At 43.9% G+C, this 288,358-nt stretch overlaps 7 protein-coding genes and 1 pseudogene across 16 annotated transcripts in view; 5 read left to right on the top strand and 3 right to left on the bottom strand.

Moving 5' to 3' along the window:
* The window catches only part of LOC307047197 (oxysterol-binding protein-related protein 10-like), a 139,871-nt gene extending 120,023 nt beyond the window's left edge, over positions 1 to 19,848 (top strand). For 4 of the 5 annotated variants that reach the window (XM_079693982.1, XM_079693980.1, XM_079693981.1 and 1 more), the window contains 5 exons: positions 4,911 to 5,433; positions 13,464 to 13,650; positions 16,109 to 16,291; positions 16,624 to 16,777; positions 17,775 to 19,848. In XM_079693982.1, the coding sequence (XP_079550108.1) occupies positions 4,911 to 5,433; positions 13,464 to 13,650; positions 16,109 to 16,291; positions 16,624 to 16,777; positions 17,775 to 17,819 (1,092 nt within the window). In that variant the 3' untranslated portion in view covers positions 17,820 to 19,848. The remainder of the gene's footprint in view (positions 1 to 4,910; positions 5,434 to 13,463; positions 13,651 to 16,108; positions 16,292 to 16,623; positions 16,778 to 17,774) is intronic. The other variant, XR_013810367.1, reaches the window with a different exon arrangement.
* Positions 19,849 to 39,838: 19,990 nt separating this feature from the next.
* Positions 39,839 to 49,521, top strand: LOC307046371 (general transcription factor II-I repeat domain-containing protein 2A-like; annotated as a pseudogene). Its single transcript has 4 exons — positions 39,839 to 39,934; positions 40,618 to 40,753; positions 40,856 to 40,988; positions 47,782 to 49,521. The product of its transcript is annotated as a general transcription factor II-I repeat domain-containing protein 2A-like (transcript).
* Positions 49,522 to 80,921: 31,400 nt separating this feature from the next.
* On the top strand, positions 80,922 to 96,261 carry slc6a20 (solute carrier family 6 member 20). The gene is made up of 11 exons (XM_079641486.1): positions 80,922 to 81,151; positions 84,485 to 84,625; positions 85,738 to 85,829; positions 85,959 to 86,186; positions 86,914 to 87,024; positions 90,559 to 90,800; positions 91,374 to 91,536; positions 92,288 to 92,489; positions 93,118 to 93,277; positions 93,380 to 93,545; positions 94,707 to 96,261. Exons 1-11 carry the CDS (start codon positions 81,028 to 81,030, stop codon positions 94,872 to 94,874), a joined length of 1,797 nt encoding a protein of 598 aa, XP_079497612.1. The 5' UTR covers positions 80,922 to 81,027; the 3' UTR covers positions 94,875 to 96,261.
* A 5,096-nt stretch (positions 96,262 to 101,357) lies between these two features.
* LOC307047505 (uncharacterized protein) lies at positions 101,358 to 103,388 on the top strand. Of its 2 annotated transcripts, none has more exons than XM_079694517.1 (2): positions 101,358 to 101,915; positions 102,104 to 103,388. In XM_079694517.1, the coding sequence occupies exons 1-2, from the start codon at positions 101,855 to 101,857 to the stop codon at positions 103,237 to 103,239; spliced, it is 1,197 nt and encodes a 398-aa protein (XP_079550643.1). In that variant the 5' UTR covers positions 101,358 to 101,854; the 3' UTR covers positions 103,240 to 103,388. The 2 variants fall into 2 exon arrangements, with proteins under 2 accessions (XP_079550643.1, XP_079550642.1); XM_079694516.1 differs by having other exon boundaries at positions 102,100 to 103,388.
* Positions 103,389 to 113,332: 9,944 nt separating this feature from the next.
* sacm1lb (SAC1 like phosphatidylinositide phosphatase b) lies at positions 113,333 to 126,813 on the bottom strand. Its single transcript, XM_079694358.1, has 20 exons — positions 126,701 to 126,813; positions 125,771 to 125,868; positions 124,608 to 124,682; positions 124,384 to 124,511; positions 122,851 to 123,000; positions 121,918 to 121,977; positions 121,305 to 121,338; positions 120,934 to 121,035; positions 120,205 to 120,290; positions 119,307 to 119,393; positions 119,147 to 119,215; positions 118,410 to 118,489; positions 118,223 to 118,321; positions 118,006 to 118,144; positions 117,116 to 117,185; positions 116,953 to 117,025; positions 116,551 to 116,644; positions 116,053 to 116,145; positions 115,918 to 115,975; positions 113,333 to 115,666 (listed from the first exon to the last, which is right to left on the bottom strand). Exons 1-20 carry the CDS (start codon positions 126,727 to 126,729, stop codon positions 115,530 to 115,532), a joined length of 1,761 nt encoding a protein of 586 aa, XP_079550484.1. The 5' UTR covers positions 126,730 to 126,813; the 3' UTR covers positions 113,333 to 115,529.
* A 2,614-nt stretch (positions 126,814 to 129,427) lies between these two features.
* LOC307046680 (voltage-gated potassium channel regulatory subunit KCNG4-like) lies at positions 129,428 to 141,504 on the top strand (the record flags this gene model as incomplete). Of its 2 annotated transcripts, none has more annotated exons than XM_079693182.1 (2): positions 129,428 to 130,156; positions 140,159 to 141,504. In XM_079693182.1, 2 exons carry the CDS (start codon positions 129,428 to 129,430, stop codon positions 140,957 to 140,959), a joined length of 1,530 nt encoding a protein of 509 aa, XP_079549308.1. In that variant the 3' UTR covers positions 140,960 to 141,504. The 2 variants fall into 2 exon arrangements, 1 of the variants encoding a protein (XP_079549308.1); XR_013810169.1 differs by lacking the exon at positions 129,428 to 130,156 and adding an exon at positions 138,761 to 138,875 and having other exon boundaries at positions 140,159 to 140,287.
* A 1,913-nt stretch (positions 141,505 to 143,417) lies between these two features.
* On the bottom strand, positions 143,418 to 194,625 carry LOC307046048 (TGF-beta receptor type-2-like). 2 transcript variants are annotated; one of them, XM_079692185.1, is made up of 10 exons: positions 194,373 to 194,625; positions 182,929 to 183,073; positions 182,621 to 182,811; positions 159,028 to 159,320; positions 158,691 to 158,939; positions 157,830 to 157,943; positions 157,449 to 157,586; positions 156,753 to 156,894; positions 145,991 to 146,118; positions 143,418 to 144,661 (listed from the first exon to the last, which is right to left on the bottom strand). In XM_079692185.1, the coding sequence occupies exons 1-10, from the start codon at positions 194,437 to 194,439 to the stop codon at positions 144,401 to 144,403; spliced, it is 1,728 nt and encodes a 575-aa protein (XP_079548311.1). In that variant the 5' UTR covers positions 194,440 to 194,625; the 3' UTR covers positions 143,418 to 144,400. The 2 variants fall into 2 exon arrangements, with proteins under 2 accessions (XP_079548311.1, XP_079548312.1); XM_079692186.1 differs by lacking the exon at positions 194,373 to 194,625 and adding an exon at positions 184,498 to 184,568.
* Positions 194,626 to 202,297: 7,672 nt separating this feature from the next.
* LOC307013811 (SCAN domain-containing protein 3-like) lies at positions 202,298 to 207,423 on the bottom strand. 2 transcript variants are annotated; one of them, XM_079641355.1, is made up of 2 exons: positions 203,524 to 207,423; positions 202,298 to 203,312 (listed from the first exon to the last, which is right to left on the bottom strand). In XM_079641355.1, the coding sequence occupies exon 1, from the start codon at positions 207,126 to 207,128 to the stop codon at positions 205,941 to 205,943; it is 1,188 nt and encodes a 395-aa protein (XP_079497481.1). In that variant the 5' UTR covers positions 207,129 to 207,423; the 3' UTR covers positions 202,298 to 203,312; positions 203,524 to 205,940. The 2 variants fall into 2 exon arrangements, with proteins under 2 accessions (XP_079497481.1, XP_079497482.1); XM_079641356.1 differs by having other exon boundaries at positions 202,323 to 202,430; positions 204,238 to 207,423.
* Between the last annotated feature and the right edge of the window lie 80,935 nt (positions 207,424 to 288,358).

Genomic DNA, 288,358 nt, shown 5'->3' with positions numbered 1-288,358 from the left:
TGGACAGAAGATCTGCCCCGAGGTTCATCCCTCCTGGTACGTGCGTCGCTCTCAGAGAGAGGAGACGTCCGCAGCTCCATAAGATCAGTTTGCGTGCCAGCATGTGTAACTGGAGAGAACGCAAACCCCCTTGGCGGTTTATATACAATATTGTGGTCGTGTTGTCTGTCCTCACGAGGACATGATGTCCTCTGAGAAAAGGCAGAAAGCGTTTTAGGGTGAGGAACACCGCTAAAAGCTCCAGATAATTTATGTGTGACCGTTGGAGGTCTCTGCTCCAGAGACCCCTCACAGGTCGACCTTCGTATATACCCCCCCAGCCCGTCAGACATGCGTCTGTTGTCACCTTCCGCGATAGGACAGCACCCATAGGCACGCCCCGTACTAGCAAAGTCGGGTGCAGCCAGTGGCGCAGTGCCATTACGCATTTCATAGTGACCATCACTCTCCGCGCCATGGCGCGCGGGGTCCAGTCTGAGGGCAGCTACCCAGCGCTGAAACTCCCTCACGTGTAAGCGTCCCAGTCGTACCACCAGGATGGCTTACGCCATGAGCCCCAGTAACCGCAGATATGATCTGAAGAGAACATATTTGCATAGCCGGAAATGAGCGAGGCAAGCTCTGAAGGCTTTCACTCTTTCTGCAGACAGGCGGGCTGTAATGGGCACCGAATTCAGGTGTAGGCCCAGGAAGAGCACAGTCTGGGCTGGGGACAACATGCTCTTTTCTGTGTTTATGACGAAACCCAGATCGAGCAGGTGTTTTACGAGGACATTCGTCTGCGTAATAGCCTCTTGCTCCGACTGTGCGAGAAGCAGCCAGTCGTCCAGCTAACTTGCCAAGCGAATACCGTGTTGTTTTAACGGGGCTATCGCGGCTTCCGTACACCGTACAAACACTCGCGGGCTGAGAGACAGACCGTTTTGCTTTTCATTTTTATTGACTGCGCCCTTGGCTTCAAGCCTGGAAATGACAGTGGAAAATGATTTTTTAGGAAACAATAATGATGACATGTGTTTGTGTGACTTAAACAGGCAGCGGAACTTGCTGTCTTTGATGTTAAGTCCATTTCCCTTATGGCGCGAACTTGAGGATGACGTTCTGGCATCACTCTAGACGGCGGGAAGATGGGGGCATGATGGCACCCCGAACACACATGAGCATCTAACACTGGAACGTGTTCTGGAGCTGGGGAACAGGGAACTTCCAGCTCTCTCATCGAGGAGAGGAGAGGAGGCTGTCAGGCCACCCGCTTCTTCTTCCTCGCCTGGTTGCTGAAAACTTGGGTCGGCTGTGCCTGAGCGGCAGCTGCCGGAACCGGAGATCTTCTTGGCCAGCTCATCCTCGCCTCGTGCCTGGGCTGGGGACCCGGGACGTGCTGTGGTCTCTGCTGCTTCGGTATCTTGAACCTGGCAGGACGTGAGACAGCTTGAGTGAAGGCCTGCCGCGGGACCGTTGAAGGTGGCGGCTGGACCCTTCGGGGGAGACAGAGCTGGAGAGCCTCGTCTTCCTTCTTTTTTGATTCGCATCTCAGCTGCATCGAAGCTAGAGCGGAGCCAAATATGCCCTCAGGAACAATAGGCATGTCCAGAACATCCTCTTTTTCCCGGTCTGGAAGGTTCATCAGGTTGAGCCACCTGGCTCTCTCCTGTACCACCATAATTCCCAGTGCTTTGCCTGTGGCTTGGACTGCACAGCGCTGCACACAGAGGCAAATGTCCGTGATCGCTGCAATCTCGTCCCACACGGCAGGCTCAGGTTTGCTCGACAAGTCTTCGCAGAGCTCCGGCTGGTAGGCGGTCGGCAGCGAGGAGACGTTGAGTGCCCTGGCAGACAAAGCTGCGGCTTTATAGGCCCGTTCGGTCATCGCTGACTGAAAACGGTCTGCCTTTGCCGGTAGCGTGGGGTTCCTGCTCGGTGTCGAAGCCAGCCTCGGTTGGAGGTGGGCTGCCACCAGCGGTTCCATGGGCGGCATGCGGAGCAGGCCGAGCCTCTCCATACCGTCACAGTCCAGGGAGGAGGCACCCTGGATTTGGGCCTTGTTGCTGAAAGGGTGGTCTCTCCACGAGACCGAAACCTCGTCCAGCATCTCCGGAAAGACTGGAAGGAGCTGCATCCCATAGTGAGACATCGAACGGAGTGTTATGAATGAGAACTTAGATTTGTTGTTCCTAGCGAACACATAGGAAGTCAGCCTATCACATGTTCCTAATGTACAGTATGAACTAGTGTCTCCTTATTTGGGCCGGGATGGTAAATAACACTCCCTCCTCTTTGCTTCCTCCACCCTCCTGGTTGTGGTTATGGATAGCAGTCAGACTCCTCTCATGTGATAGAGGCTTTACTCAAGGCCCAGTGCTCTGGACCACGGGGTGATGAGCTGACAATGTGCAACAGAAAGGGATTCTGTCCTCAAATACCTGGGAGAGGCTGGGACTACACCATAACTCATGTAGGGGGGATCCTTGTGATCCAACTCTTTGTTAGAACAACATCATTTATCCGCTTATGTAGACATTGGAAACCGTCTGCATATCTTTCCAATTATTCTCCAACCATTCGCTCTTGCCATGTCCATATTGACTGGTGCTGTGCCATGGGATCGACATTTGGGCTGCCCTCTGGCACGGCTCTGACAAAACACCCAATCTGAGCCTGAGCTGTCATCATTTGGACCGTCAGGTTGTGTGACAGGCCTGGCTTTATGTAATGAGGAATCCAATAGAGAGTCAATTATATTCAACCCCTTTACATGACATGAAACCATAGCTCAGTTTAGTTTAGTTTGTTAGTTAGTTAGTTAGTTACTGGCCTGGACGAAGCCTTTATGAACAACGTCATTAAATAAATACCATCCACTCCTAAATACCATCTTTACTTGCAAAGTATGTGGTGTCTCTGCTAACATTAAGTGTGGCGGCTCAATCCCCAGTTACATTTGAGTCGCCGAGAGGCTAAACTTGGCTTTAAACTGTGACGCGTTTTCGAAAAGAAAGTCCAAGTTGAAGCAATATACTTTTAAGGATATTTAATAAACAAAATCAAAACATAGTAACTATGGACAAAACGGTCAACAGAAAAAATGACAGCACAAGCTCACCCTCTGTCATGTGCACTCGACATCAAACAGGTGACTTATAAACCAAACCACACCCATGTGACAATTACCGGAAGTGCTCAACAAGCAAATAAAGGTGACGTAAATAATAATAATAATACAAATAATGAACTTGAGCTAAGTAGTGTTATGGCACCTACAATACTGGCCCCTAATTATAATTTCACAAAATTATAATTACTATAATAAATGACAATACACACAAAATATACGTCCAGATCTCTTTCTTGGATTATTTGTTCAGAGTTCATATGTTGCAGTCTTTTTGGAAAAGTGATCATCTTTTCTCACTAATCAGTATCAATAAAAGTGCTTAGTGTGGTTTGTGTGTGTACAGGGGGTAGTAGACAAAAAATAAAATAGGCAAAAATAGTCCGGAATTACCGGAAGTGCTCAACAAGCAAGAAAGGTGACGTAAATAATAATAATACAAATAATGAACTTGAGCTAAGTAGTGTTATGGCACCTACAATAAGCATTAAGCTAACCAGTCAGATAAGACTGGGCTTTTTGTTTCAGACTGAGGCAGTATGAAAACAATAAAGACCCTTTTGAACATTAAAACCTGTAGATGTGTCACAGTAGAGGCAAAAAAGATTTTTTGCAAATGAACAAAAATGAAAGCTGTTCTGTTCTGACGAATATATTGTCCTGTCTAAAGGACTTACACTTCAAGCTTTTTCACATGAAACATACAGTGTCTGCAATTCTTGTCATAGTGAAGCTGATTGGACATTTCCAAACCTGCTTTGAGGACTTTAGCCTGGAAAAAACAGGCTACTCATTGAAAACCTATTTCCTGTCAGAAAGGTCTGATTGAGCTCTAAGAAAATGCTCCCTGCGACCCTGTCACTTTCTGTAAAAAGGTCCATGCTGATGTTGCAACATATCTCTGTGAATCAGCATTTTCAACAATAAACACTGCAGTCAAAAACTCACAGCAGACTGAAAAATGCACATGAGAGCTCTGAGGGCTTGGGGACCCCAAGAAGGTAAATATAGCTCTGGAGTCATGGCAACATCAATATCATCATTCAATGCACACTAACTCCCTCAGGCCAGCAACATGTTTTCAATAATATTTCACATTCCTGTCTGCAAAATGTATTGTATAGTTGATTCTTTCCAATTCAAACCACCCCTTAACATGCAATGAAAAAAGCTGAAGTACAAAGTATTCAGGGTTTGCATTTGTTAGTTAACTGCAAGTTAGACAAAACTATTGTTTGGACAGGTGGCAAGACATTTTACCCAGACCCAAACACGCAGAACTGTTGAACAGTAATGCATATATGTTGTTTGTTTTTTGTTAAGTCTGGCAAACATTGCTAGTAATCGAAATAAAATTTAAAAGAATCTGAAATATTGCACTGCCTTGTAGTACTTTCAAAAAGAAGAAGTGTTCCTGAGATGACATTGGCCCCAAGCCAACTTGAGTTTGAGACCACTGGTATATATTTAAAAAATGGATTGATGGATGTTTTTAAGGTCAGACTAATCACATTATGGACCAGGTTTCTTTGACTTCTACTGGACACCCACTTTGTTCAATTGTGTTTCTTCTTCATATTAAACATAGGCTGTAGGTAGCTCCTATGTATTATGTCTTAATAATAAGTTATACCTCCAACGTTATGCCTACAACTAAATATCTTATCAAGGTGGCATTGTGTTTCATCATGGTTTAGCTAATGCACATTGGTCTAAGAATCCAGCACAAAGTGTGCACATAGTTCTGTGTGCACAGCGACATTCCTACTTTCAGTTGTCATCTCTTTCCATCCCTCTTCAGGTGGTGCTCCCTACCTTCATCCTGGAGAAGCGTTCTCTGCTAGAAATGTACGCCAACTTCATGGCTCACCCTGACATGTTCCTGTCCATCACCTGCGGCTGCACAGCAGAGGAGCGCATGATCCGCTTCGTGGAGTACTACCTGACCGCCTTCCATGAGGGCCGCAAGGGGGCCGTGGCCAAGAAGCCCTACAACCCCATCCTGGGCGAGAACTTCCACTGCTCCTGGTATGTGCCTCGGGTCCGCGTGCGACCCCTCAGAACTACCAACTGTCCCGGTCCCAACTCAGCACCCACAGACTCTACGAGCATTCCCGGGTCCCCACAGAGGGGGGTGGGTGGCAGCAGCAGGAAACACTCAGACTGCTATCATGTTAGTTTTGTGGCAGAGCAGCTTTCCCACCACCCTCCTGTGTCAGGCTTCTACTGCGAGTGCAAGGAGAAGAAGATGTGTGTCAACACGCATGTCTGGACCAAGAGCAAGTTCATGGGCATGTCTGTCGGGGTGTCTATGGTTGGGGAAGGTAAGAGAGCTAGAGCTTGATTGAAAATGGAATGTCTGCTTGATTTTCATATTATTGCAATGAGTTGCACACGAACACAATGACCGCGCCAAAATTTGAAAGGTTGTTTATTCATTTGTTTGGTTTTGTCATGCACTGTGCAGTGCACATAGCACTAAAGTGTTAGTTGAGGCTAACTATGGAGTCTTATCACATTATGCAAGGTTAGCTAATTGTGTTTTGGTGAAATATACTGTAGGCCTTCAGCTTTTGATGTCAGATGACATTGTTTGAGGTTTTCATCTCATAAGAATGTTTCACAGAAACCCTCAGCAACTTATTTAATGTTGGGTGAAATAAATGAATGTGAATGCCAAATACCAGTAGACAAATAAAGAGATGCAGTGATGAGATATTTCTGTAGGCAAACCTGGAAGTCAGCATCGCAAAGGCTCCCTCGAAAAACATTGTTTTCTTCCATTGGACTTACTTTAGAATATTGAAAAGAAGCGCTGTGGCTACCACGTGTTTATGATACCTACATGTTTTGATCAGCAGGATAATCTCCTCGTACAAAGTTAAAGCAGAAATTCAATTGCAAGAAGTAACTTAATTTATACGATTCTTCACTAAAGGTTGCTAACATAGTGAAGTGCAACCAACATTTTTATGACACATAGAAGCGCTGCACATTTAACCGGGGGGGTATTTACTGACTAATCTTACATTGTAGAAAATAAAGTTAAAATATGTTAAGCTCGTGTTAACCACAGATCTTATTTCAGATATTTTCCAATAATGTCACGATGAGGGAACCGTAAGTCGTAAAATGCTAACTCATTCCAGGTTTTCGGACTGCACAATTTTTTTTAATCATCGTCAAATAAGGTAATGTTGTTTTAGAAACATGTCAGAGCGATCGGATGGTGTCAGATGGACAAATGGCTGGCCATAATCAGACATCCACAGCTGTTTGTAGACTCAGAGCCTCCTCCTTCAGCTCAGTGAATCCCTACAGCAGCACTAACATTCCATCTGCAGCCTCTAATTGGACAAATGTTGTTCCAAAACAGACTGCCATATGTATGTGTTTATTCCATATGTAGTTATCTTGATCAGATCTTACACAACCGAGAGTAGGCTGATTGAAACAACGACAGAACAGTAGAACGGGATGAGAGTATTGAAGGGGGACATACTACGAATGAATTGGACACCCAAAGTTCAGGGTGCCAAATATCTCTTATGTTATCAATTCAATTGGAAGCACTGTTTTGTTAGCATTAACATTAGCGTGATTGTTTTTGTACTATTTGACTTTAACTTTAACTATATTATTTATTTGTTGTTCCTTTCTTCGCTTTTCTTTTCTCTTCACTATTATCTTTAAAGCGTCTTTGAGCAGGTAAGGGTTAGGCATGTGTTGGTTATGGTTAAGGTTAGGATAAGTCTCCAGGAAATGCATGTAAGTCAATGTAATGTCCCCTGTGTGTGTGTGTGTGTGTGTGTGTGTGTGTGTGTGTGTGTGTGTGTGTGTGTGTGTGTGTGTGTGTGTGTGTGTGTGTGTGTGTGTGTGTGTGTGTGTGTGTGTGTGTGTGTGTGTGTGTGTGTGTGTGTGTGTGTGTGTGTGTGTGTGTGTGTGTGTGTGTGTGTGTGTGTGTGTGTGTGTGTGTGTGTGTGTGTGATCTGACATGTAGTTTCCAGCAGTAATAATTCACTTTTGTTTTATTGTTTAGCTTCAATTTGCAGAAATCACTGTTGAATTACTTCTCCTAACCATAATGTTTTAATTTGCAAACGTTTGATCATTTGGAATTCAGAGATACATGTTCCATGTTTATGCAGGGCAAAGTTGCCTTGGAGTCAAGTTGGCTTGACTCTTATGGAAGTTTACATTACTCTATTAGCTTAGAATTAAGGAACAATGTTACATTACAATTTGGGGCGACTTTGACAAAGGAGGTAGATTTGGTGGTTCAGTCCCCAGCCCCTGCAATTAGCATATCTGTGTATCCTCAGTTAAAAATGGCTCGTTATGCCAGAGTTCTGTGTGGGTGCGTGAATGTTAGTCTCCCTGAGCTGGTGGTGGGCATTTAACAATGTTAAGGTTATGTTTCTGCTATTATTTAGGACAGGTGATAGTGCCTCAATGCAGCTTTTAGTGCACATATCTAAATTAGTTTAACTACATTATGACGTGCGATGTTGGAAGTCTGCAAGTGTGGATCATAACAAGTTTTTACCATGTTAACATGTAGTCGTGTAACTGAACTGTGAAATGCAGTGTTATATCAAATGGCCTGCTTTTAAATTATTAAGTCAGTAGTGGACCGGTTGACATGTCATTTGTCTTTGGACGCTATCATTTACTTTTAGTTAAAGTTGTTCAAGTTTGACCTGGCTCCTGTGAGCACCTTGGGCCTTCACTCAAGGAAGGTTATGTAACACAAGTCAGATTTAAGATATACGTGCAGACTAAGTGGCCCAGGAACTTGAGACATTGACTTAATGGCCATTTGGGGTTCTATACTACAAGATCAGAGATAAACTCTCAGTAAGGAATAAATGCATTACCCGAGGGTTAGTGCAAACATCTCCCTCTGGCATGCACAGACACCTTAGCCTCTCATGTAAACTCCTTAAATGCTACTGAGCTGGGCATGTGGTATGTGGTACAGCCCAGATAGCAGCACTACATGAAGCATTCCAATGATTACACTAAGGAAACGTTATCATGCCCCTAAGGCATGCACTTGATTCACCCCCTGAGCAACAGTGAGGGCCAAACTCTGTCTTACTGTTGATGGAAGGAGTTGGCCCTCAACAAGGCCTCTGTTAAATACAGGCCCCAGAGGCACAAGGATAATATTTTGCAATGAAATGTACCGTGGCACGAAAAAGTAACCCAGTTTCTAATGTACACTTATTCATGATATTACAGCCTCCTGCATTAATCTGCCAGCTCCCTGCAGCAGTGAACAGCACGATTGACTGAATGCAGCATGTGGGTCATTGTTTCACACGCACACGCACGCACACACACACACACACACGCACGCACAAGCGCGCACACACACACACACACACACACACACACACACACACGCACACACACATGCCTGCACATAATAGAGTGAACCCATGTGGGAAACAAATCTATGAAACACACACATGGTGAATTCTTTAACACAGCCCTAACTATAAGTAAAAGAACGAGCAGGAATTGAAAGAGAAATGCCTAAAATATATATAAACTTAACACAGAAGGTAAGGCAATTTCTGTTTGGTAGATGATTTCTGTGTTGTAACAATTGCCAATACATTTTATTCCGTTGGAAAACCTGTTTTCTTACCTTTCAAATGGTGCCACATTTGTGACGAACATGCATTTGTGGGATGAGCAGCAGAGCTGAGTATGTGGGGTGTGCCCCTGGAAAATGTGACAAATCTCCTCTGCCAATGCCAAACAGCTTTTTTGTTGCTGCTGACTCTAGTTTGGTGGATTGGATGATTGAAGTCTGATAAATAAAGACATATTGGCAACAATTGATTTATTAACAATTGATTCATTTAACAAGCAGCCTCAGTAGCGTGTGGAAGAGCCAAACACAGCCACAACAGCCTCTCCTCCTCATGCTGTCACCAGCCTGCTCACACCCTGCTGTGGGATGGCTTCCCATTATTCAACCAGTATTTGTCCCAGGTCAGCCAAACGTGGTTGTGTTGGTCCCTTTGACACGGACAGCAGGGCCAAGTTGATCCCAAAATGGGGTTCCATGGGGTTGAGGTCAGGACTGCAGGTCATCCCATCTTCTCCTCTCCTACTCTATCGGTGCAGCAATCAGCAAAGCCTTCTCTGCGTCTTCTCCACACTGTGAGCCTACCATCCATGTGCCGTAGGCAGAATCTGGACTCATGTTGAGGTTCCAGTGCTCTGAACATAATGTTCCTCCACATGTTGAGGTTCCAGTGCTCTGAACATAATGTTCCTCCACATGTTGAGGTTCCAGTGCTCTGAACATAATGTTCCTCCACATGTTGAGGCTCCAGTGCTCTGAACATAATGTTCCTCCACATGTTGAGGTTCCAGTGCTCTGAACATAATGTTCCTCCACATGTTGAGGTTCCAGTGCTCTGAACATAATGTTCCTCCACATGTTGAGGCTCCAGTGCTCTGAACATAATGTTCCTCCACATGTTGAGGCTCCAGTGCTCTGAACATAATGTTCCTCCACATGTTGAGGCTCCAGTGCTCTGAACATAATGTTCCTCCACATGTTGAGGCTCCAGTGCTCTGAACATAATGTTCCTCCACATGTTGAGGCTCCAGTGCTCTGAACATAATGTTCCTCCACATGTTGAGGTTCCAGTGCTCTGAACATAATGTTCCTCCACATGTTGAGGCTCCAGTGCTCTGAACATAATGTTCCTCCACATGTTGAGGTTCCAGTGCTCTGAACATAATGTTCCTCCACATGTTGAGGTTCCAGTGCTCTGAACATAATGTTCCTCCACATGTTGAGGTTCCAGTGCTCTGAACATAATGTTCCTCCACATGTTGAGGTTCCAGTGCTCTGAACATAATGGTCCTCCACATGTTGAGGTTCCAGTGCTCTGAACATAATGTTCCTCCACATGTTGAGGTTCCAGTGCTCTGAACATAATGTTCCTCCACATGTTGAGGCTCCAGTGCTCTGAACATAATGTTCCTCCACATGTTGAGGTTCCAGTGCTCTGAACATAATGTTCCTCCACATGTTGAGGCTCCAGTGCTCTGAACATAATGGTCCTCCACATGTTGAGGTTCCAGTGCTCTGAACATAATGTTCCTCACATGTTCCAGTGCTCTGAACATAATGTTCCTCCACATGTTGAGGCTCCAGTGCTCTGAACATAATGTTCCTCCACATGTTGAGGCCTCCAATGCTCTGAACATATGTTGCCTCACAGTGCTCTGAACATAAGTGTTCCTCCACATGTTGAGCCCACATGCTTGAGGCTCAGTGTGCTCTGAACATAATGTTCCTCCACATGTTGAGGTTCCAGTGCTCTGAACATAATGTTCCTCCACATGTTGAGGTTCCAGTGCTCTGAACATAATGTTCCTCCACATGTTGAGGTTCCAGTGCTCTGAACATAATGTTCCTCCACATGTTGAGGCTCCAGTGCTCTGAACATAATGTTCCTCCACATGTTGAGGCTCCAGTGCTCTGAACATAATGTTCCTCCACATGTTGAGGTTCCAGTGCTCTGAACATAATGTTCCTCCACATGTTGAGGCTCCTGGCAACCGTACGAGACCCGAGATTGGCTGCTGTTTGGCATTGGCAGAGGAGATTTGTCACATCTAAAGGAAATATAAATACCCAAAAAAGAAATGCAATTAGAATAGGAACATTTTTTAAGGAATACATGAGAAAATGTGGACAGTAAATCTGGATTAAAAAGTGGTAGTAATAATAATAATGATAGATTTATCCTGTAAGCGCTTTTACAGGTGCTCAAAGTCGCTTTACAGAGATAGTGAAAAGAAAAGAACAACAAATAAATATAGTTGAAGTCAAATAAAAAATCAAGCAATACAACAACAATCACACATTAAAAGCCAGATCGAAGAGGTCAGTTTTGGTAAGTTTTTTTAAGGTGGTGAGGTCAGTGCAGTCTCTGATGGTTTGTGGGAGTGAGTTCCAGAGGGAGGGGGCAGACACGAAGAAGACTCTGTTCCCCAGGTTCGGTGCTTGATGCGGGTGGGGAGAGATAGGAAGTAATGTGCAAAATTGTCAGTTGAACCATTATAGATAATAATGCCATTGTTCAGTGTGAGGTTTTTGCAAGTATTTTAGATGAGGAGCAGTGTGTGTACAGTATGTTTGTGTGTGTTAGTGTGTCTTTGGAAAACAGATGTGTTGTGTACGACCTGGGTCCAGGTCAGCAGACTGGGCACAGGACAGCTGTCTGTTATATAAGCAGCGGGGGGCTGGACGTGTGCCCAGGAGGCAGACTGACAGAATACTTCAGACCTTTTTACAATACATGGCTCAGACTACAGACAGGAGAATAAATCCAATGTACAATGGGGCTAACCACCGTCAGTAGGAGTTCCTCTGGGCTCCATGAATGTCTGAAGGAAATGTCACGGCTATCCATTCAGAGGCTGCTGAGATGCTATAGTTGTGTTTATGTGTGTGGAGATTGAAAAATGTTCAGTGTGTTCTCTAATGCAGGCACCACAGGGATCAAATTAATAAACTGACATATGCTATGCTAACAAATGCCAATAATATAGCACAAACCCCCACTTCTGCTAGAAAAAAGAGCGTCAAACCTGGAAGAAGAACTAAAACCACGTATTTATAGTACGTAAGATGTGCATCTGGAATTTCACTCACTAAAAAAACAACACAGCTGACATACTGTATATTTGCATTCAGAATCCCAACAGTGCTGCCAATGAAAACATCAAACCGCTAGTTATTTGTGCCAGTACCAATACATTGACCCAATTTGAGCAGAGCAATATGGATGTGGAGTATGGCCAACGCGGTCATGTCGTGAGCAGCCTCAATAGTCAAGTTGCTTTCTTGTACTAATTTAAACAAACTAACCAAGAAGGCTTTATTTCTGCATTTAGTCTGAAAATGTCACTTTGTCCAAATAAGGGAAGACTACAAGTAAAAAATAAGCAGAAGCCACCAGATAGGGCTGCTCAATTAATCGTATTTTAATCGCGATTATGATTATGGCTTGCAACGATTACGAAAACAACGTAATTGAAATAAAACGATAATTTTTTTATTATTATTATTGCTTTTTCTTTGTTTTAATTTTTATTTGCTTTTTCAGTTGAATTTTTCAGTTGAAATATACTGTTCACATTTTTTTTCTCTAATAAATGGATGTTTTCAAAGTCAATGAATTATCGCATTTAATAATCGCAATTACAATTATTGACCCAAATAATCGAGATTATGAATTTTGCCATAATTGAGCAGCCCTACCACCAGAACAAGGAGCAAACAATGCACCTGAGGATTCACCTGAAAGTGTTGTGGTGCTCACTGAAATCCTCAAGAAATTAGAGAATTTTGATTTGACAAAAGCGCTTATCACCAGTCTGCACATTCAGAAGCAGTTGGAAGATAAATGTGAAGATCTTGAAAGACATGCTTGACAGAATAATAAAAAAATATTGTCAATGCCTGTAAAATGAGGGCAAAAACACGTCTGATTTTGTGAAAAAACAGTTTGGAGAAAAACTGCATGTCTATGAGGATATCACCACTGAGTGAGCACTGGGCAGCCGGTTTTATTGGACAAAGGAGCGGCCCAGGTCAATAATTGCTGCTAATAGATTATTGTGTTGACCCTGATTGTTTTATTTGTTATGTTACTGTAAAAGTTTGCTAAGCTTCTGGCAGCTGTGAATACAGACAGACCATGTATTTTTGAGACAGGAGCAGATAGTAAACCTGCTCCTTGATATCATGGGCTTTAAACTGCGTGTTTTATGAACCATGAGTGGAACAAATGAATGAATGGATGACAGGATGGATATAGTATGAACAACATACACATTGGAGCTACATGGACCTCTGAACGTTTTTTTTTTTTGGATAAACAAGCTTTAATATGATGGTTTTGATAGAAAAAGAAAATATATGCTATGCCATGTCCTACTATATCCTCTTCTGTCTGTCGCTCAGGGTTGACCATGAGACTCATACACACACACACACACACACACACACACACACACATACACACACACACACACACACACACACACACACACACACACGCGCGCGTTTATTCTGACGCTCCGCTATGATGCAACTCTCTCACATTCACACACATTACGTTTATTTTCTTCACATTGACAATAATAACACTGCTTTCTCCAGGGAGGGACAAAGTCCTGGATGGGCGGCGGGTCTGTGCAGGATTAATAAATCCAGATCTTTGAGTTCTAACGGAGCAGTCCTTAGTGGTGCCTCATTTCAGTGAAGATCCTTCTGTCTGCTGAGCTGTGAAATGTGTCCTGTTTCTCCCAGGTGTGCTGTATTTGCTGGAGCATGATGAGCAGTACGTGTTCACTCTGCCCTGTGCCTACGCCCGCTCCATCCTGACTGTGCCATGGGTGGAACTTGGGGGAAAAGTCAACATCAACTGTGCCAAAAGTGGATACTCTGCCAGTGTCACTTTCCACACAAAGCCCTTCTACGGAGGAAAAGTACACAGGTAGGCAAAGAAAGCTAATATCCCATCCCATTGGCTCTAATTTTGCAACAGGACAGAGAAATGCAGATTTGTGCCGAAAAACCCCCCACAAATGTAACACTTTCTCCTCCCACCTCAGCAAAAATACAACAGTTTGAAGCCAATACATCTACAAGTGTAGGCTCAAAATATAGAATAGCAGCAAATTGACAATGTTTGAAAATGGAAGACGCACTCAGATCCTTTTTATGGTCCGAAAATACTCCATAACAAGTAAAAATCCTGAATTCAAAATGTTACTTAAAGGGGACCTATCATGCAAAATGCACTTTTTTATGTACATTAATATGTGTCCCCGGTGTGTCAGGGAACTCACAAAGTGTCAGAAAACAAAACCCACTCTTTTCCTCCGTACCCAAATCTCTAAAAACGGGGGTACAACGGAGCTGATCCAGATTTGCGTCCGACATGACGTAAATCAAATCATATCTATCAGCATCAGAAACAATGCCTGATGTGTTTTGTACGGAGCCCCCTAGGGGACATAGAGAAGAATGAAAAAAAAAAACTTAATTTAGCTAAATGTATTTCCGGGTCAGTTCGGCAACAATGGAGCGGTTCATCGATTTTTACTTTGAGCTTGGCCTAAAATATAAAGATATAACATCAGTGCTTGGCACGGGTTTCACACAAGTGTCCTCAAGAGAACACTCAGAGCGAGGGGAGATGCACGTTGCAAAGCATACTCTGAGCTGAGTTATTGACAGATTCGAATTTCGCGGATCAATAACTCATGAACATGACGTTGTAAAAATGCAAACAACATGACTTTACAATCATAGCAAGGTAGACAACGAACTACAGGGTCATTTTTATCAGAACAGTTCGATACGTGCCGCCATCCGAGCTAAACATCAATAATTGGTCACAATCTGCAGCTTCTGAGAGAGAAGAGTGCTTAGGGACCATCTACAAACTGCAACGCCGAAAACATTATACTCATAGAAAAATTCAATAACTTCATTTTTTTAAGATGTAGTGCTATCAAAATCTCTTAACACATCAGTGGTTATGTTGTTGTTACAGTATAAAACTTATTTTGAAGAAATATGCTTTAAAATATTGTGCAGGCTTTTTTATTTCAAACTATTTTAAATTACTTTGATATTTTACAATGTACTGCAACCAAACCCCCTTTCACACATGAATAGTACATTGCTGCTCATACTACATCAGGGTTCTCCAAACTGCGGCCCGGGGGCCATTTTGAATCGGCCCTCAGCTAATTTAAAAGTGTAATGAAATATGGCCCACAAATTAAACTTGTGCATGTCTTATATTGTACTTCTTAAACATATATGTTAATAAGCCCACATTTTCTAACAAATCTAAGTTGCTAAGAAAAAAGCTCAATGATGTTATATCTTTATATTTTAGGCCAAGCTCAAAGTAAAAATCGATGAACCGCTCCATTGTTGTGGTTTCTGTGTTGCCGAACTGACCCGGAAATACATTGAGCTAAATGAAAAGTCTTGCGAGATCTGGACGAAATATGGTCTTTGTTTACATTAGCAAGCATCGCTAACACTCAGAGCTAACCTGTACTGGAGAGACTATGTGTAAAAAAGCAGGAAATAAATAAAGGAACTCACCTTGTGGTAAACATGCAAGAGAAAAAGCATTTGAGCTCCTTACTGTTTCAGAAATAATGCTTGATGTGGTTTGGAGCATGATGGTGTTTAATCACGGCAGAATTTAATTGTATCTGCCAGAAGAATTCTGAGCAGGCATTAGCTCCCAAGCTAAGGACCCAACATCAGCATTTCTTTAACAGGCCTGAAACAGAGGGATATGAGGGATGTCTAAAATGCATGATCTGTTTGGTATTTTGAGCAAAACACATCATAGACATGTTTTTATATATTTGTACATCTAATCTGAGACCCATAATATATGCCTAAAAATAGCATAATAGGAGGCCTTTAAGTAGAAATAGATAAGTATTTTTAGCCTAATTCATTTTTCCAGCATTAAGATTCACTTACTGATGCCCCAGCGGCAATTTTAGTTTAAGTGAAGTTTCTATTTTAATCCTTTGATTAGCAGTTACAGTAACAAAACATGCTCTGGTGCGCCGATCCCACCAACACCTGTGAGTGTGAATCCATACGCCTACTGCCTGAATCTGCTTTATGGTTTTCAGTTTCTTTGTTCATTTGTTCTGTTTTTAATTCAGTCGGTGAACCTATATGTTCATAAAATAGTGCGTGTGAGCTTAACTGTGTTAAACTAAAATGGAGCATTTTCATTTGTCAGCTCAAATTTTATTTCTGTAGTATGTGCTCATGTGTTTCATTGTTGGTATATAGGCTACTGCCTGAATATGCTTCATGAAAGGCAGGTAACTAGTAATTGTAACGAAATGAATTTTTAAATGAACCCTTCTCACACTGTGAATGCTCCTGTTGATTTCCCACAGAGTGACAGCAGAGGTGAAGCACAACCAAACTGGAAACATAGTGTGTAAGGCACAGGGGGAGTGGAACGGGGTGCTGGAGTTCACCTACAACAACGGGGAGAACAAGGTGATAGACACCTCCAAGCATCCAATCATCAAGAAGAAGATCCAGCCTATAGAGAAGCAGGGCCAGTATGAGTCCCGGTGAGTTTCTTTTTATTACAGCATCGTCATCATTATAGTGGAGCGGCTAAACAGCCTAAATTAAAATGAGAAATAAAAAACATGTTATCAGTGTGCTCTTATTATTTTTGCCCTCTATTTTAGGACTTCCCTTTAACTGACTTTGCTTTTTCAAAACGTTTAAAACTTGTTTTTGTTTTTTTTATATATTGCTGTTAATCGATTCTTTATTGACCCTAGACAAATATTTGGGAAATACTGTTTACATTAATGTTATACTTTTGCAAGCTAAATTCTCCCTGTTTCCAAGGCATAATCATGAAGATTTTCTTGTTCTGTTTCTTTTTCACTAGGCGTCTTTGGCAGCACGTAACAGCGTCGCTGAAGGGAGGACATTTGGACGCAGCCACAGACCATAAACGCTGCCTGGAGGACAGGCAGCGCCGCGAGGCCAAACAGAGAGCTGCGTCCCACAGCCCCTGGAAACCCAAATACTTCATTAAAGAGGTGAGGGGGGGCAGATATCCATATGTCAATTGAAGGCACCAGTTTTAGGGTCTTTGTCATCACAAGTTGTCAGGTTTATGTTCTGAATTACCTGTTTAGGAACTCTGCCCAATCAGAGTGGTGCAGTGATGCTTATTTATTTGTTTGTGGAACAATACGTGAAAATCTTTTAAGCTTGTGCTAACTAAAACACTTATTTCAGGATTCTAACCACAAACACGTACAAAAAAACATTGTTTTCTAAAAGATGGAACCAGAAGTGGTGACATGCCAAGTAATTTCCAGGTTTAAGACTCATTCCTGTACCACTTTATTAAGTACAGCCATCTTTATTGATTTAAAGGCTAAGAAAGAAGTCAATCTCCCAATGTGCGCATTGTAATTCCTGTTTCTCTGTTTGTGATGGAGGACAACTTCTAAAGCACTTAGACATACTCACAAGGAATGCAGGCCTGTGTGGGGCTCTCAGAGGAGGATGATCATGTATCAGAGAAGATTTCAAGTCTTTGCTCCCACCTGCTTGATCACAGGGATTAAAGGCATACACTTGATGTAATGTTTCGACACCATGTGCATCTTCATCAGTCACCCGCCCTGTAACTATGAACAGCCACAGGTGGTCAGTCATATTGATACTTACACTCAGAATACTTTTTTTATTTTGTTTCTGATATTCAGAGACTGTTATATCGTGTTTGTATTGTTATTTTTGTTTCTTTATAGCTTTTTCTTATCTCTTCAGATAATATAGATCAAATATTTGTTTCGTTTTTTGGGGGATTTTGTGTTTATTTTTAGCATTATTAATACATATAAAAATAACAACAATAATATTTTACAATAATATTAAATATATAATTATTAATAATAAATGAAATATATAATAATAATATGAATGACACAATCAATAATAAGAATTATAATAATACAACACAAAATTATAACAATAAATGTATATTGTAATATTATCAACATTATTGTATGTGTGTGTGTGTAGGGTGAAGGCTGGGTGTATCACAACCCCCTGTGGAAGGCGCAGTGACGCGGAGCAGCTCTCCAATCCCAGGCGACAGATCAGGCGACGGAGGCCGATCGCTGGCCGACACAGACATGAGGAGAGTCAAACAAATAGACAGACGGACAAACGGAGAGCAAGACACACGGACGGATAAAAGAGAAAACAGAACAAGTGCTACCAAAGACAACCCGAGGAAACCGGCCACATCTCCAGTTCTGAGCGTTCAGGAGTGTGCTGGTTCAGCAGTGAGCCTCTCTTGAGATTACAGGTTTCAGACAAAATGGGATTTTTTCACTTCTGAACAAACCCCTGTAAACAGCTACTGCCCATCTCACTTTTTAGTTGTTTAGGAAATGTATTAACTGTTTTGCACAATTCACTGTACAATACAATGTGTGTGTTTTCATGTACAGGTGTATGCTTGTAAGAATGGATGGGTGAACTATTTAGCTACAACCCTATTTTATAGAATCCAGAGGGGGCAGGGCTAGTTTAGTTTGAAGCTGCAGAGCACTGATCCTCTCTGTGATGGAACTTATTTAAACTTAATATGACAAACTACTTTATTCAATATAAATAGTGTTTTATCCGAAGTCATATTCCTTAGGGGAAGGTGTCCTCAAACTGTTGTACATACATTTCTTATATAACTTTCTCTGGCATAACATCTTATAAATCCCTCCAGCCAACCACTATGTTACTGTAGAAAGTGGCTGGAAAAGAAGTGAAGCCTGCTGAATCCAGATCTCAATGGAACATTTACTATGCTGCAGTTTGATCTTAGGAAAAGATGTTGCTTTAAATGGGTCAGTTCCCCCATATAAACTCTTAAAACAAACATGCTATCTCACATCCCTCCGGTGATATCTCTCTATTAAGGTGGTTTTTTATTTTTAAGATACCTGCCCTCCATCCAAATACAACAGAATTGATGCTTAGAGAACAGAAACATTACATTTGACATGACACTCCCATTTACTGTTAATTTGATTTGGGATAGCTGATTAAAACATGGTTAGAATCACAATAAAATAAGCTAGCTGAGCCTGTGCTTATTGAAACAACCTTAGCTTTTGCTGTAACTTTAGCTCTTACAGTGCATTCACAGGATTGGTGATAAACAGCGTTTTGTTTTTCTTGTTAGCTGATCGGTTGCACATCAAGAGATCAGGGGTAAACAAGGTCAAAGTTGAATTCATTTGAACTTTGAGTGTCCGCCTAGTCGGGCTGCAACACTCTCTTTATAGAAACACAACGTCAGCGCAGAGCCATTTTGCTGCTTATCATGTTAATGCAGCTTAAGGTTAGCGTACTTGGCTAACCTGTTGACTCTTCTCCGTAGATAAGTTATTAAAGTAAATCATTTTTGCTCATGTTTAGTTGTATATTTTGACTAAAGCTTCATCTTTGTTTTTCAAGTGTGATGGACTTGAGTTGACCCCCTGCAATTTTCTTGCTCCTTCTTCAATGAGCTGCTCTACCTCTGACAAGGTGGGTCAAACCAAAACTCCATCACCTCAAAGATAAGACATCCATAATGAATAATACATCAGCTTTCTTTAACCTCTTACCTTTCCTTCCTCAGTTCCTCAAACACCTGCATCTGACCAATAGGGCACAAGTAATGACTGAAATGTGTGGGAATACCTGATGAGTTTCTGCTGTTTGTAACTGATAAGCACCACAGTGCACTTTGTACATATGTCTGTTGTGAGGCCATGATGCTCAGTGCACCAGTGTGGGGTGAAATAGTCTAGCTGTCCACTGGATTATACTAGTATGTTTTTTAACAGAGTAGCAGATCAAAAAGGAATATTTAAAGTGTGTGAAGTAGCTGACCTTAAGCATAATAATGAGTATTTTAATCTACGGATCCCCGCCCTGAAACCATTTAGTTTTAATTCATATTTATTGGCAATGTTCTCCAGTGCCGCCGTGTCATCACAAAGCTTCAACAGCCCCCTTGTCCTATCTCATCGTATACAACAAACCTATGCAACACTTCTGCAGACGGTCGTCTCCTATTTGTTTAAAATAAAGATCTTACCAAATGTGTTGCCTCCTGTTTTGTTAGGTGCTTCTTCTTTCTCTTGGATTACCACTTGACAGTTTATCAGAGCGGAAAGCAGTTAGAGTAAATGAATACTACAATGCGAACTGCTCCATGACAAGTAAACATCCTTCATTCAAAAATATACTGAAGTGACTATATAAATGTTATCAGCAAAATAGGCTTGAAGTAAAGAACAGCCCCCTTTAAAAGATATATTAATGCCAAATGTATTTGTAATTGAAAATAAATAAAGAGACATTTAGTGTAGTACAAGTACCTCCAGATTGCAAATAAATGAAGAACTCAAGTAAAGGTATTTGCTTACTTTCACTACTATAAATAGAAGGATAAATGAAAAGAAACGGTGTAAAGATGGCCATGGATTACTGCACTGACAGTACCGTATGTAAAATATGGAGAACACAGTACAGATGAACCCTTCTGCTCCTAACTGCACAATGTTCATTGCTCCAGAGTAAAGAACATGATTCAGAGTATTGCCTTGTGGGAAAACTGCACCTCATTGCATATGTTTGCTGCCATCTGGTGCTCAAAATATAACAACACTATTGGCAGGTAAAAGCGAAGTGATGATCTGAGACAAAGCAGCCACCTCTAAGAAGTTTAAACGAAGTAAAAAACAAAATGATTTGTGAGAAGTGTTAAAATACGATTTCCTTTAACCACCTACTTGGCTGGATAAACTGAATAATATTTTTCAGAAAGGGGGGGGTGGAGTTGTCGATCCTTGTTCTGTTTTCTGTGACTATTTTCCTCACCCTCTCAGACTTTCAGATGCGCGTGCTGCTAAAGAGACGCGCTACCATGGAAAACAAACAATAGTGTAGCTGTATTAAAGTCTGAGTGGAAACAGTCCTGAGTAAATCAGATTTTGTCAGAAATCGGGAGAAATGCGGGAGAAATATGACCCTGGGAGGAAACCGGGAGAGGGCAATGAAATCGGGAGTCTCCCGCGAAAATCGGGAGGGTTGGCAAGTATGGTCCTACCAGAGTGTGTCATATCAACATGCTGAAGAAGTACTGCAAAAGGGATGACAAAAATGAGTCTTCCAAAGCTCACCAGGTGGGGAAAACCGTCTCTCCTTTGGCTTCAGTTTTGAGGGTGAGCTCAAATGAGGATGAGGATGAGTTGGTGATGCGCAGTGCAACACCACAGGGGGCAAGACTAAGCAATACTGAGGTATTGGCTGATTTGCCCAATTACTTGTCTCATCTTCCTGATAACCAAGGAAGTGGTATACAGAAACTGATATTTGACTTTGCATGTCTTTTTAAGGACACTCCCTGACAAACTTCTGTCCTAGCTCATGATGTGGTCTTGACCAACCCTTTGCCCATCAAACAGCTTGCGTACAGGGTTAACCCAGTTAAGAGAGAGGTTATGAAAAGGGAAGGTGAGTATCTACTTAAAAACGGATTTGCAAGGCCTAGTTCCAGTCCCTGGAGTTCCCCTTGCGTACTAGACACTAAGTCAGATGGAAGTCCCAGATTCTGCACTGACTTTCGCAAGGTTAATGCTGTCACTGTACCCGATGCACACCCGTTACCGCTCATTGATGACTGCATCGATGAAATTGGTCCTGCACAATTTGTCAGTAAGCTGGACATGTTAAAGGGATACTGGCAAGTTCCTTTAACACAGCGTGCTTCCGATATCTCAGCCTTTGTGACACCTGACAGTTTCCTTCAGTAAACTGTGATGCCTTTCGGTATGTGTGACGCACCTGCCACTTTTCAGAGCCTTGTAAATCTTGTATTAGGACATGTTCCAAACTGTCGGCCGCATCCCTAACACTTACCCTTGCCAAATGTGAGTTTGGAAAAGGTACCGTTCTCTACCTTGGTCAGCAGGCTGGTTGAGGGCAGGTGTGCCTTGCTGATGCAAAGATCAGGGCAATTGCCTCCCTCCCAGTGCCATCCACCAGGAGGGAACTTCGCCGCTTCCTAGGAATGGCAGGGTACTATCGCCGTTTCTGCAGAAACTTCTCCTCGGTGGCGGCCCCACTCACTACATTGACCAGTCCCTCAAAGCCTTTTGTTTGGTCCGGTGAGTGTCAACAGTCATTTGAGAGCCTAAAATGTATTCTGTGTTGCACTCCTGTTCTTTCTGCACCAGACTTTTCGAAGCCATTCAAGCTCGAGGTCGATGCCAGTGGAGTTGGGGCAGGGGCTGATCTTCTACAAGAAGATGCACAGGCCATCGATCACCCCGTGAGCTACTTCTCCCGAAAGTTCAACAAACATCAGTTGAAGTACTCTACTATTGAAAAATAAGCTTTAGCTCTATTGTTTGCCTTGCAGCACTTTGAGGTGTATCTTGGCTCAAGTGTAAAACCTATTAAGGTATACACTGATCACAATCCCCTGGTTTTTCTTTCAAGGATGTACAACCACAACCAACGCCTTATGCGTTGGTCATTGATTGTCCAGAACTACAACCTTGACATAAGCCATAAAAAGGGGGGCGATAATGTTCTTGCCGATGCACTATCTCGTGCTATGTAAATAGAAAATATTTATTGTCGGGTCCAAACATACTGTTTGGATTTATATGTGTGGGGTGTTACGTGCCAGGCAGGCTGTACTTGTGTGGTTTTCCTTCCCTCCTGTGTTTCTCTCTTCTCCCTGTCTTCTGCACAGCTAATCAGCAGCTGATCGGTATCTGCCTGTGCACCTGAGTCTGATGGCTGATTGGATCCCCTCACCCTCAGCTGGCCTATCAGCAGCCAGGGCCGACCATAAAGGAGGCACCCAGGAAGTCTTCTCTCTCTCTCTCACCCTGGGCCTGTTGCTGATTGAGGAGCCTGCAATTGACTGCCTTGTTAAGAAAGTCATTCTACTTTGTTTGTTCTAACCTTTGATAAATGTGTGTGTGTTGAGAGGTGGGGGAGTTAGGTAAGTCTGGGGTACCCTGTACATTTCTCATCACGTAGGTAACTAATGTTAAGACACGCTAGGTTAGCGGATTGTTGCCACCCCTGTATTCTGTTTGTCCAGTTCTGAGTAGTTTAGTTAGTGAGGGTTTTTGTTTGAGTTTTGGTTTCAAAGGATAGATGTAGAGATAGGCCTGGTTTTGTTATGCTTGTTTCTTTTGTTTGGCACAATCTCCTTTGACTCCTCCTCCTCCTCCCACGAAGAGTGTTTCTGTTCAATTTCTGTTCAGTTAGGGCTCAAGAAATAAACCTTTTGTCAACCTTTACGCTGACTCCCTCATAATTATTGGTTGTTGTGTGTTATTGTCTCCAGGTCCCCTAGACCTTAGTGGGGACGTAACACAAATAGTTTTACAACATAAGGACACTATATAAACAAAATGCATATCAGAGTAAAGTTGCTGGCATTACTGAGTGTTTTTCCAAAGAAGACAAGTGAAAAACTGGTGTGATTTATGTGTAAGTTAAACTGTATGTACACAGTATGTTAACAATGTGTCAATAATACGAGGAAATATATATTGGATGAGAGACAGGTGAATGTTGGGCAATTTTGCGCCAAAATGTTGTTTTGGCAGTGAAATTGATCAAATGTCACAAGTCACAAGACACTAAACAAGTCAAAGAGTCAGAGGTTCTGACTTCACGCTAGAGTTGCCACGTGAATTCTGAAGAACTCTACCCCAGACCCATGTATTTAGCTAGTTCAGAGAGAATAATCAACATTGTGCCTAACAAGATAGAATCATAACAACTCTATCAGCTGACGCCAACAGGCAGGAACAGGGAGGCAAAACACTGAGAGCACAGCAGCCAAGGTTACAGGTGCGTGTGCTCAGGCAGGACAGTTTGAACTGATAAACTGGGTCAAAGTTATGGACCTTGGAAAATATTTCCCCAACATCTGCTATAACCAACAGCCTGTGACCAAACTGCATGAACAGTTTATTATTAATCTATTATATGAGCAGACTTTGTTACTAGACAAGAAAACACAATCAATCAATACACCACCAAGGAGTGGAATGAGATTATTAAATAATCTGATTCCACTTCTTATCAGGTGTTTATAACAACACATTGTGTTAGTTATAAACACCACAATAAATTAAACTAATCGCATAATTCCTCAGTATCTGATCCATCAAACTCAAATATAAACATGAGTTATTTGACTGGAAGCAGTTCAAGCCTAATGGTCGATAACACAAAGGGAAAGAGATAAAGCTCCTGATAAACTCGGCTGCAGCAGGGCTCTGCTTTTACACAGCAGATGTATTTGAGGTGGCACAGTGTAAAGTACGACACAAATTGGCGGCGTCACATTTAGTCATGTAAATTGGCACGCAACCGGGAAACAACAAGTGGTCAAGGTACAGTAGTAGTGAATGTTACGAGAGCTTTATTTCAATCTCAATCTTTATTTATTTATATAGCACATTTAAAACAACCTTCAGTTGACCAAAGTGCGGTACAGGCAATAACTACAATATAAAATAAGTTACACAATGGGAGTACTATAATAAAACAATAATTAAAAACATGATAAAAAACACAATAGCTAGAAACATATAAAAACACATACAAATGTAAAAATGTAATGTTCAACTAGTATTAAACGCCAGTGCAAAGAGGCGAGTTTTTAGCTGAGATTAAAAAAGTTCAATAGACTCAGCAGTCCGGATGTGTACTGGGAGGCTGTAAAAAAAAGCGTAAGCGCATTACGCCCGGGGAGAGGGTCAGATGCCCACTGACCCACAGCCCCCCTCCCTCCTCACCAGACCTGCGTTGCCCCAGCAAGCACAGACGATGAAAAGGAGCCTGACATATCCAAGAGATAAAACTTTATGAAGGGGCCTGGCGTTGACCAAGACGCAGTTGACACAGCCATGGCTCGTGTAGAGTGTGCACGGACCCCCGTAGGGAAGGCTCTCCCCGCCTGTCCGTAGGCATGTGCAATGCACTCGCAGAGTCAGCCTGCCGGGCGTTTCTTGGACAGGGCTTTCCCGATCATCCCGCCCCCTAAGGGCAGCTGTGCGCTCCACATAATATGCCAGCGCACGCACCGGGCAGAGGAGGTGCAGTTTAGCTTCCCTGGCCCCACCATGGGGTGGAAGATGAAAGCCCCCCAACTGAATAGCCCTCGACCTGAACGCACTCCTTTGGCTCTTGGGTACAAAGGAGGGGTTCGGTCTGAGTGTCGCCCCGCTCTGGTCACCCCGGATCATTAAACAACTCGGGTGCACCGATAGAGCGGTTAACTCGGACACTCTTTTGGCTGACGTTAAGGCGAGAAGCAACGCTGTCTTCCAAGACAGTGCTGTCAGGGGGAGAGCTCAAGAGGCTCAAATGGTTCTGTGACCAGAGCCCCGAGCACCAACGGCAGGTTCCACTGCGGGGCGGAGGCGTGCACCACGGGTGCTGTCTCCTCACCCCCCGTAAGAACCGCAACATGAGTGGCTGAGAAAAGGCTGACCTACCGCCAAATCCCTCATCGCAGGAGGAGATGGCTGCTGCATACACTTTCACTGTTGAATGAGCAAGCCCTTTGTCCACCAATAACTGTAAGTACGACAAAATAGATCCCAATTCACAAGATAGGGGTTCTATTTTCCGCTCCTCACACCATCGCTGGAATCCCAGCCACTTTGGCCTGTAACAGGCTGTGGTGGATCCCGCTCTAGCTGCCTGGATAGACTGAATAACACTAAGACAATCCAACCTTTCTTAGCCTGTCCCTCTCAGGAGCCAAGCCTGGAGAGGTTGGCCCAGAGTGGGTAACGCCACGATTGCACCTGCCTCCTGAAACATCGCCCCCCAGAACTGGGGGAGCGCCCAGGGCTGGCTGGGCCCATCTGTGTCATCTCTGAGTACCACAGCGCCCCCGCGCGATCCGGCGCTACCAGGATGATTGACAGATGATCTCCCCTCACTCTCCCCAGGAGAGGGAGAATGAGATGCAGCGGTGGAAAGGCGTAAAGCAGCTTTTTTGGCCATGGCTCGTGTGCCCACGCGTCCGTCCACCCCCAAGGGCGGGTCGTCGCTCAGAGCCATTGAGAACCACAGGGCGCAGTGGCTGTTGCGCCGGCTGGCGAACAGATCCAGCTCTGCTGTCCCGAAACGGGCCCAGATCCGCTTCACCACATCCGAGTGAAGCGCCCACTCGCCTGGCAGGGGTCCACCCCTCGACATGAGGTCGGCACCCCTGTTCTCCAGACCCGGAATGTGGAGGGCTCTCAGAGATAACACCACCTCTGAAGCCCATAACCACAGTTTCTCCACTGTGGTCAACAAAGCGGCGGAGCGGACTCCGCCCTGCCTTTTGATATATGCCACTGTGGTGCTGTTGTTGCTCCTGACCATTTTCTTCGTTTGTTTTATATTTTTGTATCCATCTCTCTTCACTCAGTTGTGTCTCACTGACTTGCTGAAGAGAAAGGGATGACAGTAAGGAGGCGAATGAGGCCAAGCTGTCCTCCCTGTTGGACAATGTGTCCCACCCCCTCCAGGACACCCTGTCCTCACTGTGCAGCACCTTCAGCGACAGGATGCTACACCCCCGCTGTCTCACGGAGAGATACCGCAGTTCCTTCCTTCCTGCACCGGTCAGACTTTACAACCAGCACTGCCCCTAGTAGACCCTCCTACACACACACCACAACACAGAATATAGCACCCCTTGCTGCTAAATACAAACCAACTTTGTGCAATATGTGCAATACATATATATATGCCATTAATAACTGTGTAATTTATACCTGGCCGCTAAATCAATATATATATGCCGTTAATAAGTGTGTAATTTATACCTAGCTGCTAAACCCTTGTTACTGTTACAAGGTATGTATCTTGTGTTTTGTAAATTGTGTAACTTGCTGCTGTTAAATACCGTCAAACTATGTGCAATATGTGCTTATGTGCAATGTATACTTTACATACATATGCCATCTTTAATAACTGTAATATATACCGGGCTGCTAAATCCTAAGAACTGCTACAGGATTTGATTTGTACATTTGATTTGTTTTTGATCTGTATTTTTGAAAATTATGTAACTTTTGTAGTTTTTATCTTTTTTTAGCATATTGTTTATTATATTATAACTTAGTACTTTTTTAGCATATTGTTTATTATATTATAACGTAGTACTTTTTTTGAACGCATGTAAGATATGCAACACTAAGCTCTTTCCTGCTGTAATGCTGCAAATGTTCCCTCTATGGGACTAATAAAGGTATTCTGAGGCCTCCTTTTATGCGGTGAGATGCGCGCGCCCTGGGGCCGGCTACGTCTAGAAAGTCTCAGTGGATGAATGCTTGCATGATAGGATCGAGGGGAGTACCCATAGAGTCCAGTAGAGGGCGGAGCCTGTGAGAGATATAACGTCTCTTCCCAGTAAGAAGGTGTGCAGCAGCATTTTGGACCGGCTGCAGGCGACGGATCAAACACTTATCAACACCAATATACAGGGAGTTACAATAGTCTAAACGAGACGTTATAAAAAGGTGGATGAGCTATTCAAATTCCTAACTAGGAAGTTAGGCTTTTACCTTCCCCAGAAGCTGCAGCTGGAAGAAGCTTGTCTTGACAACTGAGCTTATTTGTTTGTCAAATTTAAAACAGTTGTCAAAGATGACTCCAAGATTTCTGACAGAGGGACGGCTGTAGGAGGCTAAGGGGCCGAGTACACTATTAAAGCCATCCAGGAGTTCAGACTGTCCAAATATTAAAATCTCTGTCTTGTTTTTCTTTAGTCAAGAAGTTAATTTCCATCCATGATTTAATGTTTTTCAGACAGCTAAGCAAGGCAATCCTAGATTCCTTATTTGCTTTTATAGGCAGGTATACCTGCAAATCATCTGCAAAGCAATGGTACGAAATGTTGTGCTTTTAAAAAATGGACCCCAGAGTTAGTAAATACAGACTGAACAAAATGGGGCCTAGGATAGAGCCTTGAGGGACCCCATATCCTAGTGGGGCTGCAGCTGAAGAATACTGGCCAAGATGCACAGAAAAGGTCCTTTCTGACAGATATGATTGAAACCATTTTAGGACGTTACCTTTAATTCCAACACACGGTTCAAGGCGTGATAAAATAATTTGGTGTTCAATGGTGTCATTGCAGCAGACAAGCACAGCATCACGAGCACAGCAGAATTCCCAGAATCAGCAGTTAAAATAAGATCATTGAAAACTCTTAGCAGAGCAGTTTCTGTGCTATGGCGTGATTTAAAACCAGACTGAAACTTCTCTGATATGCAGTTTAAGACAAGGTGTGATTGCAGTTGCGCTAAAACCACTTTCTCTAGGACTTTAGACAGGAAGGGAAGCTTAGAAATAGGTCTAAAGTTGGAGAGAACAGAATGATCAAGGTTCTGTTTTTTTATAAAAGGCTGCACTACAGCGTGTTTAAAAAAGGCTGGAACGCAGCCAGAGGTGAGAGAGATATTTATCAAAGTTAAAATATATGACCCATTAGTGAAAACGTATTTCTTTAGTCTGGGAGGAATACGGTCTAAGGGGTATTGTGAAGGTTTCAATTTTTTAACCACATCAGATAACTCGGACAGTGAAACCAGGTCAAACTGCTCGAAGACAGCTGAGCACACAGGAGATACTGCTGGGTCTTAAGGTGAGAGGAGGAGGTGAAGATCTGATGGCCAATACTTTATCATTAAAAAATGAAAAGAACCTTTCACATAGAGTAGGTGATGGCACAACACAGAGAGAGTTACAGGGATTTAAAAGACAACTAGAAAACTGCATTTCCTGCAGAAAATGCGTGCGAATGCTGGAAACTGTGAACATTTGTCGCTGAATTTAGCTGAAAATGCAGAAAAAGCTGAACATTTTATTAGCTGAATGGTAGCTGCTTTTAGCTACAAAAACCAAGTAAGTGTGTTGCTGAACTTAGCAGAGAAATGCAGAAAAGTTAAATGATTTGAATAAAATTGTTACAGCTCAAATGCATTGCAATGACTTCCATGTTAAAAAAGACTATAAAAAGCTGAGTATTTTTTAATATAACATATTTAGAAAAAGTTGAAAGTTTCCCATCACGTGCTGAAAAGGCTGAATAGTTTGATATTTGAATTGTTCCTGCAGCTAAAAGTAGGCTGAAGGAGTTAAATACCGATATTAAATGTAAGTAGTAGTGAATGAATGTTTACAAATACCAGTGTGTGTAAACCCAGAGATCAAAGGTTACCATGGTGACGACTTATGACGATTTATCAACTGCAGCACTGAGTCCCATTAAGAATGCATTGAGGATTATATCTGACAATTTTGCCACCTGTTCAAAAACTATGGCTCCTACTAAAAAATGACCAGACCGTGAGCATCAGGGCACCCCAATGAACTGATATATGTTTGTTTTTTTGGTTTTGTGTGTAAAATGTGGAGATGGTAGCAGTTTGTCTAAAGTGTACTTCTCTCTGTTCTGAAGAAAGTTCCGCAAAAAATTAACATGGGAATCAATTGGGTGCTAGGTGGACTTTTTGTCTCTTCATGCCCTCAAAAGGCATTTTATTTAATTGTCCAACCTAGGAGAGGTTTTCCTACGTTTGTCATGAAAAAATATGTCTGAGGAGTGTAGGGTTTGGGAATTATGGCAAGTTTAAAACATTTTTTGGGGAGAATTTCAAGCACTCCTGCATTCTGTTTTAAGATCAGAGCACTCTAAACTTAACGAGCTGCTCCCATCCACTCTAATGTTAAAATCTGAAAAAGGCCTCTCTACCAAACTCCAAACTAAGATAAATATCTCAAAAAGTGTAAAATATATCAAAAATCTGGATAGGAATTGAATAGCTGCAGGTCTAAAGATGATTTTAAAGTTGGAATGAACTCTCAAGCTGAAAGTATGTGGAAGGAGAAGCATTTGACGTAAGGTGTAGGAAAAGAGGATTTGAAGAGTCTTCCATGTTAAAAAAAGAGTTTAAAAAGCTGAATATTTCATTTTGAATTAAGCCGTCCCTTGTATACACTGTCTTTTTACGTTAGTGAGCCGGATCATTTGGCCCGGCTCTCTTAAAACGCCGGCTGTTTCGGCTCAGAAACGGCTCTTCATGTTACCACAGTTTAACCACGGAGCCTCAGTTTCACCGCTGCGAGGCTCTGGTACTCACAGCTCATGCGCGTGTCGCTCATCATTGGACCGCTCATCGCGTCCAAATCGTGCACGTTCCGTGTTGTCCTGTAGCAGGCACCGCCGATGTCGGGGAAACGATCCTCAACACTCCGAAAAGAATCCCACCAGACTCCTTTACCCCTCCAACAGAAGGAAGTCCTTGTCATTTTTCCTTTTCGTAATTTCAAGCATCATAGTAAATAACGCAGGCAAATGGTCCGAAATACCAGTGTCACAAATGTCCCTGATACAAACATCTAAACCATGAGAAAACGCAAGGTCCAGTGTGTGTCCCTTCTCATGTGTCGGGCCATTAACCGACTGTCTAAGATTAAAAGAGTCAATGAGATTCATAAAATCTTTGACGAGCGGTCAGGAATCACAGCACACATGATTATTAAAATCACCAATGATTAAAAATCAATCAAAGTTCAAGATAACCCCCGCTACAAAGTCTGAGAATTCCTGAATAAAATCCTTATTGAACTTCGGAGGGCGATAGATCAAAGCACAGAGCACTGGAAGTGTTAAAGGTCCCATGTAATGCTTTTCCGGTTATTACCCGTCCCCTTGTGTGTTATGAAGGTTTTTATTCATGTAAACCAGGGGTGGGGAACCTTTTTCCTCTCAAGGGCCATTTCAATTTTTTCAACATCCTCAGAGGGCCGTACAAATGATTGACCTCTGCTTAAAAATACTAAAATCACAGCCCATTCATTTCGCCTTTCTTTCATGCTGTGCAAAGAAAAAGCAACCTCTTAATCCAGATATCTTACCATGTCTCGCACATGCATTCACGTGCACGGTTGTGGCATTACCACCAAAACAGAAAGATATGGACACAAGATGTGTGCAAATGTATTTAGTTTCCTATCCATGTGAACATGATTTAAGTGTGTGGGCCCAACCTCCTCTAGGGGGGTCCCATGCTCCCCCGGAAAGATTTTTTTTGTATATGTTGAAGTTAAAAGCATCAATCTGGTGCACTTTGAGAGCAACATTATGAGATCTATGGATACATCAACATCCATATGAAACAGAACTGTAAGCAGATTTTTCTTTATGGATATTTTACACATCACTCCCCTTTTAAACTGTATTCTTGTTTATTAATAACAACTTTATTTTACTGTCATATAGTATTTTATACCTGTTTACTTTATTCTCTTGTTTTTTATAACTATAATGATCATATAAAGATGTGCCTTTACCTCACTGGTTGTAGAAAAAGCTTCTCATATTCGTTAGCATAGCTAGCTAACCAGAAGTTATTGACTGTATGATCAGTATGACAGATGGACAGATCGCAACTGGGCTTACAACTAAAGGCACAGCCATGCAAAAAGTGCAGCATGTGTATGGCTCCTTATGGATACTGCAATTTGTGAAGTGCCGGAGCCGTGTTCTGGTGCTCTCTGTCAGAACTGCACCCCTGTCAGACGACACATATACCACGTGATAACACGTTAGGCTCGTGTTGTGTTCAAGGACCTTGGCCAGGAAAAACAGGCACTCGCTTGTTTAATTATTTTGCGGTCTAGATTTCTTTAATTTTTTTCTTTTTTGCGTGTTTATAAATTACCTCGAGGGCCGTACCAAATGGTCTCGCGGGCCGTATATGGCCCGGAGGCCGGAGGTTCCCCACCCCTGATGTAAACGGTCTGCAGAGTCAAAACCCTTTAAGTACACCCTGTAGCGAGTAAAACTCTCCAAAGACTCCCCAAAACGCCTCGTTGGAGATACGTCACTGTCCATTGATTCTTCCAGGTACCGCATGATGTCATGCGTTACCCGGAACCAAATGGACCAATCCGTGAAGCCGTTACGTTACGTCCGCGGAGCCGTTACGTTAAGCCCCCGCTGATTGGTCCAAATGGACCAATCCACGGACTTCCTCACACACACACTCAGTGCAGGCAGCTCTCCTGATCTCTCCTCCCTGGCTGCAGGCTGATAACAGACAGTTGGGATCGCGGCAATATTCTCTCTGCAGACCCATTCTCACAGCGTTTATCAACCTTTTTCTTTCTCAATATCAAGCCACACTTATTGTTTTTACTTCGGCTGTGACTTTGTGTGTGCTCAGGGTGAGTTTGGGTGTGTTTCGCTGTCGCTGAACAAGGAAACCACACCTCCACGGAGCTCAGCGCGATTCACCCCCGACCAATCAGAGCACACTGTGCTCACAGGGAGGGTGGGGGCTGGAGCTATTGGAGCTACAAAAAGCCGTTAAAGGCAGAGAGTGAAATTCAGTGAATACACGTAGTTTACAGAGGTGCTGTATGAGAAACCAAAGTGATTTTGGAAAATTGCACAATATAAATCTATTCTAGTAGACCTCAACAATGGAATTATGATCAGTGGAAATGGCCATGACATGGGACCTTTAAGTGTAGTTCGAAAAGTTGCAGCTCAAAGCTGGAGAAGCTGTTCGACGGACTATGACCGCAGTTAAAGTTGGATTTACAGACCGACGCCAGCCCTCCACCTCTACTGGTGGTCCACGGGGTGCTGATGAATTAACAGTCAGGAGGAAGAAGTTCAGAAAAAGCTGTTAACTCACCAGTACGAATCCACGTCTCCGTCAGAAACATAAAGTCCAAATCCCGGGATTTAAAAAAGTTATTAACAGGAAAGTCTTGTTAGCTAGCGATCTAGCATTGATGAGTGCCAGGCGGAGAGTAAGCTCCTCTCTTCCCGGTTTTTGAGTACGATCCAGCGGGCGAAGGTGTCTGTGATCCACGCCACCCCTGCGTATCCGCCTGGGGAAATTAGCCTGCTCCGGTAGGCTCACTGAGCGGCCTTCCGGAAAAATGCGGAGGAGCCATCTCTGCCTAGTCATCGGGGCAGCGTAGCATCCACTGCAATTGAGGCCAGGGGCCTTTCCACATAGAGTTAGCAAGTAAGCCCTGATCCTTACGGCTTCTTCGCCCCGCTTACCCCTTCATCTTGGGCGCTTCGTCTGGGGGATGGCATATACCTGACGGCGCAGGTATGCCGGTATGCTTGAAAGAAGTGGAGGAGGTGTCATGTCCAAGAAACTTATTGTGAAAGTTTATTCTTTATGTTAGAGTTGTCATGTCCCTTTGTCTTGTGCTTTATGTCCATACCCTTAATTATTTCTTCCTCTCATTTCAGGCCTCCACGCTCCCCGCCCCTTTTCTGTCTCCTGCGTCCTTGATTATTTTCCCCGCCCTGATTGTTTCCAACTGTGTCCCCTTTACCTGTGTATATATGGTGTTAGCTCCCTCCTGTTAATTGTCAGTTCGTTGTCTCTCGAAGACCACGTATCGGCTTACCTCACGGACCTTTTCACGGACCTTTCACGGACCTATGCTATAGATCGCATTATAGTTTTCCTCGAAAGAGTGGTTTTGTTTTCCTTGTTTTATTACTGTGCAAATTCCAGTAAAGTCTTTATTTTGAAACGCTATCTGAGTCTGAGTTTTGAGTCGTGCAATTGAGTTCATGCCTCAGTGTTCTCCCCTTGACAGTACGAACTGACCATCAAAATGAACTCAGCCGACTCAGATCAGATTAAGAACGCTATCCGTTCTCAGGGCCAACGTCTTGGGCAACAAGAGGAGCGTATGGCCACCATGCAGCAGGGAGTGCAGGATCTAACCAGCAGCCAGGGGGAACTACAAACATCGTTGACGACCCAAGTTAATCTACTGGCAGCAGAGGTTCAGCGTGTGCTCACTCACCTGCAGGCTGTTTCTCCTCCTACGACTCCTCCGGTTCCAGCGGTGACCGGATTCGATCCCAACCGGGTTACTGAGCCGCACAGTGCTTCCATGCGTCTGGCTCCACCCGAAAGGTACTCCGGGGACTCAGAAGGCTGCCGGCCGTTCATCGTGCAGTGTGAGTTACACTATCACCACCAACCGGCTGCTTTTCCCACGGACATTTCCAAAGTGGCTTTTATGATCTCTCATCTCTCCGGCCGAGCAGCAGCGTGGGCCACGGCAGAATGGTCCCGAGGCTCGCCTATCTGCGGGTCTCTGGAGAACTTCATAGACACTATGAGGAAGACCTTCGATCAAACCACGCCGGGCAGGGAAGCAGCTCGGGCTCTGATCAAGCTGCGACAACATCAGCGGAGTGTGGCTGACTACGCCATCGAGTTCCGGACTAAGGCAGCCGACAGCGGCTGGAACTCCGCTGCATTGTTTGACGCTTTCGTCAGCGGTCTCTCGGATTCTTTACAAGACCAGCTGGCGCCTCTCGATCTGCCCGCTGATTTGGACTCTGTCATATCCATGGCTTTACGTATAGACAATCGTTTGACGGAGAGGAGAAGGAATAAATCCAAGGATGCGGTTGATCCACCTCTCCAGAGGAGACGCTCGCCGCTGGATATTACTTCTTCTTGGAGGCCCCGTCACCCCTCACCACCTGCGTTCCGGACAACAGCGCCCCCTGGCTCCGTGGAGGAGCCAATGCAGTTGGGCCGCGCCAAGCTGTCGCTGGCAGAACGTCAGCGTCGATTCAAGGAAGGTCTGTGTTTCTACTGCGGGCAGCGCGGACACCCACAAGCGGCTTGTCCGGTAAAAGAGGAGGCTCACCAATGAAGAGGAGTACGTTGGTGAGCCGGATCTCTTCCTCTGACTTTCCTCCTCGCACCCTGACCCGGATCCAGGTAAAAATCAGAGACAATGTAGTTACTCATGGTGTTCTCATTGACTCAGGGGCGGACGAAAGTCTTATGGATTGGGGTTTAGTTAAAAAATGGGACATAAAAACTAAACCTCTACCCCAGCCTCTTGAAGCGAGTGCTCTCGATGGGCGGCTGTTGTTTAAAGTGACTCACCAAACGGAGCCTTTAGAAGTAAGATGTAATGATAACCACCATGAGACAATGTCTTTTCACTTATTTAACTCAGCCCAACATCCACTCATTTTGGGGTTTCCCTGGTTGAAACTTCATAACCCTCACATAGATTGGCAATCTGGGAGGGTGGAGGGGTGGGGAAAGAATTGCATTGATCTCTGTTTTAAGCAGGTAGCAGAGATTGACAGGGGATGTAACACTGGGAGTGTTAGGCAGGATACAGTCCCAAAAATATATCTTCCGGATGTACTTTCAGTTCCTTCCTGCTACCACGACCTTAGTGAAGTTTTTAGTAAGTCCAAAGCTCTGGCTCTTCCTCCTCACCGCTCCTATGACTGTGCTATTGACTTAATTGCCGGGTCTCCCATTCCTAAGGGTCGACTTTATGCAATTTCAGGACCTGAGAAAGAGGCCATGAAGGACTATATTGATGCCTCCCTCAAGACAGGGCTTATTCGTCATTCCTCATCCCCAGCAGGGGCAGGTTTTTTTTTCGTGGGCAAAAAGGATGGGTCTCTTAGGCCCTGTATCGACTACTCACCTCTCAATGACATTACGGTTAAAAAACCGGTACCCCCTCCCTCTCATCTCGTCCGCTTTCGAGCAGCTTCAGGAAGCCAAGGTTTTCACCAAATTAGACCTGCGGAACGCCTATCATTTGGTCAGGATCAGGGAGGGCGATGAATGGAAGACGGGTTTTAACACCCCTTCAGGACATTATGAATACCTGGTCATGCCGTTTGGATTGTCAAACGCTCCTGCAGTCTTCCAGGCTATGATCAACGACGTGTTGAGGGAGTTTCTGAACCGTTTCGTTTTTGTTTATCTGGACGACATTCTGATCTACTCCCCTGACCTTCACACCCACAAACAACATGTCCGCCTGGTTCTACAGAAACTGCTCCAAAATAAGTTGTTTGTCAAAGCTGAAAAGTGTGAATTTCATGTGGAAACAGTCACTTTTTTGGGCTTCATCATTTCCCCAGGTCAGGTTATGATGGACCCAGAGAAGGTTAGCGCAGTAGCCTGTTGGCCTACCCCTGACTCTCGCAAAAAAGTGCAGCAGTTTTTAGGCTTTGCTAATTTTTACAGACGTTTTGTGCGGAGCTTCAGCGCTATTGCAGCCCCTCTTCATGTCCTCACGTCCCCTCAGGTGCCTTTTGTGTGGTCTCCTCAGGCTGAGGAGGCTTTTTCTCGGCTGAAAAAGATGTTCACCACTGCCCCCATACTTACCATGCCGGATCCCACTCGCCAGTTCGTGGTGGAAGTGGATGCCTCCAACGAGGGGGTGGGAGCGGTCCTCTCCCAGCAACAACAGAAGGACAACAAACTTCACCCCTGCGCCTTCCTGTCCAGGAAGCTCTCCCCGGCAGAGAGAAATTATGACGTGGAAACCGTGAGTTGCTGGCCGTGAAGTTAGCGTTGGAAGAGTGGAGGCATTGGTTGGAGGGAGCCGAGCATCCTTTTGTGGTCTGGACCGATCACAAGAACCTGGAGTACATCAGAAAGGCCAAAAGACTGAACTCCCGCCAGGCTAGGTGGACCTTGTTTTTCAACCGTTTTGACTTTGTTCTTTCCTACAGGCCGGGGTCTCAGAATGTCAAGCCTGACGCTCTGTCCCGTCTGTTTGACCCTGTGCCTGCAGCCAAAGAGCCGGAACCCATCATCCCATTGAACCGGGTGGTAGGAGCGCTGACTTGGCCAGTAGAGAAGGAGGTAATACGTGCCAATGCTGGAGCTCCTGCACCAAGGGGTTGCCCGCCTAACCGGATTTTTGTTCAGGAGGCCGAGCGACCACAGGTGATCCACTGGGCTCACACTTCGCTGCTCACCTGTCACCCCGGAGTCAAGAGAACTATGTTCATTGTTAAACAACGTTTCTGGTGGACATCCATGGAGAAGGAGGTGAAGGAGTATGTGGAGGCGTGCCCTATCTGCGCTCGAAACAAGACCTCTTCCAGGTCGCGAATAGGGTTATTACAACCACTCCCTATTCCCAACAGGCCCTGGTCAGAGATCTCCATGGACTTCGTCACTGGCCTGCCCCTCTCTAGAGGTAAAACCACAGTTCTCACGGTAGTGGACAGATTTTCCAAAATGACACATTTCATTGCTCTGCCAAAGATGCCCTCAGCTAAGGAAACGGCGGAGGTCATGATGCAGAATGTGTTTCGGCTTCATGGTTTCCCTAAGGATATTGTCTCCGACCGGGGCCCCCAGTTTGTGTCACGCTTCTGGAAGGAGTTCTGCAGCCTCATCGGTGCCACGGTCAGTCTCTCGTCTGGATATCATCCGGAGTCTAACGGCCAGACAGAGCGCCTAAATCAAGAACTGGAGACCTGCCTGCGCTGCCTGGTGTCCCAGAATCCATCCTCCTGGGTTGAGTATGCACACAACATCCTCCCTACTTCTGCCACGGGCCTGTCCCCGTTTCACTGTGTTTATGGCTACCAGCCGCCACTGTTCCCAGCCACGGAGAGGGAGGTCACGGTCCCGTCTGCCCACGCTCTGGTCAGGCGTTGTCGGCGCGTGTGGGCTGCGGCTAGGAAGATACTCTGCAGGAATTCACAACTGGTTAAAAGAGCAGCAGACCGAAAACGCCGACCAGCCCCTGTATACCAGCCAGGCCAAAAAGTCTGGCTCTCTACACGAGACCTTCCCCTCCACGTACTCTCCCGAAAACTGGCTCCCCGGTCTGTGGGTCCTTTTCCCATCACCAAGGTCATAAACCCAGTCTCAGTGAGACTACGGCTTCCCAGGGCCATGAAGGTACATCCCACCTTCCATGTAGGGAAATTAAAACCATTGAAGGAGAGCGCTATGGTTCCCACCGTCAAACCCCCCCCGCCCCCCCGGATGATCGATGGAGGTCCGGTTTACACGGTCAAGTCACTATTGGCTAGTCGGAAAAGGGGTAGAGGGCGACAGTTACTGGTTGACTGGAAGGGTTATGGTCCTGAGGAGCGGCAATGGATTCCTTCCCGCTTCATCGTGGACAAAAGCCTCATTGAGGATTTTGACCGCCTCAACTCAGAGGAGCCTGGGCCGTCAGGAGCCGTCCCTAGAAGGGGGGGTACTGTCATGTCCAAGAAACTTATTGTGAAAGTTTATTCTTTATGTTAGAGTTGTCATGTCCCTTTGTCTTGTGCTTTATGTCCATACCCTTAATTATTTCTTCCTCTCATTTCAGGCCTCCACGCTCCCCGCCCCTTTTCTGTCTCCTTCGTCCTTGATTATTTTCCCCGCCCTGATTGTTTCCAACTGTGTCCCCTTTACCTGTGTATATATGGTGTTAGCTCCCTCCTGTTAATTGTCAGTTCGTTGTCTCTCGAAGACCACGTATCGGCTTACCTCACGGACCTTTTCACGGACCTTTCACGGACCTATGCTATAGATCGCATTATAGTTTTCCTCGAAAGAGTGGTTTTGTTTTCCTTGTTTTATTACTGTGCAAATTCCAGTAAAGTCTTTATTTTGAAACGCTATCTGAGTCTGAGTTTTGAGTCGTGCAATTGAGTTCATGCCTCAGTGTTCTCCCCTTGACAGGAGGAGGATTCGAGGTTGGCTCTCCTAAGCATTGCTCTAATACCCCCTCCTTCGCTTTGATTTCCATAAGCGACTGGCGGTCGTAAACTAGTATAGCAGATACATTTTGACAAAAAACACAAAACAATTAAATTACTAGAACTAATAAAAGGCTGAACAGGCCTGGGAGAAGTCTTGCCGTGCACACTGCTGGCGTCATCATCCTTACTTTATTTGGAAGTTGGAGTGCTATATTGTTTTACATAGTAGGAAAATAAAATCAGTGGCGTATCGTCATAGTTGGTGGAAACAATGTTGGAGTTTGTGGGAGAGGAACTCTCTGGAGGGAACACAGGAATTTTAGCCTTTGCAGACCATTGACATGCACATAAACCTATATAACACACTACAGAGAAGAGAAAACCCAAAGAAGCATAATTGGGAATCTTTAAGTCTTCCACACATTTTTATTGAGCTTTGTATAGTAATCTTTTTTCTACACTCTTCTACTATGTTATGAGTACTTTCGTATTTCATTGTATTGTCCCTTAAATTCTTGTTAATTGTGTTATTTTTGCTTTAATTGTATCAATATAATTATTATCTTGTATTGCAAATTTTCACAGAAGACCTTATACAAATAAATAAAGTTCAAGTTTATGTTACAGAATGCATGTTTATTTGCCTGTGTGTGTGAGTGTTGCTCAGAGCTGATGGCCCAACACATAAGCGCACCATGTATTGTGAGTGTGAATAGCTCTGTGTTACCTCATTCACACCAACGGTGTTTCAGGGCCGGTTCGGAGCTGGAGCTTGAAAAGCACCGGGTTTTCCTTTTCACACCGCAGTGGAGCAGCCTCTTAGCTCCGGAATCCGGTTTGTTTCAAGCACCAAAAAATTGTCCGGCCAGAGCAAAAGCACCACATACGTCACGCTTACGTAGAGGCGGGGCAGGGGCAGGTGCGGGATCAACTCCTGAACAACAACAAAAAGCCGGCGTTTTATCCAGTTTGTGCACAAAGATGAAGAAACTTAAGAAGCAGCAGTGGTCCACTGAAGAGACCAGCTACTTACTGGGAATCTGGTCTTCTGAAGAGGTACAGAGGAAGCTGGAGCACAATCAGACATTGTTGTTGTTGTCGGTGTCAGCTGTGAGGGGTTTCCGCGCGCTTTGGCTTTATGAAGCAGGCACGCAAATGGTTACGTCATGATGCAAACGATGACGCAATGACGCAGCACCAGTCGGACTCTGGGCAGTGTGAAAAGAGCCGGAGCTAAACCGAAGAACCGGTTCTGAACCTGAAAAGCTCTAGCACGGAGCTTAAACCCGAGTTGCGTTGGTGTGAATGAGGTATCTGGCAGTGCAGGGATTAGCATGAGAATGGTGTGTGAGTGCTGGAAGGCCGGTGTTTGAATCTGTCCCTGCAGCTCATGCCCTCTCCCCTCCGCCCTTCACACTCCACTGGCTCCGCTCAAACTCTCCACCCTTCCTCACCTCGACCCTCCTTGTTCTCATATATTCCCCTGGCAGCAGCTGGTGACAAGATGCAGAATGACCACACCTTCCTGTACTTTGCATAAGGCAGCAACCTGCTGAAGGAGCGGCTGCAGCTAAAGAAACCCTCTGTGGCCAGGCTGAAGGTACAGTTTGATCACCGGAGCATCCATGGTCCCTCCCCATAAAGGCCCTGACACACCAGGCCGAAATCGGCCGTTTTCGTTAGTCGGACGACGAAGCGTGCCCTGTCGCCCAAGCTCAATTTGGTGTGTCCCGCACCGTCGGCCGTGACACGCCTTATTTGGCCTTTCATGGCCGACGCACGGCCGATTCAACATGTGTCGGCCACAGGCAGTCGGACAAAGAAATCACTCTGATTGGCTGTTCAGCTCGCGAATCAGTGCATGAGAAGCGAAACGGTTGCTTGAGAATGTCTTCCACAAGCAACACTCCAATGGCTGATAGCTACAGTACCGCACGAAACATGTTATTGATAGACGAGAGTGAAAATGGAACGCACACGCTATTTGTTGTTTGTTTATATCACATAGTCTGTTCTTCTTCTCTGTCTTCCGGTTGTTGCCTGTTTTTAATGACGAATACACACTACCGCCGCCTGCTGGTAAGGAGAGTTATTGCCACTCACGCATGCGCAGTTCGTACGTACTCGGCTGAAGTCTTTGCGGTGTATTCCAGTGCGACACATGGCCAAGACACAGAACAACACGCCGACGCAACAGTCGGCGTCGGCATTGGCGAGTTCTTTGGTGACTGCTTGGTGTGTCAGGGCCTTAAGAGTTGTACACACAACTTGTCTCTGCTTCAGAACTATAAGCTGATGTTTGGGAACTATAAAGGCCTTGCCAGTGACCGGTGGCACGGAGGTGTGGCCACACACCAGGGGACGAGGTGTGGGGTGTGGTGTGGAGGATGAGCCTGTCTGATCTGGAGTCTCTAGACAGGTGAAGTTTTAATTTCGTCAATGGCCTCTCCAGGATTTCTTGAATGTTTTCCTCGGAAACTGACATATACTGTACTTTGTGTGTGTTTCTATGTGGTCTCAGTCAAGAGAATGTGACGTTAGGTGCCTACAGTCCTGTGGAGCTATCAGTGAAGACAAAACAGCGGGAGATTAACTGTCTTACTTACATAATGAACAGCTGTGTGTATGTCCCCCCGTCACCACAGTACCTGCAGGTAAGACTGCTTTCACTGTTTATCAGCTCAAAGCAATTCACTGTAATGCTGCAGCAATAATTCTTTACAGGCAGTTGCAAGTGTCAAACAAGTTCTTCAACCTTAAAATGTGTTAGCAACAATTCCCCCCCAAAAAACAACTTAAACTGTTTCTCAAATTGTGGGCTTGTGTTCTCATTTTTCCTGTTATATCTTACAAAGGCTCCCCCCTCTACCGGACTCTATGGGTACTACCTCTCAACCATACTATGCAAGCATTCACCTACTGAGATATCTATAAACGTAGCCGGCCCCTCGGGGAGGGCCTACCTGAATGCGCGTGCAAGCTCACCGTATAAAAGGCGGCCTCGCCTCCTGACTGTCATCCTTTTCTCTTCAGCGAGCAGGATAAAACAACTGAGACGTAAACGAGAAAAAAGAAAGAGAAAGAAAATTGATTCATGGACTCACCACTCCTTGAGCCCCGGCCTTGTCCTACATGCCTTGGCTTAATCGCAGGTGCCGATCCCCACCGCCTCTGTTTTGAGTATCTGGGGCCTGACCCCGTCTCTGGCCTGCAATGCCTGTCGTATGCTCCCACGGCTCAGCCTTCGTTTCGCCCCCGTTGCTTTGTCTGATGTTTCGATTAATTTTAAACAGACAGTTCAACAAAACGATACCCAAAAAATGTAATTTAATCTTTTAAATATTGAATTGTTCTCTGTTAGTAAGATCCCATTTTCAATATGTGGTGGTCTTACCTTGACTTGAAGATGAAGTTCATTTTGCCTATCCTTCTGGACAAAAATCTCTATTACTTTTTTGTAAAAGTCCTCCTTATCTTCTTGTAGTTTCAAAAGTCTATCATAAATCTAATAGATAGATTTATGATTCGAAAATTATAAAAGTAGGCTAGACATGTGGATATTATCCGCCTGAACAAAAAGTGCATTTATCTAACAGGTACGTTTCCCACAGATCTTATTTTGAGCTATTTTCTAAAATCCTATGGAGAAATCTCATTGCTTTTTTGTGGAGGGAACCCATGCACAGCTTACTTCCGGGTTTTAGGGCGCGTCTCTTGTCTCCTCTTCACACACCACACTTTTCGCGGCACACATACTTACAGCCAACCAGCTCTGAATTATGTGAGATGACGTATGGTGGGGATGGCAACTCAGTGCCCTTCAATCAATCAATCAATGTTTATTTATATAGCCCAATATCACAAATGTTATATTTGTCTCAGTGGTCTTCACAGTGTGTACAGAATATCAGTATGAAAATATGACACCCTCTGTCCTTAGACCCTCACAACGTACAAGGAAAAACTTGAGAAAACCCCACAGTTTAAAGGGGAAAATGGGAGAAACCTCAGGGAGAGCAACAGAGGAGGGATCCCTCTCCCAGGACGGACAGACGTGCAATAGATGCCGTGTGTAAATCGAAAAGATAATACATTTACAACCTAGGTAGTCCAAATGTTTGGAAATGCATGTGTCTATAATAAGAAGATGAATCCACGAGGATGTCAGCAATCTTGTGGGAGCCATCAGGGAAGTAGTATGGTGAGAGTCTGGCAGGACCGCAGAGACAGGTTCAGCCACGACTCGAAGTCCAGGACTCAGATCCAGTGCTCACGATAGAGGATCCAGGACACACGACCACAGCAACAGGATTAGGCTCGACTCAGGATCCCGGCGTATATATGGACACAAAAAAAAGGATTTGGGGGAAACTGGGTTAATCGGAACATGAGAGTACACAGGTACAAACAGCCAGAAAGACGGAGTAAGGTGCCCCCCCCCCAACAGTCCAAGCCTATAGCAGCTAACTAACGTGTCTACATACATGCACTCCCTTAGGATAGGTTGAGGGAAAAGGGTAGCAAGTAAGAAGTAGGAAACAGAGGTGGAGAGGCACACACAGGTAAAAAGGTCCCACACCTGAATTTGTCAGAGGTAGGAGTGGGTCAGTGACTACGTTCCACACTCCCCGGCCGGGCTAGGCATTCTCTGCAACCTGTTACCCTCTAATAAACCTCGAGAGGTCATAGAGGGGAAAGGTTTGGGTAAAGTTTTAAAAATAAGATCTACCTTTTTAGGATTTAAGTGAAAGAGTAAGAACTAAAATGTATAGGTGAAGAGGCACAACGTATCTACGTCAATGCACTCTTATTAGATTATTTTATTTTATCACTATAAGCTTTATCAAAAAGGAAGGTCTTAAGCGCACTCTTAAAAACGGATAGGCTGTCTGCTGCCCGAACACAAACTGGAAGCTGATTCCACAAATGTGGAGCTTGATAAGAAAAGGTTCTGGCTCCCATTGTACTTTTAGAGACTCTAGGAACAACCAACAACCCTGCATTCTTGGAATGCAATGCCCTAGTAGGACAGTAGGGTGTAATGAGTTCTTTAAGGTAAGATGGCGCCTGCCCATTAAGGGCTTTGTAGGCGAGAAGAAGAATTTTACATTCTATCCTGTGTTCTATAGGGAGCCAGTGTAAGGTAGCCAGAACAGGAGTAATGTGTTCCCTTTTCCTAACTCTGGTTAGTACACGAGCCGCAGCATTTTGAATCAGCTGAAGCGACTTGACTGAGTTCTCGGTACACCCTGATAATAAAGAGTTACAATAATCCAGCCTAGAAGTAACAAATGCATGGACTAGTTTCTCTGCATCATTTTGAGGCAAGATATGCCTAATTTTGGCAATGTTGAGTAGATGGAAGAAGGCGGTCCTTGAGATTGATTTTATGTGGGCGTTAAAGGATAAATCCTGATCAAATATAACACCAAGATTCCTTACAGTCTCACTGGAGGCCAAATTAATGCCATCCATATTTAGTATATCTTTAGATAGTTTGTTTCGTAGATTCTTTGGGCCGAGTACAATAACTTCAGTTTTGGTCGTGTTTAACATCAAAAAGTTTAAGGTCATCCACGTTTTTAAGTCCTTGAGGCAGTCTTGAATTTTATTTAGGTGATTGGTTTCATCAGGCTTGATGGATAAATATAGTTGAGTATCATCTGCATAACAGTGGAAATTTACAGAATGATTCCTTATAATATTGCCTAGCGGAAGCATATATAGTTAAACAAAATAGGTCCAAGCACTGAGCCCTGTGGCACTCCATAGCTTTCTTTGGTTTGCATGGAAGATTCATCGTTGGCACGTACAAACTGAGAGCGTTCAGATAGATAGGAACTAAACCAGCCTAAAGCAGTTCCCTGTATGCCAACTAAGTGCTCTAGTCTTTGCAATAGGATATCATGGTCGATAGTATCAAATGCAGCACTGAGATCGAGCAAAACAAGAATAGAGACAAGTCCCTTGTCAGAAGCTATTATAGTAATTTGTGACTTTAACCAGAGCTGTCTCTGTGCTATGATGTGTTCTAAAGCCAGACTGAAAATCTTCAAATAAATCATTGTTTTTTAAGTAATCACACAAATGTTTTGCGAATGCTTTCTCAAGAATTGTTGAGAGGAATGGGAGATTAGAAATAGGTATATAATTGGCTAAAACCTCTGGATCGAGGTTGTACTTTTTAAGAAGAGGTTTTATTACTGCAACTTTAAATGATTGTGGAACATAGCCTGATAATAAAGACATATTCATAATATTTAATAAAGAAGTGCTAATTAATGGAAAAACTTATTTTAACAGCTTAGTTGGAATCTGGTCTAAGATACACGTTGATGGTTTAGAAGAAAGAATCATTGTATTTAATTGTTCAAGGTTTATGGCTGAAAAGCATTCTAGTTTACTATCTAATGTAATATTAGAACTTAGGTTTCCGGGAGCTGTTGATAACACTATACTGGTCAAAGGCAAGAGGTCATTAATTTTGTTTCTAAGAGTAACAATTTTATCGTTAAAAAAGCACATAAAATCATTGCTACTGAGTGCTATGGGAATAGAAGGCTCAATCGAGCTGTGGCTCTCTGTCAGCCTCGCTACAGTGCTGAAAATAAATCTTGCATTATTCTTATTCTCATCTATTAATGAAGAGTAGTAGCCTGCTCTCGCTTTACGCAGTGCTTTCTTATATTCATTGAGAGTAATATGCCAAATTAAAAAAGATTCTTCAAGTTTAGTGGAACGCCATAGCCTTTCAAGTTGTCTCGACTTTTGCTTTATTTTGCGGGTTTCGGCATTATGCCATGGAGCTAGTCTATGTTGTTTTATTTTCTTCTTTTTCAAAGGAGCAACAGAGTCTAATTTTTTTCGCAGCGCATCTGTAGCACTATCAACAACATGATCAATTTGGGGTGGTGTACATTTTGTATACGTTTCCTCCCCTACATGCAGACATGCTATCGAGTTAAGTATTGATGGAATCTCTTCCTTAAATTTGGCTATAGCACTAGCAGATCTGCTGCAGGAGCTTTTGACTAATGCTTTGTAGTCTAGTAACAGTACTTCAAAAGTTACCAAAAAATGGTCGGATAAAGCAGGATTATGCGGTTCGACTAATAGTTGCTCAATTTCAATACCATAAGTCAGAACAAGGTCGAGAGTGTGATTATAGCAGTGGGTTGGTTTATTTACACTCTGACGAAAACTAACAGAATCTAATATAGAGTTAAATGCAACAGTAAGGCTATTTCATTGTTATCTAACAACTCTTTTTATTGGGTTGTTTTATTTGGGGTTAAGTACATTGTCAGAATAAGTGAGAAATGGATTTACCTTCTGTTAGACAGCTACAGTATATGCCATACATTTTTGTATACATTCACAGTAAATATTTATTCAGTATGATAGCTGTCCAACAGAAGTTAAATCCATTTCTCACTTATTCTGACAATGTACTTAACCCCAAATAAAAGAACCCAATAAAAACAGTTGTTAAATAATAGTGAAGTCGTTGTAATAACAATAACTCATCTCTCAAGTTTTCTTTTTGTGCTTTGCTAAAAGCCACTGTGTCAAGTGTCCTACTTGGGTTGCCGTCCGGAGTTGTCCAATATGGCAGACCACCTCCGACATGCGCACAGCAGATTGTGCATCCATGGGTAAAGGTAAAACTCATGTAGTGCTGAACACGTTTGGCCACCACGAATATTTTCATCTGAGTCTGGCGCACTTCCTGGGGGCTTGGTAGTGACAGGAAGGATAGAGTGGCGAAGTCATCTACTTCCGGTCTATGGGACCTTATTTCGGAAAAATAATGTATTGAAGTTAATGGTGAGAGAAAACGTATCTTTCGATCCCGTTTGAATTGTGCCATGAATTACACATATGATGTTTGTCAATCTTAAAAAATTATTTCCATGTCAAAAAAGTCACAGTTTGTCTTAAAACTGTTGAAATATAAGACTATGAAAAATACTCAACTAGAAAGACTACAAATCCCAGAGTCGCGTAAGTGATGTCACCACTGTTTTCCTCCACTAAGAGATAGCTAAGATCAGCGCCATATAGATAGAATCTATCTATATGGCGCTGGCTAAGATAAGATAACTTCAACAAGATGCCTGTGTGCTTAGTACCAGGTTGTTATCATACCAGCAATGGGTCTTGCTCGTTCTTTCACTTCCCGTCTGATGAAAGGACCAGGAGTGGCTGGATCAAGTTAGCTACCTAGCTAGTAGCTAGCACGTTAGTTAGCATTACAGCCTTGTCATTTGTATTAGCCTTAATATGAAGTAACATTAAGTATGTTAAACAGTGAGAGTAGTAGTCATATTTCGTGAACCCTTTGAATACTGTCACCGGTGTGATCATTCTATAATACACAATTTAAGCCCGGGGGAGAAATGCTAACGCTAGCATCGGCGATCGCCGGTCTTTTCTACTTCATGTTATCTGCACAAATGGTTGACATTAAATATTAAAAAGACCAGGCAGTTCAGAGAGAATCAAAGGACATGAAATTCTTCTGAACGTGTTTCATTGTGGTGATAGTGAGGGTAGTCAATCGTTTTGTTGACAAGACAGTAGGGTTATGGCTCGAAAGGATCCGTCTAGTGTAAATATGACGTCACGTTCTCGTTGTAACTCTCGTTGGAGCGGCTCGGAAAAAACATCGACAGCAGTGACATGATGCAACATACACATTCATGCAGCAGGATAATAGTAAAACACTGAAAGGGAACATTTTATTGCACCAGGAGCTATCTTGGGACTTTTACTGTGACAACGTTGACTTGCCTGTGAATAAAAAATAAACCGCAGTATTGGTGATCTACAGTGTTGTCATTCTTCTTTGAACAGCAAGACCACTAACACCCTATTTCAACAATCACACTCCCTGTCATTGACATAATTAATAGATAGTTTAGCTTCTCACGATCATTTGCTGTGGCCCACTGATGTTAACGATCGTAACTGAAAGGCTGCCTGCCAAACGTAAACATTCAGCCACGTGACTTGCAAACTCTCGCGAGAGTTTTACACTAGACCAGGGGTGCTCAATACGTCGATCGCGATCTACCAGTCGATCCCAAAGGTATTATTGGTAGATCGCGTGACATTAAAAAAATTGACGTCAACCTATCATCCATCCCGTCTTTTGATTGATATACAGGGCAGCCAGTCAGATGACATCTGAATTTTGTCTGACACTTAGGTCACTGCGCATGAGCAAACAACTGCGCTAAGTGCTAACTAACTAGCAAGCTTGTCAGCGAGTTACGGCCAGTTTTCAGCCTTTGGTTTTTTCTCTCAAACCTATGAAAGGGTATAAAAATGAGTGAGGTAGCTGGACCAAGTAAGAAGAAAAAAACGTATAACTTTCATACGGAATGGGAGGAGGACTTTTTTTTCACGATGACATTTTCCAAGTGCGTTTGCCTCATCTGCCAGTCTACCATAGCAATACCAAAGAAGGGGAATGTGGAGCGGCATTTTCGGACTGTTCATGGAAAATACGACACCGACTTCCCGCCGAAAAGCGAGCTGAGAAAGAGAAAAGTGAAGGAACTGAAATCCCAGTTGTTCGGACAGCAGTCATTTTTCACGCAACAAACTTCAAAAGCGAAAGCCGCCACCGAAGCATCGTTCCGGGTGAGTCACATCATCGTCAATAACAAGAAGTCCTTCCAAGACGGAGAGATGGTAAAAGAGGCATTCGTTGAAGCAGCTGACTCATTGTTCCGAGACTTTAAAAATAAGGCAGAAATATTATCTTCGATCAAAGCTCTCCAGCTGTCAAGAAGCACAGTTACACGGCGCTGTGAAGCCATGGCTGAGGATTTAACCCAGCAACTTTGGAAGGACATTGGAGATTGCGAGTGTTTCTCACTGCAGTTGGACGAATCAACGGACGTGAGTGACACAGCCCAGATGTGCATTTTCATTCGTATGGTGTTTAGTGATATCACTACAAAAGAAGAGCTATTAACAGTACTGCCCATGAAAGAACAGACGCGAGGAGAGGACATATTTCAGTCGTTTAAAAACTTCGCGAAAACTCAGCTCCCAGTGTACAAATTGATGTCTATCACCACGGATGGAGCACCCGCAATGGTTGGCCGCTTGAATGGATTTATTGCAAAGTGCAGGCAGGACGATGCTTTCCCGGACTTCCTAAATTACCATTGCATAATCCACCAACAAGCGTTATGCGCTAAAATGCTCAACATGAAAGAGATCATGGATGTTGCAACGAAGATCGCCTGTTCTATTCGCGCCAGATCTCTTCAAAGAAGGCTATTCCGTGCACATCTGGAGAATGCTGACTGCGACCACTCTGAGTTGTTGCTACACACTGACGTGAGATGGCTTAGTCGAGGGAAATTCCTACAAAGATTTCGAGAGCTCTGTCCGGAGATTAAGGAGTTTTTCCGTGTAGCTGGACATGCAGAATACACGCAACTAAATGACGGTCAGTGGCTGTTAGACTTGGCATTTTTAACCGATCTGACCAACATGTTGAATGACCTTAATCTACAGCTGCAAGGAAAAGACAAAACAGTGATCAATATGATCAGCTTGGTTAATGCTTTCAAACGAAAGATGCAACATCTCTCCTCAAAGCTGCAGCGCCATGATTTGGCAAACTTCCAGAACCTGGCGTCAGAGCTGGAGATGCAAAGGAAGGCCTGTGTGCAACTTGACACTGCACGCTACACAGAGCAGATTGACAAATGTCTGTCAGAGTTTGACAAACGCTTTCAAGACTTTTCTTTGCTCGAGCCAGTCGCTACATTCATGTGCTATCCTTTTCGGGAAGATGCTGAGGTTGATTCACTCGCATCAAAAATTGCAACACTGTTTCACCTGAACTCTTCTGTAGTGGAAGATGAGATTTTGACACTACAAGCTGACATTGAGCTGAAGTCCAGAGCTCATGGACAGTTCTGGAACTTACTCACAGAGGTAAAGTACCCCAACATGAGGAAATGTGCTACCTCCTTGACAGCATTATTCGGCTCCACTTATTTATGTGAGTCAGCCTTTTCCCACATGAAGATCATCAAGTCCAAGTACCGTTCCACCATGACTGATGAACATTTGGAAGTGTGCTTGAGGCTGGCTGTCAGCAGTTACCGTCCGGACTATGCATCCCTGGCTGATTCAATTCAGTGCAAGTCATCAGAGTAAACTCGGGTAATGACAAAAAATGTACATAGTTAATTGTGTTGTGTTGTGCAATATTGGCTCATGCGATATAAAGAATCCTCAATATATTTATAAATAAATATATGTTTTGCATTTTTTGTAGTAGGTAGATCATTTTGACTTGATCATTTTATAAGTAGCTCTCATGCTGAAAAAGTGTGAGCACCCCTGCACTAGACGGATCCTTTCTAGCCATAACCAGACAGTAGTGACGGCCATCTTGGTGACGTGTGTTGTTGTGGGAGACCAGAGATGTAGTTCATTGAGCGTTTCACACAAACAAATGTGTTACTTCACAGTTTTACGACACATCTTTTTTTTTTTTTACTTGCAAAATGATCTTTTAAATTGACAAACATCATATGTGTAATTTGTGGAACAATTCAAACGGGGTCGAAAGATAATCTTTCTCTCTCCATTGACTTCAATTCATAATTTTTTTCGAAATAAGGTCCCATGGAGGTCCACCGGAAGGGGAGGGACTTCGCCACTCTATACACGAGAGCAGACTACGCGGAAGTGTTTTCACTACTCGCGTATAAAAGCCCCACCCCCACCGTCACAGCTGGTCCATTTCAACCATGATTTCAACACAGGAAAACGGAGAACTGGAAGAATGAGTGGAAAAGCGTCACATCAATGCAAGTGCTTACAGCTCCGTAGGAATTATTATATGCAATTAATTTCTTAAGGTTATACTAACAATTTAAGTCATGTTTAATGATCTTGAACGTCACTAAAACATAGCTATTAAGAAATCTATTTCATAAATGGCTAGATCTTGATAAATAACAATTATTTGTATTGTTTGTGTTAAGATCAGGAGTTAAATTATTTAAAATTCACAGTTCTAAATGTGGGTTTGTGGTGAATGTGGGGATCTACAGGACACACATTTTCAGAGTAAAGGCTTTCACATTACTATAATTATATTTTAATTTAAATTTAGGCTACATTTTACACCGAAACGGAACACAAAAGCAGGACCAACCATCATATATTGAATTCCTTGACTAACAAGAGAAAGGTTCATTCATTTAAGTAAATATTTAACAACAAATGGGCCGGTTCTAAGGGGTTATTCAGTTAAGCCCGATGAGAGGGGATACAGCTGTGCACGTCATCATTAACAGACGTCGTTTAAAAGTGACGTTTTAGTGAACTAGGACATCCCAATTAATACCTGAGGACTCCTCTGTCCTCGCGTCACCTCCTCATGTCTCTCGCTCGCATCTTACGGAGGCGGAGCTAAGACGCAAGGAAGGGACGCGAGTGAGGGAAAGGAGGAGTCGAGGAAGCGTATTGGGATGAGGCTATTAAATAGGACAATACTCTGAGCACGCGCAGTGTAGTCTTTACAGTCACCGTTCACTTAGACAGGGAGAGGGAGGGGCATGATCGGGTTTTGTCCCACATGGCTCAAAACAGCTCAATAGGCACACACTGTAGACACTAATTAGAAGAAAAGAAACTAAAACAGCAATGTACAGACGAATCAGATGATTAAACATGATCTTAAAATATATATTTTTTTTGTTTGCATATTTTTGCAATCATTATTTTTAATACTTTCTGCTGACACTAGGTGGGGCTGTGCCTGTACCTGCCCCTAATGACCAGTTGCCACTGCCAGGAGGAGATAGGTTTCCTTTCGTCAGAGATTCAGGCCCTGGTGCAAAAACAGGCGGTGTCTGTTGTGCACTCTCAGGAGAGAGAAAAGGGGCTTTATTCCATGTACTTCCTAGTTCCCAAGAAGACAGCATAATTCAGACCCATTCTAGATCTCCGCAGCCTGAATCAGCACATTGCCTCCACAATTCCATATGTTAACTATAAAACAGTTATTGGACCTAGTGCAGCCGGGCGATTGGTTCACAACCATCGACCTGAAGGACGCTTACTTTCATGTCGAAATTGCTCCAGAGCACAGAATGTATTTGCGTTTTTCCTTCCAAGGGATAGCCTACAAGTACAACAGACTGCCGTTCGGCTACTCCCTATCCCCACGCACGTTCAGCAAATATGTGGCCACAGCGCTTCAACCGCTTCGCGACCATGGTATGAGGGTTTTATTTTATCTGAACAACGTCATAGTCATGGCCAGGTCCAGGGAATGGGCAATGTTTCAAACAGCCCAGTTGATCCTAACCAAGTTGGGTTTTGCGGTCAATTGGAGGAAGAGCAAAACGTGATCCGTCTCTTAAATGGTTGTCAACCACATACCTTATTTCCAGCTATTTTCCAAAATCCTTTGGAGAAATCCCATTGACTCTGAGACGAGGGAACCGGTAATGTTAAAATGCTAACTCACTTCCGGCTTTTAGGACTCGTCACTGCATCACCAGTGGGCAGGGTTGGTATGGTTACTTTAAAATGATATTCTGTTGCAATTACTAATTACCTGTTAAAAAAGTTATCAGGATATATCAGATTATAAAAGTATTGTAATTTAATTACTGTCCTTTAAAGGTCCCATGTCATGTTTTCCGTCCCCTTGTGTGTTATGTAGCTTTTTATGCATGTAAACGGTCTGCAGAGTCAAAAACCCTCAAAGTAAACCCTGGAGCGACCTGTCTATCCTGACCCAGAACGCCTCGTTGGAGATTTTTATTTTTCCATTTTTCTCTTCCTGGTCTAAGTGACGTAACGACGACCAAATGGACCAATCCATGAAGCTCCTCACACCAGAGGTGGGGACTCGAGTCACATGACTTGACTCGAGTCAGACTCGAGTCGCATATTTTTTGACTTGAGACTTGCTTGACTAACATTGATAAAAGACTTGACTTGACTTTGACTTGGTATTCATGACTTGAGACTTGACTTAAGCTTGAGACAGATGACTTGAAAGGACTTGACTGTTTAAAATTAAATATTTGCGTTTGTTTTTGTAGTGGGATATTACGTTTAGTTTTTTCGAAAAACGTGATTATAACGCCATGCGCGCAAACCTGGCAGCCCACTAGACGGCAGGAGTGTTAGTTAACATGGCAGCGGCTAGCTTTACTCCAAAAATAGTGAAGTTTGGATTCAAGGATTATTTTATCGATGACAATAATAAGAAGAGAACAGCGGTATGCAGGGTCTGCAGCATAAAGATCAGTGACAGGACCACCACAACATCCAACTTCATTCGTCACTACAAAAAAAAAACACAGAGAAGGGTAGGCTACGTGACTGTGTTGTGTTAGCTAGAAAGTTAACGTTAAGTTTAAGCTACGTTAGACTTGGTTTCAAATCGATTAAGCAAAGAGAAGACAAAACGGGGTAAATGAACACTAGAACCACCAAGGGATTCATTTTGACTAACCCTGATACTGACGGGCTGTCAGGAGAGAGAGAGAGAGGAAAAGAGCAATGACTTGACTTGACTTGCTTGACTCTCACCACAGTGACTTGGGACTTGCTTGATACTTGTAGGTCAAGACTTGAGACTTGCTCATGACTTGCACATGTAGGACTTACTCCCACCTCTGCCTCACACACACACACACACACACACACACACACACACACACACACACACACACACACACACACACACACACACACACACACACACACACACACACACACACACACTCACTCATCCTTATATTTTCTCAGCCGCGCTACTCCGCGGAGTTTCGCCGGCACACACACTCACTCAGCCTTATCTTTTCTCAGGCTGTGAGTGTGTGGCGAACTGTGTGGCGAACAGCCTGGCTGTGAGTGTATGTGTGTGCTCAGGCTGAGTTCCGCGATGTCTCGCTTTCTCACAGATCCCACGCAGCAACCAGAAAACGACACCAGTAATACAGCTCACACTGTCCGGTCCCCGATCGTCAAAGGGCGGAGCAGCGAGCTCCGCAACGTCCCGCCCACACGGCACCCAGGGTGTTTCTCAATGTCGAGGAAGGCTCCTCCAGAGCAACAAAGCCACCTCCAGAGCCACCAGAGCTACTACTGTTCCAATGTCCAGGATCCTTGGAATTCTACCGAGGCCGGCGTCCTTCGTTGCGGGAAATTTCGAGGGTGCACATGTATATCCTCTGCGTTCTTAAAATCCCCACAATGCTTTGCGCACTGACCAAATTCCAAAATCTTTGGCGGAAAATTTAAGGTGGGGCCTCTCATATGACGCACACCTCTTAGCCTGTTCCGACCATTCTTCGTTTTCCAAGGCTAGGAAGGATTCTTGCCTCGCTTCTGAAGGACCTGACTCGGAAGACATGTCCTACCAAGGAAGCGTCCTCGACATGGAGATACACCCCCAGACCCCACGCAGCATTCTTTAATTCATTCATGTTAAAGGAAAGTATGAATTGTACAGTAATATTTGTGGTGCCACCTGTCACATCACCAACTGTAACTTTATTGAAAACATTATAAAAAAAGGTTTTGTCAACAGAGACTCAACTTCTTTATTTTCTTTCACTTAAATAACAAAATGATGAAAACAAAATCCTGTTTGTAAGGGAATACAGGTTTTTCGTATCCTGATTACATAATTCATGTGATGCTTATTGCTCCTGTGGCTCTGACTGCTGAATGTCCCTTGTTTCCGGATGGAAGGTTTGCTGGACGTCTCTCCAACCTCTTGCAGCTCAAGAAATGCACTCTGTTGGTGCATGTAGAGGAAGAGAGGGGCTACAGCCTCTGGTTCAGTGTAGATAAGACAAATCTGATTATTTGATATTTTGGTATTTTGATATTTTGGTGTTTGACCGGCCCCAGCTCCCTCCTCGAGAGCTGGGCCTTGTAAAATTGAGGGTGGAAATCCTGTCCTCCTCATCCCCCCTCTGCCAGGCAGGCTGCTCTGAAGCATTCCCCCTGCAGAAATGCTCCATTCACTTCTCACAGTTTGTTTTCCGAATCTCTTAACCACCAAAGCAGATGTGTGACCGAATCACAAATAAACATAGCATCTGCAACCGAGGGACGTATCTAGGACACAACGTTGTCCTGTCTGTGGGGAACAAGGCAAAACAGATTCTTCTGTGCAGCTGCAGCTGGCGGTCACATGGCCTCCAGCGGTGCAGAGCAGGAGGCTCTACACCGGCCTACAGGTTATTAAATGCTGATTTACTGTAATAATGCACTATTTGCCATTTGCTATTTACTTTTTAACAAATAAGCCAAGAGGCAGCATTATAACATTCGTATTTGTATAATGACTACTCAATTTATCCTGGATTCCTTTGGAGCAAAGACATAAGCGCTATACTGTGTGTCAAGATTCGTTTAACTACATGAACAGAGGGGGACGTTTGTCAGGAAGTTCAGCATCAGATGTGGACGAAGGTTATGAAAACAGAGTAATAAAGCTTGTCCCCACTGCCGCCTTTTCTGATGTAATCTTAACAAACAAACAAACTATAGTAACCCCCTTTGAGTGTTGCCTTGAGTTGTCATGTTTACTATTAGCCCTGATCTGCCACCATTAAATATACTTTCTAATTCTCAAAGTACACACAAAGCACACAGGCTGTTGTGTATACCATGCATATATGATTTTCAAAAGGTATAGCAAACATTATGGTTTGAGTTTAAATGTAAACTTTGCTAAGGTAAGGTTACCTTTGAAGTCATCTGGATGTATAGTTAGTTATGACTGTGACAATCACGATCCTGTTAAAAAATGACTCTTGGTTGGTGAACAAACTGCAACCCGTTCTACAGTATAAAGAACATTTAAAGGTCACCTAATATGCTATATTTGAACAATATATAGGGCCATATCTATAAAAAACATGTCTCTGAAGTGTTTTGCTCAAAATACTAGAAACATCAGCCATTCTAGCCATGCCTCATACCGCTCTATTTCAGCCCTGTTACAAAAGTGCTGATTCTGGGTCTGGCCCTTTAAGAGGGAATTTCTCTCCAACACACTAGTTACTCTCGGAACAGTGACATCACTATGTTACACCCGCGCTTCTATTGGCTAGCGATCCAACACATTATAGCCGACATACTACGGGGCATGACGTTTCCGACACATCTCTAAGTGGTTGACTAATCACAACAGAGCCGGCCAGCTAACCAATCAGAGCAGACTGGGCTCTGGTTTCAGACAGAGGGGGGAAAGAGGTGCTGCAGCACAGGCAGTATGAGAAAAATAAAGAGCTTTTTGAACATTAATGCATGGAGCAAAAATAAACATGAAGCACACTACTGTATATCCTCTTTTAAAGTGATTGTAACATTGTTATCCTGTCACTATTTTAAAAAAATGGTACCAGTGATAGGATGACTTATTTTTCTGTATCCTTATTACGCAATTCCATTGTACATATTTGTTACTCCTAAGGCCTGATAATAATGTAGTTTGGCCCCTTGCCCTTCTTTACTGTAAGCAACCATGTTAAGATGTTAGTGTTCAATCTCTGCCTAAGGTTCTGGGAACCTGCTCCACCCAGTAATTATCTAACAGTGTCAAGACATTTTGTTCGAACTCGAATCAAACAGCAGGAGCCGACTGTTGCATGAAGAGTCTGTCAGGAGAGATTTCTGGAACCCAGACTAATGGAATTCTTTTAGAGCTTGTTCCTTTTGTGCTTATTCAATGGATGAGAGACGGGGCTTGAACTATAAAGTTGAGTTGAAGTATGAAAAGTGTTAAAGCAATTACACATAGAGGTTTTTCTCATCACTTCATGAAACAAACAAACCAGGGATCCTGTCATGTCACACAGCCTATACAGTCCTCAATGTTAAGCCTTTTAGACCCCGACATGCACTGAAAACATGGTGTCTGCTGTGGGGTGGACTCAACAACAGTTAAGTGGGACACAGCAGGAAACCACACTTGGACCATTACACAAGTGACCAGCATGCAAGTGATTTACAGTTTGCTTTGTGGGAGTCTCTTTATTAGAGAGACTATTCAATGAAAACAGTTCAGAGTGGGGTGTTTGGATTATCCACAGCAACATGGACATTGTGAACTTTTCCAGTTGCTTTAGGCACTATTTACATCATTTTTTTGACGATGGAGGCAGATAAAAATGCACAGCAATAGATAGATGGAAATGAAGAGAAAGTGAGAAAATGTGTATTTTTCCAATTAAAACCTTTACTATTTAATTTCGTCAAAATCACAAACAAATCTCATGATAACTAACCATACAAACGGGTTGCTACCAATACCGTTATTCGTGTTGTTCTCCAGTTACACTCCAGCATAACATTAACATGGCTAACTGATATCTGATCTAATTGGCTCTATCGGTCCATGTCCTGCTCTCTTTAATCAATAATACCCTGATATTGGGTTATTCATCTGCTTATTTTAAACAACAAACACTAAAATAATCAAATCTCGACTTTTTTATATACTGTATATATATCCATGGTTTGAAGAGGTGAAGGCAATTCTGAACTTCAACCCACTTGGATACATCTTTGGACGTATTGGGCTGTGACCCAGTAATTCCCAATCGTTGTAGCTGACCCCCTGAACAAACAAAAAAAAATTGGTTATTTAAATTGCATTTAAATAACCACTTTAGTAGTTTATACTTTTTAGCTGTACTGTTCTTTTTACATTAGTGCTGAAGTTATTTGTTCATTCTCATGCTCAAAGTAGTTGTGTTTGAAGATAAGTGCATTTACTTGAATATAATTATTGTTTTAAGAACTATGATGTCACGACTTGTTGAGGTTTGTTAAATAAAATATTAAAGGTCCATCCATCCATCCATCCATCTTCTCCCGCTTATCCGTGGTCGGGTCGCGGAGGTAGCAGTTCCAGCAGAGAGCCCCAAACTTTCTTTTCCCTGGCCACATCAACCAGCTCTGACTGGGGGATCCCAAGGCGCTCCCAGGCCAGTGAAGAGATATAATCCCTCCACCTGGTCCTAGGTCTACCCCTCGGTCTCCTCCCAGCTGGACGTGCCTGGAACACCTCCCTAGGGAGGCGCCCAGGTGGCATCCTAACTAGGTGCCCTAACCACCTCAACTGGCTCCTTTCGACGCGAAGGAGGAGCGGTTCAACTCCGAGTCCCTCCCGGATGACTGAACTTCTCACCTTATCCCTAAGGGAGACGCCAGCCACCCTGCGGAGAAAACCCATCTCGGCCACTTGTACCCGCGATCTCGTTCTTTCGGTCATGACCCATCCTTCATGACCATGGGTGAGGGTAGGAACAAAAATGGCCCGGTTGACAGAGAGCTTTGCCTTCTGGCTCACCTCCCTTTTCGTCACAACGGTGCGCTAAAGCGACTGCAGTACCGCTCCCGCTGCTCCGATTCTCCGACCCATCTCACGCTCCATTGTTCCCTCACTCGAGAACAAGACCCCGAGATACTTGAACTCCTTCACTTGGGGTAAGGACTCATTCCCTACTTGGAGTGGACAGTCCATCGGTTTCCTGCTGAGAACCATGGCCTCAGATTTGGAGGTGCTGATCCTCATCCCAGCCGCTTCACACTCGGTTGCGAACCGATCCAGTGAGTGCTGAAGGTCGCAGGCCGATGAAGCCATTAGAACCACATCATCTGCAAAAAGCACTGGTGCAATCAGCACTGGATATATCCATCGCTTTAGCACTGGATGACTTATGCCAACCATGTCATGAAGAATCCAAACACTTGCTTACCTAGCTGGAAGCAGCGGAGCTCGGCAACAGGACCACGCCCAAAGGATGGGGAGTGGCGACATTGACCCGGTAGAACTTGGAAAATGTGCCAGACGATGCCCACGACGGGACTGCAGAAACTCTAAAATGGTGGCCACAGAGCAATGCTCCGGATTCTCGGCCTTACCCGAACACCAGTGGGAGAAGAGCTTCCATTTGCACTCGTACTGTGCTCGAGTGGATGGTGCTCTGGCATTCAGGATAGTTTCCCTGACAGTGCCGTGAAAACGCTCAACAGTGGGTTTGGCCCCTCAGAGGCCAGGCCCATAGCTGAAGGCGGTGAGGGTCGGGATGCCAGATCTGACCCCTGAGCTGTGACAGAAGGTCCTTCCTTTCGGGGAGACGCCATGGTGGGCTGCAGCAGAGACTGCGCAGCAGTGGGAACCAAACTCTCCCCGGCCAGCGGGGGGCGACCAGAAGGAGCCTGTGCCCCTGAGTAAGGACCCTGAAGCGTCTGAAGTATCAGAGGCAGTGGCGGGAAGGCATACAGGAGACTGTCTGGCCAGTCGTGTGCCAGAGCGTCTTGCCTCATCGGGCTGGTCACCTCCATCCAGGAGAACCAGAGGGGGCAGTGCCTCGATTCTTCCGAGGCGAAGAGGTCCACCTCGGCCCTGCCAAAAAGGCTCCAAATTGACTCCACCACCTCTGGATGAAGCCTCCACTCCCCCGGTGTAGGTTTGTGCCGAGAGAGGAAATCCGAAACCTGATTTTGGTCTCCTGGTAAAAAGGCTGCCCTCAGACAGGTCAGGCGGGTAGACGCCCAAGACAAGAGGTTCTGTGAAAGCCGGAGCAGCTGAACGGACCTGGTGCCCCCTTGGTGGTTGATATCGGCAACGGCGGACATGTTGTCCGAACGAACAAGCACATGCCTGCCCGCCAGTTGGGATCAAAATGCTTGAGTGTAAGTAGCACAGCCCGAAGCTCTAGCACATTGATATGGTGCGCACCCTCCTGGGCGGACCACTGACCCTGAGCAATTCTGCCCAGCCACACTGAACCCCACCCTGAGAGACATGCATCCACGGTGACAGTCTCCCGGCGGGATGGGATGGCGCCCATACGTGAACCCGTTCACGTATCTAACAGATATTCCCCACTCAGCGAGGCACCCGCTGAGAAGTCAACTCTGGTTATTGGTATCTCTATTATGAGATACGTGAATTTAGAGACCGAAGCCTCCACAGTCACATGCATTCCGGGGGCCAGAACGGGCGACGTTGAGGTGCATCTTAAACTGCTGGCTAAAAATAAACGTAAATACAGTAGGATTGTTATTCACGTCGGTGGTAAAGATGTTCGTTTACGCCAATCAGAATGCACCAAACTTAATGTGGAGTCGGTTTGTAGTTATGCTAAAACAATGTCGGACACCGTAATCTTCTCTGGTCGCCTCCCCAATCCGATCAATGACGACATGTATAGCCGCATGTCATCATTTCAGTGCTGGTTGTCTTGGTGGTGCCCAGCAAACAATGTGGGCTTCGTAAATAATTGGACAGCCTTCTGGGAAAAACCTGGTCTGATTAAGAGAGACGGCATTCATCCTACTTTGGAAGGTGCAAATCTCATTTCGGCAAACATTTCAGGGCTTTGTGGACTTAATCCATGACAAACTGGAGTTGAGACCAGGAGGCGGAGGCACAGTCTTACACGCTTCTCTGCGCCCTCTCCTAGGCAGTCATCGATAGGAATCCCGAGCCCAATAAAATACCCAATATTAACGGTGTATGTGTCTGCCCAAGGACAATTTAAGGTAAAACCTAATAGAGGTGTCATACATACCTACAGGGCAACAAAACAGGAACGTTAAATGTGGACTCTTAAACATAATATCTCTAGCATCTAAAGCAATATTGGTAAATTATTTAATATCAGATTATAATATTGATATATGCTGTCTCACTGAAACTTGGTTGAGACATGAAGAATATGTCAGCATAAATAAGGCCACTCCACCCAGCCATATCAATACTCATATTGCCCGAAGCACAGGCAGAGGAGGTGGAGTTGCAGCCATCTTTGACTCAAATGTGCTTATCAATACTAAACCAAAATAAAATTATACCTCCTTTGAAAGTCTCGTTTTTAGTCTTACACATCCGACCTGGCAAACTTTGCAGCCAATCTTATTTGTTACAGTGTACCGTCCACCAGGTCCTTATTCAGAGTTCTTATCAGAATTCTCTGAGTTTTTATCAACTTTGGTACTTAAAACAGATAAAGTAATTATCGTAGGTGACTTTAAAGACCCAGTGAAGTGCATGTTTTTGCACCTAAATGAAATGGCAGTTTCATTCCTTACATATCATTGTGCCTGTTCATGGCTAAAATAATTTGTAATAATTCATAATTAATGAATTAATGAATTATTAATTTTGCCGTCTGAGCCTAACGGAAGTTGCAGACGATAGTGGCTGTGACGTCACAAGATGTACCCAGTTGCGATTGTAAACATGGCGGAGACTTTGGAAAGTGATACTAGTGTGAGAGAAATGATTGATTTGGACAGCTTTTCGGACAGGATAGATGAGGAAAGTGATCAATTTGGTGCACTTTGAGGGCAACATTAAGAGATTTTGTCATGTCTCGCAAATTATGTTAGTTAGTTTTTGTCTTGGTCTAGTGATTTTCCCCTTTATTTTTGAATAGTAACCTTCCCTCTCGTTTCAGATACTCTGACCTCCCTTCCTTGTGTGTCTCCCACTCCTGTGATTGTCGACCCCGCCCCTGATTGTTTCCACCTGTTCTCCATTACCTGGTGTATTTATTGTCCTCGTCTCCCTTTGTCCTGTGCCAGTTCGTTTCGTTCCTTGTGACTACCACCAGCATTAGCAATCCAGGATTAACCCCAAGCAGAGCTTTGAGCCACGTCTTGTTTAAGTATTTTTGTTGTTCATGCTCCTAGTGTTTTTCCTCTTTAAGAGTGATTTTGTTTTTGTACCACTATCGTTGAGCTTTGGTTTGAATAAAACCTTTTTTTTGTTAAATTCTGTGAGTTGTGCATATCATACCCGTTTAATCAGTCGTAACAGATTTATGGATACAGCTCTCAACACTCATATGAAACATATATTTCAATAATAAAAAAACATTGGAAGGATTTCTTAACCTATTTTATACAACTACTATTACATAGATGGAAATATTTGTTTACATAGATGACCAAACCCACTGAGATAACTTAGGCTACAGTTTACCTCCCTGAGCTGACGTTATCTCTCTCAGTCCCACAGGAGAGCACTCTCCCTCTCCTTATTGTTGAAACAGCTCATCTCCGTTAGCTCCGAGCTAGCACCAGATGCTAACGACAACCCTGTAACTCTCTCAGTCTTTCTTTCTCTCTCTCTCGAATCGACCAGTGGCCTTTATTTATCATGATCAATCAAAGAATCTACAAAACAATGACACCAGCCAGGCTCACCTTCATCTTTTGGGAACAGAAACATCGCCACTTCGGCAGACTTGACATTACTACAGCCAGCGGCAATGCATCGTTTCCCCTGTGTTTTTCATCCCTCTTTCTTCACTGTCGCCTACATTGTCAGGTTTTCTCGATTGGCAATCACTTCCAGTCGACTCCGACACACTTTCCAGGAAAATACTAGCTCAAAAACGTTGAGAAATTCGACTTTGAAAAAGAGAAAAAATGAACGGTGGTGAATATAAACAGTGCGGCGGCGTCCATCTCGTGAAGTCACGCAGTAGATCGCAAGCCACGCCCACGAAGGCGAAGGTCGACTGCAGATTTCCCCGGCAAATTCAAAACTCGTCAAATTCTTTGCTATTCCAACATCTTTTGATATGGGTTCCAATGGACAATTTTGGTCATTACTATACGTATTAGCATAACAGATCATGCACAGGTGCACACTTCACAGGGTCTTTAATACTCATGTTGATGATGATAAAAATAGCCTTACTGTTGCATATAACTCTACATTAGATTCTGTTGGTTTCCGTCAGAGCGTAAATAAACCAACCCACTGCTATAATCACACTCTCGACCTTGTTCTGATTTATGGTATTGAAATTGAGCAACTATTAGTCAAACCGCATAATCCTGCTTTATCCGACCATTTCTTAGTAACTTTTGAAGTACTGTTACTAGACTACAAACCATTAATCAAAAGTTCCTGCAGCAGAAACCTATCTGTTAATAGTTAGGTGACCAGATTTTCAAAATGAAAACCGGGGACATTTGGAGTTTTGCGGTCAATATGTCATTAACATATCCAATTGTCTTCACTGTTAAAGAAAAAAGGGGGACAATTCTGGTTTAATGTAATTCGAACATTTGAGCTGTTGGATACAAACAGAAGGAAGATAGCTCATATATGAGACTTCAAAGATCTTTTATTTTTAAACTGTACATCAGATTGTCCACATTCTCTCTGAGTGACTAGATGGGGTGTCCTGCTATTACCCTGAAGGGAAATAAGTATTTGATACTGGATAGTTTTTGTTTTATTCTTATCTTATCTTATCAGTTTTTTTATTTATTCTTGTATAATAACGGAAGGACGATATCCCATATATGAGATTTCAAAAGTATTTTATTTCGAAATTCTACATCAGATTGTCCTGACTTTCTCTGATTGACTAGATAGGGACTCCTGCTATCACCCTGAAGTGAAATAAGTATTTGATTGACTTCGAATTACTCTTTGATTATGGACGGTTTCCATTAAATAATAATCAAAATATAGATGGACAATAGATCTAATTTGAGATTTTAAACAACATACATTTTAAATTGTGCTTCAGAAAGTAATGTTATTTTAGGAGTGTTGTGAGATGGTGTCAACATCAATTAAAATTAGTCACCCAGTAGAAATGTCAGATATGTCTTCATAACTGTAGACTTACATTTTACATTCACTCAGTTATAATGTGGTAGTTAAACGTAGTTTGTTTTAAATGATTATTGATCACATTATATAGTACATATTTCTTAATTTAAGCTCCAGTATATATGAATATGTTTGGTGTGTTTTTTAGGTATATTTCTTATTGACCGAGTAAACGCTTTTATTTTGAAGGCAGTTTTTACAGGCCTCTACCGTAATCCATAGGATATTCGCGCACCGCAATACAACGTGCTTTTGACTGTGTTTTCCGAAGTGGGGGCTGGCTTGACCACAGTCTGTTTACCCAGTGTTTCCTGACATGAAACGTTTTATTTCACCTTGCTATGTGTTTTTAACATATATTAAAAAACGGGGACATTTCCGGGGACAGTTTCAACCGTGGACAGGCCAATACAAACGGGGACTGTCCCCGGAAAACGGGGACGTCTGGTCACCCTATGCTATAGCCAAATGTAATGAAGAGATTCCACCAATACTTAACTCGATAGAATGTCTATATGTAAGGGAGGAAACGTATACAAAATGTACCCCACCCCAAATTGATCATGTTGTTGATAGTGCTACAGATGCGCTGCGAATAAAATTAGACTCTGTTGCTCCTTTGAAAAAGAAGAAAAAAAAAAAACATAGATTAGCTCCATGGCATAATGCCGAAACCCGCAAAATAAAGCAAAAGTCGAGACAACTTGAAAGGATATGGCGTTCCACTAAACCTCTCAGAATCTTGTTTAATTTGGCATATTACACTCAATGAATATAAGAAAGCACCGCGTAAAGCGAGAGCATCCTACTACTCTTCAAACCTGTTAAGCCCCCGGCGGGGACCCTGGGTTTTGTTTTCAGGACACTGTGTCTCAGGGGATCTTAATATTTAAGAACCTATTAATGTGTTATACCAGATTAACGGAAATAATCTCAGCTAACTGACGATATAAACCATTGTTACCAAAACAAAACACAAGTCTCATAAGAAGCATCTAAATGACCCCTTAGCGACAAATGCTAATGGACATTGGCACAGAACTCAAGATAAAAGTACCCTTATTACTTATCGTAGCTGCACATACAAGATATCCGATTAAAGCTGAGGTTCCACAGATTATTTAAGTATATAGTACATCACTGAGTGATCTGAATTTGCTACAGGGGAAGCAAAGACAGACATCACAACACGTACCTTTATGTAGCTTCTAGGGCAGGGGTGCCCACACTTTTTTGGCTGGTGAGCTACTTTTGAAATGACCAGCTAACCGAGGTCTACCAACCAAAAATAAAATCCCAAATTGCAAGGGTTGCTGAATAACACGTTTTATTTTTACATGGGATAACTACAATAGGGCTGCAACAAACGACTAATTTGATTATCGATTAATCTATAGATTAATGAAACGATTAATCGACTATTCGGACTACTACTGTGTGCCTTGCACAATTTCTCAAACGCTCTTATTTAGCCATCAACTTTTAGATTTAGTTTGAGGTTGTTTTAGGCATGTGGAAACTAACAATAAAGACAATAAAGATGAATACTTGATTCAAAAATACATATTTTATTAAATTAACTTAACAAATTGTGAACAAAATTAACATTGCTTTTTATTTGAATTAAATAAATAATATTTCACATCAAAAGAAACAACAATGTTTTAACAAATCTTATTAAATAATCTTATGACAGACCTGGAAACAGAATAGCTGAAACTTTAACAAAATAAATAACTCAGTTACCTCTAATCATTAACCCATGTTTGTATAATGTAGTTAACTCCGTGTGTTGCTGCTAGCATACATAACACCTGACGTGGAAACGTTACTCGTGGATGGGGCCACAGAGCTACTAGAAAGATAGTCGAACCCGGTGCATTCGTCCGTCTGAATGTGGTGCACTTTTGCTAAATGTTTAGACAAATTGCTCGTGTTACCGCCCTTACATGCTAAACACTTTTGGTGACGAGCATTGTCCACCTCAAGACGGGTAACATGTAACCACACCTTGGAGCGCTTCTCTCCACCATCTCCTCCGTGTGTTGCTGCATGTAGCAGATGCGTGTGTGTAAACTGCCCCGCCCCCTTGCAAACAGACGGGGGAGAGAGAGATCTCTTCTGGATTGGAAAGATAGAAAATACACCGACCATAGACGCATTTGTTTGTCTTTTTGCATGTTAGAAACGAGTTGGCGACACTAAGACTAAGAGATAATGTTTGTGTAGCAATAATACATGACCTTTCTCTTTCTCAACTCGCTACTCGGAGGGAAGTCGCTGTCATATGCCTTGTGAACACTCCGATAATGCCTCTCCACGTTACCTTTCTTTGGCAGAGCGACGCTTGCTTTACAAATAAGGCAAATAACCTTTGAATGCGACATCACAAAAAAGATTCTCCCTCCCATTCTGTGTGGAAGTGGTATGTCTTTAGCTTTTTGCTCGTTCCCGCACTCATTTTGTTGTTTGTCTCTCCCGGCACTTGACTGATTTTGTATCGCTTTGCATTCTGGGTTAACAGACTGGAAAGCAATAGGTCGCTTTTTCTGTCAATCAAGTCAACTCCTGAATTAAGTGGCAGGGAGGCCAAGGGAGGAGGGATCAAAACCTGTTTTGTCTATTTTAACGGAGCTGGATTTTTTTTTTTTTATGAATGACTCGCGATCTACCAGCATTGCCCCCGCGGTCGACCGGTCGACATACTGGGCACCTCTGCTAGGTGATCGTCTCACCGTAGCTGTTAATCTGATCAAAAGACGTGTTCAATGGCATTAAAACGAGAAAAAACGCGGCTGAATCGGTTAATCCATAGGTTGATAAAGTTCCTGGGCAATAATTGGAATAATCTATAATCCATAATTCCATTTTTATGTAAATATCGCAGAGCAAAAGTTAGCTGCTAATGGTAGCCACCAGAGTGGCTGCTGCTTCAGGTCTTGGCTATGCGGCAGTATAATAGACACACATGACCAAATAAGGACTATGTGGGAGTTCCCCTCGATTCCATTGGCTCTGACGGTTAGAAAGAGATGTCACATGTCAAAATCCAGCAGGGGGAGCCAGAGATATGAAAAATCCACCCAAATGGCCCCAGAAGAGGTTTTTTTGTGCTAAATCTGTCTAAAAATGTCAAATATCACTTGTTTTGCATCAATCTTGATACAGGGTACTTATTATATGTTGTACTTTGGATTCCTAAAGCTTTTAGTCTACTAACCCATCATCCAAGGTTAGTTTTCACTATAAGTACAAAATATTTTTTGGACGGACACTATAATTTACAGTTTTTTACCATGTTCAATCTGAATTTTCTTTAAAATAAAAAACATTTATATTGAATCTGACTTTTCTACATCCAACTGACAGGTTTATCATTACTTTGAGAATTTTTTTAATTAATTTAGCCCTTTTAGAAGGGAATATATGGTCATTTGTTCTGGGAATGTCATTTTCGAGCCTGAAACCTGAAAAACAGGCTTGGGGTTTAACAGGTTAATAGATGAGAATAAGAATAATGCAAGATTTCTTTTCAGCACTGTAGCCAGGCTGACAGAGAGCCACAGCTCGATTGAGCCTTCTATTCCCATAGCACTCAGTAGCAATGATTGTATGTGCTTTTTTAACGATAAAATTGTTACTCATAGAAACAAAATGAATGACCTCTTGCCTTTGACCAGTATAGTATTATCAACAGCTCCCGGAAACCTAAGTTCTAATATTACACTAGATAGTAAACTAGAATGCTTTTCAGCCATAAACCTTGAACAATTAAATTCAATGATTCTCTCTTCCAAACCATCAACGTGTATCTTAGACCCAATTCCAACTAAGCTGTTGAAGGAAGTTTTTCCATTAATTAGCACTTCTTTATTAAATATTATGAATATGTCTTTATTATCAGGCTATGTTCCACAATCATTCAGAGTAGCAGTGATAAAACAGCTTCTTAAAAAGCACAACCTCGATCCAGAGGTTTTAGCCAACTATGGACCTATTTCTAATCTTCCGTTCCTCTCAAAAATTCTTGAGAAAGCAGTCGCAAAACAGTTGTGTGATTACTTAAAAAACAATGATTTATTTGAAGATTTTCATTCTGGCTTTAGAACACATCATAGCACAGAGACAGCGCTGGTTAAAGTCACAAATGACATTCTAATAGCCTCAGACAAGGGACTTGTCTCTATTCTTGTCTTGCTTGATCTCAGTGCTGCATTTGATACTATCGACCATGACATCTTATTGTAAAGACTATAGCACTTAGTTGGCTTGCAGGGAACTGCTTTAGGCTGGTTTAGGTCCTATCTATCTGAATGCTCTCAGTTTATACGTGTCAACGATGAATCTTCCATGCAAACCAAAGTTAGCCATGGAGTGCCACAGGGCTCAGTGCTCGGACATATTTTGTTCACATAATATTATGCTTCCGTTAGGCAATATTATAAGGAATCATTCTGTACATTTTCATTGTTATTAAGATGATACTCAACTATATTTATCAATCAAGCCTGATGAAATTAATTATCTAAATAAAATTCAAGACTGCCTCAAGGACTGAAAAACGTAGATGAGCTTAAACTTTTTGATGTTAAACACGACCAAAACTGAAGTTATTGTACTCTGCCCGAAGAATCTACGAAGCAAATTATCTAAAGATATACTAAATATGGATGGCATTAATTTGGCCTCCAGTGAGACTGAAGAAACCTTGGTGTTATATTTCATCAGGATTTATCCTTTAACGCCCACATAAAATCCATTTCAAGGACCGCCTACTTCCATCTACGTAACATTGCAAAAATCAGGCATATCTTGCCTCATAATGATGCAGAGAAACTAGTCCATGCATTTGTTACTTCAAGGCTGGATTATTGTAACTCTTTATTATCAGGATGTACCAAGAAGTCAGTTAAGGTGCTTCAGCTGATTCAAAATGCTGCAGCTCGTGTACTAACCAGAGTTAGGAAAAGGGACCACATTACTCCTGTTCTGGTTGCCTTACACTGGCTCCCGATAGAACACAGGATATCATTTAAAATTCTTCTTCTCGCCTACAAAGCCCTTAATGGGCAGGCGCCATCTTACCTTAAAGTCCATGTAATGTCCAAAATAAATGTTATTCTGTGTTAATAAATCGCTTCATCACTTTCCACTGTTTCATTTGACATATCAACATCAATGATTCTTTCCATAAATACCCCCCAAATAACATGAAATGTGTGCCACTTTCCCGTGTTATTCCGCTCCGGTAGCAAAAAGCTTGCCAGCCATTAACCCAGCTGTGTGACGTCACACGTGGCAAACACCAGCCCCGTCTGGATTGTTTGTTTTGTATCCTTCCGCTATTTTCGCTCAACATATGTGTAACCGGACCTCGCTAAACTTTTTTTATCTAACAATTCATGATGGGGAAGCGATGTGTAATTGTGAGCTGTGAATGTTTCCTGATTGCTATAAACATTGATCATGGGTGCTGGAAGATTGTGCACAAAACTCGGGTCAGAATTAAGTTACTACAGGTGTTATGCCAGCTTGAGCTAAATGTCACCAGAGTACAGTGAACTTGCCTAGTGACTGAAATATATAAAAGTTGAAGTGAAATAAGTAAGGCCAAAAATGAATTACGTCTGAATATCTTTATTATTTTTACCACTTTTAATTATTTGTGGGCTCGCACATATACCAAAATAGACTAATGTACACTGCAATAAAGATAAAATGTTACAAGTGAAAAATTAACAAAAGAACCCTTTTTTATTTATCAAACAGTAAATTAATACAATCTTACAAATTTGCGATTTGGAAAATGTTGTTTTATTTACATGTTTCTTTGGAAAAATAATATTGTAAATGATGTACTTTGTAAATTATTTACATCATGCGAAACCATTTTAACCAGTTCAGCTGCATGACTTATGTCAAATTACAGATTTGGCCATTGAAATCCCTGATAGCGGCCTCCCGGTTCAGGGTAAGTCTTCCGTATCTCGGTTACAGCACATGCAGGCAGCGGGATTCTGATTTTTGGGCCGAGTACACCCCAGCACCAACGTACAAACTGTCGATAAGCTGTATATCGATACTTCCTAATGAAAAAAAAGTATACAGATTATAAATATATTTGGAGAAAAATAAAATGTTATGTAGTACTATTATGTAGCAATGGTTACAAATTGGCTTATAACATGATATTTGTATTTTACTTGTACAAAATAAATATGAGGTTTTACATGACTGCTTGACAGAATCATAGACCTCTTATATATTTCCTCACATGTGTAGTTGTTTCTTTTCCCAAGCATACATTGAACTTGCATACACAGAAAAAATAAAAGCCAAGCTGTTTTTGACTGCTTGAAAGAGTTTAATGGTATCTTTAAAAGTGTACCATATCTGTAGCGACTAAAAGTATTATATGAAAGCAAAGCTGCAATAGGCAGTTGGGTCAATCAATATTTACTTACTGGTGTAGTGGGCCATCAACTGCTCTGTGTTGTTGTTTGTATTGAAGATACGCTATTTTCAGTGTCCAAACACTGAGACAGCCTTCTCTAAAGCCTGGGTGGCTAATAATGCACCTTGGTTTCTCGTCGGTGTCTTCTATCTGGCAGAGTCCTGCACGGGTCTGATTTTCAAGACCCGCTCCCGCCCCGCACCCGTGACGTGCAGTACCGAACCCGCCCCGCTACCCGCACATATTGCCAATTAGTTCTGCAACCCGACCCGACCCGCCGGCACATGATCCGCAACCCGACCCGAACCCGCATATATAGGCCTATAAGCAGTGACAACGTGCAATTATTAACACACGCAGTTGCATATTTGGCTCAAAAAGCCTGGGATGTTGTTTATTTTCTCCATCTAGGATGACACCAAAAGCCTCCCAGACGTTGGATTTCGCTCTTGAGGAAGAGTTATTGAAAATGCTGTATTCTCCCCTATAGAGAGCTTCACCTCAGCCATTCAGAATGTGGTGCGCTCAGCAGCAGATAGATGCACTGCAGAGGTTATGATTATGCTCGGTAACGCGGAGGAGAGGTCTGAGGATTTAAACATTAAACTAAATTATTATTGTTTAAATATATTTATTATGCAACACCCGCAACCGGACCCGCATCATCTTTGTTTTACCCAGAAGCGAACCCGGAAAAAAGCGTTTGAAAAAATACCACCCGCAAATCACCTTTTTTGCGGGTCACCCGTCGGGTACCCGCGGATACCCGACCCGATGCAGGACTCTGCTATCTGGTCAGTAGGTTGCAAACTGTCTATTTGTTCCATCACCTGCCAGATCTCTCTGCAGCATACACATTCATCTGCAGTGGGCATGCTTTCACAGCATTGACATGTACACCTGAATATTGTACATAACATTAAAAAACAAAACAATATCTGCCGGACGTGTGAGGAACAGATGACAAATTAAGATCGACATTTAGTGCAGGTCAAATTAAATAAAACAGAATTTACCATTCAGTATTGCCGACTCGAGTCTCGCCGGCTGCGGAATCCGCTTCTCTTTCACAAGTTTCTGCCTCGTTGTTCGATTGCTGGGCAGGAGGCTCGTACTTATAAGGCAAGATGCCTTGAAGTGAAAGGCTAGCTGGTTGACTCTCTACTTCTGTAACTGTATCCAGATAACCCACCGAATCTGAGCTTGAATGATCGCTGTCGCTGTCGCTGTCTGAAGTTATCGCGTTGCTTGCCATTCGGACTGATTTGATCAAATGGCAATGTTTGCCACGTGTGACGTCACCGCTCGTTCGGGAGTGATCGGGGGCGTACTCGGCAAACTTCGGAACCAACATCGGTTTTTAACGTATATGTCATTTAATTATGACGAAACTTTAAACATTTTTATTTATTTTTATTCTGGTGATATCTAAACTACATGTTAAAAAACACCTGTGTTAGATGCATTACATGGCCTTTAAAGAACTCATTATAGTCTACTGTCCTACTAGGGCATTGCGTTCCAAGAATGCAGGGTTGTTGGTTGTTCCTAGAGTCTCTAAAAGTACAATGGGAGCCAGAGCCTTTTCTTATCAAGCTCCACATTTGTGGAATCAGCTTCCAGTTTTTATTCGGGCGGCAGACACCCTATCCGTTTTTAAGAGTGCGCTTAAGACCTTCCGTTTTGATGAAGCTTATAGTTAGGGCCTGGATCTTGGTCGTGGCTGTGCCTGTTGCTGTCGTCCTGGATCATAAGTCCTGGATGGATATCCTCGTGGATTCATCTTCCTATTATACACACATGCATTTCCAAACATTTGGACTACCTATATTGCAAATGTATTATCTTTTCAATTTACACACGGCATCTATTGCACATCTGTCCGTCCTGGGAGAGGGATCCCTCCTCTGTTGCTCTCCCTGAGGTTTCTCCCATTTTTCCCTTTAAACTGTTTCCCTTTTCTCTGGAAGTTTTTCCTTGTACGATGTGAGGGTCTAAGGACAGAGGGTGTTGTATTGTCATACTGATATTCTGTGCAAACTGTGAAGTCCACTGAGACAAATGTAACATTTGTGATATTGGGCTATATAAATAAACATTGATTGATTAATTGATTGATTGATGGCGCGCAAACCAGCCAGTCGTCTTGATACGGCAGGACCTTCACGCCCTGCACCTGCATGGGTGCGATAGCTGCCGCCACGACCCTGGTGAACACCCTTGGAGAGAGGGAGAAACCAAAGGGAAGCAAAATAGCAAACAGGACAGCACGGGTAATCCCGGTTTATTCCGGCGTCAGCCAAGTGGCTGCGCGCCAGGACACGGTTAGGCTGAGCCACGCTACTGCCAACTAATTTAAACAAGGAAACACAGCTAAAGCTGGAAACTCAAAATGCTAATGATAGCTTGGCACAACGCCACGGTCAGCAGAAGTACAAAATAGCACAGCAAGGGCAACTCCTGGGAGAGGGAGCGGAAACACTGCTGTCACCAAAATAGTTAAAGCCAAATAGTAAACAAGACAGAAATCAGGACAGCTTAGCTGGGAGAGGGAGCGGGAACACTGCCATCCCCGACCAAGCCGACACCAACCTGTCCGTCGAAGTTTTCCGCGTGGCTGGCCACAGCTCCTGGGAGACGGGTAGCCCGTAGCCCCGACTGGAATAGTCACGAAACTGCATGCAGCCGGCTGTATGCGGGGATATCCTTAGATCTAACGTTCCAACGAACGCTTGTAGGTTACACAAATGCAACCGGGGTACTCTCTAGAAGCGAGAAGATGAAAAGGAACCGCCCTGCTAATGGCACCGGCCTATGTAGCCGTCATCACGTGGGCCTCAGGTGACTTTGTTGTTATTAGATACTCGAACTGCGCATGCGTGCGATGGATATATCCAGTGCTAAAGCACCGCCTCTGGCGGTCAGTAGGGACGAAATAGAACTTTATTTAGCCTCCGTATTGTTTATGGTGGGCCACGGAAAAAAAATTGATTCTTAATTGCGCCCTGAGTTGAAAAAGGTTGGTAACTGCTGAATTAGACTATATGATATATTTGCACAAGATATACTTAGATGCTACCTTTACCAGAGTAGGTATTGTCTAAAACAGGGGTCGGCAACCCCTGGCACGCGTGCCAGCATTGGCACGCGGCACCGTAACCAGTGGCACACTAGGAATAAGTGGAATAAGTGTACAAAATATTTAAATTGTATTTTCGGATCCTGAACGAGACCGCCGCCAGAGCGCGTCTCCCCGTTACCTGCAGAAGGAAGCCATGCACGCAACGCAGCCTCGCTCTCTTTAACTCCAAGTGACTTTCTGCCGCTTTCCTCCGTGGTGCAGTGCTGACCGTTTCACCACGCAGGAATGCACTTCACTAATTGCAGTACCCATAAGGAGCTGTACAAATGCCGCAGTTTTTGCGTGGCTGTGTATTTAGTTGAAAGCCCAGTGGCGATCTGCTCATCTCTCATCGAAATAATATGCTACAAAGAGGCGGACTGGCCATCTGTGTGTTGAACTTTCCTGTCGGCTCCCAGACCGTATTCGAGGAGGGCAGAAGCAACAAGCTTCAGGTTCAATAACCCACTTTAGCTTAAATGACTGGAGAGAGGCGAGCTCTTCTTGGGAGGCCGTTGCATTTATTTAGCTGTTCTTCTGTTTCACAAAATACATCACAGACCTCTGTTTTTCTGCTTCCTCGTTTCACTTCCAGAAACATACACACGTTCTCTCACTGTCGCTCTACCATCCACAAACACACATGCACAAGCCACACCCCTCTCTCTCTCTCTCTCTCTCTCTCTCTCTCTCTCTCTCTCTCTCTCTCTTAAAGGGACAGCGATCTCATCTAACTCTGCATGACCCTAATATCATAACATGTGTGCTCTGGAGAATCACAGAACGGACGATCGTCCTTATAATGCATTTTAAACCAATTATTTAAATGTGTTTGTTAAATTCTGCATCATGTAAGTTGCGCTGACAGGTCCACACACTGTACCCGGAGCGTCAAGCTCCTCAACCCCCCCCCCGTTGATAATTCTCGATCGTTGGCACGCTGATAACAATTTTTTTTTTAAATGGCACTTCATATAAAAAGGTTGCCGACTCCTGGTCTAAAAGGAGCTCTAGATAGGCTGTTTACAATTCCAAATCTAGGTTATACAGTAAGGTGTCTCTATGAGGCTTTATAATTTGACCTTTGGTAGACTCAGTGTTGGCAGCGGGGTTACAGTACTGTAGCGATCTGCATTTATTGTTCAAGTGTTCTGTTAACTGTTTGTGTCAGGCTTCTGTGAGGAGAGCAGGTAGGGGCGGGGTTGGGGAGCAGAGGGTTTGGTGTGTGTGTGTCTGTGTGGGCGCGTGGAGGTGAGTGAGAGGTTGGCGCGAGAGGAGAGAGAGTGAGAAAGGACGGATGAGAGCCGTTGGTTGTTAATAAACCTGTTTAACTTGAGAACGCTTCACTCGTCATTCCGACACGTCCGGGTGGACGTTACATTGGTGTAAGAAGTAAAAAAAACAACAAAAAAAAACAGAGTTTTATCCGCTAATCGCCGGTAGCCGCAGCTAGCACTGACTCGGCTAACGTTAGCTCTGCTTCATCGGCCGGTAAATAATGGAAGCACAGATGAACCGGACCGGAGCTCGTCCGAAAGTCAAGGAGGAGATGGATGGCTTATGGCGTGACTCAGAAGACAATTTATGGCGTGAATTAAATGCTGCTGCCGGTTTCGACTCGGCCGGCGGGAAGCGGCACGTCGGCGCAGGGACCTCCCCCGGGAGTGGCGCGGCGCCGGTTGTAAACAATGATGGCGGCGCCCGGCTCCAAGTTAAAACACCGAAATACAACGGTAAAGCCGACTGGGAAGCCTTCCATGCCCAATTTGAACTGTTATCACGGGCTGTGGGCTGGTCTGAGGACAATAAGGCGCTCCAGCTGGCCCTGTGTATTACAGATGAAGCTTTATCCTGTTTGCTACTGCTCAGCCCGGCTGAAAGAACTGACTATGGGGCCTTGGTTGGGGCTCTGAAGCGGCGGTTTGGACAATGCAGCCAGCCTGGGGTGCTGCGTTCGGAGCTGTCAAGCAGACAGAGACAGCCGGGTGAGCCGCTCCGCATATTGGCTAATGACATTGAAACCCTGGCGAGAAGGGCATACAGCCACATGTCCCCTGAGGTGCAGAGCGAGCTGGCTAGGGACCAGTTTATCCGGGCCATAACCCCCAGGGAGCTGCGCGTCCAGACACAACTGGCACATCCCCGCTCTCTGCAGGAAGCACTGGAGCTGGCGTTGGAGAGAGAGGTTGTAGGAGGGGCGGCAGAGAGCACGCACACGGGAGGCGGCCCGGTTGTGAGAACGGTGAGACAGGAGGAGCCAGGACAAGAGAAACCAGCATGGGCGGCTGAGTTGACTGAGCTAATCCGTGCTATGGCACTGCAATCGCCGCAGGGCAGCAACCGTCCTCGTCGGGGTCCTCTGGTGTGTTGGGGGTGCGGCCAGGTCGGCCATATTAGCACAAGGTGCCCCATGAATGCTGATATTCAGGGAAACGCCCCCGGGTCTGTGTAAATGGGACGTCACAGACCCCCGCCGTTGGGTCCCATCCTGCCTGGTCTCCAGTGGACAGAGCCCAGCTGCACGGAGGGGGGAGCGGGGCTCCGCTTCCCCCAGAAGCAAACGACATCGCAGAGTCTGTGAGGGTGGTGGGCTGGACTCACGCGGGGGATTTCTGCCATGTCCCCGTCACCCTGGCAGGGGCCCCATGGACGGCCCTTGTTGACACCGGCTCCACAGCGACACTGATGAGACCGGACGTGGTCCCAGCGGGGACACGGTTGACACCCACTCTGGTGAAACTGCGAACAGTAACCGGTGAGCTAGCCCCTATGCTTGGGAGAGGGGTGGTGGTTATACAGGTGGGGGGGCTGTCAGTGTCTGTTAAGGTGTGGGTTGCGGCAGTACAGGACTCCTGCATATTAGGACTTGACTTTCTGCGGGTTGCACGCTGTGTGCTAGACCTGGGGAGGAACACGCTGGCCTTTCCAGGGGGTCCCACAGTTGAAATGGTGCACCCCACACTTGCCACGACACCACACCCACCTACATCAAGAGTGACTGAAACACTTCCCCCACCCCAAACCCCCCCCCCCTGCAGCCATGCCCCCTGTCATCAATGCTAACCCCAGCCCCAACCCCACACCCCGTACTCCAGTTGATGTACGGCCCCCGGCCCCGGAACAACAACCTGCAGCTCTAAAGGGGGACAGACGGGCGGCAGTGAAGGAGGTGTGGAAACGCAGCTGTGATGACTTAAAACCCGAGCAGCGGGAGGAACTGTGGCAAGTGCTGTGGGAGTTTAAGGACATTTTTGCTCTGACAGAAGAGGAAGTGGGCCGGACACACCTGGTGCAGCACGATATCGACACGGGCGACGCACGGCCCGTCAAGACACGCCCCCGCCGCCTTCCCCTGGCCCATCAGACAGCAGCAGACAGCGCTATTGATGAGATGCTGTCAGCTGGCATTATTGAGCCCTCTGACAGCCCCTGGGCCTCGGGGGTTGTGATGGTCAATAAGAAGAAGAGTTCAAAGATGAGGTTTTGTGTGGACTACAGACCGCTGAACAGTGTGACCAAGAAAGACTCATACCCGCTGCCCCGCATAGATGAGTGTTTGGACTTGGTGTCTGGCTCATCCTGGTTCTCCTCTTTAGACCTGCGCAGCGGGTATTGGCAAGTTCCCCTCAGCCCAGAAGCCAGACAAAAGACAGCTTTTTGCACTGGGAGGGGGCTGTGGCAGTTTCGAGTCCTCTCCTTCGGCCTGTGCAACGCTCCGGCCACGTTTGAGCGGCTGATGGAAAGGGTGCTCGCTGACGTTCCCCGACAGGAGTGCCTGGTCTACCTGGACGATATCCTGGTCCATGGTAGCTCCTTCCAGGCGGCTTTAGGAGCCCTGCGGCGGGTTCTACAGAGGATAGCAGCAGCGGGGTTGAAGCTCCACCCCGACAAGTGCTGTTTCTTGAGGAGAGAGTTGGAGTTCCTGGGGCACCGAGTCGGAGGAGAGGGCATCAGCACGCTGGAGGAGAAGGTGCGGGCAGTAAAGGACTGGCCAGCCCCCATCAATCTGCGGGAGCTGAAGAGCTTCATTGGGTTAGCGTCGTACTACAGGCGGTTCGTGCGTGGCTTCTCTTGCATAGCTGCACCCCTGTTCCGCCTGCAACAGAAAGACTGTGATTTTGCTTGGACTCCAGAGTGTGAGCTGGCCTTCAGCTCTTTAAAGAAGGCCTTGACGGAGTCTCCCATCCTCACTCCCCCAGACCTCAGCCTACCGTTCGTCCTGGATACGGACGCCAGTGACGTCGGGATGGGGGCGGTGTTGAGCCAGGTGGGGCCTGGGGGGGAAAAAGTGGTGGCGTATTTCAGCAAAACCTTCAACAAAGCTGAACGGCGCTATTGTGTGACACGCAGAGAGTTGCTGGCAATTGTGAGAGCAATCAGCCATTTCAGGTACTACCTGTGTGGCCTGTCCTTCACAGTGAGGACTGACCACGCAGCCCTCCAGTGGCTGATGTCCTTCAAGGAGCCCGAGGGACAGATTGCACGCTGGCTAGAAGGACTGGCGCCGTACGTCTTCACAGTGGAGCACAGGGCGGGGGTTCGCCATACCAACGCTGACGCCCTGTCCCGGCGCCCCTGTGCTCCCAGCGGCTGTCGGTACTGTGAAAAGAGAGAGGACCAAGAAAAGGAGCTCTGTGCAGAGGAGGAGCGAGACCACAGGCATAAACCAGCCGAGCCGGTCTGCAGAGGTGCACGGATCATCGACTCACCCGAATGGAGAGCGCGGCAGGAAGAGGATGCTGACCTACAGCCAGTGCTGAGGTGGGTGGAGTCAGGACAAAAGCCACTGTGGAATGAAGTTGCTGGGTGCTCGCTTGCCACCAAAGGACTGGTTGCAAAGTTTGAGGCTCTCCGGACGAAGGATGGAGTGCTGCAGAGAGCCTGGAAAGAGCCTGCAACGGGGGAGGAGAGGTGGCAGTTGGTGGTCCTCAGGGCGCTGAGGGAAGAAGTGCTTAAGGCCTCCCATGGAACTACTGGGGCAGGACACTTTGGGGTCTCCAAAACCTTGCGTCGACTCCGCCAAAGCTGTTACTGGGGCCAGCTCAGGAGAGATGTTGAGGACTTCTGCCGCCGCTGCGACCTTTGTACGGCGTACAAAGGTCCCACTGATCAGTCACGTGCCCAGCTTCAGCAGCTAGCGGTGGGGGCCCCGATGGAGAGGGTGGCGGTGGACATAATGGGCCCATTCCCGTGCACAGAGAAGGGGAACCGTTACGTCCTGGCCGCCATGGACTATTTTACAAAATGGCCAGAGGCGTATGCTATACCAGACCAGGAGGCGGTGACCGTTGCAGGTGCCCTGGTGGAGGGCATGTTTGCCAGATTTGGAGCGGCCGAGGTCATTCACAGCGACCAAGGAAGAAACTTTGAGTCGAGGGTGTTCGCCGCTATGTGTGACCGGCTGGGCATGCAAAAGACGCGGACTACTCCTCTGCACCCGCAGAGTGACGGACTGGTCGAACGGTTCAATAGGACTCTGGGAAAACAACTCGCTATCCTCACCGCGGAGCATCAGCGTGATTGGGACATGCACCTCCCTCTTGTTCTTTGGGCCTACAGATCGGCTGTGCAGGAGTCCACCTCATGCACACCGGCCCTGCTCATGCTGGGGCGAGAGCTGCGGACACCAGCAGAAATGGCTTTTGGCCGACCCCCCGACACACCAGCGGTTCCTCCGGGACCGGAATATGCCAGGAGGCTCCAGGATAGAATGGAGTCAGCACATGCCTTTGCCCGCGATCAGCTGCAGAAGGCGGGCATGAGACAGAAAAGAAACTATGACACGAGGGCTAGAGGGGGGGACTTCAAGGCCGGGGACCTGGTGTGGGTGTATAGTCCAAGAAGAAAGAAGGGCCGGTGCCCTAAGTTGGACTGTCACTGGGTGGGCCCTTGTGAGGTGCTGGAAAAGCTGGGAGAGGTGGTCTATAGGGTCCAGCTGCCGCCTAGAGGGAGACGGGTGGCCCTCCACAGGGACCGGCTGGCCCCATACAGAGGCGATGCACATCCGCGGCCTAGACCCCCAGCATCGTCTAGGAGAAACCAGACAGTCACTTCCCCCGATTCACTGACTGTGTCCCCTGCTGACCCCCCACATTCACCCCCACCCCCAAACTCACCCCCTGTTCCGGGACAGGATGTTCCAAGCCGGCAAGCGCAGCCGCCTGTGTTCACTCCAAGGCGGCCTCAGAGACCAAGAAGAGCCCCGGGCCACCTCAGAGACTTTTTATGCATTCCCTCGGGGCGAGGGACTTAGTAAGGGGGGGGCAATGTAGCGATCTGCATTTATTGTTCAAGTGTTCTGTTAACTGTTTGTGTCAGGCTTCTGTGAGGAGAGCAGGTAGGGGCGGGGTTGGGGAGCAGAGGGTTTGGTGTGTGTGTGTCTGTGTGGGCGCGTGGAGGTGAGTGAGAGGTTGGCGCGAGAGGAGAGAGAGTGAGAAAGGACGGATGAGAGCCGTTGGTTGTTAATAAACCTGTTTAACTTGAGAACGCTTCACTCGTCATTCCGACACGTCCGGGTGGACGTTACAGTACCATATAATGTGCTGGCCTGGCCATGAAAAGCAGTGATATTTGTTCAATTATTAATCTGCAAATGCAATTCTATTTTTATCTGTACGGTGGCCATAACATGAAGCAAAACACTTCCATTAGGAGAAATGCAATGGAGTTTCAACAAAGATGGACATAAAAAGCAAAAAAATAAATAAAAGCACAAATGTGCCAAAAAACAAGAAGAAACATCCTCACCAACGCATGTTTTCATGACGTTGATGTTTCTTCATTTGCATGTGTTTTGGCACATTTGTGTTTGAATAATTGTCATTTTTGAAACTACAGCGCGTTTCTCTTAATAGAAGTGTTTTGGGCCATTGTAGCGCGTATTTTAATAGTATTTCAGGTCAAAATTTGAATTTAAAAAGTAGCTAGTAAATAAATCTGTAAAAAAAGTACAAAATTGACCTCCAAAATGTATTAGTGTATAAGTATAGAGTAGTATAAAATGTTAATCCTCGGGTTATAGTTTCTCTTTTAACTTGCAGTAACTCTGAAACCTGTACTCACTTTCTAACTCACTGCATTTACATTTTAATTCAAAAACGAATACTACTTTGAACACTTTTTCATGTATATAGAGGTGTAGGTGATAGGGTTAATGTTATTTTATTATTGTGTATTCTAATCTTTCTGCATAATTTAATCGTATGTTTTTTTTTGGTATTGTGTACACAAGTGTACACCATTGTGAGGTGGGCAGGACATTGAAGATAACTATGTGAATGTTTAACTGATTACAGAATTATATAGTGTTCAATTATAGTTAGGTAATAGTTCATTTAAATGACATTATAAAACCGTTGTTCAAGAGTTGTTTTTAAATGTTTCAATCATGACAATTATTAAAACACATCCAAATGAAGAAACATCAACGTCATGAAAACATGCGTTGGTGAGGATGTTTCTTTATGTGTTTTGGCACATTTGTGTTTATAATAATTGTCATTATTGAAACTACAGCGCTGTTGGCCACTCTTGAGCAACGGTTTTATAATGTCATTTCAATTAACTATTACCCAACTATAATTGAACACCATACAATTCTGTCATCAGTTAAACATTCACATAGTTATCTTCAATGTCCTGCCCACCTCACAATGGTGTACACTTGCGTACACATTATAAATAAAAATAAACATATTATTAAATTATGCAGAAAGATTAGAATACACAATAATAAAATAACCATAACCCTAACCTACACCTGAATATACAGGAACAAGTGTTCCAAGTAGTACCAGTTATTGAATTAAAATGTAAATGCAGTGAGTTAAAAAGTGAGTACAGGTTTCAGGGCTATTGCAAGTTAAAAGAGAAACTATAACCCGAGGATTAACATACTACTCTATTATACTTTAATACATTTTGGAGGTCAATTTTGTACTTTTTTTTACAGATTTATTTACTAGCTACTTTTTAAATTCAAATGTTGACCTGAAATACTATTAAAATACGATTATTTAGAGACTAAATCATCCAACATTATTATTAAGTAACTACAACCATTAGTAAGTTAACAGAAAACTAAGTTGCAGCAATTCTGCTAAGAGTTTATTCGTTCATAAATATTTCATATGTCTAGCTTCTTAAATGTGAGCATTTGCTTTTGCATTAAAAATATTTTTCAATATTTTTCCATATTTAGCTATAACTACAAGAAGCTGAAGTCAAAGGCTCATGCGAGGAGAAGTTATGCAATAAAACAAAAGCTAAGAAATGCCCGCATTAAGACCCTCCTCCTCCTGAGAGGAACCACAATCACAGAGAGGTTATAAAGCGTCGGCAGCGCGCACGGTCACAGCAGCCTGCTCTCCAGCGCGCACTCATCCACCTGTTGTTGTTGTTGTTCCATTGACTCCGGACCACCGAACCTACTTACAGGACGCAAACATGGGACAAGACGCTAGACCCAACTGGGATAACCCCTTACAGTTTATTTTGGCATGTGTATCCTATGCAGTCGGACTTGGGAACGTGTGGAGGTTTCCATACCTCTGTCAAATGCACGGTGGAGGTAAGTCATTCATTCCCGACTGTGAACCGCTTTACCTAGATAATAAGTTATTATACCACTAGGTTATCACCAGTTCATTTTTAACCAGGACTCTGCCTTCTACCCGCCTGAAGACCCACCTCTTTTCCCTCGCTTTCGAGTCAGTTTGAGCTATGTTTCATCGATTGTTATGCTTTTATTGTCTGTCCATAGCCTTTATGTGCCTTTTATCTATCCTTATATATACCTTTTATATATTTTTATGTGTGCCTTTTATCTATTATTGTAATATTATATTTTATTATAATGTTATGTTTGCTGTGAAGCACTTCGGTAAACCCTCTGTTTTTAATATATGCTATATAAATAAAGTGGATTTGATTGGATTCTAATAGCGATCTAAGAGGCTTTAGCAGTGACCTACAGTGACATTTTCATCAAGGTTTATTCCCATGTCAGACTGGGTCTGAATAACACAATACTAGTTTAACAGGGTTGTGCCAGTGTACATGCTGTATGCTTTACCCTCTTTGTGTAAAATCCGCAGAGGTGGGGAGAAGCACCAGAGTGTAATACTGTTCTACGTAAAATTATTGATGTATTAGCATCAACATACTGTAATCAAGTAATGTGATATTCCTTTATGTCCAAAAGTATAAGTAGTCATTGTGGAGATTGGTCCATTTCAGAATAATATGTATGATATGTTTTATAATGATTGATCATTAAAGTGTTCTCAAAGCTGGGAAAGGTGCAGCTAGTTTGAATGACTTTGTATACTGCAGGGTAGCTTGTGAATTTACTCCATGTGGAACTAAAGTCTGATTTAAGACTCGATTATATTTCACATCATTCATCCACATCTGTAAAGCAACTAAAGGTATTACATAAATGTGGTGGAGTAAAAGTACACAATTTACCTATACAGTAAAAAGTAACATAACAAGAGAAATACTCAAGTAAAGTACAAGTATCTCCAAATTGTATAAATCTACTCAGTTACTTTACCCCACTGAAGAAGTGGAAAAAATGTCTCAGATCATTGACCTTGTTACTAATAAAACCTATTCATGGTGTTACTTAAATAAAAGTACTTAAGTTTAGCGTAAACTGAACGTACTGAAAGGTGAAGCTAACTAATGAACAATTCTACTTCCAGATCCATATTAGCACATTTATATTCATTAGTTTATTTAAATGCAGTATTGATAACATGTAGCTGCTAAGTAACTAAAGCTGTCACATAAATGTAGTGGAGTAAGAAGTACAGTATTTGCTTCAAGATTGTAGTCAAGTAAAGAAACTAATCAAAATACTGAAGTACAACTACTTCAAACAGTACTTGAGTAAATGTACTTAAAGGAAACATATTAAGCAATGTTTTATTGCCTGCAGTCTGAGTCATCCAAGCTGTTTCTGAAACATCAAAAGGAATGGGCGGAAAGCCTTATTGTTATACAGTGAGTTTACCTGAAGTTTAAGCTAGCCATAAACCTATTGCAGGTCATAAACTAGGGTCGAACCGGAATTAGTAAACATTGATAATTATGCCGCTTATCTAAAGACTTTACACTCTAACTGCTGCCAGGGCACCACAGGGAAGTGATAAAAGACTAAAACAGTAAAATATAATTCACGACAACGCAAACATTACTACAGATCAGAATGAGCTATAAGATACTCAGTGGTGGAATGTGATTACATACATTTACTCAAGTTTTAGGAACCTTTTGAGGTTTTTTAAAATGTTTACTTCTAAGTATTTCTTTGTTTCAATTTAGTATTTCTACTTCTACTATTAAAATATAAAAGAGTACTTCTTCCAACACTGAATGTACTCCCTTCAATGAATTGGTTTCTTCTTGGTGTACTCCACCATGTGTATAAAGATGTCTCTGTTAATGAGAGTTGCTTTTGTACAGTGTGTCCTATGTGGAACAGGAATGATAAAACAGTAGTATGTGTAAAACCAGTGAATTTCAGATATTCTTGTCAAACACAACATCCACAGCAGATATAATGTGTTCAGATGGGACAGTTGTTATGTCTTTATTAGTCCTTTGCATGGATCACTGAGCACACATCTACTGTAATTACTGTCCTTAAAGTGCATGTTAACAGCAGGAAACATGAGACATGTGACCATATTTCCTGCTTAGTTCATTAACCCAACAAAATGAAGGCGACAACATTTAGTAAATCCAAGCAAAGCACACATACACCTAATCCATGGAAGTTAAAGCGTGAAACAACCATAATTGTAATAATTAAAGTGGCCTTATTATGTTCTTTTTCAGGTTCATATTAGTATTTTGTGTCTCTACTGTGAAATGTTTACACGCTTTAATATTCAAAAAGCTCTTTATTTTTCTCATACTGCCTGTGCGGCAGCACCTCTTTTCACCCTCTGTCTGAAACCATAGCCCAGACTGCTCTGATTTGTTAGCTGGAAAGCTCTGTTGTGATTGGTCAACCACTTAGAGATGTCCCGGCCCTTAGCCTATAATGTACAACGTGTTGGAGCGCTAGCCAATAGAAGCACGAGTGTTACACATTGATATCATTATGTAACGGAAGTAAACAAAGGAGTCCAATGGAGGCGTTTCATTTGAGATTTATTTACATGCACAAAAAACTATATACCACCCTACAGGAAATGGAAAATCCCAAATAGTATAATAGGGCTTCTTCAACAGATGCTATGCCTTTTTACTATTCCATAAATATGTAATAGTTTCCTAAGTAAAGAATGTCCTCTATTCATTGTACATTTTTCCTAACTGGAGACCTGACCTGCTGCATACTGACTTAACAACTTTAAAAGCATTTATCTGGAGAATTTGGAGTTGATTAATTTGAAGGGTGGGATAACCAATTCAACACTTTTCCACATAGTTCAACTAAAATACAGTTATTTTTAGAAACTTATTTTTTTGTTTTTCAAGGCAAACCCTACCATAAGTGTACCAACTGGAAACAGGTACAGGAAAGTTGAACTCAATATATCAGGTTATTGTTTGTGGCACAAAGCAGAGAAAACTGTCAACTACTTGGTATTAAAGTCAGCATTCACACATGTTAAGACAGAACCAGACGCGATGATACAAAGTGTCAGCTATTCATCAGAAGAGACTTATGTTCACATGCATTCACATTCCATTCGATATCATGCCCTGCGAAAATAAGACATGCTGGGACTGGACATCGGACAACCCACTGGTTGGTCACTGGTCACATTTCCATATTTCCTGTTTAAAATAGTATCGCAGAAATACTTCGTACTGTATGTTCAGTGTATTGTGTTTCTTGTTTTGTTGGTCTTGTCTTTTACTTCTACTACATTTCCACCTTCAGGGGGGTTCTTGATTCCTTATTTCATCATGCTGATTCTGGAGGGTATTCCATTGTTCTATATGGAGCTTGCCATTGGTCAGAAGATGAGTCTGGGTAGCATCGGGGCATGGACTGCCATCAGCCCTTATTTAGGAGGAGTGGGTAAGTGCTAACCGACTGTACTGTACTGAATCTTCACTGTATTCAGGTTAAGTAGTGATGGGGAAGCACCGGAAAGGAAAACAGCCAGTTGGAATGTCATATTGTACTGTCAGTGAAATTACAATGCTTCTGGGGCTTTTGTAGTTGTAAGGGCTCCGATGTATTCCAATATGGGTTCAACCCTGTTGGACAAACCAAAACTCCGGAAGCTCTTAACTCTTTTGGGCTTAGCTCATGAGACTTGGTTTCTACGTCTTAGAATTTCGACTCCATTGAGTTTCTATTTGTATAAATCTTTGCCTTTATTGGATAAAGCAGTCCAAAAAAAGGGAAGGGGGAGGTGGAGAGAGGTGTAATATTTAATGAATGACATCCAGCAAAGGGCACTGTGGCAAAGTTCCTAAAGGAGTGAACTGACACAGAAGTACTTAAGTGGCAGCTATGATAAGAACTGTTTGCATCTTTAGATGATAAGGAAAGGTGCTTCAATGCTCTCCTTGTTATCTCCTTTAGCATAATGTTACAGCGGACCATCCTTTACATAAGGAAAGGAGATAATGCTGTCCCACAGTTCCTTGTTGTCACAACATTCAAAGGGATGTTATCATTGGGCAGTCTACAGAAACAACTGATTATGACCAACCAATCTATCATGAAGTTACGGTGCTTAATAAGCATTCTGCATATTATGCCATCTCGGCAAAGTGCTTATGATTTTAACTTTCAACACTATGATACATAAGAGGAGAATGTTGTGCTAATTACTTATTGGCATTCATGTGGATTAATTTGATTAATTCATATATATTTTGATATATATCATTAAAACTCATAAGGAATATCCGCTAATGCATCATGGTTACGTTGCCAATCGGATTTTTAGACACTCAGGTAAAGCCATAGAACCTGAATTTGCTCACAATTCAACCTCAGCCTCAGCCTTAGTATTTGGAATTCCCACCTTACCAGATGGGCTACAATGGTGCCATCTTAGACTGCTTGTTAACTCACATGGATACACTGACTTAGAATTAGGGTTTATAGGGTTATAAAATATGTAAATAGAAACAAAATGTTCTTTGTAATTTTTTTTTGTTATTCTCTTGTTTTAGGTCTTGCCAGTGTGGTCACATCCCTGTATCTGTGTCTCTATTACAACGTCATCAATGCATGGAGTTTCTGGTACCTCTTTCATTCATTTCAAGTGAGGTGCTAAATGACTAACTAATGTCATTTTTCAGTGATACTGATACTATTAAGAAACATAATGTTTGATCTCCTTTGGACAGTAAAGTATCACACTGACATTGTTCCATGTTTACACTTATTTCAGTCCGTCCTTCCTTGGTCAGTTTGCCCCATGAATTCTAACCGGACAGGACCATTAGAGGAGTGTGAAATTGCTACACCCACCCAGTACTTCTTCTACAGGGAAACACTGAACATCTCTCCTTCTATTGAAGAGCACGGAGGCGTTGGTACAGGCCAGGCAATGTGCCTTGTGCTGGCCTGGATTCTAACCTACCTGTTCATTGTGCGAGGTGTAAAGTCAACTGGAAAGGTGAGAGAGATCTAAGTTGCTCAAACATAAACAGTGATAGGCATTCTTCATTGTCCAAGGTTGGTTCTAGTCTGCCAAGTGAAACTGACAACTACAAATATAAATAAAAACAAGTACTGGGCATATACTGTATTGCATTTTAAAACGATTTTTATGTATAATTTTTTTTGAAGACAGTGCATGTATTCATTGTATAACATTATTTGTTTCAATAATCAAGTCGCAGCCAAAGCATTATCCTGATGATATAAGTGGAAGTCAACATTAGAGACATAATAATTATAATGCCTTTTTTATAATTTAGTACATTTAAGAAAATCCACGTATCAACATGATTTACCGTTAAAATAAACTGTACATTTATTAGATGAACCCAGTCAACGGTTAGTTTAGCATCAAATCCCTATGAGGACTTAAATTATAATGCCAAGTGATGCTCAACCTTCTCAGAACTATTACAATAACTATATCTGCAACCAAATCACTTGAAAGAAGAACATATTTCCTGCAATCATTCGCAATCACAAGAACAAAGAATTGTCTTGTTACATGGAGACCAAACTGGAAATGGCATTTAAAAGTGGTGAAGCATGCAAAGATGTATCTGTTGACCAGACTAGAGTGATGATGATGGGTGATGGACTTTTCCCGCATTCCAGCCCAATCAACCTCAGTCACTCCCCTAATGAATTCTGCATCTAACTTTGCTCTCTGGCTCCTTCTTTAGGTGGTGTACTTCACCTCCATATTTCCATACGTGGTCCTCTTCATCTACCTGATACGGGGCATCACTCTTCACGGGGCCATAAATGGTGTCAAATACATGTTCACACCAAATGTAAGGTTCAGTTGTAACAGTCTGCTCAGTCCCCTGAGCTCCCAGCTGCATCTCATCCCCAAGCAGGCCGTTATTTAAGCCTCTCGTGCTCAGCCAGTCATTGCCTGATTATTTTCCACCAAGGCAAGACTCCCGAGCATTTTGTTCCGATTAAATTCCTGTTGCCGACTATGCCTGCCTCTGACCTGCCTGTTTCCGGAAGGAATCAGATGAAATAGCCTTCAGTCCCCCACCTTGGGATCTCTCTCGGTTACTGTCTGCCTGAAGCTGCTTGGTGTTTTCCATCTGTCAACGTTTAACTACCTCCTGATCCGCTGCCTTGCCTAAAACTACATTCTGCATGTCCTCTACTGTTTTGTCTGCCTGGACTTTGTACTCGCCTGAGTTGATTAAGTGGCTGTAAAGCTGGCTATGAAGTAGCTTGGCCAATAGCTTGAGGAAACCAAGCTTCCCTTTTTTGTCTGGACTGATCCCCAAGTTCATCCAACTCGCCAAAAGACTGAACTCTCGGCAAGCCGAAGCCAACAGGATCGAGCGTACCATGGAATTCTGCAGCGGAGGTTTGGGTGAGCCACTCTGGATGAGAACATGCCGGAGCTTGTCAATGCCGTCCTAGTGCCACTAGCACAAACCAACCTACCAGTCTCCCGATGGCCTTCTGCTACCTCTGCCTGTGCCTATTGTCCCTGGTCCCACATCTTTCCAACTTCTTAAGGGCCTGCCATCGTCCAATGGATACACCACAATCCTGACGATGGAAGATTGGTTCACCAAGGTGGTCCACTTGATACCCCTGCACAACTCCTATTAACCAGAGAGAGCAAGATTGGCCCTGCATCACATCTAATGACTTGTGGTCTCCCCAAATATGTTCACGTCAGTATTTTGGAGGAAGTACTTTGTACTCTTATCACCAGTTTTGCTTCTGGGTTTCATCCCAAGTCCAATTGCCAACCCGAAGGGAAGAATTGGGAGATGGACGATGAACAGAGAGTTCTAACATGCATGGTCTCCAAACACCATCGTCCCGGTCCAAGCAACTCATGTGGGTCAAACCAAACCACAACCTGTGTGTTACATTTGGCTCCAAACAAAACCTGTTACAAAATGTTGCAATAGGAATACAAACCTATGTGGGTGCGTTGCTTTACAGCAGGGGTTTCATCGTGGGCCACATTAACCTTATGGTTGCCCTCAAAGGGCCCATGGTACATTGAAGACTTTATAAATATTTCTACAGTCAGCCTACAGAGCACATCACAGCACAGAGACCGCCCTCCTCAAGATCACTAATGACCTCCTTCTCGCTGCTGACTCCAGACAAATCAGTATTCTCATTCTCCTCGACCTCTCTGCGGCCTTTGACACCGTTTCTCATACAGTCCTCCTGAAATGCCTCTCCGACAACCTTGGCATCACTGGCACAGCTCTGTCATGGTTTCAGTCCTATCTCTCAACCAGGTCTCAGTTTGTCAGCATCAGCGGCTCATCCTCCCCCCCGGCCCCAGTCAACCATGGTGTCCCCCAAGGCTCCGTGCTTGGTCCCCTACTTTTCACCATTTACATGCTCCCCCTTGGCCAGATCATACGTCACTTCGGTCTCAATTTCCACTGCTACGCTGATGACACTCAGCTCTATCTCAGCACCTCACCATCTGCCCAGCTCCCTCCACAGTCTCTGGTCAATTGTCTCCATGCCATAAAAACCTGGATGACAGCAAATCTACTCAAACTCAACAGTAAGAAGACTGAGCTCATGGTTGTGGCCCCCAAGGCACTGCTCCGGAAGGTTGGGGATCTCCTCCTCCACATTGACGGCTGTTCCATCTCCCCGTCTCCCGAAGTCCGTAACCTGGGTGTCATCCTTGACTCAACTCTCTCATTTCAGTCACATATCAAATCCGTCACCAAGTCTGCCTTCTATCACCTCAGGAACATCTCCCATCTACGACCATCACTCTCCGATTCCGTGGCCGAGACCCTCATCCATGCATTCGTCTCCTCCCGGTTGGACTACTGCAACGGAGTCCTGTTCGGGGTTCCCAGTAAAGCCCTGGACAGGCTCCAGTATGTGCAGAACTCGGCTGCCAGGGTGCTCACTCACACCAAGCCCTGGCAGCACATCACCCCCACCCTCATCCACCTCCACTGGCTCCCAGTCAAGCACCGTATCACATATAAACTCCTTCTTCTGACCTACAAATGCCTCCATGCCCTTGCCCCCCAATACCTGTCTGACCTTCTCCGCCACCACACTCCATCCCGGAGGCTCCGATCGTCTGGACAGGATCTCCTCTCTACCCCCCGCACCAGGTTGCGGACTTTCGGTGACAGAACTTTCAGTGTAGCATCCCCCACCCTCTGGAACTCTCTCCCCCCCGAAATCCGCAGCGCCCCAACCTTGGACACTTTCAAAAAAGCCCTCAAAACGCACCTTTTCACCAAGGCTTTCCCCACTATATAGTTAGTTTGATAGGTTTATTTTTATTTTTCCGCTACTTGCTTGCCCCCCCCCTCCCTGACCTGTCTGCCTCTTTTCCCCTACTCCCCCCCCCTGCCCGACTTGTGAAGCGACCTTGGGTTTCGTGAAAGGCGCTATATAAATATTATGTATTATTATTATTATTATTACTCTATAATATTACAAAATTGCCTCTGTATTCAATTATTCCTAAAGTCATCATTTGAACTACCTCTAAATAAGGAATCGAGGGGAAATAATTTCTAGCAGATATCCAAGTGTACAACAATTGTACAAATTATTTTAAAATATAGTTATATTTTGCGTCGATAGGATTGACACAAAAAAATCGGATGGCACACACACTCACATTTATCTGTGTAGTTATAACATACTGTAAGTCCAATGAATTTCTGAGACTAACAAACCCTCATCATATTTGATCAATCAAAGATAAGCCTTTTTAAGTGAATAATTTACTAAAGCAATTGTTTTACCATTATACAAACATTTTCAAGCACAATTTAAGTGCTGTATTTATCATCTGTATTTGACGATAATCATTTAGTCATCTGAAACCTGTAGCCAAGACTTTGTTTTTATTTAAAACAGCGTCTTACTATCAGCATGTCGTTCATTACTGTATATGAAGTTGTCATCCTGCCTGTTCAAGCTTACAAGAATATATTAATTGTCTGAATTGGACAGAAGGAGTTGCACATTGTAGGCCAAGATTTTTTTATTAAAAGCCAAAAACTAAAATAACCAGCACACGTTTTTGGCATAATTCCATGTTAATCGCTGAATGCACCAGAGCAACATCCGACTGGTTTCTGGCTGCCTTTTGTTGCTTTCATGAAGGCTAAGGTTAGCAGTGCGGATGTGCCGTCGGCACACTGCCTGGACTGCGCTGCTAGAAAACACTTCAACCATTATTGTGTCTATGTTTGTCTAATGTGTCAGTTCTTACAATTGAATGTGTAACTTTGTGTGCTCATGTGTGCTTTTTGCATTTTGTTGTGTGCGTTTGTATGTTTCTAAACCTGTGCCCACATGCGTTTGTCTTGTTTCAGCTGGAACAGCTTCTCAACCCGACTACATGGATCAATGCGGCCACTCAGATCTTTTTCTCACTCGGTCTGGGTTTTGGGACGCTCATAGCTTTTGCCAGCTACAACCATTACAACAACAATTTTGAGCGCCAAGCCATCATTGTTTCCCTGATCAACTGTGGAACCTCCATCTTTGCCAGCATCGTCACCTTTGCCATCTATGGATTCAAGGCCACTGTCAACTACGAGAACTGCCTGGAGAGGTGTGTGTGTGTTTTGTGCTAATTAATTCATGATAGTGCAACCTTATCCTATATGCTCTTCTTCCGAAGACTGAATTATTATCTAAATGATCACAGTTTTTATAAGGTGTAGTCCTTAAAACAGATAAAGTCATTATTTTAAGTGACTATCCATGTTGACGTTTATAGCCCTAGTGCTGCAAAACCCACTCAATATTTAAACCACACCCTCGACTTTGTTTTGGGATAAGATATTATGATATCATAAATCTTTTTTTCTGCCACTTTGGATTAAGTCCCATATAGTGGTGCAGGAATTAATCCCAAATGAGTTCGCATTTAAGAGTTTGCTTTGTCTTAAAGCTAATGTTTTTTGATTTTGTTTGTGGTTAGAAGCCTGAAATAAGGTCTGTTGTTAACACAAGTTGAAGATACTTTCACGTTTTGTTTACGACATAAAATAAATCAGTAAATAACCCACTGGTAGACGTCTGAAGCTTATATACAGTATGTTATTAAAAAGGTGGTTGCTAATAAGTGGCTAAAAAGCTGACCATAAACCACCTTAATCCACCTCTTTTTCTCCTCTTGCAGGACACGCTTACTGCTGCTGAATACTTTTGATCTGGCAGAGGACAGCATGAGCATCGACCAGGTCTTTGACTGGATTGAGAAGCTGAACGCAACATATCCATTGCAGTTTGCTGAAATCGCCAACCAACTGGAACCCTGTAACCTGGAGAGTGAACTAGACACTGTATGTTCCTCATCATCTCAATATGTATAATTATTTACATGAAGCCAATACAATTGGTTCACATGATCTAGTACCCGTATTATAAACTCATATTTCAGTGATTTAAAGATTCCAGGGGCAAAAACACAAATGGATTGTGTTGCCCTTGTGGTCGCTAAATCTGCAAAACTGAGAAACAATGCTAGTTTAATTCTAGCTAGCTGCGCTGCCACAAATAATGTCTTAGTGCTTAATAATTTCACAAATGGATTATTGAATAACTGATCATTTTACAACAAGTAAATTGCAACCAGCTTTGCTGTTTTTTTTTAACTGCTTATATAATTTTTATGGTCAACATATTTTGTCACTCTGACTTTGATATGAAGCAGACAGTGGTTGCAAGTGTAAGAAGTGCTATGAGCGATCCAATGTCTTTGTATTGGCGAGTAAAAAAAAAAAAAGGTCTTCCGTGGTAAGGAACAAATCTTAACAATATATTTTATGGAAAAGGCATTTCATCCATCCACTAGCGATAATATTTTGTCGCAATCTGAAATAAGAAACTAAGAGCCATGTAGTAGTACTTTGCAGTTGAGACATTGCAACAAGATAAGGTAAATACAGTAGCACCTTTTACCAGACCAGTACGATATGCAGCCAACAATCTGATGTGTTTTGACTGATAACTGCTTACTCTCCCTCAAGACCTCTTCAGCTGTTCTTCCATCCTAGTAATAAACACTCGTTCTCCCACTTTCCTTTGTTCCAGGCAGTGGAGGGGACAGGGCTGGCCTTCATTGTGTACAGTGAGGCCATTAAGAACATGCCGTTACCCCAGCTGTGGTCAGTGCTGTACTTCTTCATGCTGCTGCTGTTGGGGATGGGCAGCATGTTGGGCAACGTCACCGCCATCATCACCCCGCTGCGAGACTTCAAGCTCGTGTCTCACCTGAGTGACGAGCTGCTCAACGGTAAGATCCAGGCCAATGGGACAGGTGGAAGACTTTCATAAAGTCCCAATAAGCTGTTTCATTATTGGCGCTTTTCAGTGCCGGAGTGAGTCCTCAGATCTTGTTACTTTAATTTAATTTAATTCTAGTAATAATGTTAGGTGCAAAACTGCTGAGAGATGAACAGTGTAAGCTAATAGATATTAATGGCTGCGATTGCGCAATTCCCATTCCCTATATATATATCTATATATATATAGATATATATATTATATCATATGTAGATTAATCTGTATGTGGCCTGAGAGGTAACACCCAGGGTAAAGCACCCGCTCATTAAACTTATTGAGTGCAGTGCTAACAACAATCTCACCTTAAGTGTTGATATGCTTGTCTGAGTTGCCTTACTCATGCAGGTATTTCCACTCTCCTTTTTCAGGGCATTTCGGGCACACTATTAAAAAAATGATGACAGATCCTGAACAATGTGAAACAATTACAGCGGTATATACCTAGCTCTCATCTCAGCTCTCCTGTTACATCAATTCCTATAGTGTACAAGACATGTCTTCTGCATTATGGAATGTGTTGCTATGCAGCAAATGTTACATTTGAAATGATTAAGCATCAGCGCTGTGTTTTCCTTCAGGTTTGGTGTGCGTGTTTTGTATGCTGCTCGGCCTGGGCTTCACTACCACGTCAGGGAATTACTGGTTCACCATGTTTAACGACTATGGAGCCAATTTCTCCCTACTCTTCATCGTCCTCATCGAGGTCATAGCTGTCAGTTACATATATGGCATTAAAAGGTTTGTTTATTTGATTGTGGTTGTGCTTTCAATTGTGTATGCCTTCAAATTAGCTTTTGTTAAGGCTCAACTTGATTTTAAAACGTTATCTTGTCATTTAAGGTTTGAGAAAGACATAGAAGACATGATAGGTCATCGTCCCAACTGGTACTGGAAGATCATGTGGGCAGGAGTCAGTCCTGTTGTTCTTATCACTCTCTTCGTCGTCTATATTGTCAACTACATCAGAGGAGGGACGCCCACCTACCAAGCATGGAACAAAGAGCTGGTGAGGCACATGCATCCTTTCTCATCATTTATCAAAGGTTGCTTGTTCGGTAGGGACTTCTTGGTTAGAAAAAGAAAGAAAGGTATCCACTAGTGGTGTAACGATTTTGGAATCTGGTCATTAGAATCCAAAGCGGGCTTGATGATTCTCACTGACTCGGCATTTATTCTCTCTGTCTGCACCCTGCATAATACGAAGGAAAGAACATCAAACACAGCGAAACAAACTTTTACTGCTGTTACCTACTTTTTATTAATTAATTTTTGTATTTTTGTGTCAAACTGATTGTTCCCAGGTCAAATATGTAGACACGTGATCAAATCCCATCCAAGCCAACTTTGACAATACAGTATATAAAAATCTTTAATCTCCATGTATAATAATTTGTATATTGTAACCCTTAATACACAGCTATATGACCTGAAATTAAACATATTTTAAAAATCTTACTTTCGATTTCTAATAGAAACACACCAATTATATTTTAATTAAGACATTTCCATTTTCAAGTAATGAGGTGTTTTGAGGGCGACTGTGGCTGCGAAGGAGTGCGATCGTCTTTCAACCAGAAGGTCATGGGCTCGATCCCAGCCTGTGCAGGCAACATGTCCGATGTAGTGTGTGGCAATGGTGTGTGAATGTTAGTTCCTAGAGCAAGGTACACTGCTCTGTATGAATGGGTGTGAATGGGTGAATGACATGTAGTATGTGAATCTACAAAGCAACGCTTTTAGGGGTCGAAATTACTTGATAAGGCTCTAATAAGTGCAGACCATTTAAATCCAGTATTCTTTTTTCAAACATTTCATTTTTCAAAAATGACTGCATTTTTGAAAAGTATGGGGATTCCTCCAAAATTAAGCAATTTTCCAGAGAGAATAAGGTGATTTCATTTTTTTTGTCAAGTGTAGTCATTTTGAAATTGTTCGGAAATGTGTCCCCAAAAGGAATTCGGTCAGTTTCTAAAAAATGTACTTTTTTTTTTAAACATGAAAGGGATTTAAAAAAAAGTTGGGAATTTTTCATAGAATAGTTTTTCAGAAATAAGGTTGTCTCATCAAACTGCCTCAGCTTGATAATGATTGTTTGATGTTCTGCTAAACTTCCTGAGTAATGCTTAACATCTGAAAACAAGTGTTAAACGTTACTGTTATTTTTCAGGGTAAATCGGTGGCGACGGACTATCCTGTCTTTGGTCAAATGTTCATCGGCCTGCTAATGGTGTCGTCCGTCAGCTGTATTCCCCTCACAGCTCTGTATGTGTTCTGCAGGAAGAGGAAACGTGGAAACCATCCCAAGAGGCGTGCCGTCAGCACAGTATCTACTTAACCTCCAGCACCACCTTCCTTCCTTTCCTAGACACTAAATATCTATCCTTCAGCTGAAAGCAGCAATGATGCCAAATGTTATGGTGTTGGGTATTTTAAGGTGGATTTTTTTACTTAAAGTCCGACTTTTGAGCCTGATTCCAATCCATGCTCTTCCATACTGTGTAGTGCAACTATGCAACATGGTACAAGTGTAGATAAAGTGTTCTTATGCTAAACATTTTGAGCATGTATAAATGTATAAAGTCATGTAGCTTATTCAATGGGTTATGATATGTAGTGTTTTAGATAGTCAGTCGTTTTTTCATCAGTGTTGGTTCATAGTCATAGTTCATGTTGGTTCAGCCTCAATACTAGCCTAAGCCTCAATACTAATTCCTCTTATTGATGGAGTAAGCTAGTTTAGGGTCAAATCAGGTTTATTTGAAGAGATGCAAAATCACAAATAAAATGTTAGTTCAGCAATAGGATTACAGAAGCTGAAGCATTACGAGTAGACATTGTTTTGGCAATTTCCTCTGTTTCAGGAGTTTTTTTAAAGTGACAGTATTTTTGAATCAGGAGGAAAAGGAGCCATCTACACAACCTAAACAAAACTTTTTATTCCAAAAGATTCAAGATTGGATAGGCCCTATTATGCTTTTAGGGGGTTTCCCTTTCATGTGGTGTGTTATTTAGGTTTTATGCATGTAAATGTTCTGCCGAGGCTGTCACAGTAGAGGCACTTACAAATATGAACCTGAAGATGAGCATAATATTACCTCTTTAAACAACCTAGTAGTTTTGGAAACTGCACAAACATCACGCAACTAGTTTTAAGAAAATAATATGTTAGACTCAATTATAAAGTGTAAAACTTTACACCAGTTGTGTCATAATAGCGTGTATTGTCTCCTTTAAGCAGATTATGTTATATATGTGTTCCTTGGTAAGAAGGTTGTACAAATTACATATGTTTCCTTTATATTACGTTTTTCTATTAGATCTACTTTTATATCTGCTTTGAAAAGGCTGGCATCTGCTATGTACCTTATCTATAAGATATGTGTTTAAACAGAGAGCACATGAAGTCAATTCTCAATATATAATTTTAATATTATCTTCAAGCCTTCAAATGTTTGAAATGTGTACATACTGTAGATAGTTGTGTCATCTAATGGGCGAATGATAAGAATATTCCATCATTTGATTTTGTTCTGTGCCAATAGGTTAATGAGACGTAAGTAACTACCACAGAGAATACTATTAAAAAAATAGATGTATGTGTCAAGAACATCTCAAGTAGTATATGATCATTTTGCTATTGTCTTATTGTCATACGTAGTGGATGGTGATCTTTATTTTTTATTAAATAAAAATGTCCATTTTAATAATGGAGTTATAGTCTTTGTGTGTGTATGTTTGTGTGTTACACCATAGCTTTACTATTTGGTTTTATGTATTTCAGTTTGTGTGTAGGCTACTGTAAGTTTATTATGCTTATCTATTTATTTATCTATAAATCAAGCTAGCTAACGTGTTCTATCAATCTACCAAGTAAACTATATAGTATATTACCGATACCCATCTAATAAGCTAGCTAGCAAATGTTGCTAGCTATCGCCAAATTTGTGGCTCTCGTAAATAAAATTGGAATGACTATTTAACACCCTATGGTTAGATTTGCGGACCTGTATCTACCATTCAGGCAGTGGGAGTCATTTAAAAAACATTGTTTAAGTCTTTTTTTTTAAAGCAGACGAGTAACTCTTATACAGCCAGCGGCTCTTCACAGCTCCATACATCCCTGTTTATTCTGAATTAAATGTTTCTTTATTTCTTTTCTGTTATTACTTAATAACAGGTCATTCAAAAGCTTAAAACCGTTGCATAAAACAGCAACGTGGAAGCGCCCTAGACCCAAAAAAGCATAAGGTAATGATGGACCTAATCATACGACACACCAATAAGCCGGAGCAGGCAGGAACAGGCATGAGTAGGAAAACACTAGGATTGGCGGAAAAAGAGATAACAAGGAGGCAAAAACACAAGGGCACAGCAAAAACGACCAACACAAGACAATGAGCCAGACAATTGACCATTGTACTTAAAGGTCTCCTATCATGCAAAATTCACTTTTTTATGTCTGTTGTACATAAATATGTTTCCCTGGTGTGTCAGGGAACTCACAAAGTGTCAGAAAACAAAACCCTCTCTCTTTCCTGTACCCAAATCTCTAACAACGGAGCTGATCCAGATTTGCGTCCGATATGATTAGTGGATCCACGGCACTATCAGAAAGTTGCTATCAGAAGCAATGCCCGACAGTTTTGGACTTAATATGGTCTTTGTTTACATTAGCAAGCATCGCTAACACTCAGTGTAATGGCAATTTAAACGTTCCAATGTCCTATATCCTTTGCCATTACTGGAGGGTTTAGAGCAGGGGTGTCAAACTCAATTTCATCGCGGGCCACATTCGTATAAAGGTTGCACTCAAAGGGCCGGTTGTAACTATATAAATATATGGGCCTAATATATATATATAAAATAATGTATTATAATACATTATTGCCTCTGAATTGGATTATTATCGGATAGGATAATAACTTAGTAATTAACTATGTCTGAAAGCAGAAGTCTAGGGCAAATAATTGCAAGTCTCTTCAGTGCGCATGTCACAAAACGAGATGCATTGTGGGACATAGACGTAGTTTATGGGCAACCTGCTTCTCTAAAGCGGCATGTAACCATATAATAAACGTATTATATTGTTTGCAAGCTCTTGCAGGGCCACATAAAATGAAGTTGCGGGCCGGATATACTATTAAAAATAGTATAATAGGAGACCTTTAAGATAGGGGGCTAGAATTCGAGCAAAAATCTCAGGCAGATTCCATTGGGCAGGGACAGGACCGCATATAGAACCCAGGTCCCCAGGTGTTGACCGAACCGCCGTCTGAGAACAGAATCAGAATTCCTTTATTAGTCCCACAACGGGGAAATGTACAGTGTTACAGCAAAAGTGGCAAAGCAGGTCAAAAAGGCAAGCAGTGATAAAAAAGAAAATCACACATTATGAATGAAATAAAAAATGTAGACACATCCATGGCTAAAAAATGAGTAGGGGCAATTTAGAAAAACTAAGTGATAAATAACATCTCAAAGTATTGAGACCTTGTAAAAATATAATGTTGGGACATTTATAAAAATGTATGTACAAGGAGATGGTGTCGATTGGACGCCAAGAACAAGGGACAGAGTGGCTTGACACTTACCCAGGGGGCAGGGACTGGCACAGGCCTAGTTGGGCGTGATGCTGGACATCAGAGATTCTGGGTCTCCTGGCAGCTGGGCTGGAGTCTAGCAAACTGAAAGGCAGGCTGATGGACAACCGGCTGGGCCTAGGGACAACCTGGCATGGAAGTCATTTGGACCTTAAAACACTTGGTTTCTTTTGTTGAATTCAGGAAGTCTGGCGGAAGCTACAAGGGAACTGTACTGTAAGAAAAACGCTGTTCAAAGTACTGCTGTCATTACTCCAGCCAATCTGATAAATAACAGAACTGTTAAACACTTATAGCTGACAAAGGCACTGTTTTCATGGATGGAGCAGAAACTTCACAGCATATGAGGAGGCGTAAAAAACATTTTATAGCATTATGTAACAGGCTACTATAGTGACATGGAGGATTGTTTCTTAAAAGTCCCCTGTTATACTATTTTTCAACAATATATTATAGGTCTCAGATATATTCAACAACATGTCTCTGAAGTGTTTTTCAGATCATTGTAGCATCCCATAAACCCCTCTGTTTCAGCCCTGTTCCAAAAGTGCTGATTCTGTAGCTTTAAATGCTAATGAGCTGCTGCAGGCCACGCCCCTCTGAGAAGTGATTGGTTTACAACAAAAAAAATTGTGCTCTAGGAGGAGATTCAGGTGATAAGGTGGGGGGTGTTAGCTTGGCTTGTTACTGGCTAGATGGATCAGGACAAAAAGAGAGAGAATATTTTTTCCTGAAACTTTCAGAGTCTCTTAACACAGAGGGGACACATGTTTATGTATAATACATTAAAAAGTGGATCTAGCATAATAGTGAGCTTTAAGTGTCAGAATCTGAAATCCTTGGATCCGTCACACCACAGGGACATTTTAGAGTAAAGAGGTAAGAGCAGATAAAATAACTAAAACTAACGTAATACAATAAGAGTTGGGCCCATATTTATAGAATCAAATAAATAAATACATAATAATAAAAAAATGTTTAAAGAGTAGCAGCAGTATGATTAATGCATTATAAATTAACAATGGTAATGTCAATCAGTGATATTACTTAAAATATCTCAAAACGTCCTGTAGATTAACCTCTATGTTATCATCGACCAAATCTGTGTTGAACATTAGCCACAGACTTAATTAAAACTCACAATTGGTTTTTCTCATATTTTTACATTATATCCCTTTAACTGCCAGCACCACCATTTGGTAGAGCACATTTTGTGTCTTGATATCTTGTTGAAAAAAAAAAAAAGTTGAACTCCATCTGATTCAGCCAGCTCTACCCTTTGGTTGACATGTTATGCACAAAACAACCTCTAGATGTCACTGTGGTTCGAACCGAAAGCACTTCAGCTAGCTTCCACTGAGGAAGTTGGCAATGCTAAAAATCACTGCTGAAGAAATCACTCTTTTTGGTCAACTTTTGTAAGGTAACCATATCCGTTTTGACATATGTTAGTGGCAGGGCACTGACTGAACATAATTAGATAACTTGATGCGCAAAAAAAGTTTTAACAAGGGTGTCATTATTTTTTGGAAAATATGCTCAACCAGTCGGTCGAATTGGCCTTTTATGGTAAGCTAGCAATACGACTTTTTCAGAGTTTCAGAGATGTTTTCCAATAAAATAAGGTAAATAAATGGCTAGATTCATGGTAATATTACTAAATCTAGTACTGTCTTATGAGTCTCAGAGTGAAAGAGTGATAATCATTTATATACTGTAGCACCTTTCATGCATGGCATTCAGCCCAAATTTGCACACAGATGAACAAGTTAGGCCAAGACAGGATATAGACATTTGATTTTAGGCCAGTGGTTTCCTGTTAGGCCAATTCAGCATATACAGTAAGATGAGCAAGTATTTTTTATCATGAAAAACACTTTACATTACTTTTTTCCATTTTTTTTTTTTTACAATTATAATGTATTATCTTTTATGAATATATCTGGTTGTATATATTGCTTATTTTCCATAAAAGAAACAAATGTATTTGAGTTTTTGTTTTATTTAAGTTTGATGCATACAAATACTATACTGTATGATGATTGTTGAAAATGTACTTTTACCATAGAAGGCCAGTTCGACCAGTTGGTAGAGGCTCATAAAAACAAAACTGTGTGGTCAGTCAAAAAAAAAAAATACTTTGTGCTAATTTGTGGCCCATTTGATACGAGATTGCAACAAAACAAAAAAGTCATAGCTTTTTTCTTGGTCTGGCAGTTTGTCAATACACCTAATTTACAATAAAAAAATAAACGTATTTTATGGGAGATCATTTTTTGACTATAGTTAAGAGCAGAGGACCCTAACACAAATGTTTAATGCAATACCTTTGAGCATCTGTTTAAATTGCATCACAAAAGCATCACTTCCACTCAGTTGTATAGTGTTATCAAAACGATCAGAAACTGAGTTCTGCAACTCAGTTTCACTCCACTACCAAACAGCACATTCCACACCAAATTCCAATCCTCTTTAAATTCCTAACCTCTATGAAAGCAGGGCTTGTTTGGATTTCCTGACATTGTGGAGCCACTCCTGCTGTGGAAATCTGGGTTACATAAGTAAGCTTTTATAAATAAGAGCTGCCCTCAAATGAACAGAAATGACAACAGAACAGAGCTTTCAATAAAGTTAAATGAATGTGTCATTTTCCATCTACTGACTGACCTTTTGTTCACACCTTGAAGGACAATTTAGTGATTTAGATTATGCCCAAAATCATTGTTATATTCATTTATGAGATTTCCATCGTCCCCCCACAATCTATTAGTCTTGTGGTTAATATTTTGTAATGCTTTTTATAACTCTCCAGGGCTGCCAACACTCACGCATTGAGCGTGAGAGTCACGCAATTAACCCATATCTCACGCACTCACGCCACACTTGCCTTTCCTTACGCTAAGTTTTCGTCCAAAATAAATGTATATAAATATAAAAATAGAGTGAAGGAACAGCAAACCGAGCGGTCTACGAAATGAGACGGTCTTCTGGCTTAGTTCAGTAAAGTTGGAACGACGATATTGGGAGATTTCACAGATCAATAACTCATGAACAAAATGTTATTCAGACACAAATGACGTCTCCTAAGTAACGTGGTAAGGTTGACAAGGAACTACAATCACATTTTGATTTTTTAAAAAAAGCCAATACGCGCCGTCCTCCGAGCTGGACACATTACATTGTCGCGTAAACTTGTCTATAAGACAAGTTTACGCGACAAACCACGGGTAGCGCCATAACCCTACACAAATGCACTTCATTTCCGCCGGAAGTCTTTTGCACAGCGTCTGTCGGTGTAAACCGGTGTAAACAGTCAGACGGGCACTGGTGTAAACACAGCGATTTCGATGCTAACAGTGATGCTAGCTTGGGAACACGATTCTACTTCTTTGACTGGAGATGGCGTTACTCTCCCCCACCCGAATTCAGTGCAAAACTGGGAGGATAACATGACGACGTGGCCCAGCATAACGTACAGCAAAATTTGCTCCTACTTCGTTCAATCCATGGCAATAGATGGAAAAGCAATGGACAGTCTGAAGGCCTCCGAGGCATATCAATATTTGCACAGCAACAAAGTTGGTTGTGTCATGTCATACAAACATGATCGTTTTGTTTATCTAAAAGCAAAGGTAGAGCCTAGCCAGTGTTTGAACAATGCGTGGCATAATGCTTGGGTGCTGGTAACTGAAGCTGGAGAAGTCAAAACTGCGGGATGTACGTGTGTTGCTGGACCAGGGAGATCTTGTTCCCACTCAGCTGCGATCCTGTGGAAGGTAACTAGATTATTTGACCATTGTAGCCTAGGCCTATGTCTTTTGTTGTTGGTATCCGAACTACATCATAGGCTACTTGGCTAGAGTGCAAAGTGTGTGTATGCCATGATGTATTATATCATATGACATGTTTGCAGTGAACCCATTATAATATCTATGCACTGTTTTTACTCTATCTCTCTAGGTAGAAAATGCTGTGAGACAGGGGAAAACCGGGCTTGCCTGCACAGACAGACAGAACCAGTGGAATGCTGGGTCTAAAAGAAATGCTGGTCAGAGGAAGATGAAGTATGTGCGCTTCAAACGACACAACAGGAAGGATCTCTACCAGCCGCCACCAACTTCACAGCCATCATCTACCACTCCAGAACCGGCACAGGAGGTGACACTCTTTAGGACTCATGAAGAGTGGAGGAAGAACACACTTGCCTCACCAATGGCAGAACTTTTCAATTGCCCTGGGAATAGCCTCCTGCAGTTCTGCTTTAATGCTGATACCTCTTCCATCACCGAGCCAACACCATGTCCACACCTCCATCTCCTAACCCATGATGAGCACCACATACCACTGGCTTGTGTAAAATGCAGAACCTTCTATGATAAGTACATTAACATGTCCACAGCCCGGCTTGAGGAGATCGAGAAGGTTACAAAAGCACAGAGCAAAGAACAGGTCTGGCATGATGCGCGGAGAGTGCGCATCACAGCGAGCACAGCTAGAAAGGTGCCCATTCGCTCAACCACGGCGCCCGACAAGTTTTTGTCAGAACACTTACACCCATCCTTCCGTGGCAATGCTGCAACCCGTCAAGGAGCGGAGGGGGAGGAACTTGCAAGGGACTATTTGGAAACTCTGGGCAACAGCATTGAAACCAAAGGCTTAGTGGTGTGCGACAAGGATCCGTGGCTTGCAGCATCTCCCGATGGAGTGATAAACAAAGACATTCTGTTGGAGATCAAATCACCTGTGTTGGGAAACAAGTCACTTGCAGAATTTTTGGCAACAAAGAACTGTGAAATCACAACTGTGGCAAACGGAAATAGGATAGATTACCATATTGCCTGCAATGGTCCAAAAGGCTACTATATGCAGGTACAAATTGGGATGCACTGCACAGGGCTTCAGCACTCCAAGTTGGTGATCTGGAACAAAACTGAGCACCTAGAAATCGAAGTACCCTACGACCAAGACTTTGTCCAGGGGCATATCATAAGGCTGCGCACATTCTACTTTGCCCACATGCTCCCGAAAATTGTTGACGATTTTGTTGAGGGAAGGTTACAGTTCTGCAGTAAATATCTCAGCATTTTAAAACCAAAATAAACTGCCTTATTTAGGTCATGCCCACAGGAGCCAACAGTTGTCTGTTGTTTACATAATGCACAATTTACATGATCTCTTTATGCTGTGCAATATATCATATGTGCCTGTACTGTTTGAGTGAAAATAAAGTTTGATGTAATTTAATTTCATTATTGCACTGTTATTGCATTATTGCATTTCATATGTTCCTTAGAGTGCTACAATTTCTTTTAACACAGTTCATCATTCATATTAAGCTCATACTGTACATAAATAACACTGAATTAATTAATTGTTTAGAGGAAACTAAAGAAATGGCTTCAACAAGAAAGATCACATGTTTAATCCTAACAGGTATTACAAATTAAAATATAAAAGCAGCCCACACAATTACATCACTATGAAAATATTCATATATAATATTAAAAAATACAATGCATGCAGTATTTGTTGTGTTTATCTGTATTTAATGAACAACATGGCTGGGTGCTGGGTGCTGGTTTGTGGTCGTAGCACTCTCTATCTAACCACTCGTTCAGGTGCTTTCTCGAGTGATTGCAACCAACTACCGCACACGTAGTTCCGTAACCACTTTTCTTCATGTTGTAATTGTTATATCCTCTTTGTCTCTGCGATATCAGTGCTTTGTCGGCACAACGGAGCTAGCTAGCTAGCAAAACAAACCCAGTCCGCCAAAACGGAAGTGCATTGCATCGAAGGGAGGAGTTCAGGATGTAGAGCGGAAACGGCTCAATAACTTGTGTATCCGCAGCCGGAGAAGAAACGAGTGCTCAGGGACCGTCTGCAAAGTGCAACTCCGAAAAAAGAGAATACAATAATATTCAATCACTATTATACAGCTTATTACTACCAAACTCACCACACACATAGTCTCCTGTGTGTCATACTACAGCAAGGAGTTTGGAAGAATATGCTTTTGAATAATTTTGGTGAATATTTATAATGTAAAATCTTCAATACATATGGCATCATCTTCAATAACTCTACTATTATACAGTATCTTTCTACCAAACTCACTATTTGCATTGTTGTTGTTAGCATCTGGTTAGCTTAACGGATATTAAAAGCTGTTTCTAAAACAAGGAAAGGGAGAGCTCTGTCAGACTGAAAGATAACTACAGCTCAGTGAGGTAAGGGACTCTCTGTTGAGGTAGTTAACTTTAGTCTATCTCAGTGGGTCTCAAACGTTTTGGTCACCATTTATGAGAATAAATGAAAAATAGTTATGAAATACTATGACAGTAAAACAAGAATACAGTTTAAAAGGTGAGTGATTTGTAAAATATCCATAAAGAAAAAGAAAATCTGTTTTCCATAAATTCATTTTACTCTCAAATTGCACCAGGTAGATGCATTTAACTTCAATATTTAATTGAAGTTAAATGCACACACTTATAAAATAGCACTTTACCTCTGCTTACACCTATATGCTATTTTATATGCTGTGAGCTGATTATCGAGCCTTCATTGTAAGAGTCGTGGGTACACTGTGTATGTAAGTATTCCACTGTAGCGCTTGGTACATTAATGGGAAACCCTAGTTTGTAACACTGTACACATGAACGTTTCTTTTTTCGGTTCACCAAAAAAGAAATCTCACTCCAAGCTGAACTCAAATGTTGGCAGCCCTGCTCAAGACCGTAGGAAACCATCTGCTCTCACGAGGCTCTGGGGCTAAATCTACTCACCAGTAGATGGCAGTAATGCTGAGGATAACAGAGACTGAGGCCCAATCCCAAACCACTCCCTCGACCCTACCCCTCCGTGACAGAGTGAACTCCGTCTGTAGCCACACTCAGAGCTCAACGAGGCTCCCTCCTGTCAGATATGGAGGGAGTAAATACAGCGGCAAGCTTTGGGACGGCCTCCCCTCCCTCCGGCAGAAACAGGAAATGCCGTAACTGTATACACAACGGTTTCAAATCAGCATCTTAGACAAAAAGTTTAAATTAATAACTCAAATAAAACTCCAAACATCTTTCATTGTGTTTCAAAGCTCTTTTAGTTTTAAACCTGATGTCTATAAGCTTCTTAGTTTTTGCAACGGTCTGTAAATATACACAACTTTATAATAAAATGCACACATTTACCTTTTTTTAGACTAAACACAGGTATGATCCTAAGTTAAAAATATATGAGGTTATCATGAGGTTGTTAACATTGCAGTTTATCAGTGGATGTTTGCTGGAACTACTTGTTAACAGCTTGTTTCCTGACGGACACACACAGCGTGACTCTGGTCAGGTAGAGACCGGTCTCAAGTCAGCACCGCTGCAGACTCGCTGTTTGAGGGCTTGATAGCCCACTCCGCCTCCACACCGCTCCACACTCGTTGCTTTGGAACAGCCCTCAATATGGCGGACCCTCCGCGTGAACGCGCAAACGGAGGGTTAGGGTGTAGGGGTAGGTTGTAGGGGGCGGTTTGAGAATGGGCCAAAGGCTGAAGTCGAAGGTTGCATTCCAATCATAGACTGTATACATATATATATATAAAGTTCCAATAGTCCATTTAGCTTAGGAACCTTCCTAACCAAGTGGAATGACCCAGAAGTACGTCAGTGTCACTGTCAGCCATGTTAAGTGCCGTTCCAATTCTCCAAATGAAAGGAAAGGAGGTTTCAAACTTCCTTTATAACCTCCTTTAGCTTAGGAACCACTGGACCTTAGAAATTATATCATGAAATTATATCATGAACGTTACGGTGCTTATTAACTTAATTTAAGCATTTTAAAACGTATATGGTAAGTTGCCAAAGTGCTTTGTTCTGAACGTTCATCAGTATCAAATCAAAAAGAGAGATATGGACGTTAGTTTTTACTGAAATGATCAAATAAAGTCAACATTTCAGTCTTTACTGAGCTGTGTGGAGTTTGTTCAACTTTTAAAAGGTGTTTGAATGGTGATATACACAGTGATAGATGTTAAGGACTAAAGTTTATAATAAATACATTTGTATTGATCTTAAGATCTTTTCATAGTTCATACAATCATACGTATTGGGATCCTTTGTATTAATGTGGACCGGAGGGAGAGGGTGACGAGCATAAGTTTCACTTTCCTTTTTTATTTCAATTCCAACTTTGGTCATGAAGAATATGTTTCTCTGTTGTCCACGTTCATAAAGCATAAAACAACAGCATCAGATCACGGTGCAGAGTCTCTAGATGACTTTACAGTAGTCCCTCCTTCTTATTATACATCCATGTTGTAGTCCGCTATAGAAAACTGTAGTTTCCATAGTTTCCCCACAGCAGCAGACGCACATTCATGACGTCCGCTGGCGCATAATAAACACGTCGGATAGTGAAAGTGCATTCGGATTCTCTAAAGTACCGCGGTTTCTTCTCCTAAGTCCTTTTGAATTTTCCTATCCACTATCCCTTAACCCCGTGACGTTTCACTCAGAGGTCAAGGAATAGGAGATAGGGTTAGAATTTAGGAGCTGATTTTTGGATTATCGGAACGCAACCCAATTCTCCAAATGAAAGGAAAGGAGGTTTCAAACTTCCTTTATAACCTCCTTTAGCTTAGGAACCACTGGACCTCCCTTACCGAAAGGAGAGGAGAAAATGCTGCCTCACAATGCTTTGCAGCCGCAGCATTTGCGTCACACAACAGTCGGCCGTTCACGGAAACAAACGATTATGACGAAGAGATTATATCATGAAAGTTACGGTGCTTGAAGAGTTTATCGCCGGCCACTAGAGGGCAGTGTCACTGCTGTCGCTGCCCGGTTATGCCGTGCTCTGACCCGGTAGTGCCGAGCGGCCATTTTAGTTCACACATTGTTCATTCACTCCGCCTCGAGTTGAGACGTTCGTCCACTCATTCATGTAAGACTGTTTCCACTATTATATTATACTATATATTATACTATATATATATTATACTATTATACTACTATACGCTGTGTCGTGGTATATATTTGTGTTGATTAAATTGCATGAATGTAATACTTTGTCAGCTTATCTTGCTGCATTACTCTGTTTCAGGGTGTCGTCATCCTTGTCAATAAATTATCAAAACTAACATTGAGGAGTGTGTTTCTTCATGACGACACCATGGTCGTTGTTGGATGCCCTGTCCCCGGCTGCGAGTTCAAATCCGATGACTTGTCTGAAGCACTCGTCATTGCTATATTGACGATTCATGGATGTAGCCACCAGCACGCAGCGCCTGTCATGGCCGCGCCAGCCCAGGCCCCAGCCCCTCACGGCCCGAGACTCGATCGGCCCAAAGTTGATGTGGGCGTGTCAATAGAGGAATGGAACGTGTTCATCCGCCGTTGGAACGTATTCCGCGCCGGCTCAGGCATAGGGGACGCCCAGGCCCCCTTCCAGCTGTTTCAGTGCGCTGGGCCTGTACTTGGAGACAGCCTGTTGAAAGCCGTCCCCGACGCCGCTTCCGGACCCTTGCCAGACCTAATCACCGTCATGCGTTCCCTAGCTGGAGACATGCGCATATAATGCGGTATGCGAGTGTGGTAAGGACGTGGACTATACCGACCACATTATCCGTGATGTGCTGCTCAATGGCATCTATGACTCGGACATACGCCACGAGACGCTGGGGACAACTGACGTCCTGGTCAAGCCAGTTAACGACGTAATTGCACTCGTCGAGAACAAAGAGATGGCCCGTAACGCTCTCCCGTCGTCCTCCCTATCAGCCATGTCGTCATTCCGGCGCCTGAAGACGACTCCACAGGGGAGACCCGCCCCGAGCCCTGCGGACGGGGCTAAACGTGCCTCGTGCCCGGAATGTAAGAGCGTCTTTAACGTCTTCACGGAGGGGCCTCGCGGGTGGAATCCTAAGCCTCACTAGGTGTGCATCGGCTGCTACAGGGCCCGCCGACGACAAAGGCGTCAACAGCCGACAGTCAACAGGCCGCCATGGGGTCGGAGCTGGTATCCCAGGTCTCGTCGGTGCAAGCTGGAGCCCGCCCTGGCCGACGTCGCGGGAGCCTTCGCCGACGCCGCGCCCCTACATTGCACGGCTGTGTCGACAGGCCTGCACCTATCAGACTCGAGCACCAGATCTTCTCCAAGGGCGAATGGAGGCGAGCCAGGCTGAGAGACAACCCCCGGGCATTAATCACCATCTCGATGGACATGCCAGTCGGGCTGAGGGATGGCACCAGCAACCGGGGCTCGGCCGACGGAGCTCGAATATCCGCCGTCGCGGACACTGGCGCGCAGTCGGACTTTGGTCTCTGGAGGAGTTCCTGGCCTGCGGTTTCGCGCGGGACGACCACTGCCCTATAGCCATCGAGGGAGCGTTCTTCGCCAGGCTCTCGACGACATGCAGTGGGGGGCGTACTACATCCTGCCGTTCCAGGGTATACGTGAGCAGCTCAGTCCGGGCCATGTACCTCTCCTACGAGTCGTTGCTCAACCTCGGCCTCTTGCCCGTTAACTTCCCGTCGGACGACGTTGCAGGGGGGCCCAAGGACAGGCGTAGCCCTGACACGGCTAACACGCCAGTCCAGCCCCTGTCCATCAATGCGACGAGGTCAACCAACGGCGGCTGCGTGGGGCCAAGTGACCCCCGGGACGCCCAGTGCTCATGTCCTCAGCGCACGGTCCCACCGGCGCGCCCCGCAGCACTGCCGTTCCCTTGTACGCCAGAGAACAATAACCGGATGAAAGGTAGGCTACTTGGGAGATATGCCTCATCGACATTCAATACTTGCCCCCATCGGGCACTACCATGCATGGAGGGGCCACCTATCGAGATGCACGTGGACCCCGCAGCTACGCCTAAGGCATGCCACACCGCGGCTACAGTGCCTCTACACTGGCAGCGGAGGGTTCACGATGACCTCCTGCGGGACGAAGCCCTTGGGGTCATTGAACGCGTGCCATACGGCGAGCCGGTGGCGTGATGCCATCGTATGGTAGTCACTCGGAAGCACGACGGTTCCCCCCGCAGGACCATGGACCTCTACCCCCTCAACAAGTTCTGCCAACGTGAGACCTTCGCCACTGAGTCCCCGTTCCACCTTGCACGCCGCGTCTCGAAGGGCACCTGGAAGACCATCACGGACGCCTGGAACGGCTACCACAGTGTCCCCCTGCGTGAGTCGGATCGCCACCTCACTACCTTCATCACGCCCTTCGGCCGTTGGCGCTACACCAGGGCACCACAGGGTTTCCTGTCGTCAGGGGATGGCTACAACCGTCGGTTTGACGCCGTCCTCTTGGACTATGAACGCAAGGAACGTTGTGTGGATGACACCATCCACTATGACACCGACCTGGAGCAACACTGGTGGAGGACCATCGACTTCCTGACGCGTGTCGGCCGGTCGGGCATCGTGTTGAATCCGGACAAGCTTCAGTTCGCGGAGAGGTGCGTCGACTTTGCTGGCTTCAGGGTGTCGGAATCTACCATCGAACCGCTCCCAAAATACTTGGACGCCATCCGGGACTTCCCCACCCCAGGCTCCACGACGGACATCAGGAGTTGGTTCGGCCTTGTCAACCAGGTGGCTAACTACGCCCAGTTGCGTGACACGATGGCTCCATTTAAGCCGTTCCTCAGCCCACGCTGTGTGTTCCTATGGTCCCCCGTTCTGGAGGAGGCCTTCCAGACGTCCAAGCAAGCCATAATGGAGGCCATCCGCGAGGGCGTGGAGATCTACGACATGCAGAAGCGTACCTGCCTCCGCCCTGACTGGTCCATGCGTGGCATTGGCTACTTCCTGCTCCAGCAACATTGTCACTGTGCCTCGGGCATACCGGACTGCTGTCCAGGAGGGTGGAGGATCACCCTCGCGGGTTCGCGTTTCCTGTCCCCTGCGGAGCAGCGCTATGCGGCCGTCGAGGGAGAGGCCCTAGCTGTGGCCTGGGGCCTGGAACAGACGCGGTACTTCACGCAGGGGTCCGACAACCTCGTCGTGGTCACCGACCATAAGCCGTTGGTGAAGATCTTTGGCGACCGTACGCTGGATGAGATCACAAACTCGTGTCTCTTTAGACTCAAGCAGCGCACCCTCCCATGGCGCTTCGACATTGTGCATCTTCCTAGCAAGAGCAACTATGCCGCTGATGCCACGTCGAGGCATCATTCCCCCTCGGGTTCAGCGAACGGCCTCTCATTGGGGCTGCCGAGCGGGCCTGACGCCGTGGAGTCAGCACTCATGGCCTCCATCCGCGACGACGCACGGGAGCTCGGAGCCGTCTCTTGGCCCCTCCTCGCACGGGAGACAGCGGCTGATGGATGCCTCGACCACCTCCTCCAACTCATCGAGCAGGAGGGTGGGATTGACGTTAACGACCCTGCCCTGGCGAGTCTGTCATCGGTCTGTGAGTCCATCTACGCCCAGGACGGCGTCCTGCTCTATCGGGACCGCGTCGTGGTCCTCCCGTCCCTCCGTGGGAGGGTCCTTCGGCATCTCCATGCCGCTCACCAGGGGAACTCAGCTATGGGGCAGCATGCCCGAGCCATAGTTTACTGGCCCGGGATGTCCGGAGAAATTCAGGCCACCAGGGACGGGTGTGCAGACTGCAACCGCAATGCTCCGTCACAGGCGGCTACACCCCCCCGGCCGTCCTCACCCCCGTCCACGCCATTCAAGGCGGTGTTTGCTGACTTCTTCGACTATGGGGGCCGTCACTACCTAGTTGTCGGGGATCGGCTCTCGGGCTGGGTAGAGGTCCTGAGCTCTACAGCGGGAACTGCCCTGGCGGGCTCAGCTGGCCTGGTCCAACACCTCCGGTCGTTCTTCGCCACCTTCGGCGTACCGGAGGAGCTCTCGAGCGACGGTGGTCCGGAATTCAAGGCGAGACACACTGAGGACTTCCTCCGCTTATGGCACGTCAAACACCGTGTGTCTTCCGTTAGCTTTCCGCAGTCGAATGGGAGGGCGGAAGTTGCGGTTAAGACTGCTAAGCGCCTCTTGATGTCCAACACCGGCCCGTCGGGCAGCCTTGATCAGGACCGCTTCCTGCGCGCTATGCTGCAGTTGCGTAACACGCCTGACCCCGACTGCGACCTCTCGCCAGCACAGATCATTTTCGGCCGCCCCCTTCGTGGCTCGCTCTCCTTCGTGGCTCGCTCTCCTTCGTGAACCGCCTCGAGAAGTTCTCAAACCCGCATATCCGTCTGCTATGGCGCGAGGCATGGTCGGCGAAGGAGGACGCCCTTCGGACCCGTATGTCCCGTACCACCGAGTCTCTGGGGACTCACTCGAGATCGCTCCGCCCATTAGCACTCGGCGAAAGGGTATTCCTCCAGAACCAGCAAGGCCCGAGCCCCCACAAATGGGACAGGTCAGGGATCGTGGTGGAGTCGCCGGGCCACGACCAGTATCGGGTCAGGGTTGACGGTTCGGGACGTCTGACACTGCGCAACCGGCGGTTCCTCCATGCCTACACGCCGGCCACACCCTGCGCCCGTGAGCGGTCGGCTGCGCCGTCGCCGCCGCCCGCTGCCCTGGGTCATCAGCCCCCACCTATCCACCCGGGCTGGGCGACGCCCCAGGGGATTGCTCAGCGGCCGGCTGTTGGGCCCCGCGACTCGGCTATTGGCGCTTCCCCACCGACGCCTGCTGATGACTCGTCCTCTGACCTCACTGTTCCTACGGGTGCCTTCCTGGGCGCACCGCTCCCGGTGCCGCAGTCGCCGCCGACGCTGCTGACGCTGCCCCAGCCGACTCGGCCGGGCCGCGTGAGGAGGCCGCCTGCACGTTACGAGCCCGAGTCTGGCAGCTGGATACGGGATTTAGACCGTTAACCTATTCCGGCCCATAGCTTTCCGGTCTGGGGGGGATGAAGAGTTTATCGCCGGCCACTAGAGGGCAGTGTCACTGCTGTCGCTGCCCGGTTATGCCGTGCTCTGACCCGGTAGTGCCGAGCGGCCATTTTAGTTCACACATTGTTCATTCACTCCGCCTCGAGTTGAGACGTTCGTCCACTCATTCATGTAAGACTGTTTCCACTATTATATTATACTATATATTATACTATATATATATTATACTATTATACTACTATACTCTGTGTTGTGGTATATATTTGTGTTGATTAAATTGCATGGATGTAATACTTTGTCAGCTTATCTTGCTGCATTACTCTGTTTCAGGGTGTCGTCATCCTTGTCAATAAATTATCGCAACTGACATTGAGGAGTGTGCTTCTTCAGTGCTTATTAAGCATTTTAAAACGTATACGGTAAGTTGCCAAAGTGCTTTGTTTTGAACGTTCATCAGTATTATAATCAAAAAGAGAAATATGAACGTTAGTTTTTACTGAAATGATGAAATAAAGTCAACATTTCACTGAGCTGTGGGGTTTGTTCAACTTTTAAAAGATGTTTGAATGGTGATGTACACAGTGATAGGTGTTAAGGACTAATATTTATAATAAATACAGTTGTATTGATTTTAAGATATTTTCATACAATCATACGTATTGGGATCATTTGTATTAATGTGGACCGGAGGGAGAGGGTGACGAGCATACATTTCACTTTCCTTTTTTATTTAAATTCCAACTTTGGTCATGAAGAATATGTTTCTCTGTTGTCCACGTTCATAAAGCATAAAACAACAGCATCAGAGCACGGTGCAGAGTCTCTAGATGAGTCCCTCGTTCTTATTAAACATCCATGTAGTCCGTTGTATAGATAGAACACTGTAGTTTCCATGGTTTCACCACAGCAGCAGACGCACACAATGACGTCCGCTGGCGCATCATAAACACGTCAGATAGTGAAAGTGCATTCGGATTCTCTAAAGTACCGTAGTCTCTTCTAAGTCCTTTTGAATTCTCCTATCCACTATCCCTTAACCCCGTGACGTTTCACTCAGAGGTCAAGGAATAGGAGATAGGGTTAGAATTTAGGAGCTGATTTTTAAACTATCTGACCGCAACCAAAGAAACTAAAATGTTTCCTTTTTCTGTGTGACAGTAATGAAATAAAATCACCTTGGTGGAAGTCCTTATTTAGTGTGTGTTTCACAAGCATGGAGAAAAACTAGGACCCCAGACCCTCTGCCCTGTTTATTCCTGTACAGCTGCAGCCTGGAGATTTCAATCGTATGCCACGGATTAGATACCATGGTGAAGAGAATATGAACTTTTCATTAGGTTCGTCTTAGCTAAATATTTTATTCTTGTCAACATCATAATAACACTCCAAATTCATTCATATTAAGGCATTACATTTTCTCAAATAAAATGGGCTGCCATGACTCGACCACTCATCAACATTGGTAGTGGTACCTAAGAGAGGAATTTAAGAACAACTAAATGCCACAAATTGTCCTGAATTACTACAGGTCATGTGGTTCCCTCATGATAAATGAGCAAAGACACAGATAGTAATGCATTTGTGATTCTCAGCAGCAGCATAACTCCGTCATGACTTCACAGAGCTTAAAACAATATTGTTAAAGTATATTTTAGGAATGACAGAGATAACTAAACGTTGTTAGACAGCAGACCTCTGAACTAAACTCATGGATCTCCCAAGTCTTAGCAGTCAGACTGTGCAGTCAACTGATAGCAGCAGAAGCTGAGCCAATCCAATATACAGTGTGATGGATGTGACAACCAAAAAGATAAGAAATAACAAAGTACACTGTGGCCGACAAGTGCAAAGGCAATACAGCAGCCCAAACATTTCCTTAAAGAACAATGCAAATAAAAAACACAAACATGCAAATGAAAAGAAACATCTTCCCAAACTTGACAACAAATGAACATTTACTAAAAGTGCTGCATAAATGAAACACTTCAAATACAAAACGCTGCAAACTCAAAACACAACTGAAACGGGGAGACAAAGAAATGAGGCACACAGCTGGGACCCTTGTTGACATTCAGGGATTACACACATTTTGTCTGTTTCATAACTGTAAGTGTATTGTCAGTATTTTCTGAAATGACTAGGTTAGCTACATTAGCTAGCTAGCTAGCTTACTGCAGATCTGCAATATTTTTGTATTTGGAGCGTTTTGTTTATTGAAGCTGTTTTACTAAACGTTGCACATTTTTCTTGAAGTTGTGAATGTTTTCTAAACTGCATGTTTCTCCTAATGCAAATGTTTTGGGCCGTTGTAGCTCGTTTGCATCAGCTGATATCTCAGATTACTCCTGCTCAAAAATGACTAATTTAAGGGCGATAATTAAATAAACAAGGTGCACAAAATACTCATTTCTGTCCACCAATAACTTTCCGGTATAAATTGACAGACAGCTGTAACAAACTCATGATGATTGAGGAAATGCTAACAGCTAACAGGAACAGATGTGGGCTGTATCTTGCCTTCCTACATTCTGCAGTGGCCTCATATGATAACTTGGTGTATAAATAACTACCACTGGCTGATGATAATTACAGATACGTGTTAAATATGTTTCCTGACAATTTGAAGGAATCCGCTCATTGGCACTATTCAGAGTCTAACAGGCATTTGGAGGTGAGGACACACTGCTGCAAAATGTTAGGGGCCTAAGGGCTCATGTGATGGTGTCGATGCCTTCCAACTGGGACGAGGCTGCTGCACACAGATAAACACAATTGGCAATGGCAAAAAGAAAAGGCTAATTAACGGCACATACAGTAGTTCATTACAGCACAGTGTCATGTGATCTACGGAGGAGGATTAGGGCCACATGTGGATTTTTTTTAGAAATCTGACCAAATGTGATTTTCTTTTAGTACTGAGAAAAAAAGTCAAAATTCTGAAAAAAAATGCCAGACTTTTCTCCGAATTTTAACATTTTTAGAAAAAGTAATAAAAAAAATATGACTTTTTTTCCTTTTGAAATATAAGTCATAATTCTAAGATTTTTTTTAAATACTGAGAATTTTGACTTTTTCTTAAAATGTGTGAGATTTTCAGAAAACAAGCCAGATTTATGAATTTAATCTTATAACTAAAGAAAAAACAATCACTTTTTGTCAGATCTAAAAAGACATCCACGTCGCCCTAATTATTTTCCGTATGAATCTGATCCCAGTGAAGCTATTTAAATGCAAACGTTTCTCTGAAATGAGGGACAATCAAACGTCCCGAGGTCCAGTGTCCAGTAAAAGGGTGGACAGACAGTCCTGTCCACGTGACAGCAGCTGCAGTGTGGACAGCAGCGGCTCGTGCACTCAGTCTCTCTCCCTCCACTTAGTCGTGCACGAGGATGGCCCTGCGTCCCAGCACTCTCCCCCACTCCCCCCGTCAGTACAGGCTCCAGCCTCGCTCATGCTGGGGGTAAAGTAATGCTGAAGAGCCGGGGGGGGAGGTGGTGAGCTCCCTGGGGCCGAGCTGCTTTCCACACACACACATTCAGTCCAGCTTCTCCTTCTGGACCAGCCTTGGAGCATCTACAAAGTCGGGTCCGTTAAAGAGGATGAGGCCGCTGGTCACCACGCTGGCAGACCCCCAGAACAGCACGTAGGCCAGAGTCTCCGTCCACGTTTCACCTAACAGGGGACAACATGCAGAGTCAGTGGGGGACATTTGAAGAGCCACTATTGTGCTTTTTGGGGTGTGTTATAGGCTGGTGTGCATGTACATAGTCAGCAAAGGCTCAAATCCCTGAGTTCCCTCCTTGTCAATGTATCCTCTGTTCATTAGTGCACACATTGTATTTAGCTTAATGTAAAGATAAATAAACCCTGGTGTTGTTATATTTGTAGTGTATGTATGAAAATGGATTTGCCGTTTGTCTTACCAGCCATCAGCAGGCAGATGATGCACATGGAGAAAGCTACCACCATGACGATAGGCAACTAGAAAAGGAAAAAGAGACACGTCAAACACATCACAAAGAGACATAAATCACTCCACCTCTGTGAGCCTTTCTTACCGTCAAGAACTTCCAGTCTTTGGGCTCACGCAGCGGAGTGGTCCAATCAGATTCATCCACAGCATAGTTGCCTAGGAACAGATCAATGGAGTCCTGCACAAAACAGACAACTGTTACCTACTCTTCTTAGCTTTTTGCATCTCTTAATTCAGATGTCATATCAATCCATAGAAAGAAGTCTGGTCAATTTTGGTCAGCTGTGGCCCAAAAAAATGCCCATTGGATACTTTATGGGCTCTGGCAGTGTTTAAAGACTGTTTAATGGAAAATAAAAAGTGAACAGACGTGGACAGTTACAGGAAACCTTCATTGATGCGGTCATTTGAAGTTATGTTGCTACGCAGTTGAAAGGGCTATATTTGCTTAGCAGAAACAATACAATCGTAACTTGTTTGTTTAAGTCAAATCAATGATGTATTTGGTAAATAGCGGTGTAATAAGCGAGTTTAATATGGCGGAGTGGTAAACACAAAGACTTATCCACATGTTTGGACCCACCTGTCTATATCCATCAGAGAAGTTGTTCTTGTAATATCGGATCATGGAGTTCCAGCCGTCCATCACCAGCCCCCAATGAGTCCTCTTCCCTGTCCTGAAAGATCACCATGTAGTTCAACACCAAACAGAATTCTCTATCGACCAACATCTCTGTGCACTTTTCTCATCAGAGTAAAACAAAACATCCTCCTCCACGATACTACTAGCTTAAAAAGGAGTTATCCTAATCAATAGAATAAATAAAACCATGCGAACAATCAGTTACTGTCTGTTGAACATTAAAGGGGGACTGCCTGCTAAAATGCTTTGTTATAGAGTACAAATATTTCAGAATCCTAGCTAAGCCAATGGTGGTATTTCAGGTCCTTGTGGTAGATTTTGAAATATGATTTGATATCTGACCTGGTGAAGTCAGTCTTCAGGGCTCCAGTGCCAGCGTACTGCTTGGCACAGGCATCAGCGTTGTCTGCCCAGGCTGCATGAGAACAGGAAGAGAAACAGATCAAGTTAACATCTAGGACCTTTAATGTAGACGAGACACTGTTGTGTGAGGGGGGGGGGCTACCATTCTTGAACATCTTCCCAAAGGCCACCTGCTCTTCGATCTGCTGACCGACGTGGAGGACTCCCATTTTCTGTAGGCACAGGCACAGGCACAGGCACACACACACACACACACACACACACACACACACACACACACACACACACACACACACACACACACACACACACACACACACACACACACACACACACACACACACACACACACACACACACACACACACACACACACACACACACACACACACACACACACACACACACACACACACACACACACACACACACACACACACACACACACACACACACACACACACACACACACACACACACACACACTTGAGTTGAGTCAGTTCATTAGCTGTTAGTGCAACACTTCCTACAAGTTCACCTGTATATACTATTTATATGTCATATGTTTATTCTTATATTATATTATACTATACTATACAGTGCTTTGCACTTTACTGCTTCTGTTGCACTTCTGGTTAGATGCGAACTGTATTTCGTTGTTTCAGTACTTGAGCTCTGTGCAACGTCAATAAAGTTGAATCTAATCTCAAAATCCAGTTCAATTAAAAACCAGACTTTCTTATTGAATTGATAAGAAACCACCTAATAGTTGAATAGTTTGCAATGACGTGTGCAAAGAATCACAAACTAACAACAACTAATCAGAAATCAAGTTAAATGTCAATTTTTGTTTGACAAATTCCTATTTACACTGAAAAATGATAGAGTGGAGAAGTTGGACTAGACTGTTTCTATGTCTTTCTCCACTGGGATGCATTGTAACACAGATTCAAGTGTCCTCTATGTGCTCTTGTTCCAGCCATTATGTCCACCTCCTAAAACATTATGGGTGTAGTCTGTGGTTGCCTGTACCCGGAGCTGTGACTGCAGGGCGCGCTGGGCCAGCATGCTCTGGATGACGTTGGTCCGGTCCAGGCAGTCCATGCAGTTGCTGCGAAACGTGCCGTCCTGATGCAGCAACACCTTCCCATCTGCGTCCACCAGGAAGTATCTGCATCCACACACACAGCATTACTTCTGATGCAGAGTCTATACATATGTACCTGGTTAGTGGCTCACGCAAACTGACCCAAGTTCATCCTGCATCTCAGCGACCATATCCAACAAGATCTGCAGGCGGTGCCACCTCATCCGACTGCACTCCTTATGGAAGTCAAAGGCGATGTACCTGCAGAAAAGGCAAGACTATAATATACTCCAAAACATAATGGAGTCAACTAAGTTGGAGGCCACATGTGGGCTGCCGGTCATCTTACTTGACCATGCCGTTTCCCAGGTCGGCCACCATCTTGTCGAAGGCCAGCTCCAGCGGCTTCTCTGAGCCCTTTTGGTTGATCTGTGAAAAAAACAAAAAAGGCAAACGAGCATTAATGGGTATATCATAGTCATTGTATTATAGAGGACATGTTATGCTCATTTTCAGGTTCATATTTGTATTGAGTGCCTCTACTGTCTCCATGCTTTAATGTTCAGAAAGCTCTTCTTTTTTTTTTTCTCATACTGCCTGTGCTGCAGCACCTCTTTTCACCCTCTGTCTGAAACCAGAGCCCAGTCTGCTCTGATTGGTTAGCTGGCCGGCTCTGTTGTGATTGGTCAACTGCTTAGAGATGTCCAACCCCTTAGCCTATTATGTATAATGTGTTGGAGCGCTAGCCAATATAACTTTGAGTGTTATATTGGTGATGTCACTATGTTATAGTATAGTATAATATAGGGGGGGGGGGGGGATTGGAGAGAAACTCCCTCTGGAGGGAACACAGGGATTTTGCCTTTGCAGACCGTTTACATGCACACAATCCTATAACACACTACAGGGAAGGGAAAATCCCCAAAAGCATAATAGGGCCTCTTTCATTCATTTGACTGCTTCTTTGTAGTCAGTGAAGGATTGAAGAGTGTGAAACCAACATCTAGCTGAAACATTGACTTCATAACAGGAAAGTTACACAACTGATAGAATCAACACACACACGTGATTATTAGATCATCTTACCAAGTTCAAAATGACTTGTTTTCCATAGAGAATAACCTGCGAGTCAAAGTGTCTCTGGAACCCGTCCAACTACAGAAGAACAGAGAGAAGAGAGGCTGAGTGACAGGTGAAGAGACCGTGAGGTCTGGTTGTGTCTCGTGTTGCTGTGAGGTCAGCTTACGTGGTTCACTGTTTTGCTGATCTGTGGTTTGGGCTTGTACTTGAGGTTGGGCCTCTGGGACCAGAAGAAGGGGATGGAGCCTCTGGTCTGTGGGGAGAAGCATATCATCATCCTGCTTTCATAAACTCAACACACATTTAAACAAGTAAAGTTTGCAGCTTTTCATCTCAGCTTCAGCTTCAGCTGACACACTGTGTGACAGTACTGTGTGGAAATATGAAATATGAAACTTATATCAAGGTGTATAAACATACTGAATTATCACAAACTGAACACATATGGTTTGCAAAGTATGGTATCATGTTTAGGGTTGGGAGCCCAAACTAGAACCGATACCAATTGCCTGGTACCTGGTGCTCAAAGAAAGCAATTTAATTATGGTTTGGCTTATCAGTTAGTGAGACAGACTCCGGCAGAAGAAAGTCAGTTTGGCCTCTATAGAGCAGGGTCTAGAAGGTTACTTTTTTAATTCAATTCTGAGGTCCTTACTTTTGCAAACAGCAATCTGGCAGCAGACGGGTGTTTACTACACAACATATGTTGGATATACAAGCAGTGTATGGTTGGATACTGGAGGAGACCGGGGGAGTCGCACATTGTCAAGTCCTCTTAGAACTAACTTGGATGAAGTGATTTTTTTGTTCTATGAAATATGCATTTGAGTTTTTACATTCACAAAATACAGAAATAAAGAACTGAAAGGAACCTAAATCGATAAGCAGAACCGAAATCGGAAGAGGAATAGTTCAAATCCACACGATGCCCAACCCTCATGATATGAAAACAAAACGTTGACATGACATTTGAAAGTGTCTTGACTGTTGTTCTTCACTGAACCCTTACTAGTTGAATCCTTCACTTCTTCCTTACAGCAGACTACCTCTCCTCTCTGGCTCACCTGAACAAAAGAAGCCTTGGAGCTGTTGAACTGAACGATCTGCTCCGTCTCCACGTAGTTAGCAGGATGGCCTTCAGAGTCGATGCCTGCACACAGAAACAGACATTATGCAGGAGAAGCTTCTCACTGACTGGGTTGGCTGGGTATAACATTATAGCAGCAGGTAATATAAACATACATCTGAATGTATCAGAAATACTGACATTGAAATAATGTCATGATGCATTTTAGGTCATCCGCTCTGCAGAGAAGGTGATCGGCTGCAACCTGCACGCCTCCAGGACCCTGAGGCGGGCAGGGAAGATAGTGGCTGACCCCTGCCACTCTGGACACAACCTGTTCACCCCCCTCCCCTCTGGCAGGAGGCTGCGGTCCATCAGGACCAAAACCTCTCTCCACCTGAATAGTTTCTTCCCCTCCGCTACCGGCCTCTTAAACAAGGCCCGGCCCCCCCCCTCTCACTTTACCTCTGCCACATCATAGATTCTATGCATTACATTAATGCACATACAATGTACAACATTATTTTGTATTACAGCTGATTTTTATTCCATATTTTATTCCTCCATTTAATTCCATTGCAATGTAAATAGTCTTATATTTTACTATATATTTGTAATTATTTTAAATATTTTTCTAGTTGTCTTCCTGTGTTTTTAACTACTTTTTGTCCTGCCATAAATAATCTGCACATTTTCAGTATGTTGGAAGACACAGAAAAGGTGTTACCTCGGACGTAGTAGCGGACCCCGGCTCTGAAGCAGCTCCTCCTGGAGATGATGCTCCACTCGAACACCTTCCCATTGATGCAGCTCGACCGCATGTCGATGACTGCTCAACAAATGTGTCAAGAAACTCACATGCAAAATCAAGGAGCGCTATACACATTAGGAAATCGTTCCCAGAAATCTGGGCACAAAAACACTTCTATCAACAAAGTACAGAAGCCAGACTTCAAAAAGAATAACCAAAAGAGCCCAACTTATTAAAAGGCTTTACTTATGTTGAGATGGGCCCAACATGCAGGTTCTCACACTCCTTCAATAAAACACAAATGTGCAGTGAAAGTGTGTCAGTCAGACAGCAGCAGGGAAGGATACAGCCATGGATAACAGGAAACACAAACTTGTGTACCTGGAAGATAAGAGCAGTGTCAGACAATGATAAGCTTTATTAGAGGAAATACAATGTTACCTTTGAGATGTCCTTACAGTCAGGATTAAGCAGGCAACATTTTGCTTTATTTCCAATGTCTCCCTATAGGATATCAAGGCCGACAAGCCTTCTCCACCAATAACTGAGCAACTCACCAGAGGTTACATGTTGTAGAGGAAATACAGATCTATAACTGCTGTTGCCTGGGCTACAAGGGCAGAATAACAAACTGACGGGTAAAAATGGCTAAACTGCAACAGGAATTTGAAAATAACATGTTTTCCTAAGCACTTAAATATATTGAATATATTTGTATAATTGACTGTATTACAGTCGGGGAATGCTTCAAATATAATGAGACAATAAAAAGTGATATTCCATGTTAGCATGGAAACATAGGAAGTATTTCTCTTTAGTTGTTGAGGTGGTGATGACGAGTTGACGGGAAATGGTTGAAATCTGTTGTTGCTGTTACTGCTCTAACTGTAGGTGTGTATCCTTCCTGTGTTATTGAGGATGCTCATGGGGAATAATCAGCAGTGAGACATTGTGTCTTACCTCTGGCTGTGCAAGGAATTCTCTCAACAGATGTCCGTTCCAGACAAAACGCTGATCTGCCTGAACAGGGACAGAGAGCACATGTTATACAGAGACAAATACAGGGGGACCCATGGGTGTGGGCTACACCTGGAGAGGAGGCCCACTGCAGGGAACACTCAAGAACATTACTCTGTTTTTCGAGTCATATTTATATTACATTTAGCTCAATCGACAGTTTGTCTATTAAGTGATCCGAAAACACCGAACAAAATAACCATAAATAAATAAGCAAACAAAATAAATAAATAAAAAAGAGAAATATTTTCAGTTTGAAGAAGAACAAAAAATAGCAGGCAGCGTACAGAAGCACAATCAACCACAGGAGGGCCATTGATAGAACATATATTCTAATCACTTTTTTCAAGATTCCTCACATCCCACCGCTTTCTACAGATGGGATGTCCGTCCATCTTCTTCTGATTGCTTGTCTTGCAGCTACCCTCAGTATTAAAATGAGGTGTTAAGTTTTGGGGCATTGGGATATATATTTTTTTAAATCCTCTGGAGCAGAGAGAGGAGCTGTGGATTATTGTTATTGATTAATTCATCAGAGTTTCTTAGGGTCAAAAACACTAAACTCACAACTTAAAATGAAAGCGTTTAGTTTATTTAATAAAAGAGCACATGTTCAATGTGAAAAGTGACAGTAGATATAGATTAGTTGCAATTTGGTGCTATATATATATAAACAATTTAATTAAAATAGGGCCCCTTAATTTTTTTTAACAAAAGCGTTATAGTTGCATATTTGGAATTATCCATTGAGATATATGAGTTTTAACTCATAGGACCATACAAAAACCTTTGAATGGATTCTGTGAATGATCTTTTTATGTCCAACAGTTTCCTGATTGGGCATGTCTTTCCTCACAGAGCCTGCATGGGGCTCACCCTCTCCAGAAGACTCATCTCCTGGAACTCGGGGCTGGTGTTGGCCAGGCGCTGCAGAGTGTGTGTCAGGTCGTAGTCCGTTGCAAAGTAGAAGCCGTCTGTGTGCAGCACATTGTTGATCATGGACATGAAAGTCTTGTTGTCTTGCATCTGAAACAAGAGCAGCAGCAGCAGAGGTCAACGATAAATACTGCAAACAGTCAGCAGAAGAAGGGACTGCTTGTAGATCGTTTGCCAGGTAAACTCATTTTTTACATCTAAATCCTCTCTAGCCTCCTCCAACAAATATCTGTTAAGTGTGTGTGTTTGGCTGACCTGCTCCAAAGACTATAGGTTACACAAGAAATGCATTAACCAGAGAGAAAAGGTGAATAAGAGTAGGCAACGAGTGACCCCAGTAGAACCAACTAAGATAGTTCTCTCCCACTGAGGAAATGGGAATAATATTGCATTGCATTATTATTATTATTACTCCTAGTCGAATACTGAATTGGTCTATTTGAACAGACAGAGGTCTATTATTTTTCGCTAACTGACCGCTGCTAAGGAGAACAGATCGTTGCTAAGGAGGATCAAGGGACTATGTGCATTCATATCAATTCACAGAATGGACAGGAAGTAAACACTAACGGGAACAGCAGAAGAATAAAGACAGGAAGTAAACAGTAATGGTAAGTAAGTATCCCTTAACCCTGTGACCTCAAAAATCTACGGGGTTAAGGGATAGTGGATAGGAGAATTCAAAAGGATTTAGGAGAAGAGACTGCGGTGCTTTGAGAATACGACTGCACTTTCACTATCCGACGTGTTTATGATGCGCCAGCGGACGTCATAAATGTGCGTCTGCTGCTGTGGGGAAACTGGACACTACAGTTTGCTATACAGCGGACTACAACAATGGATGTATAATAAGAACGAGAGACTCTGCACCATGCTCCGATGCTGTTGCTTTATGCTTTATGAACGTGGACAACAGAGAAACATATTCTTCATGACCAAAGTTGGAATTGAAATAAAAAAGGAAAGTGAAACTTATCCTTAACAGTATTAATCCACATGAATCCCAATACGTACGATTGTATGAAAAGATTTTAAAATAAATACAGTTGTATTTATTATACATTTGTTAGGCCTTAATCTATCATTGTGTATATCACCATTAATTTTTTTTTTTAAAGTTTAACAAACCTCACACAGCTCATTAAACACTGTGAAATGTTAACTTTATTTGATCATTTCAGTAAAAAAGTAACATTCATATTTCGCCTTTTGATTATTATAGTGTTGAACGTTCAAAACAAAGCACTTTGCAATGGCAAGTTACGTTTTTTTCCTAGTTTTAACACGACTAGAGTGAGATCTCTTTTCAGCTTTGGGAACACATCAACTCAAGGCCTACAGTGCAGTGCTCATAAGCAGTGATGCTTGATGATGGACAGGCCCTCCCAACAAGTGAGGTCCGTCAGCTAGCCCCCCCCTCCATCCCCCATCCCCCCCCTCCCATGGATTACTCTCAGAACCACAGCATCCTACCTGGTTGTCTGTCAGGTGAAGTATTGTCCTTTTATAGGAGATGATGTCAAAGTCCACAGCCTTCCACACAGCATGGCCCAGGAGATCTCCCACCTTCTTCTTCTTGGTGATGACAACCAGATAATTGCCTAGAAAAAAAGCGGGTGTAAAAATGTGCCGCAAATCTCAATACACCAAATGATGCCACCAAACGTTTCAGCGGGAATTTTGCCTACTGAACTCACCTGCCACCAAACGTATGGTCCCCATGAGGCCACATATGGGCCGGCTGTCAGCCCCTGCAGGGACGTCCCTCTTCACTGAGGAAACAGCATGGACACAGCAAGGGTTAGAGACTGAACTCAGGAGACTGAACTACTAACCAAGTCATCCTTGTGGAATCACCAAATTACTTAAAGGTCCCATGTCATGCTTTTCTGGTTATTACCCGTCCCCTTCTGTGTTATGAAGGTTTTTATGCATGTAAATGGTCTGCAGAGTCACAAACCCTCAAAGTACACCCTGTAGCGAGTAAAATTCTAAACACAGAAAATACCTCCCCAAAACGCCTCGTTGGAGATACGTCATTGTCCATTTGATTCTTCCGGGTACGCATGATGTCAACCGTACCCGGAACGAAATGGACCAATCTGTGGAGCCGTTACGTCCGCGCAGCCGTTACGTTAAGCCCCCGCTGATTGGTCCAAATTGACCAATCCACGGACTTCCTCACACAAACACTCACTGCAAGCAGCTCTGCTGATTTTTCCTCCCTGGCTACAGGCTGATAACAGACAGTTGGGATCGTGGCGAAATTCTCTCTGCAGACACATTCTCACAGCGTTTATCAACCTTTTTCTTACTCAAGATCAAGCCACACTTATTGTTTTTACTTCGGCTGTGACTTTGTGTGTGTTCAGGGTGAGTTTGGCTGTGTTTCGCTGTGTATCGCTAAACAAGGAAACAACACCTCTAGGGAGCTTAGCGCGATTCACAACGTCCCGACCAATCAGAGCACACTGTTCTCACAGGGAGGGTGGAGGCTGGAGCTACTGGAGCTACAACGAGCCGTTAAAGGCAGAGAGTGAAATTCAGTGAATACACGTAGTTTACAGAGATGCTGTATGAGAAACCAATGTGAGTTTGGAAAATTGCACAATATAAATCTATTTTAGTAGACCTCAACAATGGAATTATGATCAGTGGAAATGGCCATGACATGGAACCTTTAATAGTTTTATTGATTAAATGTATAGAAAAGTAGTCATAGTTGTCCAACGACGAGTATCAGCTTTTTTTACAATCTGAAGTGTGTGTGTGTGTGTGTGTGTGCACGTGTGCGTGTGTGTGTGTGTGTGTGGCGATCAGTATGTTCTCATTCAATGATACCCCCCCCACCTGTGCTTACCTGTGAGGGTCATCTCTGTGGACACTCTGTCCACAGCCAGCACCTCCTCAGAGCCCTCATCACACGCCTCGATGTAGAACTTCTCCTGGGTGGTGCGCCTGATGAGACACACACACTGTTTTAAACTACAACACTGAAAGGGATCATCACACGCAGCACACACACCAGCACCATGAGCAGAACAAGCAGCAGCACCAGAATCAGAATCAGCGGGGGCATTTACAGCGTTAAACCAAAGTGACATAGCAGGTAAAAAAGGCAAGCAATAATAAAGAGTAAGCCAACATGTGAAATATAGATAAAAGCAAACAATGGTGATCAAATAAAGAACATAAATACTCATCCATGGCTCAAAATGAGTAGCAGCATTTCAATAGCTAAGGTTTTGAGATATTACAAAAAAAAGTGTGCACATAAAAATGATTATGATCAATGCACAATAGTTACAAAAAAGGTGTTTAGTGTTATTATATTATAATTATTATATCATATTGAAGGGCTCATTGCAGATATATTGCACAATATTCCAACAGGCTGTATTGTGAAATCTACCAGGGGCCAACACAAACACCTCAAGCACCACCAGCACAAACACCACCCACCACAGCAGCAGGGCTCTGTGTAAGTACGTCAGTAATACATATATGGAAGTATCTGTCTAACTCTGAACTGTTGGAGCTGCTGTTGGAGCTGCTGCAGCAGTGGATCAGAGGTGGAGCAGAGCGGCAGTGAAGGTGTAGCTCAGCACAGTAATGTAACTGGTCCAGCTCGATGCTAAGAGCTCATTAGAAGCAAACTGAGAGAAGGACCGGTAGCCCCTCGTGCGGCAGTGACGCTGCTGCCGGGCCGCACGTGCCAGCACCCCACATACACTCACTGTTACACTAAGTAAAGCTGCGTGCTGCTAATGAACTGATCCAGAATACTTACAGGTTGAAACTCGAATAGGTGCTCGCCATCTTTCCTCCCGTCTGACCTCAGTGACGTGTCACCGACACAAGCTACTTCCGCCTTCAGCTGTGTGTCTGCCGCGCACAAACGCTAGATGGCGCTGTTGTCATGCAAAAGTCCCGTACATGAACAGAATGTGCGGATAACCATATCCATGCAGATAACCTATGGAAGTAATACATTGAATACAAATCAATCAAAACCGTAAATGTATTTCTGTAAATCATATTTGAAATATTACCTTTAGATTTTGTAATATTATTTTCTCAAACCTTCTTTAATCTTTTTTTATTTTTGTTGTTGTCTTTACTGCATGTGTAGCTCCGTATATAATGTATGAGGTTTATTCATTGTATTTTTTCTTGAATAAAAAAAAAAGGAAAATGAATAGTTGTGATTGCACTGAACAGAAGAATAAGATGTGGTACAACAGGGTTTATTTACTTCAGCCCAAATCCGTGAAATTGTGTAAAAAGCAAAGTGCCTGAGCACCGAGATAAAATGAGCTGGTCAAACAGATGTAAATATAAATGTAACCTGATTACTTTCTGTACTTTTGGATACTACAGTGGAAAATCTGAGCTGACAGAAAACAGAATAAAAAAAGAAAAATAAGGAACCAAGAAAGTGAAAACCATAAAACATTTTAAGGAAATAGGTTTATAGATTCACACTACACGCCTACTAAATAGTATGAGCTCATGAACTGTGTTTTCCAGTTTTCATTCCCATCAGAGGAACACCCATGTCAGGATAACAATGGTTGAATGGAAGAAGATAGTCTTATGAAATTGCTCTTTATAACTCCCAAGTGACGTGTACAATTATCCAAATAAACGTTTGTTTCACAAACAAGTACAGCCTAACCTGATTCATTCTTTGTCCACCACGACAACTTCAAAACGTACGCGGCCCCACATCTGCTGTTAATATATTTGGTGTAACACTTACTCTATTAAATGTGTTTTTATTTTGGCTTTTTAACCCTTTTGATATTAATCCCATTAATCCTTCCCCCTATGAGTCCGTCTTCAGACAATGCCTGTCAGGCTTTTGATGCATTAAAGCTAAAAGCTTAGCATGTGACATAAAGTGTCCTGATTCTGTTTAGAAACACCAGGGTCATCCATTCGTCACCCAAACACAGGATTTAGGAGAGGAAAGGAGGTAAGGATGAATGGGACAGATGGGAGAGTTTTGTTCACTCTTTCACTTGAGGACATGAGGACACGTTTGATATTTCTTCCTGCACATTTTCTGCAAGTTTATTCTGTAAATCAATCCAAGACAACAGGGGGATTTGGAATGTTCTCAATGTCATTTTGAATGGAGTGGTACAACCTAACTCCAATTTAAGGTGAGTTAAATAACTGTTATCACTACAACCAGCTGGCCAATATATTGTCATGAGTTATACTGTGTAGTGGAGACCTGAGACCAAGATTTTAGTCATAAACCTCTAAATATTAACTGACAATGGTCAAGCAAAATTAAGATACAAAGAAATAAATAAATACAAAAAACGAGATTTACTTCTTGTTATAAAAAAAAAATGATCAAGTCTAGTGGAAATAAGATGTGTGTCTGCTTTTGAGGTGAAAACAATGTCACTTTAAACTTTGAGAAACCAGTTAAAAACACTTTTTAAAGATACATGTATTTATGTTTGGTTGATTTGGGGCAATGGAACAAGTTTAAGTCACAACATTTGACAAAGGGTCATCCTATGAACATGCTAAAATATTAGAAAATAATTTGATCTGATAACGAGCACCATTAGCATTTGGGTATCTGGACTCATGATGAATCTTAATCCAATTGTCTGTCTCCCTCCAATCAGGGTTGGGAGGGTTACTTTAAAGATGTATTCTGTACAATCTCTATAGTTGCCTGTACAAATTTAAATCTTTTTTTTTTAATACTCTTTTTATTGTCATTTTTGTAAACATTAACCTGATTACCCTTTGGTAGTTTTGGATTATCTCAATATCAAATCCAATGCAAATAAACAAAAGTTATAAAGCAATGTCAATAAGATGTATTTCATATTTCATTCAGCATATCCAGACAGTACACCACCACTGAAACACATGAGCACATACTACAGTTTAAAAAAGCAGAAATAAAATCTGAGCTGACAGAAAATGCTCAGTTTTAGTTTAATACACACAGTAAAGCTCACACACACTATGTTATGAACATATAGGTTCACCTGCTGAATTAAAAACTGAACAAATGAAGCAAAGAAAGTGAAAACCATAAAGCAGATTCAGGCAGTAGGCGTATAGATTCACACTTAAAGTATCAGCCTACAGAACAGTACAGCTTACAGAGAAGAGATAACATCTGATCCTTTACAACAAACTCTATGCGCCTTTTGAGTTTTTAGTATTCCGATTATGTAATCTATTTAAATGTAATCCATTACTCCCTAAGCCTGCTTGTAGCTCATTAGCTGATAAATCATGTTTACCAACTAGTTGCCAGATGTCTGTTTGCTGTTATCATAGCGAGTTGGCTGAAATGGGGTTGCTGGGGTCAAAAGGTCATTCGAATATTTCATAAAGCTGATTGGAAAATTGTGTTTTCATATTATTCATCTCGAACCATTTATTTACTACCAATATATTCCATAATTTCAGGTTTTTTATTCAAATCTCAGAACAGAGCCCATACTGTAACTACAGTGCTGATCTTCTCCAAACCATGGCCGTCATCAGTGCTGACTTTAATGACCACTCCTTCAGCACTCAGGACAGCTATAGCCACATCTTCTTAGACCCAGAGACCCCCACAGCCAAAGGCTTGTACTTTCAGCGGGCTCAGCTGCTCTGTGGCCCCGCGGCATCATGCCTCTACCTGAACCCCTCCCAGAAGGCCCTCATCAATGTGGGGGGCATCCAATACGCCTTCCCCTGGAGCACCCTGGAGGATTTCCCCGAGAGCCGTCTGAGTCGCCTGCGCTCCTGCACCACCCTGAGGGAGATAGCAGAGTTTTGTGATGACTACGACGAGATGCGACACGAGTTCTTCTTCGACCGTGACCCTTTGGCCTTTAGGGCTATCCTCAACTTCCTGGCCAAAGGGAAGTTGCGTCTGCTGCGGGAGGTCTGCAATGTGGCCCTGCACGTTGAGCTGCTGTACTGGGGCATCAATTTAGGACAGATGGAGGTCTGCTGCCTCCAACGGGTGATCCACTGCGTGGAAGACTTGGCCGAGCACGAGCACAAGGAGGAGGAGTGGCGCAAGAGGCGGAGGGCGCTGAGGGCTTCTGTGGCTCAGGGCGGCCTGTTCAGCATGCTGGGAGAAGCCGTGGACCCTCACTCAGGTGCAGCAGGGAAGGTGTTCGCCTTCCTGTCCATCTCCATGGTGGTGGTCACTGTGGTCAGCCTGTGCATGAGCTCCATGTCAGACCAGCAAGAGGAAGAAGCCATGGTACATTTGAACCACAGTATTTCCAACCCAGTCTCACATCTAAACGTGTAATAACTACGTTGGTCCACAACTTGGGACGTAGTATTTCTACAAAAACGCCTCTGAAATTGTAGGAAAATCGGTGGAAAATTCCTATTTTAAGGTTAGTTTGGCCATTAAAATGCGTTTTGATGTCATTTGATGCGAGAAATATGAGTTTTTATTTCAGAACCCAGTCGACACGTTTTCAGTTTTGGCTGTAGTTGTTCCTGTTTGTCTAGAAGTGTTCTCAGCAGGGCTCTATAAATAGAGAACTACGGCAGATATGTAATATTGAATGCAGCCGAACCGTGTATTACAATGCCGTTATGTGATGACTTTCAAAGAGAAAAGCAAGCACACTCGGAATAAAGTATTATTTTATTTTAAAAAAATGTTTTCGGATTTCACATCGCCTAAACACCATCTCCCAACGTGCATTGCGGCTAAACCATCCAAATCACCGAGCTGAGGATCTTGCCTACGTCTGTTTCCGGTATTGCTTATGACTGAAGAGTTTATCGCCGGCCACTAGAGGGCAGTGTCACTGCTGTCGCTGCCCGGTTATGCCGTGCTCTGACCCGGAAGTGCCGAGCGGCCATTTTAGTTCAAACATTGTTCATGCACTCCGCCTCGAGTTGAGACGTTCGTCCACTCATTCATGTAAGACTGTTTCCACTATTATATTATACCATATATTATACTATATATATATTATACTATTATACTACTATACTCTGTTTCGTGGTATATATTTGTGTTGATTGAATTGCATGGATGTAATACTTTGTCAGCTTATCTTGCTGCATTATTCTGTTTTAGGGTGTCGTCATCCTTGTCAATAAATCACCGAAACTGACATTGAGGAGTGTGTTTCTTCATGACGACACCATGGTCGTTGTTGGATGCCCTGTCCCCGGCTGCGAGTTCAAATCCGATGACTTGTCTGAAGCACTCGTCATTGCTATATTGACGATTCATGGATGTAGCCACCAGCACGCAGCGCCTGTCATGGCCGCGCCAGCCCAGGCCCCAGCCCCTCACGGCCCGAGACTCGATCGGCCCAAAGTTGATGTGGGCGTGTCAATAGAGGAATGGAACGTGTTCATCCGCCGTTGGAATGTATTCCGCGCCGGCTCAGGCATAGGGGACGCACAGGCCCCCTTCCAGCTGTTTCAGTGCGCTGGGCCTGTACTTGGAGACAGCCTGTTGAAAGCCGTCCCCGACGCCGCTTCCGGACCCTTGCCAGACCTGATCACCGTCATGCGTTCCCTAGCTGTCATCCCAGTTGCTACATGCGTCCTGCGCACCGAACTACTTCAGTTACGCCAGGAACGCGACGAGACATTCCGCGCATTCGCTGCCAGAGTGCGGGGTAAAGCAGAGACATGCGCATATAATGCGGTATGCGAGTGTGGTAAGGACGTGGACTATACCGACCACATTATCCGCGATGTGCTGCTCAATGGCATCTATGACTCGGACATACTCCGCGAGACGCTAGGGACAACTGACGTCCTGGTCAAGCCAGTTAATGACGTGATTGCACTCGTCGAGAACAAAGAGATGGCCCGTAACGCTCTCCCGTCGTCCTCCCTATCAGCCATGTCGTCATTCCGGCGCTTGAAGACGACTCCACAGGCGAGCCCCGCCCCGAGCCCCGCGGACGGGGCTAAACGTGCCTCGTGTCCGGAATGTAAGAACGTCTTTAACGTCTTCACGGAGGGGCCTCGCGGGTGGAATCCTAAGCCTCACCAGGTGTGCATCGGCTGCTACAGGGCCCGCCGACAACAGAGGCGTCAACAGCCGTCATCCGACAGTCAACAGGCCGCCATGGGGTCGGAGCTGGTATCCCAGGTCTCGTCGGTGCAAGCTGGAGCCCGCCCTGGCCGACGTCGCGGGAGCCTTCGCCGACGCCGCGCCCCTACGTCGCACGGCTGCGTCGACAGGCCTTCACCTATCATACTCGAGCACCACATCTTCTCCAAGGGCGAATGGAGGCGAGCCAGGCTGAGAGACCACCCCCGGGCGTTAATCACCATCTCGATGGACATGCCAGTCGGGCCGAGGGATGGCACCAGCAACCGGGGCTCGGCCGACGGAGCTCGAATATCCGCCGTCGCAGACACTGGCGCGCAGTCGGACCTTTGGTCTCTGGAGGAGTTCCTGGCCTGCGGTTTCGCGCGGGACGACCTGCGACCCGTCAGCCTCAGCCTGTTGGCCGCCAACCGCTCCCCTATAGCCATCGAGGGAGCGTTCTTCGCTAGGCTCTCGACGACCTGCAGCGGGGGCCGTACTACATCCTGCCGTTCCATGGTATATGTGAGCAGCTCAGTCCGGGCCATGTACCTCTCCTACGAGTCGTTGCTCAACCTCGGCCTCTTGCCCATTAACTTCCCGTCGGACGACGTTGCAAGGGGGCCCAAGGACAGGCGTAGCCCTGACACGGCTGACACGCCAGTCCAGCCCCTGTCCATCAATGCGACGAGGTCAACCAACGGCGGCTGCGTGGGGCCAAGTGACCCCGGGGACGCCCAATGCTCATGTCCTCAGCGCACGGTCCCCCCGGCGCGCCCCGCAGCACTGCCGTTCCCTTGTACGCCAGAGAACAATAACCGGATGAAAGGTTGGCTACTCGGGAGATATGCCTCGTCGACATTCAATACTTGCCCCCATCGGGCACTACCATGCATGGAGGGGCCGCCTATCGAGATGCACGTGGACCCCGCAGCTACGCCTAAGGCATGCCACACCGCGGCTACGGTGCCTCTACACTGGCAGCGGAGGGTTCACGATGACCTCCTGCGGGACGAAGCCCTTGGGGTCATTGAACGCGTGCCGTACGGCGAGCCGGTGACCTGGTGCCATCGTATGGTAGTCACTCGGAAGCACGACGGTTCCCCCCGCAGGACCGTGGACCTCTCCCCCCTCAACAAGTTCTGCCAACGTGAGACCTTCGCCACTGAGTCCCCGTTCCACCTCGCACGCCGCGTCCCGAAGGGCACCTGGAAGACCGTCACGGACGCCTGGAACGGCTACCACAGTGTTCCCCTGCGTGAGTCGGATCGCCACCTCACTACCTTCATCACGCCCTTCGGCCGTTGGCGCTACACCAGGGCACCACAGGGTTTCCTGTCGTCAGGGGATGGCTACAATCGTCGGTTTGACGCCGTCCTCTCGGACTATGAACGCAAGGAACGTTGTGTGGATGACACCATCCACTATGACACCGACCTGGAGCAACACTGGTGGAGGACCATCGACTTCCTGACGCGTGTCGGCCGATCGGGGATCGTGCTGAATCCGGACAAGCTTCAGTTCGCGGAGAGGTGCGTCGACTTCGCTGGCTTCAGGGTGTCGGAATCTACCATCGAACCGCTCCCAAAATACTTGGACGCCATCCGGGACTTCCCCACCCCAGGCTCCACGACGGACATCAGGAGTTGGTTCGGCCTTGTCAACCAGGTGGCTAACTACGCCCAGTTGCGTGACACGATGGCTCCATTTAAGCCGTTCCTCAGCCCACGCTGTGCGTTCCTATGGTCCCCCGTTCTGGAGGAGGCCTTCCAGACGTCCAAGCAAGCCATAATGGAGGCCATCCGCGAGGGCGTGGAGATCTACGACATGCAGAAGCGTACCTGCCTCCGCCCTGACTGGTCCATGCGTGGCATTGGCTACTTCCTGCTCCAGCAACATTGTCACTGTGCCTCGGGCATACCGGACTGCTGTCCAGGAGGGTGGAGGGTCACCCTCGCGGGCTCGCGTTTCCTGTCCCCTGCGGAGCAGCGCTATGCAGCCGTCGAGGGAGAGGCCCTAGCTGTGGCATGGGGCCTGGAACAGACGCGGTACTTCACGCAGGGGTCCGACAACCTCGTCGTGGTCACCGACCATAAGCCTTTGGTGAAAATCTTTGGCGACCGTACGCTGGATGAGATCACAAACTCGCGTCTGTTTAGACTGAAGCAGCGCACCCTCCCATGGCGCTTCGACATTGTGCATCTGCCTGGCAAGAGCAACTATGCCGCTGATGCCACGTCGAGGCATCCTTCCCCCTCGGGTTCAGCGAACGGCCTCTCATTGGGGCTGCCGAGCGGGCCTGGCGCCATGGAGTCAGCACTCATGGCCTCCATCCGCGACGACGCACGGGAGCTCGGAGCCGTCTCTTGGCCCCTCCTCGCACGGGAAACAGCGGCTGATGGATGCCTCGGCCACCTCCTCCAACTCATCGAGCAAGAGGGTGGGATTGACGTTAACGACCCTGCCCTGGCGAGTCTGTCATCGGTCTGTGAGTCCGTCTACGCCCAGGACGGCGTCCTGCTCTATCGGGACCGCGTCGTGGTTCCCCCATCCCTCCGTGGGAGGGTCCTTCGGCATCTCCATGCCGCTCACCAGGGGACCTCAGCCATGGGGCAGCATGCCCGAGCCATAGTTTACTGGCCCGGGATGTCCGGGGACATTCAGGCCACCAGGGACGGGTGTGCAGACTGCAACCGCAATGCTCCGTCACAGGCGGCTACACCCCCCCGGCCGTCCCCACCCCCGTCCACGCCATTCGAGGCGGTGTTTGCTGACTTCTTCGACTATGGGGGCCGTCACTACCTAGTTGTCGGGGATCGGCTCTCGGGCTGGGTAGAGGTCCTGAGCTCTACGGCGGGTACTGCCCTGGCGGGCTCAGCTGGCCTGGTCCAACACCTCCGGTCGTTCTTCGCCACCTTCGGCGTACCGGAGGAGCTCTCGAGCGACGGTGGTCCGGAATTCAAGGCGAGCCACACCGAGGACTTCCTCCGCTTATGGCACGTCGAACACCGTGTGTCTTCCGTTAGCTTTCCGCAGTCGAATGGGAGGGCGGAGGTTGCGGTTAAGACTGCTAAGCGCCTCTTGATGTCCAACACCGGCCCGTCGGGCAGCCTTGATCAGGACCGCTTCCTGCGCGCTATGCTGCAGTTGCGTAACACGCCTGACCCCGACTGCGACCTCTCGCCAGAACAGATCATCTTCGGCCGCCCACTTCGTGGCTCGCTCTCCTTCGTGAACCGCCTCGAGAAGTTCTCGAACCCGCATATCCGCCTGCTATGGCGCGAGGCATGGGCGGCGAAGGAGGACGCCCTTCGGACCCGTATGTCCCGTACCACCGAGTCTCTGGGGACTCACTCGAGACCGCTCCGCCCATTGGCACTCGGCGAAAGGGTATTCCTCCAGAACCAGCAAGGCCCGAGCCCCCACAAATGGGACAGGTCGGGGATCGTGGTGGAGTCGCCGGGCCACGACCAGTATCGGGTCAGGGTTGACGGTTCGGGACGTCTGACACTGCGCAACCGGCGGTTCCTCCGTGCCTACACGCCGGCCACACCCTGCGCCCGCGAGCAGTCGGCTGCGCCGTCGCCGCCGCCCGCTGCCCTGGGTCATCAGCCCCCACCTATCCACCCGGGCTGGGCGACGCCCCAGGGGATTGCTCAGCGGCCGGCTGTCGGGCCCCGCGACTCGGCTATTGGCGCTTCCCCACCGACGCCTGCTGATGGGGCGTCCACTGACCTCGCTGTTCCTACGGGTGCCTTCCTGGGTGCACCGCTCCCGGTGCCGCAGTCGCCGCCGACGCTGCCCCAGCCGACTCGGCCGGGCCGCTTGAGGAGGCCGCCTGCACGTTACGAGCCCGAGTCTGGCAGCTGGATACGGGATGTAGACCGTTAACCTATTCCGGCCCATAGCTTTCCGGTCTGGGGGGGATGAAGAGTTTATCGCCGGCCACTAGAGGGCAGTGTCACTGCTGTCGCTGCCCGGTTATGCCGTGCTCTGACCCGGAAGTGCCGAGCGGCCATTTTAGTTCAAACATTGTTCATGCACTCCGCCTCGAGTTGAGACGTTCGTCCACTCATTCATGTAAGACTGTTTCCACTATTATATTATACCATATATTATACTATATATATATTATACTATTATACTACTATACTCTGTTTCGTGGTATATATTTGTGTTGATTGAATTGCATGGATGTAATACTTTGTCAGCTTATCTTGCTGCATTATTCTGTTTTAGGGTGTCGTCATCCTTGTCAATAAATCACCGAAACTGACATTGAGGAGTGTGTTTCTTCAATGACGATGTGATGTGAGATGTGAGATGTGAGACTGGGTTGGAGAATTTACCTTTCGCAAAGCCACGCCCCTAAATGCCCGTTGTCTAATCATATTCGATCACGTGCGCGGCTCCCTGTGGAAGTCCGACAAGCTTAGCATTCAAATTCATTGCGAAAATGGTGAAGCGTTGTGCTTATGGTCTTTGCAAATCGGATAGCAGATATCCCATAAGCTTAGAGGGGGGGGGGTGATATTTTACCCGTTTCCTAAACCCAAAACCCGAGAGGCGAGATGCCGCCAGTGGATGAAGAAATGCGGCAGGCCCCATGCCCAGCTGAATATGGCGAATATCAACAAACACAAATACGTTTGCTCCAAGGTAAATACGTGCTAACGTAGCTAGCTAGCTAGCAAAGATTACATTCACAAATTAACTAACTAATTGAATTAACTAATTTCACTAACTAACGTTAGCTAAAGTCACACGACTACAGCTGTAAGCTGTGTGCTTATAGGTCGTTTTGACCATGTATATCACTTGATGCATAATAATGTCTGAACAGCTGAGCTCCGTTATTAGTCTACCTGTGGTCAAAGTACAAACAAGAAAGCCAACAGGCAATCATTCATTTATATTCTGCTTTAATCTTTGTAGCATTTTGTTAATGGAAAGCCTACTGCCGATTTCCCTAATCCTGCTGCACAAGTGGGCACCCCGACCCCCACAAAGGAACAATAAGGTGGATGCAGAAAGCCACCAAGGAAACGGTAGTTAACTTTAGACAAACTACAACATTTAATGCCTCTTGTGATTGTATTGTTTTATTCCAAAAATAATAATAATAATTCCGTCGAATTTGACATACAGCTCATGTGGTTTTTCACTCTTGCTCTTCAACCTGTATGCAAGTGCCTCTATTGATGTTGTGCCTCCCTCTTTTCTAATGTTTATACTGTGGATATAACCCTCCATAGCGTATTGTAGCCCCTTTTGTCGGGACCTGGAGGATATTGCTGCGTTATTGCTCCAAAATGAGTCTGTTAAGGCGACTCCGACGTTACGGAGACCCTCCATTATGGCTTTGTTTAACGCATCTGGCTCTCAGCTTGTCGGACTAGCAACAGTAACCAAGGGGGGGCGTGGCTTTGCGAAAGGTAGATGCAGATTTTGTTAAACTAATATGTTTGCGCTGTGGACCAACACTATAAATTGACGGGGAAGGGGGTAGCAATAAAGATAAAACCATTAAACAGTTACACAACATAACAGAAATAATATCGATACCAGCGTCCCTAGCAACCACCTTGGTAACAATGAACACGTTGTATGTACACAATTTCCTGAAGTAATCTTCGTAATAACCAGCAAACTAAAGATCATGTATATCCACTGCACACATAATCTGAAATAAAAACTCATATTTCTCGCATCAAATGACATCAAAACGCATTTTAATGGCCAAACTAACCTTAAAATAGGCATTTCCCACCGAGAATAAAATGAAGGTCAGCCATGTTTTTTTTATGTGAAGAGAAATTTGAAGATCACGTGACATAGATGCCAGCCATTGGAAAAGAATGGTGAAAAAAACGTAGGGATCCTACAATTTCAGAGGCATTTTTGTATAAATACTACGTCCCAAGTTGTGGACCAACGTAGTTATTACACGTTTAGATGTGAGACTGGGTTGGTATTTCAGTCAATTTGTAATGAGTGGGTTTACAGTTGCAAGAAAAAGTATGTGAACCCTTTGGAACTACCTGGATTTCTGCATAAATTGGTCATAAAATGTGTTCTGATCTTCATCTAAGTCACAACAATAGACAAACACAGTCTGCTTAAGCTAAAACCACACAAACAATTTTATGTTTTTATTGAACACACCATGTAAACATTCACAGTGCAGGGTGGAATAAGTATGTGAACCCTTGGATTTAATAACTGGTTGACCCTCCTTTGGCAGCAATAAACTCAACCAAACGTTTCCTATAGTTGCATATCAGACCTGCACAACGGTCAGGAGGAATTTTGGACCATTCCTCTTTACAAAACTGTTTCAGTTCAGCAATATTCTTGGGATGTCTGGTGTGAATCGCTCTCTTGAGGTCATGCCAAAGCATCTCAATTGGGTTGAGGTCAGGACTCTGACTGGGCCACTCCAGAAGGCGTATTTTCTTCTGTTGAAGCCATTCTGTTGTTGATTTACTTCTGTGCTTTGGGTCGTTGTCCTGTTGCATCACCCATCTTCTGTTGAGCTTCAATTGGTGGACAGATGGCCTTAATTTCTCCAGCAAACTGTCTTGATAAACTTGAGAATACATTTTTCCGTCGATGATGGCAATCTGTCCAGGCCCTGAGGCAGCAAAGCAGCCCCAAACCATGATGCTCCCTCCACCATACTTCACAGTTGGGATGAGGTTTTGATGTTGGTGTGCTGTGCCTTTTTTTCTCCACACATAGCTTTGTGTGTTCCTTCCAAACAACTCAACTTTGGTTTCATCTGTCCACAGAATATTTTGGAACATCCAGGTTCTTTTTTTTGCAAACTTCAAACGTGCAGCAATGTTTTTTCTGGACAGCAGTGGCTTCCTCCATTTTATGACCAACTTATGCAGAAATCCAGGTAATTCCAAAGGGTTCACATTTTCTTGCAACTGTCTATTATCATCAATTATAGATTCTAGTGAAAATACTTACAGCACAGAGTCACACGTCAAAGTGAAGAAGAAGAAGATGGACCTTTATTAATCGCCCAAGGGGGAATTCAGTTTCCACTCTGTCGTACACACACATGCGTTTTTATACAGGTCATACAGTACACATAGTACACACTTTTTACAACATGCACATACAGTTGAGAGGTCAGAGCAGAGGCAGCCAATCAAGCCGGCGTCAGTGAGCAGTGAGTTGGGGGTTAGGGGCCTTGCTCAAGGGCACTTCGGCAGTGGCCCAGGAGGTGAACTAGCTCCTCTCCAGTACCAGTCCACACTCCCTATTTTTTGGTCTGATCGGGACGTGAACCGGCGACCCTTCGGTGCATAGTCCAATCCCCTACAGACTGAACCGCTCCCACCCCGTGGAGGTATCTACTGGTCTGGCAACCTCAAAGTTTCTCTTTTAAATCAAACTACTGTAAATGTGTGTTGTCGAATTAAACTGCGTTTTACTGTTCAACTCTTTCTATTCCACTGAACAGAAGCTGGCAGTCCTGCTGTGTGTTTAGAGCATGGTTTAGAGCCGTTAGTCATTAGCTGTTGTTAGCGCTATGCTAACGATTACAAACAGATACATGCACACTGGATGCATATTAGGATAAGAGTGCACACAGGTGGAGAGGAAGAGCAGGAGAGGAGCAGTTTAGGCCTATAGCAGCATGACTAAAAGATGCGTCAGGTTGTCATCAATCTAACAAAAAAATACGTATTTTATACATATTATACGATTATTTCATCCAACTTAAAAGTTTGAGAGTTTTGAATGATGATTCTGATAAATCATGGTTGAGTTACAGTTTCCATCAATAGGCCTACTCTAATTATAAATTGCTACAAAACAAATTATAATTAATTGATTGGTAACATCACTCAAGTGGATGGTGTCATTAATTAGAACTACCTCTTCCATGCCCACTTTTGCATACTATTGCTATTGCTATTTTCATACCCTGGCTTTTTGGTAGGAACTTATAATTATGCAATGTTATTTAGAAGAATCATTCAACTTTTTAGAATGTTAAAGCTCATACTGTATATGATCATTTTTCATAGCATAAAACAAGTCCCAGATAATATGGCTCATTAAAAAAATCCTTTTATCTTTTCAATGTCAGTACATTTACCGAAACTTCACCTAATTTCAAGGCCTGGAAAACTCACCTTGTATCTTGTTCTTGTGTTTTCTCCACAGGGTAAATGCTCCCAAAAGTGTCGCAACCTGTTTGTGGTGGAGTCTGTTTGTGTGGCTTGGTTCTCCATTGAGTTTCTCGTGAGATTTCTCTACACACAGAGCAAGCTTGAGTTTGCCCGCGGCCCTTTGAACATAATCGATGCTGTTGCCATCTTTCCCTTCTACGTCTCCCTGCTGGATCTCAGGTCTGGGCCTATTGGGGACACAGAGGACGGTACAGGAAAGAGCACCCTGGATAAACTGGGTTTGATCCTGCATGTGATGAGGGCCCTGCGGATCCTCTACATCATGAGACTGGCCCGCCACTCTCTGGGTCTGAAGACCTTGGGGCTGACTATCCAGCGCAGTGTGACAGACTTCGGCCTGCTCCTGCTCTTTGTGTGCGTGGCTGTGACTCTCTTCTCTCCACTCATACACCTGGCTGAGAGTGAGCTGGCCCCCCACGCCGCCAAGTCCCCCATGGTCAGCTTCAGCAGCATCCCAGCATCGTACTGGTGGTCCATCCTCGCTGTCACCACGGTGGGGTACGGCGACATGGTGCCAAGCAGCGTACCGGGCCAAGTGGTGGCACTGATCCTCATCTTGTCAGGGATCCTCCTTCTGTCGTTCCCTTCCACTTCCATCTTCCACACGTTCCAACACACCTCCAGGGAGATGAAGGAGGAGCACAACTGGCTGTGGAAGGAGGAGAGGGGCCACGAGCTGGCCAGCGAGGCGGAGGAGAGCATGAGAGAAAGAGACAGTTGGCCGGATAACTGTCCAGAAAGAGACATATTACCTCGTCTTATTACCTTGGAATGAAAGACATAACAAAGCAATCCTCCAGTGACATCAAATACTGTAGCCAAATGTATAAACCCTTGCTAAAACATCTGTGTAACATTATTGTGGTTAATAAGAGCACATTCCTGCAGCTACACTCCAAAGTATTTTTATGAGAGCTCATTGTAGGAGCCAAAATGCTTATTTAGCCATTGTTTATTATTTGTATTATTATAATTTTGTATTTACACCACACACATTTGTAAGCTATAATTTCCAGCTATTGTCACATGTGTGTGGTTTTAGTGATTTAGTCCACCTGTTGTGTGCCGGGCTTGTTTGGAAAGACAAAGAGATGATTTGGTTCAGATATTATCTGTTGACTGTATGGTCTCGCTTTATTTATTTTTTGTTTTCTTTATTAAATATCATGGAGTCAACTTTAGCACAGACTGCTTATTTGGAAAGTGTCATAGCAATTTGCCAAACTTAGCCTCTTAGCGACATCATTTATTGGACGTTTATTAGATACCGTCATCTTAAAATGGTGTCACTAAAAAGGAGTTTTGGGGGTTACCAAGAAAAGCAAGAATTTCTGGGTTTGCGAAAAAGTGAAGAATTTCATTCAATTTTTCAAGCCAGCTGCAGTCTCCTTCTGAACAAAAAGTGAACTAAAAGACTTAGGCATCACTTTTTAACAAAAGCAGTACAATTATTGATTAGGCAAGTTTGATTGTTAGCTGGATTTTGCCCAGTAGAGGGAAGAGGTGCTCTTATACAGCCATCATGCTCTGTTTGGAAACTTGTAAACAATTAAGGACAGAGAACATGTGTTTCCCTGCAGACTGCAGTTACAGTAAATCATACCAGGGCTGTAATTGGAAAGGACCTGAAGAAACAGGACTGCAAGTAATGCCCACACAGAGGAGATGCAGGCAGGGCCTCTGGAATATACAGAAAGCACTGCAGCACTTAGGCCTTTCGAGAGGCCAGATAATGGTTTGGACACTGGAAGTTTGCCTCTGAGGAAAGTCAGTGATTCCAGAAATACCCCAACAATGACCACCACTCTGACTTTAAAGAGGCCCCATTCTGCTTTTTGGTGTTTTCCCTTTCCTGTAGTAGGTTGTTGTGCATGTAAATGGGCCGCAAAGGCTACAATCCTGTAGTTCCCTCCAAAGGGAGTAATAATGACATCACCATGTAACACTAGCGCTTCTATTGGCTAGCGCTACAGCACATTGTATATGATAGGCTAAGGTGCAGAACCTCTCCAAGCAATTGAGCAATCAAAACAGCCGGCCAGCTAACCAATCAGAGCAGACTGTGCTCTGGTTTCAGACAGAGGGTGAAAAGAGGCTTTTTGAACATTAAAGCATGGAGACATGTCATAGGAGAGGAACTACATACTAATATGAACCTGAAAACTACTATAATATGTCTTCTTTAACCCAGCTTGCCCAGACACCTTCACGTTCACCCTGCTGAAGGCCTTGAACATAACTCAGTAAAAGTATTGCATTACAAGACTTACTTACTAAAGCTGCATAAGTATTATCTGTAAAATGTTGTTACATATTTAAAAATGTGAAGTATTTGTTCTTTGTTATCTCTTCAAGCCTTGAATGATCAGTTCAAATTAAAATATTTTAGAAAGGAAATGTCTCTGGAGGAGCTGATAAACTCATAGACATGGCAAGAGAACCAACGTTACAGTTTGTAGAAGTAATACCACTAGTGTAATCTTAAAAATTAATAGTTTAAGCTTTTCAAAATCTTCAACAGAAAATGTATATGTGAGGTGTGTGTGTGTGTGTGTGTGTGTGTGTGTGTGTGTGTGTGTGTGTGTGTGTGTGTGTGTGTGTGTGTGTGTGTGTGTGTGTGTGTGAGGAGGGGGGGGGTTGTGTGTGTCCTCTGTCACCATCTCAACAACAGCAGGCAGGATGGTGGATGGAAATACGACCCTACGTTGTTGTTGTTGTTGTTGTCAGTGAAAGTGTATTCGCTGTGTGTCTCTGAGCACTTTATTGACTCATCCTGAATTAGCCTGCGGGCGTGGCAGGGTCTGCATGTTCTGAGCTCAGGGTCAGGCAGGGTGATGCGGCGGGGCCAAGAGTTAGCAGCGTGCTAAGAGTATGCCTTGTGGTCCATGAGTGGAGACAGAAGACGTGTCAGAGGTAGAAGAAAAGTTTAATATTTGGAGAAATGAACTTTCGTGCTGAGGGAAACATGAGAGGTTAGAGACCCCTCTCATTTGTCTAGCGATGAAGCCAGGAGACGATTAGCTGAGCGTGTGTGTGTGTGTGTGTGTGTGTGTGTGTGTGTGTGTGTGTGTGTGTGTGTGTGTGTGTGTGTGTGTGTGTGTGTGTGTGTGTGTGTGTGTTAACAGCAGTACTACAAATGAGGAGAGAGAAGTCAAATTAGCAAACTTGGACAAAACTAATGCAATACAGGAAGTGGATAACGTAGTAGAAGTAAAGGATTTGCGAACAGAATGTCAGTATGCAGACATATCTTTAATTCATAAAGGGTTTACAATATTTTACAAATGACACAAACTGTATGTAAGGCAGGGTATAACATCTCTTTGGCCAACTTTCCTGTTCATATAGAAAAACAATAAAAAAAGAAGTCTGTGATGTCTTTTATTCTCTGCATTCAAAGGTAAGTATAGGATTACATTTCCTTTTGGTTGATATTCCTCTTATGTACAGTTATGGTCTCTATGTACATTGTGCTTGTCTATCTGGCAAACATGTTTAGCTGGGTAAAAACACACACAAGCTCACACACACACACACACACACACACACACACACACACACACACACACACACACACACACACACACACACACACACACACACACACACACACACACACACACACACACACACACACACACACACACACACACACACACACACACACACACACACACACACACACACACACACACACACACACACACACACACACACACACACACACACACACACACAATTCTTTGGTTTCCTGCTGGTGAAGATGGAGTGCAGTATCATTAGACACTCCGGCTCAAAATCGGACAAACGAAGACACTTATGGGCAAAACCTCCTTTACCGCTAGCACGTTAGCATACATGAACAAGCATGTGTAATGCATAAGAAAAACAATATTAAAGTGCACATCAAATGTCTTTGGTTGAATAGTTATTGCCCTGTTTATTCCTCGAAGAGTGAGTCTGACTCTTTGTGTCCATGCAAGGCACATCTTTGGACGCTTCCAGTTATCTTTTGCTTTTTGGCTCTTTAGCTCTTCAGCTAATTAAGGCAAGCTGCTATATTTCACAAGTCCAAAAGCTCTTTACTGGGATAGAAAGAGATTGTGGGACGCAGGGTCTCTGCTCCCTAACATCACTGCTGAGAATCTTCAGTCCCATCAAAGCAGATTAAGCGCCCTTGTTGAAAATTCCCCTCATAAAGATGTCCCGCCTCCTGTCACTTCTCGTCACTAACAGAGCAGTCCACAGCTATGACATCCTGTATTCCCGTGATTTTCTGTTCGTCCCCCGGGATCTCCAAGTCCGTGGGGATCTTCAGCTCGGCGGGGATCTTCTCTGCCGAGGAGCTGCGGCTGGACAGCTTCTCCATCTCGTCCTCCAGCTCCGAGATGCGCTCGGCGACGCAGTGAGCGGTGAGCCGAGCCTCCGGGTCGTGGTCCCAGCACTCCATGATAGTGGCACAGATCACCGCGATGCCCTGTAGAGAGAGCACCACAGCAGGGGTGTGAGACTGCATACTAAACAAAACGCTTTGAACTGTTGGTTGTGAAGTTTGCATGTTGTCGAACAACCTCAAGTTACTTTAATGCAGAATGGACACACAGACACACACACACACACACACACACACACACACACACACACACACACACACACACACACACACACACACACACACACACACACACACACACACACACACACACACACACACACACACACACACACACACACACACACACACACACACACACACACACACACACACACACACACCAAAGCCTCTATACTAAAGTCAGCCATGACACAAACTTGTTGGCAGGGAAGAATCTTGGTGGCGAGTGTTTCCCTCATTCTCTTAAAATAAGAGGCTACTGTAAGATAAGATACAATCAGCTAAAATGAGATGAGATGTGACTCAGTGTGACTCTTGATGTTTATGTCTTCTTCTTATATAATCTTTGTTTTTACTTGAGGACTTTGAACCAAGGACATCTCCTTGTAAGTATTGCCAGAGTATTTGAGTAAAGGGTCTGAGCACTTCCTATGCCCTGTGACAGCTGCAGGAATAAAGTATTTAATCCTTTACTGTTAATCTAACATGTCCTGACATCGGTGCGGGGGTTGAGAACAGTCTTTTAGGATGTGGTGTATTTCAATTAAAATGACATCATTATAACGATGTTTCACTGATTTCTGCTTGATTCCATTTATCATCCTTCACACAGGCTTCAAAAGCACCAACAAGCCCAACGCTCAAAACTAAAATACTGTCTTGTAAAAAAGGATGAAGGATTTGATTATCCGATCAAAACATGTTTTTTTTCTGGTCTCACATTAAGTGCATTTCAGAATGTGGAAACTGCTAATTTGTATTTAATTCAGTGTGTGTGTGTGTGTGTGTGTGTGTGTGTGTGTGTGTGTGTGTGTGTGTGTGTGTGTGTGTGTGTGTGTGTGTGTATGTGTGTGCGTGAGCAGTCTGTGTGAGCAGTGTGTGTGTGTGTGTGTGTGTGTGTGTGTGTGTGTGTGTGTGTGTGTGTGTGTGTGTGTGTGTGTGTGTGTGTGTGTGTGTGTGTGAGAGCAGTGTGTGTGTGTGTGTGTGTGTGTGTGTGTGTGTGTGTGTGTGTGTGTGTGTGTGTGTGTGTGTGTGTGAGCAGTGTGTGTGTGTGTGTGTGTGTGTGTGTGTGTGTGTGTGTGTGTGTGTGTGTGTGTGTGTGTGTGTGTGTGTGTGTGTGTGTGTGTGTGTGTGTGTGTGTGTGTAGTGTGTATGTGAGTAGTGTGTGTGTGTGTGAGCAGTGTGTCCCACCTGATGCTGCAGCCAGCTGTCGGGGATCTCAGGTCTGCCTCTGTCTCTCAGCACGTTGTCCTTCATGCTCTCCACACAGGGGTGCTCTCGCACTTTAGAGCCGTACGCAGGCTCGTAGTCCTTCACCTCTGCAAACACAAACACAACCCAGATCAGATACGGTCTGCACATCCTCACCTGAGTCTCAAGTATTAAATATCCTTCTTTTATGTCATATTGTGTTTGCCATTATGATTTAAAGAAGCTGTAGATAAGCTGGCCAACAGGAACACAAAATAAGCACATAATTTATGGCATTGTTTATGGCACAGTGTACATTTTATTTTAAGAGGACTTAATATGTTCATTTTCAGGTTCATATTTGTAGTTTGTTCGTAAGTTTTCATGCTTTAATGTTCAAAAAGCTCTTTATTTTTCTCATAATGCCTGTACTGCAGCACCTCTTTACACCCTCTGTCTGAAACCAGAGCCCAGTCTGCTCTGATTGGATAGCTGGCCGACTCTGTTGTGATTGGTCAACCACTTAGAGATGTGAAGGAGAAAAGGTCCCACCCCTTGGTCTATCACGTGTTAGAGCGCTAGCCAATAGAAGGGAGTTTTTTACATAGTGATGTCACTATATTATGAAAGTTAACAAAGGAGTCCAATGGAGGTGTTTCATGCAGGGTGTGTTACCTATATACAGTAACACACTACAGGAAAGGGAAACCCCAAAAAGCATAATGGGGCTACTTCATAGAAAAAAGCGCTAAGTGAAGCTGGAGGCACGCTGAGTTAATGTGATTATAAAGTGTAAATGCATCGTGGTTTGATATCATTCTAGCCCAAACCGCTGAGATGTAAGTTTTATAAGCCTCAAAATTTGTGGCAGCAATAATGCGGATTATGGGAAATAAAAAGTTTCACATGTTTACATAAGGGGAAAATTCATGTGCTGGTACTTGAACAATCAATCTTTTCAGCAACAAATGGCTTTGGCTAACAAGAAAGGAGTTGCAACCTCACACTGTGCAAAACACCAAATAAAATAAAATGTTGATATCCTGGAATAACCAGCAGGGAAAAGAGAGAGTGCTGAAACCATAAAAAATTAAAAACCAAGTTCCGGGACTGTGTCCAGCCCTCATGAAACCAAACTCACAACAGCTGCAGTCGGTCTGGAGCCCCTAAGACTATTAGTCACACAGTTGCGGTGAAAAGAGACATGAACATGATATGCAAATATCTGACAAACAGTGTAGGCATCATGTTCCATGTACCCTCTCTTGATCTGAATGTTTCTATGTCCTGTGTTTAACAACCTGTGAAACACTGACTTTTGTTAACTTGTGTGAACAGTCTTAGATGTGACAGAACTGTGAGGGTTAGTATGATGGATGTCTAAGGATAAATGGATAGAGCGTTGGAGGTTGGACACCATCCAATCCTATGAAAGTTGCTCAGTGGGGCATGAAGCCAAAATGGCCTGAGTCTCTTGAGAGTAAAAGTACTCGTATCTGGGCTCAAAGAGGTCGCACCATTGCGTTTTCCCTAAGCCCCACCTTCGATCTCCAGCTCTCGCCTTTTAGCACATTTTAAATCCTTTAGGCTCCCATGATTGGCTGGATGAAGGGCTATTCAACTGGTCAGACTGTAAAGTTGACTTTTTTTAAAAAGTATATACGCTTATTTACAGACGTCTTTTACCCTATATAAGTCAATGTGTTTCAATGCCTGGTTCAAATTCCCCTTGGGCTAGATATAAATGTTTTAGTTTCAGAAACAAGGATCTGCTCGTATTCTAAGTTACTGAATCCCCTCACTTTAAGTATTCATTTGGACTGTGGTCTGACCCACCATCTGCAACATTTTTGCCATCATTTTTCTTAGTCTGGAGATGTGAACATACTGTTTTTATATAAAACTGCCTAGGCATCAATTGGAACCGTCACCGTGTCATGGTAACTTGATCGAAAGAACACTTGATAACACAACAAAGTTAAGATATATTTTTGGAGAGATAACATGGCCATTTTAACAGAAAACCCTGAACCTGTCCGAATGAAAATAAATTCTTGAAGTATATAAGACATTATTACCTGTATCTGTTCAACCAACAAAACTATCTATTAATGTGTCTGTACTTGGATAGAAGACTTGAAGTGGGCATGGTTTTATACTGAATGTTATGTTAACTCATATTATTAAACTTATTGAAGAGCTTCGACCTGATGTCAGACACTGAAGATGTTTTTGGAAGTCATGGCCGGATAATTAACTTGATGAAACACTGAGGGGACAGCCTTTGCCTAACCAGCCCTGAGCTTCTCTTCTCCATATTCACTAATACTTAGAGAATAATCAACATTCAGAGAGAGGCGGATTGGCTCCAGAGAAGTCTCCACCGGATAAGATGGACTCCAGGATGTCGCTCCTGCTCGATGAGCCGTCAACTTTTCCTGTTATTATTTGAAGTAGAGATGGTTATATAAATGCTTTCGGACAAACAGAGTCAATAATCAGGAACATATCTGGACACAGAAATGTCGTTGAAGCCAAACACAAAGAACAGGACCACCTTCTCATACCAGGAGAAACAGCTCTCCCAAGCTTGTATGCCTGTGCTTGCTAATATCAACAAAATACCATATTTGGTTGATGTTGATCTGCAGAATAGTTTGATCAAATCTAAAAAAAAAAGGTCCTGTAGTTGTATTTAAGTCAGCCCTTCCTCAAACACAGGAACCGGTGAGGTTGGATCTGAATCTCTGAACAGGAAGCTGGAGGTCTGGGATCAGGACTGTGTGCAGAGAAGCTGAATCTACAGGCCCACACTTCCTGTTTTTGACATGTGGAACATCCCCATCTCTTAGTGTTTAAAACAGGACCCAGTCTGGGCCCGGCCTATTCCCCTTGAGGTTATTTATTCCAGGACTGGTATTGTGCTCAGCTCTGGGCTGTTTAGATCTCCTGCCGAGAAGCTGGTATAAATACCACACATTTTCCTGGACTGAGTACAGACACAGACACAGAACAGCAGAGAGCAAGCTGACCTAAAATGAGAAGGTTGAAACTACAGCTTTTTCAACATCAAAACAAGAGTGTAGTGGAAAAGGACTAATTTCATGCTCTCATAGTTCTTGATGGTATTTCGGACATAGAGAAGTACATAGAGGCTTTATGAGATGTGCAGCCTGCATCCCTTCAGCAGCCCTGGACATTTGAAAGCTAGGAGAATAATTGTATCCTTGGTCTTAGAACAGATTCCGGCGGTGGCTCAGTCAGTAGGGGCTTGGACTGGGAGCTGTAGGGTTGCCGGTTCAAGTCCCCGACCAGACCTAAAATATGGAGTGTGGACTGCTACTTGGAGAGGTCCCAGTTCACCTCCTGCCCTGCCGTGGTGCCCTTGAGCAAGGCACCGGACACCCCCCTTCCCCCCTCACTCCCCGGGCGCTGTACAATAGCTGCCCACTGCTCCTAGTACTAGGTTGCAGTCGAATAGTCCTTAGGAACCTTCCTAACGGAGTGAAAATGACCCGGAAGTACGCCAGTGGCAGTCATGATAAGTGCCGTTCGAATTCTCTAAGGCTAAATTCGAAACCACCCCCTACACCCTACACCCTACCCCTCCGTTTGCGCGTTCGCACGGAGGATCCGCCACATTAAGTGCTGTTCCAAACGAACGAGTGTGGAGGGGGAGTGGGCTATCAAGCCCTCAAACAGCCAGTCTGCAGCGGTGCTGACTGGAGACCGGTCTCTACCTGACCGGAGTCAACGCTGTGTGTGTCCGTCAGGAAACACGCTGTTTACAAACAGTTCCAGCAAACATCCACTGATAAACTGCGATGTTAACAACCTCATGATAACCTCATGTTTTTAACTTACCTGTGTTTAGTCTAGAAAAAGGTAAATGTGCGCATTTTATAATAAAGTTGTGTATATTTACAGACTGTTGCAAAAACTAAGAAGCTTATAAACATCAGGTTTAAAACTAGAAGAGCTTTGAAACACAATGAAAGATGTTTGGAGTTTTATTTGAGTTATTAATTTAAATCTTGAAACCGTTGTTACATACAGTTACGGCATTTCCTGTTTCTGCCGGAGAGAGGGGAGTTTGTCCCAAAGCTTACCGCTGTATTTACTCCCTCCATCTGACAGGAGGGAGCCTCGTTGAGCTGCGAGTGTCACTCAGCCACAGAGTTCACTCCGTCACGGAGGGGGAGTGGGTAGGGTGTGGTTTGGAATTGGGCCTAAATGAAAGGAAAGGATGTTTCAAACTTCCTTTATAACCTCCTTTAGCCTAGGAACCACTGGACCTCCCTTTACGAAAGGAGAGGAGAGAATGCTGCCCCACAATGCATTACAGCCGCAGCTTTTGCTGTCACTCAACAGTCGGCCGTTCACGGAAACAACCGATTATGACCGAGAAATTATATCATAAAGTTACGTTGCTTATTAAGCTTTTTAAAACGGTAAGTCATCAGTATTATAATCAAAAAGAGAAATATGAACGTTAGTTTTTACTGAAATGATCAAATAAAGTCAACATTTCACAGTGTTTACTGAGCGTGTGGGGTTTGTTCAACTTTTAAAAGATGTTTGAATGGTGATGTACACAGTGATAGATGTTAAGGACTAACGCTTATAATAAATACATTTGTATTGATTTTAAGATATTTTCATAGTTCATGCAATCATACGTATTGGGATCATTTGTCTTAATACGGACCGGAGGGAGAGGGTGACGAGCATAGGTTTCACTTTCATTTTCTATTTCAATTCCAACTTTGGTCATGAAGAATATGTTTCTCTGTTGTCCACGTTCATAAAGCATCAAGCAACAGCATCAGAGCACGGTGCAGAGTCTCTCGATGAGTTTACAGTAGTCCGTCGTTCTTATTAAACATCCATGTTGTAGTCCGTTGTATGGAAAACTGTAGTTTCCATAGTTTCCCCACAGCAGCAGACGCACATTTATGACATCATAAACACGTCGGATAGTGAAAGTGCAGTCGGATTCTCTAAAGTACCGCAGTCTCTTCCCCTAAGTCCTTTTGAATTCTTCTATCCACTATCCCTTAACCCTGTGATGTTTCACTCAGAGGTCAAGCGATAGACGATAGGGTTAGACGTTAGGAGCTGATTTTTGGACTATTCGACCGCAACCCTAGACTCCTGGTACTGAATGCAGAGAACAAATGTCCCTGTGTGTGCTGGGTGCTCTGCATGTGTGACGATTAAAGAGGGTTTCATCCCTCCCAATTCTAATTCTATATTTCTGCAACTAGAGCCTCAGTCTCACTTTCCCCTTGGTTGTCTGGGGCCCATGGTTAAAGCATGGTATTTCCAATCTAAGGGGCGGAGAGTGGTTTACGCCAGTTTCCTTTTCAGATTATCTGTCTGAAACCTTTGTGGCCCGGAGGTTAGGAGAAACCTCTGTGGCTGCCATGTCTGGGATCTGGTATGCTGAAAGAAACACAGCTCCATGATTGTCATAGATTCTCAAAAAGTGTATAAGGTAAGACTGATTACCCATTGATGCAGAACAAAAGTAAATCGTAAGAACGGTTAATGTGAACTGACTGCAATTATAAAGCGCTTTTCTAGTTTTTGCAGCCACCCAGAGGGATTTTACAGAACAACTCAGCATTCATGGCCATGCCTTCGAAAACAATTTGGTGTTCAGTATCTTGAAGGTAGGACACTTCAACAACCCCCATCAATGTCAGGTAACATAATGAGCTGATTACAGGATACAGGAAGTGACAAAGAAGGGGACACACCCCCATCTCCATCAACTGGACTACTGTAGAGAGAGTCAGCAGCTTCAGGTTCCTCGGTGTCCACATCACTGAGGACCTGACATGGACTCATCCCACCACCACCATCACCAAGACAGCTCGACAGCGGCTCTTCTTCCTCCGCAGGCTGAGCAGGTTCAACATGGACTTCAGGATACTCTGCAGCTTCTACAGGTGCACCATAGAGAGTATCCTGACCTCAAACCGGATGCACTATAGAGAGCATCCTGACCTTCTACAGGTGCACCATAGAGAGCATCCTGACCTTCTACAGGTGCACCATAGAGAGCATCCTGACCTTCTACAGGTGCACCATAGAGAGGATCCTGACCTTCTACAGGTGCACCATAGAGAGGTTCCTGACCTTCTACAGGTGCACCATAGAGTGGATCCTGACCTTCTACAGGTGCACCATAGAGAGCATCCTGACCTTCTACAGGTGCACCATAGAGAGCATCCTGACCTTCTACAGGTGCACCATAGAGAGCATCCTGACCTTCTACAGGTGCACCATAGAGAGGATCCTGACCTTCTACAGGTGCACCATAGAGAGCATCCTGACCTTCTACAGGTGCACCATAGAGAGGTTCCTGACCTTCTACAGGTGCACCATAGAGAGGATCCTGACCTTCTACAGGTGCACCATAGAGAGCATCCTGACCTTCTACAGGTGCACCATAGAGAGCATCCTGACCTTCTGCAGGTGCACCATAGAGAGCATCCTGACCTTCTACAGGTGCACCATAGAGAGCATCCTTACCTTCTACAGGTGCACCATAGAGAGGATCCTGACCTTCTACAGGTGCACCATAGAGAGCATCCTTACCTTCTACAGGTGCACCATAGAGAGGTTCCTGACCTTCTACAGGTGCACCATAGAGAGCATCCTGACCTTCTACAGGTGCAACATAGAGAGGTTCCTGACCTTCTACAGGTGCACCATAGAGAGCATCCTGACCTTCTACAGGTGCACCATAGAGAGCATCCTGACCTTCTACAGGTGCACCATAGAGAGTATCCTGACCTTCTACAGGTGGACCATAGAGAGCATCCTGACCTTCTGCAGGTGCACCATAGAGAGCATCCTGACCTTCTACAGGTGCACCATAGAGAGGTTCCCGACTATCGGCTGCTGCACCGCCCTCAGCCCTAAGTCTCTACAGAGGGTGGTGAAAACTGCACAGCACATCCCCAGGACGGAGCTGCCATCCGTATAGGACCTCCACACCCAGCGGCTCAGGAAGAAATCCCTCAGGATTATATTATTATTCATATTTTATTACAATATGCAGTATTTTATTCCACTGTAGAGCATTACATTTTACATTTTATTTTATCATACTATTTTATACGGAGCCCTGAAGGGTTCATAGAGAGAAAAATAAATAAAACGTGGCCACGTTTTACTAAAGCGTGCGCACGAGTTACTAAAGCATGCGCACGAGTTACTAAAGCGTGCGCACGAGTTAATAAAGCGTGCGCACGAGTTAATAAAGCGTGGCCTCGTTTTGTGTGTGTGCGCGCGCACGTGTGTGTGTGTGTGTGTTTGTGTGGGGGGCGTTTGGGTGGGGGGCGGCATTTGTTTATGATAGTATCGTTCGTTCCGGTGTACTCCGGCAGGACTATCACATCGAGATTAAGATTAAACGAATTTCTTTCACTTGGGAATACACATATAACTATGGAGAACCAGATTTGTGTAAATTACTGTTCGTGGTCATTTGAAAACAAATGCCGGTGGTGTCGGACACACACAAACACACCGAGCACGCACACAGAGCGGAGCTGAGCGTGCACACACACACACACACACACACACACACACACACACACACACACACACACACACACACACACACACACACACACACACACACACACACACACACACACACACACACACACACACACACACACACACACACACACACACACACACACACACACACACACACACACACACACACACACACACACACACACACACACACACACACACGCCATGCGCCCCGGTGACAGGACATCTCCTTCATAAAACGAGGCGGAATACTCTGGTAGTTCGATGTGTGTAGAGGTGTGTGTGGTTAAACGTAGCAGCCTCGATCTCTATTCAGCGGTTCTAATGAAGGGAAACACAATGAAGTAAACAGTAAAAGGCACAGCTCTTTGCAGCTGGTGCTGCTCTTCTCAGATTCTGCTGAGTTACACGTTACTGCCTCCAGAGCCCTGTACTACGGAGCCAGTTCAACAGACCCTGGATATGTTCGATTTACCCGGCTTAACTAGCCCTAACAAACGCAATGTCGATAAGCGGTCCTGCGAAGCTGGTTATCAACTCAGTAAATCAACCAGGGTTTCTCTGACCGGCTGAGAGCGCGTTCACGTGAAAGGGACGGGGTTAGCAACATTTGACCAATCACAAACATGGAGACGCGTGCTGACAGCGCAGTGTCATACTTCATGAATGAATAGTGTAAATAGCGAATCCTGCTTCGTAGCACAGGCCACTGGTGCCGCAGAGATTTCATAAAGTGAAGGAGGTTTTCCTTCTATAAAACAGCTGTGGGCAGCAGATACTGTGAGTCACGGACAGGAATCCCTCAATATAAATAAAACAAGGCCAAGCTTTATTAACTCGTGCGCACGCTTTATTAAATCGTGCGCACGCTTTAGTTATTAAATCGTGCGCACGCTTTAGTAACTCGTGCGCACGCTTTAGTAACTCGTGCGCACGCTTTAGTAACTCGTGCGCACGCTTTAGTAAAACGTGGCCACGTTTTATTTATTTTTCTCTCTATGAACCCTCCAGGGCTCCGTAATTTTACATGTTTATAGTTGACTTCTTTCTTCTTATGTCTGATGTATATTTATGTTGCATTTGTCGGAAGAGCCTGAGACTTAAGATCTTCATTGCCAAAACTACACTGTACAGTAGCTGTCGTGCATAGGACAATAAAGCCTTAGAAGTCTTGAAACATTTTTCAAATAAACTGCATTCCTCCAAGTTTATTGCCAAAAACCTACATTTAACAAAACTATATTGAACATAAAAATAACATTATAGTTGATCTTCGCACAGTATTGACTGAATAGAGCTTAAACGCAGCATAGTGCAACTCTACAGAACCACTGTGAACCAGGAGCTTACACCCTGGAGGTTTACTGGGAACAACGGTATCTGCATGCTGTAGAGAATATTGAGTTTTCATAATTCTGGCTTCAACTTACCAAAGTATTGGTTCTCATAAACTCCCTACTACAATAACGTTTAATGTTCACAAGTAGAGAACTTCTATCATGTTTGCGTTTGAACTGAAATGTTGCATTCTGTAACTAATAAATACAATACAAAAATTAACAACTGTTCATGTATTCATTCATCACTTCTTAGCAGACCAAACCCCACAAAGTCACTGCAACTGGAAATAGTTACAACAAGGAACTGTATCTTTGTTTTTCTGTTTGGAATAGACAGAGTTATAAAATAATAATTAATGAACTTTGGACCCACTGGTAGTTTTGAAATATTGACAGAACAAAGCAAAACAAAATATGTCCCCCTTATTCCAGCTAATCGTCTCCTGGCTTCATCTCTAGACAAATGAGAGGGGTCTCTAACCTCTCATGTTTCCCTCAGCACGAAAGTTCATTTCTCTAAATATCAAACTTTTCTTTAACCTCTGACACGTCTTCTGTCTCCCCTCATGGACCACAAGGCTTTCTCTTGCCCCGCCGCATCACCCTGCCTGACCCTGAGCTCAGAACATGCAGACCCTGCCACGCCCGCAGGCTAATTCAGGATGAGTCAATAAAGTGCTCAGAGACACACAGCGAATACACTTTCACTGACAACAACAACAACGCAGGGTCGTATTTCCATCCACCATCCTGCCTGCTGTTGTTGTGATGGTGACAGAGGACACACACTCCCACACACACACACACACACACACACACACACACACACACACACACACACACACACACACACACACACACACACACACACACACACACACACACACACACACACACACACACACACACACACACACACACACACACACACACACACACACACACACACACACACACACACACACACACACACACACACAAACAAAAACAGACACACGCTCCCAGATTAAGACATAGAGTAGAAACTGGGCCAGAGAATGTGTTCCTGTAGTACCTCCTGTCTGTTTCTATGTTCCTCTCTCTGAAATAAACACAGACAGACACATACTTGCATGTTGGAATGTGTCTGTCCCAGAAGTCTCAGACTGTCTACAAAAGGCCACTAGGCGAAGGGAGCGGGGCTGACCGCACGGAATAGAAAAGTGTGTACTTCTATATTTGTGGGATCCAGTTTTAGTTTTATGTGCTGAAACAGATTACATGTTTGGAAAGTGAGGACATTTAGTCCAGTCCAAAGAGTTGATGGTTAAGATTTAGTTTGAGGGTTAAATGTAGGTTTTAGTTTTTCAAGAATATATGAATAAAGTACCTACTCCATACCGTGAAGTTAATTAGATCTTTAATTAGATCTTTAATTAGATGAATAGTTCCCTTTGCTGAGGGCAAGCACTGTCCTACAGTATCATTTCATCTTTATGATTCTATTCCCAAAATGCACTGTCCATGTGTCTGCTTGGAAGCGCGTGCATATAGTTTTCAGACTACAGTATGCACAATCATGTAAAAATGACTTTATTTTGAGAAAAAGTTGATGCAAATGCACCGTAAAACGTATGAAAGAGTGTTTTTTTTAAACACTCTTGTGTCATGAGAGTAATGCGAACATGAGCTGGACTAATTTGGGTACTTCAACACTTTCCTCATAGTGGCCGAACAGCTTCCTGCACTGCTGCAGTTGTCAGTGTCATGTGGTTTACACTTCACCTCAGCAGGTGCTCTCTATGTTAAAGTACCATGACATCACACTTAAACTGTCATTTTAAATGAATATGTTTGTAACTGACCTCCGATAGCTTCACACCTCGAAGTCATCTCCCAAAGCACCAGGGCCATGGAGTAAATGTCCGTCTGTTTGAAGGACTCCATGTTCTCCAGATTCAGTCGGGCCTCCAGCACCTCCGGAGCCATGTAGCGTGCCGTGCCCACCTACAGAACAGATATGTTAACACACAAGTACACACACAAACACTGAGCATAGCATACACTTACTGTCATGAGGTAGAAAGATAAGAACATAAAAAACAGCTGTATCAAACAAGCCCCCAGGACTTTCAATCATTAAGGCCTAAAAGTTATAAGATGTGCGAAAGGCCGATTCCAGAGTTATTTTCCCTCTCCATTCATTTGATTGAGCTGAGAGTGGCTGTAACGGGTATTTTTGTTCTGGAGAGTCAGGCCATTTTGGCTTAATGCGCCATTGAGCAACTTTCTTAGAAATGACAGGGCCCCGCCTTCAATGCTGTATCCAGTTCCCTTTATTATAAAGCCATGGCCCACACATTGACCACTATACAGTCTGGAGGGGAGAGATGTTAACAAGTCGCAGGCTTTGAATCATTTGCTGTTATTCTGATCTAGAAGACTGCAGGTAGAACTCCAATGTCTTGCTCAAATACAAAAGAGCAAACTAAATCAGTGGATAACACATGTTGAATGATAAAAAGCGTGTTAAGTCATATTATAAAGGAATAAAATCAGACCTGTCCACTGTTGGCGAGGTCATCCACAGTCAGACAGCTGTCCAAACGGAGAGCCAGCCCGAAGTCACTGAGGCACAGCGTCAGGTCGTTCTTCACCAGGATGTTGGAGCTCTTCAGGTCCCGATGCACTATGGGCACCTTTAGGCACAAAAGCAGTATGGGTGTCAAAAGAACCAATTAAATAAAACATTTACATATAATGACATTTCATTGTGTTCATTACACTAGACAATAGTGTTTGTTTAATGACGATCATTACAGCATGAACTTGTATAGGTGCTTTTCTTTCTGTAGCTATTTGACATGACGATGGTGATTATGGTTGGTATTTCTAAGCTCTGATATGCTGTCTGTCAACAGGATATATTCACTCAGTCGTACCTTAGGCCGTCCACAGAGCAGGCGGTCACTGTGGAGGTGGGCCACCCCCTGGGACAGAGACATGCCCAGCACCTGCAGCTCCTCCCAGCTGATCACATGACGCGTCAGGTGCTCCTGGAGGGCACAGGGAACATGGGATGGTTAAAACTGATTCATTATGAAACCAGTGATGAAAAGTAACTAAGTACTTTACTCAAGTATTGACATTTTGGTCATTTAGGGAATATTTCCATTAAATGCTACTTAATACTTCTACTCTACTACATCTTAGAGGAAAAATGTTACTTTTGAATACATTACATTTTGTTAACACTTATAGTTACTTGTTACCTTGTACATGATCCATGCTGCATAATGAGTACTTTTACTTTTCATACTTTTACTACACTTAGTTGATAATACTTCTGTGCTTTTTATTATCCTGAAATGGGCCATTGTGCAGAATGAGTAATACACTTTGATGCTAATACTTTGGTACTTTTACTTTAGTAACATTTTGAAATCAGGTATTTTGCAAATAATGAAGTACTTAAAAAATAGTATTTGTACTTTTACAGATCCGAGTACTTATTCCTTAAACTTAGGAATGAAAATAAAAAATTCGGTAGGAATTGCAGTTTACCTGTGGTGGAATTTAACTTAGTAATTAACTTAAGTACTGTATTTAAGTACACATTTAAAATACCTGTACTTTATTTTTTATTTCTACGTCTCAGAGGGATATTTTTATCTGACAGCTTGGATTATTAGTCACTTACCAATTTAGATTTTGCACACAGAACATATGGATGTGTTGGAGTACAGCAGAGTTTAAATACTTCCTCGCACTAATGTATGGTTTCCTGTCACTATCAGCCTCACCTGTAGATTTCCTCTGTGGTGGAAGGCCGTGATGATCCAGTACTGTTTCTCCACCTTCCTCTCCTCAGCTGTCAGGAAATGGAGGACATTTTCGTGTCGCAGGTCTATGTTGGAGAAAATGTCCTTCTCGTTCTTCCAGGAGGCGTATTCCTCGTAGGGGAAGATCTTCACAGCGACTGTTTCAAACTGATCTGAGGTGCTCTGCTTCAGTTTGGCCTTGTAAACCTGGGCGAAGCGACCCTTCCCCACCTGGGACAAAATCAAATGTTAGGATTTTAGAGAGAATTTCAGTTAACTTGGAAATAACAGAATAACTGAAGTACAAATAGTTCTGTACCAGCAGTTCCAGCTCTATAGGCAGCGGCTCTGTGTTATGGTTGAGGCTGTTGGCGTGCGTGGAGCTGCTGTCCGATCCGTCGTCATCCATCATGATGGCGCAGGCGTCGCAGTCCAGCCCCGCAGCTTTGGGCTTGCGCTTCTTAATGTTGCTCTCCCATTCTCGGATCCCGCGCTGCCGATAGGCTCGATACCAGTGGAACATTCCCACAACGACAATCCCCATCACCACCAGAGGCACCAGGCTCACCAGCAGAACCGACACCAGGGGGTCGTCTGGGGTTGGATCCAAAACTGTAAAAGACAGAAGGCAGAAGATGACAATAAAATACATGGAGAGTAAGAAGGGACTCATAAGCGAAACCAAAAATTGGAAAGGTCAAACATTTGAGAAATCAATGAGATAATTCATTAGGACTGTTGGATTAACGCATACACGATGCACAAGATTGACTGAGAGAGGAGGGTAAAACCAACAGCTTTTATCTCAATCTTTATTTCTTTATTTATATTTTTGCCATTGAGGTCTTTGAACTGCCAGTAAGTGCACAATGCAAAGTTAAAGAACAACACTCAGTCATTTTAGTTAGGACAGTTTAAAAACTGTTAATGCAGACCCAGTTCTTCAAGTAACAGCTTCAATTTGCCTTTCAAATTGAGAGAGAACTAATTAGTGGCCCAGCATTAGCCTCACTTTGGTTGGTTAGGGTTTACCACAGAATTTAGGTTTGGAATATTAGCTTTGCATAACTACTTTACATAACTGAAAAGGCGTGGCTATGGCTACAGGTAAACCTGTTATATGTGTAGTACACATTACCTATACTGTATAGCTGTTCAGTTTCAGTCCATTTGTGGAATCACCTTCTGATGATGACAGTTAGTTTGAACTAGAAAAACCCTGTCCATGCGCTTGATGCCAGCCCCAATGTTATTATTGCCAGCACTAAGTATTGATAGCAGTAGCTGTTTTACTTATTTTATTTTTTAAATAAAGGCCTCATTCTGCGCTTCCTTTTTGGATACAGTGACTTTCTGGGTCTTTTTTTGTTTTGTGTTGCTACACACATGCGCGCACGCACACACACACACACACACACACACACACACACACACACACACACACACACACACACACACACACACACACACACACACACACACACACACACACACACACACACACACACACACACACACACACACACACACACACACACACACACACACACACACACACACACACACACACACACACACACACACACACACACACACACACACACACACACACACACACACACACACACACACACCGTAGATCAACGGTGTGCATTCTTACAACACAGCCAGACAAACTCAGTGGTTTGAATTAAGAAAAAAGTGTAATTTTTCCACCATCCCATAAACAACTACTGTCAGATTTCATGTTGCACGCAGGGCAAGCAGAGTTCCACACAGCCGCAGTGTATGATGAGGACTTGGCTAAGTTGCAGACATGCAGCCTGTCACAAGCAACTTTTCATGGAGCAGCTCACTGTGGCTGCCCCTTCGTATCCATTCAAACATTCAAAACTGATCAGCTGTCAGACAATGTCATGTTTTATAGATCTTACAGTTTTGATTAAGTATTTTGTTGAGTTCTACATCTGTGACAAATATGTTCCATGTACACTGACTGCCTGAAAATGAAAACCATTTCTTGATTTGCCAGTTGTTTCCATCACAATTAAAATAGTATAAAGTACAAACAGAGTCTGGATTCCCTTAATGCCATGTTTGATCCAGCACTCATAAAACCTTTTTGGATACACCCTTCCTCTTCGCCTCCCAAAACAAAATTCCCCATTTCCATTTCCAGAGACTTAACTAAAAGGGAATGTGGTGATGTAGGCGCAGGTCTTTGAAGGACACACCTAATTGGGTTGCTGCATGCAGCATGCAGAATACTGCATTCTCCTCCCAACACTCATACTGTCAGTCCAACACAAGCAAGCCCACCACAGTCATTCTTGAGGCTTGTTCAATGAAAACAACATGTTCTCTGCTCCAAGAAGTCACACATCACAGGCTTTCCAACAAAACAACAAGTTAAATGTATTATTACTGACTTGTACTGTTTCCTTCAGTCTGTCTCTCAGTCTGTCTCTCAATGATTAAAAAAGTAAAAATATGTTTTATACAAAAAAATCATCATTTTAAGACGATCAGTGGTGTTGACCTATTATGTAAAATATGTGAACCCCTCTTATGCTCATTCAAAGAAATATTTATAAATATATATTTTACTATATTTTTTATTTGGCATCCAGTAGCAGGTCGAGACCAATTTTACTGGGGGGGGGCTGAACTTGGGCCAGTTATTTTAGGAGAGGGGTACAATAAATACCGGACAAATGAGAAAGACAGTGTTCATGACTTTAAAAATGTAAGCTCAGTATGAAGTCATAGCGCGCAAAAAAATCAAGAACTCTTAAATCAGACTTTAGTTCCACCTGGAGTAAATTGACAAGCTACCCTGCAGTATACAAAGTCATTACAACTAGCTGCACCTTTACCAGCTTTGAGAACACTTTAATGATCAATACTTATCATATATATTATTCTGAAATCGACCAATCTGCACAATGACTATTGGTACTTTAAGTATATGTTGATGCTAATGCTTTTGTACTCTTAACATTTTGACTGCAGGACTTGTACTTGTAACAGAGTATTCCTATTCTGTGGTAGTTCTGCTTTTACTTAAGTAACAGATCTGAGTACTTCTTCCACCTCTGCTTTTGGTGACTGTTGTTCAGCATAGCACTCCTATAAGGTGACACTGTGTTTTCAGTTTCCATTACCTATGTGCAGTATCATGTATTGATTATATGTCGCTGCATGACCCCTGTATTAAAAGTTGTTTACCATCTTTCACTGTGGAGTTTCCACTCTGGTGAATGTTTATTAATAACTTGCTTTTATCCAGACTGGTATCATATTCTGGTGGGGCATGGAGGAATCCTGCCACAGGGAGGCTGGTGACCCTGACTGAAGGGAACATCACATCCACTCTTTGTCTTTACACTGCTGCATAAACAAGACTTACATCTCTCCAGCACTCCAACATCTCCCTGTTTCTGTGTCTCCATCTCAAATGTTTTGCTTGCCTCACACTGCCTTCTTGTTGGGCTGCTTGAGTCATGTCTCTAAAGCTGTGTGACTCGATGACTGGTGTCTGCAAGCCAAGATTCCACAGTTCGTGAGGAAATATAAAAATAAGATTGAGATCTAGGAAAACATGCACAGAGACACTTTTTCCTACATCGTTCCGCATACCTCTCCTCCTCTTCCTCTTTGTCACTGTATCGAGAAGACATGTTAATAAATGTTCTCTTTATTAGTATCTCTTGTTCTTCTTTTCCTTCATCGGAATATCATCAAAAATCCCCACATCGTGTCATGAGGAAGATATCGTTCCTCATGAAGGATATCAGAATAACCTATTAAATGACTTGGAGCGTGTGACTAAATGAATCCATGTCAGAAATAAATCATTTAGATCTTAATCTTATGATCATTGGCTGCCTGGAAGCATGCCGTAAAAACAATGCATACGCACCAAGCATGTTACCATGACAGGGCAGTATTTACTATCAGTGCCTCCCTTTCCAATTAAACTAGTTCCCAAAGCACTTGTGTGACTAACACTGACTGAGAGGCGTTGTTAGTCTACTCCTAATCATCTGGACATCTGTCTGAATGTGTGTCACTGAGGCCCAGCTCTCTTAGAATGAGAGCACATGACTCCATTTAGATCAAATCCTAATAGAAAACAATGCAGATAAGCTGTAACAGACAAGATTAACACCTCAACTCTGTCCAGGCCTTATACAGAATTAACTTATCAGGGTCACACAGAATAGATACCTTCCTCCTTGATGGAGATAACATTAGTACAAAAATGTAAACATTTCAGCAAACTAAAAAGTGCACCATTACCTTTTAGTGTTTTTCCAAAAGCTTGGAATAGTGCAAAACAGTTTTACTCTTTTCTGCAGTGTATCATTAAAAGTGAAACATGACAAATATCAATGGAACAGAGGTAGTAGATAAATTAAAGGGCCCTATTATGCTTTTTGGGGTTTTTCCCTTTCCTGTAGTGTTATAGTTTTTTGTGCATGTAAACGGTCTGCAAAGGCTAACATCCCCTGTGGTCCCTCCAGAGGGAGTTTCTCTCCCACACACTCCACTTCAGATTTATGCAAAAGTATGTAAACATATTACAGTAGAGGCACAAAATACAGATATGTACAAAAAAAATAGCATAATATGTCTTCTTTAAAGGTCCCATGTCATGCTTTTCCGGTTATTACCCGTCCCCTTGTGTGTTATGAAGGTTTTTCTGCATGTAAACGGTGTTCAGAGTCCAAACCCTTAAAGTACACCCTGTAGCGAGTAAAACTCTAACACAGAAAATACCTCCCCAAAACGCCTCGATGAAACGTCACCAGCCATTTGCTTACGAAAGCACGTACCCGGAACTAAATGGGCCAATCCGTGGAGCCGTTACGTTACGTCCGTGGAGCCGTTACGTCCGTGGAGCCGTTACGTTACGTCCGCGGAGCCGTTACGTTAAGCCCCCGCTGATTGGTCCAAATTGACCAATCCACACACACACTCAGTGCATGCAGCTCTGCTGATTTCTCCTCCCTGGCTGCAGGCTGATAACAGACAGTTGGAATCGCGGCAAAATTCTCTCTGCAGACCCATTCTCACAGCGTTTATCAACCTATAGGGGGGGGGAGCTGCAGCGAGCCGTTTAGTGGATAAAGTGAATACTGCTGAATACACATACTTTACAGAGATGCTGTATGCGAAACCAATGTGAGTTTGGAAAATTGCACAGTATTATTCTATTCTAGTATACCTCAACAATGGAATTAGGATCAGTGGCCATGACATGGGACCTTTAAGACGTGCATGAAGGATGGTGAATCCCATTAAGGTTCAGCTCCTCATCTCTTTATTTATAAAGGTTTACTGGAGAGTGTAACCAGCTGTTTGTCTCGATGCTCTTCCCTCCTAAGATTCCAAGAAACCAATATGTACATTAATTCTCATATACTGGAACTTCAATTGCAACCTCTGTTGAATTTAAATTGATACCGGGCTGTTGTGTGATGAAACAGTGTATTTCAGATCAGAATCATTATCATAATGACAATCTAAATACAATACTTTACACATCTGGTATGGTAAGGTATGATGACAGGTCATCCATTTTAGATTAAAATAAATAAAAGAGAAATTGCTTTGATGCTTTGATTAACATCAGCTCTGCTCTCATCTTTTTATTCACTTGTAAATTGGCTACCTGTAACACAATCCGGTGTGTGACACATTCGTCTCCTAACTCTGAATTCATTCTCATATCTCTAGTTGCTAATTGATTGATAACAATTTACTGGCTCACGTAGGAGGAAGTCTTGGCTCAGATGATCTTTTAGCTACACCAGAATCCCAAAATATTGCCTCTAGGTCCCAGAGGTTTATCAAACCGTTGGGTTCGGACAATGATTAACCTCTAAGGCCTCCACTGGGCAGACCATTTAAAACCAACAATCCCTGTTAGTGTTTTCTCCTGTGGGATCACAATGTTCCCCTCCGCACGATGACAGTTGTAGCACATTTTTGGTTGCACAAACACACTCATTCAGACACATTGGATTCCACAAGTGTGGCTCTCAAGCAATAAACCCAGAGCGCAAACACTACTACATGCACACCATGAGAATGTAATGCTGGGGAGAACAATGTGAGGCATGTGAAGATGAATAAGACATGGCAGCGGTCCAATACACAAACAAGGACTTCCTGCATGTGTCCTCAATGGGAGGAAGGAACAGCAACCCAAACCCTCAGGGCTGTGTGTGTGTGTGTGTGTGTGTGTGTGTGTGTGTGTGTGTGTGTGTGTGTGTGTGTGTGTGTGTGTGTGTGTGTGTGTGTGTGTGTGTGTGTGTGTGTGTGTGTGTGTGTGTGTGTGTTTCAGGGATGAAGATTGACAGACATAAATATTATTTTTTTAAACAAACTACTTAACTTGCCACAATTTTATTTTGAAGCGTTCAGGTTTGGTGTTCATATCCTTATGTTTTGCTTGAATTGCAATACAAGCTAATAAAATAACATAACTGCAACACATACATTTTATGAAATCTGGTAAAAAGAAGATAATGTGGTGGCTGCATTTGTTACTACAAGACTCACAATATAACCCAACCCAGTCTCACGGCATTTCGTGTTATAATCACGACATTTAATCTATTGTTCTCATTCATAACACTCCGTTCGATGTCTCACTATGGGATGCGCCTCAACGTGTATGCAAACAGAAGCATCCATCTCATTACGCCAATCCTGATTGGCTGGTGATCTTGACGTCTACGTCAGGGAATCCATCCACCCTATAAGTAGCTTGCGCTACGACGCAGCGTCATTCAAACACCTCTTCTCGCTTCAGAGCACATCTCGAATTATCAGTAGCCGGGCTAGCTTAACGGTCCACAGACTGAACCCAAAGCTAACATTCGGTCGACGGGCGCTTGCCGGTTACTTTTTTGCTTTGCAAGAAGACTGAACTGTTAGAGCTACACAGTCTTTTGCATATAGTAATTGTAGTTTGTCATTTAATTTGTTTATTATGATTTTGCTCACATTAGAAGTATATATTTGTGGTAATATTCTGTTAAGTTAATAATAATTTGTTTAGTTAATTTCTTTGCTTTATATGTTAGTCTTTATTTGGGTTAATTTATTTAGTGTGATTTTTGGTTTAGACACCTGGAGGTAGTGGTGAGCACAGGCAAGGGTGTATATAGGCAGGAAGTGGCAGACCACCTGCTTTTGCACCTGGGTAATGGGCACATGGTTTTTTACCAGCACGAGAGAGGATTGTTTGTACAAGGAGAAAGAATTGTTTGTGACCGAGAAAACAATAAAACCAGCCTCAACGACAGAACCCATGCCTGGAAATTGGTTGACTTTCTACACTGCGTACATTACCTGCCCAGGGTGCCAGAAGTGATCCGTTTGAAGGTTTTAACTTATTTTGAGTTTAAGTTTAGGACAAACGGCCACTACATCAAGTAAAAAACCCGCTCATGGATTAAAGAAAGAAGAACTTTCCTTGGAATACGATCCTGCGGACCTGCTATTGGAGTGGGCTTTCCGATGGGAAAGGAACTTGGATTGTTTTAATCATTTTTCATGGAGCATCTGCTGTTGAGAGACAAAGACCTGGTCCAGATCTAAGAAATCTCCACATGGTATGTACACTGTTTTAAAACGCCATATAGGAAGATGGTGAAAATCAGTATTTTATGAAAAGACTCAGTTATAAACTTGGACTGCTTTAATTCGCTGTGCGCTTTGTTGGATTATTGACGCAAGAGACGGCCTTCATTCATGAGAAGATAAAGCCTTGTGTAGGCCCAGCTTGTGACTTATGTGGATGAAAAAGAACTGTTCGTTTTAAACCAAGTTGTTTTCGATAGTGTTGCCACCTTTTGCTCGACTTATTGCCTGATTGCGGGACCGCAGTGTTATCCGCAAGTGTATAAGATGAGTGACGAGTCAGCGGCATCCGATGAGGAAAGGCCAGCATCAAGACGGTCAATTAAACTGACCGCAAAAGGAATATGCTTTTACATACAAAATTGTCAAGAGAAACGCACTGCAAAAACTAAGCAGGCTAAAAAGCTAATGGATAAAATACGTCCTCTACTAGAATTAAACGACAATGCCGATGCAGTAAACGCTCAGCTCGCTTTGTTCATTAAGTGTTACGAAGATGCATGCAGTTTGCACGAAGTGTTTATGGAAATGCCTCTACCAAAAGATGATCAAACACTTCAGGCAAAAACTACGAACTTTGAGAAAAAGATGAAATCATGTCGTGAATTTATTGAAGAGGTAAAGCAGTGGCTGTCTAAAATCGGTCGTCCATATTCGAAGCCAATTGAACCTCAACCTTCCGACGTAGAATGTGTTGATGAAATAAGACCTGAGGATAGTATTTCTAACATCTCAAGTGTAAAAGGAAGTTCTGTAAAATCACGTGCAACTGGTGTATCAAAGACGTCTGCAACATCCACAGCGCGCATTAAGGCGGAGGCCGAAAAAGCAGTTCTTCTCAAACGCTCTGAAGGTTTAAAAAAGATGCATCACATTGAAGCACAAGAGGAAAGTCTCCGCAGGGAAAAGGAGCAATTGGCGCTTGAAACTGATTTAGCGGCAACTAATGCAAAGATTCAAGTTTTAGAAAGGAACTCTTCACGGTGTGGGTCGGCTCGATCTGATGGAATGAACTCCTATTTGGAGAGAAGCAAAGCTCAAAGGTCCATCAGTTTAAATCCCCAAGCCAACACTTTTGTCCCACATGAAAATCATGTCCGAGCCCCCCTTGATCCTGCACTAGTTGTAAGGCAAAAAGAAAGATCTGCATATGCTGCACAAATGGATGAAAGGCCTGCTAAGCCAGAAGCTCCATATCTAGAAAGACAGACTGCTGGTAACAATCAGAATGACATGATGAGCATTATGCACAAACAAAACGAAATCACTGCATTGTTGGTTCAGCAAAATATGTACTCTGCTCTCCCTACAAGAAATCTCCCTGTTTTTGATGGAGACCCTATTCAATATGACTCCTTCATTAGAGCTTTCGAAAATGCAGTAGAGAAGAAAACCAACAATCAGAGCGACTGTTTGCACTTCCTGGAGCAGTACACTAGGGGGCAGCCTAAAGACCTTGTGCATAGTTGTCAGCATCTACCTCCAGATCAAGGCTATCAAAGAGCCAAAAGTCTTCTCGCACAGCACTTTGGAGATGAACATAAAGTTGCATATGCTTATATGGAGAAAATATTTAACTGGACCCCTATTAAAAGTGAAGATATCAAAGGATTACAATCATTCGCTCTGTTTCTCCGAGGATGTACAAATCTAACAGAACAAGTGAGGTATATGAGGGAACTGGACTTACCATCTAACATGAGAAGCATCATTTTAAAACTTCCTTACAAACTGAGAGAAAAATGGAGGAATGTTGCATGTGATCTGAAGGAAAGAAGGGGGGAGAGGGCTACATTCATCGATCTCGTAAATTGTATTGAGAAACAAGTGAAAGTTGCCTCAGATCCAGTTTTTGGAAACATCCAAGACTCTCAACATAATATCCCCAAAGTCATCAAAAGCAGCCAGCCAGGAGACAGAAGGAAGGGAAGCAGCTACGCTACAAATGTCACTCCTATGAGGGAAGACGCTATGGCACGGCCTGCAGGATATACTAATAAAATCAGCTCCACTCATTGCTGTCTGTTCTGCCTGCAGAGGAGCCACACACTGGATCAGTGCTGGCAGTTTAAGGCCAAAGTACAGCGGGAAAAGATCAGCTTCATCAAGGACAAGGGCATTTGTTTCGGTTGCCTGAAGGTAGGCCATACAAGCAAAGACTGCAGGAGTCGATTGGATTGTTATGTATGTCACCAGAAACACCCTGGAGTCCTCCACATTGAAAGACCGGATAAAGGCACATCCGAAAAACAAGCCAAACCTTCTCTGAGTCCTCCAAATGAGCCAAATGTAACCTCTCAGACGTGTGGCCACATTGGGGCCGGTGTGGAAGATGATTCCACCTTTTCAATTGTTGCAGTAAAGGTCAGAAGTAAACTGACAAACAAGACCATGCATACATATGCTTTCTTGGATCCGGGCAGTTCCGGCACATTTTGTACTGAAGCCATGGCAAAAAGACTGGATTTGCGGGGTAAGAAGACAAGCATCCTGTTAAAAACAATGGGACAACGAAAAGTTGTGGATACTCACGTTTTGTCGGGTCTTGAAGTGTCTGGTATGGGTGCTGAAGATTTTATAGAGCTTCCTGATGTTTTAACTCAAAGAACTATGCCTGTGTCTACTCTTAACATTCCACGACAAGCAGATCTTGATCCATGGCTGTATTTGAAGGATGTAAAACTCTATGACATTCATGCAAGTGTTGACCTGCTTATTGGAACTGACGCCCCGAAGGTCTTGGAGCCGTGGGAGGTGATAAACAGCCAGAATGAAGGGCCTTATGCTGTCAGAACCAGAGTTGGCTGGGTCCTTAATGGTCCTCTTCATGGTGGAGGCTGCAGAAGTAAGAGTGGCTATTCTTCCGTATCAGCAAACCATATCTCTGTTGAACACCTGCAAGAAATGCTTGTACAACAATATAACCATGACTTCAATGAGAGGTCGTCAGAAGAGCAGTTGGAAATGTCCAGAGAAGACATTAAGTTCATGGATATTGTTAGTAGCACAGCAAAACTAATTGGAGGCCATTATTGCATTGACCTGCCATTCAGAAAAGAAAATGTAACTCTGCCAGATAATCGTTATGTTACAGAACAGCGCTTGGGTAGCCTGAAAAGAAAGTTTGATAGGAACAGTCTGTTTAAGGAAGAATATACTACGTTCCTAAGTGAAATGATAACACAGCAACATGCTGAACCAGTGCCTCTTGACCAGCTGACACAGAACAATGGGAACGTTTGGTACATCCCTCACCATGGGGTGTATCATCCTCAGAAGGGCAAGCTCAGAGTTGTGTTTGACTGTGCAGCCTCATACAAAGGAACATCACTCAACAGCCAGCTTTTGCAAGGCCCTGATCTTACTAACAGCCTCATTGGAGTTCTTGTTCGATTTAGGCTGGAGCCTATTGCAATTGTGGCCGACATCCAATCCATGTTTCATCAGGTTCATGTCTCAGATAAGCACACCAACTTTCTCCGCTTCCTTTGGTGGCCAAATGGTGACACCGCACAGGCACCACAGGAATACCGCATGAAGGTGCATTTATTTGGAGCTGCATCATCGCCAGGCTGTGCCAACTATGCCTTGAGGAGGACTGCAGAGGACAACGCAGAACACTTCCCTCCAGAGGTTGTGAGTACAGTGAAAACCAACTTTTATGTCGATGACTGCCTCCGTTCAGTGGCCTCAGAAGAGGAAGCTAGGAAAATGATTCATGATTTAACTGCACTCTTGCACAAAGGAGGATTCACTCTGTCAAAGTGGGCCAGTAACAGTCGTGCAGTGCTACGCTCTGTCAGCGAAGACCAAAGAGCAAAGGACATGATGGACCTGGATTTGGATACAGATCAACTTCCTGTTGAGCGTACATTAGGACTACAGTGGCACGTTGAAACGGACCAATTTGGATTTAAGGCCTCTCTACAAGAGCGACCGCAGACGAGAAGAGGAATCCTTTCAGTGGTCAGCTCCCTCTACGACCCATTAGGCTTCCTTGCTCCATTCAGCATGATGGCTAAGATGTTACTGCAAGAATTGTGCAGAAAAAATCTTGGATGGGATGAAGCTATTCCCCATGTTCTCTCCAAGCAATGGGCTGGCTGGTTGGAAGATCTCCACAAGGTGGCGGAGTTCAAGATTGATCGCTGTGTCAAGCCTAAAGACTTTAGCAACCCTGTCACTGTTCGGCTTCATCACTTCTCTGATGCCAGTGAGGTCGGGTATGGAACTGTATCGTATTTAAGACTGGAAAAGGACAATAAAGTGCATGTTGCTTTTACTCTGGGGAAGGCCAGAGTTGCTCCACTGAAGCAAATGACAATTCCTCGTTTGGAGCTCACAGCTGCAGTGCTCGCTGTTAGAGTAGACCGCATGCTACGAAAGGAATTGCAGATTAAGCTGGAGAAATCTGTTTTTTGGACCGACAGCACAACAGTCCTGAAATACATATGCAATGAAAGCCGGCGATTCCATACTTTTGTGGCCAATCGAATTGCAGTCATCAGAGAGGCAACTGATGTTGACCAGTGGAGGTATGTAGGGACTAAGGAGAACCCTGCAGATGAGGCGTCAAGAGGAATGAGGGCAGAGGACCTCCTGAATGGAAGGAGATGGATGATGGGACCTGATTTCCTCTACAAGTCCGAGGATGAATGGCCTAAATTGGACGTAGATGTTCAGATGATCCCTGGTGCTGACCCTGAGATGAAAAGGGACTTGACTGTGAATGCTGTTGTTAAAGACACAGACAATGCTATGAGCCACCTGATTCATCACTTTTCATCTTGGAAGAGACTGCAAGTAGCTGTTGCTTGGCTTCTTAAGTTCAAGGAGACTCTTGTGTTATTGGGACATAAGAGAAAGGAGCTTTGTGCTTCTGCTGAACTCAGTCAACAACAGGTTAAAAGCCAAATGAAGAGCTTTAAGTCTACACTTAAAGGACAGAGTCTGATACCTCAAGATGTGACCAGAGCAGAGCTGACAATCATCCAGTATGTGCAACATCAACGGTTCAAGGAGGAAATCACCTCGCTGCAGAGTGGTGTGAAAACCATATCCAAAGACAGTCCCCTGTACAGATTGGACCCAGTGATGGAAGGTGAGATCCTCAGAGTTGGCGGTCGGCTTAGCAAGTCCTCGCTGCCAGTTGAATCTAAACGTCCTGCTATTCTGTCCAAAGACCTGCATGTATCCACATTGATTCTGCGCCACATTCATCAGCAGCTAGGTCATGCTGGAAGAAACTACATATTGTCCAGATTAATGCGGAAGTATTGGATTATAAATGCAAACTCTGCTGCCAGAAAAGTCATATCAGATTGTGTAGTTTGCCGACGCCAAAGAGGAAGACTCCTTGAACAAAAAATGTCTGACTTACCTGTCGAGAGAGTGTTGCCTGATGAAGCTCCCTTCACTCATGTTGGCGTTGATTATTTTGGGCCCATTGAAGTTAAAAGAGGCAGGGGTCTTCTCAAAAGATATGGAGTGCTCTTCACATGTATGACCAGCCGCGCTGTACACTTGGAAGTAGCACACACGCTGGATACGGACTCCTGTATAAATTCAGTGAGAAGATTCATCTGCAGACGAGGCCCAGTCTCCACTCTCAGGTCTGACAATGGAACCAACTTTATTGGAGCTAGCCGTGAGCTCAAGGAGAATATGATTGCTCTGAATCATGACAAAATCCAAGGAGCCCTTCTTCAGGACGGCATAGAATGGAGATTCAACACCCCATCAGCTTCACATCAAGGTGGTGTTTGGGAGCGCCTGATTTGCTCAGTGAAGAATGTGCTTAACTCAGTCCTTAAACAGCAAACCTTGGACGATGAAGGACTCCAAACAATGTTTTGTGAAGTTGAGGCAATATTGAATGATAGACCTATCACAAAGGCCTCAGGTGATGCGAATGACTTGGAAGCCCTTACTCCGAATCATGTTCTGTTGTTGAAAAACAAACCAGTTATGCCACCAGGACTGTTTGACAGAAATGATTTGTATGTTAGGAGAAGATGGAAGCAGATACAGTACATGGCGCAACTCTTCTGGAAGAGGTGGGTTTCTGAGTACCTGCCATTGATGCAACAGAGACAAAAATGGACAGCACTAAGAAGAAACCTCATACCTGGAGATGTTGTTCTTGTGGCAGACGCTACAGCCCCAAGAGGATCTTGGATGATGAGGAGAGTTTTAGAAGTCAGAGCAGATGTGAATGGCCATGTGCGCTCTGTGCGTCTCCAAACAAAGACCAGTATCCTGGAGAGGCCTGTGACGAAGCTGTGCCTGCTGCTGGAGGCAACACTGTGACCGCATGGACTCTCTATCTTTCTCTTTGCCTCTCTCTCTGTCTCTTTCCATCAATAACACCTTTCCTTCATAGGTTTGCCAGAGAAGACATCAGTGCCTGAGAATGCATGTTTAGTGTGTAGCTCCATGTTTTTTAAGTCTAGTAATTGTGATAAATGCCCAATTAGGGGCCGGAGTGTTAGAGCTACACAGTCTTTTGCATATAGTAATTGTAGTTTGTCATTTAATTTGTTTATTATGATTTTGCTCACATTAGAAGTATATATTTGTGGTAATATTCTGTTAAGTTAATAATAATTTGTTTAGTTAATTTCTTTGCTTTATATGTTAGTCTTTATTTGGGTTAATTTATTTAGTGTGATTTTTGGTTTAGACACCTGGAGGTAGTGGTGAGCACAGGCAAGGGTGTATATAGGCAGGAAGTGGCAGACCACCTGTTTTTGCACCTGGGTAATGGGCACATGGTTTTTTACCAGCACGAGAGAGGATTGTTTGTACAAGGAGAAAGAATTGTTTGTGACCGAGAAAACAATAAAACCAGCCTCAACGACAGAACCCATGCCTGGAAATTGGTTGACTTTCTACACTGCGTACATTACCTGCCCAGGGTGCCAGAAGTGATCCGTTTGAAGGTTTTAACTTATTTTGAGTTTAAGTTTAGGACAAACGGCCACTACACTGAACAATATTAACACACCAGTTAATATTGTAATCTGCCTCGCCGTTTCTTTCTTTTCGAAATTACGGTAAGGTTTGATTTTTTTCTTCAAGCTAGTAACATACCTGTTGCTAGCTTTTCTTCCCTCCACACCGACACCACGGTAGCGAGGACGTTCTCTTTTCTCTCTCACACCAGAGGAGACGGAGATCAAAATAAAAAGGTATTAACACACCAGTTAATATTCTTTAAAGAATAAGAATAATCTACGCCGTCGCTTTTTCCTTTCGGATTAACGACAAGGTTGGATTATTTTCTCAGTAACGTACCTGTTACTAGCGTGTCCACTCCACGCCGACACCCCGGCGAACAAAGATGGACCCTTCTCTCCCTCACACCAGAGGAGTCAGGGACTCGGAGGCTCGGCTATGGGCTGCGGGTTTAAGATCTCAGGCACAGACTCACACCAGGTCTGCTCGTCCTGCCTCGGGCTGGAACACGCCCAGGAGGCTATTGATAACCCTGGCTCGTGCGGGCATTGTGCCCGCTTCACCATTAAGAGCCTCCGCCGACGGCTAGTACGCCAAGCTAGCTTGTCGGGACAGGACCCCCTCATGTCCGCTGATTCGCCGGCCGGCAATCAAGACATGGTGTTGTCCGCCGCAGAGATTGAGCCCCGTGCTGTGTCAGGCTGGGGCTCAATAACAGCGGCAGCCGTTGAACCGGAGCCCCACGCCGTGTCAGACTGGGGTCCGGTGGCGGCAAGAGCCGCGAGAGCTTCGCCCTGCCTAAGTATGGACTTGCAGGCCGTGTGTCTACGTGCTGCGTCCAGGCTGGACATCCCATGGCCTGAAGTGGCCAAGGAGACCTCCAGATCTCGCTACGAGGGGAAGCAATTGCCCCAAGCAGCGAGGACGAAGAGGCAGCTCCTTCCAGTCTTTCCGGAGATGCTGGACGAGGTGTCGGTCTCGTGGAGAAACCGCCCTTTTAGCAACAAGGCCCCAATCCAGGGTGCCTCCTCCCTGGACTGTGACGGTATGGAGAGACTCGGCCTGCTCCGCATGCCGCTCATGGAACCGCTGGTGGCAGCCCACCTCCAACCGAGGCTGGCTTCGACACCGAGCAGGAACCCCACGCTACCGGCAAAGGCAGACCGTTTTCAGTCAGCGATGACCGAACGGGCCTATAAAGCCGCAGCTTTGTCCGCCAGGGCACTCAACGTCTCCTCGCTGCTGACCGCCTACCAGGCGGAGCTCTGCGAAGACTTGTCGAGCAAACCTGAGCCTGCCGTGTGGGACGAGATCGCAGCGATCACGGACATTTGCCTCCGTGTGCAGCGCTGTGCAGTCCAAGCCAAGGGCAAAGCACTGGGAATTATGGTGGTACAGGAGAGAGCCAGGTGGCTCAACCTGACAAACCTTCCAGACCGGGAAAAAGAGGATGTTCTGGACATGCCTATTGTTCCCGAGTGTATATTTGGCTCCGCTCTAGCTTCGATGCAGCTGAGATGCGAATCAAAAAAGAAGGAAGATGAGGCTCTCCAGCTCTGTCTCCCCCGAAGGGTCCAGCCGCCACCTTCAACGGTCCCGCGGCAGGCCTTCACTCAAGCTGCCTCACGTCCTGCCCGGTTCAAGATACCGAAGCAGCAGAGACCACAGCCCGTCCCGGGTCCCCAGCCCAGGCACGAGGCGAGGATGAGCTGGTCAAGAAGATCTCCGGTTCCGGCAGCTACCGCTCAGGCACAGCCGACCCAGGTTTTCAGCCACCAGGCGAGGAAGAAGAAGCGGGCGGCCTGACAGCCTCCTCTCCTCGACGAGGACGAGAGAGCTGGAAGTTCCCTGTTCCCCAGCTCCAGAACACGTTCCAGTGTTAGATGCTCATATGTTTTAGGGGTGCCATCATTCCCCCATCTTCCCGCCGCCTCGAGTGATGCCAGAACGTCATCCTCAAGTTCGCGCCATAAGGGAAATGGACTTAACATCAAAGACGGCAAGTTCCGCTGCCTCTTTAAGTCACACAAACACATGTCATCATTATTGTTTCCTAATAAATCATTTTCCACTGTCGTTTCCAGGCTTGAAGCCAAGGGCGCAGTCAATAAAGATGAAAAGAAAAACAATAAAAACAATAAAAAGTCTGTCGTCTACCCCTCTTTTGAGAGCGGCTACGGCCTCTCAAAAGGCGGATATTAGACGGGATTGTGAAGGCACCACCGCCACGCGCATGCGCAGTGTCGGCCGGGGTTGTCATCCTGGGGTACCACCGTGTTCAGACACTAGAGGGCCCCATAACACAACAAATAAAGACACAGAGGGCAGACGACAGAGATGTGACATCTCTGCTCGCTTTAAGAAGCGAAAATTGGAAGATGCTCACAGATTCTGCTTGGGTTTTCAAGACAGTAACACGGGGCTACAGGCTCCAATTCGCTGCCACCCCCCCTCGCTTCTTGGCCATTCTGTATTCACAAGCCCGGGGAGAGTCGGCCCATATTCTGGAGCAAGAGATTTTCTCGCAACTAGAAAAAAGGCTATATCGATAATACCCGCCGAACAGAGTCAGAGCTGCTTTTATTCCAAGTATTTCCTCGTTCCCAAACGGGGAGGGAACCGAATTCGGCCTATACTAGATTTGAGAGCTCTGAACAAATATCTCAAAAGATACAAATTCAGAATGCTCACTCACACATCTCTGTTGCGTCTCGTGCGCCAGAACGACTGGTTCACATCAGTCGACCTGAAAGATGCGTATTTCCACATCCCAGTATATTACCCACACAGGAAATATCTGAGGTTCGCCTTTCAGGGTGTCTGTTACGAGTACAGAGTCCTTCCCTTCGGTCTGTCTCTCAGCCCGCGAGTGTTTGTACGGTGTACGGAAGCCGCGATAGCCTCGTTAAGACAACAGGGTATTCGCTTGGCAACTTATCTGGACGACTGGCTGCTTCTCACACAGTCGGAGCAAGAGGCTATTACGCAGACGAATGTCCTCGTAAAACACCTGCTCGATCTGGGTTTCGTAATAAACAGAGAAAAGAGCATGTTGTCCCCAGCCCAGACTGTACTCTTCCTGGGCCTACACCTGAATTCGGTGCCCTTTGCAGCCCGCCTTTCAGCAGAAAGAGTGAAAGCCTTCAGAGCTTGCCTTGCTCATTTCCGGCTACGCAAATATGTTCTCTTCAGATCATGTCTGAGGTTACTGGGGCTCATGGCGTAAGCCATCCTGGTGGTACAACTGGGACGCTTACACATGAGGGAGTTTCAGCGCTGGGTAGCTGCCCTCAGACTGGACCCCGCGCGTCCTGGCGCGCGGAGAGTGATGGTCACTATGAAATGCGTAATGGCACTGCGCCACTGGCTACAACCAACTTTTCTAGTACGGGACGTGCCTGTGGGTGCGGTCCTATCACGGAAGGTGGTAACCACAGACGCATGTCTGACGGGCTGGGGGGGTATATACGAAGGTCGACCTGTGAGGGGTCTCTGGAGCAGAGACATCCAACGGTCACACATAAATTATCTGGAGCTTTTAGCGGTGTTCCTCACCCTAAAACACTTTCTGCCTTTTCTCAGAGGACATCATGTCCTCGTGAGGACAGACAACACGACCACAATATTGTATATAAACTGCCATGGGGGTTTGTGTTATCTCCAGTTACACATGCTGGCACGCAAACTGATCTTATGGAGCTGCGGACGTCTCCTCTCTCTGAGAGCGACGCACGTACCAGGAGTGATGAACCTCGGGGCAGATCTTCTGTCCAGAGGTGCACCACTATATGCAGACTGGACTCTACATCCAATGGTTGTGAGTCAGCTGTGGGTGCGTTACGGCCGAGCTGCGGTAGATCTGTTCGCATCAAAAGAAAATGCTCAATGTCAGCTGTTCTTTTCAATGCGCGATTTAAACGCACCGTTAGGCATGGACGCGCTCGCGCACGTTTTGCCTCCGGTCCTTCTGTACGCGTTCCCACCCCTGGCTCTGATACCCCCAACTCTGGCCAGAGTGAGAGAACAACGCAACACACTGATCCTGATAGCTCCGCACTGGCCTGCAATGTACTGGCTGGCGGAGATATATCAGCTGCTGTGCGGGCAGCCGTGGCAGCTCCCACTACGCAGGGACATACTATCTCAGGCGGGGGGGACGATCTTTCACCCACACCCAGAGCGCTTGGCACTATGGGCCTGGCCCGTGAGTGGTACAATCTGAATACAATGGGGCTCCCTCAGAAGGTGGTAAATAGTATTCAGAGTGCAAGAGCTTCCTCCACCAGGTCCCTCTATGACTGTAAGTGGGGAGTGTTTGAGGAGTGGTGCCTTCAAAAAGGACACATCTCTTTTCAATGTCCTGTCGGGATGATTTTATCATTTCTACAGGACCTAATTGATAAACACAGAGCTTTCTCTACGATCAAAGTGTACCTGGCTGCTATTGCTGCATGCCATGTGGGCTTTGAGGGAAAGACGGCTAGCCAACATCCTTTGGTCTGCCGTTTTATGAAAGGGGCTCGCAGGCTCCTCCCTGTTTCCAGGTCACTGGTGCCCTTATGGAACTTGGCAGTGGTTTTAGATGGACTAACTCGACCTCCATTTGAACCCCTGGAAGAAGCTGACATGAAACACCTGTCGCTGAAGACAGTGCTGTTACTGGCTCTGGCATCTGCCAAGCGAGTCAGTGACATTAATGCGCTCTCTGTACATCCTTGATGCACTCAGTTTGCCCCGGGGCAAACGAGAGTGTTGCTGAAGCCCAACCCTGCCTTTATACCTAAGGTGGTTGGCTCATGTACCCCCATTGACATTGTGGCATTTCCTCCGCCGCTGTGTTCCTCTGAGGAACAGCGGCCGAATTTGCTGTGTCTAGTTCGTGCTTTACGCACCTATATGGACAGGTCAAAAGAGTTTTGTTGCAATAACCAACTCTTTATATCCTGGGCTAACCCTCAGAAGGGCAAGCCTGTTACCAGGCAACGGCGATAGCTCTGGCTTATACGAGTCAGGGTTTGCAGGCACCAACGGGCCTGCGTGCTCATTCTACTCGTGGACTGGCTACATCCTGGGCTTTGTTCAAGGGTGTTTCCATCCAAGACATTTGTGCAGCAGCGAGCTGGTCCTCACCGCTCACTTTTGTCCGCTTTTACAGGCTAGATGTCTCTTCTCCAAGTGTGGCCCGCGCAGTGCTGGGCCCGTGTTGAGACAGGGTTCTTCCTGTTAAGTTCTGGTTGTTTTGGTGAATTTCGAGATAAGCATGTCTAGCAATACGGGAGTTTCAATATCCCATAGTGAGACATCGAACGGAGTGTTACGAATGAGAACTATAGGTTACTTACGTAACCCCAGTTCTCAGAGTAACATCAAGTGAGATGTCTCACCAGACGGCCCTTCTTGCTAAGGCGAAGCGAGAAGAGGTGCTTAGTTTTGAATGACGCTGTGTCGTAGCGCAAGCTACTTATAGGGTTGGTGGATTCCCTGACGTAGACGTCAAGATCACCAGCCAATCAGGTTTGGCGTAATGAGATTGATGCTTCTGTTTGCATACGCGTTGAGGCGCATCCCATAGTGAGACATCTCACTTCATGTTACTCTGAGAACTGGGGTTACGTAAGTAACCTATAGATTCGTGTTCACCAACACGATTTCCCCCTTTTTTTCACGTCACACAGAACGATTTTAAAAGCAATGTATTTCTATTGATAGTATGTTTCATGCCTGCAGCACGTCTTTTTTTCCGGTCGGGTCCTGGAAGACCGGAACCCCACTGCATGGCTAGATATGCCAATACTGGCCAGCCTCTGCTTCAGGATATGATGGTCGACGGTATCGAGTCTACCTCACTCGTGTTCACTAGAGGTGTGTCTGGCTGTTCACCATGTGCCGGAGATGTTTCTGATTTGAGTTAAACACAGACAGGAAACCATGTGTCTGAGTTCTCTATACCACGAGACACATATACACACACCAACACACACACACCAAATGGTGTGAGACAGCAGCCCATTTTTCTGCTCTGCAGTGTGCGAGGCAGCAGCCAAACACAAACCGGAACACCCCCGCAGCACGTTGTTTACTTGTGATGCAAAAACTACTTTTCCACTTCCTGTTTGTGATGACAGTGCACTCTCCAGTCATTCCTCAACACAGTAGCAACCACAACAGGACCTCAGAAATCTGAAATGCATGAGCAGCTCCACGTGCAACAATAAACAGTTTCCTCATCAGCGGGTGAGGACTACGTCAGAGAGGCAGGAAGGGGATGGAGTAAGAAGATGATAGTTGAAAGAGTGAAATAAAATGTACTGATAAATAAAAGAAAGCCGCAAAAGCAAACACAAGCACCTGGTTACTCATTTACACCTGAAGTATGAGGAAAGGGTGGAGATGTGTTGTTCTGCTGTTGTTGGCAGTACAGGTGTTTGAACAAATAAACCGCTGATTTTATAGTTAGTGTTTATTAGGTTAGTTGAAAGTGTCTGTAGTTAAAATAATGTGTCTGATTTCTCCCAGTGACGTAAGTCACAATAAAACCTTCATTGCAGCTATAAAACATATCACATACATACTTTTAGGATACGTTTGCCATATTCTCAGAGATTTTTACTCTCAACAAATCCCCTAATTGTGTGTGTGTGTCTCTCAGGGAGACTCACTGTTGCACTGTCTAGTTATTTTAATACCATGATCACACACATGTACTTTATTCTAATTCAGTGTAATTTAAAGATGTAACTTAAGAAATATTGCATGTTTTTAGTCCTGGATTATTACACAGCTCTGTTGAATATTCAACTCTGATTGGTCAACTTGGACATTCCAGAGGTCTACTTTTTTCCGCTAACAGACTGCTGCTAAGTAGAACAGACTGTTGCTATCAAGGTCATATCAATCCGCAGAAAGCAGTCCAGTCATTTTATCGTCAGCTGTGGACAACAAACGTAATTTTTCTCCATCAGAAAACACCAGGGAATCATTTTTGGATATTAATTTTCATTCTAAACTGTCCCCAGTAAAAATAAATAAAAGAGTGCAATGACATAGAGCAGGGGTGTCCACACTTTTTTGTCTGGTGAGCTACTTTTGAAATGACCAGCTCACCAAGGTCTACCAACCAAAAATAAAATCCCAAATTGCAAGGGTTGCTGAATAACACGTTTTATTTATACATGGGATAACTACATTAGGGCTTCCTGCAACAAACGACTAATTTAATAATCGATGAATCTATCGATTAATGAAATGATTAATGGACTATTCTGACTATTACTGCCTTGCACAATTTCTCAAATGCTCTTATTTAGCCATCAACTTTTAGATTTAGCTTGAGGTTGTTTTAGGCATGTGTAAACTAACAATGAAGACAATAGAGATGAATACTTGATTCAAAAATACATATATTATTAAATTAACTTAACAAAAATTGTGAACAAAATTAACATTGCTTTTTATTTAAATAAAATAAATAATATTTCACATCAAAAGAAACAACAATGTTTTAACAAATCGTATTAAATAATCTGATGACAGAACTGTAAACAGAATAGCTGAAACTTAATAAACAAAAATAAAGAATAACTCTGTTACCTAATCATTAACCCATGTTTGTATAATTGAGTTAACTCCGTGTGTTGCTGCTAGCATACATAACACCTGACGTGGAAACGTTACTCGTGGATGGGGCTACAGAGCTGCTAGAAAGACAGTCGAACCCGGTGCATTCCTCCGTCTGAATGTGGTGCACTTTTGCTAAATGTTTAGACAAATTGCTCGTGTTACCGCCCTTACATGCTAAACTCTCTTGCCAAGGAACATTGTCCACCTCAAGACGGGTAAAGTTTAACCACACCTTGGAGCGCTTCTCTCCGCCATCTCCTCTGTGTGTTGCTGCATGTAGCAGCTGCGTGCGTGTGTAAACTGCCCCGCCCCCTCGCACACAGACGGGAAAGAGATCTGGTCTGGATTTGAAAGGTCGAAAATACACCGACCATAGACGCATTTGTTTGTCTTTTTGCATGTTAGAAACGAGTTGGCGACACTAAGACTGCGAGATAATGTTTTTGTAGCAATAATACATGACCTTTCTCTTTCTCAACTCGCTACTCGGAGGGAAGTCGCTGTCATATGCCTTGTGAACACTCCGATAATGCCTCTCCACGTTACCTTTCTTTGGCAGAGCGAGGCTTGCTTTACACATAAGGCAAATAACCTTTGAATGTGACATCACAAAAAAAATATTCTTCCTCCCATTCTGTGTGGAAGTGGTATGTCTTTAGGTTTTTGCTCGGTCCCGCACTAATTTCGTTGTTCGTCTCTTTAACTTAATTTGAGTTACACCAGGCCCCTCCTACCTCACAGACCTGCTCCATCACCAGGCCCCCCCTACCTCACAGACCTGCTCCATCACCAGGCCACTCCTACCTCACAGACCTGCTCCATCACCAGGCCCCTCCTACCTCCCAGACCTGCTTCAACACCAGGCCCCTCCTACCTCACAGACCTGCTCCATCACCAGGCCCCTCCCTGTTCCATCACCAGGCCCCTCCTACCTCACAGACCTGCTCAATCAACAGGCCCCTCCTACCTCACAGACCTGCTCCATCACTAGGCCCCTCCTACCTCACAGACCTGCTCCATCACCAGGCTCCTCCTACCTCACAGACCTGCTCCATCACTAGGCCCCTCCTACCTCACAGACCTGCTCCATCACCAGGCTCCTCCTACCTCACAGACCTGCTCCATCACCAGGCCCCTCCTACCTCACAGACCTGCTCCAACACCACACTCCTTCCTGCTGCATCCGCTCCGCAGAAGCCAACCTCCTGTCATTCTCTCAAAGGACCAAGCACCGAACCTGGGAGGAAAGAGCCTTCTCCCCTGCCCCCTCCCACTGGAACTCAGTCCACAAACACATCTGTGACTACCCCAAACTCCCAATGTGCAAATCAAAAATCACCTTTTCAGAACTGCTTTTAATTTGTAAATAATGTTATGTTTTATATATTGTAAGAGGGTTGTTTTAATTATGTTTTTAGGATTTTGTACTCTTTAAAGTTTCTTTGAGTTTCCAGAAAACGCTCTATAAATAAAATGCATTATTACTTTTACTTGTGGTGATTTTACTTGCAAAGAATTCATTCACCGAGTGTAGCTGACGTCAACTCCCCAACTCTCCACTCTCTACCAGACAGCGGTGAAGAGGATCATTGCAAAATCAAGTACAACAAAAGCAACAATAATAAATGACTCGAAAACAAGATCAGGGGTAAAAAAAGGCGTTTGTTTCGTGTACTCACTGGGAGAGAATAACATTTTGTCGTTGCACTCCTCGTCAGTACAGGAGCAGAAGTGAGCCATTCCACTCGTTGTGTTCTTCTCCTTCATCACACAGGTGGAGCTGTTGTAGTCTTCCAGCATAACACCATAGAGCGGCTTGGACGGGTCGTGACACAGGGTTTCAATGGAGAAGCCTGTCTCATTCTTCCTCCTAACAGACAGACAGAGCACAGATGTAATTGTTAAAACTATATATATATATATATAAACCTATTAAGTGAATCACATCTAAGAATTAAAGGCAGTTTTTCTACTCTCAGGTACCTACCAGATGGAGACACAGACCTCGTTGCTGTCGTCACAGATGGATGTGATGGAGCAGTTGGACATGCAGGTCCCAGTACCACTGCAGGAGGACAGCTCCAGATCACAGAACATACAGAGCTGACTCATAGGGTATAAAGGGGGCATACCTGCAGAACACACACATACACACAGTACATCATGATTCAGGCAAGTTCTTTTATCAGCAATGTAAATGGCAGTTCTTGCTCTGGCCAGAGGTAGAAATATGTTGACAGGTTGATGAATATATATAGCAAGGGAAACTATTTGTGTGACTGATCTGTAACATGACATCAATAGTAAGTCCATGTGTGTCACAGAACGAAAGAGAGTAAAAATGTCTACCTCTACACAGGAAGTAGCGATTTTTATTTCTTACATTGCCATGAAATGTGCTGAGCCCATTAATGCTAATTAAAGCTTGGGATCCAAGTTATACACAAAGTCGCCAATTGGATGGAAGTTGTGTGCATCATGTCAAACAAATCAGAGAAGATTATTGTAAACTAATTCTCAAGGGAAAGATTTGACCTAGTATATATGATATTCTAAACTATATACTGTAAAGCACACAGTGGGTTGGAACAACAGTAAAGCATTAGCTACCCGGGTGTAACTAGGTCTGGACCAACAACATAATTATAAAATAGGCTCAGACTTAGAAATGGAAATGACCTTTCCTCATATTGTTGGAACTTCTCCTCATGGCAACTAAGCCATTGATCTTTTGTTCCCATTATCCTCTTTGAGTCTGAAAAACAACCACTTCCTGTCTCTGCACTCAGAAATGCGGTACATTCCGCCTGAAGATTCAATGTACAGTATTGACTGGTTACCGTAGTCTGTGACCTATGATGTCATTGCAATAAAACCAGAACTCTATGTTCCCTATGCTTCGACATAGCTCCAGTGTTCACAGCCGGCAGAGCGCAGCAGCGGCCTGCTGGAAGCCCGCCACCGCAGACCAGTGCCGCATCTGATGACTCTAAAAATGGGACTCTTTCATCTTAACATTAAATACGCAAGCGCTTCCCTAAAAGACTTCATATAACCAGAGCGAGCAGCAGTTAGCCACGAGCTAACGGGATTCTACAAGCTAACAAATATACTGGTGTCCTCTGCTTTGTACACAGCTTACTGACATGCAACAACTACGACGATTCAACTGGTTGTCAGTGCAACAATAAAGACAGCAGCCTGCTTTCCTTCACCTCAAAGGTATGTGCCAGCTAAGCTAACAAGCGGCAGTTCAGTAGCATTTTCATTCACAGCTAGGTAAGTTATGTGTTGTTTGGTTTGCGAAAAGAGCAAATAACTATAAATATAAAGATAAGATAAAAAAAAGTATGTACAATTAAATCTATAGGCCTATAGCCTATGCATGTCGGGAATCAACATGGTCCATGCCTGCCAACCCTACCGATTTGGGCGGTAGTCTACCGCTTTTTACATGTTTCTACCGCCTACCGACTTAGCTGGCTTTCCCTACCGATTTTCAATCTTCCCAAACTATAACAAATAAAAATGACACTCCATAGACACTGGACTCAACTTTTGGCGGACACCGTTTGCAGCGTGTCTGTGATCGCATCATACAAACAGTCCTCTGTGTTTCTGAAAGAGAAACAACGTGCAACGTCCTTTCCTCTGCACCCCCGGGGCTGATGGGTAATCAATCCCAAATGAGTTTAAGGGAACAGAGACGAGGCATTTGAGTCCTGCAGGATTTCCCCGTTAATATCAGTGTCTCGAAAACACATGTTGGTGACTGAAAGACATCCAGTGTTTGGTATTTTCCTGAAGCATCCTTCACCTACAGTGTCTCAACTGAAAGAGGACCACAAACGCATACAAAATATAATAAAATTTTGAGATTTGGGGATATTTATCTCCCATTCTTTCACTTTTTCTGACATTTTCAACACCAAACCTGTCGTTAATGTCTCTGTTTAGTGAACTACAGCAATCTGAAAGCCTGTACATTTTTTATATCAGACTGTATCAGTAGAAAAATGCAGGAAATTACTTTTTGAATGCAGTATTTGCTGATGTATGGCGCAACACAAAGATATTTCGCTCTGTGCAAACCTTTGACTGTAATATGTAAACAACATGAAACAAGAATATGAACCTGGCTTTATCCTATGTTCACACAAGAGTTCTACATCCTGAGACATCCTTCATCTACACTGTCTCAACTGAAAGAGGACCAGAAGCACATTAAAAATATAATAAAATGTGGAGACTTTGGGATATTTAACTCCCATTCTTTTGCTTTTCAGGCATTTTACAGACCAGATATGTCGTTGATGTCACTGTTTATCAAACTACCACTTTTTCTGCATAAAATGATGCAATATATGTTAAATACATGGTTTATACATGTAATTACTGGGGTTCCATTTCTTCTGATTACCTAATTTGGGCGTGCACATTTGCCGCACGCAAACCTACCTCTTTTGGATTTGGAAAGGTTGGCATGTATGCATGGTCTACTGTGTGGAGGTTATCTCCTGCTGAGAGTATCTTGGCAGGACTTGTTGGTGAGTTAGCAATCAGTAACAGAGTTGCATGCACACAACCCTTCTTTTAACCTGGCACCATTATCATTCATTAAGCGAAGGGGAGACGGTCACAGAACCGCACAAACATTATTTTCGGTACAGTTTACAAGAATTCCTAAATACATTTTGACACCCAAAGTAGCTTAAATATACATAAATATAGCTTAAACCATCCTTATAATAACTATCCCTTTGACACAGTTACATTGTCTCTTTATCATCACCCTGGCTGCTTGAGAGGTATCGCATGTGGTACAATGGGTCACATGCTGCCTGAGTTCTGACTGGCAATCTCATCATTCTCTTTAGCATGACTTGTGCTGCCGCTGTGATCCCCCTCTGGTCTGAGACCTGTTCAGAACTGCCTGTTAACTCAAAGCCCCCATGAGAAACCCAGGTAAGTCCTCTTAGCCTCTTAGTCTTATAGATATATGCCTTTTAATGCCTGCCTGGAAATGAAGCTTTTACCATGTGGCCTGTGTGTTCAAAGGACTTACAGGATGAAATGGAAGCCCTGTGTGTAGTATACAGGTGCAAAAGGGGGGTTTCAAAATGAAGAAACCCTCATTCAGCTGGGAGGTCTGAGTTTAAGCCACCATGACGCCAAACGTCTGCCCTGGTTCAGCTCCACTGAGCAGTACACTGAATTCCTTCCAGCACTGTGCAATTTCTATCAGCTTCTACTACAGCTCTGGCTGAAATCAACAGCTGACACTGGTTCCACTGCATTGAAGAAGAGCTCATGGGCACCTCGGCAGTGGCCTTGAAGGTGAACTGGCCCCTCTCCAGCTATCAGCTCACTCAATTATTTTTTTTGTCCGATCAGGACGTGAACCGGCGACCCTTTGGTTCCAAGACCAAGTCCCTACAGACTGCGCCACTGCCGCCTCAAACTTTAGCTTGATTCAATATTTGATTGAGAGTTTTTTTTATTCTTACTGAAAGAAGTGGAAGGCGTTCATGGGCTTTACTGTCGATTAAGTAATGAGTGATCTACAGCAGCACTAGTTACTACAACTTGAACCCTCTTTGAATAAGTTAGCACATTTAATTTGACCAGCTGCCTCACTGTACGTTTTCTTAACATCACATGGAAGTCTGTCTTTCTTATCCATTTCTTTGTAAAAGTGATAATCGTAAAGTAAACATCCTTCAATGTTAATAAATAACATTGAAAGATGTTCCTTCACACTTCACCGGCGAAGGGTAGTTTATATACAGTAATGCACAGAGTGATGGATTTGATCACCTCTGAAGGGCAAATGCAAACAAGCACACCTCCAGGTCCATCAAAACAAATTCCGCTTTGCAGAAACAAGTCATGTTAAAAGATGAGTCACAGTATTAGCTACTTGTATCAAGATTTAAAGGATATGTTCTGCAAAATGAAACAATAAATCCCAATAAATTAAGATGTTTTCCTGGATACTGACTAATTTCTAAGAAGTACATGCAGTCAGACTGAATCCTTTTGCAGCAATAAAACACACTGAAGCTCAGTGTGTGGGAATTAAATAGCCTCCAAAATGAAAAGTTAATGTGTGCTTTCGCCTGTGAGGGGTGGGTTTTCCTCTCCTCTGTCTGAGGAAGGGTGCGTTTTGGTCTTGGTCCTCTTAAGAATCATTCCAGACCTTCAATGTCGTCTTTTCAACTTTGAAACTGCAGCTTTGTATTAATTTCCACCACTAACTTAGCCTTGAGATGGTGTGATTTAACCACTGATATTCTTGTTCTTTTTGAAATTGTGTGTGCAAAACTGTCATCCGCCTTATTACTAGGGCTGTCAACTTTAACGCGTTAACGACCGGGATTAATCTGGAAACCTTCATGTGTAAAGAAATATAGCACAGTATTGGACAGACTGGAGACCACTGGACACTGGAAAATGCACTTGTGCATTTAAGATTTGGTAAGGAAAGATGATATGCATTTGGCTGAATCGGTCAACTGGTTTCTTGAAGTTGCACAGGAGTGGGAGATAGTGGTCAGGGTCACAACTGGAGTAACAGCAGAGATAATACTATAATACATATAAGTACACTTTCCAAAAATGATGGCGGAGCACCAAACTTCCATCACTCACTCAGCACATAGCATTCATAAATTCAATAAATCAGCAAAGACACTCAATTACTTTAAATCTAATACTATAAAATCCATGTTCCCTGCCTGGTGGAAAGCAAATGATCTGCTCAACCTCCTCTCCTTCTGCCTCGACACCCAGCAACCATAACCCCACGTTCACTATTAATGAGGAACCCATACACTTCCCAACATGGAAGGAGAGAGGAGATCTCAGCCTGGGGCACCGTTTTAGTGGCTGCTCGCTCATGACCTTCGACCTCCTTAAACAAACTGACTCACCCCACAATCGTCCCTTCAAGTACAGACTTGAAAGAGGCCATACAGAGGTGATCCATAACTAATATTATATTACATGTTACTTGTTAGACGCTTTTATCCAAAGCGACTTACATACTCAATACTGTGGGCAATCCCCACAGGCGGAATTTGTCTCAGGGACACAACGACATGCTGACTGCAGTGGGGTTTGAACCTGTGCTCCCCTGATCCGAACACCAACGCTGCACGCCTCAAACTAATATCAAACGTTCCTCTCCTATACTATTAAACCTATTAGCACAATTGTTCAAACTCTTTTCTCACGAGAATACTAGTTCTATACCAGCAAACAAATGGACATCAGACTACAATACAGACAGACATCAACCGGCTATCTGTACACATTCTTCATGATACAAACCTCAAATCCAACTCATTCAATACATTCTACTCAATCCTACTCTACATCCTTTGCGGAGTACACATCATCAAACTTTCATTCTCAAAGCATTTAGCACAGTCTAAAACTGAGAAGACAGAATAAATGCGTCAATTAACCAATATTTCTATCGAGACTAGATTTCTTTACACAAACTCTAGCCTTATGCTAATAACATTAGCTGAATGCTAGCATCCAGGATGGTGTGAAGGCAAATTAGCTTTGGAAGTAGCTTTCAACCTTATCCACTTACTATAAGGTTATTAGCAGGCTTCTGCTAATACGGTTAGCATGTTGTTCATGTGGTGAAAACTCGACTAAGAGAACTCAGTTGTTTTGTCTGTAAACTTGTGAGCAATAACAGTGCAACATTTTGACTTTTTATTGTCTTTTCAGCTCCTTTATATATTACATATAAGCACACGGTTGTTTGCTGCTGTTTTAATGATTTGCATATAATAATGAGAAACTTAATTAGAAAATGTTCTATTTTATGTGAAAAAAAAGTGTTTTTGTTTTGGTGAATTTTATTCCTTTTCTTCTTTTCCTAAAAAAACAAGTGGGCCAGTCTGTCTTTTCCGTAACAGCCAAGAAAATTGCAATTGGCGCATCTCTAAAGAACACCATGAAAGTATTATAGAGCTCACTGTGGTACTCTCCCTGTTACTCATTCACATTCATGCAGTCTCTGTGGCACTGAGAGTAAACCATCAGGGTTTGTGTCTGAGGTTGTGTGTGGGTGTTAGCGCTCTGCTATTTCACACTCAGGATCCCGCCCTCATCTGGACTGTGAGATGGAATTATATGAACTGTGCTTAATGCACAAAAACACACATGTCTCATAATATACTGTAAACATAGACAGAAGCAGTGTAATCTTAAAGGAGAATGTGTACATTTTCACTCATCAGGAAGGAGAATTCATGAGTCAAACCTCCTCTGGTTGGATTAAACACGACTGCCATGTCAATTGATTTAGCGGTAGCACAACGCTCCTGTTGTTCGAGAGAAGAAGCCCCCTCAATCATGGTTAAGTGGCTAAATGTAGAATCAAACATCCACTCTCTTTACTCAATTAGTTTGACATTTATGATAAGAACAGAAGTGTCATCCTAGTAGAATTTACTGCAGTACAATTAAGACCGATGGCAGACGGATATAAAGTGTTGATTTAAAAATATGTCTTTTTGATCCAGCTGGTTGGTGGGCCTTGGATTTGGCTTGACTGTTTACAACATGGTGGCCAATTCAGCTAAACTGAAATGCATTGATTGGAGTTCATAAGCAGTGACTGACACTGCTCCCTGACTCTGGTTGTTTTACATGCAGGCACATTCTGTAACGCACTAACTGTCCGATTTTTTAAAGTGTTTAGTTCTTTTTATGCTTAAGAGAACTAAACTTTTTTGTTTTTTTCGAAGATGTGAGGGAAAATATGAATCTTTTGTCCATGTGCACAATGTCTTGAATAATTTTTGGCACCTTAAAAATGCTGGCTTAACTGCTGCCAAAATATTCTCATGGAAACCCCCACATTCTCCATCTACTACTAATGGATATCTTCCTTTCATGACGTTCTAATCTAAGAACCGTCGATCCCTTCTATAAGCAATGTTAAAGGAGAAACACTAAAGGCTTTACAAGAGCTGCTGAAACTGAAACAGAAATGCTAAGTACATCAGAATGATGCTTAGTAGCAGCATTGCAACTCCATGTCATATGAAAGCTAACAGCTGAATTCCCTCCCCTCACATCCTCAGTGCCTGGGAAATCCACTGAGGAAGTGAGCTCAAAGTGAGGGGGGGCACACAGGAAAGCTGACTGCAGTTTATCACCACAGGAAACACTGTGGCAGGCTGATCAAATGTGAAAGAAAAAGTGTAAAATCTGCACAGTAGGCAGGTGTACTGTAGGTCAGTTTCACTGAAAGATCCCAGAAAACGAATTCATCATTGGGGAGTAACAGATTACAAGTAACAGGATTACGTAATCAGGATAACAAGGTGAATGTATTCCATTACAGTTACATAGAAAAATACTTAATCATGTTACTGGTACATTTAAAAAACTGTGTGCATTAAACTAAAATGGAGCATTTTCTGTCGGCTCAGATTTTATTTCTGCTTTTTAAACTGTAGTATGTGCTAATGTGTTTCCTTATTGGTGTATAAACTACTGCCTGAATATGCTGAATGAAAGGTTTTCCTATCAATAAAATATATATTTTTTCTAAATATTTTGGTTTCTTCTTTTCTAAGGTTACATTGTTCTGTTGCCTTACATAAAACAATTAACTAAAAAACTACTAATTGTTATTTATTTTCTCTTGAATTTATTGACATTACATTTGATATATAGTCAATCCTGAAGTAACGCAAAGGAATCAGGTTACTCTTATATTTTGATACTCAGATTAGGTAACTGATTACCTTTTGTTACAGCCAACTAGTAATTGAATAAATACAGTAACCTTCCCAAACCACCTAAAGCCATTCTAATATCTCAACATTAAATCATTTACTATACACTCACATTGTAAATCTAACTCATGTTTAATGACTGGAAGTTTAGAAACACATTAGAAGCATTTGATGCAAGTTGCAAGTCTGATAATACTGCTCCCCTGCAGCACCATATCTGAAAAACATGGAGATGTGCTGTAGATGATCTCAATGCATCACCAGCTAATTATTAATAAAATCCTTTTCCAGGATTTAAACAATCACTGTGTTTCATGTTGTGCCATGGGTGCATAATATCATTAATATAATATCATGAGTTATTTTATATAGCATAACCAAAATAACAGTATTCTAGAGGTAAGTTCTGTATTTATGCCATCTAGCTGTTGTGAGCAGGAGCCTTTTTTATTTATCATCTATTTCTTAGCATTTATTTAGTTAAGGTGTCCACATTCCATAGTTGATTAAGTATGTGACCCTCCTCTGGAGCAATGCAATGAAATATCTGTGGAAATAAGAATCGTTCTTCTCTCAGGTCTCGCCCTGTCAGAGAAATGAGGGTAGACAACTGGCAGGAGGCTGCGCGGGGCTACATAACTGCCCCAGCAGGCGGCTCAGCCCCCCTCCCTCCGCTCCTTAAAGTTATCCCACCACTACAACTCAGTCTCTCCAACTTGCCTATAATCCTCTCATTCCTCCTATCTGTGTTCCTTTCATCCCAGCCAGCCTCTCTCTTCTCTTTGACCCCAGAGTCAGCCAAGCGGGTTAAGAGGGAAGAGCGCGGGGGGACGACTAATATGGTCAAAATCAGATGGAGACACTTCAGTGGGGTTAAACTGTGTGGTGCCTCCTAAAAGAAAACATTGATCTGTTTCTCTTTTGTGCAGCCTCCTGTTTCCCTTTCTGCCTTTTTGTTTTGATGGGTACAGGATGGAATAGATTGAGTCGCTATTTTTGGCTAAGCACCGGATTGGGGAATGTCCCAGCACAGGGGGGCATCTGCGCAGACACTGAGATTCCCTGAAATGAAGAAGGAACTGTCCTGTGACAGACCCCCGAGCTCCACATCAATGAAAGCACACAAAGAAAGAAAAGTTTAAAATAACACAGTCCTGATGTTTGAAGAAGCAATGCGTCACTCAGAGGCGCGCAGGAGCAACACAAACGGGGAGTTTGTGTGTTAATGTGTATTGGTGGGCAGATGGGGGCATGAGGGTGGAAGTTTGAAGTTTGTATGTCTATTTGTGACACACACAAAGCAGTGGGGCCACACAATCCTTCTGGTATGTGGGATTTCCAGGTTCAAAATAGGCCCTGCCGTGGGAGGAGGGCAGGAAAAAACAGCAGAAAGAGGAGGGGAGAAGAAGAGTACAACTCATGATTTTATGTGTTCACGGCAACCAAAGGCAGAATTTGGCTTGTCATTGTCTTGCTGTGCTTAATCTACCCACCTGTCACAAGCGTGGGGAAGTTTCATGGCCGGTTGAAGTGGGAGGTGTTTGGTATGACGGATGGAAAGCAGCCAAGTCGGTTACAGTGCCACTGTTCACACATGTGGTGAGCGCAGAGGAGGGAAAGTGGGACAGCCGCCACACAAACTGACAAGCAGACTTGAACACATATCCCCAAAAAAACTCTCTCACTGCGGTCATGTAGGAAATGTGGAACTAGGTGGAACATCTGATACAGTACATCCAATACAAACACCATGCAGCCAATGAGGGGCAAAATCTCTATTTTGAACTGTAGTGGATTTTCATAAATGTCAAAGTAACCAAATATAAGGATATTTGTATAAAAAAACCCTGCATTTTGTCACATCTTTAAAAAGTTCATGTGAAGATACAAGGTAGGCAGAAGAACGGTCCAGGACAGAGATGAGTATCTCTACAAGGAGTTTACTTAAAGGTGGGGTAGGTAATTTTGGAAAAACCGGCTCGAGTGCGCTAGAATTTGAAAATACAGAACCGGAAGAAATCTGCTACTTCCTTACAGAGCCCCTCCTCTAACACACACGAACGCGCACATGACCAATGAGGGCACGAGATAAGTTTGTGCACAGATGGAAGGCTGACAGGCAGATAGGCCATCCAGTTACTTTAGCCGGGCCGGCTCAAATGATTGGTCGTGCTTTTTACAGTACTACGGCTTCCACAGATGACATCTTTTTATGGATTTTTTATCAAAGCACTTCAGATATTCATTGCTATCAGGATGTTAAGAGCATTCCATGGAATATAACAAAAAGTGTATCTCGAGCCGGTTTCTCAAACTTACCTACCACACCTTTAATGTCACATCATTGCTTTTGATGGGCTCCGCATTACTGGTCAATTACACCAAACAACCAGTGGTGGAAAGTAACTAAGTACATTAACTCAAATACTGAATGATGTACACATTTAAGGTACTTGCACTTAACTGAAGCATTTTTATTTCATTGCACTTTATACTTCTACTCTTCTACACTTTGGAAGCCAATTTTGTACTTTTGCAAACATTTATGTACAGATGTATTTACTAGTTACTTAAAAATTGAGATTGTGACACACAAGCAAAACATTTTAAAATATGATTTTGTATAGATTGAAACCATCAAACATTACATTTGATTAGCTAAAACCAAGAGTGGGAAAGTTTTCCACAAAAATGTTTCCCAGTTTCAGCATCGTACATGTGAAGATTTTAAAAATAATAATAAAAAAATGTTTTCCGCAATAAGTGATTTCACTCTGGAGACTTTGAGTACATTTTGCTTATCGTAGTATACTACTTTCACTTAAGTACCCTTCTTGATGCAGTACTTTTAGTTGACATTTTTTATTTTTTACCTGCTTGATTTACTCAAGAACTGTTCTTAAGTACAATTGTAAGGTAGGCTACTTATTTGCTACATTGTACTTCTTCTCCAGTACAATTCAGAGGTAAATCGTGTACTTGTACTCAACTACATTTATTTAGAACCTTTAGTTACTTTATAGATTTGGATTAATGATGTGAAATATAATCAACTCTTAAATCAGACTTTAGTTACACCTGGAGTAAATTCACAAGCCACCCTGCAGTATACAAAGTCATTCAAACTAGCTGCACCTTTACCAGCTTTGATAAACAGATGAATGCATCAATAATCATTATCAAAACACATCATAAGCCAATCTGCATAGTAAGTACTTTTAGTTTTGGTACTTGAAGTGCATTTAGATGCCAATACGTTCCTGCTTTTTTACATTTACTCGAGTAACATTTTAATTGTAGGACTTTTACTTGTAACAAAGTATTCCTACACTCTGGTACTTATACTTTTACTCAAGTGCAAGTTCTGAGTGCTTCTTCCACCTTTGAATTGTAAAGTTTAGTATCAGTACTTTTAATCAAGTCAGACATTTGAATACTTTTTCCAGCACTGCAAACAACTTGTATCAATTGGTACCGGATGTTATGGAAGGAAGATATTAATTCTAATTCTCTCTTTGGGTAAACAGTGTCAGCCGCTGACTGCGTCACCTGTCCGCGTGCCTGGTTCCCTACCGCACAGTCTGCTTCACACACGCTGACACACACTACTGTCAAAACACGGAGCCACTAACATAGTCTTGATAAAGTTCATGGTACTCACCCAGAGTCCCGGGCTGCAGCAGCACAGTGAGCAGGCAGAGAGACAGAACTCCCCGCGGTCCCTCCATGTTCACCGGTGTCCTTCTCCTCTGAGGCAGCGGGGCGAGGGGGGTTGATTCCGCTGCGCCAAGAGCTGCACTCCGCTCAGCAGCTGGAGACTCACTGCTGAACCATCCACACACACACACACACACACACACACACACACACACACACACACACACTCACTCACTCACACACACACACACACGCGCGCGCGCGCGCACACGCACACGCACACACCCCCTCCTTGGGTTTCTCTCTCTCTCTTCCTGTCTCTACCTCTCTGCAAACGGACTTTAAAGTGTCAGGGAGTAGTGTTGCCAAAGTATCAAATTAGAAAATATTAACATAAGATTAAGATTGTTAAATATAAATTACTCTTATATTTTAGTGAGGGTGTGTGTGTGTGTGTGTGTGTGTGTGTGTGTGTGTGTGTGTGTGTGTGTGTGTGTGTGTGTGTGTGTGTGTGTGTGTGTGTGTGGCCTAGCTTTACTGTACTTGTGGGGACCTAAATCTGTTTACACAGTCACGTGTGGGGACTCGCCTCCCTTATGGGGACAAAATGGAGGTCCCCATGAGGGGAATCATTAATTTTAGGGTGAAGACTTGGTTAGGGTTAGGGTAAGGTTAAGGGTTAGGGTTAGGCATGTGTTGGTTATGGTTAAGGTTAGGATAAGTCTCCAGGAAATGCATGGAAGTCAATGTAATGTCCCCTGAAGTGATGTATACACGGTATGTGTGTGTGTGTGTGTGTGTGTGTGTGTGTGTGTGTGTGTGTGTGTGTGTGTGTGTGTGTGTGTGTGTGTGTGTGTGTGTGTGTGTGTGTGTGCATGTGCGTGTGCGTGTGTGTGGTCAATATCACCATACGGTGCATTTGAGACTTCCCCATTTCCCCAAAAAAATCTTTCCATTGAATTTCATATTCATTGTATTAAGTATACGTTATGCTGTTAGAAATGGATCTTGGTCAAGCTCCCACACTTTTTATAAATTAACAGCAAGTACATGCAAACAGCAAAATGTATCCACCCTGAGCAGCAAGACATACCTTGTCTCATCCTAAAGGTTTTTCGAACAGTGACCACAACCGTTTTCTTCTGGTTGCCAGGATCTTTGTGTTTTCTTGTGGTCAGTCATTGAGCCGGAACTCTCTTAGAATATTTCTCTGCTCTCTTTCTGTGTCAGTAAAAGACATATTATGATCATTCATGATCCACTGTTAGCTAACAGTCTAATCCATTCTGGCCTTTAGTTCTTTATATTATGTTATAAATAATGACTTTTATATAAGATTGGTGTTAGAATAGTATAGCCTCTCAACAGGGCCCACGGTTTGTCTGAAGGTTAGCCTCGGCACCAGCTGACATACAGGTATCTCTCCTGGGCTCTGCTTTTGAACACAACAGAGCGGATTCAATCAGAGACAGAGACCGCGTTATTTTAACAAAACATGTTTTTAAAACACCTTGAAGATGTTTGGATGGTACGGTTAGCTGGTTATGGTCGCTGAGTAATGTAAGGCGCAACATGCCTCATTGCACTTGAAAAGTTGACACGAGAGTAGGTGCCCGAAAAACATGCCTTGTGTCTTGAAAGCAGTAAAGAAAACGCCGAAGGACATAACCATGTCCTGAATGTTAGAAGGGCCTAATCCATACACAGAACAGTAGGCGAGTACCAATGCCTTCTGAGTAAGAAGGGGACGTATCCTACTGATGTTGTAAAGAGTGTACCTGTAGGAGCAGGTTGAAGCAGCGATGTTAGCAGTAAAGGACAGTTGTTCGTCATTCAGTCTGAGTCAGGGAGATGTTGATAGAAATGTCAAGGATGGTAGAGTCCTTCCCTAAAAGGAAAAGCACTTCAGTCTTGTTTAGGTCGAGCTTCAGATGGTGCGCAGTCATCCACTGAGAGATGTGGGCCAGACAAGCAGATGGGTTTCAGACCAGGGACAAGACCAAATCAGTTGTGTATCACCTGCCAAGCGGTGGTAGGAAAAGCCATGAGAGTGAATGACTGTATATAATAGACTGTAGAAGGTAAGAGGGGAAAGGGTCAACAAATGGGAGGGACGAGGAAATAGAGAAGAGGTTTTTTTTAGGTTAGAGAAAGAGGACTCTAGATTGATAGAAGGTGCTTTTGCCTACAGAAATGGAAGAAGAGTTAGAGGAGAGAAAAGATTGATAGGTAAGGAGGTCAGTAGGATGGTTCCATCAGCACTGAGTCAGTCAACCATGGAGCCGGATGGGACCTGCAGAGACATGAGAGGACAGAGTGGATAGGAGAGAGGATAGTAGAGTGTCTGCGATCAAGTTGGGAGGCAAATGTGAGAAGGAATCAGAAGAGGGGAGGGCTAAGAGAACAGCTGAGGTCAGGAGAGAGGAAGAGTAAGGAAGGTTACCGCGGACAGGTACTGTACAGTGTTAGAGGAGATTGGTTTGTCAGTTTAAGAGAGGGGTAGCGAGTGGGATATTTATGATTGACCAGAGATCTGAAGTGGGGTCACAGAGAGGTTTGATGTTGTCCAGCTTCTGGTAAATATGATATCAAGGTGGTTTCCAGCTTTGTGAGTAGGTGGGGATTGAGACAGTCAGAGTGCTAAAGCGTTTAGCAGCAGTAGTAAATCAGAGCAGTGTATCAGAAATCTTTCTGGATATTAAAGTCCCAAAGAAATACCGGCGACGGCCAGTATTAGGGACATTAGTTTGAGATTTAATGCCTCGAAGAATTCCCCCATAGGACCTGGTGGGTGGTAGAAAACAACAATGATTCATTGTATTGGATGAGTCATGTAACAGCGAAAAATTCGAAAGAAAAGAGTAGGCTGTGGCCTTAGTAGTCTTTGGGGTAGCAGATGTGCAGTTCCACAGGCTGACTGTGATAACGTGTTTGAGCGGGTTGGATGAGAGAGGACAGGTTATGGTGATGGAATATCTGCAAGGCCTATAATATCTGCTGAAGCTGGTACTTGGAAGGCAGTCAGCTGTCAGGAGTAGAGATTCTAGGTGATGCATATTAAAATTGATCTCCAAGATGCACCTAATGTACTTTATTTGTACTGTCCTAAGTGCATAGCAAAGGGGTTATTTTGGGAGACCCCTTGACTGTTTCACTTCAAACACTTCTAGCAATATGTAGGTCCCAATAAAGTACCTGTACCATTGAAGGCCCTGCAAAGAGTGGTTTGTTAGGCTGAACATAAAATAGCCAGTGCTCAAGCTTCAAATATACAGTATTAAACACCAAGTGTGGAAGGATAAGGCTATGAGAATGAGTAATGGTCCCAACCAACCGGACAAAAGTCTGCTCCCAATGTTGAGATCAGAAAGAAGTTACTGAACAAACCAGGCAGCACTGAGAGGCTCAGGGAAAACTTCAACCTCCCGGACATTAGGATTAGGAAGTCACTGTCTAAGATGCAAAAAAAGGGAAGAAAAGGTCAGAGTTATACCAAAGTGCAGTGTTTTGTGCAGTGTGTTTGCCGCAGTTGCTTTTGTCTTATATGAAAAGTCCCTATCTATGGTTTTAATGATGGAAAATAAACATCTACCCACACACTTACACCTTCTGACAAATGTATATGCACACACACACACACACACACACACACACACACACACACACACACACACACACACACACACACACACACACATACACACACACACACACACACACACACAGACACACAAGTCACACATCACACTCAAAACTCTTAAGTGAGTCATATCCACGCGGTTTTCTTTCTGCATTCCTATTGGTTGAAATCCCTCGTCACCATGACAACATGCTCAACGAGCAGTGACTTATGGCGCTTCTCCACTGCAGCAAGTAGCAAGGTTTAAGCGTGCCGGGTTTTGCTTTTCCACTAGGGGTAGTTCCGGCTCAGGGTTACTTTTTCACCTTTTTTCTGGCACTCCAAAATCGAGGTTCTTACCAGGCCAACAGCCGGGCTGAATATGCTAAACTAGTGACGTAAACACTATCGACTGCTGAATGGTCAGAGAGAATCGCTGGCAAGGGGGCTACAACTACAACAAAATGAACATATTTGACCGTGATTTAATTGTAATACACGTTTCAAAATGATGCCGAAGTAACAACATACTGATACCGGTGAGTAAAAACCATGAATTAATGCTTTGACAAGTCTGCAGACAGACGGCAGGCGAAAAACCTTTTAAAATGCGTGTGTGGAGATCGGATCGATCAGGCTAAGCTAACGTTGTATATGCTCCGTCCACACTCACAACAACGGCCTACAGACATAAATAAACCAGCGACTGTATTTGCCATGACACAGACAGTCTGTGGTTTGTACCTGTTTAATTTTTGTCTAGTTTCTGAACAGATATGAGGAGCTGTGAGCCCTGAGTGCTAACAGCTAACAGCTGATGTTTTGGTTTTGTGGTTCGCATTGAAGATGACGTCACAGAAGTTTTATGCAGCGTCGCTCCGCCCGCCGAACAGCCGATCGCCCCGCCTACACTGCGTTACTATAGTTACTACCCCAGTAGCTAAACTGTAATGGAAACGGAGCATAAAGTGAGCCTGGCCTACCAAGGCCTAACCATACCGTCCTAAGCCGTGCTAGGTCCTGCAGTGGAAAAGCACCTTTACTGACTCTGTTTTCGGACCACATATTGTACATCAGCAGCTAATGCCAATACACAGTTGCAGCAGCGATAAAGTGTAGACACTCGAGTAATTATTAGTATTAGTGGTGTAGATTGTGTGTGTGTGTGTGTGTGTGTGTGTGTGTGTGTGTGTGTGTGTGTGTGTGTGTGTGTGTGTGTGTGTGTGTGTGTGTGTGTGTGTGTGTGTGCGTGCTTGTGTGTGTGCGTGCTTGCGTGTGTGTTTGGAATGTTAAGAACAGCTGTGGACACGAATGGAAGAATTTACAGTGAAATCTAACCTCATGATGGTATACGATGCACACATTCACATTGACACACAAATACACACACACACACACACACTTCAGTCAGGCAAATATTTATCCATTGTTAATAAATAACATCGATATTTTCAAGACCCTTATCCATTTCTATTTATATTGTGTTAGCTGTAATCAAGCCCTTCAAATCACATTTTACTTGTCAGATAGTTATACTCTTTTAGTTATTTTTTGTGCTCTATTTTCAGATGTTGATATTGTATAATTGTTTATTTTCTAATCTTTTTTTATTTCGAATAATAAATCTATCGATCATAAATCTATCGATTAGATTTATGATTCGAAAATTATAAAAGTAGGGTAGACATGTGGAGATTATCCGACTGAACATAACGTGATCCGTCTCTTAAATGTGTGTCAACCACAGACCTTATTTCCAGCTATTTTCCCAAAATCCTATGGAGAAATTGCATTGCTTTTTTGTCGAGGGAACTGGAAGAAGCTTACTTCCGGGTTTTAGGACGCGTCACTGTGGCACTCTATAACTAAAGCAAATAACAACTTGTTATTACACTGCTTCTGTGCACCCTTTTCACCTAATTACACATTTGCTTTATGGTGGCTACCATAATGATGATAAAAACTTGTAATATAAGACGAAAAGACAATGGTTTGCACAATACTAAATACTAGGTAAAATAACTGCTCCAAGCAGGAGAAGCTAACACTTTTTTTCAATACCAATAAACTGATCAATCATTGATTGGAATTTTTGGGAACAATAGAAAATATGGCAGTTCAAATGTATTCGTACACTGAACAAAAATATAAATGCAACACTTTTGTTTTTGCTCCCATTTTTCATGAGATGAACTCAAAGATCTAAAACATTTTCTATATACACAAAATAACAATTTCTCTCAAATATTGTTCACAAATCTGAAAAAATCTGTGATAGTGAGCACTTCTCCTTTGCCGAGACAATCCATCCCACCTCACAGGTGTGGCATATCAAGATGCTGATTAGACAGCATGATTATTGCACAGGTGTGCCTTAGGCTAGTCACAATAAAAGGCCACTCTGAAACGTGCAGTTTTGCTTTATTGGGGGGGTCTGGGGGGTCCGAAAACCCTAGGGTTAAACCCTAACCCTAACCCTAACATGTCACCCATTGAGCATGTTTGGGATGCTCTGGATCGGCGTATACGACAGCGTGTTCCAGTTCCTGCCAATATCCAGCAACTTCGCACAGCCATTGAAGAGGAGTGGACCAACATTCCACAGGCCAGAATCAAAAACCTGATCAACTCTATGCGAAGGAGATGGGTGACATGTTAGGGTTAGGGTTAGGGTTTAACCCTAGGGTTTTCGGACCCCCCCAGACCCCCCCAATAAAGCAAAACTGCACGTTTCAGAGTGGCCTTTTATTGTGGCCAGCCTAAGGCACACCTGTGCAATAATCATGCTGTCTAATCAGCATCTTGATATGCCACACCTGTGAGGTGGGATGGATTATCTCGGCAAAGGAGAAGTGCTCACTATCACAGATCTTTTCAGATTTGTGAACAATATTTGAGAGAAATTGTTATTTTGTGTTCATAGAAAATGTTTTAGATCTTTGAGTTCATCTCATGAAAAATGGGAGCAAAAACAAAAGTGTTGCATTTATATTTTTGTTCAGTGTATGTGCTACCTAAGGGGGAGAATGACAGTGACCTCAGAAACAAGCATCAAAAGAATATTCAAAATTCAAATATCGCTAATGAAACATTTTTGCAGGCCAGTTTTTTGTTGAATCGCCATACACTTGCACAAATTACATTACATTACATGTCATTTGTAAGACACTTTTATCCAAAGCGACTTACATACTCAATACTGTGGACAATCCACACAGGAGCAATTTGGGGTGAAGGGTCTTGCCCAGGGACACAACGACATGCTGACTGTAGTGGGGTTTGAACCCCCTGATCCCAACACCAAAGCTCTATCCACTGCGCCACACGCCTCCGTGGCAAATTGCACCCATAATCCCATACATCCCATATCGTGATAAAGTGCAGTTTGTATTTGAACCCTTCCAACAGGTCAGGAAGCAGGAGAGAAATAAATAAACCAACTTCTAAAATCAAATCAAAACTAATTTCCTTTCAGGGAGAAGTCAACTCAGTCAACTTCATTCCAGCATTTCCTATAGCAGCTCAATTACACAGACACACATAATTGTCTAACTCTTCAATCCACACATATTGAGATGATTAGTACGACACATGGGTTACGAAATTGGGTGCTACGTAAATCATGGTCTAACACAAACACATTCACACTGTTAATTGAAAGCAGCTGCTTGCAGTGTGTTGAAACAGCGCAGTGTGTGGCTGTCCACCTGTTGTCTTGTGGATTGAGGGAAATCTACGGTGGCCCTGAAGGGCAAGTCAAAACAACATTTCACAAAACACTCCAGCATTTCCGAAAACACCACAGCATTTCACTAAACACTACAGCATTTCACTAAACACTACAGCATTTCACTAAACACCACAGCATTTCACAAAATACTACAGTATTTCACTAAACACCACAGCATTTCACAAAACACTACAGCATTTCCCTAAACGCCACAGCATTTCCCTAAACGCCACAGCATTTCACAAAACGCCACAGCATTTACAAAACACTACAGCATTTCACAAAACGCCACAGCATTTCAGAAAACGCCACAGCATTTCACTAAACGCCACAGCATTTCAATTATATTTACCAAAGGGCCAATTTTTGTCAAGCATGACAAGCTAAGGGCCAAAATGTTATTTTTCACTAAAAGTTGCTTTACACTATGTGCAGATGTTACCTCTATTATAATTGTTGTAGTAGTCGCAGTAGTAATTAAACAAACCCTGTGTTGAGAGAAAAGGAAAAATGCATCCTTGAAACAAAATTAGACCGAAATCAAACATTTATTAATAATAATAATAAATAAATGCTTTAACAAATACAAATGATTTTGCTGTGGTCTGATGGGGCATAACAATAAAACAAAAATAAAAAACAACAGAGTGAACTCTGATCAAATAGTCAGACAGGTCCACATCCAATTCAGCAAACACTGTAACACACACACACTGGGAAAGACAGGAAGACAGAAAGAGAGTTTCAGTTAGTCACTTTTATAATGTCATACCAAAATACACCGCATTATTAGTTTTAACATTTTTAAATATGTGTACCAAATAATATCAGGCTGTAAATAACAAATAGTATTGTTTTTTTTTTACTTTATTTGTAATATATTATTTTAATGTTGTATTCAATTTAACCAGTTTGTGGGCGGTTGTTAAAAGCCCTGCATTATCCAAGGTTTTTTCTCTATCATATTAATAATTTGTTTTTAATTACGCTGTGTAGCATTTTATTTAGGAAATTAATTTATATATAAAATATAACTATAAAATGGTTATTTTTGTCTTACAGTTTTTCTCGATTGCTAACACACATTTTTTTTTAAATTGCTCAGTTTCTCAGAACACTAAACACAATTCACAAAACCCCACACCCAAAGTGAAAAACACCTAATTTCTCCTGCTAAATTAAGAACTGCACTCAAAACTACATAAACACTTACCAAATGCAAACTTTAGCACCAAATATAACACACTTCATTCACAATACTAGATGGTTTGACCACCCAACTACACACTGCTGAGCATAATCTAAAGCACTTCCGTCTTTTATGGGCTATGCTCTGTACATAGAGGTTTCTGCAGAGAAAGATTGCTTGAGTATACAGAAATACAGTAAATGAAAAAATACAAATGACTTGTTGAAAAAAATCATATTTTATTCAAAGATAACATTGTGCAACATGCATCTCAGCTCATAGTTACTCTGCTTCGGATCTCTCTAAGTGTGATGCATTGTTTGCCAAAACCCCGTTTGTAACTGCTGCTTCCTGTGCCTCATTGAAAATCCTTAGCCTTCCACCTGCACCTCTTCTTTTCTCAGTCCTTCAGATAAACAACAAAGATATAATGGTTGGTCAGTGTCTGTGTTGCATAAAAGTAAGTTTACCACAGTAGATTGTGCAGGATTTTTGTACAGTTATAGTATGCAACATACCAACAATTCAATTACAGTAATGAAGTAAATAAGTTTCACACAACGGATATCAGCACTGATATATCATGACTAATGCAGAGCTAAAAACTGGGAACTAACCTGTTTTCAAGTCTAAGTGTCCGGATTACAGAGGCGACATTACATCAGCTTAGATTAGGCTGAACCCTCTGTCCAGCCTCTCTCATCGTCAAACCATGGTTGATAACATTTCATTTCATTTGAGAGTACTCTTCTTTGTCCACGTCCTCTCCCTCCAGCTCTTCCTCTACCTCTCATTCTTCCTCCTCTCACTCTCACCCCACCTCTTTCTCCTTCTCTCACTCTCAGCCCAGTTCTTCCTCTTCCTCTTGCTCTTGCTTCCATGTTGGCTTCCATTGTTGCTGTAAGAAAGTACTCACCTGTGGTCTTTTTATAGTGCTAACATCCTGATTGATGAGCCAACAATTATGCTATCAGTTGTTTGGTCAGGTGGAACGTGTTTCTTGATCATTGGTCCATGTGTGAGGCATTTTGAATATCAGTGTTTTAAACCTGCTAACACGTGATTTTAAGTCAGATTCCTGTGTCTTACGTGGAGAAATGTGTGCAGTGGTTTGCAAAAAGTGCCATGTTGATTTGCAAATTGTGTGAAAAGCTGAAAACGTGTTTAGAGTTTTGCAGATTTGAGCCGATGTTTTGCTCTTTGAGTGTCAGTTAAAATAATTGTGCTTTATGTAGCATTTTAGTGTGTTAACAATCGAGAAAAACTGTAATAATTATTATACCACAATAGAATTGACAAATTGCAAAAATAAATTGATGTTGTTCACTCACCAATCAGTGAGAGAAGTGAGAGCGGCGGGATGAGGCAACCTGTCTGATGTTGGGCTTGTATTCTGTTGTGGCAATCCTGAGGCACTGTCCAAGATGTGCACTGGAGAGTCTGTTCCTGTTCTGGCTTTTGATAGCATTCATTGAAGAAAATCCTGATTCACAGATGTATGTTGAGGGGAACATTGTGAGTAGGAACATAGCAATAGCTCTGGTGTTTTTGAAACAAGCTTGGGGAACCACGTTGATCCAAAAGTCCCACACTTGGTGTGTGTGTTGAGCTTTCAGCAACTCAGAGCTTCCCATCTCTAAGACCTCCATCAGAAGAGCTCCCTCTTCTATGGAAGGCACCAGCCTTTTGGCCTCTCCAGTCGACTGCCCGTCTGCTGACACAGAGAACGGCTGTCTGAGGAAGAGGAGGATGTCACGTGAGATTTTAGGGGAGCTTTCAAATCGCTCCTTGAAGTTTTCTGCCAGTTTTGACACAAAATCCTTAAATACTGGATCTTCCGGCATTTCATTCTTCTCGAAGTGCTCACGCAGACGTGGAAAGGGCAGCTTCCTCCCATGAATGTCTCTCTCCAAAAGGTGCAGCTTTGACCGAAAAGCTTCAACCGACTCGTACATCTCAGCAACAGTGTGGTTCTTGCCTTGCACCATGAGACAGGATGTCACACAAAAAATGTACATCTGCTATCACCAGTGCTTGAATTGGGCCGGTACTCACCGGTACGCAGTACCAGCACTTCTGATTTTTACCTATGTGGTACCGGCACTTGAGTACACTCACCATCTTTCAGCAGGCAAGGTGCCGGTACTCAGTAAAATGCCTGTACTCAGCCGCCGGCGGCACGTCATGACGGCCCGGACTGGCCATCGGGAGGACCAGGAGGTTTCCCGATGGCCTGGCCTGTTAAGTGGCCTGCTGGCCTGAGGATTGTTTTGTATACGTATGCATTGTGAACGCAACGCTGCGCAAATGTGGGTCTGACTCCGCCTCACAGAAGGTGTCTACATGATGTGGCCTGCCGACATGGCCACTTTCATAAAGATCATACTAATGCCCTCGATTGGTCTCTGTGTCATTCAAGCTCGGGAGGGAAAGAAAAGACATCACATAACGTTAGCATTTCGAAAATGTTAGCGTTGCTTAATAATAGTGCGAAAAGACAGCGGTTGTCGCCGGACAAGGATTCCCTCTCTCCTTTTCTGCTGAAAGATGGTGAGTGTACTCAGGGACGAGGAGTCACTTAACCAGCCGCCAGTAGGAGTCAGGCTTTACTTTCTTTTATATCCATAAAGGAAAAGTAAATCTGTTTACAGTTGTTTCATTATGGATGTTGAGAGGTATCCATATACCTCTTCATTTTGCTCTCAAAGTGCACCAGATTGATGCATCTAACTTCAATATTTAAAAATAAATTTTCCCGGGGGAGCATGCCCCCGGACCCCCGAGAGGGTGTCAGGTCCACTCCCCATTTATAAAAATTGCACTTTACCACTACACCCCCTCTAATCTCAGATGCACCCCGAGTCATTTTGTTTAAATACAGTGAACCTTTCTAAAATATACAGTAAAGAGAGAAACCCACCAGCATTATAGGATATACAATGACTTTGAGCCAAATACTTGTTTTTGGGCTGTATAAATAAATTGACTTGAAACAGTTGCTGATTTAGAGTACTGGCACCTTTTTTATTCCAATTCAAGCACTGGCTATCACTTTGGTGTCAGTTAAAAAGCTCAAAAACTCATGGGCTTTTTGGCTCTGCAGGCTTGATAAGAACGACATCAGTTCATCACGCAGGTCGCACACCCTCTCCAACACACGGCCCTTGCTCAGCCAGCGAACATCGTTGTGTAGTAAGAGATCCTTGTGTTCAGATGACATTTCCTCTAGCAACGATCTAAAAAGGCAATGCTGCAGACTAGAGCTCTCACGCACAAAGTTAACCAGTCTCGTCACAGTATCCATCGTTTCTTTCATTTTTCCACACAGTTTCGCGCACAACACTGATTTGTGAATGATGCAGTGAAATGTCAGAAGCGCCGGGTTAACGGCGGAAAGCCTGCTTTCCAAGCCTTTGTGCTTTCCAACCATCGACGGAGCCCCGTCGGTTACAACAGAGACGATTTGACTCACATTCAAACCATTCTTTTCGAAGAACTGTGTCAGCTCGTGGAAGATTATTTCCCCGGTCGTGCGCCCGGGCAGAGTAAGCAAACACAGCAGCTCTTCCCGGAATATCTTCCCATCAAAAAATCGTACGAACACAGACAGCTGTTCCATGTCGGTTCGGTCACAGGACGAGTCTATGGCTAAGGATATAGCCTCTGTTTTCTTCAAATCCGTGAGTAGACTGGAAAAACACTCCTCCGCTAAAACCTCTACTCTTCTGGTTGCCGTGTTAGCCGACAGCGGCACCTGCTTTAATAGCTCTAAAACCTTTTTTTGTTGTTTATCATCATGATTTAAAACTTCATGAGCCATGTCTATCGCACACCGTTTAATTAACTCAGCATCAGCAAACGGCTTCTTGGCTCTAGCGAGCGTCCAAGAGACGTGCAATGAGGCAGCTGTTGCGCTCTCTTGTGCCGATGTTGTTTTCGACATTGTGGGAAAAGAGTGCTTGTATGATGCAAGCAAACCTGCTTTCTTTTGTGTGCGCTGGTCGGATTTCTCTGGATAGTTAGCATTAAAACTGGCAGCATAAATAGAGGTGAAGTGCCGCTTCAGGTTGTCTGATTTGATAACAGCTACATTCTGCATGCAAATCAAACAAGTCGGCTTAGCATTGGTGTGGTCTGGTAAAAAAAAACAATACTTCTCAGTCCAGTCAGTTTTGAACTGACGGTTCTCCTGGTCTACCTTCCTCTCCTTAGCGAATTCCATCCTGGGTTTGAGTTATCCACGGCCCGTTAGTGTCATGTTGGTCAATCACTGGGCTGGGATGACAGGCCGCTAGCTGGCGAGCTATTGTTTATATGTGTTTGGCGCTATTCCAGGTGGTGACGAGCAGTGTTGGGACTAACGCGTTACAAACTAACGCGTTACTACAGTACAACTACTTTTTTGCGGCAACTAATAGCGTTACTAGTTACATATTCCCATTAAGTAACGCCGTTATAGTTACTGTGGTTTAAATGGATGCGTTACTGTGTTACATTATGTGATCCAACTGAACCGAATCTCCCTGCGGATGTAACTTACAGGCGAATACAGCGATGTCCTCTCACATCACCATGGAAAAGTGAAAGTAACCAGAGAGGAGTAATGATTGGTTAACGCGGGGTAACATTTCAGGGTAAGCCAATCAGAGACAGAGTTGGGCGGGTCTTGCCTTATGGGTAAATACACAGACACACAAACACTTGCTAACACTCACACATACACGGCAACGCCCACCACCAGCACACACACACGCACACAATGGCAGATGCAAGTATCAGCGAGAGCAGCACTGCATTTACAACTTGGAGATATAACCTCTATTTTCAATTTGTGGGGATAAAGGACGCAAACAATATTACGGTCAAATGTAAACTGTGTGCAGGACAGAAAGCATTGTCCACTTGATTGATTGTTGAGGCTACAATAAAGATGCCTGTCAAAATGTCTAAACATATCATTTGTGTTTCATTGTTCCACTACATTTCATAATGATAATTGCTACAATGATGGGGAGTTGTCTTTTCTCTTACTGTGCCACAGAACAACACACAAACTTGTATTTGCATTGTTATTATTTTTAAAGTAAAGTAACTTGTTACTAGTTACGTTTATAATTCAGTAACTAATAAAGTAACTAGTTACTTTTTTGAGAGCAGTAACTATAACTATTACTAGTTACTTTTTAAAAGTAACTTGCCCAACACTGGTGACGAGTAAGTCAAGCGCGCGAAGCACGTCTTGCATATGCACGCGATAAGGTCAAGGGTCAGGTTTACGAGTGTCGACGGAGGTCAAAATAAAGCGAAACCGCTGACATTTTATTTTATGTTTTTATGTTATAACAAGTGAATGCCTGTAGATCAGCGCGGGCCATGCATTTGCCTCTCGCGGGCCGGATCTGGCCCGCTAATTGGGGTTGGCTGCTTTAGGGAGAACTCTTCTTGTTTGTGATTGGCCAGAGCCAGCTAGAGAAGCACTGCTGTGATTGGTTGTTTTTGCTGCCAGTCAAGAAATGACGCTTCCTGATTGGTCAGCACCCGACAGCGCAACATGTCCCTAAACATCAGCCGCACTCAGAGATCACAGCTCATCATAGCCTATCTGTTCAGAAACTGGACAAAAGTTAAACATGTACAAACCACAGATGTCAGGGGTGGGGAACCTCCGTCCCGCGAGACAATTTGATACGGCCCTGGAGGTAACACAAGAAAAAAAGAAAAAAAATAAGAAATCCATGTGGTGTTATTGTATATGTGTGTGTGTTAGCCAATAGGAGTGAAGCCTTATGCTGCGTTCACACCGGACGTGATGCGACGTTTGGGGGCGGCGCGATTACATGTAAAGTCAATGCAGAGACACGATCAGACGCAAATTCGCTCCGACGGCGCGCATGAAACGGTGGACGCGGCGCGAATCACGCGATTGAGGCGATTTAAGGGGGCCGCGTCAAACGCGATAGTTCAATTTTTTCAACTCGAGCGTCAAATTCACGTGACGCGTTCTCGCGGAAGCCAATCAGAGGTTAGGATCTCAGCCTGCCGTCACTGACGTTCAACCAGAAAACATCAGCAATTAGCTGTTAGCAGTTAGCACACAGAGATCACAGCTCCTCATATCTGTTCAGAAACTGTACAGAAGTTCAACAAGTACAAACCACAGACTGTCTGTGTCATGGCGAATATAGTCGCTGGTTTATTTATGTCTGTAGGACGTTGTTATGAGTGTGGAGTGAGCATATACAACGTTAGCTTAGCCTGGTCGACCCAATCTCCATTCAGAAAACAAGCATTAAAAAAGGTTTTTCGCCTGCCGTCTTGTCTGCAGACTTGTCAAGCATTAATTCATGGTTTTTACTAACCGGTATCAGTATGTTGTTACGTCAGCATCATTTAGAAACGTGTATTACAATTTAATCACGGTAAAATATGTTCATTTTGTTGTAGTTGTAGCTCCCGAGCCAGCGCGTCTTGTTTGAATGATGCGAGTAAACACAGCTGGCAGCCGCGGTGAAACTCGAGCCACTAGAGCGATGCGATAGGAGCGTTTAGAGCGAAGCGAATATTCGCATCGCGTCCGGTGTGAACGCAGCATTACGGGCACAGTTCAGTGACGTCATAGGCAGAAGACATGTTATGGTAACGGAGCATGTGAGCTAGGTGTGTGCTAGCATGTGGGCTACCAATAAAGAGACACGTATTTGTGACAGTTGGACTCACGTGTATTATTGAATAAAACGACATGTTGTCAGAAGTCCTGTTGACAGTACGTGGAGTGTGACCGGGAAGAAGTATTGTTTGGAGCCAATTGACGGTGAAAAGGGAAGAAAGAGGACATGGCAGACGAGAATGCTAACGGAGATGCAGCGCGACCCGCGGCGGGACCGAGTGCTACGTTTAGCATCCAGCCACCGGAGCCTTTCGACTTTTCAAAACCGCAGGAATGGGCCGAATGGATACGGCGGTTCGAGATATTTCGCCTGGCAAGTAATCTGAACAATAGTTCAGAAGAGAATCAAGTGAACACATTTATATACTGTTGTTATCCTTCACATGTAAAGACTGAGTGTCCAGCCAAGGATGTAAAATGCCATGCATGTGGGAAAATGGGACATTATATGCGTGTGTGTAAAGCAGCTAAAAATGTGCATGAGATTAATGAAGAAGAGGAAAGCTTGCTCTTAGGCAGCATTGAGGCCGACAATGATCCGTGGATGGCAGACATTGACATTAACAACAAAGGCGTGCAGTTCAAAATTGACACTGGGGCTGATGTTATAGTCATTCCTCACTCCGTGTTTAAGGAGATCTATAAGCACAAAGCTCCACCAGCTCTTCAAAAGCCAAGGAAGCTACTTTGGGGTCCAGGGAAAAATCCTTTAGACGTAGTCGGCTTTGCTAGTATGCTGCTGAAGAAAGGAGAGAGAGAACTTATGGAGGATGTGTATGTCATTCGATGCTTGCGAACAGCATTGCTCGGGAGGCCTGCCAGTGTAGCGCTGAAGCTAGTGGCACGACTAGACATCGTCACTATGGACACGCTAAAGACTAATTACCCAACAGTATGCAGCGGTCTTGGAGAGGTGCGGCAGCCATACGCCATTAAGCTGAAACCAGGGGCCCAACCGTTTTCTCTGAAGACGCCTAGAAGGATTCCACTGCCACTGATGGACAAAGTCAAAGAGGAACTGTCCCGCATGGAAGACCTGGGGGTGATCACAGTGGCGGAGCCAGGACATTTTCGGTGGGGTGGCCAGGATGGAAGCAGTGATCATTTTGGGGTGGCATTGAAATCACTATTATATGAACATAAAAATACATCTCACTATAAAATAAGGGGTTATTTAAGGCACCTACAACACACCTCTACATTATTTGGGATTAAGTGGTGGAATAGATCAAATAACATTCAGTATATCTAACTATTTTTTTCGTATTCCTGCAGGCAAAGTATCAACGAAGCGTACATTATACAAATGTAATGCAATATACAGACTGTTTAGCTTATGGTGATCAGCAGCACTATGAGCTCATTCTCTCAGTGTATCATCAGGAATACAGAGACACACACACATCATTTAAATAAGAGTTTTTAAATTAAATGATAGGTTAAGAATAAACATCTTAAAGTAAATAACAATAAACAATAGCCCTTAACCCTGTAAGGCAATGCTATTGGGTAGTAAATGTGTTTATAGGTCCTGCCCTCTGGCCATACACGCCAGGGATTTTGGGCCCCATGAAAAGATATCACATTGGGCCCCACCACCAGGCCCAGGCCACGCTAACCAAGCACACTTGCTGTAACCACACCTCCAGAACCCAACCCACTCATTTATGCTTTAAATAACTCTACCTGTACAGGCTTGCATCTATCTTGTAGTCCAATACTAACTGCACAATATTTACTGACACTGAGCTGTGAAAATATAACACTTATGGGGGGACAGGGCTGCTGAGCCTAGAGATGGATCTGTTAGTCCTGGCAACAGGGGGAGGGACAACTGATTTAGTTTGAATAGCTGCTAAAAATGTACCTGCATTTACTAAATGACAGCTAAAAGAGGAGTGAAATTAAAAACCTGTATAGATATTAACATTACATGACATTAAGGACATTAAGGATTTGGGAGATGGCCCTGTGGGCCATCTAAGCTAATTTACAGATGGCCCTGAGCCCAATAGAGATTGCCCTGAAAAATGCGCGCGGACGAAATGGCACGAAGGGTAAAAAATATATTTTTTTCCAGGTCTTACTGTAGATACTGTCTGGTGCATTCTCTAGACTGAATTATAAGATGAACCAGCACAATATTATATTGTACAATTTCAATTTTATTCTTAATTTCACTTGTTTTTTGCTCTTCTTTGCTCGCTTGCATGCCCTGCATAGCTATAAGAAATACTTAAGTTGTTGGTCAAGAAACTTTCCATCTGATGAAGGCAAATGCCTTCCCAGATGTAAAAAAGTAGAAAACATTACATTCAGTTATAATTGCCAAAACAAACATTATTTACACTATTATGACCCCTGTTAAAAATGTTTGTAATAATATCTACTGTAAATTGGTCGAATGAATGCTTCCTCATCCGGAAGCTGACCGAGCAGACCCGAGCAGCAGTCGAGAGGAGCCGAGCGCATCCGCGAAGCACACAACATGGTGACTTCGGAGTTCCCGTTAGCCGGCAAATCTAAATCTCTTCGGTCAAAATAATTTCCCTTTAGCGCAATGTCGCTTCGGTTGCTCCACTTATGTGACAGACAAGAAGAGTATGTGACAGACAATAATAGTCAATTCTAATATCTAACACGTAATGTGGAGAAAGATGTCCTGTCTGGGTTGATTGTGCGTTGATCTGTTGGTAATGCCTCGGGGTTCCGGTGGGCATGTAAACAAATGCATAATGCTGCGCTATACTTTGTGGCCTCACCCGGTTGCAAAGCGACACTTATTGTTTAGGTGTCTTTTAATAAGCAGGTAGTCATATCATTAGCTAGAACTAGCTGGATCTGATCGATATGGACATAAACGCAAGTGAAGTCTAATCTGACGGGAGAGAGAGATCAGCTGCTGCTGACGAGTCGACACGCAGCTCTGCATGATCACATGCAGCGGTGAGCGGAACAAAACACACACTTCAGGTTAGAATATCACACGTAGCTATTTTAATTACCTCTCAAACTACCTAAACTAGTTATAAATATGTTTAGTTTTACTGTCGGGTCACTCATTACTGGATCCGCGAGCTGCATGATACTGGCATAATAGATTGCCCGATCGGGCAACCAGCAGGTGAGGCTTCATTGCCCGAGCTAAATACTAGATGGCCCCGGGCCATCGGGCAGTCCTTCATGTCGAGCCCTGGTACTTAATGTCAGCTTAGTAAAAAAAAAACATTACAATTATTATTTACAATGGACTACGCGTAGCTAACAGACATATTTCCACCACTCATAGACCACACCCACCTTTTCTTTGAAAAACTGGGTGACATACTGTCGCCCTTTAGTCCCTCTCTCTTTTCTTTCTCTCCTTTCTTTTCTCTTTTGTAAGCCTGACTTTGTGAGTCGTTGAGACATGGTTCACACCTAAGTACTACCATCCCTGCTCCTAACATGCTCTCACTCTCTGCTAGAAAGTGCCAGCGGTGCTGCACCGAGTTTGGAGGCAGGACCAAACCATTACATGTAAATAGAAGGGGGTGTACAGAGGCTTTGGATAATTAACTTTTGGAAGAAAAGAAGTTAAATGAATTGTAAGTTTAGTGAGTACATTATCAATATAACGTCCTATTAATGTTAATTCTTGATGAATGATGAAAGGTTACTTAAACATTTTTTTCTTAATGTTCTAAAATTGTTTAGGCTCCCGTGGTGAGGGTGTTTGGGGTGGCCAATAGGGTAGCCAGGATTCAGCTGGGGGTGGCCGTGGCCACTCCCAGCCACTCCCCAGCTCCGCCACTGGGTGATCAGCAGAGTTCAGGAGCCTACAGATTGGTGCGATGGCATGGTGGTGGCGCCTAAAAAGACAGGGGCTGTTTGCATATGTGTGGATCTAACTAAACTGAATGAGTCTGTGTGTCGAAAAAAGTACATTCTACCTTCAGTGGAAGAAACATTGGGAAAGCTGGCTGGAGCCAAAATATTCAGCAAGTTGGATGCAAACAGGGGGTTTCGGCAAATACCTTTAACAAAACGCTCAGCCAAGTACACAACGTTCATCACACCCTTTGGCCGATACCACTTCAATCGGCTACCTTTCGCCATAGCCTCAGCCCCTGAGCATTTCCAAAACAGGATGACAACTGAGGTAACCGAGGGACTAGAGGGGGTTGTCTGTCACATGGAGGATGTACTGGTGTGGGGCCAAACACAGGAGGAGCACGACGCTCGTCTGTATGCTGTGCTGGAGAAGATCCAAAAAGGCACCTTGAATGTGGAAAAGTCCGACATATCCAACCAGGAGGTGACATACCTGGGCCATGTGATCACTGCTAGCGGCATTAGACTAGACCCGAGCAAGACAGAGGCGGTAAGGAAAATGGAAGAGCCGAAAAATGTGAGCGAGCTGAGGAGCTTTCTAGGCATGGTCAACCAGCTGGGGAAGTTCATACAGCAGCTAGCAGAGCGAGACAAGCCACTTCGAGACCTGCTCTCCAAAAAGAACTGCTGGCTGTGGTGCATCGATCAGGCCAGAGCCTTCCAAGATCTGAAAGACTCTCTGATATCTCCACCAGTGCTAGCCATGTATGACACAAACAGAGAAACCAAGGTCTCAGCAGATGCATCATCATACGGCTTGGGGAGTGTGCTTCTGCAGAAATGGGAAGAGGATTGGAGGCCGGTAGCCTATATGTCACGTTCTCTCACACAGACGGAGCAGAGATACGCACAGGTAGAAAAGGAAGCTTTAGGCTTAACCTGGGCTTGTGAAAGGTTTCGCAACTTTCTCATCGGTAGACACTTTGAGCTGGAAACGGATCATAAACCTCTACTGAGTCTCCTGGGGTCTCAGGCATTGGATGCACTTCTCCCACGGATTCAACGTTTCGGGATGCACCTGATGCGTTATTCCTACTCCATCACACATGTGCCAGGGAAAAGCCTGTGGACGGCTGATACACTGTCACGTGCACCTGTGAAAAGAGACTCCACACCAGATGAAAAAGAGTTCCTTGAGAGCACGAATATCTATGTGGACATGATTATCGATGGTTTGCCAGCAAGCATGGCTTACCTGGAAGAGCTAAAAGAGCAGTTGGCAAAGGACAGTGTGTGCGGAAGAGTGATGCAGCTGTGTGAAGAGAAATGGCCAGCACACAGCAACAGCGAACCAGCCATAAAGTTATACTGGGCGGAACAAGCGTTCATAACTGTAAAGGACGGACTACTGTTAAAGGGGGACAAACTCGTCATCCCCGCAACAATGAGAAATGATGTGCTCGCCAGACTACATGAAGGTCACCAAGGAGTGGTGAAGTGTAGGGAGCGTGCCCGACAGTCTGTATGGTGGCCAGGGCTAAGTGTCATGTCTAAGAAACTTATAGTGAAAGTTTATTCTTTATGTTAGTTTTGTCATGTCCCTTTGTCCTGTGCTTTATGTTTATTCCCTTAATTAATTCTCCCTCTCATTTCAGGCCTCCACGCTCCCCGCCCCCTTCTGTCTACTGCGTCCTTGATTATTTTCCCCGCCCTGATTGTTTCCACCTGTGTCCCCTTTACCTGTGTATATATTGTGTTCGCTCCCTCCTGTTCATTGTCAGTTCGTTGTCTCTCTATGACCTACGTTCCTGCTTACCTCACGGACTTCTCACGGATCTATGTTATTGATCACTGTTCTAGTTTTCCTCGAAAGAGTGTTTTTGTTTTCCTTGTTTTCATTACTGTGCAAATCCCAGTAAAGTCTTTATTTTGAAACACTATCCGAGTCTGAGTTTGAGTCGTGCAATTGAGTTCATGCCTCAGAGTTCACTCCTTGACAGTACGAAATGACCAACAAAATGAACTCAGCCGACTCAGATCAGATAAAGAACGCCATCCGCTCTCAGGGCCAACGTCTTGGGCAACAAGAGGAGCATATGGCCACCATGCACCAGGGAGTGCAGAATCTAACCAACAGCCATGGGGAACTACAAACATCGGTGACAACCCAAGTAAATCTACTGGCAGCAGAGGTTCAGCGTGTGCTCACTCACCTGCAGGCTGTTTCTCCTCCTACGACTCCTCCGGTTCCAGCGGCGACCGGATCCGACCCCAACCGGGCTACTGAGCCGCACAGTACTTCCATGCGTCTGGCTCCACCCGAAAAGTACTCCGGAGACTCGGAAGGCTGCCAGCCGTTCATCGTGCAGTGTGAGCTACACTATCACCACCAACCGGCTGCTTTTCCCATGGACAATTCCAAAGTGGCTTTCATGATCTCCCATCTCTCCGGCCGAGCAGCAGAGTGGGCTACGGCAGAGTGGTCCCGAGGCTCCCCCATCTGCGGGTCTCTGGAAAACTTCATAGACACTATGAGAAAGATCTTCGATCAAACCACACCGGGCAGGGAAGCAGCTCGGGCTCTGATTAAGCTGCGACAACATCAGCGTGTGTAAATGACTACGCCATCGAGTTCCGGACTATGGCAGCCGACAGCGGCTGGAACTCCGCTGCATTGTTTGACGCTTTCGTCAGCGGTCTCTCGGATCCCCTACAAGACCAGCTGGCACCTCTCGATCTGCCCGCTGACTTGGACTCTGTCATATCCATGGCAATAAGGATAGACAATCGTTTGACGGAGAGGAGAAGGAATAAATCCAAGGATGCGGTTGATCCGCCTCTCCAGAGGAGACGCTCGCCGCTGGATACTACTTCTTCTTGGAGGCCCCGTCACCCCTCACCACCTGCGTTCCGGACAACAGCGCCCCCTGGCTCCGTGGAGGAGCCAATGCAGTTGGGCCGCGCCAAGCTTTCGATGGCAGAACGTCAGCGTCGATTAAAGGAGGGTCTGTGCTTCTACTGCGGGCAGCGCGGACATCCACAAGCGGCTTGTCCGGTAAAAGAGGAGGCTCACCAATAAAGAGGAGTACGTTGGTGATCCGGATCTCTTCCTCTGACTTTCTTCCTCGCACCCTGACCCGCATCCAGGTAAAAATCAGAGACAATATGGTTACTCATGGTGCTCTCATTGACTCAGGGGCAGACGAAAGTCATATGGATTGGGGTTTAGTTAAAAAATTGGACATAAAAACTAAACCTCTACACCAGCCTCTTGAAGCGAGTGCTCTCGATGGGCGGCTATTGTTTAAAGTGACTCACCAAACAGAGCCTTTAGAAATAAGATGTAATGATCATCACGAGACAATGTCATTTCACTTATTTAACTCAGCCCAACATCCACTTATTTTGGGGTTTCCCTGGTTGAAACTTCCTAACCCTCACATAGATTGGCAATCTGGGAGGGTGGATGGGTGGGGAAAGAATTGCATAGATCACTGTGTTAAGCGGGTAGCGGAGATTGACAGGAGATGTAACACTGGGAGTATTAGGCAGGGAACTATCCCAGAAATATATTTTCCTGGTGTACTTTCAGTCCCTTCCTGCTACCACGATTTAAGTGAAGTATTCAGTAAATCCAAGGCTCTGACTCTTCCTCCTCACCGCCCCTATGACTGTGCTATTAACCTGATTGCTGGGTCTCCAATTCCTAAGGGTCGACTATATGCTATTTCAGGACCTGAGAAAGGGGCCATGAAGGACTATATTGATGCCTCTCTCAAAGCAGGCCTTATTCGCCCTTCCTCATCACCAGCAGGAGCGGGGTTTTTTTTTGTTGGCAAAAAGGATGGGTCTCTTAGGCCATGTATTGACTACTCACCTCTCAATGACATTACGGTTAAAAACCGGTAGCCCCTTCCTCTCATCTCGTCAGCCTTCGAGCAGCTTCAGGATGCCAAGGTTTTCACCAAGTTAGACCTGCGTAACGCTTATCATTTGGTCAGGATCAGGGAGGGCGATGAATGGAAGACGGGTTTTAACACCCCTTCAGGCCACTATGAATACCTTGTAATGCCATTTGGATTATCAAATGCTCCTGCTGTTTTCCAGGCTATGATCAACGACGTGTTGAGGGAGTTTCTGAACCGTTTCGTTTTTGTCTATCTTGACGACATTCTGATCTACTCCCCTGACCTTGACACCCATAAACAACATGTCCGCCAGGTCCTACAAGAGCTGCTCCAGAATAGGTTGTTTGTCAAAGCAGAAAAATGTGAATTCCATGCAGAGACAGTCGGGCTTCATCATTTCTCCAGGTCAGGTTAGGATGGACCCAGAGAAGGTTAGCGCAGTAGCTTGTTGGCCTACCCCTGACTCTCGTAAGAAAGTGCAGCAGTTTTTAGGCTTTGCAAATTTTTACAGACGTTTTGTGCGGAGTTTCAGTGCTATTGCAGCCCCTCTTCATGTCCTCACGTCCCCTCAAGTGCCTTTTTTGTGGTCTCCTCAGGCTGAGGAGGCTTTTTCTCGGCTTAAAGGAATGTTCACCTCTGCTCCCATACTCACCCTGCCGGACACCACTCGTCAGTTTGTGGTAAAAGTGGATGCCTCCAACGAAGGGGTGGGAGCGGTCCTATCCCAGCGACTACAGAAGGACAACAAACTTCACCCCTGCGCCTTCCTGTCCAGGAAGCTCTCCCCAGCAGAGAGAAATTACGACGTGGGAAACCGTGAGTTGCTGGCCGTGAAACTGGCACTGGAAGAGTGGAGGCATTGGTTGGAGGGAGCCGAGCATCCTTTTGTTGTCTGGACCGATCACAAAAACGTGGAGTATATAAGAAAATCCAAAAGACTGAACTCCCGCCAGGCTAGGTGGACCTTGTTTTTTAACCGTTTTGACTTTGTTCTTTCCTACAGGCCGGGGTCTCAGAATGTCAAGCCTGACGCTCTGTCCCGTCTGTTTGACCCTGTGCCTGCAGCCAAGGAGCCGGAAGCCATCATCCCATTAAACTGGGTGGTAGGAGCGCTGACTTGGTCAGTAGAGAAGGAGGTAATACGAGCCAATGCTGGAGCTCCTGCACCAAGGGGTTGCCCGCCTAACCGGCTTTTCGTTCAGGAGGCCGAGCGACCACAGTTGATCCACTGGGCTCACACTTCGCTGCTCACCTGTCACCCCAGAGTCAAGAGAACTATGTTCATTATAAAACAACGTTTCTGGTGGACATCCATGGAGAAGGAGGTGAAGGAGTATGTGGAGGCGTGCCCTGTCTGCGCTCGAAACAAGACCTCTTCCAGGGCGCGAATAGGACTATTACAACCACTCCCTATTCCCAACAGACCCTGGTCAGAGATCTCCATGGACTTCTTCACTGGCCTGCCCCTCTCTAGAGGTAAAACCACAGTTCTCACGGTAGTGGACCGGTTTTCTAAAATGACACATTTCATTGCTCTGCCCAAGATGCCCTCAGCTGAGGTCATGATGCACAATGTGTTTCGGCTTTATGGTTTCCCAAAGGATATTGTCTCCGACCGGGGCCCCCAGTTTGTGTCACGCTTCTGAAAAGAGTTCTGCAGCCCCATCAGTGCCACGGTCAGTCTCTCGTCTGGATACCATCCGGAGTCTACCGGCCAGACAGAGCGCCTAAATCAAGAACTGGAGAGTGGAGACCTGCCTGCGCTGCCTGGTGTCCCAGAATCCATCCTCCTGGAGCGAGCACCTCACCTGGGTTGAGTATGCGCACAACATCCTCCCTACTTCTGCCACAGGCCTGTCCCCTTTTCACTGTGTTTATGGCTACCAGCCGCCACTGTTCCCGGCCCGTCTGCCCACGCTCTGGTCAGGCGTTGTCGACGCGTGTGGGCTGCGGCTAGGAAGATCCTCTGCAGGAATTGACAACTGGTTAAAAGAGCAGCAGACCAAAAACGCCGACCAGCCCTTGTATACCAGCCAGGCCAAAAAGTCTGGCTTTCTACACGAGACCTTCCCCTCCACGTACTCTCCCGAAAATTGGCTCCCCGGTTTGTGGGTCCTTTTCCCATCACCAAGGTCATCAACCCGGTCTCAGTGAGACTACGGCTTCCCAGGGCCATGAAGGTGCATCCCACCTTCCATGTAGGGAAACTAAAACCATTGAAGGAGAGCGCTATGGTTCCCACCGCCAAACCCCCCCCGCCCCCCCGGATGATCGATGGAGGTCCGGTTTATACAGTCAAGACACTATTGGCTAGTCGGAAAAGGGGTAGAGGGCGACAGCTACTGGTTGACTGGAAGGGTTATGGTCCTGAGGAGCGGACATGGATTCCTTCCCACTTCGTCATGGATAAAAGCCTCATTGAGGATTTTGACCGCCTCAATTCAGAGGAGCCTGGGCCGTCAGGAGCCGTCCCTAGGAGGGGGGGTACTGTCATGTCTAAGAAACTTATAGTGAAAGTTTATTCTTTATGTTAGTTTTGTCATGTCCCTTTGTCCTGTGCTTTATGTTTATTCCCTTAATGAATTCTCCCTCTCATTTCAGGCCTCCACGCTCCCCACCCCCTTCTGTCTACTGCGTCCTTGATTATTTTCCCCACACTGATTGTTTCCACCTGTGTCCCCTTTACCTGTGTATATATTGTATTAGCTCCCTCCTGTTCATTGTCAGTTTGTTGTCTCTCTATGACCTACGTTCCTGCTTACCTCACGGACTTCTCACGGATCTATGTTATTGATCACTGTTCTAGTTTTCCTCGAAAGAGTGTTTTTGTTTCCCTTGTTTTCATTACTGTGCAAATCCCAGTAAAGTCTTTATTTTGAAACACTATCCGAGTCTGAACTTCAGTCGTGCAATTGAGTTCATGCCTCAGAGTTCAGTCCTTGACACTAAGTCAGCAGCTGAATGAGTTGGTTCTCAACTGCCGGACATGCAGTAAGGAGAGACAGAACCCCAAAGAGCCGCTGATGCCAACACAATACCCAGGCTGACCATGGCAGAAACTGGGTGCCGACTTGTTTATGCTGGGAAGCAAGTCATATCTGATGGTAGTGGATTATGCATCAAGGTATGTGGAAATGGCTTTGCTGACACCCACAAGATCAACAGATGTAATCCAGCATCTCAAATCCATCTTTGCACGACATGGTATCCCTAAGACGATGGTCACAGACAACGGGCCGCAGTTCTCGGGAAGGGCATTTGAAGACTTTGCAGAGTCGTATGGATTTAAACACGTCACCAGCAGCCCGAAATATCCACAGAGCAACGGTGAGGCAGAACGGGCTGTAAAGACTGTAAAGAGTCTCCTTAAGAAAGCAGCAGACCCATATCTGGCTCTGCTGGCTTACAGAACCACCCCACTACAAAACGGGTATAGCCCTGCACAACTTCTCATGGGGAGGAGGCTTCGCACAACGGTGCCAACATTACCAGCGCTGCTGGATCCTGCTCTTCCCGACAGCGAGGCTGTAGTTCTGCGAGAAAGAGAGAGGAGAATATAGGATGCACAGCGGTACAACCTGCGTCATCGAGTGAGAAGTCTCGAGAGGCTTGCACCGGGAAAAGAGGTTTGGGTCACGGATCAGAAGGCGAGTGGAACGGTTATGGGAAGTCACAACACGCCGCGTTCCTACATTCTTGAGGGACCTCATGGGACAGTCTGGTGTAATCGCTATCATCTCATCCCCATGTACTCCTCGTCAGAGCAGAGCGGCAGGGATGCAGCTGAGCAGCATTCAGGAGGTGTTCCAGAGCAGCGTATTGCAGAACCTCCGGAGCCCGGTGCTCAAGATCTGCCACCTTCCCCCGAGAACCAGGTCTGGGAAAGCCGTGGTGAGACCGGCTAGGTTGGACTTGTAAACAAACCAGAAGCCTAAGAGATATTATAGAGAGTTTTATAAGAGAGTAACAAAAAAAACGGGTTATTATTAATGTTGTGCATTAATGTTGTGTAATACACAAAATATCATAGGGTTACATTTAGTTCATGAAGGTCTGGAGTTAACTGTTATGTTATATCTGGTTCAGATAGGGACAGACCTTCCACCCTACAGAGGCAGAATAATCCTCTAAGGTCTGTGGAGTCAATGGCAGTCTACCCATTGATTCCTAAAAAGGGAGATGTGGTGTTATTGTATATGTCTGTGTGTTAGCCAATAGGAGTGAAGCCTTACGGGCACGGTTCAGTGACGTCATAGGCAGACGACATGTTATGGTAACGGAGCATGTGAGCTAGGTGTGTGCTAGCATGTGGGCTACCAATAAAGAGACACGTAATTGTGACAGTTGGACTCACGTGTATTATTGAATAACACGACAATCTAGACCGCAAAAGAATTAAACAAGCGAGTGCCTGTTTTTCCTGTCCAAGGTCAGGCTCCTTGAACACAACACGAGCCTAACGTGTCATCACGTTGTATATGTCTCGTCCGTCAGGGGTTTAGAGCTGCCGGAGAGCACCAGAAAGCGGCTCCGGGCCGGGACTTCAAAAATGTCAGTACCCATAAGGAGCCGTACACATGCCGCAATTTTTTTGCGTGGCTGTGTCTTTAGTTGAAAGCCCAGTGGTAATCTGTTCATCTGACATACTGATCATACAGTCAATAACTTTGTTGTTATTAGCATCTGGTTAGCTAGCTATGCTAACGAATATAAAGAGCTTTTTCGACAACCAGTGAGGTAAAGGCACACCTTTATATGATCATTGTTATAGTTATAAAAAAATAAGAGAATAAAGTAAACAGGTATAAAATACTATATGACATTAAAACAAAGTTGTTATTAATAAACAAGAATACAGTTTGAAAGGGGAGTGATTTGTAAAATATCCAAAAAGAAAAAGAAAATCTGTTTACAGCTGTTTCATATGGGTGTTGAGAGATGTATCCATAGATTTCCTGATGTTGCTCTCAAAGTGCACCAGATTGATGCTTTTAACTTCAACTTTAAAAAAAATAATCTTCCCGGGGGAACATGCCCCCCGGACCCCCCTAGAGGAGGTTAGGTCCCCCCCCCCACTTAAATCATGTTCACATGGATAGGAAACAAAATTGCACACATCTTGTGTCCATATCTTTCTGTTTTGGTGGTCATGACACAACCGTGCCCGTGCATGCATGCGCGAGTCATGGTTAGATATCTGGATTGAGAGGTTGCTTTTTCTTTGCACAGCATGAAAGAAAGGCGAAATTAATGGGCTGTGATTTTAGTTTTTTTAAGCAGAGGTCCATAATTTGTACGGCCCTCGGAGGATGTTGAAAACATTGAAATGGCCCTTGAGAGGAAAAAGGTTCCCCACCCCTGGTCTATGTCATGGCGAATACATTCGCTGCTTTATTTATGTCTGTATGAAGTTGTTGTGAGTCAGTGTGGACGGAGCAGCTACAGGGGGGTATACTACGAAGCTGGCTCAACTTAACCTGGATATGTTTGAGTTAGCCGGTTGGCCTAATCCAGTGGTTCTCAAACTTTTCATGTTATTCCCCACTTTGAACAGGTGGGCCTTTTCAAGCCCCACCTGTTCCTCATCGCTCCAATAAAATGGTAGGCCAAGCTTAAAATTGTCAAATGTACCGTTCTATAACAGGGGTCTCCAACCTTTTTTAGGATGAGAGCTACTTTCAAAAAATAAAACAAGTCATGAGCTACTTTTACTCCTCTTTTTTTTGTTTTTTTGCTCTGTATATATTTAGCACATTTGAACATTATTATATGCTTACCTTTAACCTTTGTGTACTGTTTGGGTCTGTGGGACCCGTTTTCAATGTTTACTAAAAGAAAATGTATGCAATTTAATTATTTTAACCTGCTTTATTTGGGGGTGGACCTCACCTCCTCTAGGAGGGTCCGGGGCATGCACCCCCGGGAAGATTTTTTTTTTAATGTTGAAGTGAAATGCCTCAATCTGGTGCACTTTGAGCAAAAAATGAATTTATGGATACAGCTCTCAACACACTGAAAGGGAGCTGTATACTTTTCAATAATCCAAACATCTTTAGAATATGATCAAAACCAATAACAAATCATTTAAACTTGTTTATTCTTATATTATGTTAACTAGTTAGCATTCTTTCTTTCTATTTATGCATATTTTATTAATCACTCCCCTTTTAAACTTTTTTTATTTATTTTTTACTGTCCTATAGCACACATTGGAATGATTTCTTACTTTATTTTTTACACCTAGGCTATATTAAATAGATAAATGTGTGCTCTCTCTAGCTCGCTCTCTCTGTCTAGCTCGCTCACAGAGGCTGTGTGCTCCTCCGTGGCGATGACGGCTTGCGTTAAAAAATTATAATAAACATAGGCCTATTTGTAAAGTGGGGGGACACAAACGGGATTTCGAAAAGTGTCACGGTTAAACTCCTTGTGAAGTGGTGAGGTGCCGCTCCAAATTGCTTTTCTTCCCGACTGCAACGCTGTAAATGATTTTGGTTTTAGTTGTGTTTGTGTGAGCAGGCTCGGATTGGCCCTCGGGAGATTCAGGACTTTTCCCGGTGGGCCGCTGCCTTTGGTGGGCCGCTGGCTCTGACATAGGTGGGCCGTGGACTTTCATAGCGCTGCTGCGCCGGTACCGCACCCGCCGCCGCAAACACCCGCCGTTGCGAGGCTCCGGCGGATCCGGCGCTGTGAAAGTCCACCGCCGTTGCGAGTCTCCAGCTGTAACAGTCCACTAACGCCCGCGAGGACCCAGGTTCGATTCCGGCCTGAGATCCAAAAAACAAAACAAAAACTAAGAAAAAAAGAATCCCGTTCATCGCGTCCATTTGTGACCCACCTATCACATCTCTGCGCCCCACCAGTGGGGCGCGCCCCACACTTTGAGAAACGCTGGCCTAATCCAAAACATATGAGCTCTCGCTAAACGGTACTACGACACGGGTTATCAAGTGGATCGCTCAAGCCAGCCGTGCCCTGTCTAGGTGCGCGTTCACATGAAAGGGGTGGTATTTGGAGCATTCGACCAATCACAAACATGGCCAAGCGTACTGACAGCGCAGCGCGTCATACTTCCTGAATGAAAAGTCAACTATATAATTAGACAAATATGAAGACGTTACACTTTAAACATCCATGACTTAAAGACTTTATCCAGGATCAAAGCCACATAGCTGCACCTGCAAGGTGAATAAAGCTAGTAAAAGAAAAAGTGTTTGAATGCGTACATTAACAGGTTTATGATCAGTGCCCCGTCTAAGACACGATCTGACTTTAATTACATTTGACTCGAGTGTTTCGTCAACTTAATGTGTTGCTTAAAATAATACTTCTGCATACAGTATGTGACACTGTGAGTGTTGCACGGCCAGATACGGGTCAGCTGACTCAGATAAGGAAATATATGATACATTATGATGTGATATGCCGCGGACTGTACTGTTACTTTGATCCGGTTACTTATGTTGTGGAAGATATTTAAGTAAGCTTTCTTAACGCTAATGTTATAATTCAGATTGTTCTGAAGATGGGAGGGGATATTCTATTAATGTTCACGTTCACAGTCAGTTGATTTTTGCCGGCCGTCTTCCCTGCAACGGCAGTTTTTCTGTATTTCCGTTCTCTTTTATGTGACTTGATCTTGATCTATGTGGCTTTTAAACTCCGCACACGGAGCTCTGATTGGTCAGCAGGCAGTGCTTTCACTGAGTTGATCTCTTAGGCCCCGGCTAGAAAAGGACGAAAACGGTCGTTTGCGTTACTGTTTAGTGTCGAGGACGACCGAATATGACAGTAAACAACTGCGGAAACGATAACGAGGTCCCAAGGTGGATAGAACGGCATACGCATCAGAGCCATTGGGGTCCAATGGCTCCGTGTGTGCGCCCTATACGATAACTTTCTGACAATGATGACGCAATAGCCCCGCCTCTCCCCACCTTTGCTGCTCATCCCCGCGTCAAAGTAAACTGCACGCTGAATTCAGATTATTTATCTTTCTCTCGATATGGACATAAACGTGAAGTCTAATCTGACAGGACGGAGACACGCAGCTCTGCTCACCTGCAGCTCCTCCCGCTGTGATGCAGCGGTGAACTGAGCAAAACACACACTTCAATTCAGATCATCACCCTTAGCTATTTGAATTACCTCTCAAACTACCTAAACTAGTTATAAATATGTTTATTTTTACTGTCGGCCGGGTCACTCATTACTGGATCAGCTGCTGCTTGAGACAGACACTGACGCTGTCCGAAGAGAGGGAGGAAAAAGAGAGGCTCCATGTATTATACTATTATATTATATAGAGTCGTTATTCATTTGTTTTAAAGCTCAATAAATAACAAAGAAGACCTTTGACCGGCCCTTTTATCATTTTGTCCGGAAGATTTAAACTTTAACACACGTTGACTGGCGAAAAACTCCCTATTCCCTCTGTCCCCACCGCGGAGAATAAACAGAAGGGCAACCATGCTTCTTCGCTGCTTTTGTGGAGGAAGTTACAGCGCCACGTACAGGCTCCTGCATATGTACTGCAGCTTCTCCAGCGGTTGGAGTTAGACAAGTTTACGCGCCAAAACACGGGTAGCGCCATGACACTACACAAATGCACTTCATTTCCGCCGGAAGTCTTTTGCACAGCGTCTGTCGGGGTAAACCGATGTAAACAGTCAGACGGGCACTGGTGTAAACACAGCGATTTCGATGCTAACAGTGATGCTAGCTTGGGAACACGATTCTACTTCTTTGACTGGAGATGGCGTTACTCTCCCCCACCCGAATTCAGTGCAAAACTGGGAGGATAACATGACGACGTGGCCCAGCATAAAACCAAAATAAACTGCCTTATTTAGGTCATGCCCACAGGAGCCAACAGTTGTCTGTTGTTTACATAATGCGCAATTTACATGATCTCTTTATGCTGTGCAATATATCATATGTGCCTGTACTGTTTGAGTGAAAATAAAGTTTGATGTAATTTAATTTCATTATTGCACTGTTATTGCATTATTGCATTTCATATGTTCCTTAGAGTGCTACAATTTCTTTTAACACAGTTCATCATTCATATTAAGCTCATACTGTACATAAATAACACTGAATGAATTAATTGTTGAGAGGAAACTAAAGAAATGGCTTCAACAAGAAAGATCACATGTTTAATCCTAACAGGTATTACAAATTAAAATATAAAAGCAGCCCACACAATTACATCACTATGAAAATATTCATATATAATATTAAAAAATACAATGCATGCAGTATTTGTTGTGTTTATCTGTATTTAATGAACAACATGGCTGGGTGCTGGGTGCTGGTTTGTGGTCGTAGCACTCTCTATCTAACCACTCGTTCAGGTGCTTTCTCGAGTGATTGCAACCAACTACCGCACACGTAGTTCCCGAACCACTTTTCTTCATGTTGTAATTGTTATATCCTCTTTGTCTCTGCGATATCAGTGCTTTGTCGGCACAACGGAGCTAGCTAGCAAAACAAACCCAGTCCGCCAAAACGGAAGTGCATTGCATCGAAGGGAGGAGTTCAGGATGTAGAGCGGAAACGGCTCAATAACTTGTGTATAGACAAGTTTACGCGCCAAAACACGGGTAGCGCCATAACCCTACACAAATGCACTTCATTTCCGCCGGAAGTCTTTTGCACAGCGTCTGTCGGTGTAAACCGGTGTAAACAGTCAGACGGGCACTGGTGTAAACACAGCGATTTCGATGCTAACAGTGATGCTAGCTTGGGAACACGATTCTACTTCTTTGACTGGAGATGGCGTTACTCTCCCCCACCCGAATTCAGTGCAAAACTGGGAGGATAACATGACGACGTGGCCCAGCATAACGTACAGCAAAATTTGCTCCTACTTCGTTCAATCCATGGCAATAGATGGAAAAGCAATGGACAGTCTGAAGGCATATCATAAGGCTGCGCACATTCTACTTTGCCCACATGCTCCCGAAAATTGTTGACGATTTTGTTGAGGGAAGGTTACAGTTCTGCAGTAAATATCTCAGCATTTTAAAACCAAAATAAACTGCCTTATTTAGGTCATGCCCACAGGAGCCAACAGTTGTCTGTTGTTTACATAATGCACAATTTACATGATCTCTTTATGCTGTGCAATATATCATATGTGCCTGTACTGTTTGAGTGAAAATAAAGTTTGATGTAATTTAATTTCATTATTGCACTGTTATTGCATTATTGCATTTCATATGTTCCTTAGAGTGCTACAATTTCTTTTAACACAGTTCATCATTCATATTAAGCTCATACTGTACATAAATAACACTGAATTAATTAATTGTTGAGAGGAAACTAAAGAAATGGCTTCAACAAGAAAGATCACATGTTTAATCCTAACAGGTATTACAAATTAAAATATAAAAGCAGCCCACACAATTACATCACTATGAAAATATTCATATATAATATTAAAAAATACAATGCATGCAGTATCTGGTTTGTGGTCGTAGCACTCTCTATCTAGGTGCTTTCTCGAGTGATTGCAACCAACTACCGCACACGTAGTTCCCGAACCACTTTTCTTCATGTTGTAATTGTTATATCCTCTTTGTCTCTGCGATATCAGTGCTTTGTCGGCACAACGGAGCTAGCTAGCAAAACAAACCCAGTCCGCCAAAACGGAAGTCCATTGCATCGAAGGGAGGAGTTCAGGATGTAGAGCGGAAACGGCTCAATAACTTGTGTATCCGGTGAACATTGCGTGTGGACGGAAGCTTTTTAGCGATTGCGTTTGCGTTAATCCTATGCGTTTAGCCGTATGCGTCCTCGTGTGGCCGGGGCCTTAGCCTGCAACCTAACCTGCTCCGGGGAAGGTTAGCCTCTCAGCATAAGTTACCATGGAGATCTAGCCTGCTAAAAAGAGAACCAGCTTCGTAAGACCCGAAAGTCAGAGTTTTCCCTGAAGTTAGCCGGCTAAGCGAAAATCCTGCTTCGTAGTATACCCCCCAGGTTAGTTTAGCCTGATCGATCCAGTATCCATTCAGAAAACAAGCATTTTAAAAGGTTTTTCGCCTGCCGTCTTGTCAAAGCATTAATTCATGGTTTTTACTAAACTAACGGTATCAGTATGTAGTTACTTCGGCATCATTTTGAAACGTGTATTACTATTGAATCACGGTAAAATATGTTCATTTTGTTGTAGTTGGTATCTACCATAGGATTTACATGGAGATAAGCCATGCCCCCTCTTCAGCGCATCTTGTTTGAATGACAGGAGTAAACACAGCTGACAGCCGCGGTGAAACTCGAGCAATTAGAGCGATGCGAATATTTGGGGTTTATCTCCATCTAAATACTATGGTAGACCACAGAATATTCGCATCACTCTAATCTGAATGGATATTGGATCGATCAGCTAACCGCTGATGTTTAGGGACATGTGGCTCTGTCCAATCACAATCAAGAAGAGTTCTCCCCTAAAGGCCCCTCCGTATAAGTTGAAATGCTGTAGTGTTTTCTGAAATGCTGTTGTGTGTTCTGAAATGCTTTGGCGTTTAGTGAATTGCTGTGGCGTTTTGTGAAATGCTGTGGCATTTAGTGCAATGCTGTGGCGTTTTCTGAAATGCTGTGGTGTTTAGTGAAATGCTGTAGTGTTTTGTGAAATGCTGTGGCGTTTTGTGAAATGCTGTTGTGTTTTGTGAAATGTTGTAGTGTTTTGTGAAATGCTGTGGCGTTTTCTGAAACGCTGTTGTGTTTTGTGAAATGCTGTGGTGCTTTGTGAAATGCTGTGGTGTTTTCTGAAATGCTCTTGTGTTTTGTGAAATGCTGTTGTGTTTTGTGAAATGCTGTAGTGTTTTGTGAAATGCTGTGGCGTTTTGTGAAATGCTGTTGTGTTTTGTGAAAAGCTGTTGTGTTTTGTGAAATGGTGTTCGGTTTTCTGAAATGCTGTTGTGTTTTGTGAAATGTTGTTGTGTTTTCTGAAATACTGTGGTGTTTTCCGAAATGTTGTTTTGACTTGGACTTTAGGGCCACCGTAGAAAGCTGACGTTGCAGCATTTGACTCTAGTGGTTACTTGAAGGTTTATTAGATAACCAGAAGTAAAGGCAAAGAGCAAGCATGAGAGAATGAATGACAAGTTGTAGCAGCTTGTCTATACACACAGTTTCCCATTATAACCTCATCATTCATCTGACACATCTACTATGGCTATATTGAAGAAATATACTTTGTAGTATTCAACTTATGTCATCCCGCCCCTTTTCCACTTCTACTTCAGACGCCATGTCTTTGATTTCCGATTTAACACTAGCAGCATTATAAACAATGCATTTTGTTTAGATCATTTGCAGCTACACTGCAGTGATCGGATGGTTTTACAGTACCACATCCATCTTCTGCTAGTGACTGGAAGAATGACATATGACAATGGCCCAAACTCTTAAATAAGTACATGTTTTAATAACTTGAGTAGTGTCTTGTGGTGTACAGTAGATTGCCACAACTATAAAGTACCAAAACGTGTAAGCCAGTCCGACTGCAAACTAAAGCTCATGTTGACATTTTCACTAAACTCAATTAACCTGTGCAAGCGTCCGCTAATTAGCTAGAAAACGTTAGCTATTTCACAAAAAAATATTATCAATCTATTTATCTATCTGTCTGTCTGTCTGTCTGTCTGTCTGTCTGTCTGTCTGTCTGTCTGTCTGTCTGCGCGGAAGCGCATGCAGCTCACTGATCCAGTAATGAGTGACCCGACAGTGAAGAATAAACATATTTATAACTAGTTTAGCTTGTTCCAGAGGTAGATAAAATAGCTAAGGTGCCGTTTATACGAGAACGCAAAGGGTTGTATCCGCTACTTTTCCCTTTCGTATAGCCCGTTCATTCACACGAGGCCGTGCACGAGATCTGCAAACGGGACGCTCTGGGGGGGAAAACGGCTCCGCGTGTATGCCCTCTATACCAGCGGTTTTCAAAGTGTGAGGCGCGCCTCCCCTGGGGGGCGCCAGAGAGCTTCAGGCGAGGCGCAGCGTGAGACACAAAAGAACGAGAAAAAGACGAGTAAAGTGACACTTGCCCACTAGAGATGTTAAGATTCACCGATTCGCATCGGTGCACCGGCATAAACGTTCAAGATGCGAGTGCACCGGTTGAAAGAGTGCACATCGGCTACAGTTTGGGTTGAACTCGCGATGCATCGATTGCGTAGCGTCTTTGCATCGGTAAAAAACCGATTCATTCATATAAAATCCCCTTATCTTGTCAACGTTCAGCAGAGACGATCTTTGATATTTGCTTCGCCACTACGGAGAACGAGAGTCTCAGTTATCAACACACACGGAAGTTGAGGAGAAAGAGAAACACAGCGCAGCGAAAAATACCTACAAATCAAACGTTTGGCAACACTTCGGATTGTTCAAGAAAGACGGTGTAATAGTCATTTATGCTATATAGTTGACCGCAGGTCATGGAGAGTAATAAGGTATCCGTAGACCTTTGTATGAGGTATCTTTATTACTTAACAGGTCTACAGCCATGATACATAGATCCGTCCTAGATGCGGACTTGCATACACACAGTATCACTCTGCAGCCGCACCCCATCAGTAACGTCCTGATGGTATATGTGCGCGGCACTATTACTACAGACGGTCAACTTGAAAAATCACTCGCAAATTGTTAACGATGCCGAGCCGCTTTAAAGTACACAAGTAGTACGAGGAACTTAGCGACGCACATAAAGAGGCGACATGGGGTCTGCGGCTGAAAAGAGAAACCTGAAAGTGAGACATATGAGTTAAATCACTCAGTGAGGTGTTCTGTCAGAGAGAGGTGTTTAGCTTACAGCAGCCTGTGACGGCCAATAATAATTTAAATGTCTTCCTTACTGTAAGCAGTTATGAAATACCTGTTTGTGAAAGGTTATTTGTTTTCTTTATTGTTCAGATAGAAACCAATGCTTTCTGCTCACTGATGTGTTAGCCTCTGAGTGTTAAGCACATCAGGCTGGCAGCTGTATGGGCATTGCTCTATGGTAGCTGTTATTTGCACATTGTTAATCATGACTAATGCATCCTTACATTGTTTAACTGTGAGGTGTTATACAATTGTACTCTGGAGAGCTTTTAAAGGTAAAAAAATAAACGGCATGATGGGATGTGCAGTACCAAATATGTAAAGCACTTTTTTGTTAATGTATGATTTGCTGCATATAAGGAATAAAACAAAAATCCTCTGTCGTACCATATTGAAGTATCATTATTTTTGCATCGTGTTGAATCGCATCGTATCGCCCCGGATCGCATAATGTTGAATCAAATCGTATCGAACTGTATCGCAACAGGGGTGAATCGTATCGTATCGCATCGCCTGGTGTTTCAAACGTATCGTTAATGTATCGTATCGTGGTAACGTATCGAGATGCGCATCGCATCGGCCTCAGTGATGGAGATGCACATCCCTATTGCCCACTTGTGGCTGTCTGTGGAGACCGAGTTCCCCCACCTCGCCAAAAAGGCTGTAAAAGTGCTCATTCCCTTCACCTTCACCTACCTGTGTGAGTGCAGGTTTTCCGCATTGACTTTGATCAAAAGCAAGTACCGGTCAAGGCTGCAGCCAGAGGATGATCTGCGTTTATTCCTCTGTGTATCAAAGACGCAGACTCATTGTTCCCACTAAAGTAGGGGTGAGTGTAATAAGGAGGCAAAGTTGACGTTCAGTGTGTTAATGGGAGCATATAAGGATTTATCCACCATGTTGAAAATGTTAAAAAAAAATATGTCTTGAGAACACGGCGTGCGGAAATATACGGGTCGTGCTGCAGCTAGATGTGCCTGTCCTCTGTAAGAAGGTGTCGGCGACTGACATGCAAGGAGGAACAGCTGTCCACAGGCTGTTCCAACTTTAACAACTTTATTAACTTCCAGGGTAGTGAATTGAACATGCAATTGTAATTGGGTGTGTGGTATATTTTCATGCACGGACAGACACGCATGTTCCACAACACACAAACTGAACAACACTCAATTTTCCGATCGCTATCTACGTCCTTGCGATCTTGTTATAATAACAAGTGCACGTTACTGATGCAATATGGTTGAGACCATTCGGGCTTATTCTAGAGGGGTGCAAGGAATAGTCCAAGTAGTGGGGGAGTTTTATACAATATGTTTAAAACATAACAATAAAAAGGTTTTAAAAAGTTATTGTTTAATGTTTTAAGGAGGTGACGCTACTCAGCCAATCAAATCGGGTGCAGTCAGCACGATAGATTCAAACACACACAGAGACACGACAAGAGGAGAGAAACAGTCGGAGTAATTTCAAATGGCGGAAGGTAGACTGCGAAAACAGAGCATTTAATTACATTTTCTCTTACTGGACCTCTTTGAAATGGAATTGAATACCCCTGCATTAGAGCAACAACAACAACAATAATAATAATGATAATAATAATAATAATAACAGCAATAATAATTGGGCGGGGGGGCGCCGTTGTTCTTATGTTCTCTGAGGGGAGGCTCACCTACCCACACTTTGAAAACCCCTGCTCTATACGATCATTTCCTGATAATGATGAAGCCATAGCCCCACCTCTCCCCACCTCTGCTGCTCACTGCTGTAGCATGGTCAGTAGCTACTGTCAACTCAGTAGCTACTGCAACTGACCATGCTACAGATGTTAGTGCAAAATCTACAACTCGACCATGCTACAGATGTTAGTGCAACATCTACAGCTCCTCTACCACAACCATCAGCAACAAGTGGACATGGAAAATTACATGAACTACATGTTGCTAAATCCACAGCTATCTATCTATCTATCCTATCTATCTATCAATCAATCAATCCGTAAATCAAGCTAGCTAACGTTTGCTATCTATCTACCTAGTTAGCTAGCTTACCTTGACTAACCGGGTGTTTCTCAATGTTGAGTAAAGCTGCTCCAGAGCCACTATTTCAATCATCGAATTCAAGCATTCAAGGCATCGAGTGCCGCCGAAGTACTGTTCCAATGTCCAGCATACTTGGAATTCTACCGAGCCCGGCGTACTTCGTTTGGAGAAATTTCGAGGCTGCACATGTGTAGACTCCGCGGTCTTAAAATCCCCACAATGCTTTGCGCACGGACGAATTTCCCCAAATCTGTGGCGGAAAATTTAAGGCGGGGCCTCTCATATGACGCACACTTGCACACTTGCTCGCCTGTTCCACTCTTTGTTTTCCGAATGCCAGGAAGTATTCTTGCCTCGCTTCTAAAGCAAGTGACTCGGAAGACATGTGCTACCAAGCAAGCGTACTCGACATTGAGAAACACCCTCTCACAAGCTAACTAGCTAATGTTGGCTAGCAAGACATGACCACATTTGTGGGCCTCGTTTTTTAAATTGGAATTATTATTTAAAACCCTATGGTTAGACTTGAAGTGCGCACCTGTACAGTATGTACAGTAATTATAACAACAGTGTTTGGTTTTTTTGGACAAACACGCCACTATCATAGAGCCAGCAGCTCCTACCAGCTTTAAATGTCGCTGTTAAATCCCAGATATATGTATTTTGATAAATTAATCACATTCTGTTAATCAAAATAGTTTGTTTCTCAATTACGCTTTAATCGAAAGAACCAACACATAATACTGCAATGTGGAGGCACCCTATAGCCGTCAAAGCATGAGGTGAAAATCAAACAGCACAACAGTAAAAGCCCATTACATCCAAAAAAGCTCTTGTTACTTTCACCTGACGTTTGAAATTTTCTTTATTTCCCCCCATATTTTAGTTCTCTCTCCTTTGTTCAATTATTCTCCCCAATAAAATAGAGATCAATCATTTTCCATTGGCCCCAGTTTAAAGCAAATACCCTTTCATCATATCCTCCCTCAGCAGTTTTTAATACTTTGGAAAGTACCCTCCGCCCCAGCTCTAATTCTTCTAACCTAACCAGTGGGGTTCTCCAGCTAGCAGTGTGGAGGAGGAAGCATTGTTTAGTCAAATAACTCTCCCTGTAATGCTTCAGGAAGAATAAAGTATTCGAGTTATTTACACCAAAGGATTTACAACATCAGATTACATAATATGTTGTCATGTGTTCATGTATCCTGGGAGAGGAAACCCTCATAAGCAGTGGGAGAGTCTCGGTATGCGGGGTGCAATGTTGCCGACAGGAAGGGGAAAAACCGAGAGCCAAGAAAGGAAAAACTCTGGAAAATATATTTTTTAAAGTTGTTTTGTTGTTTACTCAGAGTAAAAACCGTATGTATAGCTTATTTCGCCAAAAACACTTATATAAATTTACTTTGAGAGGACTTTCTGTGCCATCGTAAGCACAAGTCTTACTGTCATCCAGCTGTCTCTACATAAAACCCTCGATAATCCAGGGATCATGATGTCTTCCTCTGTGGTGTTTGATAGGATCTCTTTAGGATCAGAGCGAGCTGGCAGTTACCAGATAACATGTTTTTATTTTTACCGGCAAGAAAAATGTCCACTGTTAAAGGGCCCATGTCATGCTTTTCTGGCTATTACCCGTCCCCTTGTGTGTTATGAAGGTTTTTATGCATGTAAACGGTCTGCAGAGTCACAAACCCTCAAAGTACACCCTGAGGCGAGTAAAACTTTAACACAGAAAAGACCTGTCTATGCTGTCCCAGAACGCCTCGTTGGAGATTTCTCATTTTCCATTGTTTTCTTCCTGGGTTCTGTGACATGTGAATACCCAAATCAACAATAAATTACCGGATTGGCCCAAATGGACCAATCCGCGGAGCACCTCACACACCAGGATCCCTTGGCTAACTAACAGGGAGTCCCCATTGACTTGCATAGAGCTCCCTGAACACTGGTAATAGACAATCCCAGCGATCGCGGAGAAATGCTCTCCGCAGACCCATTCTCACAGCGTTATAAACCTTTTTCTTACTCAATATCAAGCCACACTTATTGTTTTTACTTCGGGTCTGAGTGTTTGTGTGGCCTCAGTATGAGTTTTGCTTGTTCTCGCTGTTTCGCCGACCCGGAAACCTGTCCGTTCCTCGCAGCAACGAGCCTCGCAACAAGCAAGCCTCGCAACGAGCCTCGCAACAAGCAAGCCTCGCAACGAGCCTCGCAACGAGCTTTGCAACGTCCCAACCAATCAGAGCACACTGGGGGGCAGGAGCTCCAACAAGCCGTTTAGGACAGAGAGTGAATACCTGGGTCCTCATTTATAAACGGTGCGTACGCTCAAAAGATGGCGTACGCCAGTTTCTACGCAATGTTTGCGATTTATAATAGCACAAAAACGGGAGGGATGAGAAACTGCAACACCGTTGGCAGAAGGAAGAATGGAGAGAAATATGTGGGAATACTACCATAAATAAAATGTTACGTCTCATTTATCATATATGAAGAATTCATTTTCAAACATTGATTAAAGCCAATCTTAAAATGATTTAACAAACGCCTGTTTGAGACTCCTCAGGGCACACAAAAACATAACTTGGAGAAATAAATAAATACGGAAATGTTATTGATCACCCCTCGATTATGTTCTCTTGTTAAGAAATCTATTCTCATAAATGATGCGGTAAACAGAAGGACATAATTACTTTAAACTGACGTCGTTTTGAATTTCTATAGGTTGTATAGATACGAGCATGATTTATACTATTGTAGAGCCAATGAATGGGAGTCGGAGGCGGTGTGTTCAGTATGGAACTCCACACTTTATTATACATTGATCAAGACAAGGTGAGTACACTTACTGCTACTTCATGTCATGCTAGCCTGAATGACCACAAACCCCGGTACCCTTACTAACGGGTCCGGGCTGCAACACACACTAAACACACAGTGAATTATGTCCTATAACGTGTCACTCACCACACAAGCCCCCCCAGAATTCACCCATAAACAAAGTCAGCGTGGCGGGGAGGAACGACAGGCCGACCCCCACGAGTCCTGAGCACGGAAGCCGGAAAAACCACCTCTGCATGGGCGGCCTCCGGAAGAGGCGAGACCGGAACAACGGGTCTCAAGTTAGCGACCGGGATCAAGGCCGGGGGGCGCCCCCGTCGCGGAGGCCGCGCCAGCACCACCGGCTGGTCCAAATCCAGGTGGGCCGCCTTCAACCGTCCACCGAGACGTGCTCGGCCTTACCACCAAGGTCGACAACAAAGTGTTTGCCCCCGTGCTCCAAAAGCCGGAAAGGTCCATCGTAAGGAGGCTGTACGGGACCCCTGTGCGCATCGTGCCGGATGAAGACGTGCTCCGCCGAGCGGAGATCCGCGGGAATCCGGGACAACTGAGTACCATGTCGAGCAGTGGGAATCGGAGCAAAAGTCTCAGCGGCGTCCTGCAGGAAAGCCCGCTGGGCCGTCGCCGACCAGGGAGCCGATGCGTTGGGGAGGAAATCCCCCGGAACCCTCAGCGGCTGACCGTAGACCAACTCAGCCGTGGAGCACTGCAGATCCTCCTTAGGCGTGGTCCTCAGGCCCAGCATCACCCAAGGCAGCTTGTCGACCCAATTACCGTCCGTAAGGCCGGCCTTGATGGCTGCCACCTTGAGGGCCGCCTTCATGGCTGAGTGTCACAGCTAGCGCCTCTGCCCCGGGCTGCTGGGTAGCCAAGAAAAAATGGCCGACATCTTCAGCCAATGCACGGGGCTCCGTAACGGGGCTCCATGAACAAAATCCGGGGATCTTCCCCCCCTAGCAGATTTAGCATTTTCTCCATTAGCTGAGATGGCTTGCTGTCTCCTCGGCCTTGAATGTCAAGTATCTGGCGGGCTCTCTCCTTAGCAGATAAGCTAAATGTCTTAAGGAGAAGGGTCTTAATCCCCTCATATTTGCCATGGTGCGGGGGGTCTGCGATAAATCCCACCAACCTGGATGACGTGGAGCTTCCCATCGCTGCTACCACGTGGAAATATTTCAAATCCCCGTCGCGGACTTGTCGGCAGGCAAAGTGTGCCTCCACGTCTGCGAACCACGCCGCAGCGGCATGCCCCAAAAGCTCCGGCAGCTTTACAAAAACGTTGCGATCAGCCATGTTCAATGAGTCTTCGGAAATGTTCACGAAAACATTAGGGTCACCAGTGTAGAGCCGATGAATGGGAGTCGGAGGCGGTGTGTTCAGTATGGAACTCCACACTTTATTATACATTGATCAAGACAAGGTGAGTACACATACTGCTACTGCATGTCATGCTAGCCTGAATGACCACAAACCCAGGTACCCTCACTAACGGGTCCGGGCTGCAACACACACTAAACACACAGTGAATTATGTCCTATAACGTGTCACCACACTATCATGTTTAATCGTGTTTTATGCCGTTCACCAATAGCCTACTACTCGTAAAACACAGGAGGTATGTAAACTAAGAACACCATATGTGATAATTGTACAGCTAATATAACACAACACATTAGTTGTATTTCCTTTAACTGGTGGATTATGGATATATAGTTGCTGATCAACAGCTGGAACACAAACCACCAAATAATTCAGATCCAGTCGTCATGACTACACTCCAGAGGGATTCCCCGATCATTTCTTACAGTTTCTCATCAAGGAGGGGTCTCCTGTCCCCGGTACAAAAACACTGCCTGAGGAAGGTTAGGCTATGTGTATTTTTTTTTTCATTAACCTTTTTCGGACCATTTATTTATTTATTTTGGTGACGATCCGACCTCCATGCTGCTACTCTTCAAACTGCATCCACCAAACAATATGATTTATCTCGACCTCCCCAAAATAACCAAAATCTGACACGGTTAGCCTTGATCAGAGTATCCCCGTCCTTGATCGCGGTCGCTGACTTGAGACCCGTTGTTCAGATCTCGCCTCTTCCGGAGGCCGCCCATGCAGAGGTCGTTTTTCCGGCTTCCGTGCTCAGGAGTCGTGGGGGTCGGCCTGACGTTCCTCCCCGCCACGCTGACTTTGTTTATGGGTGAATTCTGGAGGGGCTTGTGTGGTTTTTAGCTGTTCTGTCTTCATTTCCTGCGAGTTGTTTGTGATTTATAAAGGGAAACCGGCGTAGGATGTGCCGTACGCGAGTCCTGCGCCGGTACGCAGTCTTTTATGAATCGGAAAATGTCTGTGCGTATTTATTTGCTTTGTCCTACGTAAGCAACCTTCCCACGTCAATCCTACGCAAGGCTTTATAAATGAGGCCCCTGGTGAATACACACATACTATACAGAGATGCTGTATGAGAAACCAATGTGATTTTGGAAAATTGCACCATTTAAATATATTCTAGTAGACCTCAACAATGGAAATATGATCAGTAGAAATGGCCATGAAATGGGACCTTTAAAGAAACAAAGCACAAAAGAACAGATTTAAGTTGCTTATTATCATAAAGAAATTACAATAGAAATAGAGCAGACCAGAAGGTAACAATAAAACGTGGTAAATAGGACTATTTAAAATTGCTAAAAGACTACATTTACTCAGTTAAAGCATTTATCGATAACATTCTACAAAATGATAGTGTACTTAATGTAGAGGAGGGGGGTCATATGTCTGATACTGTTCTCTGATTCCGTTTTTATTTGCATCCTGTCCTCTCCACGTGGTACTGCTGCTCCTTCTCCCTGGGAGAGCTTTGGCTGGTGAGTAAGAAAACGCCTCCATTGGACTCCTTTGTTTACTTTAGCAACATAATGACATCACTATGTAACACTTCTATTGGTCAGCGCTCAAAGATATTGTACCTGATGGACTGAGGGGCGGGACATCTGTCAATGGTTGACCAATCACGATAGAGCTGGCCAGCTAACAGAGCAGACTGGGCTCTGGTTTCAGACAGAGGGTGAAAAGAAGTGCTGCAGCACAGGCAGTATGAGAAAAATAAAGAGCTTTTTGAACATTATAGTATGGAAACATGTCACAGTAGAGGCACACAATACAAATATGAACCTGAAAAATATGTCAGCTTTAAACTAAATCTACTGTATAGTAATCTGTGAAAAATAACAATCAAAGTTGTTACAACACTTTCTCAAATAGGGTACAGAAAGGCTCATTCAGTATGCTGGGCTGAAATCTGACCTACTGTCCAGTTCTGATAAATGAGGGCCTACTTCCTTCCTTTCCTTCCCTTCGCCAGTCGTCTTCCTCTCTCCCTCTTCAAACTCAGCGTAGACCTCCATCCGCCTCTATCTTAAAGTCAGGGAAAACAATTTAGACAAGTGGGCAGTTTTGCAGTGAACTTGATGATAATAGCCCTTCACTGTGCATCCAAACTCAATCCCTATTTACTAGGAATGCTGTAGTGTTTGGCACTAAATACTCTGATCTGTGTCTATCCAAAGGCCCTGCTCTCATTGCAGCCTTTCCCAACAACGCCTCACACTGCTGACGTCTGTCTTTCCTGCGTCCGTGCCAGGAAAACCAAGATTGTGAAATGCAGGAAGAAACAGAAAGAGATAATCTGGGATAGTTGTTCTCCTTACCCTCTTTATTGGCATCATTGTTATGCAGAGTACAGACACTTCAGTTTATATTACAAGTTACAAACATAATTTCTTCACTCAGTTCATGCGTTTCTAAGTAAAGGACATTGTACGTTTTAATGGTTCATTGTTTCGAGACATTAATATGGGGTTTGCACTTAAAGGATGTTTACACTTATTAACAATCATTTAGAGAATATATTCAGTTGATTTTCATTCAGTTGTAGAGGCTGAGATGTACAGCATGAGGTTAGGTTATGGAAGCACACCACTTGTAAAATGCTTCCTCTCATTTCTCAAGCACAGGAGGGCTCTGTGCTCAGCTGGCAAAACTATCACACACACACACACACACACACACACACACACACACACACACACACACACACACACACACACACACACACACACACACACACACACACACACACACACACACACACACACATCTGCTCAAATACTCACCCTGCATGGTGCTAAGTGAAAATCAAGAGATGTTTTGATCTCAGAGAAATATCACTGGAAAGGGTTAGACAGAAATCCAGGTACTTAAAGTGCTGATCTGAAGGAAGGAATACTTAGAGAGGAGAGAAAAAGCCCCAAATGGAAAGTACTGGTAAAGAATAACTGAAAGGAGACAATACAATTAAAATGTTACAGTGATCTGTTGTACAGAGGTGGAAGGCACTCACTTTCAACAACCCATGGTGAGTGGAGAGGCTTCAGGGAGGCAGGGGCTCATCGCCTAGCAGAACATGATCCGTGCACGTCGCCGCCCTGTGATTTCCCAACTTTCATGTAAATCTCCCTCCCAACCTCTAAATAAAAGCCAAATAGAGGGGACGGGAGAGAAATCAATCAAAACTATTTTATTCATCCGAGTGGGAAATTGGGATGTGTGACAGTTGCACCATATTAGAATAACATAAATATATTTGTGTAAATTTAAGTGTGAGTATAAATGTGTATTAAAGTCCTTATAGCCACAGAGATACAGTGTCCATAGGCACAGGAACGAGACATGACGTCCTCCACAGCACAGAGACCCTCTGAAGACTTAGGCTCATAGTGAAGACATGATGAAGCTCTCGTTGCGATCCCTGTCGTTCCAACTGTTTCCGGAAGCAATCAAAGAAACCGTTATTGTCAGATATATTCTTGTGCAGCCATGTTTCTGTAAAGCACACAATACAATCCAGGTATTCTGTCTGACTCCCGGCTAGCACCGTTAGCTCCTCAATTCCATTAACCAGTGATGGGATTTTAAGTGTCCCTTCTGAATATTCTTGTCTTTTAAGTTGATGTTCTCTAAGTATCAGTGACAGTCATTTTCTATGGTGGTATAGGGGGAACTTAACACTCTGGGAAAGAAAGAAGGGAAGCTGCGCCCTCGAGAGAGCCCTGCACACTGTGGAGGTGGTGGAAGACAGGAGAATGATAGACAAGATGCCCCAATCCTTCAGGACACTTTGTCTGCACTGAGCAGCTCCATCAGGCTGCTTCACCCGTGGTGACTCACGGAGAGATATCACAGGTCCTTTCTCCCTCCAGCGGTCGGACTCCTTTGCTGCTAACATGGCTGCTACAACCCGCTTCTGCAGATACACTTTTTATAACATTAGGAGGATACTCACTTAGTACTCTAGTTGGGTCCTATAAGCACTTTAAGATAAATCGGCGTCTGACCATTAAGAGCTTTGAATGTGAAGGCTTTAGGCGCTTTCACACCGGAGTACTTTTCCCAGTATAGTTCCGATAGTTCTTGAAATGTTGCGTTCACAGCCAAAAAATCCGTTCAATTCATGAGAACCTTTTCACCCCCTTTTTAGTCCCTGCTAGAGAGCAGGTACGTTCTCAGGGACTTATTCCGGTGTGAACGTGATCTGCTCTTTAGTTCATCAGAACTAAAGAGTTCTGATGAACTAAGTACTGGGAACTAAGTACGGGAAAATACTTGGTGTGAAAGCGCCTTTTGTGACTGGTTTTCCAGCACATCAAACTCAACAGCCCAGCCAGCCTGGACTGGAGCCTCACCAGTTTGCAAAAAGATCCAACAGATCCACAGAGGATGCCATCTACTAATGCCCTCCACTCAGCGCTCACACATCTACAGTATGTATGTGTTCATGCTAGAGAGTGAGGGCAAAAAAGTGAGCAAGTCTGTCTCCACATTTCAGCAGAATGATAGAGGGGAATTTTATGCGAAGTTGACAGTTTTAATTCACGCCAAAAACTTAAGGTGTTTTCTGGACTGTTCACTAGACACACATTTCAAAAACATAAACACAGTCAGAATATTGCATGAACACACTTGCATAGGGGACCCAGATATAATGCCTGTTTGTGATGAGCATGTCATTCCAAAACATAAGGGTTGGTTGGTGTTAGCTTTCCACCTGTTTTTTGTTTCCTGGCTTCATGGATATTTTTCCCATTCAGGCACAAGAGCATTCATGAGGTCCAACACATGTTGGGTAATTAGCTTGGCCCAGGTGTTCCCGTTCATTCAGAAGGTGTTGGATGGATAGATAGTTTGATTTTTCATTACATGTGATGATTATGACAGAGCAGATAGCCAGGCTTGGGTGTTTTGATGTGATTACAAAGGATACCATGCAAATTCTTGGCACAGCGCAATTCCAAACACAGTCAATGCAAAAAACTAATGAGTCTTAGGCATCACTGCAGGAGTCGTTTCATTGGAGCAGATTCAACAAGCCTGCCCCTTGCAACAAAAAAAAGCATTAAATAAAAAACATTTACCTCCATAAAGTAACACAACAGTTGTGGACCAGTAGCAGCCCTGAATTGTCCACTAAAATACACATAGCAGATTGCCTATCTCGTCTTGACATCGTACCAAACAGCACGATAAGTCCCTCTGGCTTCATCCCCTCCGGCAGTGAGCCTTGACAATGGCCAAAGGCTTAGTGGAGATCAAACACTTGTTTTAAACAGAAAAGACAAACCAAAGCTCAATTAGCCCTGTGTACATAACCATCAGCTGACTGCTTAACACCTCAAGGGATTGTCAGCAGAGACATATTCAATATATTGTCTTCTATACTTTCCTTTCTACTTATCTCCTCTATACTCTATATTTCGTCTCTTTCAAATAAGGGTAAATATGAGCATGAGTAAAGGTATTGGAAGTGTGAGTCGTGCAGAGTTTTAAATGGTATTCTTTAATGGTTTTCAGGTTCATCTGTTTTCTTTGTGCATGATAAGGTTAGCCTAATACTATTTCAAGTCTGCGCTGGGTAATTACGGGGTTTTTTTCTGGGTGATGGGGTTTTGGGTTTTAGTGTTTTGTCTATCTGGCGGGGAGTGCTAATAGTCCAAAACAATAAAAAAATCTCTGTAGAGTAGGCTCTGCTTGTCTTTTGATCACATGGCAATATGTTGCTTGCATCACAAATGAACAAAGCTGTAGTGGTGTTCATGAAAACTAGCAGCATGTCCATCAACCGATTGAAAGTGATGTATCATCCACATGGATCACCTCTCCGCCGTTAATTCCAAATGAGCTGTTACAATGAGCTCTTTAGGGTTGGTAACTTGCCAGCAGATTGGGATGTCTTTTGAGAGGTGTCAGTTTGTACATGTTAAGGATGAATCAACCATTCGTGCTCATGAGGCGCGTTCACACCGCAGTACTTTTACCACTTTAGCTCCGATATAGTTCCGAAATGTTGCGTTCACACCAAAAAAAAAAACTTTTGACCCCCTTTTCCGTCCGTGCTAGAGAGCAGGGACTTTCGTGGGAGAAAAAGGTTCCTATTTCAGATTGGCTGGGCGGATTGCAAACCACGCCCCGTAAAACTCCCAAAATGTTTTGTGAAGCCACCATTTTATTATCCTAGCATTACAGTAGCATTATTAGCATTAGCCCAGCGCACAAATGCAGAGAGACGAACTTATGGCAACACAAAAGAAAACATGGGAGCGGTAGAGATGAGGAGGTGTCGGTGTTCTGGCGATTTACTCGGAAGGCTTCAGTAGAAGCTGCTGTGAGCCCCAGCAGTCCTGGGTGTGTTTGGGGAGTGACTTCCAGAGGAAAAACAAAAATCTGAAAAAAGCCCATTGTTAATACATTGCTTCTTCACTACCATTGTAGCTGCTCTGTCCACACTATGAATTACATCATGGGACATACAGTAAATTAGGCAGCATGCTTGACAATTTAAGGTTTGCACTCATTTCAGTTTTAACTTCAGTTTCAGCAATTTGCTACATGCTACCCTCAGGTGTTCGGGCCATCTCTACCTGCAGAGCAAAGGCATCTCTACTTGTACAACTGCTTTTAATTTTGTTTCAATCAAAGAACTCAGCTGGCATTATCTGGAAATGTGGACTTTATGAGACGGTCTTTGAATCACTTTTGCACAAATCTCTTGCTCAGCTTAGGTGGGAAATAACATCAAATAATGTTTTACAAACCAGTATATATATTACTGATTGAATGTCTGTCTGTATATTTGTTTTGTTTTTATTCCAAACGCATACACTGTTTTTAACACCATAGTTTTAAAGCATGAAGTAAGGGTGTTCTGTGTTGTATGTTTTGCCCTGCTGCCGTGCTGCATTAACTGTGCAGGGTTGAATAAAGTGATGCTGTGAACTTCATGGATACATCTATAATGATGTGTTTGTCTTATTCCTGGTCATTTATACTTGCCCTTTAACCTCCGTTCATTTTTCCATCTCAACCTCCTCTCTGCAATTCTCCATTTAAATCTCTGTTTACGCTTGTTGTCAGTATTGTCTCTATGGTGACCAATCTGGGCCCTCAGACCAACGACTGGGCTTGCAAACATATCTGCGGAGAAAGAGTGGAAATGAAGAGGAGTGAGGGACAGAGCAGGCCAGAGAAAGCTCTCCAGCTTCAATTATCTCTAAAGACGCACAGGGGGCCAGTGTAAGATTCAAATCCAAGTGAAGTTTTTGCAGCAGGCCACTAAGAATAGACACAAGGAGATTCTACAAAGAGCAGATGAACCGAGGTGTAGAGGGGGGGGGGGGGGGGGGCAGTTAACCATGACAGAGGCCTTAGAGACTAGAAGAAAAACCTCTGATATAAAAGTGGGTTTGTTTGAAATGCAAACTAATAGCAACTAAATCAATGCAACTTACTCATAATTTGATCCTAGGAAAAAAGCTGTGAATATATAGTGGTGCAGTGGTGAGGTATATATTTAGGCCTATAGCTGGAAGTTATCATCGTAAAGGGCTCCCTTGATGAAAAGCAATGGGATTTCTCAATTGTATCTCGGTGCATAAAAAAAGCTTAGTGATTTTTGAAGGGTAAATTAACTCAGCGAAATTAAACAGGTATCGCTAGGCAATAAACTACATCATAGCCATCACCACCATTAAGGCGGCCAATGTTTGGCACTATGACATTGAGTACTTTATTTAGTCACTTGTTAGCAAATGACACAGAAGCTTTACAAGTGGGGTAATAATGGCGTAATTTATGTCGTAGAACAAAGCATGAACATTTGTTCAGCATGTGTTAACCACAGAATTATTTTCAGGCATTTAACAACAAAGACGTTCTTTTAAACGAAAGGTATTGAAACTGTCAACCAATGTTTCTCATATTGTCGTCCCTATTTCTGTCTTTGGATCCCATCAGCACCAAGCTAATGCACATTCTTTGGCCTATGCATATTTGTATGAGTTAAAGGTGGAGTAGGTAGTTTTGGAGAAACCAGCTCGAGTGGCTAGAATTTGAAAATACACAGCCGGAAGGAATCTGCCACTTCCTTACAGAGCCCCTCCTCCAACACACACAAACGCCCACATGGCCAATGAGGGCACGAGATAAGTTTGTGCACAGATGGAAGGCTGAGAGGCAGGTAGGCCATCCAGTTATTTTAGCCGGGCCGGCTAAAATGATTGGACGTGCTTCCACAGATGACATTATTTAATGTATTTAGTGTCAAAGCATTTAATATATTCATTGCTATCGGGATGTTAAGAGCATTCCATGGAATATAACAAAAAGTGTTTCTGAAATAAATGACATACCCCACCTTTAAGTCTCAAATGTCACAACATTAATAAACCAAACTCAGAGGTGCAGGATGGAATGGAACATGTGGAATGTGTCACTGTATGAAGTTACAATATGTATAAATGTGACTCTGAATCACTGATTTCAACCACATAGCAGGAGGAAGGGAGTGACCCTCAGGGAACAACAGGCTTACAGGTGGATGCAGGGTAGGAGTGGAGCTTTGGAATGCTTTAACAAAAGCATCAGCATTAGAAAAGTAGAAATATATAAGCATTATTAAAAAAGTACTTTAAATTCCTCCCCATACAGTTGTTGATCAATAGATGACGCTATTATGTTACTAGTAACAACTGACATTGTTATCACTCATGACAGTCTGCTTAAAGGTTGGGTAGGTAAGTTTGAGAAACCGGCTCGAGATACACTTTTTGGTATATTCCATGGAATGCTCTTAACATCCCGATAGCAATGAATATCTTAAGTGCTTTGACAATAAATCCATACAAAAATGTCATCTGTGAAAGCCGTAGTACTGTAAAAAGCACGACCAATCATCTGAGCCGGCCCGGCTAAAATAACTGGATGGCCTACCTGCCTGTCAGCCTTCCATCTGTGCACAAACTTATCTCGTGCCCTCATTGGTCATGTGCGCGTTCGTGTGTGTTGGAGGAGGGGCTCTGTAAGGAAGAGGCAGATTTGTTCCGGCTGTGTATTTTCAAATTCTAGCGCTCTTGAGCGGATTTCTCCAAAATTACCTACCCCACCTTTAATGTTAGCAACAACTTTGTTAGATTAGATCCTGTTGTGGTTTCCTGGCTTTCATTACAACTCTGGAACGTGGCCCACATGAAAACGCTCACAAAGCTCTTCCTGTTTCTCTATCTGTCAGTACTACACTAATGCCATCACTCACAATGGAGCACTTTGGATCGTGTTCCTCTAGCTGTGTTTCTAAAGCTTTTTGTGGTGGGATATTGATTTTGTTTGAACACTAGGGGCAGTAGAGAATACTTTAAACCAGAGGTGCCCAGTACGTCGACCGCGGGGGCAATGCTGGTCGATCGCGAGTCATTCATACAAAATCCAGCTCCGTTAAAATAGACAAAACCGGTTTTGATCCCTCCTCCCTTGGCCTCCCTGCCACTTAATTCAGGAGTTTACTTTATTGACAGAAAAAGCGACCCATCGCTTTCCAGTCTGTTAACCCAGAATGCAAAGCGATACAAAATCAGTCAAGTGCCGGTGTTACAGTATAAGTTGAGTCATGACAACTGGCGACATTCTATTATTTTCGTCATAGGAATCCGGGGCGTGTACATTGAGGACCCATTGTTGACTTACCAGGAAAGAAACATCGTTTGTCGTTTACGTTAATCTTTTGCTATATCTGCCTTCCTAAGATCACTTTGCTGCACATTCAGTACTCGTATGTGAGGTTGTGGGTGAGAGTCCGATATCGTGACGCTTACAGGGAGGTATCGAACATTACAAAGTAATCGAGATGACTGGATCAGTCATGACAACTTGTGATCAGCTCCGATTAAATTGTGATATCAATTCTGTAGCTAACCTCCAGGGAGCACGTTTATTTGATGAAATACCTGTATCCCTCTCATCACAACAAGACTGTGCAGGAAAAAACAATTACATACATGAAAATAGCCTTGATGCATGGGAATTAAACACACAAACTATCTTCCGTGGCTATACTGATATGTCACAGTAACGGTAAACCACAGAAAAGTAAGTCCAGCGGGGCACAAGTTGAATACTACGGTAGTTCTATTATGCCTTTAAGCCTATACGTTTAACCCATAAGAACCCGGACCCATTTCTACTTTTGGGGAAATTAAGGGAAACGTCATTTAGACTAAATAGACACATTTCTGACAAGTAACCTCCCTAGTGTCAAATATCTGGGCTTTAATGGTAAAGTAACTCTTATTTATAACTTAATTAACAAGGATGATGTCTTGGTTTGCATTTGTTTGAACATACTATGAATTGAAGAATAAAGCATATGTTAACTAAATATAATTGAATCAGCTAAATTAACTGAGCAGACCATAATCATATTTCTAATTGTGCATATATGTCACTCCGGGTTTACTGTGAATGTTTAGGGTTAAAGTCCCGATGTGACACCATGTGTCACAGCAATATTTATGGAATTTGTTTCATATCAATTTCATCAAGAAATGTTTCCACAAAAGGTTAAATGTAATCAGAATCAGAATACCTTTATTCGTCCCATAGAGGGGACATTTACATTTGTTACAGCAGAAAAGAGCTGAAGACAGCTTAATGTTTAACAAATGACATGTCATGTAAGCATTTTTATTCTTAAATGGCTTGAATATTAACTTTAGCAACAAAAAACCTTTCCAAGTCTAGCTAGTTCTGTCACATGTTTTAGCCTGACACATGGACATCTTGGACATGTTGTTATGGGAAGACAAAAGCAAATGACAAGGACCATGACCCCAGACTGTTCAGTGTGTGTCACTTTGGGACTTCATGAGATAAAAAAGGTCAAAGCTGTATAAGGAGCTTTCCAGACCATTTAAATTTCATGTGACACCCGTGTCTAAGCAATTCTGTCTGCCTTCCGTGTTCCTGTTGTTATTTACTTCCTCTCTGCCTTCTTCTGATGATTTATCTGTTAGTTTGTGTGTTTAATTCCCATGCATCAAGGTTATTTTCATGTATGTAATTGTTTTTCCTGCACAGTGTAGAGTCTTGTTGTGATGAGAGGGATACAGGTATTTCATAAAATAAACGTGCTTCCTGGAGAATAGCTACAGAATTGATATCACAATTTAATCGGAGCTGATCACAAGTTGTCATGAGTCTGATCCAGTCATCTCGATGAGCGTTCGGGCTGTGAATAAACAACTTGTGTTTTACTTTTAGGCTGTCTGAAGGTATGGACAGCTATCAAAGCTACTATACATCACATTAAGAACGATGAACAAATGAAAGTCGGACACAAATATATAATTTAAATGATTTATTGAAGTTTGCAATGTTTTGAACAGGCATCCACACAGTCACCTACTTTGTAATGTTCGATACCTCCCTGTAAGCGTCACGATATCGGACTCTCACCCACAACCTCACATACGAGTACTGAATGTGCAGCAAAGTGATCTTAGGAAGGCAGATATAGCAAAAGATTAACGTAAACGACAAACGATGTTTCTTTCCTGGTAAGTCAACAATGGGTCCTCAATGTACACGCCCCGGATTCCTATGACGAAAATAATAGAATGTCGCCAGTTGTCATGACTCAACTTATACTGTAACACCGGAAAAACTCAAATTAAGTTAAAGAGACAAACAACAAAATGAGTGCGGGACCGAGCAAAAAGCTAAAGACATACCACTTCCACCCAGAATGGGAGGAAGAATATTTTTTTGTGATGTCACATTCAAAGGTTATTTGCCTTATTTGTAAAGCAAGCGACGCTCTGCCAAAGAAAGGTAACGTGGAGAGGCATTATCGGAGTGTTCAGAAGGCTTATGACAGCGACTTCCCTCCGAGTAGCGAGTTGAGAAAGAGAAAGGTCATGTATTATTGCTACACAAACATTATCTCGCAGTCTTAGTGTCGCCAACTCGTTTCTAACATGCAAAAAGACAAACAAATGTGTCTATGGTCGGTGTATTTTTTATCTTTCCAATCGAGACGAGATCTCTCTCCCGTCTGTGTGCGAGGGGGCGGGGCAGTTTACACACACGCAGCTGCTACATGCAGCAACACACGACGGGGATGGCGGAGAGAAGCGCTCCAAAGTGTGGTTAAATGTTACCCGTCTTGAGGTGGACAATGCTCGTTGCCAAGAGTGTTTAGCATGTACTGTAAGGGCGGTAACACGAGCAATTTGTCTAAACATTTAGCAAAAGTGTGTTTGAGAAATTGTGCAAGGCATACAGTAATAGTCCGAATAGTCCATTAATCGTTTCATTAATCGATAGATTAATCGATTATCAAATTAGTCGTTTGTTGCAGCCCTATTGTAGTTATCCCATGTATAAATAAAATGTGTTATTCAGCAACCCTTGCAATTTGGGATTTTATTTGTGGTTGGTAGACCTAGGTGAGCTGGTCATTTCAAAAGTAGTTCACAAGCCAAAAAAGTGTGGGCACCCCTGCTTTAAACACAAGAACGAAATAGTATCGCCTTATGAAGTAATTACCTGCCCATCAGTTGCCTAATTTCACACCCCAACCGTCAAGGAGCATGTATTTGAAATCGTGTTTTTGAGTATCTGCTGAATTCCAATAGCATTAAGTCCAATATTCACTGTTTTGACTCTGCTTTGGTCATAAAGGGGCCATCCTGGAGCCTTCTTTATGTCTTCTCCAATCTCATATCATATTTACCGGGTCAGGTGGGATTGACAGACATGTTTTGTACTGTCTGTTCATTTTGGGTGCAAAAGCAAATGTTCGATTCACAAGTTTCAACATTTAAACATATGGCCCTGACCAGCTTGGGATACTGCAAAAAAAAACTCTGTAACCGCAGCAATGCTTGCAAAGAAGAAATCAATGTACTTCTCACGGGTCAAAGAATGTGTCTCCTTACACACGGCATAATCTTTGAAATAAAAAGACAGCTAGGCGATTAGGTGAGACAGATTACATCAGTGAATATGCCCAGATGCGCAATGTGCGGTGCAATATAAATGAATGCAGTTTGCCTGTATGTTTCCAAAGGGCTGATGATGTACAGCAGTGTAAAGCCAGAGGAATGCTGCCAGGGAACAAAGCTCTCACTGTGTGCCAGGGAAATATCTTCTCTATCTGCCTCTCCATGATTTGGAAAGATTCTCCCTCTGTTTTCCGTAAAGCCTGTGCAGTATAAAAGAATGGAATGATGTAGAACAAGTGATACTGTGTGTGCTAGTAAAGTGCATGCACATGAATGCTTAATTAGACATGATCTCCGCTGCACAAAAACCCAGCTCATGTCTTCTACACACTCAGAGCATCCTGTCAAATGGATCTTTTATTCAGCTGAAATGTCATACAGGGAGAGGTGTAGGGGTCGTGTGGTTGAGGCGGGAGGGGTCAAGGGTCAGCAGAGGCAGATGAAGCAGCTGATTGTACAGTGTCGAACATAAGGAATGAGTGAGTCGGCGGAAAGGAACGTGCACACACTCTACTACATCTTTTCCTCTTTTTCCTTATTCTTGTGTCTCAGCACTTGCATAGCTTGAAATCGTTTTCAGTGGTGTTTGCGTCAGGAACTTGGAAGTGGAGCCAATGCCTAGTCAAATGTTGTTAAATATTATTAAACTATGACACAGTCATAGTTTAATAATAGTTTTCGAGACAAACAAAGTTGTTTTTCTTTACACAGAGAAAGCTGTTCCCAAGACTTCCCATAAGATGCAAAAGAGTTGTTCTGCAATGTTTTTTAAGTCAAAATTACAGGGTGTAGGTAGATTTATTAGAATTGCATTTTCTTCCTAGGCCTTTGACCAAAGTTTTAATGCCTCTGATTTCAAAATCGCACCAACATCGCCACCTACAGGGACTTTGACATATCAGTCAGCAGGGGATTAGTATGTACTATCTTATCATTTGTTTTGTCATTTCATATATTTAAACTATTCATTTTAGTTTCCTGATTACTGTAGTGCACATCAAAAGCATTGCTCAAAAGCTATGCTACTTCATCCAGAAATCCTCTATCTGATTTCTGATGAAGAATATTTTTCTCAGCTTGTTTATAGTTTCTGATACCTACATTTTTGATAGATATTGAAGATCTGAGTCAGTTAAAATGCCCATTATCCTTTTGCATCTGCTATAGGCTCATGCCCGGCGTCGTGGGAGGGCCAGGCCCTCCCATTTGACATTCCTGCCCTCCCCCAATAAACATGATTTTTATTATTTATAAAAATTAAAAATATATATCTTTTAATTTTTTTAATTATAAATACACTGAACTTTTATGCTAGGATTTATGTGATGTCAGATAGTAACTACAAAAAAATCGCAGGCTACGTCAAATAAATTCATGTGTCTGTTGTGATTTGTGATTCGTCCACATTTAGACCAATCACAGCGTCACAATCTGCCGCCTAGTCTGGATTTGTTTATTGTGCATTCTGTAGACTCCCATTTCTGTTTGAATTACAAAATGGACATCAGAAATTGGCTTAAAAGGTCTAAGGATTTTTTCTCTTGGATAATTACTTTCGATCAGAGGTCCACTCATGTGAATACCATAGCATTGTTATCTCAGACCATGCCCCTGTATCTATTGATATTAGCTTTCCTAGTCGTGTCCCGTCATCCAGACAATGGAGACTTAACTCCTCCCTACTAGCCCACACTTCCTTTAAAGATTTCCTCCATACGCAGATCTCCTTGTTCTTTGATACTAATGATTCTCCAGAGATCTCTAGAGGCACGCTATGGGAAGCATGCAAGGCGTTTATGCGTGGCCAAATCATCTCCTATGTCTCAAACCTAAGGAAGGCAGAAAGGCGAGGGTCGGAGGCGCTCGCTAAGGAGGTATTTAGAATTGATCAGTTGTATGCTACAGCTTCTACCCCTGCTCTTTATAAGGAACGCCTTCAACTTCAGTCCAAATTTGATTTAATGTCCAAATGTAAGACTCAGAAGCAGTTATTCCTCGCTAGACAACGTTTCTTTGAGACTGGGGACAAAGCGGGAAGATTATTAGCACATCAGGCGCGTGCAGCTACACTATCCAGATTGATCCCCAAGATCAAATCTACTTTAGGTGAAGTTACCTCGGACCCGACAGAGATCAATAAGATATTTTGTTCTTTCTACACTAACCTCTATTCCTCCCAATGTCCTCCGGATGTTTGGGATGGAGATAATCCTCTAGATGGGACAGTTTTCCCCAAAATAAATGAGGATTTGTGTAAGGAGCTGGGAAGTCCAATCTCTATCAAGGAAGTACAGGAAGCAATTATGTCACTTCAGAACGGTAAAACTCCAGGCCCTGACGGGTTTTCTGTTGAATTTTTTAAGTTACTCCCTGGCACAATTGCACCAGCCCTCCAGAGAATGTATAATGAGTCTTTTGCTGAGGGCCGCCTGCCTCCCACCCTGTCGGAGGCCTCCATTTCTCTTCTGCTTAAGAGTGATAAAGACCCTCTTATGTGTGGTAGCTATAGGCCCATCTCCCTCTTAAATGTTGACCTAAAGATCCTGTCAAATATCCTAGCCCAACGCCTACAACGGGTCCTACCAAGTATAATATATACTGACCAAACAGGTTTCATGCTTGGAAGACACTCGTTTCATAACACAAGGAGGCTCTTGAATATCATTGGCTTATCTAGTTCATGCAGTCCGGAATTGATTATTTCACTAGATGCGGAGAAGGCCTTCGACAGGGTGGAATGGAGCTTCCTTTTTTTTGTGTTGCAGAAATTTGGTTTCAATTCAGAATTTATATCTTGGGTCAAATTGCTTTATGCCTGCCCAGTCGCCTCAGTCCACACAAACGGTCTCCAGTCTGCCCCATTTCCCCTTTATCGAGGTACCAGGGCTGCCCTCTCTCCCCCCTCTTATTTGCCATAACTATTGAGCCTTTAGCAATCTGGCTGCGTCAGGAGGGTGGGTTTGAGGGCATCACCAGAGCTGGGAAAGTTAATAAATTATCGTTATACGCCGACGACCTCCTTTTATACATGTCTAATCCAGCTGCCTCTCTTCCCGTGGTTCTAGATATCCTCGACAAATTTGGGTCCTATTCAGGCTATAAACTTAACCTCCACAAGAGCGAAGTTTTTCCCATCAATTCTGCAGCTAAAAGTATACCCCCAGCTTTTTTCCCTTTCAAATATTCTACAGACGGGTTTACATTTTTGGGGGTGCATATTACTGACTCAATTGATCGCCTTTTCTCAAAAAGATTCTCTCCTCTCCTTGAGAGGTGTAAACTGGACTTTGTCAGATGGTCTGCACTCCCATTATCCCTAGTGGGTCGTGTTAATTTGGTTAAAATGGTTGTTTTACCCAAGTTTCTATATCTTTTCTCACATATCCCCATCCTTATTAAGAAGTTTTTTTTCAAATTGCCCGATCAACTAATAAGCTCTTTCCTCTGGGGCAAAAAAAATCCTCGCATCAGAAGATCAGTGCTACAGCTCCCAAAGGCTCTTGGAAGCTCGGCATTGCCCAATCTCCTACACTATTACTGGTCCTGTAATATTCATAAACTTTTATACTGGTTTAACAATGCTGCAGGCGGCTTACGCCCCACGTGGGTGGATAAGGAACTTGCATCGTCTAAACTCTCTCTTCACTCCCTGGTTTGTTCCCAACTCCCTCTGTCTACCTCCAACTTCACCTCAAACCAAGGGCGCCGGAAGCGGGGGGGCCAGGGGGCCATTGGCCCACCCACTTTTCAGCCCTGCCCCACATTTTCGCAGCTGCAGATGCCGTGGAAAACTGTACAAATCCCTTTTCAATAATTCCCCTAAAGTCGCATCTAAAACGCGATCTGATCTAGCTGTGTATATTTTGTTATTTTTGATTGTTATATTAAATCTCACTAGCTACAGGCATGTTTGAAGCTTGTAAAGGGAAGATGACAGCTCTCACTCGCCACTCTGCTGTTCCTCAGCGCCGCTCCCCCTCCCTCCCGCTGAAATTATGAATGTAAGGTGTATAGTAATCATAGATAACACGGCAGGGTCCGTTACAGTTTGTTTTTATCTGGTTTCAAATAAGCAAATTCTTGGCTTTCAGAATATTAAACTTGTTTCGGCAAATTCAGATGATAAATAGGCCTACAAATTTGAAGCTTGTAACGGCATAATTACAACCGGAGAACGGAGTAATTTAACGTCACTGCAGGCATAACAGCCGGTGTTTCTCGTGAGTGTTTTCCCCGGGAAACAAACACAATACACACAAACGCAAAAATACACAAACACACACGTATATACACGCGGCGCGGAACACTGTACAAATCCCGTTTCAATAATTCCCCTCTACTCTAAAGTCGCATCTCAAACGCGATCTGATCTGGCTGTGTATATTTTGTTATTTTTTATTGTTATATATATTCAATCTCATAAACTACACGCATTTTTTAAGCTTGTAAAGGGAAGACCACAGCTCGCCTCTCACTGGCCACTCTGATCTTCCACAGCGCCGCTCCCCCCTCCCTCCCGCTGAAATTATGAATGTAAGGCATATAGTAATCATAGATAACACGGCAGGGTCCGTTACAGTTTGTTTTCATCTGATTTCAAATAAACAAAGTCTTGGCTTTCAGAATATTAAACTTGTTTCGGCAAATTCAGATGATAAATACAGGTTTGAAGCTTGTAACGGCATAACAAGCGGAGAACGGAGTAACTTAACGAGTTAACAGGAACAACAGCCGGTGTTTCCCGTGAGTGCAGTAATCCAAACGAAAATATCTTCCCTCCGTATATTTTGATCATTTGCTCCGCTAATTATCAATCAGATCGATGGATTCCAGAGAAGAGAAAACTTTAAAGGCCTTTTTCTCAAAATGATGACTCTGTAATGTCATTATATAATTAAGCAATAGCTCACGACAGGCCGTGGTATATGCTCATTATATCACAGCTAAGGGGCGTGGTTCGGCTCGACGCGAAGCTTCGATCACGGCCTGTCGTGAGCTATTGCTTAAATAGTCCCTCCGTTGCCTTCTGCACAAAACATAGTGCAAGGTGGTTGCTATGCAACAGCACTAACAGCAAGCAAACATATTAGACAGAGAGCGTTGATCCATTATTTGGCTGTTTATTTACATTAATGTGTATGTTGCTGTTTATTGTGCATCCACTGAAAAACTGTCCAGCATCAGTAGCATGGCTTACGTGGTCACTTTTATAGGTTGAGGTTGTTCGAGGCTGTTGCTTGGCGTGGCGAGAATATTGCTCCACTTTCTCCGGTCCCCGAGATTGGGCTTCCAGTAGCTCTGGAGAGAGCTTTCGCACCTGTGGCCACTAACGGTCATAATTTCTCTGCATTGTTTCAAGACCTGCATCAGAAAGCTCTTGAATGGTGGTACTTTTCCAGTTGGTCTACCTGCTCTTCACGTAGCTCTGCATGTCGTCGTTTAGGTGCTTTTTTTTCTGGAGATAGGCACTGCTCATTCCACTCCTCCTAGTAAGACCCCCCCAGAGGTCGAAGTTAATCTTAAATGTTTCCATTTGATGCTTTGTAAGTTTGTTTCGTAACGGAAGACATTTAAATATATTTATAAAACTGACAAGTCAAATCAAGCAATCTGATTGGTCGATAGCGTTTTTGCGGACCTCTTTGATTACAGATTTGAAAACATCGTTGCTTGCTTTAAAAGTAGCACAATTCATTATGTTAAACCTTCAAAAGTATCTAGATATCCCTGCCCTAATGCCAAAGGAACTGCACACTGAATATGTTTTGCCGTTTGATGTCTATGTCTGGACCGCTGCATCAAAAAGGAGGGCTTCTGCCCCGTTACTTCTTCGCTGCTTTCTTGTTCCAGTATGAATTGCTTTTCAGCCCAACGGTATACTGTTTTTCTCAGACGCGGAGGGATACTGAATTGTTGTGAAAAGTAATTTACAATTCTACCCGTGGTATACGCTCAGTATATCACGGCTAAGAACCAATCAGATTGCTTGATTTGACTTGTCCGTTTTATAATGTGACATATTTTGCTTAATGTTTGGAGTAGCCTACAAAAACAATCCTGATATCATTAGAAAGCTAGGAATCAAAATATGTCTTCGGGTCAATGCGACTGATTTCGATGGAGCAGGTCACTTTGCATTAGGTAAAATAAAGCAGGCAGACATAACAGGAAGAATATGTACATTTTAACCCAATCAAATAGGACATTTCCACACCATTCAAATGTATCCATGTAAATTACAACCAATAAAAAAGCTTAGATTTGTTTATTTGTTACGTTGTTTACTTTATTTGTTACGTTGTTCTGTGTGTCAGCCGTTAACCTAGATAGAAAGAATATAGCCTACACTTGCAAACATGTCAGAAGAACCAACGCAGAAGAAAACTAAATACAGTCAATCTAAACTTAAATGTAACAACTGGAAGGTCACATCCCTGACATCCACATCTCCGGAGCCTGGACCTTCTTCAAACAGCGAAGCCAGATGAACCCAGCAGCAGCTCTGCGGCCGCAGAAACTGTCAAAACCGCCGCCGCCGTTGTTGAACCGAAACAGGCTGGTTCCGACTGCATGGAGGTTTGTTGTCGGGACATTGAGGCGGGTAAAGCTGTACAGCTAATTATCGGAAAAAAGGAGACCGCTAGTACATTATTTGGGCAAAGAGAAGGTACAAAAACAGAGAGTGGTTAATTCTTTGCAAAACCACTAAACGATAGTGATAAATTGCGATGTTAACGAGCTCATGATAACCTCATATTTTTTTAACTTAGGATCATACCTGTGTGTTTATTCTAGAAAAAGGTAAATGTGTGCATTTTATTATAAAGTTGTGTATATTTACAGACTGTTGCAAAAACTAAGAAGCTTATAAACATCAGGTTTAAAACTAAACGAGCTTTACAAAAAAGTAACACAATTTGGAGTTTTATTTGAGTTATTCATTTACATTTTTTGTCAAAGAGATGCTGATTTGAAACCGTTGTTAGGCCTACATATTACGGTATTTCCTGTTTCTGCCGGAGAGAGTGGAGTTTGTCCCAAAGCTTGTGCTGTATTTACTCCCTCCATCTGGCAGGAGGGAGCCTCATGTGTCACTCCACGGAGTTCACTCCGTCACGGAGGGGGAGTGTGTGGGGTAGGGTGTAGGGCGTGGTTTGGGATTGGGCCATACACACACGCACTTTTTTTGGCCCCCCCACTTCTAAAATGAATCCGGCGCGCCTGCCTCAAACCCAGTGGTAACTAACACCATTAGAATTTGGATTCAATTTAGGAAGAGCCTAGGCCTCCATAGGGCGTCAGATCTCTCCCCCATTGTAAATAACCACCTATTCCTGCCCTCTTGCACCGATATGGCCTTTCGGACTTGGTTTGACAAAGGGTTAACCAAATTTAGGGACCTCTACAACCAGGGGACTTTTATGTCCTTCCCTGAGCTCTCGAAGAAATTCGACCTGCCTAACCCACCTATTTCGTTTTTTTCAGACAAGGCATTTTGTCCAGAATCAGAACCCTAAATTACCGAGTCGTCCCCCAGCAACCCTGGTTGACTTGTTAGTGGCGCTTGATCCCGAACAAAAGCGGCTAATTTCTAGCATTTATAGCCTTATCAGTTCTGCTATTGACAGCCCAGCGACCGGCCCCAAGGATTCTTGGGAGCAGGAGCTTGGAATCACACTGCCCGATGATTATTGGCAACAAGTTTTACGGTTGGTTCACTCCTCTTCCATCTGTGCAAGGCACGGCCTCCTACAGTGTAAAGTTGTGCACAAAGTTCACTACACTAACTTGAGGCTATCTCGGATTTACCCCAATGTAACTGACTGTAATAGGTGCAAACAATCCCCAGCCAACCATTCCCATATGTTCTGTCTCTGCCCTATGGCTCACCACATTCTGGTCCGATGTCTTCAAAACTCTTAGCACAGCATATAATACTACTATCCTTTCAGATCCTCTCTTGGTCTTGTTTGGTGCCCCCCTGCAGCCTGTCGCCTCTAAAGTTATACAGACTGTTCTAGCCTTTGCCACCCTGTTAGCCAGGCAACTTATACTCCTCAATTGGAAACACGCTCAACCTCCATCTCATAGTAGGTGGATGAAAGAAATGTTACTGTCCATTAGACTCGAAAAGCTTAGCTTTTCCCTCAACTGCTCCTTAAGCTCTTTTGAAAAAACGTGGAGACCTTTCTTAAATCATATTGAATCTCTGACATCCCTGCCTGACTGTGACGACTGAGCCCCCCCCCCCCCCCCCCCCCCCTCCCTTTTTTTGTTTTTGTTTCCATACTTATGTATCTGTTGTATGTATTTTGTACTGTTTACATTTTGTGTACTGAGAAGTGTTCTCCTTTGGGTGGGATTGTGGGATTGTGGGAGGGATAAAATGACGGGAAAAAATGGAAGAATGGAAGTTCTCTGTGACACTGCTCTGTTGTTTTGTTGTTCTAATTGCTTCCAACAAAGAAAGTTGATTAAAAAAAAAGGTCTAAGAATGTATTCAAACGAAATAGCGATGAAAGAACTGCAGCCGATGGTGCTGCTGGCGACTCTGCACCTGCCGTTGCAGCAGCACGCCTTAATGTCACAAGCTTGACCTCGGCAAACCCCGGGGTTGAGTTAGCGAGCCCAAGCCTTGACTCATCAAGGCGGCCGCCACCAACGCTGTCCTCCGAGGCACAGCTCCTTGTGCCCCTACCATCACCACCTGCGTTGCCACACACCCTGTACCTCACCCGCCAGCATCCTCCTCCTCTGTGCCGGTGCCTCCACTACAGACGCTACCTTTCAGCACATCAGCAGATACTATTGGGCCAACAACCGCTCAAAGACCAACAGCCCCAAATGATCTTGGGGTTAATAAACCCAACCAGGTGAAACTGGATCGTGATCTAGGGAGATTGTTTTCAGGAAAGAAGCGCATTTTTGCCACTTCATGGTACTACAACAGACCATGGCTTGAATATTCGTTAAAAGCAGACGCAGCCTTTTGTTTCCCCTGTAGACAGTTTAAAGTAAATACGTCTTCATCTGATGCGGCTTTTACTGTCAAAGGTTTTTGCGACTGGAAACACGCATTACAGACTGATAAAGGACTGCTAAGGCATGCCGCATCAAAAGAACATATTTCATGTGAGAGTTTGTGGAGAGAGAGACAGATACGCCAGGAAACAAATAAGGAAATTAGTACTTTGGTGAAGATCAGCTGGCACGGAACCGTTATTACGTGTCAGCTGTCGTTGATATTATAGCTTTTTTAGCTGTCAACCAACTCCCTCTCAGAGGTGACCACGAACCACTCCACAGCATGTCCGAGTCAGGCAGTGGGCTCTTCCTATCACTGTTTGAATATACGCTGCACAAAGATGCAGAGTTGGCCAAAATAATGTTCTAAGTTAGCTCGGCTGAATGATGCACCTGCAGTGCATAGGAAAATAAACCATGCCCAAGGCGGGCTAAACAGTTCATCGTCTCCGTCTCTACTATTTCTCTCAGAGTGCAACGATGAGGAAGCTGCCATCCTTAACCAGTGTGCCTTGCTCGTGATTTACCAGTGTTTGTGCTGCCACGCACACAATGTTTCAAAAGTGGTTTGCCCTTTATTTTTATTTTTTATATGTGTGCGTCTTTACGCAATGCTGTTGGCCCTTGCTGTTTGATATATATTGTGCCGCAGGCCCGCAGCACATGACGGTTTTGTGTGCCCTCCCATGAAAATCATATGCCCTCCCTTTAGATTTGTTCTGGCGCCGGTTCTGTATAGGCTTATGCAGGGGTGAAAGTGGTTTGAATTTCTTGCAGGTACTATAATGCTACCCCGACCTTCATTGGTTCATATTGTTCTCCTCCCGCCCCCAGCTTCATGCATCCCTGAACACAAACTTCAAATTTGTAATGTCTTTATGGGGTAGAAATTAGAAACACTTGACAATATGTATAGTCAATTATTTATTTTCAATTGTGCATACAACTTGTGTCAAAACTTAACAGACCATTAGCAAGGCATGTTGAGGGAGGTAAACTACACACTTTTCCACATTTTCCACAGAGGGCTGAAGTAGCTCTCCTCTTCTGTGTACCGGCGAGCCATGCAGCTTGTTGAGTGGGCTGCTCTTCTTCCTTTGCCCAGCCAGGTCTTCACATAAGGCAGTGGATCCCACTGTCTGCATGGTGGTCCCACAGAGCTGATGAAGAGGAGATTTGCTGCATTTGTTGTTGTAAGTTTGCTCCTATACTCAGTTATGATGTTATTCATTGTGCTGAACCCCCGTTCACAGTCAGCATTGCTTGGAGACAGTGCCACTGCCATGAGCAACTTCTTCATTTTGTTGGGAATGTTTCTTCCTCCACTGGCCTTGTATTCTGTGAATCCAAGATGGGCCTATTGTTGGTTCACATGTAGGACATCACACAAAGCCCTCACCTCATTATCTCCAAATCGAGGATTGTCATGGTCCCAGTTGTCAGGGTTGAGGACTGCCATTTGATTGATAAGGCTGTTATAAGCCTCTTTTCGGTTGGCTGCAACACTGGCCTGTGCTCTGTTTGCTGTGGTTGTGAAGAGTCTTTCTTTCATATTGTCTGCCACTGCTTGGATGAACTGAGCAGAGTCAATGATGGGAGACCTGCCAACTCTTAAATCCTCTCCCTTGAATTCCATCACTTCCTCTGCCTGACTGGCATCAACTGCATGTTGTCCTGGGTAGCGATTGAAACTTTCTATGCGTTTGACATACGTCGTCATGATGTCATGGGCCTTTGGGAGTGTGGTCTTCCTGTTCTGAAGAATTTCTGACAAGTTCTTAAGTTCAGTCAGAACATCTGCCATCAGTGCAAGACTTTTCAGGAAGTTGATGCAGCACAACTTAGAAAGCAGACCTTTGAATTTGGCCCTCTCTCTGCTGTCCCTTTTATCATCCTCTGATGCCTCACGGAAATGTTGTGCCAAGACTGGATAAGACTACCAAACTGCAGAGACTGCCCTCCATGAAGAAGCTACCCAGCGAACACTGAACACTTTTCCAATCCTCCTGAGGGTGATGTCCAGGTTGTGAGCAAATTCACTCAGCTGCCGCATGTTTTTTGGTGACTGGCTATATAATGAATATAGGCTGTCCATGAATGCCTGGAAGTCCTTTGTTCCCCCTGTCACATCCAGTGCCTGGTCAACAGCAAGCTCCAGTCTGTGATTAAGGCAGTGCCATAGTATGATGCCTGGGAAGTCATCCTGGAGCAACTTCCCAACACCTGACTTCACTCCCAGCATGACACTGGCCCCATCACTGCAAAATCCAATGAGGATTTCTCTCAGCAACTCAACAGTAAAGCCATTTTTAAGCAAGCAACCCATAATCTGTTCCTTGATATGAGGAGCAGACATACTATCCAGCTCAACCAGGTACAACGGAAAGGCAATGGGCTCCATGTCTCCATCAACACTAGCCTTCAGGAACACAATTAGTGTTGATTTGTGCCCAACACTGGTTGACTCATCAGCCAATACTGTGATTTTGCTTTTGGTCTCTATTATCTTTTTTAGAAGTTCCTTTTTCATCTGTGATGACACATGCTCAATTATGTCAACAGACAGTTTTGCTATGCAAAACACGCCCCAAATCAGCAGAGTTTGCATGCTGCAGGTCAATCAGAATCTCAAAGTCTGTGAAAGGCTTGTTGTTCTTGGCCACATAATAGGTTGTCATGAATACCTTGGCAGTAGACTCAAACACAGACTCCTGACTACTCGCGTTCATGTTCAGAAGAATATCTTTATTTGCTGTCTGAATAATCTTGACTGCTTCATTATGTGCTGCAGAGTTCTTGTGTTCACGGATTTTTTTGCGCAGTGATGAAAGCTGGACATCCCTTGATGGACCAGCTGGGATTATCTTTCCATCAGCCCACTGAATAGCAATATTAACACCACGGGAGGCCATGACACCCAGATCCTTCACATCATGGCATGGGGTACAGCCTAGCCTTCCATTGTGAGCATACATCCATTCATTTTTCTGTTTGAACTGTTCATATTGTTCTTCTTTCCATATAGAAGGGTATGCAGTAGGGCTAGCATCACCTATGGTGGCTTCTGAGGGACCTGCTGCCACTTCTTCTGGCTGAGTCTCCTCTTCCTCCCTCTGGGCCTCAACTGTTATAAATTAGAATAAAGATGTATAACTAAATTCAGCAGACAGTCAAAAATGTACAAGTCTCTGTCTTTCTTTGAATTTTCAGAATATTGGTGACATAAATTAAAATACTAATAAAATAAAATGTATGCCACAATGTGCAGATTAAAATAGAAGATATCAAAGCTAAATATTTAATGTTAAAATAGTATGCTGTGTACATGTTGTGTTCTGAGTAAAATAGCCATTGACTATATAGATCAGGGGTGCCCAACCTTTTTTGAACCAAGACGGCGGCGATCGTTGACTGGGGGGGGGGTTATTAACTATAGTTATTTGACCACAATATTTGAACACAATTACAGTTTATTTTATTTTCAACTATATTCTTCTTCTTCTTCTTCATATTACTACTACTACTATTATTATTATTATTATTATTGTTATTGTATATGTAATATTTTTCACTCCCTTCTCTTTTTCAAGTGAGGGTGCTTAACATTCAACTGGGACCCTTATGCACCCCCGTAGAACCGGGCCTGGAGGTGGCCAAACTACGGCCCGCGGGCCACATGCGCCCCGTTGATGTGTTTAATGTGGCCCGTCCAATATTGGTATAAATGAGCCAGGGTTCCCGCGCTGATCTTAAAAAGCCTTAAAGTCTAAAATACAACGATCCAATTTTTATTTATGTTATCCCCCACTGTCCACACGCCGCGCGCGCCGCGAAAAGTCCCTTCCTCCCTGGTCGTCGCAGCTGCGCGTGGACGTCACCCCGCGCGCGGGCGAATGAGATTAAAACAACCCTCAGCCCGACATGAATCAAGACGGAACCAAACAATGCCCCCCGGCCCGGCTGTCACATTGATACATCATTGTGGCCCCTGAACCAAAAAGTTTGGCCACCCCTGTTGTAGGACATTAACGATAAAACTGAATATTGTTGTTCTACTTTTAGACATCTCAAGATCGACTGGGGATCGACTGGTTGGGCACCCCATATAGAGATATACAGTTTGCTAGTTAGCTAACTTATTATATTCATCATGGCCATGTTCATGTCCATTCTCTGGGCTAAATAAGCATCATCACCTGTGTCATCTGTGGGCGTTGTTTTTCAAATTTTAAGCACATTCTGAGTTTCTTCATCTCTCTCCTTTCTCTTAAACATCTAAAGAGTCGTCGTTTGCATTTTTGCTTTAATTACCACGTAGCCTAATTTTCTAGCTGTCATTCAGTCACTCCATTCTTTTCTCCTCCCGCTATTCTGATCAAGTGGGAAAAAGCTAATATGTGACCCGCTCTATCGAAATCAGTCGGAAGTCGCAACGGCTCATTTCAAAATAAACGTGGATTTGCGTAAAAAAATTGTTTTTCGGGGTTCGGGTGTTTTGTTTAATAAACAAAGTCTTGGCTTTCAGAATATTAAACTTGTTTCGGCAAATTCAGATGATAAATACAACTTAGAAGCTTGTAACGGCATAATTACAAGCGAAGAACGGAGTAACTTGAGGTCACAGCAGGCATAACAGCAGCCGGTGTTTCTCGTTAGTGTTTTCCCCGGGACACAAACACAATACGCACCAATACGCACAAATACACACACACACACACACACACACACACACACACACACACACACACACACACACACGCGACCAGACCAGTAATCCAAACCAAAATATCTGCCCTTCGTAGTATAAATTCCACGGGTGGAGCTATCAATTCTTCCCGGTCCTCCGGACCGCCTGGAAATCTCTTACCGGTACTAAGGACCGGGTAGGACCGGCACACTTTCAACACTGGGCTTATGCCAAAACACCCAATTGTGAACACAGTCACTGAACAGAAAAAGACAAATAGCCTTGTTGAACTCTAGAGGGCATCCTAAACCTTTTTCAGAATCAGAGCTGTATAGGGTACAGCTGTGGCAGAGGTCAATCCTAAAGACAACACCTGGGGCCTTTCTTATTTCTCTAATTTCCCCTCCTCGACTCCTCGAATCCTCGGTCCTCCGGTAGTGACCCGGAAATGGATTTCAGAGTGCCATGTTGAAGGACATCTAGGTTGCAGTCGAATCGTCCAAAAATCAGCTCCTATCGTCTATCCCTTGACCTCTGTGTGAAACATCACAGGGTTAAGGAATAGTGGATAGGAGAATTCAAAAGGATTTAGGAGAAGAGACTGCGGTACTTTAGAGAATTCAACTGCACTTTCACTATCCAACGTGTTTATGATGTGCCAGCGGACGTCATAAATGTGCGTCTGCTGCTGTGCGGAAACTACAGTTTTCTATACAGCGGACTACATGGATGTATAATAAGAACGAGGGACTAACTCATCTAGAGACTCTGCACCGTGCTCTGATGCTGTTGCTTGATGCTTTATGAACGTGGACAACAGAGAAACATATTCTTCATGACCAAAGTTGGAATTGAAATAAAAAAGGAAAATGAAACTTATCCTTGTCAGCCTCTCCCTCCGGTCCACATAAATACAAATGATCCCAATACGTATGATTGTATGAACTAGGAAAAGATCTTAAAATAAATACAAATGTATTTCGGCTTCGGCCGAAAGGGTTCTAGCACCGAAAAAATATCACCAAATGTCAGAAAACAGGGTTACGTTGGTAAGCTAATGTGTTGTTGTGATGACGTAATCAAAACGCGGCGACAAGCACGGCGCGCGACCATGCTCGCGGCTGGCTCACAGCCAACATGTCTGCCGCTTGGAGATATTTAAAAATATCAGAGAAAGAGGCGCGGATTGCGATCTGTAAAACGTGTTCATCTGACATTTCTCGAGGGGGTGTAACTGCAAAGACTTTCACCACTTCGGGATTACTCCACCACTTGAAATCAAAACACCCGGACAAATATGCGGAGTAAGATCAAATCACAAGCACTGACAGCGAGAGACTGTTCAGCGCTGCCTCTCATGTGCTTGATGAGAAGAGGAACAGACTTATGGCTGATAAAGCAGAGAAGCTAATGTTCATTAAAAAGAACCTCCCACTTTTCCTTAATAAGTAGACAAGGCTGGCTTATCATAAGCTTATCTAGTTCTACATGTCTACTCTATACCCACTTTCCTGAACAATTTTCATTGTGAGTTATAATTCACCATCTCAGGTTATCATTAGGGGGAAATGACAGCAGCACAGTGTTCAATATATTGTACTTTCGGTGTCTAAATGATACAATGTTGTTTTCATTGCTCATGAGGACAGACCACCTTATTTGCAGATTCTTGAAATTGTAATTTAATTTGTAATTGATTGTGGATTTTGTATCCAGTTTTCACTTTATGTATCTTTATACAATGTTTACTACTTTGCTTATGAGGACAGACAGCCTTATTTACAGATTCTTGAAATTCAATTGTAATTTCATTTATAAATAGTTACATTCATGTGGATTTATCCAGTTTGCACATTTGTATGCATGCACTTATAGGTGCATTTGTTGTTGTTGAAGGCCTGGCTGTTACAGTCTTTATTTACACTATTTAGTTGTAGGCCTACTGGCCTAGATGTTTATGCAGTTTTAAAGCACCTTGGCTTTGTTCTGAATGCACTTTGTTGTAGTTATCCTACAGAGAAAAGAAAATGCACTTGACTTGGAATGAATGTACTGTATGCATTCAAAAGTGCTGAATAAATGTTTTATGGACCCATAATAGTGATTATTATTTAAGTTAAGTTTTGCCATAATCATTTATTTTTCCATAATCAGGCAGCTGAACAACATTGGTAAAAAATGTATACATTATATATATATATATATATATATGTATACATTATATATATATATATATATATATATATATATATATTTCTATTAATCATTTTCGGCCTTTCGGCATTCGGTTTTCGGCCAACCGTTTCCTATTTTCGGTATCGGTTTCGGCCAAGAATTTCCCATTCGGTGCACCCCTACTTAATAAGCACCGTAACTTTCATGATATAACTTCTCGATCATAATCGGTTGTTTTCGTGAACAACGTGACTGTTGTGAGACGCAAATGCTGCGGCCGCAAGGCATTGTGGGGCAGCATTTTCTCCTCTCCTTTCGTAAAGGAAGGTCCATTGGTTCCTAAACTAAGGGAGGTTATAAAGGATGTTTGAAACCTCGTTTCCTATCATCTAGAGCAGTGGTTCCCAAACGGTGTGCCGCGGCACACTGGTGTACCATGAGGCAAGTCCGGGTGTGCCGTGGGATTTTGTGACAACCATACGTTATTATTGCAATATACAACTACACAAAAATAATCATTTTAAATTTACTATATCAGTACTTTTTATGCACTTATTTCATAATACAGAGGCAAACTCTATACCTAAAAACAATTATTGAAAAAAAAATCCTCACAGAACCCCATATTTCGCTGTAAACGCAGTTGCACAGGTGGGAATTATAAGACCGTGACACATCAAAGGCTGAAGGACAACATTAAAACAGAGAAACACGCAAGAGGGAAAATGGAGCGCTTTCTTGTGCGGAGCAAACCACCAACCACCAGTGCAGAGACTGCCGACAACCCACCACCGAAAGAAAAGAGGAAAAAAACTGTCAGCAGACAGTATCATGAAGTTACCTGTTTTATGGCACTGCAGGCGAGCGGCAGATTTTCCCTACAAATAGACGAATCTACTGACATAAGTGGGGCTGCCCAACTTCTGGCAAACGTCAGATATGTTGATGCTGACTCTATCAAAGAGACGTTTTTCTCCTGCAAAGAAATGGAAAGCCATACTACGGGAGAAGAAATATTCAGGGTAACTAATAACTATTTAAAAGAGAACCGTCTGACCTGGAATATGTGTCAGTCTTTGCACAGATGGTGCGGCAAGCATGACGTGGAGAGTGAAAGGATTTATTGCTAAGGTGAGAGCACAAAACCCACATATCGTGACAAACCACTGCATTTTGCATCGAGAGGCATTAGTTGCCAAAACCATGCCCCCGGAGTTGACTGAGGTGCTGAATCAGGCTGTGCAGATGGTGAATTACATAAAATCAAGGCCCCTTTACAGATATTTTACATGATATGAGTGATAACACGTGTTATAAGGGCTATTTTGCACAATAGGTGTGCCTTGAGATTTTTACTTGTCCTTTGGTGTGCCTTGAGCACAAAAAGTTTGGGAACCACTGATCTAAAGAATTCGAACGGCACTTATCATGGCTACCAATGAGGTACTTCCGGGTCATATATTTAGCTTCCCCCGCCTCCCTTTTCAAACGTCAGGATCAGACCAGTCAATGGACCAGACCCAGTATGGATCCAGACAGATGTGAGTGACTTAAAGCACATATCAGAAAAAACTAAAAGGCATGAACAAACTAGAGTCCACATGGATGATGCTATGCGACTAGCCATGTTTAGGAAAGTAAACACTGCTGTCCAATGAGGGCTACATGATAGGGATCAGTAAGCATAATAAGGAGGTTGACCAAAACAGGCACTAAAATAATAGACTGTATCAAGTGTTGTGTGCCTTTGAGCTAGCCCTGCGTTGTAATATGACATATGTTTTGAGTTTGTGTATACATTTGATTACATTTTGGTAGAGCCCCCCCTGGAGAAAAATGCACCAGCCGCCACTGATAGATATACTGCTGGGTAGCTTTTAAACCTTTGTTAATACATTATGATTTATTAGATTATTTATATTCTGTATTATAAATCCATACCTGCAAAGTAGCTAGTAAATACATTTGTAAATAAATGTAGTGGAGTGAAGTAAAAACATGCCTCCAAAATCTAGTAAAGTAAAATAATAAAGTACTCATAATATGAAAATACTCAAGTGAAGTAAGGGGAGACCAGGGACAGTTGTAACACGGGACAGTTGTAACGCCTTCAATATCTCCAATCACAAACAAGCTAGAGTGATGAAACTCACTCTGCACATGCTCAGTTAGATGGAAAGGTTGCTGTGAAAAAAGGAGCCACGTTTAAATCTTTCGCAAAAGATATCAGCAAAAGTTTGTTTCTGAGGTAAAATATTAACAATAATTATAAGATGTATTTTTTGGATACTGTCTTGAGGTCAAATGTCTAGGAATCCAAACTAGTATTATTAGAATCACTGTTTTGTAAGCTAAAAATATAACTAGCTAAATATGGATCAAGCTAGCAATCAGGCAGCTTCACAGGGGGCGAGAACATGACGGTTGCAACACGGACCTCCTGGGACGGTTGTAACATGGCACATTTACAATGATGGCTCATTTGCTCGAATGATCAATATTGTTGATTGGTGTGCATTGTCCCTGTACAAATAAACAGAATAAAATACTGTAGGCCTACAGTAAAGTGTGTGCGTGTGTTTACAGTATGCCAAATATCAGAAAGAGGAAGACAGACAGGGGAGTGCCACTTCCTCTGCTGCAGAGGGCCTCAAATGAAGTTCAGGAGGGCAAATCAGTCAGGGCAGTGGCAAAGTCCCATGATATATGCCATGTCACCCTGTACCGGTTCCATAAAAAGAGGCTGAGGTTGGAGAGTCAGGGATCCAAATCACCCCAAAGAGTAGGCTACTGGACACCCAAGAAGGTGCTTTTGAGAGACTACCTGATGGAAGCAGCTGATTTATACTATGTTCTCAGCTCAAAGGAGGTAGGTCTACATAATTAAGGTAGAATAGGCTATCTATACTGAACAAAAGAAAAGTAAGGGATCATGTCATATGATAATATCATATATATTGAGGCCTATAGTGAACAGACAAGTGAAATATTTTCCAATATATATTCATTTTAGGTGCGGAGGTTTGCCTATGAATTGGCAAATAACTACAAATGCAACTTCCCTCAAACCTGGGCAGAGAAAGAGATGGCCAGAGCTGACTGGCTCACAACATTTTTGAAGCGGCACCCTACCCTCTCCATACGCAGACCTCAGGCTACCAGTCTCTCAAGGGCTACAAGCTTTAAAGAGCAACTTCCAGGTTAAAGACACCCAGTCGCGGCCGGCCCATAGGGGCGCTAGGGGCGCCGCCCCACCTCTTCTCACATTACAAATTAAAATAAAAAAATAAAAAAAAATAAAAAATATGTCTTTTTAAAATATATATTTTTTTAAATATATATTTTTAATTTTCATTTTTAATGAACAAGGTAAATATTATATAATTGGTATCAGTAAAATGTATAATCTACAATAAAATCTCGTTTAAAATGGTGTTACGATGTCTAAAGTTACTGATAAGTCACATGTTTCCTGCCTGGCCTTGCCCGTGTATTATTACCCTCTCTCGTCTGGGCGCTAAGAGAGGAGCCCTCAACCAGTGCAGCAGCAGCCACTAGCAGCTGACTGTTGCTATCTGTAAGCTATGGCTCCGAAACATAATTTCAGCCAATCAGCGTCGTCAAATCTGATGATCACCGGGCGCCAATGTCAGCGCCCGGTGCAGGGTAATGGATAGAAAGGATCCGTCTTGTGTAAAACTCTCGCGAGAGTTTGCGAGTCACGTGGCTGAATGTTTACGTTTGACAGGAAGCCTTTCAGTTACGATCGTTAACATCAGTGGGCCACAGCAAATGATGGTGAGAAGCTAAACTATCTATTAATTATGTCAATTACAGGGAGTGTGATTGTGTGTGTGAGTAGCTGGATGCAAAGAGGTAAACACTGTCTTTTGTTTCCCATGCTTGCTCTTCAAACAGCCGGGGACAGATACTATGTGCCCGTGCTAAATAAACACACACACACACACACACACACACACACACACACACACACACACACACACACACACACACACACACACATTATTGTAGTTGAGTTTTGACAGCATCCATCAAACTATATATTTTGCCTTAATGGTCTGTTTTCTAATATTTCTGTGTTTCTGAACCACGTGTGTGTCTGCATATAATGTCTGTATTTAGTCTCCTCAGGGTTCCCGCGGGGTCTTAAAAAGTCTTACATTTGATAATCTGAATGTAAGGCCTTAAAAAAGTCTTAAATATGACCAAAAAAATAAGAAAGGTCTTAAATATGATTTAGAAGGTCTTAAAAATGATCGGATTTGAAAGGTACTTCTGTGTTGCGATAGCGTCTAAATGTGTTTTGGGGGAAATGTCCGGGCTGCAAAGTAACCAGTACGGTAATAGCCTTTCAGTTCCCCCCAACAATTTGTATTGAATTAAATCAACATGGAACCAGTAATCACTAACTTTGTTTGCCCCGACCCCTTATTGGAGAACACCCAGCTAGTAACCTAGCAACCAAGCTTCAGCTTGCGGCATTCAGAAACTGATGTATCTTCGAATCTACTTACAAATTAATATGGGGAAGTGTCAGTTCAACCGTATTTGGTTGGAAAACATCTAATTTAGTGCTTGGTTGAAACCAGTGGATGGGAACGTGTTTGAAGCCCGCTGCACCATTTGCAAAAGAAATAAGCGTTTGTTTTGCTAATGTAGCGTTAGCTAGTGCAGCGTTAGCTAGTGCAGCAGCTCCCGCAACGACACCGGGGGACCTCCGGGCGACGTTTGGGTCTACGTCAACCCTAAAAGCGGAGGTGCTGTCGACGCTAAATACCGTAGCTAAACACCAATCATACAACAGCAACGATGAAATAGTGTAGCCAATTTAATTTAAGGGGTAATTTCTCAAAATGTTCCCCGTGTGGTTTATTCACCATTACAATAGCCCCACCTAAAATAATTTCCACCAGCCGCCACTGAAGACACCTGTAAATAAATGTGTAGGAAAATGATGAATACACTAGATTTTCAAAAAAATATACAGAAATATACACTACAGTGACATCTGGCGTCGTTTTTGTAAGACATTTTCACTTCCGCATAAAAAAGCATGTGACCTCCCGCGTGTGACGTAACATGGGGGAAACAAGGGGGAGAGCGGCCGGTGTAACGTATTAATAAACATGGATCCCAATGCTAGTTTCGACACAGAGGACACAGAAGAAGTTGAACATGAATATTCGAATGCATATGATGGACCACAACCTTATAATTATGAGCCTGCTAGGCGTCCAAGAGACCAGGAGCAAACAAGGATTAGAAGAAATAACGGCAATCGGAGAGAAATTGAGCTGTGGTGTGAGGAGAACCAGTGGAGAACTGGTCAGCTATCTTGGTGAGTGACCGGCGTTAGCTACAGAATGTTAGCTAACGTCACATCACAACATTGTGAAGTTAGCTATCATATATCAGGCTATAACTAAAGTAGCATTGATAATATAGTAACGTTACTGGCAGGACTGTTGATACTGATCCATAACAGAAACTAATGCGCAAGTATCAGCCGTATCTCGCGTTACCTAATGCAACTCCACACTACGGTGCTGTGTACCGGAGGGGAGACGCGAGATACGGCTGATACTTGACGATCTGGCGGAGAAAGGTTGTGGAGCCTCCGTTGATATGCCGTTGTAAATGGCTTGATGGAAAGCAGGTGTGTAGTCGGGGAGGGTGCACAGCTGATTGCAGCAGATGAGTGGAGGTTGAGCCGGGAGCCAGGAGTGACAGCCACCACGCACACACAAACAACACAGACAGGGGGAAACAAACAAACACAAAGGAGTCGGCTGGAAAAGTACAGCCACCACAGCGTTACCTAATTCAACTCCACACTACGTCTTACGGTGCCGTGTACCGGAGGGGAGAGAGAGAGAGAGCAGCGAAGGAGGGGGGGGAGAGAGATGTAATACGGTTTCCTGATAAAGCTGTGGAGAGTATGTGCTGCAGGGAGGTGGATGCACAACGCACCCAGGAAGGAACGCTAGCTCCGGTCCTTTTCCCGTGAGGGAAACTGTGGACTCGATGTCCTGACAGGCTGGTATTTGTGCAACCTGCACAAACACAATACTGCACCATGATTACAAATGGTGAAATACAATGTAAAACTACCGAAAAATACCAGCTCCTTAAAACACAACCGCTCAACTCAACGCAACTACTAACTATACCCGCGGTCAGAGAGCGGAGATTTTTACCCTTTGTGATGTAATATGACGCGTTTGACGTATGACCTTAAAAAAAAGCAGTTTTTAAGAGCAGAGCTCAAAATTGCTCCTTTCCCTCTGAATTCCTGCCCTTATGTCTCGTAAAACATATCAAATCCTACATTAACTTTTTTAATTGTAATTTTCAAGCAAGTTTAAGCATAAATGTAGAAGAAAAAAAAAACCTGCAAGATGCTCTTTAACCGATCAAATGTCAACAAGTTTTTTGACAACCTGTCTGCTGTCCTGACGAAGCATGGTTTTGTCACACAGGACATTTGGAATATGGACGAAACCGGAGTAACAACTGTCCTAAACCCTGGGGAAATTGTGGCCAGAAAAGGGACCAAACAAGTAGGCAGTGTGACGTCTGCAGAGCGGGGCACTCTCATCATACTTGCATGTGCTGTAAATGCATTGGGGAATTCCATCCCTCCAATGATGATATTCCCCCGGAAGAAGTTTCAGCCCTTCTTCAACAGCAATGGCCCTCCTGGCTGTATTGGCACAGCAAATGGGTCTGGGATGCAAGATGAAGACTTTTTGGTCTTCCTCAAGCACTTCCAGACCCATACCAAGAGCTCACAGGAGTCAAAAGTGCTGCTGGTTCTGGACAATCATTCCTCCCACCTTTCGTGTGGAGCAGGCCTGGAATTTCGTCATTTTAGGGGCAAGGCCACTTGGCCTTTTGAGTTGTCAATTTTTTAAGGGCACAAAGGCCAAAAGCCAGGGCACCAAGGCCATAAATTAAAACAATGATTTAACATACGATATGAAGTGACTACGATTGTATATGCATTTACAATACTTTTATATATATTTATTAAGCATTCAATGGACACCAAATTGCAATTAAACAAATTCTTTATGAAAACTACAAAGGATTCTTATAGCACAGACATGTTTGGCTCACTGTGAGACTGTGGTAGTGGGCCTACGTCAAGGTGCGTCCTTATTCTGAGTCACTTGAAGATGGAGATGATGACGAGTCAGGGAGATTTGGACTTTTGGGGTTCCTTTGACCATAGGGATGAATATTGGGTCTCCTTTTGTTGATGCCAGCTGCCCACCATCTTGCCACAGCTTCATCACTTTGATATTCAGCAGGAGCACAACCCTGGGATTTGATGAGGAGTAGATCTTCAATTGTTGAAGTGTGCAGGCTTAAACGCCAATCGCCCTGCATTCTCTTCATTACTGAGAACTGCCGTTCAACTTGAGAGGTAGAGACAGGAAAAACTAGGACTATTTGTATTAGGTGCAGCAGATTGGGGTACATTCTTCCCTTCTCCAACAAGAATCTGGACCATAATGGGAGGAAAGTTTCCCTACTATGGTGACGCACAATGTCGTGTTTGGCTCTGAACCATTCTTTGTCTACCTCAGGCACATTGCAGCCATTTTTGGTCAGGAGGGGCTCGAAGTGTTTACACAAATGATGGATTTCCTCCTCCCCAAACTCCTCTAAGAAATTTGGTTCTGTTGGGAAATTGATGGGATCGAATATTTCGGCAGCCAGGAGTACAGTGTCGGTGGAGAAAGTAGAGAATCTCTCACCAATGGCCGCAATGATGTTGTCAACTATGTTTTTCCTTGACAGAAGGAAGGCTTCGGCAGAAACATTGGACTTTCTGATGTTAATATCATTGTATGCAAATTCCTCACTGGTGATTGTGAAGGACTCAAGCACTGGACGGAGATAGGGGCCTGGCTTCTCTGTTTGTTTGCGTAGCGCAGCCTGTACAGCCAGGATCCTGCTACGCACACACGACAAGGGCAGTTGATCACCTTGGAAATTCAGTGAGAGTTCAGCCAGGTCAGATAGAAGATCCTGATATAGTGCCATGTGAAGAATACACTTTGGTGAGGTCAACTGCCTTAACACTGCCCTGATCTTTTCTTTGTCTGATGATGCCTCATCCTGTCTTTCCTGGAGGTGGGTAACAATGCTTCTGTAGTTTTTTGTCGTAAGACAGGAAACAGCCCTCCTCCTGTGATCTATCCACCTGGTCCCCACGGAGCGAGCTGGTTTAATGACGTGCTCCTCCAGTTCCTCTCCAATGGCCTTCAACTCCCTCCATTTTTTGGGAGAACGACGGTAGAGAGAGTAAATCTTCATGAGCAGGTCATCAATCTTGTTCAAAGAAAAACTGAAAATACAGAATTAAATAGGCATTATTAAGGCATTAATCAGACATTGTATTACAAATTCTATTTTCATATTTTATAGAAGAATTACTCCTCCTACCTGTTCAAAGTATGTGCCCTTGAAGGCATCCTTCAGACATAGCTCTAGTCTGTGGGCAATGCAATGTACTTTAAGCATCCACGGCACATGTCCCTGTAGTTTGGTGAGGACACCATTTGTCTTCCCAAAATTGACTGCTGCACCATCAGCTGCTGTTGCTGTCAAGCAGCCACTCAGATCAATGTTGTTGTCTGCACACTTTTCCATAATGGCCTCAAATATTCCATCTGCATTACATGCTGTTGGCTCTGCAATACTTTAAAAAATATGGAACACAAAAAAGAAATTAAGAATTAGGTCTTCTTACTATTAAATAAGTGAAAATGTAATTACAATCACCTGAACCTATGTAAAATCCTTACATTCTTTCTCTCAATTGTCCTGCCCTTTTCTAATTAATTGTAAAGCAAAAAAACAAACAAACATATTTTTACATCTATATAGTAGACTATTTGTCTCTCTTATTCTTACCCAAGTATTTTGATCGCGTTTTGAAAATTGGGCGATATAAACGAGCAGCAAACTTTGAACTTCCGTCTGCGATCGCCGGTGGTCAAATAAGTCTGCACAGAGGTCTTTGACAGCTAACAACACAGCGCTGACTGCCTAGCACTAGATAATAATAAAAAAAGAACACAATTGCAACATAACTTATCCAAGTAGTAACAAAAACACTTCAAAATATTATAATTATGCATTACCATACGAGCAAGAAATAGTAATGTTATCCATAAAATTACACTTAAAGCTGGACAAATGAAAAACTTAACGGCAAACAGGATCATCACAAAACCTTACCTCACCTCAGCCTTTTCTTGAGCGGAGAATCAGCTAGCTAGGTCCTAGACCGTCCTACGCACACGGACGCGTGAGGGGGTGGGCGGAGATAGGTCATAGACTGATGTCAACTGTCATCATAGACCGTCCGAGCGGTGCATTCCAGGCTCAAATCAAGCGCACCGCTGGGCCATGGCCCTCGTGGCCCTCGTGAAATTCCTGCCCTGGTGTGGAGGGATTAATTTTTGCAGGAGCCATGGGATCATCCTCCTCTCTTTTCCTCCACACTGTTGTCATAAACTACAGCCCTTAGATCGCACTGTATATGGGCCACTAAAGAAGAACATCAACAGCCGCTGTGACAACTGGATGAAGACTCATCCAGGGGCCACAATATACATTTATGATCTGCCGGCCATTGTGAAGAGTGCCCTTCCTCTGGCTGCAACACCATCAAATATCCAAGCAGGGTTCGCGTGCACTGGAATTTGGCCTTTTAATAGACATATTTTCAGTGACATCGACTTTGAGCCATCCCAAGTGTGATGCCCCTGTGGGTCCATCAGTAGAGAGGGTGTGGCTGTTCTGTCTGTGCTGCATTGGCTCCAGTGATTGCATTGATTGCAGTAACTCAGGGCACCTGGGTCGGCACTTGGTTTGAATTGTTTGTGCAAATAAACACCTTTTTTTTACCCGTTGACATGTTGTGTCTCCCTTTTGTTGTGGCCTTTTGAGCAAGGTCACAACAAATGGGGGCTCGTCCTACGGGTTGTTTCTAGAGAGTTTGTGTAGTGCTCAGAGCGCATGGTGTCATTTAGCAGCTGAGTAGTTGATGTGGTCCAGCTGTGTGCTGACTTGGTGCTGCTGTTTGGGGGACACATCATGTTTTTTGGGTTTCAGGAAGCTGCTTAGTGTTTGACATGTCGTCAGGTTTTGTGTGCCAATCAGAGGGTAAGATGTTGCTGCTTGTTACGCTTTTGTAAAGAGATTTCCCAGCTAGGCTTAAGTGGCGTTTCCCCTTGGGTTGCGTCTGTTTGTTTTTTTCCTAGTGTTGTGGCGGCGTTGTTAGTGTCAGCTGTTTTCGGACAGCTGTCTCGGGGGCACATCCGCATGATTTCTTGGTGTTACCTGCGTGCAGGTCGCTCCATAAATCCGCCGGGTTCCAGTGCGTAATACCCGCCGCAAGCCACATGAAGACTAGGTGAGATTATTAAGATTTTGGTTAGGCAGTTAGGGGGAAAATTCTCTGTTGGGTTTTGTCTTTTGCCCATGCGTGTTGGCAGTTTAATACTTTGCATTCTGATTTGGTATAGGTAATTTATTATGGCTTCTTTGTCGGCGTTTGTGGATGCGCCCTCAGTGTCTTTCTTAGATGATTGCCAGAAGGCGCAGTTGGTCGAAATAGCAGAGCATTATAAAATTGCTGTTGTAGGGAGCAAGCGGAAACATGAGATTAAAGCTGTCATTGTGTCATCTTTGTTTGAGCAGGGGGTGTTGCAGAACAGTGAGTCTGGTGCGGCAGGGCAAGTGCCAGTAGTGGTTCAGACAGCTGGTTTGACGTTCAAGCAGCAAAATTTGCTTTTGGCCATGCAGTTTAATCAGGAGGAGTTGAGGTTGGAGCAGGAGAGGTTGCAGTTGGAGTTGAGGTTGGACCAGGAGAGGTTGCAGTTGGAGTTGAGGTTGGAGCAGGAGAAGTTGATGTTGGAGCAGGAGAAGTTGCAGTTGAGGTTGAGGGGTCAGCAGCAGGAGGTAGAGAAGCGTTTAGAGCAGGGCTCTCGACTAACTTTTTTCACCATCCTCCCGGAACCGTCCTGAAATACAATCTAAGCCATCCCGAAATTAATGTGGACCGTCCCGAATTTAAAATATTAGTTTTTCTCCATTATCATTAGTTAAAATCATTCAAAGTGACCTTTAACATAAATAAAACATCATACAAATCATTAGATGATAATTCATCAACCTTTTTATTTGAGTAAATCAGTCAATCACATGAACAAAGGCCAAATATATTTAAACAAACACACAAACGAGAAAATTACTCTAATATTGAATCAAATCAAGTCCCATCCAATTAACACAAAAATCCAACACTCTGTCCTGAAGACAGAACCCAGAGTAACCACTAACCAGGATGACAGTCTGTAACACAGTCAGGAGACCTTTACAAACTGCCCCGCCCCCTCGCACACAGACGGGAGAGAGAGATCTCGTCTGGATTGGAAAGCTCGAAAATACATCATAGACGCATGTTGTAGTCTTATTGCATATTAGAAACGGAGTTGGATAAACTAAAACTGCGATATAATGTTTATGTAGCAATACTACATATGACATATATTTTTTAAATGTCTCCAGTACCGATAAAAAGTCAGATAACGTCGGAGCTTAACGTTACCACTGTCTTTAATAATTCCGGCCCGGGCGGAGCCCGTTTAATACCGGGGCTCGGTACCCATCCATACATGGGGAGAGGCGCAGCATATTGCTAAGGACTAAATACGATGGGGGTTCTCATCTCAGCCTTATTACCCATAGGGGATGAAGAGGAGTAAGTAAATAAAGAGGCCGGCGCTCCAGGGTCTGGTTCTGCTGTGCGTTTTTGTGATGTATGATGTGTGATTTGTAACGGTAAAACATTTCAGAATTCCTCCACGGGATACCATTGTCAATTTACTTCACTCAACCCGCGAAATACACACACTCAGTGTAGATCATTCTCATATGATTAAGTTTGTCCTTTGCAGGCCACCGTAGATGGTGCGCCACCCGGTGACGTGTTAAGATAATAGGCATTCAGTTGTTAGTCGGCATGCAACGTACATGTTCACTGTTCATGCTGTGGTCATAAATAAAGCCACCACTTGCCTATGCATTGTGTATTCCTTGTACATACACACATGCATGTACTAAGAAGTATCGACAACTTCTACATGGTGTCAGAAGACGGCACGAGCCTCTCCTCGTCTGGAGAATTTCTTTTCCACGGACCGTGCTAACGCTAACTAGCTGGCTGAAGCTAGCCCCAGCTACAATGGCGGATGGATTTCGCCGTCCGGACCCTGTTATGTTTGAAGGAAACGTCGCGGAGAGCTGGTGGATCTTTGAGAGGGAATATGAAATCTTCATCGCCGCAGCGCACCCAGACAAGGCTGCCAGGACTAAGGCTTACATCCTCCTCAATCTTGCTGGACCAGAAGCCATTGAACGTGAACGATCCTTTATGTATGCAGCTGAAGTGCGCGCGCCAGGCCCCGACGGTGCAGTGATCTCCCCAGCTGAATCAAGGGAGGACCCGGACTGTTTGATACGGAAATTCAGAGAAATATGCAACCCTCAACATAACAAAATAATGGAAAGGCACAGGTTTCATTCAAGAAATCAGAAGCAAGGTGAGAGCATTGAGTCATTCATCAGTGATCTGAAGATAAAAGCTAAAAGTTGCCATTTTGGAGACTTAGCTGAGGAACTAATCTGTGACAGAATATTATGTGGCATAATCAATGACTCTTTAAGAAAAACTCTGTTGAGAGACAGTGAACTGACACTTGCTAAAGCTGTTTCAGTCTGCCGTATACACGAAATGACAGAGGAAAGCAGCAGGACGTTAGCCGTTCAAGCTACCAGTGTTGATGCAGTGAGACCTGTTTCTAGCAGAAGATATCAGCCAAAGCCACAGTCACTCGCTCACTCCCAGAGCATCTCTAACTGTAATAATTGCGGAGGCAGCCATGCAGCTATGCGAGAAAAGTGTCCAGCTTTCGGGCAAAAGTGCCACAACTGTGAAAAAATGAATCACTACAAAAACTGCTGCAAGTCTAAACCACGCAGCTACAGTCATTCAAATAGAAATAATTTTAACCAGTCTGTACATGAAGTAACAGTGGAAGAGCCCACAACACACAGAGAAGACACGTTCTACGTGGATGGCGTAGATATCGAAAGACATGTTGATAGTGTTAATCCTCAAGCTAAAGACAAAGAAGAAGGATTTGTTACAATTCACATTAATGGCACACCAACTGAAATGAAAGTTGACACAGGAGCTAAATGCAATGTGTTGTCTCAAGAAGCGTTCACACAAGTGACCAATGGCGAGCAACTTGTGAAGCAAGAGACTGCTATAAACCTTGTTGCTTATGGAGGAAGCAGGATTGAGACCAAAGGCCTGGCCACACTGCCTTGCTGGTTAAAGGAGCAGCACCATTCGTTGCCTTTCTTCATAGTGAACAAAGATGTGCAGCCACTACTGGGATTTCGGGCATGCGTGGACATGGGAATTGTCACATTGAGCAAAGATGTCCACCAGATCACTACGGAAAGCAACACGGATTTCACCACACAGACACTCATGCAGTACAAAGACCTGTTTGATGATGAACTTGGAGAACTACCAATCACTTACTCCATGACAGTTGATCCTAGTGTACAACCTGTGGTTAGACCTGCCCACCGCATTCCTATTGCAATGCAAGACAGAGTTAAAGCTGAACTTAACCGCATGCAAAACATAGGTGTCATTATACCAGTTACTGAGCCCACAGACTGGGTCTCATCTATGGTGGCAGCACACAAAAAAGACAAGCAGGAAATAAGATTGTGTATCAATCCACAAGACCTCAACACAGCGCTGAAAAGACCACATCACCCTATGAGAACAGTAGAAGAAGTTGCAGCACAGATGTCAGGAGCAAAAGTGTTTTCTGTGCTAGATGCTAAAAGCTCCTTCTGGCAGATACGTCTCGACAAGAAATCCTCCATGTTGACGACCTTCAGTACTCCATTTGGGCGGTACAGATTCCTAAGGATGCCCTTCGGCATTAGCTCTGCTAGTGAGGTATTTCAACGCTCGATGGAACAGCTATTTGCAGGTTACCCATGTTCTGTCATCGTTGACGACATCATCATTGGTGGCCGCGGAGTTGCTGAGCATGATACCAACCTCAAGAAGGTGCTGGAACGAGTGAGAGAAGTCAACCTAAAGCTGAATCCAGCCAAGTGCAAGTTTCGCCTGGATCATGTAGGATATGTAGGTCACATTTTCACAAGTGAAGGCCTAAAGGCAGACCCTTCTAAGACAGATGCAATCACTAACATGCCAGTCCCCACAGACGTTGTCTCACTACAGCGTTTCCTCGGTATGGTTAACTACCTCGGCAAGTTCATCCCGAACTTCAGCGACATCGCAGCACCACTGAGAAAACTCATCCACAAGGACACTGCATGGTGTTGGTTCCAGCAGCATCAGGATGCATTTGACCTTCTTAGATCATGCTTATCAAGTCCACCTGTCCTGTCATACTATGATGTCAGAAGACCAGTCACGCTCACCTCTGATGCGTCGTGCTACGGACTTGGAGCAGCGTGCATGCAAGATGGCAGGCCAGTAGCGTTTGCATCACGCACCCTCACTGACACAGAGACAAGGTATGCACAAATTGAAAAAGAACTGTTAGCTGTCGTGTTTGCCTGTACAAAATTCAAAGACTATGTGTATGGAAAGCCTGTAGTGGTGGAGACTGACCACCAACCTTTAGTGACTATCTTAAAGAAGCCCATCCACACAGCCCCTGCCCGTCTGCAGAGAATGTTACTCCGGCTGCAGAGCTACGACATCAGTTTGGTGTACAAAAAGGGCAAGTATATGTATGTAGCAGACACACTTTCACGTGCCCCAACCACACAAATATCTCAAAGCCCTGCTGAAAATGATGCTTATGAAGTTATGTCTGTGAGCTACATCTCCACAGCCCGCTTGGAAGAACTCAGAAAGCACACAGCAGAGGACGAAGATCTGCAAGCCCTCAGTGCAGTCATTAATAGAGGATGGCCCATCCGACAGAATCAGCTCCAACCTGCTGTCCGTCTCTTCTTTCCCTACAGAGATGAAATGACAGTAGAAGAGGGAATTGTCATGAAAGGCCACAAAACTGTCATTCCTCAATCCCTGCACAGAGAGTACATCAAAATAGTGCACAGAGGGCACCCCGGCTTTGAAGCAACCAAACGCAGAGCAAGAAGCATCATCTTTTGGCCAGAAATGTCTAGAGACATCACTGAGGAGTTGCTTTCATGTGCGGTGTGCAACAGCACCAGATCCCATCAGCAAAAGGAGCCCCTCCAGCTTCATCCGGTGCCAGATCTCCCATGGTCCACAGTGGCAACAGACATCTTTGAGTGGCATGGAAAACGGTATCAGGTGCTGGTTGACTCATACTCTGGCTGGTTTGAAATCGACCTTCTCCGGGATGTGACCTCATCAACTGTGATAACTAAATTGAAGAGACATTTCTCTGTTTTCGGCACACCACACACACTCATCTCTGATAATGCTGGACAGTACGCCAGTCAGCATTTCAAGGACTTTGCAAAACAGTGGGACTTTGTTCACATCACCAGCAGTCCTGAATACCCACAGTCAAACGGACTAGCAGAGAGAGCAGTTCGCAGTGCAAAGCAGCTGATGGAACGTTCACACAGAGATGGCACAGATGTCTTCCTCAACCTGGTAAATCTCAGAAACATTCCCCGTGATCTGACGTTAGGCTCTCCTGCTGAACACCTGATGTCGCGACAAACACGTGCAGCCATCCCTGTGAGCACCAAACTGTTACAGCCAAACCCAAAAGATGCACAACTAATCAGAACACAACTCCTCAACAAGCGGCTCATCTTAAAGCGCCACTATGACATCTCAAGTTCTCCTCTAAAACCCCTGGCAGAGGGACAAGTGATCAGGATGCAGACCCCAAAAGGATATGATCGGCTTGGCGTTGTCAAGGACGTGAGCGAGAAACCACGCTCTTACATAATCCAAGCCAACGGGACTTCATACAGACGGAATCGTCGTCACATCATTCCTGTTCTCGAGCCGTTGCTCCAGCAACAGCAGCCTCAAGATTTCGACCCTCAAAACACTGACCCCTCTATGATGGACTGTGTACCCCACACACCACAAACACCTGAGAGAAACAGCAGGCTGACACAGAACAGTTCCCCTTCACTACCAAGACACACATCAAATTTCCCTTGCAACAACAGTGACACACCATACATAACACGATCAGGTCGCACATGCAAACCAAACCCTAAATATGTGCAGTAACACTGTTGGACAATCTTGTTAAAGTGATATGTTTAGTCATTTCCTTTTCCTGTTACCTGGTAAGGTATTTAGTAATGGTTTATTGTTTGTGTCACCAAATGCTAAAGGAATGTTCAATATCCTCTGCCTTAAATGTTATTTACTTTCAGATAGAAACATCAGCTAAAGAGAAGGGATGTAGATCATTCTCATATGATTAAGTTTGTCCTTTGCAGGCCACCGTAGATGGTGCGCCACCCGGTGATGTGTTAAGATAATAGGCATTCAGTTGTTAGTCGGCATGCAACGTACATGTTCACTGTTCATGCTGTGGTCATAAATAAAGCCACCACTTGCCTATGCATTGTGTATTCCTTGTACATACACACATGCATGTACTAAGAAGTATCGACAACTTCTACACTCAGTACATAGCCTACTGTAGCTAGACCCGCGAATTTGCGGGCCAGGAATTTGCGGGCACAGTTTACGTACTGTGTGTGTGTGTGTGTGTGTGTGTGTGTGTGTGCGCGTGTGCGTGTGCGTGTGCGTGTGCGTGTGCGTGTGCGTGTGCGTGTGCGTGTGTGTGTGTGTGTGTGTGTGTGTATTTCGTGAGTTGCTAAATGTTTTGTGCGTGTGTGTTTATGTTGACAAGGAGGTTTAATAACTGTGTGCTACACAAAACGTGCAGTCGGTTTCATTTTCATCGCCGTTTGTAGTAAAGTTAGCAGAGTATTTTTATTTTAACTCTTGTCCCAAATTCGTCCCAAAATTATTTTTTATCCTCCCCGACACTATTTTTTTCGGCCCAGGGACGACGGGACGTCCTTAAACTCGAGCCCTGGTTTAGAGGTGGAGAAGGTGCTGGAGGTGGAAAAGATTAAATGTGAGGTGGAATATGCTAGATTACGGCTGATTGGAAAAGGCAAGCTTTCTCCGGTGGAGCATGGTTCTGATAGGTCGGCATCAGGTAGTGGCGATATTATTTCTTACTTGCGGATAGTGCCAAAGTTTAATGAGCGTGACCCTGACATTTTTTTTTTTACTCTATTTGAACGCATAGCAGAGGCAAGAAACTGGTCGGATTCAGACAGAGTGCTGTTACTTCAGTGTGTACTCACTGGGCAAGCACAGGAGGCCTATTCAGCTATTTGTTGGGAAAATGCTTTGGACTATGCTAGAGTAAAATCAGCAGTGTTAAAATCATACGAACTGGTTCCTGAAGCGTATCGTCAAAAGTTCAGAAGTTGGGTCAAGGGGGATAAGCAGACACATGTGGAGTTTATCCGTGATTTGACTTCTCATTTCCAGCGGTGGTGCGGGGCAGCAAAGTTTGCCAGTTTTGACGGTCTTTGTGAACTCATTGTATTGGAACAATTTAAAGATGTTATCCCTCAGCGTTTGGCCACTTACAGTGGGGCAAAAAAGTATTTAATCAGCCACCAATTGGGCAAGTTCTCCCACTTAAAAAGGTGAGAGATGCCTGTAATTTTCATCCTAGGTATACCTTAACTATGAGAGACAAAATGAGAAAAAGAAATCCAGAAAATCACATCGTCTGATTTTTAAAGAATTTATTAGCAAATTATGGTGGAAAATAAGTATTTGGTCACCTACAAACAAACAAGATTTCTGGCTCTCACAGACCTGTAACTTCTTCTTTAAGAGCCTCCTCTGTCCTCCACTTGTTAACTGTATTAATGGCACCTGTTTGAACTCGTTATCAGTATAAAAGACACCTGTCCACAACCTCAAACAGTCACACTCCAAACTCCACTATGGCCAAGACCAAAGAGCTGTCAAAGGACACCAGAAACAAAATTGTAGACCTGCACCAGGCTGGGAAGACTGAATCTGCAATAGGTAAGCAGCTTGGTGTGAAGAAATCAATTGTGGGAGCACTTATTAGAAAATGGAAGACATACAAGACCACTGATAATCTCCCTCGATCTGGGGCTCCACGCAAGATCTCACCCCGTGGGGTCAAAATGATCACAAGAACTGCAGTGCCAGACGTGTCCCCCTGCTTAAACCAGTACATGTCCAGGCCCGTGTGAAGTTTGCTAGAGAGCATTTAGATGATCCAGAAGAGGATTGGGAGAATGTCATATGGTCAGATGAAACCAAAATAGAACTTTTTGGTAAAAACTCAATTAGATGTGTTTGGAGGAGAAAGAATGCTGAGTTGCATCCAAAGAACACCATACCTACTGTGAAACATGGGGGTGGAAACATCATGCTTTGGGGCTGTTTTTCTGCAAAGGGACCAGGACGACTGATCCGTGTAAAGGAAAGAATGAATGGGGCCATGCATCGTGAGATTTTGAGTGACAACCTCCTTCCATCAGCAAGGGCATTGAAGATGAAACGTGGCTGGGTCTTTCAGCCTGAGAATGATCCCAAACACACTACCCGGGCAACGAAGGAGTGGCTTCGTAAGAAGCATTTCAAGGTCCTGGAGTGGCCTAGCCAGTCTCCAGATCTCAACCCCATAGAAAATTTTTGGAGGGAGTTGAAAGTCTGTGTTGCCCAGCGACAGCCCCAAAACATCACTGCTCTAGAGGAGATCTGCATGGAGGAATGGGCCAAAATACCAGCAACAGTGTGGGAAAACCTTGTGAAGACTTACAGAAAACGTTTGACCTCTGTCATTGCCAACAAAGGGTATATAACAAAGTATTGAGATGAACTTTTGTTATTGACCAAATACTTATTTTCCACCATAATTTGCAAATAAATTCTTTAAAAATCAGACAATGTGATTTTCTGGATTTTTTTTTCGTCTCATTTTGTCTCTCATAGTTGAGGTATACCTCAGATGAAAATTACAGGCCTCTCTCATCTTTTTAAGTGGGAGAACTTGCACAATTGGTGGCTGACTAAATACTGTTTTGCCCCGCTGTATGTAAATGAGCAGAAACCTTCCATCGCGCTTAGAGCTGCTGAATTAGCGGATGATTTTGTGTTGACGCAGAGGGCAGTTTTACTGAGAAGTGTTCTTGGGGTGATTGGAGACGTGGAGAAGATGGTGGCTATTCCCGCGGTGGTGCAAAGTTTTCACCAGGCTCCTCCCGTAGATTTGCAAGTCCGGGGCGACCCGAGGGGGCCAATGTCATTATTGCCGAGAAGAGGGTCATTGGAAGGAGCAGTGTCCGTTGCTGGAACCTGAGGGGAAGCCTTGTTTTTCATCACATGCTCCAACCATGTGTTGTTCTGTCGTTTTGGTTAAAAAGCCGCAGAGTGTTGGATCGGGCATGGTGCCTGATAAGAAGCTTGTTTGTGCCGACTTGGATGTGGGTTCTGTTTTTGGGCCGTTCATAACGGAAGCCGTTGTATCAATGGTCGGTAGTGACAAGTGTGTTCCGATTAAGGTGTTGCGTGACACAGCAGATAGATACTCATTTATTGTTGAGTCAGTATTGCCTTTTTCGTCAGAGACAGGGGATTTTGTGCTGATGAGGGGAATGGAGATGGGCTTGATTCCTGTGCGACATCATACAGTAGTGCTGGATTGTGAGCTGGTACGGGGAGTTGTGTCTGTCTGCCGCGTTGCCACTTGATGGGGTACAGATGATTTTGGGCAACGATCTTGCTGGTAGTGCTGTGTGGGCAGGTGTGCCACCGCCTGTGGTGGTTTCCAGGCCGTTGGCATCTGTGGAGCCAGATGAGAGCGGTTTGCAATTTCCAAGTGTGTTTCCAATTTATACTGTTACGCGTGCGCAGAGCCGTAGGATGTCTACTGACCTACCTGTTTCGGAGTGTAGAAAAAGTGGTCCAACATGGTCCTTTGACTTTGAGATCGAGTCGAAGAAGAAGAGGAGGCCGAAGAAAAGGAGGCTGAAGAAGAGGAGGCCGAAGAAGAGGAGGCCGGAGGAGGTCGGCGCGCCCAAGAGGCCGATTAGCGCCTACATGCTGTGGCTCAACGCCAGCCAACCCAAGGAGGAGTGGGACATAAAGGCAGTGGAGGCGAAGAAGCAGTACGAAATCGCAAGGCAAGAGTTCGAAGACAGCGGCGGAGGAGGAGCGTCCTCCATTCCTAAGAAGGAAAGTAAAAAAGCTGGAGTTAAGAAGAAGGATGCTGGGTTGTCGTGGACCCCGTCTTAAGGGGGGGTGGGGGGGGCTGTGATGCCCCTGTGGGTTCATCAGTAGAGAGGGTGTGGCTGTTCTGTATGTGCTGCATTGGCTCCAGTGATTGCATTGATTGCAGTAACTCAGGGCACCTGGGTCTGGTGTCCTGCAGCTATTTAAAGCCTCTCTGCTCCTCTCTCTGTTCTCTCTGTTTTCTCCTGCGGGCACCCGGCTCTGATGATTGTACACAGTACTTGGTTTGAATTGTTTGTGAAAATAAACACCTTTTTTTACCCGTTGACATGTTGTGTCTCCCTTTTGTTGTGGCCTTTTGAGCCAGGTCACAACACCAAGTCACAGACCGCCCACCACCAGTGCCTTACCAGTACAGCTCCAACACCAACTGTGGCATCCTCTCCTCGCAGCCTCTTCTCCTCTACTCGCAGCATCCTCCCCTGTCAAGCCATGTGTGGAGCCTGGGACATCATCCTCTGCAACGCCTTTCTCACCCGTTGGTCCACATCCAAAAGCTGGACCAAGGAAGCAGTCCACAAAGGGGAGAAAAAGAATAGAAACCGCTGTCCTCACTGACACTCCTATGAAAAATCAACTCAAGGCTGAAACAAAAAAAACCTGCAAAGAAGTCTAAAGCGAAGGCAAAAATCAATTTCTGCAACAACAACAAAAACCCAACAAGAAGTAGAAGATTCAGGATTCATCTGATGAAGAAGCTCAATACTGCATTGTGTGCCTGGAGTGCTACTCCAGAGGCCTGTAATACGAAGCCGGTTCAACCTAACCTGGATATGTTTGAGTTAGCCGGTTGGCCTCGGCCCTAACCCAAAACATACGCGCTCTCGCTAAGCGGTCCTACGACGCTGGTTATCAAGTGGATCGCTCAAGCCAGTTAGGTCTAGTTAGGTGCGCGTTCACATGAAAGGGGTGGTATTTGGAGCATTCGACCAATCACAAACATGGACAAGCGCACTGACAGCTCAGCGTCATACTTCCTGAATGAAAAGTGAACTTTAATACTAGTCACATATGAAGAAGTTAAACTTTAAACATCCATGACTTACTTTATCCAGGATAAAAGCCACATAGCTGCACCTGCAAGGTGAATACAGCTGGCAAAAGAAAAAGTGTTTGAATGCATACATTAACAGGTTTATGATATCACTGCCCCGTCTAAAACACGATCGGACTTTAATTACATTTGTCTCTAGTGTTTCATCAACTTAATGTGTTGCTTGAAATAATACTTCTGCATACAGTATACATACTGTACAACACACTTACAGTGTCACATGTGACACTGTAAGTGTCACATGTGACACTGTAAGTGTTGCACGGCCAGATACGCAGGGGCGGTTCTAGGGGGGGGGGGGGGGGGCAGTACCTCCCTAACACTGACCTCTGACCCCCCTAAAAAGGAAAAGTGAAAAAAATTAAAAATATAGGATTTATTACACGATTTATTGAATGACGGAATAGGCGGAACTAACCTTATTCGTCATTCTAGTCTGACCCATTAGAGCGGTGCCCTCAGGACCCATTAGAGCGGTGCACTCACTTTCACTGTCCGGCTGAAGCGTGCGAAAAACAAACACTTTTCATCTCGGATCATCAGAGGCTGTTGCATCCAAGAAAGACTGATTGAAACCTACGTTTCGAGAG

The sequence above is a fragment of the Notothenia rossii genome (genome assembly GCF_949606895.1).
Source record: "Notothenia rossii genome assembly, chromosome: 7".
In the NCBI taxonomy this organism is placed as follows: Eukaryota; Metazoa; Chordata; class Actinopteri; order Perciformes; family Nototheniidae; genus Notothenia; species Notothenia rossii.
Note: the sequence above shows the minus strand (reverse complement) of the source record. Positions and strands in the feature narration are given on the sequence as shown.

Coding starts and splice junctions, on each gene's coding strand:
- slc6a20 (XM_079641486.1), top strand. CDS start 81,028: ATGGGACAAGACGCTAGACCCAACTGGGATAACCCCTTACAGTTTATT. Junction 85,830..85,958: donor ACCTCTTTCATTCATTTCAA/GTGAGGTGCTAA, acceptor CACTTATTTCAG/TCCGTCCTTCCTTGGTCAGT. Junction 92,490..93,117: donor GAGTGACGAGCTGCTCAACG/GTAAGATCCAGG, acceptor GTTTTCCTTCAG/GTTTGGTGTGCGTGTTTTGT.
- LOC307047505 (XM_079694516.1), top strand. CDS start 101,487: ATGCTAACAGTGATGCTAGCTTGGGAACACGATTCTACTTCTTTGACT. Junction 101,916..102,099: donor CAGCTGCGATCCTGTGGAAG/GTAACTAGATTA, acceptor CTATCTCTCTAG/GTAGAAAATGCTGTGAGACA.
- sacm1lb (XM_079694358.1), bottom strand. CDS start 126,729: ATGGCGAGCACCTATTCGAGTTTCAACCT. Junction 125,869..126,700: donor ACCTATTCGAGTTTCAACCT/GTAAGTATTCTG, acceptor GTGTCTCATCAG/GCGCACCACCCAGGAGAAGT. Junction 121,339..121,917: donor AATTCCTTGCACAGCCAGAG/GTAAGACACAAT, acceptor CTTATCTTCCAG/GTACACAAGTTTGTGTTTCC.
- LOC307046048 (XM_079692185.1), bottom strand. CDS start 194,439: ATGGAGGGACCGCGGGGAGTTCTGTCTCTCTGCCTGCTCACTGTGCTG. Junction 158,940..159,027: donor CTATAGAGCTGGAACTGCTG/GTACAGAACTAT, acceptor ATTTTGTCCCAG/GTGGGGAAGGGTCGCTTCGC. Junction 157,587..157,829: donor TGCTCTGTGGACGGCCTAAG/GTACGACTGAGT, acceptor TTGTGCCTAAAG/GTGCCCATAGTGCATCGGGA.
- LOC307013811 (XM_079641355.1), bottom strand. CDS start 207,128: ATGGAATTCGCTAAGGAGAGGAAGGTAGACCAGGAGAACCGTCAGTTC.